Source organism: Setaria viridis, chromosome 3 (assembly GCF_005286985.2).
Source record: "Setaria viridis chromosome 3, Setaria_viridis_v4.0, whole genome shotgun sequence".
In the NCBI taxonomy this organism is placed as follows: Eukaryota; Viridiplantae; Streptophyta; class Magnoliopsida; order Poales; family Poaceae; genus Setaria; species Setaria viridis.
In genome coordinates, this window is record NC_048265.2 from 24,048,182 (window position 1) to 24,333,153 (window position 284,972).

At 43.9% G+C, this 284,972-nt stretch overlaps 20 protein-coding genes, 1 long non-coding RNA gene and 2 pseudogenes across 38 annotated transcripts in view; 12 read left to right on the plus strand and 11 right to left on the minus strand.

The window, feature by feature from the left end:
* The first annotated feature begins 2,186 nt into the window (after window positions 1–2,186).
* LOC117847827 (probable xylan O-acetyltransferase 9) lies at window positions 2,187–4,287 on the plus strand. The gene is made up of 4 exons (XM_034729113.2): window positions 2,187–2,566; window positions 2,690–3,329; window positions 3,419–3,583; window positions 3,692–4,287. Exons 1-4 carry the CDS (start codon window positions 2,311–2,313, stop codon window positions 4,035–4,037), a joined length of 1,407 nt encoding a protein of 468 aa, XP_034585004.1. The 5' UTR covers window positions 2,187–2,310; the 3' UTR covers window positions 4,038–4,287.
* A 21,004-nt stretch (window positions 4,288–25,291) lies between these two features.
* Window positions 25,292–31,335, minus strand: LOC117847796 (uncharacterized). Its single transcript, XM_034729080.2, has 7 exons — window positions 30,946–31,335; window positions 30,495–30,640; window positions 28,483–29,149; window positions 28,082–28,211; window positions 26,299–26,528; window positions 26,092–26,147; window positions 25,292–25,966 (listed from the first exon to the last, which is right to left on the minus strand). The coding sequence occupies exons 1-7, from the start codon at window positions 31,022–31,024 to the stop codon at window positions 25,463–25,465; spliced, it is 1,812 nt and encodes a 603-aa protein (XP_034584971.2). The 5' UTR covers window positions 31,025–31,335; the 3' UTR covers window positions 25,292–25,462.
* Window positions 31,336–44,959: 13,624 nt separating this feature from the next.
* Window positions 44,960–60,374, plus strand: LOC117848289 (cation-chloride cotransporter 1). 2 transcript variants are annotated; one of them, XM_034729632.2, is made up of 14 exons: window positions 44,960–45,122; window positions 45,299–45,489; window positions 46,628–46,777; window positions 46,944–47,022; window positions 49,696–49,787; window positions 50,126–50,240; window positions 50,489–50,589; window positions 51,955–52,016; window positions 52,851–53,099; window positions 53,179–53,293; window positions 57,047–57,241; window positions 57,902–58,302; window positions 58,569–58,730; window positions 58,802–60,374. In XM_034729632.2, the coding sequence occupies exons 2-14, from the start codon at window positions 45,311–45,313 to the stop codon at window positions 59,899–59,901; spliced, it is 3,000 nt and encodes a 999-aa protein (XP_034585523.1). In that variant the 5' UTR covers window positions 44,960–45,122; window positions 45,299–45,310; the 3' UTR covers window positions 59,902–60,374. The 2 variants fall into 2 exon arrangements, with proteins under 2 accessions (XP_034585523.1, XP_034585524.1); XM_034729633.2 differs by lacking the exons at window positions 44,960–45,122; window positions 45,299–45,489 and having other exon boundaries at window positions 46,716–46,777; window positions 49,696–49,792.
* A 9,119-nt stretch (window positions 60,375–69,493) lies between these two features.
* On the plus strand, window positions 69,494–75,783 carry LOC117848207 (uncharacterized). 2 transcript variants are annotated; one of them, XM_034729538.2, is made up of 11 exons: window positions 69,494–69,648; window positions 69,766–70,831; window positions 71,091–71,122; window positions 71,651–71,717; window positions 71,889–71,946; window positions 72,113–72,205; window positions 73,639–73,753; window positions 73,873–73,920; window positions 74,318–74,363; window positions 74,472–74,542; window positions 75,419–75,783. In XM_034729538.2, the coding sequence occupies exons 2-11, from the start codon at window positions 69,773–69,775 to the stop codon at window positions 75,456–75,458; spliced, it is 1,629 nt and encodes a 542-aa protein (XP_034585429.1). In that variant the 5' UTR covers window positions 69,494–69,648; window positions 69,766–69,772; the 3' UTR covers window positions 75,459–75,783. The 2 variants fall into 2 exon arrangements, with proteins under 2 accessions (XP_034585429.1, XP_034585430.1); XM_034729539.2 differs by lacking the exon at window positions 72,113–72,205.
* Window positions 75,784–75,931: 148 nt separating this feature from the next.
* LOC117848209 (malate dehydrogenase, chloroplastic) lies at window positions 75,932–78,575 on the plus strand. The gene is made up of 2 exons (XM_034729540.2): window positions 75,932–76,363; window positions 77,119–78,575. Exon 2 carries the CDS (start codon window positions 77,125–77,127, stop codon window positions 78,316–78,318), a length of 1,194 nt encoding a protein of 397 aa, XP_034585431.1. The 5' UTR covers window positions 75,932–76,363; window positions 77,119–77,124; the 3' UTR covers window positions 78,319–78,575.
* A 476-nt stretch (window positions 78,576–79,051) lies between these two features.
* Window positions 79,052–80,655, plus strand: LOC140222380 (large ribosomal subunit protein eL29z-like). The gene is made up of 3 exons (XM_072292822.1): window positions 79,052–79,202; window positions 79,340–79,473; window positions 80,378–80,655. Exons 2-3 carry the CDS (start codon window positions 79,372–79,374, stop codon window positions 80,456–80,458), a joined length of 183 nt encoding a protein of 60 aa, XP_072148923.1. The 5' UTR covers window positions 79,052–79,202; window positions 79,340–79,371; the 3' UTR covers window positions 80,459–80,655.
* Window positions 80,656–81,400: 745 nt separating this feature from the next.
* On the minus strand, window positions 81,401–84,418 carry LOC117850290 (putative receptor protein kinase ZmPK1). Its single transcript, XM_034732118.2, has one exon. It carries the CDS (start codon window positions 84,125–84,127, stop codon window positions 81,650–81,652), a length of 2,478 nt encoding a protein of 825 aa, XP_034588009.1. The 5' UTR covers window positions 84,128–84,418; the 3' UTR covers window positions 81,401–81,649.
* Window positions 84,419–107,074: 22,656 nt separating this feature from the next.
* On the plus strand, window positions 107,075–113,285 carry LOC117849507 (uncharacterized). Of its 13 annotated transcripts, none has more exons than XR_004639023.2 (7): window positions 107,075–109,208; window positions 110,003–110,106; window positions 110,200–110,240; window positions 111,687–111,978; window positions 112,102–112,187; window positions 112,390–112,459; window positions 112,587–113,285. XR_004639023.2 is itself a non-coding variant. In XM_034731076.2 (2 exons), the coding sequence occupies exon 1, from the start codon at window positions 107,274–107,276 to the stop codon at window positions 109,167–109,169; it is 1,896 nt and encodes a 631-aa protein (XP_034586967.1). In that variant the 5' UTR covers window positions 107,075–107,273; the 3' UTR covers window positions 109,170–109,208; window positions 110,003–110,297. The 13 variants fall into 13 exon arrangements, 1 of the variants encoding a protein (XP_034586967.1); XR_004639022.2 differs by having other exon boundaries at window positions 110,203–110,240; XR_004639027.2 differs by lacking the exon at window positions 110,200–110,240 and having other exon boundaries at window positions 112,587–112,796; window positions 112,901–113,285.
* Window positions 113,286–121,697: 8,412 nt separating this feature from the next.
* On the plus strand, window positions 121,698–124,500 carry LOC117847627 (uncharacterized). Its single transcript, XM_034728867.2, has 7 exons — window positions 121,698–121,913; window positions 122,054–122,125; window positions 122,549–122,616; window positions 123,681–123,792; window positions 123,901–123,984; window positions 124,075–124,182; window positions 124,279–124,500. The coding sequence occupies exons 1-7, from the start codon at window positions 121,761–121,763 to the stop codon at window positions 124,354–124,356; spliced, it is 675 nt and encodes a 224-aa protein (XP_034584758.1). The 5' UTR covers window positions 121,698–121,760; the 3' UTR covers window positions 124,357–124,500.
* A 7,503-nt stretch (window positions 124,501–132,003) lies between these two features.
* Window positions 132,004–134,166, minus strand: LOC117850560 (pentatricopeptide repeat-containing protein At3g62470, mitochondrial). The gene has a single exon (XM_034732417.2). The coding sequence runs from the start codon at window positions 134,149–134,151 to the stop codon at window positions 132,199–132,201; it is 1,953 nt and encodes a 650-aa protein (XP_034588308.1). The 5' UTR covers window positions 134,152–134,166; the 3' UTR covers window positions 132,004–132,198.
* A 1,110-nt stretch (window positions 134,167–135,276) lies between these two features.
* LOC117848032 (uncharacterized) lies at window positions 135,277–141,276 on the minus strand. Its single transcript, XM_034729335.2, has 10 exons — window positions 140,888–141,276; window positions 140,257–140,374; window positions 139,759–139,855; window positions 139,245–139,351; window positions 138,899–139,021; window positions 138,560–138,713; window positions 138,217–138,277; window positions 137,721–138,085; window positions 135,919–137,530; window positions 135,277–135,805 (listed from the first exon to the last, which is right to left on the minus strand). Exons 1-10 carry the CDS (start codon window positions 141,016–141,018, stop codon window positions 135,559–135,561), a joined length of 3,015 nt encoding a protein of 1,004 aa, XP_034585226.1. The 5' UTR covers window positions 141,019–141,276; the 3' UTR covers window positions 135,277–135,558.
* A 14,712-nt stretch (window positions 141,277–155,988) lies between these two features.
* LOC117850075 (xylan O-acetyltransferase 5) lies at window positions 155,989–160,788 on the plus strand. The gene is made up of 6 exons (XM_034731861.2): window positions 155,989–156,416; window positions 156,537–156,973; window positions 158,991–159,162; window positions 159,418–159,617; window positions 159,770–159,931; window positions 160,083–160,788. The coding sequence occupies exons 1-6, from the start codon at window positions 156,192–156,194 to the stop codon at window positions 160,468–160,470; spliced, it is 1,584 nt and encodes a 527-aa protein (XP_034587752.1). The 5' UTR covers window positions 155,989–156,191; the 3' UTR covers window positions 160,471–160,788.
* A 1,470-nt stretch (window positions 160,789–162,258) lies between these two features.
* On the minus strand, window positions 162,259–163,775 carry LOC117849159 (wall-associated receptor kinase 5-like; annotated as a pseudogene).
* Window positions 163,776–168,693: 4,918 nt separating this feature from the next.
* LOC117847922 (anaphase-promoting complex subunit 1) lies at window positions 168,694–189,721 on the minus strand. 4 transcript variants are annotated; one of them, XM_034729226.2, is made up of 37 exons: window positions 189,333–189,719; window positions 188,407–188,470; window positions 187,914–187,998; window positions 187,546–187,817; window positions 187,226–187,331; window positions 186,991–187,148; window positions 186,116–186,303; window positions 185,978–186,047; window positions 184,847–185,017; window positions 183,852–184,339; window positions 182,382–182,841; window positions 181,974–182,306; window positions 181,179–181,262; window positions 180,765–180,857; window positions 180,585–180,644; window positions 180,109–180,207; window positions 179,829–179,969; window positions 178,823–178,903; window positions 177,477–177,548; window positions 175,806–175,877; window positions 175,248–175,341; window positions 175,081–175,163; window positions 174,476–174,529; window positions 174,315–174,392; window positions 174,081–174,202; window positions 173,839–173,999; window positions 173,465–173,541; window positions 173,281–173,394; window positions 172,999–173,100; window positions 172,158–172,298; window positions 171,887–172,060; window positions 170,467–170,530; window positions 170,255–170,394; window positions 170,003–170,151; window positions 169,787–169,865; window positions 169,602–169,700; window positions 168,694–169,302 (listed from the first exon to the last, which is right to left on the minus strand). In XM_034729226.2, exons 1-37 carry the CDS (start codon window positions 189,563–189,565, stop codon window positions 168,925–168,927), a joined length of 5,439 nt encoding a protein of 1,812 aa, XP_034585117.1. In that variant the 5' UTR covers window positions 189,566–189,719; the 3' UTR covers window positions 168,694–168,924. The 4 variants fall into 4 exon arrangements, 3 of the variants coding, with proteins under 3 accessions (XP_034585117.1, XP_034585118.1, XP_034585119.1); XM_034729227.2 differs by lacking the exon at window positions 189,333–189,719 and having other exon boundaries at window positions 187,914–188,031; XM_034729228.2 differs by lacking the exons at window positions 187,546–187,817; window positions 187,914–187,998; window positions 188,407–188,470; window positions 189,333–189,719 and having other exon boundaries at window positions 186,996–187,148.
* A 2,158-nt stretch (window positions 189,722–191,879) lies between these two features.
* LOC117849462 (probable AMP deaminase) lies at window positions 191,880–202,207 on the minus strand. Its single transcript, XM_034731024.2, has 20 exons — window positions 201,675–202,207; window positions 200,292–200,473; window positions 198,298–198,487; window positions 197,582–197,760; window positions 197,447–197,498; window positions 197,235–197,362; window positions 196,953–197,132; window positions 196,786–196,853; window positions 196,570–196,712; window positions 195,598–195,659; window positions 195,383–195,496; window positions 194,645–194,785; window positions 194,206–194,358; window positions 194,078–194,131; window positions 193,897–194,007; window positions 193,130–193,303; window positions 192,852–192,932; window positions 192,491–192,589; window positions 192,254–192,382; window positions 191,880–192,168 (listed from the first exon to the last, which is right to left on the minus strand). The coding sequence occupies exons 1-19, from the start codon at window positions 202,099–202,101 to the stop codon at window positions 192,311–192,313; spliced, it is 2,610 nt and encodes an 869-aa protein (XP_034586915.1). The 5' UTR covers window positions 202,102–202,207; the 3' UTR covers window positions 191,880–192,168; window positions 192,254–192,310.
* Window positions 202,208–214,110: 11,903 nt separating this feature from the next.
* On the plus strand, window positions 214,111–214,784 carry LOC117848772 (uncharacterized). The gene is made up of 2 exons (XR_004638925.2): window positions 214,111–214,302; window positions 214,430–214,784. It is a non-coding gene; the product is annotated as an uncharacterized lncRNA (long non-coding RNA).
* Window positions 214,785–215,326: 542 nt separating this feature from the next.
* LOC117848770 (nuclear pore complex protein NUP50B) lies at window positions 215,327–219,427 on the minus strand. The gene is made up of 2 exons (XM_034730305.2): window positions 219,178–219,427; window positions 215,327–216,972 (listed from the first exon to the last, which is right to left on the minus strand). Exon 2 carries the CDS (start codon window positions 216,951–216,953, stop codon window positions 215,565–215,567), a length of 1,389 nt encoding a protein of 462 aa, XP_034586196.1. The 5' UTR covers window positions 216,954–216,972; window positions 219,178–219,427; the 3' UTR covers window positions 215,327–215,564.
* Window positions 219,428–222,832: 3,405 nt separating this feature from the next.
* Window positions 222,833–224,090, minus strand: LOC117850391 (late embryogenesis abundant protein B19.4). Its single transcript, XM_034732217.2, has 2 exons — window positions 223,922–224,090; window positions 222,833–223,781 (listed from the first exon to the last, which is right to left on the minus strand). The coding sequence occupies exons 1-2, from the start codon at window positions 224,037–224,039 to the stop codon at window positions 223,438–223,440; spliced, it is 462 nt and encodes a 153-aa protein (XP_034588108.1). The 5' UTR covers window positions 224,040–224,090; the 3' UTR covers window positions 222,833–223,437.
* A 16,679-nt stretch (window positions 224,091–240,769) lies between these two features.
* Window positions 240,770–241,667, minus strand: LOC140222381 (late embryogenesis abundant protein EMB564). Its single transcript, XM_072292823.1, has 2 exons — window positions 241,476–241,667; window positions 240,770–241,372 (listed from the first exon to the last, which is right to left on the minus strand). Exons 1-2 carry the CDS (start codon window positions 241,591–241,593, stop codon window positions 241,209–241,211), a joined length of 282 nt encoding a protein of 93 aa, XP_072148924.1. The 5' UTR covers window positions 241,594–241,667; the 3' UTR covers window positions 240,770–241,208.
* Window positions 241,668–245,194: 3,527 nt separating this feature from the next.
* On the minus strand, window positions 245,195–246,995 carry LOC140222201 (uncharacterized; annotated as a pseudogene).
* A 723-nt stretch (window positions 246,996–247,718) lies between these two features.
* Window positions 247,719–250,902, plus strand: LOC117848498 (ERBB-3 BINDING PROTEIN 1). Its single transcript, XM_034729928.2, has 10 exons — window positions 247,719–247,900; window positions 248,024–248,120; window positions 248,691–248,775; window positions 248,861–249,010; window positions 249,095–249,248; window positions 249,455–249,670; window positions 249,747–249,883; window positions 249,969–250,060; window positions 250,283–250,465; window positions 250,656–250,902. The coding sequence occupies exons 2-10, from the start codon at window positions 248,024–248,026 to the stop codon at window positions 250,718–250,720; spliced, it is 1,179 nt and encodes a 392-aa protein (XP_034585819.1). The 5' UTR covers window positions 247,719–247,900; the 3' UTR covers window positions 250,721–250,902.
* Window positions 250,903–252,680: 1,778 nt separating this feature from the next.
* LOC117848500 (ran-binding protein 1 homolog b) lies at window positions 252,681–255,902 on the plus strand. The gene is made up of 4 exons (XM_034729929.2): window positions 252,681–252,975; window positions 253,077–253,228; window positions 253,330–253,455; window positions 255,315–255,902. The coding sequence occupies exons 1-4, from the start codon at window positions 252,797–252,799 to the stop codon at window positions 255,521–255,523; spliced, it is 666 nt and encodes a 221-aa protein (XP_034585820.1). The 5' UTR covers window positions 252,681–252,796; the 3' UTR covers window positions 255,524–255,902.
* Window positions 255,903–279,555: 23,653 nt separating this feature from the next.
* The window catches only part of LOC117847852 (uncharacterized), a 17,386-nt gene continuing 11,969 nt past the window's right edge, over window positions 279,556–284,972 (plus strand). Inside the window, exons 1-3 of the mRNA XM_072292396.1 lie at window positions 279,556–279,853; window positions 280,085–280,516; window positions 280,595–284,972. The exon at window positions 280,595–284,972 is cut by the window's right edge and continues 372 nt beyond it. Of these exons, the coding sequence (XP_072148497.1) occupies window positions 284,925–284,972 (48 nt within the window). The 5' untranslated portion in view covers window positions 279,556–279,853; window positions 280,085–280,516; window positions 280,595–284,924. The remainder of the gene's footprint in view (window positions 279,854–280,084; window positions 280,517–280,594) is intronic.

Below are 284,972 nucleotides of genomic sequence, written 5' to 3' on the forward strand. Positions count from 1 at the left end.
CATCTTTCAAATGTGTATTGTGGAGTGTTGATTGAGAATCCGGACTTGGCCTACCTCATATACCCCTAGCTTTTCACCTGCGAAAGAGATCGTTGCTGTTGTCCGCTCCAGTTCTGAACATCCCATCTGAAATTTTGGTGAGGTCGGATCATCCACGGAACCAAAGGTGTATCATGGGTCGTTTGGATACCAGGAGCTAAACTTTAGCCCTGTCACATCGGATGTTCGGATACTAATTAGGAGGACTAAATATAAGCTAATTACAAAACTAATTGCAGAACCCTAGGCTAAATCGCGAGACGAATCTATTAAGCCTAATTAATCCATCATTAGCGAATGGTTACTGTAGCACCATATTGTCAAATCATGGACTAATTAGGCTTAATAGATTCGTCTCGCAATTTATCCTAGAGGTTGTGTAATTAGTTTTGTAATTAGTCGAGGTTTAATACTTCTAATTAGTGTCCAAACATTCGATGTGACGGGGACTAAAATTCGATGTTGGTGTTATAGTACTGGTCATACTTTAATAGCATAGACGATACCTAGATGAATGAAATCTAGCGGTTAATGATGTTTCCAATTTGAGTTACATAACAAAATAAATCACCTTTTCTTTGTTCTTTTCTGTTTGAGCACCACATGATGCCACTTTGAACATCGGGATTGCGTATTTTGCATCAACCCTGCGGGAAAATAACAGCATTGCTGCATTGGCACCTACTTTCTGAACTTATAATTGCTGAACTATTTCACATATAGGATCTACAAGCCCAAGTAGTAATGAAAGATCAGAAGCCAAGAATACCTTTTTCTGTTTTGTTAGAAAGTGGAGTAGCAATTACATTGCTCATCAACTTCTAGTAATTTCTACAGACAGTATAGAACCTTTGATGTAGCTGCACAATTGCACTGGTACGTAGGATCTACAAGATATAGTGATAGAAATCACAGGGCAATATACAAAAAGATGATTATACGACAACTTTCCTCATAGCTCATTAGCACATTGTGCTGACAGAAAAGAAAGAAAGGAAATAAAATGATCTGGTCATTCAGACTTTTAACATTGTCAGATTTCCTGAATGAAAAACTCCATCTTGATGGAGAATTTGGATAATTAGTCGACATTTTGCTGTTCCAGACCCCAGGAATGGACCTTCAGTACATAATACCCCAGCTGTGATCATATTCTGATGTTCCTTTATACGGTACAATTAGGTGTGCTCTCTCTTCCTCGAAGAATAATGCAACAAAAGAATTCACATCAGTAGGACAATCAGTCACTCAATCCCCCTAATCCCCTCCTAACAAACTTGAGTGTTCTTCAAGTGTCACAAGGGGGAAAAGAGTTATCTTGAGAAAAATGATCAGAGTTTTATAGACAAGCAATTACAGCGATGCCTTCACTTCCACCAAACACACATAACAACCATATTCTGATATGGCCTACTAGTCCATCAGATTCGTCAGTTATAACGTCCCTGTGGAATGGAATTATGCGATGGTTGCAGCTGTTTCCAGTTCCCTTGCTTGGAATCCAAGACAAAACAATGGTTATTAGTGTTTCCATCTTGTTAATCACCAACTACACTTGTTCAACAAGCATTTTGGTATGAGCTAGTAGAATGGCAGTATAAATTATTGCAGATAAAATGGTTTTTAAGATTATTTATTGATTTTCATTTACTTTTCTTTCTTTCACCTGGATGGATCAATGCTATGAATCTAATACTTCTATTATATGTGAAGTACAAAAATGCCAGAAGATTACTTCATTTCCATTGACTGATGAGAAATAAGTTTTCCGAATAGCTGTATTGCATTGATTGGCTAAATTTGAATGAATGCCCTACTTGAAAGTTGTTATTGAACTACTGATCCTGTCTTGATTCATTTCACATTATGTAGACATGCATGTATTGTAAGCTAGTACATAAGTACAGATTAAGAAGGATCACGTACTGATGAAACAGGCCAACATATTTGATTTGATGCCCACATGTGGTGGGTATGTCTATTTAAAACTGCCCAAATATTCCTAAGCTGCCAATGGTCAGAATATGACACTTCCGAACACTGACCAAATCCAACTCACATACTTCCAGGGCAAGCCGTCCAGCACGAACCGTTTGTTTCTTGGGGCCATTCTGAATTTCCTATCACTCATCAGAATTCAGATAGCGACAACACAACCTGTAAGAACACCATGCTGGCAACTAATCCTGCCCTCTATATAATCCAACCAGAATCTTTGCTACCAACATCACGCTCAAGTTTGCAAGCAAAGAGATCACCGGTCGATCAGAGATGAAGGCACCACCGCTGAGCTCCTCCTCGGGCTCCACTCTCTGCTCGTCGATCGCGAAGAAGGCGCGCTTTTCGCCGCTGTTACTGGCACTTGCACTCTTCCTACTTTGCTTCTCCTTCCTTTACGGCGAGGACCTCAAGGAGCTCCTCGGTCGGCAAACGCAAGTAGCATCGTCACACCTCATCGACGTCAACACAAACAGCAGCAGGAACGTTAACAATGGCGGCGATGGGCAACCAGCAGCGCCACCACCCGGTAAGCATCACGACTTTCAGAACAGTTTCTCCCAATGCACCGTAACGGCTTCCCGTCGGCAATGGCCGGTCAAGAGTTGACACTAACAGAGCTGGACTTGGAGGCGATACTTGACATGATCAGAGGTGGCCGATGGGAGGAAGACGAAGAGGAGGTGGCAGGGGAGGCTGGCGTTCGCGCTGAACGACGAGGACGAGGACGAGGACGAGGAGTGCGACGTGTTCTCGGGGAGCTGGGTGCGCGACGACGCCGGGCACCCGCTGTACCGGGAGGAGGACTGCCCCTACATCCACCCGCAAGTGACCTGCCAGGCGCACGGACGGCCAGACGCCGCGTACCAGCGGTGGCGGTGGCAGCCGCACGACTGCACCCTGCCGGCGTTCGACGCGGCCCGGCTGCTGGAGTCCCTGCGCGGCAAGCGGATGCTGTTCGTGGGAGACTCGCTGGGCCGCGGGCAGTTCGCGTCCATGGTGTGCCTGCTGCAGGCGGCGATCCCCGACGCCGGCGCCAGGTCGTTCTGGATGTCGCCGGACCAGCAGCACACGGTGTTCACCGCCAGGGACTACGACAACGCGACGGTGGAGTTCTACTGGGCGCCGTTCCTGCTGGAGTCCAACGCGGACAACGCCGCCGTGCACCGGATCTCCGAACGCATGGTGCGGCGCGGCTCCATCGGCTACCACGGCCGGCACTGGAAGGGCGTTGACATCGTCGTCTTCAACACCTACCTCTGGTGGTGCACCGGCCTGCGCTTCAGGATCCTGTACGTGAGCATGGCTTGCTTCCATTGAATTGCTCCGTGTACACGTCTGCAATAATAATGATCTCTGCGATTCGATCGGCGATTAACAGGGACGGGCCGTGGGAGAGCGCCAGGACGAAGGAGGCGGTGAGCTGGGTGTCGACGGAGGAGGCGTACGGCATGGCGTTCCGGGACATGCTGCAGTGGGTGAGGGACAACATGGACTTGAACACCACCAGGGTCTTCTTCACCAGCATGTCGCCTACTCACGGGAAGTAAGCAATCAGGGTTTCGGCTTCACCATCACAATCACATGGCTAGCTGCAGGTTTCTTACGCCACCAGCAGGTGAGCTCACACACACATGGCGTGGCGTGCGTGCAGGAGCCAGGACTGGGGCGACGCGCCGGGGGGCAACTGCTACAACGAGACGGCGATGATCGAGGACGAGGGGTACTGGGGCTCGGACGGTCGGCGGAGCGTGATGCGGGTGATCCGGGAGATCCTCGACGGCGACGGCGCCGACGTGCCGTTGACGTTCCTCAACATCACGCAGCTGTCCATGTACCGAAAGGACGCGCACACCTCCATCTACAAGCGGCAGTGGAGCGAGCCCACGCCGGAGCAGCGGGCGGATCCCAAGACGTACGCCGACTGCGTCCACTGGTGCCTCCCGGGCCTCCCGGACACGTGGAACGAGCTCCTCTACTCCAAGCTCTTCTACCCTTAGCCGTCATGACGTCATTGTCAATAGGCTGTTGTAGTTGTAAGTAATTGACCCCCATGATTAGAGCTCAGCATGAGAAGAGGAGGAGCCCAAACACATAGCAGTCCCTAGCTTTGGTGGTAAACACTATCATCGTTTTTGTCCCTTGTAGCGGTACTGAAATGTTACCACAAAGAAGAGGCAAAAGTCGTTTTGAGGAGATCGCCCATGAGGCCATGATCAAATAAAACATGCTATGGAACCGAAGCTCAAACCTTTCTCAAACTTTGTCAATTTTCATTACATCAAGACTAGACCAAGGCACATTTACTCAAAAAAAAAAAAGACTAGACCAAGGCACATATCCAGTTGTCTACTTGGTCTCCCATGTTTAATTACTTTATGTTTTTGCTAGGCAAATAGCGTGCAGTCGAAATCTTTTTCTTGCAGTTCTGCACTTCTGCTTCCGCATTGTTTTGAGCGTCTTCTAGATCGCTCCTAGATGCATTAGTTTCATAGTGAATACGTGGATTTGGCCTTTCAAGAAGAGACGAGTGTTTGGGTAATTTCGGGAGATATAGTCCTTGTTCTTGAGGATAAGTTTTAGAGTTTCCACTCAATCCTCGTTTCCTTTTATTCTTTTAATCGTTGTTTCAGTCCTACAATGTTAGTTACCTACACCGATCTCAGAGGAAGGCCAAAATCCGTGTCATCAACTCCCGTTTGTTTTGGCTCCTCTAAATTCATAGATATTATTATACATCTAGACATACACTATATCTAAATGTGTAATAATATCTATGAACCTAAGCTAAAATGACCTACAATTTGGAAAGGAGGGAGTAGAAAATAATAATGACCATCCAAAGTAATGATATTGGATTAATACAAACTGATCTCTGGTGATGCCATCATTGACATGATAAATGCGATGTCCCATACTTTTATTTGACATTTTAGCAGCAGAATTGTTGTTTTTGTGATTAGGACCTACTCACTTCGTCTCAAATTACTAATCATTTTGATTTTCTAGATATATAACTTTTGTTGTGGATTTAGATGTATGTATATGTAGGAAAAGCTATGTATCTAGAAAAGCTAAAAACGAATAGTAGTTCGGGACAGGAGGAGTATGATCTGTTGCAACACGCTTAAAGTGATGTCCCATACTTCCATTTGTTTTTTAGCAACAAAACTGTTGTTTTTGCTATTGACCCATGACCTGTTACTACCTCTTTTTTTAATTAAGGATAATATCCGGTCTTGAACATTCACAAATGAATGTCTACGACCACAATGAAACAAATCTAGCCAACTAGCCAGACGATGCATGAGTACTTAGACTCCAAACCTCAAAATGAGGAACACAAAGACAAGAATGAAAGAGACTAAGAAAAAAAGCTAGAAAGACTAAACTTCAAACTTCTTCTATGCCCATGCTTCCACCTTGTTTTGATCCTTGTACAGCAACAAAATCCATACATCTGTTGTCTTCTTAGAAACTATTGATGTTAAGATTATCCTGCCACGCATACTGAAAGACAAACCAAGCACCACCAACGATGCAAGCTCACCATGGTTCTGCCAACCCAAGGACTCCAAAGCGACGCCTCAAGAGGGAAGCAACGTTTAGATGCTGCCCCACCTGAACTATCGAGTCGATTCTTTGGTTTTCACCTGGAAATGTCCCTGGGGTTGAGGTCCTCACAACAACGCCTTTAAGAACGAAAAGGATGCCTATAGCACCGTCGTCGCTGGCAAATGGTCAAGGACCAAGCTAGGCTCACCTGAGAACCTGCACCCCACATGGAAACCACCAAACACTGTCGGTCGTCGCCTCAGTACCACCATGAGCCATCGAGCATTGGTCCGGCTGCCAGCCCAACTCCCGATCTGCGGACCGCCTAGGGTCACGGATGCACGGAAGTGCCCGACGGGGCCGGACATCACCCTTACCATCAGCGGGCCATCATCACCGCCATGGATGGGCGCCCTAGTATGGCGCCACCCACAGGGGCCACCATGGATGAGTGAGCGAAACAACTTGCAGGGGCACTGGAAACGGTCGGGACAAAGTTGGATTTGCTGCCAAGACCACCGGCTAGCTGCCATGAAGCGCCAGGGAAGGAGGACCAGGCGGAGACGGCGCCGAATCGCCCCGAAGCTACCTTCCTCACGTCCGCGTGGTTCCGGCAGCATGCCTGGGTGGCGGCAGCGGCGAGCACCCGATTCTCACGTGTGCGTTGATCCATCCCCGCGTGTGTCATCGTCGTGAGCTGGGAAGAAGATGCTGTGGACAAGGCCACGACGGCCCCATGACGACGAGCTGCAAAAGACGTCAATGAAGAGGGGAGGGAGGAAGCCGACCAGCGGCAGCCGCGTTGCCCCCGGATGCTAAGAAATCCTTGCCGTCGGCCATTCTTGTCTTTGGCCGGGCTTCCGGTGGCGGCAGGACCGTGAACGGCAGTCGGAGGAGCTCCTGGCAGCATTGTTGGGTGCCGCCGCTGGCAACTGGTGTTGTTGGGTGCCACCGCCTGAGTCGCCGCAGGGGTGACACGGGGCAAGATCCACTTTTTGGGGAGCCCCTTGTGTCGGGACTACTCCCCAGACCCTCGGGTAGGCCTTGAACGGCCCACTAAGGGACGTACTCGGACGTGATCAGAACAAGGATGGGCGTATCCTACTTGTACTAGTATGTTTATCGAAAACTACTCGGGACGATACCGAGTAGAACTCTGTAATAGTACCCGACTAAGACTCAGACTTGTAACCCTGCCCTCCCGGGTATATAAGGCCGGGCAGGGACCCCCCTCAAAACAGATCCCTCAGGACCAGAACATGCATCAATACAAACCAACACACAGGACATAGGGTATTACGCGATCTAGCGGCCCGAACCTGTCTAAATCGTGTTCCTTGCGTCACCATTGATTCCTTGATTCTCGACGACCCTTACCGCACAAAAGACCACCTAGGGTACCCCATAGGCGGGTTGCCGGTATAAAACACCGACAGCTGGCGCGCCAGGTAGGGGAACTCGTCGAGTTTCTCAGCGTGAACTCAATGGCGAAAGTCATCATCAGGCCCGTCTTCTTCATCGAAGCCGGCGCCACCTTCGTTTTCAGATCCTGGCTCTACGTCGCCGAAGGCTCGGGATCGTTCCGGCGCCAGATCGTCGACACTCAGGAGAAGAAACCGGAAGAACTGACCAAAAAAAATCAAGATTTCAAAGTCAACAAGCTCAAGTTTGACTACACGTCGGATTCGACTTCGCCTCGGACTACTCCAACGTCTCGCTCAAGGGTTGGGCTTCGCCAACCCCAGCACTCAGGATCGGGCGAGGCGGAGCCTCCCTCAAGGTCGGGCAAGGTGGAGCTACCCTTCCACAGGGTCGGGCTTCGCCGACCCCAGGCCTCGGGGTCGGGCGAGGTGGAGTTCCACTTGGGGTCGGGCGAGGCGGAGCTACTCCCTCATAGGGTCGGGCTCAGCCGATCCCTGGACTCAGGGTCAGACTTGCCTAGGATTCGGCGGCCCCAGTCAGCATCCAAATCAGTTTTGACTTCAAAGCGGTTCCCGCACGGACTTCGCAACGTGACAAAAGTCCATCAAGATTTTCTTGCTCGAACCTGAGTTGAACTCGGGTATGATGAGGACGTTGACTCCGACTCATCCTACTCTCCAGAAATACCGTTATCCGGTCCAGCCCAAGGGTTGGTCATAACTTCGACACCACAAGGCAGATTGGTCCATTGGCCGGGATTGCGACCATGTTTTCTCAACCGCGACTACGACTCGCGCCTCGTCGCCCATATAGACAACCTGCCGTACCAAGAAGGCGTTCCACTTACATCCAACCACGAAGGAAGCTATACAAAGATTGCTACATCAAGTTCAGGAAGCTACTACCCGGACAGGGAGATACTTGTTATTACTCAGAATAACAATCCGAGTACTAGCCAGAACAAAACCCCCAGGAGACTAGCACAAATCGACAACATCTCTGAAAATGAATCTACAGCCGACAATGAAACTCCCGAACAGCATAACCAACGAAGGGCGCGCAATACCACTCGAGCTGAGCGTCGACAGTTGATGGCTACAAATATCCCTATTACGAATCTTAAACGGGCTTTCAACGCAGTTCAGGCTCAGGAGCACAATACTCCACTCGCGGCTATCGCTTCAATCAACCTTTTGACGACACTGATGCCTCAAGACAAGGATAACGCAGTCACAGCTTAACTCGTGCAGCGTGGCAACGAACTAATCGCACAACTCGCGGAGCAAGCTTACAAGCTGCTTGACAAAGAATCACCAATCCCGTCTGTTCCTCGCATTACAGACGGAAGCAGGGGGGCTGCAAATAAAAATGACGCCTCGCGAAATGATAATGTAGTCAACCAGCCCCGGCAACACAGCCAAGGTCCAAGCAAGCATAAAGCTCCTACTCAACAGAAGGATGTAGGTGAAGCCAGCTGCACCAACTCGGTTAAAAGTGTTTGCCCTACTCGGAAGAACCGCGAGAAGTCCAACATCAGCGATCTGCGAGAAATCCTCAACAGTCAGCGTGAACGGGAAGTCGATAGCTACAACCACTTTCCCGCTTTCACAAATCGGGTAATGAAAACAAAATTACCCGAAAAGTTCAAACCGACCGGCATTACCAAGTACGATGGCAAGCAAGATCCAGTTCAATGGCTCCGCTGTTACTCGCTAGCCGTCCAAGCAGCCAGAGGCAACCACGACACCAAAGTCATTCATTTTCCCATATGCATGGAACCCGCACCACTAACCTGGCTCGAGTCACTCAAACCCAAGTCCATCGACTCCTGGGCAGACTTGACAAAGGTTTTTACCAACAACTTCGCCGGCTCCATGGCTAGACCGGGAAACAAGATTGACTTACAACAAATTAAGCAGAAAGAGGGCGAGACCCTCCGCGACTACCTGAGACGATTCTTTGAAAAGAAGGCTACCATCGTAGACATCTCCGAGGCAGACGTCATTGAGTGTTTCCAAAACGGACTCTACGATCGACGAACATACCAAGACTTTGGTCGCCGACGGCCAGCCGATGTCAAAGAACTCAAACTCATGGTGCAATAGTGGGCCGATGAAGAAGACAAAGAACGTGAACGGTTCGGTTCCCACCGTAACCGCGGACGCGACAACACCCACAACAATGACACAGATAAAACTTGTCATAACGATGCTTGAAATCCCTATTCAGGTAATCATAATCGCAAAAGGAAGCCCGACAACACTGTTGCTACCATGACCAGCTCCGGGAAAAAGGGACAGCGCAGAAACGACGACGGACCAACCTTCACGGAGCTACTCAAAAAGCAGTGCCCATGGTACCCGACTAGCAAGCACTCCGCATTGGACTGTTACAGCATGCACCGCGTCATGCAAGACCTACCAGCACCACCAACTCCTGAAGAGTACGCCAAAAACAGAGACAAGGGCAAAAACAAAGCCCGCAACGAGGAAGATGAAGACAACGATTTCCAACCAGCCTCAAAAACCGTCAACGTCATTTTTGGTGGCATCCATGGCACAGCATCCAAGCGAGCCAACAAACTCGTACTCAGGGAGATCATGGCCATCGAGCCGACGGACCCCGCGCCGCTAAAATGGTCGGAAGTTCCAATTTCTTTCAGCAGAAAGGATCAATGGAAAAAATTCTCAGAACCCGGCCGTTTTCCACTAGTCTTGGATCTAGTTGTGGCAGGTTCAAAGTTAACCAAAGTACTCATCGATGGCGGGAGCGGTCTCAACGTTATCTTCGCCAAAACATTAAGGAAAATGTGCCTCGACGTCACGGACATGCTTACTCCAACGGATTCACCTTTCTACGGCATTGTGCCGGGAAACGCAGCTATACCATTGGGTCAAGTTTTCCTCCCAGTCACCTTCGGAACTAAAGAACATTACCGCACTGAGTACATCAGATTCGAGGTCGCCGACTTCGAGACTTCTTATCACGCTATACTCGGACGGCCAGCACTCGCCAAGTTTATGGTCATACCACATTATGTCTTCCTGGTACTCAAGATGCTAGGTCCCAAAGGCGAACTCACGCTACGAGGAGATCTCCAAAGATCCTACGAGTGCGACACCGAAGCCGTGGAAATTGCTGCGACTCAATCTCTTAGTCCCATGCAGCAAGTCTTCACAGCTTCAAAGAAGCTCCATCCAACTGAACTCGAGATCCAGGAAAACAAGTCGGGCTCCACAAAGGTGAAACCCGCTAGCGAGCAAGACTTCAAGTCGATCGACCTCCAGACCGGTGATCCTTCCAAGACAGCCCTGATCGGAACAGGGCTGGATCCTAAATAGGAACTCGCGCTCGTCAGTTTCCTTCGGGCTAACCACGATATCTTCGCTTGGAAGCCGGCCAACATGCCAGGTGTGCCCAAGGAACTGATCGAGCATTCCCTCAATGTTGATCCCAAAGCTACTCCAAAACGGCAACGACTACGCCGGTTCGCTCAGGACAGATGCGACGCCATCAAAAAAGAACTAGCCAAGCTACTCACGACGGGATTCATCAAGTCTTCCATCCTGACTGGCTCGCCAATCCTGTGCTTGTTCACAAGAAAAACAACGAATGGAGAATGTGTGTCGAGTACACCAACCTCAACAAACATTTCCCGAAAGACCCTTTTGGGCTACCCAGGATCGATCAAGTGGTCGACTCCACCGCTGGGTGCGCCTTGCTCTGCTTCCTCGATTGTTACTCCGGCTATCATCAGATAAGCCTCAAAGAGGAAGATCAGCACCTTGGGATCTCAGCAGCATGGCCAACTTGTTACCACCTCTATGTGACATTTCAGATAGAGATTTTGACTTGCAGCTGCAGACAATTTTATTTGCTTGTTTGAAACGCTAATTAAAACTGACCCGCGCTAGGAGCTAGTAAATCCATTATGATTCTTATGAACCATGTAGCACTTTCTATTATGCACTCGGCTGATTGTACGAAGAAGGTAGCAAGCCACAGTGACCGATATGGACCAATCACTGCTAGGGAATCCACGTTTAGTACCGGTTGGGAACACCCCTTTAGTACCGATTTCACAACCGGTACTAGTAGTTCGGCACTAAAGGGAGACCTTTAGTACCGGTTCAAATAACCGGTACTTATTATTTTTTTCTTTTCTCATTTTATTTTCTATTTCTTTATTCTATATTCGTATTTCATATTTGTTTTCTTTATGTATACTAATTCTAATACCCTAATCCTAATATATATAAAGTTGTATTTATCTTTAATATTATATTAGAGATACTATTACATATATCTATATATATATAGACACACACACAAACATATTGTGCATACACATGTATGAATAATATTACATTGCCTCAACTTTCCAAGTTTAACATTTCGTATCTACTATTCTGAACCCGAGTCCTGACGGTGATGTAGATTTGATCCATCATTATGAAACTTCCCTGTTGGATTTACTACATCGTCTAGAAGAAATCCACATAGTTGTTGTTGAACTGCCCTGATGCAGTCTATGTCGAGGACTCTTTCTTTACTATACATCATTTGTATCATTGGCAAAGGTTATTATATATATAGTAGATCAATGGGTTTGCACAATTAGAACTAATTTATTGTTAAGAATTTTGTATACGTATGGTTAACTCATGGTCGTTCATACACTTCGGACCTACAAAGGTATGGATGAACTCACATACGTAATATCCGCATAAATTGTTACCCGGCTCATGTCTCCAACACTAGATATATGGGGAAAAAGTTATGAAATATTTGTTGTGTTAAAGGAAGTGTCATGAGATGTGAAAATTCAACACATACTGGGCAATCAATCTTCAAATAAAGTTCCTCTTTGAATTCACCAATGTGATTTCGACGAAATTGAACCCATGCTTTGTTCAGAACGTCTATGATGTCATTGTATTCTTGTTTTGGTTTCCTCAAAGAGTCAAAAACATATACGAAGCTCATATCAGGCACGATAACAATGAGTATCCAGTGGAATCTGTATAGCCAAATTAACACTAGTTAGTCTTATGTTTAACTGCTAGTTCAAAAAAGAAAGAGATGGGAAACACGCTCACTTGAAGTTGTACGGTAGTAGTATGTACTTCTTGTAATGTTGCTTGTTGAGGAACTTATATATATTCTTCAATGTCCAATTTGGTTTATCTCTTAGATTTGCCTCATTTACAACATCGGGATCCATGAAGCCTATGTCATAGTATCCTTTCCTCTGACAAGTTTGAATCTCCATCCTGCATGATATAAAATTGAATAGGAGTTAAGACATCGCACAATGACTAGAGCAGGAATTTTGAAGTTAGAGGATATTAAAGACTTACAGAACCCAGTAACTGATGAGTGACTTGTCAAGTGCATCTTGATTGTACAGGTAATACAGTTCTTCCAGTGGCACATTTATGATGTCTTCCCCATGGAAATAATCTTGATCACCAATGCGAACTTTGAGCACAAAAAACCATCGGCTGAAGCCTCCATGTAACATTGGTGCAACTTGTACATCTTCATTGGGAGACGGTCCACCAACTACGGCCACACAAGCTGTTTCCCATACTCATATTTCCATTTAGCAGATCCAGGATGCTTTGGGATGTGATCCTCCCCTCGAAGTTGAGCTGCGGTGAGATTTGTATCTTTAGCGAATTGCAGGTTCTTATCAAACTCAGAAATCACCTGGAGCGGGGTAACCAATTGGTTGGATTGGGTTCCGAGTTGTGGAATACTTGACCCACTTTTCTTCCTCTTCTTAGAAGCCTTTGTTATTTGTCTGTCGTAGTCAAATAGAGGTGGTTTCTCTGGCTGTTTCCTTCGCTCTGCCTCCATGCTTCTGATGAAAGCCCCAATTTTACCCTTATTAACCAGTGGATCTTCCTTTGGATTCTCCCTTGCAAAGAAAGCTTTTACCTCAGCATCCACTATTGCGCGGAGTTCGTCATCTATCATATCATATGGATACTTGGGCGGTGGTTGCTTCTCCTTCTGCTTTTTTTGCTTCTTCGTAGCCGTAGTATGCGGAACTGAAGGCGTCTTTTGCCGTGTAGCCATGCTTATAGCAGGGGGAGGTGGACTCATGCTAGGATCCCTGTCTGGTAGTGGAGAGGGTGCCATGGCAAATGGCATAGGTGATATTGCCCTTGAGCCTTTAGGAGATGATCCTAAGGTCGGGGGATTTGGCTGCGTAATCCTTATGTAGCACTTGGGCCATAGAATCCAACCATGGATGGCTTCTCCTAGATTCTTTTCCCGTCACCTCCAGGGATCTCCAGTTTCAGGTCATCCCAACCGTTGACCACTCGGTCCACCCCAACTTTAGCTTAACCACGAGCTGGAATCTCCACACCATGAAGTGTTTGGCCTTGCGTCGGTTACTCAGCCACACCATAAGCCACCACGATGAGCTTGTTTTTCATGGGAGTAACAAGCTCACAAGGGGCTCTCCCAGTGATGTCGTCCATGGGGTGGCGTTGGTTATCCTCAAGTATGTCAGAAGGTCCTCCACCTGGGGCTTCTGTGGAAGTGACACTGCTTCGACGCTGCGAGGTGCTTACGTCGACATGTGCCCCTGATGCTGCCGCAGCTACATGTTCACTGGCTTGTTTGCTAAGAGCTAGCGCCACACGCCGGTCGATTGCTTCCTCCATTCTTGCCTCTGTCAAAGCTACTTGTTCTTGCAACTCTTGCAGCTGTCGTGTGTGTTCGGCCCTACTTCTTTGGCGACTTCTGTATGAATCAATGTGCTCACAAAAGGCAAACTTCCACAGAATTAATCCTTTGCATCGGCAACATCCAGGGTGTTCAGGATTACCAAGATCCATTGATTGTTGCCTTTATTAAGTCAACAAGCCTCATAGCCGCTTCTCTGAATTCTTTGCTGAACACAAATGATCCATCTTTGGGATTCTTTGCTTGCTCTGACCATTCAAGAGTCTATGGTACTATTCCCCTAGCAATTATGTCATCTTCCATCCTCTGCCATTTCTTGATCCCCGACTTGTAATCTCCTGTCCCAAGATGATGAAAGTACTTCTTCTTATGAGCATTGTCGGTGTTGGTTTGAGTCGTCTTAGCGCTCTTTTCCAACTGCTTGAACTGTACAAAGGAATCCCAGTGATCTCTTAACTTCGAGCGCTTCGTGAAATCAGGTGTAAGCCTCTTCTTTATGTACTCTTTGTTTAGGTTTTTCTTGTACATCTGAAAAGCAATTGCACCCTTCTTGAAGCCCTATTCTTTCACTTTGTCTTCATCTACACCTCCAAACGTGAAGTTTTCTTTTAATTGTTCCCATAACATTTGCTTCTCTCGGTAAGGTATTGTGCTTATGGGGACCGTGCTTGTGGAAGCGACGCTGTCATTGATTTCAGGGCTTTTCCAATTCTGAAAGCTTATTGGGATGTTTTCTCTGACAAGAAACCCAATTTGGTTCAGCAATTTAGTCTTAGCATTCCTAGGAGCAATTGGTTCACCATCTTCAGCAATTTCCGTGACGATGATACGGCCCTCTAACTTCTTCTTCTTGCCATGTTTCCAGATGCTCGATCCAGATGGCTGAAAAACGAAAGAACTATTAATTGCCAATAATCTTGATAAGTAGAGAATTCAAATAATGTTTACATATAATAATTGCTATACCTTGCCTTGTTGCCCATCATTGCCTCCCTCGGCAATTTGTTGCTCCTCATTGCCTTCCTTGGCAATTGGTTGCTCCTCGTTGCCATCACCACACATGTTGAGGTAGATGTCAGTTTGGCTGTGATCGATCTCTTCGTTTGGTTGATCGTTTGTGCCACCTTCAGCAATCAACTACATTATGTATTCCTCGGCCATTCGGGCTTGGTCGTTCTCTGATCGTGCCATTGTAATTAGTATAATATAAAAGGAATTATTCTAAGAAATAGTAGGATTTAATCCAAGAATGACTAGAACTTACACAATTTTGTTAGAATAAATGACTACCAAAATGAATGACTAATACTTATACATTTTCAAAAATAATGAAACACTTATACAATTGCAAATATTTATACATTTGGTAACAATAAATGACTACACTTATACAATTTGTTACAATATAAACGACTAATATAATATAAAAGGAATTATTCTAAGAAATAGTAGGATTTATTCTAAGAATGACTAGAACTTATACAATTTTGTTAGAATAAATGACTACCAACAATATTTACAGTGAATTGCTAGAAAATGCCAATAAAAAAAGACTGAAACACATATACAATAATTGACTACAAAAATATTTAGAGTGAATTGCACATTTGATGAATTTTGTTACAGTAAATGACAACATCATAAAATTATTTGCTAATTTCTACAAGTATCAAAGTAATTTTCACTTATTAAATTTTTAAGAATTAACTGGATTTTCTATAATTTCTAGCTACTCCAAGAATTTTTCTACATTTTCTCACTAATTAAATAATTTTTCCTACAATTTCTAGCTATTTTCTAATACTGTAGAAATAAAAATCAAATATGGCATAATTATATTATTTTTTTCGAGTTATATATTGACATGATTTTTTTTCTAAATTAACATAATTTCCAACACTTATACAAATTTCCTACAATTTTTATATAATTTTCTACAATTTCTAGATAATTTCCTACAATTTCTATTGCAGCAGAATTTTTTAAAAAAAAATATGACGTCGCGGCCGGCCGCGGGCTTACGTCAGCGGCAAGAAACCGATCCCGCAGCCAGCTGCACGTCGAGTCGCACGCGTCGAGGGATGGGGCTGTACGGTAGGGAACGATGGGGGTGGCGGAGGGGCCAGGCGCGGCGGCGGTTGCGGCGGGCGATGGGGTCGGGCAGCGAGCGGCAGCGACAGGGGGGTGGCGCTGGCGCCGGGTTGGGTGCGCAGAGATGGGTCGGGGATGGCACGTGGGTGGCGGCGATGAGGTTCGAGCGGCTGCAGTGTCGGTGGATGACTGGGGGGGCGACGATGCCGGGCCGGGCGCCCGGCGATGGGATAGGGATGGCACGAGGACGGCGGCGACCGGTCCGAGGCAGTGACGAGGGTCGAGTGGCAGCGACAGAGGGGGTGGCGATGGGGCAACGGGGGCGACAGTAGGGTGGCGAAGACGAGGAGGCGACGAGGCGGGATGGTGATGGCGACGGGGAGCACGTCAGCGGCGGACTTGGCGCGGAGCTCCGAGGCGGCGGTGGCGGATTGGGTGGGAATAAGTATGTGAAAATGCGCTAAGTGTTTGGGGAGAAGAAGGGCCGGCCACTAAACCCCCTCTCCCCTACCGGGCAAAAAGGGGACCCAGTACTTAAGGCCCTTTAGTACCGGATGGTGGAAACACCCCATACTAAAGGCCTCCCCTTTAGTACCGGGTGTTTCCCCCACCAGGTACTAAAGGTACCTTCACGTGCAGGAAATGAAAAGGACCCCTTTAGTATCGGGTGTTGCCCCTACCCAGTACTAAAGGGGTTGCATACTCCGGTTTTAATTCCCGCCAAAACATCCTTTTATTTTTCTTTCTTTTACAATTGCTATTGTGTTAATTTATTACCTAGTAAATCAAATAACATTAATAAAAATTGGAAAAATAATTTGGTAGCTTCATGTTTATTAGATATACACTATAAAAATATCTAATGCGGTCAAATATCAAACATGGTAAAGTTATTAATTTTAACTTAGTAATAGGTTATAATGGTCATAATACTTATGTTAACTTTAAAATTTGAAAAAAATAGATATTTTGACCATGCAAAATTTTAGAAGAATAGTGCATTTACTATTATTAACATGTTTACCATGACTTAATTATGTAGTTGTTTAATTGTACGTAAATTGATTGTTTAATATTTAATGGTGTTAAAAAAATTAAAATAATTAATATTTTAACCATGCAAAAATCAGTTCTTGTTTAATAGGGTGAGATTTTTACAAATAGTATTGTTAATAAACCTAACGGATACATGACATATCATTACAATGCGTTATTAAAAAACGTAACATAATGGTTCAAATACATTACACAACGTCATCTAATGGATCTTAATAACCCTTTACTTGACGAACGTCCCTTGGTTGCGATCGCGGCGTAAGTATGGAGCGTCCTCTTTGGCTAATAGGATGCTTGGGTCAACCTCAACTGAAAATGGAGAAAGATCATCAAACTGATCATAATCTTCTGAAATGTCAGTCTTGTCCTCAACTTCAACGATTTTTCTTTTCCCTGGAAGAACTATGTGGCGCTTTGGCTGGTCATCTGACTTATTAGCACCCTTCCTTATTGGTTTGCTTGATATGTCCTTCACGTAGAAAACTTGAGTCACCTCATAGGCTAGGACGAATGGTTCGTCTTTGTATCTAATCTTGTTGAGGTCCACTATTGTCATCACATAGTTGTCTATCGTTACACCTCCTCCAGTAAGTTCACCCATTGGCACCAAAACAGAGGGATTTTCAAAGGTCCATAGTCGAGTTCCCATATCTTCTCAATGACACCATAGTATTTGTCTTTTTTTTCCATTGTTGTCTATTGCGTCTATACGGACACCACTATTTTAGTTTGTGCTCTTTTGGTCTTAGGTTCTGGTGTAAAATTTGTACCCATTTATTTCGTATCCTTGGAATGTCGATACTGAGATAGATGGACCCCTAGCCAACCATGCTAGTTATTCTTCAATCGTGTCATCACCCATCAGTCGTCGCCGCAACCAAGAGGCGAAAGTGTCAATGTGATGACGTGTAATCCAGGCTTCAACATTTACTTGGTTTAAGGACCGTACAATAGCCCTGTGCTCCTCCATATATGGAGCGATCAGGGATGATTGTTGCAGGACCCTGAAGTGTGCTTTACGAAATGTATCCTCATCGATGTCCATCTGAGCTTTCCTCCCTAGTGTGCTTTTTCCCTTCAGTCTCCCCTCATGGTGTGATACAGGGACTCCAATCGAATTCAGGTCGTCAATAAAGTCAACACAAAACTCAATGACCTCCTCTGTTCCATATCCCTTTGCAATGCTTCCTTCCGGACGGGCACGGTTATGAACATAATTCTTTAGAACTGCCATAAACCTCTCGAAAGTGAACATATTATGTAGAAATATAGGAGCGAGAACAAAAATCTCTTCAACAAAGTGGACTAGAAGGTGGACATGATATTAAAGAAGGAAGGTGGAAAGACCATCTCAAACTTGACCAGGCATTGCACCACATCATTCTGCAGCTTTAGTAGATTTTTTGGATGGATTGCCTTCTGAGAAATCATGTTGAGGAATGCACATAGGTTCACGATTGTCATTCTCACATTCTCTAGTAGAATACCCCGCAGTGCAACAGGCAACAATTGTATCATCAGGACATGGCAGTCATGGGCCTTTAGATTTATAAATTTCTTCTCTTTAAAATTTATTATTACCTGTATATTCGAAGAGTAGCCCGATGGGACCTTGATACTATTCAAGCATTGAAACATGATTTCCTTCTCTTCTTTGCTAAGAGTGTAACGGGCATGATGCAAGTAATGTCCATCATCTCCCTTTTTCCGAACGTAGGCGATCTCATTGTTTCATGCGTTTCAGGTCCCGACGTGCTTCAATTGTATCCTTTGCCTTTCCATATATACCCAGCAAGCCAAGCATGTTCACGCAAAGATTTTCTATTAGGTGCATCACATCAATTGCATTACGGACCTGAAGGACTTCCCAATAAGGTAGCTCCCAAAATATAGACTTCTTTTTCCACATGGGTGCATGTCCGTCCTCATTGTTCGAAATAGATTGGCTACCAGAGCTCTTGCCAAAGACTACCCTCACATCCTTTATCATAGAAAATACACGTTCACCATTATGGTGAATGGGCTTAATACGTTTTTCTTTCTCCTCTTCAAAATGCTTCCCTTTCTTTCTTAACGGGTACTTAGCAGGAAGAAATCGACGATGGCCTGTATACATGACCTTTCTACAGTATTTCAAATACATGCTACAAGTATCATCTAAACAGTGCGTGCAAACTTGAAATCCCTTGTTTGATTGTCCGGATAGATTACCAAGCGACAGCCAATCATTGATGGTTACGAACAACAATGCTAGTAGATTAAAAGTCTCCTTTTTATCCTCATCCCACACACGTACACCTTCTTCCTTCCATAACAATAAAAGTTCATCAACCGACGGTATTAGGTAAACATCAATGTCGTTGCCCGGTTGTTTTGGGCCTTGGATAATTATCGGCATCATAATGAACTTCCGCTTCATGCACATCCAGAGCGGAAGGTTGAACATACCTAAGGTCACAAGCCAAGTGTTATGACCACTACTGAACTCTCTGAATGGATTGAATCCATATGTACTTAAAAACTTGCATACTTTTCAAACTTGGGAAATTCTCTATCAACTATTCTTCACTGGGACCCATCAGCGGGGTGTCTGATCATTTCATCTTGCTTATGTTTTTCTTTGTGCCAATGCATCAACTTTATTGTGCCTATTTTCTAAACAAACGCTTCAACCGTGGTATTATAGGGAAATACCACATTACCTTCGTAGGAACTTTCTTCTTGATGGCCTGCCCCTCAACGTCACCAGGGTCATCTCGCCTGATCTTATAATGCAGCGCTTGGCACACAGGACAAGCCTCCAATTTCTTGTATTCCTCACCGCGATAGAGGATACAGTCATTAGTACATACATGTATCTTTTATACCTCCAAACTCAGAGGGCAAACAACCTTTTTTGCTTCGTACATTGAGTACGGCAATTCGTTCCCCCTCGGGAAGCATGTTCTTTATGATTTCCATTAACTCATCAAAACTCTTGTCAGAAACTCTATTTTTTTGGCTTCCATTGCACATTTCCAGTGTGATACCCAACTTTTTGTGCCCCTGTTTGCAATCTGGGTACAACAATTTCTTATGATCATCTAACATACGCTCGAACTTTTTTTACTCCTTCACATTCTCTTAGTCTTCCTTTCCATCTCGAAACATCTAACCTAGATTATCGATAGGACCTTTTGCCTCGCCCATCTCTTCTTCAGCCTCGCCCATTGGAGCATCTGCAAAGGCATCTCCTTGAATCCAGTCAGGAATATTGCCATCTTCTTCTTCTTCATCATCATCATCCATCATAACTCTTCTTTCCCCGTGCTTGCCCAAACAAAATAGTTAGGCATGAATCCAAAACTGTATATGTGTGCATGAATAGTCTTTCTAGATTAGTAATCCTTCTCATTTTTGCAATTTCTGCATGGATAAAAAAAGAAACCGAGCGGCGGTTTGTTGGATTCTACCTAATCGAGAAAACCACCATTAATGTACTCCATGGAACGTTTATCGGCGTTGTATATCCATTGCCGATCCATCTACAAAATATTACCGAACCAAAGATATTATAATCATCCATACAATTATAAATGAAACATAAAAAATATGAAACAAATACCATTAAACTGAAATGTTGCTGAAAGTTTAGATAGAAATACAAAAAATTAAATTTCAGACCCAAACAACATGATACACTACGACAAACTCAAATGTTGCTGAAAGTTTAGATAGAAATACACAAATTTAAATTTCGAACCCAAACAACATGATACACTACGACAAATCATCCACTGAGTACAATCTGGGAGGACTTTAACCATCCTTGGGCGGCGAAGATGAAGGTTTCGCTGACCCAACCTCATCCTGTGGTTTATTTGTCCCTCCTGCAACGGTAGTACTAAGTGGACCTGAAACATCCGGGACTAGCGGTGGAGCATAACGACCATCAAAAGGATGTTATTGACCCACTAAAATAGCATCTTCATGACATCTCTGCAAATAATGAAGCATTGCTTTCTCCCACATGCTCATTTTCTTCAACTTATCATGAGGGCTAACTATGGTTTTCCCCTTGCCGCGAGAGGAACAACGAGCGCCCCCACCATCACCACTACCACCAACAGCAGAAGTCATCTCTATGTACCACAATTTATTTAGCTCATATTTGCAAATGACTAAACTATAAACGAATTATATATTTTCCCCACAATTTACTTAGCTTAAACATAACATACAAATGAAAATTTTCTCTATTGTAGCTTATTCTAAAAATGATTAATTACGTACCTCTATTTCATCTTATTATCTCTATGTACCACAATTTATGTCGCTCACATTTGCCATAATTTATTTGGCTCATATTTGAAAAGTACTAAACTATAAAATTATAAATAAAACATAAAAAATATGAAATAAATACCATTAACTGAAATGTTGCTGACAGTTTAGATGGAAATACAAAAATTTAAATTTCAAACCCAAACAATATGATACACTATGACAAATTCAAATGTCGACGTCACATATCACAGGAAATTAGCAACATATGCTTCTGCAATGGATCCTTGGCCTAGCCATGTTTCTCACGGAACTCTTCAATGTGCATAGCACATGGCTAGACCTTAAGGATCCATTATAGAAGCATATGTTGCTAAATTAACATGATGTAATTTTCACTTATTTTTATACATTTATAAGAATTAATATGATTTTATATAAATTCTAGCTACTTCAAGAATTTTTTTCTAAGTTAACATTATTTTCAACAATTTGTGCCTCTTGCAACGGTAGTACTAGGTGTTGACCTACACTACTAGCCAACTAGGAGGAGGGTAGTGTGCCCAGTGCGCGGCGGGACGGAACGAAGCCAACTGCGGCGAGATTTCAAACCTTGGATTGTGGCCATGTCAAGCATCGTCTCGCCACGGATGCACGAGCGTGATCGTTCGGCCCATCACGTCCAGGTGAGCTCGCTTGCATCGTGTAGCACCCTGCGCTTGGCTGTCGCCGCCACGGCGCGCTTCCATTCCTCTCTCTCCCTCCCTCTCTCTCTCTAGCCACCTCGTTCTCCTCCCCACCACCAAGTTAACATTATTTCCTACAATTTCGGTGCATATATTTAAAAAAATCACAAATATGAGCTCTAAATAACAGGTTCATATAAATGAAAATTTTATCATTTATACCTTATTCTAAAAATCACAAATTACTCTACTCTAAAGCATAAAACTTACTATACTAACCATGTATCGAGGGAGGATGAAGTTTCTAACCTTTAGAACACTTGAATGAGTGAAATCCCCAAACAATGGTCTTCAATCCGGCAGCACCTCCCCTATGATGCCATGGATAGGGTGAAGCTCAAGCTGTGGTGAATGGCTCAGGCAGGAGGAAGGAGAGGGATTTATAGGAGGACATTTAGTACCGGTTAGGGGCACCAACCGGTACTAAAGGGTCCACATTAGTACCGGTTGGTGCTCCCACCCGGTACTAAAGGAGGGTGGCACATTAGTACCGGGTTGGGACCTCAACTGGTACTAATGGGGTGGCACATTAGTATCGGTTGGGGGCACCAACCGGTACTAATATGGACCCTTTAGTATCGATTGGTGCCCCCAACCGGTACTAAAGGGCCTCACGGGCGGCCCCTCAGGGACTATCGGTTAGACCCGATACTAATGCTCACATTAGTACCAGGTTCAATTCCAACCGGTACTGAGTCTCGGGATGAATGCTCAGTTTTCCAGTAGTGAATAAAGATGACTTGTCTTCATTGACACGCCGAACACTTCTTCTGTGCCGATCATGGAGCAATTATCATGGGCGGTCAGTTGGGCTGACGATGGGTTTATTGGACCTCCATTAGGGTTAGAGTTAGAGATAGAACTAGTTATCTTACTTAGTAGGGGTCAAGTAAACCTCTCTATATAAAGAGAGGAGATGTATCGATTAAAGGCAATGAAGTAAGAATTATTAGGAGAGATCCTCGTCTACCTCCGAGCCTTGAGATTGGGCGCAGCCGTCATTGCGCGTGCCCAATCTCGAGTGCCCAGTTCAGTGTCTGTTGACCCTCGCAATCCCTTATTCCCTCCCGTTTTGCACGGCTCCCCGATCAAGACCGTGACACAATAGAGAGGATTATCCTTCCTGGCTTGCTATTCTCTTCACATACCAGGAAGGCGAGTCTTTCTTTTAATCCATGAGATCAGGCATGTCATTGTTACCTTACCTACTTGTATACTGCATCTCTCATGTTCTGAATATTCATCCTTTCTGTTATCTGCAAACACGCACTTCGATTTGGCACCTAGTTTTTATTGTTGGAATCAGAGGCATTTACGGTTCATTTTAATCCGAAATATAGAATAAAACATGACAATTAAGATAATGTAAACAGGAACATGATCCATCATTGTATTTGCAGTGAACATAAAGCATACAGTAGGTACTATGAAACATAAGATTTGAACGATAAAGTTCAATAGAAAATACCCAGAGGCGGGAACGCCGGAGGGACCGATTGCGCTGTTACCCGACATTGCTAGTCGACCCTGTTCGATGTAGCCGTTCAGGAGTTGACGCAGTGCAGAACTGAGGCAGTGCAGATGCATCACCAGGAAGTAGTTGTGGACGACCAGTGAGCAGTCGCGCAGACGCGCTCCCCAAAAACTTGATCGCCCTTCTACTCCTCGGGTGCAGAGTCTCTGGTGAAGAGTGCAGCTTCGGAGGCCTGCTCTTCCGGCGAAGTCCGTGCACACAGATCGCCGGAACGGAGATGATAGAAGTGCAGCACAGCAGTGGACAAAAGCTCTGGTGGTTAGTGTTTCGCGCACGAAAGAATGAGAGGCAACCTCACTCTTATAGGCAGCAGAAGACCTTTGGACGTCCAGGTTAATGCAGCAGTTTCTGGTAACTGCCAACCATTAGCAGTCGTCAGTTACTAGTCACTTGAATCGTCAGTTACCAGTTACTAGTCACTGAATGAGTCTTCAGTTACTAGTCATCAACCGTGACAAAAAACTGCAAAACCTGACGCCCAGCCCACACATCACATCGTCGCCGCGCCTCGCCTCGCCTCGGCGAGCAAGCGCGCGCGTGTGACATCCTGTTATCCCTCTATCAACTTCTCAACAGGTGCAGCACAGCTTCACCATATAAGTTGGTTAGGACCCTCTCAACTTTCAAATTGGTTTTAACCTTTTTGTAACTACCACCGCCTTGGAATTTATTTGATTAATTAAGCAATTGGACCTGCCCAATTATTCTAACAGTTATACTGCAGTTTTTGTTGAGAGGTCGACCGAAGCAAAGCCCTCAAAAGGAAAATAGTGTTCATCGAGACACCGGATCTCAAGCATGTATAGATGATTGTTCTTTTTCCTTTGGGTTAGGGTGGGGCACGGACTCCACTCAAGTTTTATATGCTGGATGAATAACTCTGAACCCATAGGAAAAAATAGCTAAGATTCGGAAAGCCACAATGCCTCCTATTGTCACTTGATTCAAATTAGTGAAAGTTTGATTTGATATTGTAGCTGGACATATTCACTCAATCACTATTTTCTTATATTTATTCATCATATGCAATTACTTGAAACTCACAATTCATTCATATCTCCCAGTGTCATCTATGATTCCTATTGTTTTGTTAATTCTGTTGTATCATATGGGCTTCAACAAGCAGCAAATTCATCTGTTCAGGCTTCAGCAAGCAGTAAGACTGACCGGGATGCTTTGCTGGCTTTCAAGGCAAGCGTAAGTAGTGATTGGGGTGCCATAGCATCATGGAACACGACCAATGATTTGTGCAGTTGGCAAGGGGTCAGTTGCAGCCTTAAGCATAGCCACATGGTCACAGGGCCTAACCTCTCTTCGGAGGGTCTTGCTGGGACAATCGCCCCTTCCACTGGGAACCTCACATTCTTACAGACTATGGACCTCAGTATGAACAATTTGCATGGCGAAATACCCTCAGCAGTTGGCCGTCTATCTCGGTTGAGATATCTTGACTTGCCCAACAACTCATTTCATGGTGAAGTAATGCCAACTTGAAGAACTGCACTAGGCTTGAAAGTACCAGTCTGGACTCAAACATGCTCACTGGAGAAGTCCCTGCTTGGTTAGAGGCTTGTCAAGTCTCAGGATCATACACCTTAAGAAGAACAACCTCAGTGGGGCAATCCCTCCAACACTTGCCAACCTTTCAGCACTCCGACAAACGTGGTTTACCTCGAACCACCTTGAGAGTACCATAATACCTGAGGCCCTTGGCAAGCTCAGTGGTCTCGAGGCATTAGGATTGGGTGCAAACCACCTCTCAGGCACTATCCCTTCAACACTCCTCAATCTGTCCTCAATAACCCATTTACACTGTGCAGAGCATTGCAAGCACACAAAAATTGTGAGACGTTTTCTCCGAAAGCGATCAGCCGACGAACAAATGTAGTGAAACAGGAGTAGTACTATATCGTATCATATTCAGATAACCCTGTAAAAGACGTGTGCTACAGCTCGTACCGATGTGCAAAATGACAAGTATAGAAATGAACAAAAAAAGAAGTACCAAACATCATACAACAGGATCTAACACCCTGGCAGTACGTGCAAGCCGAAATCAGAGTTTGAGGAGCAGCGCCGCAGAGGCGACGAGCACCGGCATTATCTGCAGCAGGATGCCGCGGCGCTCCGCTAGCCTGCCCGCGTCCCCGTACCCGTAGCAGTGCTCCTCGCCCTCGCCGTAGCCGGCGCCCTGCTCGTACGGCTGCTCGTCCCCCTCGCCGTAGTACCTGCCGCCGCCGGCGACAGGCTTCTCCTGCGCGTGGTTGCGGTGGTAGTACTCGCCTGCGCCGCCGCCGATGCAGTCTCTGCGCTCGCGGATCTCGAAGGTCCCTCTGTCGGGGCCGTAGCCGCAGCCCGTGCCGAGCGCCTGCCTCACCGCCAGCACCGACGCGCCGTTGGAGAACCGGAAGCTCTCGGCGGCCACCTCCTCCACGCACTGCAGCGCCAGCTTCGTCTCCTCCAGGCAGGGCCCGCCGCAATACTCGTCGACCTCGGTCCGCTGCACGTGGAACGCGCCCTCCGCGTTCAGCCTGAACTCCTCCGCGCACTGCCCGTAGATCTGCGCACGCATTGTTGTTGTTGTCATGCATGAAGACGTCACATATTTCAGGAACATACATCTGTTGCAAGAAATCAACTGTTCTATTGCCATTTAGCCTAGAACTTAGCAGTTTGATGACTTACATTGGGGTCATCGAAGCAATGGCACGCTCTCTCGAACAACTCCATGGCTTCTTTGCCTGCAAAAATGGAGAAAAAGATGTTTCAGATTTTCTGCAGATTTTTCAGGGACGATATGTTCCAGAGTTTTACTTCAACATCAAGGGAAAACATCATGTTATGAAATGAAATTCATAGCTCAAACATCATGTTATGAAAAACATCACTCACTGGAGGAGCAGCGTGCGATCAATGTGCAAATGATAAAGGCTAGCGAGGCTAATAACAAGGTAGCACTTCTTTGAGAGGCCATTGCTTTGAGAGGAGGCTGGTGATGAGCAGAGTTTGTTAGGCTCGCTATTGCCTCTAAATTAGCCTGTGTTTCGGTTATATATGGCCGTTTGAGCATGCGTGTTGATCTTGTGAAAACAATGTTTTTTACCAACCTAGTCCTACGCATACTCCAAAGATGCTCAATTATACACTCTTTGTTAAACTTTTTCTGGAAGAATCGCCTATGCTCTAACTTTGAGCAATGTAATTTCCTCAGAAGAAAAGGAAAACTTTGAGCGATGCTGCACATGTTATTAACTTGTGTGCAAAATTCTACTTTATGAAAGATTTCTTGCAAAATTTATGCTACATCTGAATGGACAGATACGATTGGCGCAAGCCAAAGGTCTAGTGGTGATGAGCCCGAAGCTCTGAAATTCGGTACTGACGTTTTCAGAGTTGTTTCAGACACTCTTCAGATGTGAGACGTTACTTATTCAAGTTCCCACTTTATTTAGATGAACGGTATTGGTCTCCTGACTCTCTAAGCTTTTCTCGCAGATTTTGTGCACGACGCGGGAGGAAAACGAGTAGTGTAGCCCAAGGAGGAGTCATAATGCACTCTTGCCAAGTCAAAACTGACATCTCTTGGTTGCTAGTGCAAGATGGAATTTTCGTACCCAAATCGTTGTCAGTTTTAACGGGCTAACGGTGATATGATCACCGAGCGCTCTGCTATAAGCTTCCTTGCACGAAAACATTCCTTGACAATCACTGCCAATCAGGGGTATTCAATATTTATATATATTGCAGTTGCATAGTTTATAGTTTGTACTTTCTACTTTATAGAGGTGCCTATAGTCAGTAATTGTGTCATTTTTATGTTTGTAATTGTGTCATTTCTACTCCCTCCGTTCCAAATTGCAGGTCGTTTTGGCTTTCCAAATCGAAGGTCATTTTGGCTAGAATTTCTAAGTTCATAGCTATTATTATGCATCTAGACAAGGTCGTTTTGGCTTTTCTAAGTTCATAGATATTATTATGCATCTAGACCTATACTGTATCCAGATACATAATAATACGTATGAATCTAGTAGGACACAGGGAGTATTCACCAATTATTCCCTTAGTTCCCAAATGTTTGTCACCGTTCGATCATTATTTGTCTTGTTAAAGAATTTAGTGTTAATATGCAAAAAAAAAATATAGTCCATGCTTAGAGTACATTTAATGATAAAATAAACCTAAAAATATTTATTTAATTTTTTAAATGAGATGATCGGTAAAACGTCGCATCTGAAAGTCCACAGTGAAAATATATTTAGGAGCTGATAAAGTAGTATTTTTCTTGCATAGAACCCCTTCCTCCAACTCATTTGCAGAACCAGCGACTACCTAGCTACATTATCTAAATAAAACCTTTTTGTGTCGACATAACCTGTATTTGCCAATTATATTTTTTCCGTGAATTATGAAGTAGTACCCCTTGTGCCAACTCTTTTGAGAGATGAGATATTGTTACATTCGTTATATCTAAATAAAGTCTTTTTTGTCATTTCGTGTATTTGAAAGTTGAAGAAACATTACACATTGTCAATCCAAACGGGAAAGTCACATGCTGGCTTTAAATATAAAATCTCCACGGGCGGTAGAATCGAAATTTCTACTACGCTGCCTAGAGGTAAAGAAACGAATTACATCTTCTTGCAACGTTCTCATCACTAATCAATTCCATCAAAGCTAGAATAGCCGCAGTAGCCAGATACATGTCCAAGTCACTAGCGCCGAAGGAAACCCGATGGTGAGGCTGGCCGTGGGCCCGCCCGCGCTGCTGGTTGGCTCACCTAGATTGCTTACCGCCACGTGTGAGCCTGCAGGTGGAAATAGCAAATTAATTAATATTACAGTGACCTCAATTCAATAAGCAAAAATCAGCCCAGACTTTGTTCGTCCCATTTCAATCCGCCATATTCTGTTTATGACACGTTATTGCCTTAGTTCATTCAGAAACTAAACACTATTTGTGTGAGAATTAAGTACTATGATGTTTTCTTGTGCTCTGATTTCTGACAAGTCTGTCTACTCAGCATGTATAATCTATCTGTAAACAAGGAGGATTTGCTCAGGAAAAATGGCGTTCACCTCCGTTACGATTCGTAGTACCACCAGGAGCGACAGCACTGCTGGCCGTACTGCCGGCACCGCCAGCACCTCCGCCGCCACTGACACCACCAGCACCTCCGCCACCAGCTCCACCAGCACCGCCAGCGCCTCCACCACTGGCTCCACCAGCACCTCCGGCACCTCCACCACCAACTCCACCACCACCGGCTCCATCCGCACCGCCGGCACCCCCGCCGCCGCCCTGCTGGCCGTTGCCGACATTGCCGCAGGACATCTGGAAGACGGCCTGGACGCCCTGCATGAGGCCGGGGCTGTAGCCCTGGATGTTGCCCAGGATGCCGTTCACACAGTTCATCATCAGCATCATCTGCCCGAAGCACGGCCCCTGGCACATGCTCGCTGTGTTGCCATTGCCGCCGTTGCCGTTGCTGTTGCCACCACTGCCATTGCCACTGCCACCGTTGCCGTTACTGTTTCCACCACTGCCATTGCTGTTGCCATTGCCGCCGCCGCCGCCGCCACTGCCACCGCTGCCGTTGCCGCCGCCGCCGCCGCCATTGCCACTGACACCGCTGCCGTTGCCGCCGCTGCCATTACCACTGCCACCGTTGCCGTTGCTGTTACTGTTTCCGCCGCCGTTGCCATTGACGTTGATGCCCATGGCTTGGAGGCACCCGTTCATCACCTGTCAGGCAACTTATTTCCTTCTTCAGTAGAGTGTCCATTTGCATTTTTCTTTTGAGGTTGTCCATTTATCTAGAACCAAATATAAGCAGGAAAAAAAAAGGAAAGAAAAGCTATCTGGAAAGGAATGAAAGTATAGCATGTCACTCTGCATGCTAGAATCATTACCACAACTATCTTAGTTTGATCACTAAATAAAATTGTTACGTGTGTTGAATTAGGGACTTTTGCTCATTTATTAGCAGTAACGATATAAGGCTTCATGCTTCAGGGGGAACTGGGAAATGGGCAGACATTGATGAACTTAGGAAGGGGATTGTAAAAACGAATTAAAAGACATCGCCTAAGCTGGGAAATTAGCAATAGTATATCACGCCAAGATTGTATTATTCATAAGCATGATTGATGCAGATGTGTCACTGGGATGGGATGTTTTAGGGTCCGTTTGGCACAGCTCTGACTCTTGAAAAAATAGCTCTAACTGTAGTTCCTCTGGTGAAGCGATTTTTTCTAGCTCTGGCTTATCTTGTTTGGAAAACGTATAGCAAAACGGCTTCTCCTGGTATATAGATGTAAAATATCCACAATACCCTTATATTTTTTTTCTTTCTTTTTTCTATCTTTTCTTCCTATTTCTCCTCTCTTATTTCTCTTTCCTTTCTCTTCATTTCTTATTTCTCTTTCTTCTCCAACCTTATCTTCTTCGTGGTCCTCCTCCTGCCCCTCACCTGCGTCCCCACCTCCGGTCCTCTTGCCCCCTCCAACGCACCTCCACCTTTGGCCCAGCATCCCCTCCTCCCACCGGCCGACGCCGCTGGTGCTGCGCCCCACGGAGTCACGCCGTTCTGCCGGTGCATCAGGCGCATCGTGCCACCGCTGGTGCTGCTGGCGCCGTCTCGCCGAAGCTCCACCCGCCGTCGGTCCGCCCCAAGCCGGCGCTCGTGAACGTAGGCTCGGTCTCGCCGCCGACCAGCACCGCACCCCGACGCTGGTCCGGTGCTCCGCCTCGCCGCCAGGGAAGCCCCGCATCCCATGTCGGTCGGTCCCGAGGACAGCGATGGAATTGGACACGTTTGGATGGGGAGGAGCCGCGATAAGTCACTATTTTTGGCTTCTCGCTTGGGGAGGAACGCACTCACCACATTTTGGGGGCTTCTGCCCGCGAGCCATTTTGAGGTGCACCATTTGGCACGGCTTCATCAAAATCCGCTTGAGAAGCCGCTTGATGAGCCGTGCCAAGGGGGCTTAGTCACCAAGAACCTTGTTTATGTGTACACTCATAGAGAGCCCAGTTGGTGTGATGAGTTTAGCTTAGAATGCAGGTGAGACTGTGAGACAATCATTACCGGTCTATTGTCAAAGCAGAGAGCAGCCTGTGCCAAAATCTGGATGGCATCCTGTGATCCGGGCACCACAGCACCACCTGCTGCTCCCCCGGCCCCAGCACCACCGGCGCCGGCACCAGCACCAGCACCACCTCCTCCTCCTTGTCCTGCATTGTTTAGAGAAACAACCAAAGTGTTCAACAAGTTATGCATGTCAAGTCTCAAGTGTGAGTGTGACCACGAAGCAAATAGATAGCCTATTTTGGAAAGCCTTAACATCTCTGAAATGCCTCACAATTTTGGCTCTGTTAGGAAAAAACTTAAACTTTCCACGGTTGAAATTTAAATTGGAAGTTAAATTTTAACCCAGGCAAACAAAGTCAAAGTAAGTAATTCGAGTCTTGGAGAGAGACAACACAAGTGCTCAACAAAGCTATGCAAAAATGTACTAAACTGAAGCTAGCTGGCTTACCTCTGCAACAAGAGATAGCAATGGATGAAAGCACAACTGTGAAACACAAATGTCTCAGCCTCAGCTTGAATGCAACCATGGCAGGTAGCTGTGAGTATGAATCTCACACCTTTATGCTTACACTACAACCTAAAACCATGTGCAATCCGTATACATACACAGGTCTTGCAGATGCAACTGGCTGCATATAAGCTTGTAGTGTGTCAAGGCTTTCTTAAGCAAACAAGACAATGGAAATGGCTTGCTCCTTGGGAAACATGGGACGCATGCTATTTATGTCGTGAAATGTGATTGCAGGAACCAATAGTCGGAGGAGTTCGATCAGGACCTGGAACTGGAAAACTGAGTGGTAGCTTGAGCTGCTATAAAACTGCTGGTGTGTGATGGTTTGTGCCAGTGTTTGGTACACAAGAACCAACTACCATCCACTTGTTCCTGAGACCTGTTTCCTGGGAAGCGTGCATAAATCATACCTAAACAGGCATAGGTTCTGGTTCCTGCCTAGTTCTCTTGACTATATTGGACGCCGTACAGTAGCCTGATGCTGAAGTGTTCAGGGCTTCCATCGCAGGTGCAGAATTTTCTACCACGACAAGATTGATAGGTTGTCCAAATTCTGTATGTAACTTAAGTAGGTTGTGCCGGTATGTACAATGGCACACGAGATGCGTAATGCTAGTACGGTTGTTAAACCACTTATAATCAACAATAATGTGATTTTAACTATACAACAGACAGAAAAATTGTCCTGCGGCAGCGTGGTAGGAGTAGGTTAGTGGTGAAATATGTGTTGAAGTCCGCAAAGTTACAATTGATCTTGGTTAAGCGGGCTCTGTGTGTACTGCGTTTAAAAAAATAATTATATGCGTGACATAAAAATAATCATATAGTATATCTGTCATCACCAAAGAAAATCGAGGGTGTTTTAGTACTGCTAGCTGAACAGAGAAGTTTTGAGAAGAAAATGCCACACAATAGAAAAATGAGAAGTTACATAGAGAGAGAGAGAGATTTATTCGTGACCAGCACTTCTTGGCAACAATTGTGTCGACTTCAATGGGCTTCGTGTTTGTAAACTTGAACCAAAAAAATATATCCGATCCATCTCCTACCGTATTTGAAAAAGGAACTAGAGCTAGTGTTCTTTTATTATTACCATTGAACCAAAACTAATAATCGGCATGCTGCAATGGCCATCGATTAGTTGGAGCCTCGTGGCGCCACGTAAGCATCCAGGATACGGTGGCGTACGTGTACGTCCGTGCCTCGGTGGCCGATGCCCGATGGTTGTTGCTTCGCAAGCTACCGCGCGCGGCGCTGACATCGCCACGGCGTCGGCCGTCGGGGGTCCGTCCAGGTCCAGCACGACTCAACTCCCCCGGACGGCCGACGGCGTCGCGCTCCTTGCGCGGAACCGGAGGGGGGCGTTGAGCTCACCCTTGACCGCGCGGCGCGCAAGCATTCCTCTGATCGATTTTTATTTCCACGAGCACACGCATGAACATTGCAATGATCAGGGTCAGGGGTGAGATCATCGCCGGATCTAGCTAGCTGCCGCCACGCCACCTGCATCTGTACGACACCCACGACGCGTGAGTGGCGTTTTCCAACCCGGCTAGCTACCAACCGGATCCCACCTACAACCACGACCGTGCCGCGAGCTGGGGGGAGTCAGAGTCAGGCCTGCCCCCTGCACGCACGCAGCCAGCAGGCAGGTGCTCGTGCATGCTCTAGAACAACGTGCCTGCGGCATTGTTTTCGCTCAGCTCCTACATCGTCATCAAGCAGTAATCCATACGTAGCACCAGCAGGTTGGCACGACCTTGACTTTTTTTTTCTTCCCCTTCGAAACCATTTCTTCTCTTCTCTTCTCCTCTCCCCTACCCCAAGAAAGAATATAACGCGAATATTATATTTCGCACGCGATTGGTTCGAGAAACTTCGTGCCGTGTCTGCATGTTTACCTGTGTCCACGGCAGGGCATGCGAGGTTACGTTCTGAACGTATATGTACTTGTACGCTCATCTACGTAACAATCACTCGACCGTCCATCCGAGTATCCGACCGTCCCTATATATGTGTGTGAGTGTGTCCGTCGACGACGAGCCCAGCATCCATGGCTTGTCGGCTTGTTGCGCTTACTAACAGCGATGGAAACACAACACGGGAGGAGTAGCTGGGTGAGACAAGAGCCTGCTCCGAGGCCCACCCAATTGGGGCCTGGAGACTGGAGCATGCGCGCGCGAGCCCAGAGACCGGCGGAGCGAGACCGGGTGGAGAAGACGAAGAGAGAAACCGTCGGTCGCGCTCGCGCGGGCGTCCACCGACGCCATCGTGCGTCCGCAGCGGGATGCGCGGGAGTGCGGGACTGCAGGTTCACTTCATCGACACCGCCTCGCCCACCTGTGCCCCCTGTTCGCCGGCCAAATGGAACGCACGTTCAGTCGTTCGCCTGGCTCTTTGCTCCTGTTTGATCGGTCCACATAAGAATAAAGGTCCAACATATTCATCAGTATATCTTCAGCAAATACTTTTCCCTTTTTGCAACTTTTGTGCAAAAGTGCGACTGACTACGCGAATCTGATTAGTTTATTTTATCTGCTTGCCACCTTCGACTCCAACTCCAACTGTCCTTTACACGCGCAAGCAAACTCTACTTTGAGTGCAAAATTAAGTACCTTGCTGACAGTGTGCTTCCACTAAGTAATTCCCCCTGTGTATCTTCGCTGAAGATAACCGTAGACGTAGGAAGTCACACTTCTTTTTTTTCTATGCAAAACACAGTACATAAACAAACACCTACATACATACACCCACGCATACTCACCCATATTAATATACGCACGCAACCCTACCTCTATATCCTATGAACATCTTCAAAAGATCGAACCAGTGGATATTGAGATTAATGGAATCACCACATGCACCTGTCTACTCACATGTGTGTCGTCTACCACTAAAATAATAATATATAGTGCAATTAATTCTTGTAATAAATAAAGAAAAATACGAGCATCCACGTTGAGTTGAAAAATCAAATCTGGTTCGGTAGATTGCACCACAAGAAACATTTCGAGCTGAGTTGAGCTATATGGTTAGTCCGTGCACTCATCTTATCCCTGTAAACACGTGCTGTTGTACATGCATATATGGGTTCACCAGAAGGTTTGGACAATTCTAAATATAGGGCTAGACACCGAGACGCATCTGACATGAAAACCATGGCGCAGGGCGGCGTAGTCTACATGGAAAAATAGGAACTAGTCGAGGATTAGGAAAGTACTCGTTGTAATAAGAGTAGAACTCCTCTAGTCTTATCCGACTAGTATTCTTGTAACCAACCGACCTGTAACCCTGCCCCCGGCAATATAAGGTGAGGTAGGGACCCCACCAAGGCAATTCAATCCAACCAACACATAGGACATAGGATATTATGCAATCTAGCAGCCCGAACCTGTATGTCTGCGTTTACCTTCGAGTTCCTAATCTCGATGAGATCCACCAACCAAAACACGACCTCGGGTACCCCCTCGGTAGGTTGTCGGATCTAAACACCAACACGTACCACACAAATGATAGTAGATCTTAGATCAATAGAATTATCATAAGCGTCTCGTCATCAGATACATGTCGTTCACCACTGAAAGAGACTTCCGAGTCTACTTGCTTCATAAAAAATTCATTCAAATGAGCTACCCTGAATTTCCTCATTAGTACTTTGCTTGCATGTATAGAGATGATGTTAATTAAGGTAGGTAATTCCTTGTACCTTTGTCATGCTTGGAAGCTAATTGGACATAACATCACCCTATTTTTTTTGATCTACGGATCTAAAGCTATCCTACCTACCGACATCATGTGGGAATCCCCAACAGTCGAGCAGTACGAGGAAGGTGCAGCAGAAGAAATAAGGCGTCTAGACTTAGACAGCCTCGAAGAAGCTTGCTGTGCAGCACTCATCTAGTTAAGGTACCTTGAAGGAATCCGCTGCTATCATGATCGCAACGTCAAAGAACGTTCGTTCAATATAGGCGATATGGTCCTGAAGCGTATCCAAGACACCAAGGGGCTTCACAAGCTAAACTCACCATGGGAGGGACCGTTTGTCGTCTCCAAGGTCACTGGACCTGGGTCGTATAGGCTCCAACATCTCTCCGGTGAAGATGTCGACAACTCGTGGAACATCGAGCATCTATGTCGTTTTTTCCCATAAATCAGATTTACATATTCATGTAAATCGGCCATCGGTCCTAGTTGTAGAATTACAATTCAATGAAGTAGTCATATTTTTTATCATAATTTGACTACTTATTTCTATCTTATTGCGGCTTGTACAAGCAAGTTCACAGAGCTATTCAGCTCTCTAGGCAAAATTGCCCAAGTGCGGCTTGTAGTAACAAGTTTGCAAAATCCCAATGAGTTATTCAACTCATTGGATAGAATCGTCCAATCGTGACTTGCAGAAGCAAGTCTGCAGTTCACAAAAAGGTTATACAACCTTACTGGGACAAATTTGTCCAATTGCGGCTTGCAGAAGCAAGTTCGCAGTAATCCTAATAAGCTATTCAGCTCCCTGGGCAAAAGCGCCCAAATCGCAGCTTGTAATAACAAGTCCGCAAAACTCCTCAGAGCTATTCAGCTCCCAGGGCAAAAGTCACCCACGGATTGTAATAACAAGTCTGTAAAATTTTAATGAGTTATTCAACTCACTGGATAAAATTGTCTAATCGTGGCTTGCAAAGCAAGTCTGCAATAAACTTCATGAGTTAGTTAACTCATTGGACAAATCTATCCCTTAGCAACTTGCAAAAAAAAAGCCATCAGTACCTCAGGAGTTAATTAACTACTTGAGTAACTATTCACCAGATAAATCTATCTAGTCGCGGCTTGTAATAACAAGTTCGCAATTCCAGGTTTTCTAGAGCACAACATCAATACAACCCAGAGAGATTGTAAAGATAGGCTCTAGTCGATGAAACCCTGAAGAGACTACTCGCCCAATGATCTACTTACCAAATAGCCTGAGTACTCGCAACCCACAAAAGGTGAATGCTATTTTAAAAGTATTCTACAATGTGCATCTGATGAGGCTCACAAAAGAAGCCTTGTGCGCAGACACTCACATTAATCGTATGCGCAAGAATCAGATTAATTGTGAGAGGTACTAAAAAAATAAGTCGCAAAGCAAAAAATAATTGCGCAAAGACTACATTATATATTATACATCAAGCATCCATAATCGTTTTCTTTAGAATACTAATGTTTGCTTGAAACAAATCTACTCAAGGTTCAATTATTTGGCCACTTCTTCAGCAATTGGGGCATCTCCCGCATATATTGTTGAAGAGCTTCATCAGTACAGTCATCCGCCACGCCCTCAGCATTGGGTGTCAAATCAGCTTTCGGGTAGAACGACTTCACGAAGCTCAACACCTGTTGGGAGATTGACTTGGCCATCTTCTGAAAGCTTCTCCGACACATCCATGAGTATATCTTCCACTGAACGGGACTCCATGCCCTCAACTCGTGGCTCAATCATGTGTGTACTCGTATCAAGGCATGGATACTAATTGCAAGCTATGTGTCAATGGAAGAAGCCCGATTAAGCATACCTCTGCGTAAGCACTGATACGGCGGTGCATCTCCATCATTCCAGCAACCACATCCACGTGCAGAAAAGGGTAGTCGATCAGCTGGATATCTTCAAGATGAATTTCTCCAGCCGATAGAGGATCCACGCCAGCTTCGGAATCAGTTCTGTTGAGTGGAACCACAACAAGGTTTGTCGAGAGACTTGGCTCGGAATATGTGTCGATAGCCATGACTTCCAAAACTGTCGCCGCTTCAATTTCCACCTGGGGCTACAAGAGTAGCCATGGTGCCAGAGGTAGTCGTCGTCACTTCTTCGGGTGCTTGTCGCTCGGGGGCTGGTACCACAACGTTAGTTAAAGATGATATGACATCTTGCATCAACGCTGCTACAAAAGACACCACACCTGGACTACTTATCGTCGTGGGCTGATTCTCCTGCTGTGGACTTTCTTGGGCTGGGGCAACATCCTAGACTGAGAGGCTACCGCCATGGTCACATGCCTTAAGCTAGGCCCTCCAAGGTCCATATTAGAGGATTTCTTGCATAAGATAAAGTTTTAGAGACACAACAAGTCGATCATGAGCTATAATTAGTACTCAAAGGAGCAGCAAGACATACCTTGTAGATCTCCTCAACTTCAAAGAGGGTTCTCCTGTAAGGCGTATCGGTTTGATGGTAGGAGACGGTCTCTTTGGCGCGGCTTGAATGGTCGCAGCACGATCATTGCCAACCTTAGCCACTGCCTCTAATGTTCGAGTTGTTCTTGCACCGGTAGCGTTCACCACCAATTCAAAAGGCTCTGGATCATCTTCAATGTTGATCACCTCCTTGATGACTGGCAACCTATCTTGCATGGCTAGAGCATCCACCTTTTCAGCATCTGTCGTCGCCTCGAGTACCTGCAAACCACCAATATCATCTTGAGCAGACACGGTGGTGATATTGGAATCACCTACTAGGATTACACGATCCTTAGGATCTTGTCCTTCCTCATAAGTAATTACCATGGGAGGCATATGAAAATGCATCTAGGCCCCTAAGTAGGTTTTGGTGAATTGGATGACAAAACGATTAAAGGACTAACTTGTTTGTTTAAGTTTGTGAGCAGGAGTTTATTCTTATACTCATATTGCAATATTGACTTATCAAGTGAATGAGTATCACACGGCACATAATGAAGGTAGCAAGCAAGTATGTGATCCCTTAAAGACAAATTAAAGAACAACAACAAGCAAGAGTTGAATGATGCTTGGGGATGAGTTTTTATAGTTTGATCTATAACTTACCAAGCAAATTGTTAGCTTGTGTTACCAAAAAAAAAAGAGGTCATCAAGAAAAGTTCGAAATATTCATAGAAGGAAATTTCAAGACTTTATAAGGACATGCTAAAAGACACGAGCTTATGATCTACATATTAGTCTTATTAAGTGGAAGATTGCAATTCATGGAAGTTTCTTTATCAACCTAGATCGAGCATTTGAAGAAGACTTCAAATGGGATTTAACTATTGGTGTCAAAGCAAAGCTAAACTCAATGTGGCAAGAATGGGTGAAGAAATCAAACGAGGTACTAGAGACGAGGGACTAAGCAAGCTTTGGATAAGCGATGGCTTGTGCCATGGGCATATTGCTAGAGTGAAGTAGCTAGTATCCGAGGGGTTTCGAGGTATCATTTCTAGGCCTTACCGAGGGAAGCAATGCAATGCATCTAGTCTATCATAGTTGGTAAAATGGAGTGACTAAAGACTTCAAGTATACTTTATTATGGACGAAAGGAAGCCTTAAGTCACTAGCTCAAGTTGGATGTGCTCAAGTTGAAGATTATGTTGGAAGCCCTCAAGTATCCAAAAATCAAAGTATGGCAAGAATGAAGACTTACAAACTCAAGAGGATGATATGGTTTTTATATTTCATCTTGAGTATAAGTATGTCGTACTATCAAGAGGGATGCAACATTAGCTTATTGACAACACCAAAAGTGCTCTTAGTTGACCCATGTGAGTTTCACCCTGAGAGATACCCTTGAGTGATTTAAAAGATTACAAAACACATAACAAGGGTTGGCTTAACCTTTAGGTCAACAAGAGTGAGTGTTAGGAACTTTGTGGCTGGCTCAGGGTCTGACCGGTCTAAGTATCAACGGCTAGTTTTTGAGTTAGACCGGTCTGATCGATCTAGCAGACCGGTCTGACCGGTCTGCCCAGTGTTCCAATGGCTAGTTTTTGCTCTTTGGGGTATTTATACCCCACGACCTCCACTCTTGGAGGTTGCTGCTCCTGAGGCAAAAACAGTAATCCTAGACCATTCTAAGATAGGCCAAAGCCAAGAAAAGCTGTCCCCAACCCCTCTTTGTGAGGTTGTGTGAATTAAGTGAAATCTTGTGAGTTGGGTGGAAGAGAGAAGTGAATTGAGAGCAATTGTGAGCTGAGAAGAGCCATCCATAGGTTGAGCACTTGTGGTTCGTGTTGAGAAAGCCTTGAAGCATTTGTTACTCTTGGAGGTTTGCCTCCTAGACTGCTAGGTGTCGCCGGCTAGCTACCAACATATGGTGAGCAGTGACAAGTTTGTGAGGGCTGCAATCTTGCCTCCGCAAGGGAAAAGATCAACTAGTGGAGACGAGGAAAGTGGTTGAAAGAGACCCGGCTTGTTGGGAGGGAGTTGAAAAAGACTGGTATCTCAATAGGCTCCTTAACGGAGATGTAGGATTCATTGGTTGAATCTGAACTTTGGATAAACAAATCCTCGTGTCCTCTTTACGGTTTGCATTACTTGTTGTATTCTAGCATTTACTTGTGCTTCCGCTCCGATCTACTTGGGTGTGTCATTACTGTGTGAAGGGACAAGTTTATTCTGCCAAATATCATCTACAAGTGACACTCTTCAAGATTGTTGGTGCTAAAAGTTGAATAGGGGATCAAGCATCAATTTGGTGTGCCTCACTACCTCTGACCGGTCTGACCGGTCTTGGAAACCGGTCTGACCGGTCTGTCCAGGCAGCAAGGCTCAAGGTGTTTGAATTTGGATTAAAGTTTGTCAATTCTCCTATTCACCCCCTCCAGGCGACATCAAGATCCTTTCAACATATCTTCTGCGGTGACAGACTTCTTCACGGCCTGTTTCGCAGTGATGGTCTGTTTCTTCTTCGGTGGTGAAGGGATTGCGGCTTCAAGCTCATCAACAGCCAAGCGTTTCCTTGCTCCAGAGGAAGACCCAGCCTTAGTAGATGGCTGAGCCTTGACTTCATATGCGGCATCAGAACTAGTGCCGCTGGAAGACTTGACTACCTCCTCTTCCCGGTCATCGCCTATCATGACTTCCTGCGTAAACACATGAGGAGCAGCTTCACAAGATTCTTCGGATCCAGGAGGAGGAGGAGCAGAGAAGTACAAAGCAATATCTTCCTACAAAGAAAGACAAGTTAGCAAACCCAATAATTTTAAAATAAGTACTTGGGGGCTACGGCCACGGGTAAGCTTTGGCGGGTTGGTGGTGCTGAATTCCCTCATAATAGTGGGGATCTCGCCCACGTTCTTGAACATTCGCTTGAGCCTTACCATGACTTCGTCCGTGTTGATTTCATCAGAAGAGAATATGGATGGATCAGTAAGGCCTATGTACTCGTAGCCCAAGTGACAGCTGAAAGGATCATGTGATGCCTAGAGGGGGGGTGAATAGGCTCAATCTGAACACCTGAAAATTCTTCACAACAGAATTAAATACGTCGGAACTTCTGACACTGTGCCAGAACTTCCAATACAGGGGCGTAACTTCCGACAGAGTAAAAGGTTCTCTACGAAATTCAAATTTAAACAAGTTTCAGCAGAGTCTATTTGAATCAAAAGTTCAGTAATGATGTATAGAGACTACTACAGCTGATCTTTATGAGAGAAACTTCACAAGAATATAGATCGGTACAAATCAAGCTCTAGGTCAACAAGAACTTGAAGAACACAACAAGCACACGAGACAAAAGATTTGTTTACTGAAATTCACTCCCACAAAGGAAGCTACGTCTCCGTTGAGGAGCTCACAAAGAGCCGGGTTCTCACTAACCCTTTACCCCTCTCAATCAACCACAAAGAAGGATTGAGTCTCTTACTATGAATCCTCCAAGAGGATGGACAATACAAACTTTCCAGGCACACCACAACAAGAGGGTGCTCAAACAGGTGACGTTGAACTGTCTAAAAGCAACCTTCAAGAGTAACAAACATGAATCGAAGACCGAAGATGCTTCAAGTGCTCTTGAGATGAACTTGGTTGACCTCACACTCAAAGCTAGAGTCACACACCTCAAATCCTTCTCTCACCCAGGCCCTAACTCAAAACTCTCAAAGATTTAGCTCAAGGAGGGAGTGGGGAGGAGTATTGAATGCTCTTGGAGGTGTTTGTTTCAGGTTGGGTCAGCAACAAATGAAGAGGGGGCTGAGGGGGTATAAATACTCGAGCCCAAAAACTAGCCGTTGCTGTGCTGTTAATTGACTATCGGAACTTCTGACCCTAATTAATTAAATTCGCTGAGCAACCTCTGTTGGAAGTTACTAGGAACTTCCAGCACTTGTCGGAACTTTCGACACCAGGTCGGAACTTTCGACAAATGCAAAATCTGAGAGAAACTGCATGTACATGTGTGTGATTAAGGTGTCTCTCATAGGTGGTTAGTATTTCAAATGAACACTTTGACGTCTTCAAGTCAACAAGCCGCGTCCCCCTTTATAGTATGGTGTTCCTATACCCAAATTCAAAATTAGAAAATGATAAACGATCTTCTCTTAAGCCCCAACACCGTTCTTCAACAAATTCAGGATACTTTCTGGCATTTTTTTTTTGCTTTGAGCCTATCAATTTCTCAATAAAATCATTAGTTCCTTAATTATGCATGTCATCAACACCAAAACTCACTTAGAGAGCCAAGATGCACTTTCAACAGTGTTGCTGCAGCAGCTGAATCTGTCGCTTCATTAAGTTGAATGCGATGCCAATACCAGCAAGACCTTGTTCCTTCAGATCTGCTATCCGCTTCACCAGCTCGAGTACTTGCAGCTCATTACACTCGGGTACTTGCAACTCATCAAACCACCGATTGTTCCAAGAGGGATGGTGATATGAGAGTTTGGGTAGTTTTGGATCATGGTTGTCAATGTAGCACCACTTTTTTTTCCACCCAGCATCGGAATCTATCAGCTCATAATCCAAATATTGACTGCTCACTGCCTCCCGCATCTGAATGCTAGCGCCTCCAACCAGGTGTGTGTGATCTTTCGATGGTTCCAGCTTGACAAGGAAGAATTTCCGAAACAACTAAAAATGAGGCCTGATGCCCAAGAAAGCTTCGCAAAAATGAACGAAGATTGCAATGTGTAAGATCCCATTGGGGTTCAAATGCACCAACTCCAATTTGTAGAAATCCAGCAAGCCTTAGAAGAAATCAGAAGATGATAATGCAATGCCTCGCTCGATGAAGTGGGCAAAGGTTATCGTCTCATCTAGGTAAGTCTCCAGTGGGCAGGCGTCGCCATAAGCAGATCGCCAGTTGATAAAATCTTGATCTCGAAGTAAATTGATGGCTACGAGCGTCTTGATATCCTCCTCCTTAAGATTGGATCGCTTCCAGGCACAGACAGGATTTGGCGGCACGATCTGATCAGTTTTCCCATACTTGGGTGCCGGCAACTGAAGATCTTTTCCCTTGTCAGATCCTTTCTTATTTTCCCCCCCTCGGCAGGCTTGACAGCAGCAGCCTTCCTCCCCATCCTTGATGTCATGAGGTTCTTCTGTTGTATACGCTCGGGGGCTGAGTGGTAGGGGATGGTGGTGCTAGCGCTCGGAGATCGGGCAGCGGCGGCGCTAGGGCTCAAGTGTGGAAGTTGGAAAGACAGATGGCAAGGGTAAAATGGAAGGGATAACTTCCTCCGTTATTTATCATACCAGAACAGTAACAACTGCGCAATTGAAGGGATTTCAAATCACAAGATTCCCACAAATCAGGAAACCTGATTGGCAGTTACCTTTATTTTCGAAGAAGATACAATTTCCTTCAACAGATGGTCAAGTTGACCAAAGGTTGACCCTTATACCCACCAAACTAGTTGGCTAAAAGCTCGGGGGCTGTGTGCCATGTGTCCATCGATAAAAGTTCTTTCTCTGGGTTTTAAGGGGAAAGTGATGCAAATTACAGATTGACCCTCAGCCTGATTCTTCGATTCCACCTAAGGCTCAGGAGCTACTCTATATGGAGTGCAACTTTTGTCGCACTTCCATATAAAATTTAAGGTTGAAAGATAGAAAACATGAGGCTTGAGCACATTCTAGCCGCATGACAGTTTTTGGGTACCTTTGAAGATTCAACCAAATGAAGTACTCGAAGAGCACCAAAACTAGTTGGTGAAGTTTGCAAAAGTACTCGAATCTGCTGCATTTGACTAAAAAGTACTCGGGGGCTTGTCATACATGCATATATGGGCCTACCAGAAGGTTTGGACAGTCCTAAATATAGAGCTGGACACCGAGATGCATCTGACATGGAGACTATGGCGTAGGGCGGCGTAGTCTACATGGAAAGACAGGAACTAATTGAGGATTAGGAAAGTATTCGTTGTATAAGAGTAGAACTCCTCTAGTCGTATCCGACTAGTATTCTTATAACCAACCGACCTGTAACTCTACCCGGCAACATAAGGTGAGGCAGGGACCCCATCTAAGGCAATTCAATCCAACCAACACAGCACGTAGGGTATTACGCAATCTAGCGGTCCGAACCTATCTAAATTGTGTGTCTGCATTTACCTTCGAGTTCCTGATCTCGACGAGCCCCACTAACCAAAACACTACCTCGGGCACCACCTTCGGTAGGTTGTCAGGTCTAAACACCAACACGTACCCACAAATGACAACAGATCTTAGATCAATAGAATTATCATAAGCGTCTCGTCATCAGATACATGTCGTTCACCACTAATAAAGACTTCCGAGTCTACTTGCTTCATAAAAAATCCATTCAAATAAGCTACCCTGAATTTGCTCATTAGTACTTTGCTTGCATGTATAGAGATGATGTTAATTAATGCAGGTAATTCCTTGTACCTTTATCATGCTTGGAAGCTAATTGAACATAACATCACACCATCGAAACCAGTTTGCTTATGTTTCGATCAAACTATCAACCCACGACTGATTTATGTTACTGCAATTTGAGTGATTAACACAACCTGTACGTGGAGGAAGAAAAAAAATATAAGTTTCATTAGGAAGTATATTAAAGCAATTTAAATAGTTAAGGAGAGTTAAACGAGTTGATATTTTTGAATGAGTTAAATGTTAAATTTTCATAGTGAGGAATAATAAAATGAACTTTTCTCACATTTCATCACCAACTAAATTTGTTACATAGTTTTGTTGTTTTATTTGAAAACCGATATTATTGTTTAATGCATTTAAAGAGTCTCGTGTGAACTGTACATGCATGTCAAATATTCTTGTATTACGTATGTACTTGTGTTACGAAGCGTATAGTACTTGAACCATGTCACTGGATATGCTTTCCTTTCTCTTTTTTTTTCCATTTTTAAGATGCTTATATTTGTATTTCCAATCATAATCATCATAGCACTCGTAACATTAATTTCAACAAGCCTTCACCATTAGTATGTCCCCACAAGTGGAGCTACCATGCGAGAATCATGAGTACGACTTTTCCACTTGACTAGAAATATAATTATTTCAGTTGGAATGTGTTTGATCACAAATGAGCTCAGGTGAAGCCGCCTAACTTTTTTGAAAGCTGCGAGCATTGTTTCAATGTTATGTGCATTATGTTTGATATCGTTGCAAGCAATATGAACACATTGTTAAAACCTGTTGTGATTATTTCAACAATGATTAAGTTTTATACCCCCCAAAATTGGACCCTATCAATCTATCATAACGAAATCATCCAAGGCCCGCGACAGTCACCTAATATTCAAATTAGGTGTTTTTCAGATCTTTTTGCTCTCCACAAACAAAGATGAAAGTGTTAAGCTATAATATAGTCACTTAACTTTTAAAAAGCTACGAGCATTCTTTTAATGTTTTGCACATTATGTTTGGTAGCATTGCAAGCATTCTAAACACGTTATTATAATCACAACAGTCATGACATTCGCATTAGATGTTTCTTCACAAGTTATATTCTACATAAAAAATTGAAAATGGTGGTGAGCTATAATATAGTCATTCTAATTTGGACATAGTCGTTGTAGTATTTTCACTGGAGATTTTTCCAACATTAAAATCAGCTAAATTTTATTTCTTACTGCTGTGCTAGTAGACTGTAATGCACATTTTGCGGCAACATTTCTAGAAGGTCAAAACACGCAAACCTCGAGGAGAAGCAAACGGTTAGGCTAAAACTGGCAATTCTCCATTCGCAAGGGACCAGGGAGCAAAAAGCAGAGAACGAAGTAAACCCAGTTTCATATCTTTACTCCCTCTGACCGTTGCCGACCTTGTCCCCGTTTCCTCCTCGCCGCCGTCGCCACAGCCGCCCGCCGGCGACTATTCCTCCACCACTGCCACCGACGTTACCTCCCACCTCCTCCTCCCAGGTAAGCGAATCATCCGGTGACCTCTCCTCGCCCCCACGCCCGCGACCTCGCCGCTCCTCCCCCCGCTAGCACGTACCACCGCGGATCTGGATCCGAGGCCAGCTGTGGGGGTTGGTCGGCGTGCGTGCCTCTGAAACCCTGGATCTCACCGCGATCAGTTTCGGTGTGTTCCGCAGCGTCCCAGAGGGATGGAGAACGGTGGGATCGAGGAGGCGGACGACGCGCTGCCGGTGCCCGCGCCGCCGAACGGGCGGCGGTACCGGCCTGTCGGGTCGAGCGACCGCGCCGTGGTCCAGATGACCTCAATGGAGCCGGGGTCCTCCTCCTCCGCCGCCATCGATGCCGTTGTGACGCCCCAGCCTCCGAGGTGAAGCATACTTCTCATTCACATTTGTGGGTATCGCGAGCATTTGGTTGTGTCACGTGCTAGAAGATCGAATGTGGATTCGAACTGAGTAGAGAGCGTACTTCTGCGTGGAACACTAGCATAGTTGCTGCAAATTAGTGTGTGCATTGTCTTGGACGTGCGCTTTTTTAGCAAAATGGGCTGTTCAACGAGCAATTGGAGAGTACCAGTTGACTGTTGAGCCTACTCAATGGAGTAGGAGTATCAGAAGTTAGGATTTATAGGTTCACTGCCCTGGGGTGTTAGGGAACACTGAAACTACTATTTTGGGCATTGGGTTGCTTCTTTCTATTTTAGAGCTGTGGGCATTAAGAGCTAGGCTGTGAGATCCATGCCTGTCATATCTGTTTTGCGGGGCACCTGCAACTGCAATGCTACCATTGTTGAAATCTGCAGTGATATATGGATGCCTCTTTCTTTTGGAGGAACTTTGATGTTTGAGTGATGCTGAAATTGTTTTTAGGTTCGAAGTTGAAACCATTTCTGGTTGCTGTAAAAATAATGAGGTCTTGCCATAATGCTGGTTACTTCTGATTGGTACAATGCCTTGTGTTAGTGGTAGTCTTCTAACTTTTTCTTCTGTCCTATCATATTTTTCAAGTTTTAGTCATAGATCATGCCTTTATGTCAAACCACGGTAAGCTTGTTGCTGTAGATTTGAGTTTTGTGGTTAGAGTGTTGGGCACCAGCTCTTAAGACTTGAACAAGAATAGTACTGCTTTTTTCCTTATGTCGATTTTAGTTCTTGTGCGTGGTAAGGCTTGCCATTGCCGCATGGCATATACCCTCAACCTTACATACTCTGGATAACTTTGAAGAAATGGTTATCGCTAGACATGTTCTTTCTTTTTTTCTTATTTGTTTATACACACACACACACACACACACACACACACACACACACACACACATGCTGGCATTAAACCTGCTGGTGTCCCACTTTTGCTGTTTGGATGTCCCAGGGACATAATCTAGATATAATCTCAACAGAAAATGACCTTGAAATGTGTCTTTTGAGAATCATAAATACAAGAGAATTTAGTAGAATGCAACTTGTCCAGGTGCTGTGTGTATGAACTCACTGTTTTATGTGTGACAGGAACCTTAAACCTGATGCTAATCTAACTATTGATCCAAGCATGCGAGAAGGTTCTCCTGATGATCATGCTACATCCGGTGGATCTCAAGGGGATTCAAAGCTAGAGCTATTTGGTTTTGATTCTCTTGTAAATATATTGGGTCTCAAGAGGTACGAGCAATCATTTCTGTAGTCTTTATTGTTTAACTCAACTAAATCTTGATGTCTGTTTCTTTCGTTACAAGCTGAAAGTTTTGGTCAGTGTTGAGCACCTGCGCCCTGAAAATTGTTTGAGCTCTTTATTCTTCTTCATCAGTAACTGATTGAATCTGAACAGTATGACAGGGGAACAGATTCAGGCCCCTTCAAGTCCTAGGGATGGTGAAGATGTAGCAATTACCATTGGACGCCCCAAGGTTATATTCCATTCCAACATTTCCTGCCATCTGCTTGAAAGTTTGTTGCTCTTCTTTTGGACAATGATGAAAATTAAGAATTTACAACAATGATAATCATAAAGTCTGTGGGGGTGTATATTTCTACATCTAATGTGAAGTTCAGGATGAGAAGTTGTTTGCCGCATGTTAAATTCAATGTATTCACTTAAGCACAAAGAGCTGGTTTATTGGAACATTTGAGTAGGGATGGGAATGGGCCGGCCCGGACCTGGCCTTGGACCTGGCCCCCATGGCCTCAAGGCCAACTTCTGAGGCCACGGGCCGACCCAAACCAACGTTTTGCCTATGGCCTTGATGGCCCAATGGGCATCACGGGTCGGCCCAATCAAACCTATGCATATACAAGCAATTTCAGGCATCATTATGCAATAGCTTATCTCCACACAAGCACACATCCAGACTAAGATGTCAAGATGCATTTGAATCAAAGTGCAGAGTCTCAATCTGCATAGTCACCGACAAATTTGCTAAAAGAAAATTTAGTTACAGGTCATTAGCAAACGTTATTACAGCAACAAATCTCCACAGTTACAGGTCATTGCAGCAACAACAAAGAACTGTTCTTTTTCTCTCCCAGGCTCAGAAAATGATCCCATGTCAATATCAACCATCTGAAGACCTTCTGTGACTGCCTCTTCTTCTGCTTCATCCTCAACATCCTCTTCTTCTTTGTCATCATCAAGTTCATAGTCAACATCTTCGTCTTCATCATCATCGAACATTTCCATATCATGAGGAAGTCCTGATGAGAGAAAATGGCATAAGAAGTTAACATTCCAGTCATAAGACACATTCCTGATGAGAAGAGGGTATAAGGCATTAACAGTTCAGCTTGAAATAAATTTTAAAAAAATGCTCACCACTATAAGCTTTGCATATGTTTACTATTGAAGGAGACCGCCCTGGTGGTGGTGGAACCCTTGTCCTTGCTTCACTAGGTACCACAAATGAGGTACCCGTTTGGTACACTTCACGAGCCCCTTCTTCCTCTTCCATTTTTCTGAATATTGAAAAAAAGCTAATGAAATCCAAGGTTTATAATCAGATTTGTTATAAAAAAAGGTTTACAGTAGTAACACCAAGAACTTTAGTGAATTATATTTGTAAATGCTAAGCAACACTGCAGAAAACATATAAATGCCAGTAATTAGGAACTACTTTGAACAGATACAATCTAGAGGGCAAATCTCTACAAAAAATAAAAACAAGAGGTTCACAGGATAAGCCAAGTTGTATGAGTTCGAGCATACTGTACTCCTATATATAAATTAATGAGATCTTTCTCCACAGCTACGTGTTACAAACAGCCAGAGAAAAATGGAGTGGACATAAATTTCATAAGTTAAATTTGTATGCTTGTATGTATATGGGACAACCTAGAGCCTGTGTGTAGTGTTGGTGTTTGTTCTGCTGTATGGCTATATAAGCCTTTTATCCCCTTTCTTAATGCAATGATACGCAGCTCTCCTGCATATTCCAGGAAAAAATGTATATGGGACAGCCAGAGAATAATTGGACAACCTGAACTTCTGAAACTCAACTGAACTGTATATAATTGGATGACTATTCAAGCAGAAACAACACATGCAGAAGTAAATAGTTTCTACTTGTCAGAATGTGCTAATTTAAAGACTCATCAACAAATAAAAAGTTGTACACACTGTTGCTCACAGGGTCTATTACGAGTTCAATTACTATGCATGCTCCCTTCACAGTGGTTGGATTCTGAAATTAAACCAAGACAGTAGTATTGCTAGCGACTAAGGCATCCTGAAATTTAAAGCACAGACAGGCACCAAGAACAATCGGCAGGTGGGGAGGTGGGATCCATGTGAGAGTACTACTAAGAGCAAGAAGTACTCACAGAGCAAGGGAATAATCCAAGAATAATCTACTGAGAACAAGAACCGCTCAAAGAGAAAGGGAAAAAAAATCCACACCCAAGATCCCAAGTTTCCAACAATGACAAGAAGTGAGCTCAGCAGTGACATGGCAGCTATGCTAGCTCTACTGCGGTTCGAAATAGACACCTACCGGCAGTAGAACATTGATGAAATCATAAACCCGAGGACATGGCTACATGGGGAGAGGGGAAAGAAAGGAGAGACAAGAAGCTTACCAGAGCGAAGAGCCGTCGGAGGGGAGATTCGCTGGAGGGGAGGACGAGGCGCCGAGTCGCCGCTGCCGGAGGGGAGTGCGGTGCGCCTGCCGCCGCCTGCTCACTCGCCTCCGTGCCGAACTGCCGACGCTTGCGGATGGGATCGCGTGGGGGACGACGGGTTGACCCTATGTACCCAACGGGTCAGCAGGCCTTGGCACTCTATGGCCCCTTTGTGATTTGAGGCCACCCCGAATGGCCCATTGGCCTCATTATTATGGGTCGGGCCAGGTACCTATTGGGTCGACCCAGCCCATTCCCATCCCTACATTTGAGTTTGTTTGGAATATCAATTGGTTCATGCATGTCTGATCATCAATGTTTGTTGCCAATTATTAACTTGTTATGTTTGGTTTTAGTGAACAGATTCTATTTTAACCTTGGCTATTTATTTGCTTATTTCGTTGTGACTTATGAAATTGTACTAGTGATAACCTATATCACTGAACAGAATACTCGTATTGTTTGGACAGGAAACTGGACCTAAGTTTGGCACCATGATGGGTGTCTTTGTTCCATGCTTGCAGAATATATTGGGAATCATTTATTATATCCGTTTTACCTGGTAAGGTATTGTGTACACCTATTTTTGTTGTTGCCCGTAAATATATTGCTTCTACTTGGTCTCTGCGAAAGTCAGTTTGCTCTGCTAGTCATACAGGTGTTGCTGACATTCTGTTATAGTAGGACTAAATAAAAATAATATTGAAGTAAAACTGTAAATAGGTACTAGTACTTGGAATTTGACTTATTACAGTATTAATCCCTTTTCTATCCTTTCCTGTTATTCAGATCAGTTATAACATTGTGATTGTTGTCTCTCTTCTCTGCCTTATGTACTACTCAAATATTAACCAATACTTCTCAGATAAACTTGACCAATGCTTCCCCTCCTTTCTGTAGGATTGTAGGTATGGCAGGTGTATGGCAGTCGCTTGTTTTGGTTTCATTTTGTGGCGCCTGCACATTTTTAACTGGAATATCATTAAGTGCCATTGCAACGAATGGAGCAATGAAGGTATGTTGAGTATTTGCACACTATTTGACAATTCTTAAAATTGGGTTGTTCTGCCTTTTTTAGTTTTTTACCGTCTTCTTTGCTTCTCAATACCATTTGTGGGATATGGAGAAAATTCTCTCTAGGGGATCAAATTTAATTGTGTTTCAATGATGGGAAAAAATACTTAACATCTCATTTCAATGTTGTAAGGTGCAACCAAAATGAACTAACACCGAAAACTGTTTTGCATTTCGAATGACCCATAGGGTGGTGGACCATATTATCTTATAGGCCGTGCACTTGGTCCTGAAGTTGGAGTTAGTATTGGACTATGCTTCTTCCTCGGGAATGCAGTTGCCGGATCCATGTAAGTATACACCATTACAGCCACTAATCGAGGTTGTCGTTTTTTCACTTTTCTTCATTTTTCTGCTATTAATGATGTTAATGCTTCCTTTCTGCACTTGCTGTATAGAAGAAGGTATCATGTGCCTCTTCTAGTTGGCATGTGGTAGATAGAATATATATTGTAGTAAAAGAATATAGAGTAGTGAACTCTTGGTGAGCCTGATTTTGTTTGTTGCACCTCATTTTGTTTCAACATAGCTGGAACCCAGCCTATGTTGTTATGACAGAGTCAGTCCTATAAAGGAGGGTAGTTATAGACTGGTGAACCAATGTAGAAAAAGAAAACAGCTACTCTTATGTACTCCCTCCGTCGCAAAATGAATGCAATTCTAGTTTTGTCATAAGTCAAACTATCTCAAGTTTGACCAAGTTTATAAGGAAGGACATCAATTTTTATGATACAAAAATATATTTCATAGCAAATCTAGTGATACTTATTTGGTATCATAAGTCCTTGTACAATTTTATATAAACTTGGTCAAACTTAAGATTGTTTGACTTAGGACAAAACTATAATTGCATTCTTTCCGGGACGGAGGGAGTAGATGCAACCCAACCTGACATGGGAGGTGGCAGCAATTAAACTCTAAAGATTGGAATACACCCAAGGAACCTGTCACATTCAGAGATCCAGATAACCCTGAACCCTAGCAGCCTGACCTCGCCGATGGCGGCAGCCGGACCACAAGGGCAGGGATAGAAGGGGCTAACCCTAATAGACTGATATTCTCAATGCTTGCCTTCCATTGGTACAACACCTCTCCTTATATAGAGAGGATTACTTAATGCCTAAGTAAGAGATCTAATCTTATCCTTAACTCTAATGGGCCTGGCCCAATAGCCCCAATCAGCCCAGCCGAACTGCCCATGACAGAACCATCTTTCAAAAAGAGTGTGGAAATCAGTAATCCACATGCCCGAACCACCTAGGCTATCAGTTCCCTTCTACTATTATTACAGCTACTTCTACATTCTTTTACATTTTTTTATCCTCCCTTTTAGCTTTTGTTGGGTTTCATCTCTAGCTTGTTTAGGACTAACAGGCTATGTTGTTGTTGTACCTTCTACTGGTCAATGATTGGAGTAGCTCCAACTATATTTGCACACAAGTCTGCAATCAGACTAGTATGTCCAATTGAAGAAAGTGTCTGGATGAAAAATAGATGGAGAAATAATGAGAAGAGTACACGTGTTATGTTTTCTAATGCACAATGGAACTTCAAATAATATAGATTTCAAATAATTTGCTACCTGTTGTTGTGGGGTGCATTCATGCATGAGTGTCGCTCATCTCTGCATTGGAAACTTATTTGGTCATTTTCAGGTATGTACTTGGGGCTGTAGAAACCTTTCTGGATGCTGTTCCTTCTGCTGGACTTTTTCAAAGTAAGTTACAATTTATTTGAATCAGTATGCTTAGTTTGTGAATAGAATTGATCTACTTTCGTATATTTTCAATGTGACTCATGTGCTTTAGGCCTTAGTTAAGGCATATAAAGCATCTATGTTAGCACATTTGCAGTTTACAAAATGCTAGTCATGTAAACGTTACCACATTCTCCCTCGTTGTAAATTATAACGCAAGCATGCAATTTCAATGACCCTTTATCTTTAGCCTCTTGTGCATTCTCTCTCCTCATCATTTTAAGTAAATATCCATTCATACCATTCTCTCTTCTTTCTAAGACATTAGCACATGGACATTATGTTAATTTCCTGGTGCCATATTATTGATGTTATAGGCTCCTTAATTGTTGTCTGTAGAAATGACGTGCCTTGCGAGAACAAAATAAAGTGCGGTACTTGGAAAGACCAAAAACATAACCCTCTCTCTCTCCCCATCCACACGCCCTCTCTTCCCAACACCTATCCAATCACTCTTCCATATGGACGCTTCCCCTTGTGCGAATGCTTAGTTAGGTGCCTTGTTTTACTACATCTAAGACACTCTTGTCTTGTAAGTTGTAACTAAGATGCATACAGGACTGAGCTCACCATTTTTCTCTGTTAATTGCGTGCATGCAAGAAAATATGTTAGTTGTTGTCATGCCTGTTATGGCAGTCACAGAAGAGCCTATCTTGCAGTACAGTGTAAACAATGTTAGCTAGTTAGTTTGATGGTGAGAAATATGAGAGGAGATGAAAAAGATATAATTGATTTACTTAACTTTCTTCTTCAGATTTTTGTTTGGACTAACTTGTACCTGTTTCAAAATGCAGAAAGTGTAACAGTTGTTAACAACACACTAGTAAATGGTACAGAAACTGCTGGCACATCTACTATATCTACACCCAGCTTGCATGATCTTCAAGTGTATGGTGTGATTGTCACCATACTGCTATGCTTTATTGTCTTTGGTGGTGTCAAAATCATCAACAAGGTTGCACCTGCTTTCTTAATACCAGTCCTGTTTTCGTTGTTGTGCATCTATCTTGGTGTATTCATTGCACCAAGGCATAATGCTCCAAGTAAGTACCCTAGTTCTTACTTGTATGTAATATTTTCATCACTGTGTGATTGAATTTTACTGTTGACTTTCTCATGTAGAGGGAATCACTGGGTTGAGTATAACCACATTTAAAGATAATTGGGGATCAGATTATCAACGTACAAACAATGCTGGTGTTCCTGATCCAAGTGGATCAATATATTGGGATTTCAAGTAAGTTTTTATTGTCTCAAAATTTGAAAAAATTACAAGTAACTTCAGCATGCTCCCCTAGAGTTTGAATAACTTCACTAAACCCTATGAACTTTGAGCAATCTTGGCATTAGCGCTTTGGCTTCAATGCTGCTGTACATTTGGATAGAGTAAATCATTTAGAACTGTTGGAGTATAAGTGAATTGCTCATCTTTCCTCATTAGCTTAAGGTTTTGGGTTAAACTGGTTGGTGCATGCAACTCAATATGGTATCAGAGCCAGATGTCTCGAGTTTGAATCCTGGTGGGCGAGATTAAATAAAATAATTGCAGCCCACTCTAATTTCCACTTATGCATCCTGAGGCAGCCTGCACGTGAGGGGGGGTGTTGGAGTATAAGTGAATTGCCCACCTTTCCTCATTAGTTTAAGCTTTTAGGTTGAACTGGTTGGTGCATGCAACTCAATAAGAGTTATGAGAGGGCTCCACCCCTTGCCTCACTGCCTAACTGATTCCTCCACAACTCATCATCCTATGACCTCTTTGCCTCGGCACCATTGCCCGTTGCATGCCTGCCTCAGATTCTGGTTATGAGAGGGCTCAGGTCTTAATGTGCATTCTTGAGCACACTGTTGCTGCCATGGTGCTGAGTGTCAGCATGGGTTGAGTTGGAATAGATATTCTGTTCCTAACTACTAATAAGGAAGATACTCAACTCGATTGCAAAAAAGATTCCCTATCAGGTGACTTTCTGCAAGAAGTATAAAATAACTGGGTCATGCGTTTTGTAGGTACAAAAAGTGCAGGCTTTGAGACGGTTCATGGAGGTTTTGGGTATGGTATAGGAATCAGGAGGGAGAGGAAGTCTTGGACTTTGCAGTAGCTTTTGACTTGATGATAGCGAACACTTTCTTTAGGAAGAGACGGTCCCATTTAGTGACTTTTAGTAGTGGCCAACACTATAGCTAGATTGACTTTATCCTCACAAGAAGAGAGGATAAATGGGCATGCTTGGATTGCAAGGTGATACCAGGGGAATGTGTTGTTTCTCAACATAAGCTTGTGGTGGCGGACTTTCGTTTTCAGATGCGCGCACGTAGGGATAAACAAGCCAAGATTTCAAGAACAAAGTGGTGGAAACTGAAAGGGAAGACGTCAGAGGCCTTCAAGGAAAGGGTAATCAAAGAGGGCCCTTGGAAGGAAGGAGAGGACGCAAACAACATGTGGGAGAAGATGGCAAATTGCATTCGGAAGGTGGCCTCGGAGGTGCTTGGAGTGACCAAGGGGGGTAGAGGCGTAGATAAAGATACTTGGTGGTGGAATGAGGAAGTCCAAAGGACTATTAAGTAGAAGGAAGAATGCTATAGGCGCTTGTTCCATGACAGAAGTGTGGACAACATAGAGAAGTACAAGGAGGCAAAGAAGATCGCAAAGCGAGCTGTAAGTGTGGCAAAGGGTATGGCATATGAGGATCTTTACCAACGATTAGGTACGAATGAAGGAGAGAAGGACATCTATAGGACGGCTAAGGTTCATGAGAGAAAGACGAGAGACTTCAACCAAGTTGCATTAAGGATGAAATAGAGAACATCTTGGTAAAGGAGGATGATATCAAACATATATGGCAAGAGCATTTTGACAAATTGTTCAAGGTGAGAATGAGAACACAACCTTGCAGTTGGATGACTCTTTTGATGACACCAATAGGCACTTTGTGTGGAAGATCTAAGAATCTGAGGTCAGAGAGGCGTTGAAAAGGATGAAAAGTGGTAAGGTGATGGGCCCGGATGGTATCCCAATTAAGGTGTGGAGATGCCTCGGGGATATAGCCATAGTATGGCTAACCAAGTTGTTTAACCATATTTTTCGGTCGAATAAGATGCCGAAAGAGTGGAGAAGTATACTGGTACCAATATACAAGAATAAGGGAGATATTCAAAGTTGTACTAATTACCGAGGAATTAAGTTGATAAGCCATACTATGAAGCTATGGGAGAGAGTTATTGAGCATCGTTTGAGAAGGATAACACGGGTCTCTATGAACCAATTTGGTTTCATGCCTGGAAGGTCAACCATGGAAGCTATTTTCTTAATAAGATAAGTTATGGAGCGGTATAGGGAGGAGAAGAAGGACCTACACATGGTTTTCATTGACTTGGAGAAGGTGTATGACAAAATACCAAGGAATGTTATGTGGTGGGCTTTGGACAAACTTAAAGTCCCAACGAAGTACGTTGGACTTATTTAGGACATGTACAACATTGTTGTAACTAGAGTCTGAACAAGTGATGGCGATATAGATGACTTTCCGATTAGAATAGGACTGCATCAAGGGTCTGCTTTGAGCTCTTATCTATTTGCCTTGGTGATGGATGAGGTAACAAGGGACATTCAAGGGGATATCCCTTGGTGTATGCTCTTCGCGGATGATGTAGTGCTAGTTGATGAAAGTCAAGCATGAGTAAACAGGAGTAAATAGGAAATTGGAGTTGTGGTGAGAGACCCTAGAGTCTGACTCAGCAGAACTAAAACTGAATATATGAGATGTGACTTTGGCACTACTACACATGAGGAGGGAGATGTCAGTTTGGAAAGTCAAGTAGTGCCTAGGAAGGATACATTTCGATATTTAGGATCAATGCTACAACGAGATGGGGATATTGATGAGGATGCTAGTCATAGAATCAAAGCGGTGTGGATGAAGTGGCGCCAAGCATCAGGAATTTTAAATGACAAGAGGGTACCATTGAAGCTAAAAGGCAAGTTTTATAGGACGACGATTAGACTTGCAATGTTGTATGGTGCAAAGTGTTGGCCTACAAAAAGATGACATGTCCAGCAGATAAGTGTAGCGGAAATGCGTATGTTGCGTTGGATTTGTGGTCATACGAGAAGGGATCGAGTTCGGAATGAGGATATCCGTGATAAAGAAAAGCTTATCCAACACTGGCTGAGATGGTTTGGACATGTCCAACGAAGGCCTCCGGAGGCATCGGTGCGTAGTGGAACCCTAAGGCGTGACAGTAATGTGAAGAGAGGCAAAGGAAGACCAAAATTGACATGGGAAGAGGAAATAAAAGGAGATTTGAAGGGATGGAATATACCTAAAGATTTAGCCCTGGATAGGAGTGCTTGGAAAACAGCTATTCATATGCCGAACCCTGATTTGTGGCTCTTGTTGGATTTCAACTCTAGCCTACCCCAACTTGCTTGGGATTGAAAGGCTATGTTGTTGTTGTTGTTGTTGTTTAGAAAAGTCTATTTCAATGTGGGTATGTAAACTTGTTAAGAGTCTCCAAAGCTCGTGAAGTTCTGAATTATCTGAGTAGGATCCTAAACTAGCCAAGTAGGTCAAACTGATGCAATCATTTGCATTGGAGCCATGGACAATGAATTCCTTAGGAGGAATCACATGGTAAATACATGCTAACATGGTTTGTCCTGTTCCTGATGGCACATTTGTAGGAACCATAATCCATCAAAATTGATTATGGTCAGAGCTGCAAATTTTAATAGGTTAGGCAGGACTGCAGGATTGCTTGTTACCATAAAGAAAGCTCACCATGGTTCATATCCATTTGTTTAATGAATCTGACCTGCCCTATATTCACAGTCTGTTGCAACTAGGTGATTATCTGTGACAAGGTTTGGAGATATCCAAGCTTTTAGGTGCCTAAGTGAACCTTTGGTGCATTTTGGGCATGCACTGTACTTTACACATTTCCTTGTGCATGAGAAAATTCATCTTGCTAACATTTTTTTTGGGTGTTTCAGTGCTTTGGTAGGTCTCTTTTTCCCAGCAGTCACTGGAATTATGGCTGGCTCAAACCGATCTGCCTCACTGAAAGATACACAACGTTCGATACCAATCGGCACATTATCTGCAACTCTTACAACAACTGCTATGTACCTGTTCTCTGTGCTTCTATTTGGAGCCTTGGCCACAAGGGAGGAGCTTCTAACTGATAGGTAGCTGCTTTTTAGTACTGCATACTAGTTCTCAAATTGCTGATAATGTGTTTTTAAGGGTTTGATAAATTGGGCTTTGTAGTTCATGATGCCATCAGAGCATAAATACATGTCCTAGTTTTTTCACCAAGTTTGAGACAATGGGATTTTGTGGCCGAAAGGGATAATTCTTGTCATGTTTTGTAATTTTCCTAATAATAGAGAAAATGATACAAGGTCTTACTTGCAGCCATCACTTGCTTCTGGCTGTATGTGTATTGTACACAATTTTTTTTGTTAGTGAATTGTTCAAGTATGGTTGCTGTTACATAAATCCTGTTTAGGATGCTTTACCGTTACCGTTGTTTGTCTGGAGTGAATATAAATAAATGCCAGCCAATGGTCTTGTTGCTAATCTACTTTATAAGACTGATGGCAATATTGTGGCAAATAGTCATAATGGCTACTACAGTTTTATTGTCAACTATCTTGTTTTGTAAGTCTTGAATTATACTTTTTCCTTATTAACTATTTTCTTAGAACTACTACTACATTCTATCAGCATTGCTGTGGTCCCCTATTGTTTATTTTTTTAAATGTAGTCCCATAAGGCACTCCAGCTGTTGCACAGTTTCTTATTGCTTGCACAATCAGCTTACAAATTACCCTTAATGCTTGCAGGCTTCTTACTGCTACAGTGGCTTGGCCTGCTCCTGCAGTGATTTACATTGGTATTATTCTGTCGACTTTAGGTGCAGCACTTCAGAGTCTGACAGGGGCTCCAAGATTACTTGCAGCAATAGCGAATGACGACATTCTCCCAGTTCTTAATTACTTTAAAGTTTCCGAGGGATCTGAGCCTCATGCAGCCACTTTATTTACGGCATTCATCTGTATTTGCTGTGTGGTTATTGGAAACTTGGATTTGATTACACCCACTATCACAATGTTTTTTCTTCTGTGCTATGCTGGTGTGAACCTGTCATGCTTTCTGCTTGACCTCCTTGATGCTCCTAGTTGGCGCCCTCGATGGAAATTTCACCATTGGAGCCTTTCACTTGTTGGTGCATTACTTTGTGTTGGTACGGTTCTTAATTCTTTTACCATTTTTTTTGGTTTTATCATGATATTCAGCACATACTGTTGTAGTACTCGAGTTATAACATTAGTTTGATTCAATACTTCATTCAGTTATAGCATTAGTTTGAAACTTTGAATGCAAAACCTTCTCTTCATCTGTACACGAGTATTGCTTATTATGTTTTACACTAGCACACATCTAACTAAAACACACCAAGAAACGCTTTTGTAATTATGATCGCTTACATGGATCTTTCTCAATTTTCAGTGATCATGTTTCTGATCTCTTGGTCTTTCACTGTTGTCTCCCTTGCCCTTGCAAGCCTCATCTATTACTATGTGAGCTTAAAAGGGAAGGCTGGAGACTGGGGAGATGGGTTCAAGAGTGCATACTTTCAGTTGGCACTCCGGAGTCTCAGATCACTTGGAGGTACGCCTGATTTCTGTTTTGTCAATACTTAATCATACCTCACATTTTGTAACTTTTGGTCCTTTTCGCAGCAAACCAAGTCCATCCTAAGAATTGGTACCCCATTCCTTTGGTATTCTGCCGTCCATGGGGTAAACTTCCGGAAAATGTTCCTTGTCATCCGAAACTTGCAGACTTTGCTAATTGTATGAAGAAGAAGGGCCGTGGTATGTCAATTTTTGTCTCAATAATTGATGGTGATTATCATGAACTGGCTGAGGATGCGAAGACTGCATGCCGTCAACTGGATGCTTACATTGACTACAAACGCTGTGAGGGTGTTGCGGAGATCATTGTGGCCCCCACTATGTCTGATGGCTTCCGTAGCATTGTGCAGACCATGGGCCTAGGAAACTTGAAGCCGAACATTGTTGTGATGCGGTACCCTGAGATCTGGCGACGTGAGAATCTGACACAGATACCGTCAACATTTGTCAGCATAATAAATGATTGCATTATTGCTAACAAGGCAGTAGTCATTGTGAAGGGGCTCGATGAGTGGCCTAATGAGTACCAGCGACAGTACGGGACAATTGACCTGTACTGGATTGTGAGAGATGGAGGATTGATGCTTCTTCTGTCTCAGCTCCTGCTCACAAAGGAGAGCTTTGAGAGCTGTAAGATCCAAGTCTTCTGCATATCTGAAGAGGACACTGATGCAGAGGAGCTGAAGGCTGATGTCAAAAAGTTCTTGTATGATCTTAGGATGCAAGCTGAGGTCATAGTTGTGACTATGAAATCATGGGAATCACACATGGAGAGCAGCAGCACCGTCGCTCAGCAGGATGACTCCCATGAGGCTTACACAAGTGCACAGCAAAGGATCAGGATGTACCTTGACGAGATGAAGGAAACTGCACAAAGAGAAAGGCATCCGCTAATGGAGAATGGGAGGCAAGTCGTTGTGAATGAACAGAAGGTTGACAAGTTCCTATACACAATGTTGAAGTTGAACTCCACGATACTTAGGTACTCCAGAATGGCAGCTGTGGTGCTTGTGAGCCTGCCCCCACCACCTCTAAATCATCCTTCGTATTTCTACATGGAGTACATGGATTTGCTTGTAGAGAATGTCCCACGCATGTTAATAGTTAGGGGATACACAAGAGATGTTGTCACATTTTTCACATAATTAGATATACACTTGGAGATTCTAGCGCCATTTTGTTGTTGTACTGTCATAGCAGACTGGATAGTGGATACACAAGATTCAAGTGCAGATTCTACCACTGAAATCACAAGCCCTCACCTTGAGGGCTACCATGAGATGATATGTCAGCTGTTCAGAGCTGTTGTTCACTTGCGGGTTTGTGAACTACTGAACTGCAGTGTCTTCATTCTTTTCTGGATTTGAAAGATCCACATAGCAAGCTTTGGTTCTTACAAATTTTGTAGCTATATTCATACATAAACACTTTCCATCTAGTAACATAGTACTCATATGTTGGTTCGACGATAGAAATGCAACCCTTACGTAACACTGAAACATTTGTATGTGTATTTTCTTTGTGGCACTTGTATACGCTTGTGGACTGATGTACCAGTTGTTGAAATGTGCAAACCTGTGAAAGAGGTAGCACTGATCATATAGCTGTTGCAAATGAATTTTGCATGTTCTCTGTCTCGACTGTTTAGAGTTGATGGTACTAAACTTCTGCCTATGCATTGCTCAATTAGCTGTATTACTTATTTTACTGGGTTAATTTTTTATGTACATTGGACCATCTTTATTTCTACTATTTTTACTGGGGTAATTTTTGATATATTGAACCATTTTTTCTAATCGGTTTTATTGAATGCTGATGATGTGCATGTAATTTTCGGGCAATGAAATCATCTGTCATGATGCGCTTACACTTTCCAGTTGCAGTTTGTATTAGGCCGCGTTTTCCTAGCTTGTATTAGTTTCGAAGGTAACCAACCATTGATCCTGCCCCAGTGCCTACCTGTTGAATTTTCTTGGATTCATGTGTATCACAACGATCAGTATAGGATTAGATAAAACCCAAGTCTGGTGCTCTCTGTGTCACTAAGAAACTTGTAACCAAATGTGACAGAAGAACATGATCTTTCATCACCAAACGTCAATGGATAAAAATGTGAGAAATAGCCCAATGTTGATCTAAAGCATGTTTTTTTTACTCCTTCTATCTCTACCTAATATTAATATTAAAGGGAGGAAGCCATCCTTCGTGTTTTCTGCCCGTTTAATTTTTCAATTCGTTCGACCTTCTCCAAATTTTTTTTGTTCGATCCATACATGGGCATGGACCGCTGGTACTTGCCGATACTGAGCCGAACTCTCACCTCCAACGCAGCTGTGGCCCTGTTTGTATCCGCTTATTTCCCGCTTATTGGTGGAAATAAGCGATAAACCCACCCAAACGCCTTGCTTATTTCCCGCTTGTCACGTAAGCCGCTTAGTTGAAAATCTGGAATAGAACTAGCACCCAGCTTATCTCGTACGCGGGTCAGGAGATGCTCCTGGGGCAAGCGGACCATTTTTCCCCAGGTACCCTCGACCACCGACGCCTCCAGGTGTCCGCCCCCGCGCCTCCCGCAACCGCCGCCGCTCCAGATCCCGCCGCCGTCGCTCGGGTCACCCGGCCCGCCTCCCTACCTTTGCCGGGCTTGGCCCCCACCGCGCCTCCCGCAACCGTCGTCGCTCCTGCAGATCCCGCCACCGCCGCTCCTGCAGATTTCGACGCCGCCGCTCGGGTCCGTCGGCCCGCCTCCCTACCTTCGTCGGCCGCCCTTGCCAAGCCCCCGCCGCCGGCCGCCCCTGCCGCTTGCGCTCCGCCCCTGCCGCCAGGGCGCCGCCCCCGCCGCGGGACGCCCCTGCCCCCTGGGATCCGCCCCCGCCGCCGGACGCCCCTGCCGCCTGGCTCGGTGAAGTATTGCGGCCGCCCCTGCCGCCTGGCTCGGTGAACAAGTTTTGAGGGTAAGAAAGTGTTGAGCGTAAGAAAAGCTATCAACTAGTATTGAATACCTACAGCAATAGGAAGATTACAGAACTTGATAGTGTTGGATTGTTTCAATGCCAAGCTATCAACTTTACCAAAGGGCATAGCTAAACTTAAAAGGATGAGTTACTTGTATGCTTGTACACTTCCTAGCAGTGCTGAAATTGCACCAGCTAAAGGACCCAAGCGTGCCTAATGCCATAAGACACCTAACAGGGAATATTTCTCTCCAGTGTGTTAAAGCTAGCTTAGAGACCTTGAGCAACGTCGGAGCTTTGACAAATTAAGGACATTTTCGGTCTCTAAAGTGTTGCATATATTTGATTAATTGCTCTAGGTTGTATTCCATGGCTGCGGATTATTGTTATTTCTGCTAACATGTCAAATTTGTCTGTAGATCAATTTCGTATGTTCAATTATTTACTTCCCCTATAAAGATAGAGTACTTGCAATTTGCCAAACCTGTCCATTAATTCAATTAACTACATTTCTTTTTTACGACTTATGCGTAACCTTTCTACTTGGTGGTTTAAATGAAGTCATTAATTCTTTGAACTTTTTGCATTGGAGTCTCTTTGGAGCTGTATGATGATAGAGTAGCTCATAACAATTTTATGCATGCGTGCAGTTGCTGCGGAGGATCTGGACAGTTGTAGCTGCTACGACTGCAAGGCTGCCAACAAATAGCAAGGTAAAATTTGTGTCACTTCTTGATGGATTGCTAAAATGACAGATTGTGGGTTGTATGATCAGTAAACAAGCTTGTATATTTGTATTTAATTCTACAATACTGTAATCAAATTTTAGATGGAAAAGTCGTCAAAGATTGTGGCAAAATGGGATTCATTTGCCGCGAAAGCTTTCAATGACATTTGTGTGGAAGAAATACTTGCTTTCAATCGGCCACAACAATGTTTGAATGCGGTGGGATATGCAAACCTTCTTAGAAAGTTTTATGAGCGTACCAAGAGGCCATACGGTGAGAGTCAAATGAAGAATAGGTGGGATATATTGAAAAAAATGTATACTCAATGGAAGACTTTGAACCTGAGATCAACCGGATTGGGAAGAGATCCTGTTACTGGTTGTATTGTGGCTGACGATGAATGGTGGGAAGAACAAAATAAGGTGAGCCCGCTAACAACCATACTAGAGATATAGTTCACATACACGTTGTTTTTTTTTTGAATTGGAGTATAATAGCATGCTGTTTTGGTGATATTTTACAGGCTATGCCAGGTTGTATCCGGTTCAGAACAGCTCTGCTTGAATATGAGGATCAGATGCGAATCATGTTTGAATCGGTCATTGTTACAAATGAAACTTCATATGTTCCAAGTGGTGATGGAAACGTTGATGGTGATGAACATGATGTTGTTGATGTTGAGGGCAACAATAATAGGGAGGCACATAAGGCCCCATCCAGTTCTGAGCGGAGGGCTTCAAAAAGGCCAGCTCCTAGTTCCCCTAAAGGAAAGAAGAAGAAGACTTTTAGAGACCAGTGCATGAAGCGGTTGGTCGATGCATATGAGTTGAAAGCTCAAAGTAGTAAACATTCAGCTACTTCACAAGTTGTTGATCACGTTAGAGATGAGATTGGAAGTATGTTGGAGCAAGTCATTAAGGATGGGGCTGAGGAGGGGAGTGATGAACACTTCTGTGCTACACAACTTCTTCAAAAAAAGGAAAACCGTGATGTGTTCATTACATTGAAGACACCAAATGGGAGGTTGAATTGGCTGAGGAGGGCTTGGGAGATAAGGAAGAAGTACTAGGGTGTTGCATTAGTGTGCCATTTCTCTTTCATTTCTCTTATGTTGTGTGAGACATAATTTCAATTTTCTAAGTATGCTGTGTGAGACTATGAACCTTCTATTAGTTGTGTTGTAACAATAAAAATTCATCTGATGACTTGGTTAGTGCTTTTTAACAGGCTTGCATTTATTTTGATGAGTACCTCTAGTGCAACTAGTGAATGTGAAGGCAACAGTGATTCTGTTCATACCATGGATATTGATGAATCTGATGACACTGATGATGATTACATAGTGGCAATGCTTGGTCTGGACTACATGGTATCATCTGGTATGAATAAGAAGAAGATTACTACTACGATAGCAAGGATGACTGGAATACAGTGGGTTGAGTTACAACTACAAGATCCAGTGGAGTGCTTTAACATGTTCAGAATGAGGAGGTCAGGTTTCTTAAGCCTTCATGACACTTTGGTGCAAGATTATGGATTGAGATCAAGTAGACAATTTTGTAGCAAGGAAGCACTAGGAATGTTTCTATGGGCTTGTGGTGCACCTCAATCTTTTAGGCAATGCAAGAATAATTTCCATCGCTCATTAGAAACTGTGAGTAGAAAATTTGAAGAGGTTCTTGAATCTATCATGAGATTAGCTGTTGACATTGTGAGGCCTAAGGATCCACAATTTTCTACTATTCATCCTAAACTACAAGAAGCAAGGTTTTGGCCTCATTTCAAAGATTGCATAGGAGCAATAGATGGTACCCATATACCCGTAACTGTGCCATTAGCTGATCAACCGAAATACATTGGTCGGCATAGGTATCCTTCACAAAATGTCATGGCGGTATGTGACTTTGATATGTGGTTCACATTTGCTGTCACTGGTTGGCCTGGTTTTGTCCATGATACTCGTGTATTATTGGACACGCTTCTCACATACATACAAGGATCAATTTCCACATCCTCCCGATGGTAAGGACGAGTTATGTTGCAATTTATTTTTCAGGGAATATTTGCTCATTGTGATATAACATATAAATATAACATGCAGGCAAGTACTATCTTGTTGACTCTGGATATCCTAATAGAAAATGTTTTCTTGCACCCTACAAGGACAGATGTATCATGTTTCTGAATGGCAGCATGGTCAGCATCCGGTAGGATTGAAAGAAGTGTTTAATCATGCACATTCATCCCTTAGAAATGTGATTGAGCAATCATTTGGAGTTCTAAAGATGAAGTGGCGCATTCTCTTGAATTTGCCTAGTTATCCGGTTAACAAGCAGTCGAAAATTATAGTTGCTTGTATGGCCCTTCACAATTTCATCAGAGATAGTACCGTACATGACGTGCATTTTGAAGAGGATTTTGAGGAAGATGATGGTAATCCAACCAAACCTAGCACAGATGGTGGTGGTGGTGCTTTAGGAGATGACATTGATATGGGTGCATTGTTTGATGCTATTGCTGTCGCTATGGTTTCGTGATTCGTTGTTGTACCCATGATGGATGTTTCCATACTAGACCAATCTATCATATGAATTTCATATTATTGTAATGTAATTTCTATTTAACAAACTCCAAAGGCATTAGAATTATTGTCTTCTCCTCAGATTCACAATAAAAATGAGCTATTATCAACCTTAGGGGCATTCAGGTCAATTTACCAACCTGGACAGACAATCAACACAAAATAATCAGGATTGCCAAACACCCTGCTTATTCAGACAGCAGATTCTCCAGGCAGCAGACTTATCAGATAAGCTTACTTGCCAGATAAGCGAGTTCCAGAAAAGCGTATACAGACAGGGCTGGAGTCGAGCTCTTCGCGTGCATGCTAAGGAGGCAAGGAGCGTCACTCTACATTTATAAAACCGAGTACATGACCTTACGTCATCCTAACGTAATCAAATCACCGTATCACCGAAGTAGATGTTGACTACTCAACATCAATCTACACCGTCGCCATCTCTGTCTTGTCGGATTGCTCGTCGTGTGACGAAGGACCAGCTGCAGGGGCCATCCCTTGACTCACTTGCGCTCGTCAAAAGCGCAACGCAAAGGTCCACACGGAGGGCGGCCTACTCATCTTCGAGAGCACCATCGTCGTCTCATCCGTCTTCTACTGTTCAGCGTGCCGAACCGATCGCCAGGTGCCCAGCCCCGTTCCCGCCCTCCCGCGCACCGTCGCCCAGCTGTGTGATTTCCGGCCCTGCTGGCATCCTCCCACGCACCAGCACGACAGCGGTGAGAAGCGCTCACAGCCGCACTCCACCGTCCGCGTGTTGTCAAAAGGGCAGGTGAGCGCCGGCCATCTTCGGCCTCGGGCCTTGCTACTCCGTCGCCGCACGTCATCCTTGGTCGTGGCCTGCCTAGCATGTCCGATTCTGATGTTTGTTCTAAGCTCCTTTTTATGCCACGATGTGTTGATCTGATGTTCTGGTGTGATTTGCTTGCTCGGTGTCGGAGGTGTTAGCTTGGTGCTGCTCCGTGGTCAGTGCTACTACTGCATGCACTTTAGTTGTTCAATGAAATACCTGTTCAGGCTGATTGCTACATTTGCAATTGGGCTGGGATGCGCTAGGGCCTTCTTTGAGCCAAATAATTAAATTACGCTTAGTTAGGTGATGTGGTCTTCTTTGAACAAACAAGTTGTGTGATTTACTTTGTTGTACGAACCATGCCGGTTCAAGCTGATTGCTAGTTTTCTTGTTTGAATTTTAACAGTTAAAATAACAACCCTTCAGAGATATATAGACTGTAACAATGTAACCATTGAAAATATAGAGACGAATTTTATGGGGCTAATTAAGTGAGAATGTTGGACATAGTCTAAGAGGGGCAAAGATGGAGAACCAGATACGCGTAGAACTCTAGCGTCAAGTATTTTGACACCTTATTCTTTGACTCGTGGGCATCGAATAAACGAATAAACGATGCGGAGTGAGTACAAATCATGTTGGATCATCCTTTGCCTAAGGATGTTTTGCTTGTAAAAAAAATCAATAGAAAATACCCTTTCGCTTGGGCCCTCTTGAGAAGTTAGGAAAATCATCGGCGTGTAGTATTAGCAGCCTCAATTTTCAAAGAAAAAGACAAGGGCTAAGAAACTCGGTGGGCTTATAGTTTTCTAGAACTTTCCTACTCACTAGTTTTCTAGAACTTTCCTACTCACTTGGATAGATTTCTAGATAATGTTTGCATAACATTTTGTTTCTGACAATATTGGTCAACCACGAGCATTTTTTTTTTGCAGATTGTTTCTAATCCGAGGACCACGCTCCAAATATAGATCTAAGCATAACCACCAGCACAAACAGTGGCAACATTAGAAATGGAAGAGGGTCGATGACATCGAGCGACCAGCCACTACTCACTGACCCTAAAGAACGTAAGAGGCAACGAGAAAGAAATAGGTATGCGCGAATATCTCACGAGCGAAAGGATGAATTACTAAAAAAATGCCATGAAGCTCGTCAGCAAATGAAGGTTATGGCCAACCTTATTGATGTCGAACTCTATGGCCAGATGGGATTAGAGCAGTTTGTGCAAGAAAAACTACAATCCATGTCCGAGCAAATTGTTGCAAGACATGCAAATGCTAGGGCACGTTATGCAAATTTAAAACCCAAGCAGAGGCAGGCGATACGTGATCGTCAGAGGTTTCTCTATGCAAAAATAACATCTGAGAAAAAACATGCAAAGAGAAAACTGTGAAAAAGCACAGTGTGAGATGCGACGCAACACTCCGAATAAGAATTCCATCGCCATGAAGAATCCTTTGTATAACTCATCGGATTCAGATTGAAATGTATTTATAGATAATATGTTCATTTTCAACAATATGAAGCATGATATGAGATTGGGGACACGTCATTTTTCATTGTTTTGTTTTATCTATATTTACACAAGATATGAACTTATGATTCTACGGTACATGAGGATCCTATATTTCTCAAAGAAAAATAATATTACCTAGGATCGTGATCGTGCCAAAATTGGCTTCCGTTTTTTCTTTGATCATATTCAGCTAATATTAATAAACATAGTTTGTGCACAAATTTGAAAACTGTTTTTTATAATAATTAGCATGGATTATAAATCAAGTCATCCTCATGTGTGTTTGGTCATGTTTGTTAAGCAAGGGGTAGATTTTTTTCTACCCGTTGCAACGTACGGGCGTATTTGTTATATTTTGTGACTACTAGTTCTGACTACTAGAACTAATCACAAACACACGAGTCCAGTGCAACAGAACCAATCATGTAAGCGACGAAGACGAAGATGCCACAACAGTTGTAAACCACATTACGTAACCCATATCTTAGGCGAGTTACTCACACTTGTAGTGAGGCGCAGTCATATAGAGCTCTCGAACCTGACAAACGTCTGTACTCGTTGTGGAGTACATAGATTTGCTCGTATAGAATGTCCCACACGTGTTAAGGGTTAATTAGGGGATGTAAACGGGGATGTCACATTCTTTACCTGATTAGATAGATGTACGCGATTCTAGCGCCTATACCATACTTGGTCTAGATTTATTCATGCAAATCTAGTTGATAATTGCTAAGTGTTAAACCTGAGATAAAATATTAAAAGTAAAGATGCACTTATAATAAGCTCTTTTTTTTTATAAACAATCTCAATAGTCAAAAATCTTGCATACTAGAGTTTGGTATGTATATACCCATAGTCACCAGGGTTGTTATTTCAGTTGGCATTGCTCCCCTATGAAAATATATCGATGGGTTTGATGTGTTGTTCTTTACTCGTATTTGGATTCAAGATTATTTTCCATTGTGTGTGTTGAACTCTCTATCACTCATAAGACAGTGTAGATTAACCATTAAGATGATGGATAGCGCACTCAAACTGATTTTATTTGGGAGGTTCTGCCATGCAAGGTCTGCGGGGACGTTAGGAATGGTTGTGGCGGTGCTCTAGCGCTCCTGCTAGGTTGTGGACCGGCGGAGACATGCGGGCAAGTGGCAAGAAGCGGCGGTGGCCACATGTACGAGCGGTGAGTGGGGCCAACTCCTTTACAAGGGTTGTAATGTATTTTTTCTTGATATTCCAACCTACTCATTTTAGAAACTAGTAAAGTGCATGTGCGACACTTACGTGTTTTCAAAATCCAGTAAAAAATATTAATTTATTAAAAATCGAATAAATAATAATTGTATATTTATAGTAGATATATACACGTGTTATTTGTTTGAAGTTTGAACCATAACATGGCTCTACACAAATGTCATCAAATCACATGAGCAGCTGCCCGTTTTCGTTACTACGAGAGTAACAATCTTGCAGTAAAACTTTTTTCACATTAGTAGATGAAAAAATATTGCGTCAATTCATCCGAAACCACATACTACATTAAGCATGGGGAGAGACAATTTGGATATTAATATTGCTACGTAAGGTAACGATTTCAAAGAAAATGCAGTCCAGAATTTTTTTTAAGAAAATCTCACAAATAAGGATATACCTCACTGGACCACATACATTGCTTAGAGAAAGAAACTACAGCACCAAAACAATGCTCATTAGAAACCATATTCTAAATTCTCATATCGACTACAATGGTAACTCTGACATCTTGAAAGGCCTTTCTATACCACATACATTATCCGGTGCCGTTATCTTATTGGGGATGTCATGGAGTCATGGTGGTTGATCAAGAAGAACACCAATTCAACTCCATCGACAGCTTGCAACTTCTGATCTTTGTAACTTTTAATCAGCTTGCAACTCCTGATCTCTGTGACTTTTAATCAGCTAGCAACTTCTGAATTCTGAAAAATTTATAATTACTGGACGGAGTTTTGGGTACAACTTAGAACGGCGAACCGAAAAAGCCAGACCGAAGCCGTTGGTTTATCTTTTTTCCGTGAACCGATCGTTTTCTAATTTCTTCTTCACAGGAAAGAGATGGGCCTTGAGCTTGGCCCAAACGAAGCCCATCATCTATCGGATTTGGCAGAGAGGCTTTCAGGTGTTTCCCCCACCCCCATCGAACCATCTCGATTGAAGCAGAGAGAAATCGGCGGTAGAGGTCGGGACGGAGCAGCCGCAGGCCCGCAGCAGCCCCGCCGCCGCCGCCGCTGCCGAGGGCGGAGGTAGCATCTAGCCCATTCCGCCGCCGCCGCCGTCTCTGGTAAGTTCCCCCCTCCCCCTCCGTCATTTCTCACAAGTGCCGGGCCGAAACCCTCGCGCTATTCCTCGGTGCTTATCTCGCATTCTGAATCGACGGTGTGAAAATGTGTTGCTCCAGGTCTGGAATGGCTTCGGCGGTGGAGAGGCGGAGGGAGGAGCACACCAGGAGATCGCGTTCCCCGGCCGGAGACAGGGAGCGGAGGGGCACGCCGCCACGCAGGCGGAGCCCCTCTGAGCGGAGGAAGAGTTCGCCGGCTAGGGCACGGTCCCCTCATGCGAAGCCAGGCGCGTCGCACAGGGACAGGGAGAGGTCGCCTCCGAAAGAGAAGGCGAAGGAGCGTGCAAGGTCGCCGCGGTCTCCTGCGAAGGCCAGCCTGTCGCACAAGGAGAAGGATAGGTCGCCTCCGAGGGAGAGGGCGAAGGACCAGCGGGTCAGGTCGCCGAAACACGCGCGGGAGCAGTCACGATCATCGTCGCCTGCCAGGAGGCGCGGCTCTAGGTCGCCATCGCCGCGCACCAAGAGGCTGAGGAGAGGCCAGGGTGAGCGGGAGGCCACCCAGGTAACTGACAGTGATCGCCGGAAGTCCAGTCATAGGGAGGAGCGGGACACAGGGAGGCACAGGGAGCCTGATGAGGGGAGGGATACTTCGAGGGACAGGAAGGTGGAGCGGGAGGCAGCGCAGGTAACCAATGGTGACCGCCGCAAGTCCTCTCATAGGGAAGAGAGGGAATCTGGAGGCAAGCACAGGGAGCATGATGAAGGGAGGGATGCATCTAGGGATAGGAAGGCAGAGCGGGAAGATGCCAAAGGTACTGCAAAAGATAAGAAGTCTGATCGAGATGATGGAAAGGATCATTCAAGAGATAGAAGGGCTGGAAGGGATGATAGGTCTGGTGCTTCAAAGGAGACATTATCGAGCCGGGATGATGATAGGCAGGATTCAAGAGGTGGAAGGCTTGATCGCGATGACTGGAAAGCTGCTTCTTCAAGGGAGCAAAGGGTGGACCGTAGTGACAAAAGGGATTCAACCAGAGAGAAACTGTCAGATTGGGAGGAGAGCAATGGAGGATCAGGAAGGTCATCTAGGCGTGGTCGATCAGCATCTCCAGATGAGCACAGGCATCGGGGCAGGCATGAATCCCATCCATCACCAAGGGTGCCCAGAAGTGGAACACGTACTGAGGTGTCTGGTGATATCTGGCCCTTCACTTTAAATCTCTGTTTCTCCATATCTACTTGGCTATGCATGATTGTTTTCCGATACAACTGGCAGATTTATTGTCTCCACCCAAATAAGTACAAAGTCAGAAAATTGATTTCAATGCCATCAATTTTGAACTATTATAATTGTAGATTGTGCAATCAGTAGTCCTCACACTCTCACTGCTAATCATAATGGGGCTGGTAAATTGCAATCTGACAGTCATTATGTTTCATTTCAGGATATCAACTCTAGAGGAGGTGAAGCATCCAGGTCAGTGCTCAGTAGTCAACACTAACCTCTTTCGTGTTCCCTTAGCACCATAACTCTTATGACATTTGAAATCCTTAATAGAAGCATTGTTTGCTGCAAATTTTAAGTTTATGTTGTAGATGAACAATATATATATATATATATATATATATTTTTGCAAAAACAGCTATGGATCTACAATTTTTCATGCTCAAAATTGAGGAGACATTTCTTTTTTCTAGCCAGTTATCTTCCCACTCAAAAAGAAAACAGGGAACACTAAACACAATCATAATGGAGGCAATCAACACTCTGTGGTTTCTCTAGCTCTTTATTTAGCAATGACAGATCATTGTCTTTTGTTCACCCTCTCATTGCTAAAGTGAGATTGATGAATTTAGCCCTTTTTTTAATCTTGCTATTAGATAATGTTGTCCTGTCGATTTTCAATCCTGCTGTTGGTAGCATGTTATTATTACTATATGCAAGGTTCTCACTTTTATATATGCTTCGCATTTGGTAATGGTGAACTCTTCCTGTTTTGCTCAGGAGTGGAGATCCTGATGCTTTGGCAAGAATGAACTCTACCGCAGAAGCTCTTGAAGCAAAAGAAAAGGTGGTGCATGATCCATGACGAATATTGTAGATGATTATGATAGCAATTTATCTATCTGAAGAATATCGCAACATTTCCATTTATGTGATGTTTGTTGTTTCCTTAAATATAAAATACTTGCCATTTTCTGTACGGTGATTTGAAACCTTCCCCACGCCCCTTGTTTTGCAGCAAAAGCCATCCTTTGAGTTGTCTGGAAAGCTTGCTGAGGAGACCAACAGAGTTGCAGGTGCTTAGCTATTGTATCTTATCATAATTTATTTAATTATTTATATGAACATAGGTATACGATTGTTGTAATGGTGAAACCATTAAGATGCAGCTAATTGTGTGTGCTTGTGGTGCTGTGAGCATACTGCATTACCCTTGGTGATGACACTTTGTTCCTACTTCAGGTGTAAATCTATTATATACAGAGCCCCAAGAGGCTCGCATGTCAGAGATTAGATGGAGGCTCTATGTGTTTAAGGGTGGAGAACCACTGAATGGTAGTTGTTCTTGACTTGTTTACTCCATGTATGAGTAATATTTTTGCATTATGTCATGGTTTATGTTAGTTCGATAGTTTTTTCTAAAATAGGTAGAAAGAGCATACTCACATTTAGGCATTTAATATCCTATGGTGTCATATAGCTATTTTCCTCGGATGAACCCAGCAGCTGCACTAGCAAAAAAATATCTTTGTTCACCATGGATTGCCACAAAATCCCAGGACCATGTTCACTTACATGTTATGTCTACTGTATCACCTAAGCATGGCAATTATCCACTTATGGACTTTTATAATAATTATTTAATTTCTTTCCCAAATTTAAGCAAAGGAAAAGTTGGTTTTGGTTACAATTGGTGTAACCATGGCAAAAGAGGTGTGTAACAGAGAACGAACTTTTCTGTACTAGCAATTTCAGAAAGTTCTTGACCTTTTCAGTCCATTCCCTATTTGACACTAGAAAATTTACTCGTTCCTTTCTTGGCCCTCAAAAAATTTCCGGTCCCTATTTGACACCGAGTTCAACTTTCATTCCTTATATGACACTCTGTTGGATTTTCCATTCAAGAACCGTTAAATGCGGAGGGAGAAGGGTGGTGGGGTCCACATGGGCAAAATCGTCTTTTCGCCAGGCATTTAACAGTTCTCGGATGGAAAATCCAATAGAGTGTCATATAAGGAATGAAAGTTGAACGCGGTGTCAAATAGGGAACGGAAATTTTTTAAGGGTCAAGAAAGGAATGAGTAATTTTTCTAGTGTCAAATAGGGAATTATCTCTTTAAATAGGGCACAGGCAAACCTGTGGACTTGTCGAGTTATGACATTATGATAACATAAGGTTGCTTGAACTTCAGTATTGTCCTCTTCCTGGGATATTAGAAGGGCTCCTTGTAGTAGCATGCGCTGTATCTGTCAAATACAACTTGTTGTCTTCGTGAATGAATAAAGATTTGCAGTGAATCGGTTCACAACAGATATCTCATTACATTTGGTTTTTAAATTGGAGTGAATGAGCTCAATTTTGTTTTACTTACCTTTGAACAATATCATTGCTAATGTAGTAGCAATGGGTCAAATGACCAACATACCTGCATGTTGTCAGAAAACTGGATTTGAGCTCTGGTATGCACCCAACCAGCTCCGAAGGCCATCTGTATCTGCTCCTGCATGACTTAGAGCCATTTTCTTCCCCCTTTTGTGTTGTATGTAGGGTTCTAGGCTTTTTTACCTGGAGCTTAAAGTAATGTAGAACACAAAAACCATATGAAATCAGTTGGCTTTTCCCAATTTTCTGAGAACCCTGCAAAATCATACTTGTCTACAATTGATGTGTGGAATACTGAAGAAGTGACATGCTTTTCATTGTGATCCTATGCTTCTGTTTTGCACATTCTGCACTTGAATGTTTCTTATGGTATCTGATTTAACAGAACCACTGTATGTTCATCGGTTGACCTGCTACCTTTTTGGAAGAGAAAGGAAAGTTGCAGACATCCCCACAGATCATCCCTCCTGCAGCAAGCAGCATGCAGTTCTTCAATATAGGTATGCCTACACTTATATCTCTTTTTCTCAAAAGACGTAGGAGAGCAATGTGTCATTTCATTGACAATAAAAAACCCCTTATTGAGAACTCAATATAGGAGTCATTGTTTTCTTTTCAGACTTGTGGAGAAGGAGCAACCAGATGGCATGATGGCAAAGAAAGTGAGGTAATTACATATGCTCATTAGTTTTTACACATGGTTATCATTGGGGATGAAAATGATCGGAAACGATATCACAATACAGAAAACGGAAGCGGCCAGGTTGGGATTTTCCCATATTTATGAAATATAAATAAGTACAAACAGGGTAAAACGACTATATAATTAGTTGATTAAGGAAACTTTTTTGTTTAGATAAAAACGGGAATGGTCAGAATTCAGAAATGGTATCATAATATGGAAATGATATCTGTCGGTTCGGGATTTATCCCAACTGTTTTCACCCCTAGGTATCATATTGTTTGCAATGTTTTATTACTCAATCACTGCTCTTAGATACGTATAATGCCTTCTCTGATCGCAATGTATTCGCAATGCTTTATCATGCCGACTTGTTTGACAGGCCTTATCTGATGGATCTTGATAGTACAAATGGGACTTTCATTAATGTAAGTGTTCTAGTAATATGCGTGTTAATCTTGTCAGATCTACCGGTCATGTTTTGACTCTTCTGTTATGTGAATTTTATTGTTACTGAGTGTGCTTTATTTATGCAGGAAAATCGCATTGAACCTCGTCGCTATTATGAACTATTTGAAAAAGACACAATCAAGTTTGGCAATAGTAGGTATGATCATAACCATGGAAGAAGTACTATATTTGTTTTCTGGTTAATATGTCCATAGTTGTCTTTGCTTTCTTCATTTGTTCTCATTGTATCAGTTCAAAAAGGTGGTGTATGTCTATATTCTTCAGTATCATGGGTAGTAACTACGGTTTCCTATGTGAATTGCTCAGTTTAAAACCTTTTTAAGTTTAGGTGTGAAATATATCCATTCTTCTTTTGTTAGGTGTTGCCACCACCTATATTAATTTGTAATTCTGACATTTCTCAGGAAAGTACTTCCTTCGTTAGAAATGTAATTTGTTTCACCTTTGGTTCACAAATTAAGTAGTAAGAGGAAATGGCTATGGCCCCTCATTTCCTCCATACTTAAGTTGGTTGTTTCTTTTTTAAGTATGTTGGGATGGGGAGGAGCTTGAGAGAAAGTTGGAGGCTCATTTCTTTATGAGAACTGCATCAATATAGTTAGGGCACAATAGAGTGATAAGGTAAGTGTAATATGAAGTAGGTGGAACAACCTATTTTGAGTGTTCTTAAGGCTAAACCAACCTATATATGTTGTTGGAGTATATAAAATGTCCGTATTTTGTTTATTTTTCTGCAGTATGACAGCTGCTATGCTCATGGTGCTCTCTCTAGATGGGCTTCAGTTTGCAAATCCAATTTTACAATTTGTTCTAAGGAACATTAGTTGTACTTTGGGAAAACATTCTTTTATTGGTCTGTGCACAAGTAGTTTAACCTTTGAATATCTTGAAAAAAAAAAGTTACTCGTTGCTGCCTGATGTTTTATCCGTTTCAGATGCAGTGGTTCTATTTCCACACATTTCTAAGAACTATCATGTTAATATATCTGTCGATGTCTTTTTCCCCCTGCAGCCGGGAATACGTTTTACTCCATGAAAATTCAACAGGATGAGGATTGAAATGGCCAAATACTTTTACTAGAGGAGGAAATTCAGCAGAAGCATGCGTTGATACTTGTTTTATTTAGGAAAAAAAATTGGACCGGAGATTGGTCAGCTGCTATTGCTTTTGTTCTGTGTTTTCTTCACAGGCGGGCTATCTTCATGAAGAGAGCAACCTGTAGCAGATAGCCTTGGTTTTGTATTGAAGCATGCTTTGTACTGCTGGCATTCATATCACTTGACATCAGAGGCAGCTGTTTAAGGATCTGTACTATAGTGATGTTGATCATGGATTTAGTACACAGTAATCTTAATCGTGCCTCAGATTTGCTTGCCCTCCCCTATCCGGGCTGCTGCTTGTTCCGTGATACTCTGTGCCTGTTGCTCGAGTGTATGGGTAAGATTGATCTTAGATGAACTGCTACTTTCACAAATTGTTTTCTGTGATTCCGAAAATTAACACTTTGTTTTGGATCCCTGCTATGCATCCATCGAACTCAACACACGTCCAACTACACCGTTTCGTGCCCCCATGCATCTTAGTAATCCATTGTCATCGACATGACTGCTCGTCTGGTTTGTTCTATTCGGCTGCGGCCCAAAACGCTGCAGCCAGCAGCCCAGCCGACGGCTGAAGGCCCAGGCTCCACCAGCACCAGGTCCTCCGTGGTTTGGACGCCGCCACGCCGTCCGCCTCCTCCCTCCGCTAAGGTCGCCGGCGCTAGAGGGCTCCAAATCGAGTTAGGGGCACCTCCCTAACCCGTTCCCCACCGGCGAGTGGCGCTCCGAGTAGGCGGCATCGACCCTGCACAGCTGCATCTCCGCCTCTGCCCTTCGCCCCGAGGTCCTCGTCTCCCACCCCGCGCCTCCGCCCACGGCCCACTCGTGACTGTGCAGACCGAGCCGGCCCGCCAACGTTAGTATCTCTCAAATCTCAATCCTCTCCATCCTTTCATGCTGTTAGATTTAATGCATCTGATCTGTGTGTGTGGATAGAAATGGCACTAGATGGTTTTCAAAAGAATTGGCATAGCTGCTATGGCGATTGCCGCAATACTTGTACTAGTTTTACAGAATATCTCGATTCATTGCTGTTGGCTAGCTGCAGTTGCTGTTGCGGCTGCAGTAGCGCTGCTGCAGCCAGCACTACCGAACGTTGCTGTTGCTTCTTATAATCTTATGGACGGCTGGACAATAGACATGCTGTGTTTTCTACTCCCTCCCTCCCAAATTAGCTTTTCTAGATACATAGATAATATCTATGCATCAAGACATGAGATATATCTAAGTGCATAACAAAGTCTATGAATCTAATAAAGTCAAAACGATCTATAATTTGGGACGGAGGGAGTGATATATCACTGTTTTGCATATTTTGTTATTTTTATTTCGAGGGTAAACATGAATAAATAATTTATTTATATATACTGTACGTATCGGTGTATCCTGGTTTTTGGGGATTTGCCGTATCGGCATACAAGTATCGTGTATCGGTGAAACATAGCTAGTGATGGTTGGGAGATTGAATTTCACTGTGCCATCTGATAGCCAAATGACACCGTTCAATTATTCGTTGTGACCACTTTTTTGCTGTGGAGAAAACTTAACATCTGGTTCTAAAACTTACTGCTCTCTCGTATATATAAATCTAACAGAACTTTGTTTCTGCAGTCAGACATGGCATCAACTGTTACCAGCTCAGCTAGCACTCAGGCTGGGCTGATCCAAAAGCCAAGGAACCATGGTGTCACAAGGTACTCTGGTTTAAAGACATCATCTTCATCTGTTAGCTTTGGATTGGAGTCGTCGTTCCTGGGAAGGAATGCATCCCTCCGTGCATCTGTCGCTTCAAGGATTGTGCCGAAAGCGACATCTGGATCTCAGATATCTCCCCAGGCATCTTACAAAGTGGCCGTACTTGGTGCTGCTGGTGGGATTGGACAACCCCTAGGCCTTTTGATCAAGATGTCTCCTCTTGTGTCAGAGCTGCATCTGTACGATATTGCAAATGTCAAGGGTGTTGCTGCGGATCTCAGCCATTGCAACACACCTGCTCAGGTTCTGGACTTCACTGGCCCCTCCGAATTGGCAAATTGCTTGAAAGGCGTGGATGTTGTTGTCATCCCTGCCGGAGTTCCAAGGAAGCCAGGCATGACTCGTGATGACCTCTTTAACATCAACGCGAGCATAGTCAAGTCACTTGTTGAGGCTGTTGCAGACAATTGCCCAAACGCGTTCATCCATATCATCAGCAACCCAGTGAACTCCACAGTGCCGATTGCTGCTGAGGTTCTGAAGCAGAAGGGTGTCTACAACCCCAAGAAACTTTTTGGAGTTACCACCCTGGATGTTGTCAGGGCCAACACATTTGTGGCACAGAAGAAGAACCTCAAGCTCATTGATGTCGACATCCCAGTTGTCGGCGGTCATGCTGGGATCACTATATTGCCGTTATTGTCCAAGATGAGGCCATCTGTTACCTTCACAAAAGAGGAAATTGAGGAGCTGACAAAGAGGATACAGAATGCCGGGACAGAGGTGGTGGAGGCCAAGGCTGGTGCAGGGTCTGCTACCCTGTCCATGGCCTATGCTGCTGCCAGATTTGTTGAGTCGTCTCTCCGTGCACTGGCTGGCGATCCAGATGTCTATGAGTGCACATTTATCCAGTCTGAGGTTACTGATCTGCCATTCTTTGCATCAAGAGTCAAGTTGGGGAAGAATGGTGTTGAATCTGTTGTTTCCGCTGACCTCGAGGGAGTGACTGAGTACGAGGCTAAGGCGCTTGAGGCGCTGAAGGCTGAGCTGAAGGGAAGCATTGAGAAGGGCATTGCTTTTGCGAACAAACAGCAAGAAGCAGCTGCGTCTGTTTGAAGCGGGTGAAATGAAAATCCACAAGAAGAGAAATAGAGAATAAAGGAACAGTGATCTAGAATCCACAATGGCGTTTAGTTTTGCAGCCTAGAATTTTTTGTGTCCAGTAGGAAGATGCTCCTGATGAGTGATGAGCTACAATTGTGGCTGTTGTTAGCTTCTAATGGTTATGTACGTGGGGGCTGGATGCCCCCCAAGTTATCTTTTTCTGAACCAGGCCCTGTTTAACGCAATACATAAATTTTGCTCCTTTTCTATTGTGGTTGTGCCTGTAGCTTGTTGGAGTTTACAGACTATCAGAGCGCTAATAAAGCATTTTTACGAAAGCGATGTGTACCGAAGACCTATTATTGGTTGTGTTCGTACTGCCGTGTTGCCTGCTGTTTAGCAACACAACTCTGTTTCCTTGCCTACTTATGCTAATATTTTTTTATTTTTCTCTATGTAATTGTCCAATTGGCCGACAGTAACTTGTCGAATTTGTTATGTTATATCTCTATGGTGACAGGGACGGCTGGAAGCTGGCATATGTCTTGGTAGATTCGGAGCTCGCAACCAGGCACTAATTATAATTTACTCATGCTGTTGCTGTCCTCTTTTCTAATTGGGACTTGAGGGTGAGCGTCTAGCTTGTTTAGTTGTTTTTCTGCTTGGAAATCAGGCGTCTTCTCCCATCAGTTCTGCTGTTGAGCCATTTCGGTGGGCTAGTAATGGGACTGCGCAGAGCGCCACTTTGGTGGGCTACAAATGGGCTGAATTCCAGCCCACGTTTGAAACTGGGCGTCCGAAAATGCCCTCTCCTCTATATAAACGCAGCCCTCGAAGCATCGTCACTTCCGAAACCCTAGCTTTCCTGACGCCGCCGCCGACCCACCCCGACGCCGGTAAGAACCCTTGGTCTTCCACCTCGTCTTCCTCATGCGCGCGCTCCAAATCATCCTGCCTCGCTCCCTTCCGCTGATTGATTTGCCCTTTCTCCTGAATCGGTTGTTCATCTCTGGATTTCTTGGCGAAACCGCAGGTGATTAGGAGCAGGAGCAAGAGGGATCCGGGATGGCCAAGTCGAAGAACCACACGGCGCACAACCAGTCGTACAAGGCGCACAAGAACGGCATCAAGAAGCCCAAGCGCAACCGCCAGACCTCCACCAAGGGGGTACGTGCTTCGCTTTCCATGCTCGCCTATGCGCCATGCTAGATCTGAATTCTAAATCGGCGCGCCTTCATAAATCCTTTGGCTTTGATATCAACGTGATGTTATTCGTTATGTGGTGACTTGTGGTACGCAATAGATTTAGTAGCATGGCTTGATACAATCAACACCAGATGATGCTAGTTAATCGTAATTTTCTACTAGTGTGCGATCTTTATTGCCCCGAAATCACCTAGCTTGCTGCGCAGTTTCTTAGTTTAGTTGTTTTAAAATTCATTATTTGGTTGTAAGTATTTAATGTTCAGCTGTAGAAGTCATGATTTGGGTTACACTGAATTTGGTATTCTGTCTATTCCTATGGTATTGCTGGTTTACTGCTAATTTGACCTGTGGAATATATGCCTACAGGATTAGGTATTTTTGTTGTATGTTGCTCCAGTTGCAGACTTGTTTCATTACATTGGTACCATTGCAGATTTCCCTTGTAATTTTGTAGCTGCATTACCTGATGTTTTTTTTTTCAGAATTCGTTGCTGCTGAAATGCTGTTTGATTTGAGTCTTGTATGTTAAATCAAATGTTATGCAAAAGTTTTTAAGGTCGTGATAAGATGTCGGGTGGTGACTTGGTATGCCTTGTCACTTAGGAGCTATAAGGTATAACTAGCCCATGTGTGGCCTAGTTTCGTCTTGATGGGTGTGGGTTATGTACGCCCTTGCATCCAAAAATATGTTTGTATAGTGCTAGTTAGTGTGATGTACAGATTATTTCTAGTCATACTCTGATGTCAATGTCGTGCTCATTTGAATTTACATTATACCTTGGGCGTGTTTGTTTTTCTTATGCTCCATCGAATATTGTTTTATTCTGTGTTTGTCTATTAACTGTCTCTTTTGTTGTGGTTTTAGATGGACCCAAAGTTCCTGAGGAACCTGAGGTACTCAAGGAAGAACAACAAGAAGAGCGGCGAGGCTGAGGCTGAGGAGTAAGCTGGTGGAACTTCAGCTGATGAATCTCTCTTGTATCCCTAGGGTCTGCTAGAGTCATGAACTTCATTCTCTGTTCTGTATTATCAAAGAAGTTCGCTCAGTTGGTACCAAAGTTTTGTTTGTCATGCTGCCTGGCTGGACTTGGAACCCTTATTTGCAGCTTATGAGAATTGGGAACCCCATTGCCTTTTTTGTGATGCCTGTTATCAACAGTTCGCCGTTTTCTTCGATGTCTTATCATCTTGTGATATGAGGATGCGACGTTTGAGCACCCTCTCTAAGCAGAAAGGAATGAGGGCACATAAATAATAGATCTTTCTATTGGAAAAAAAAGGCTGCTCAGCGTGCGTTCCGGTCTCAACACTAGTTTGGATCCCTACGCGCATCCAAAAATTGCGATGAACCTAAACGGGGCCGAAATCTGATCTCGCCGGCTGGTTAGGCACAACTCTCGCCGGCCGGCCGCTCAGTAGTCATACCTCGGCGATTGCACGCGCAATGTGTGTGTATGGTAGACACCCGTCGTGTGTCTGCTAAGCATTCTTTGACACTCATTTTTTTTTTCTCTGCAGATGAGCACGTAGGCCCAAGGAGCAGACCCAAGCTTTGTTTCAGGTTTCCCTCTTCTCACTGTTCTCCCCTAGCCTGTTCGGTCGTACATGTTTTGCATCTGTCAATTAACATACATTGGCTCGCTGTCAATTTCTTGTGTTTTGCAAGCAGCGCAAGGGGTTCTCTGCTGTTTCTGGTTTTCAGGAAAAATCCAACAACCGAGCAGTTGGAGAAGCGAAGGCCGCGAGAGACACTTGCGGACTGAAGTGTCTAAGCAGGTACCTGGTGCTACTGGCGCAGTTTCTTATCATTCAGGTTTGTGCATCTTGTTTCATTATTTCAATCTTGTTACTTTCATGTTCAAAAAAATATAGTACTGGGCTACTGGTCTATCTAGCATCCCCAAATGTGCTTTCTGTTTTTGTCAGTATTACAACACTATGAATATACACAAAAGCCACTAGAAATACATTAGCACTGTTCCATCACTACACAACTTGGAACGATGCACTGTAATAGGAAGTTAAGACTGCAAAAATTAGTATGGTGCTTACAATAGGATACCAGTATACCATAGAGATTCCATGGTGCCCTCTAATCAAGAAAAAAAACGTCTATACTTCCTTCACCATAGCTGTTTCAGTGATTTGCAGTTGCAGCTAAATCAACTGAAAGGCTCTCCACTACCGATTCCATCGTTGGCCTTTTCTTCCTCTCTTCCTCCAAGCACGAGACAGACAACTTGATCAAAGCTTTTGCTTGCGAGTAGTCGAATTCACCACCCAGTCTGAAATCCACAAACTCTGCTATCCAAAAGGGTTCCTCCCTGTCCAATCTGTAGGAAAGCATCTTGATGAACTTCTTCAGCATCACATGCACCTTCTCATCTTCACCTTTGACCAAATCAAAAACCCGTGTTCCTGACACCAGTTCGAGAAGCACAACTCCATAGCTGTACACGTCGACCTTGGCAGTTATCGGTAAACCAGATATCCACTCTGGAGCAATGTAACCTATGGTTCCTCGTGCTCGTGTTACATTTTGATTATCCCCAGATCTGTTGACCAACTTTGCCAACCCAAAGTCAGTGATCTTAGGCTCCAGATCCTGGTCCAATAAAATGTTCTCAGGCTTCAGGTTGCAGTGAATGATCCACTCTAGGCACTCGTGGTGAAGATAGGCCAGTCCCTTTGCAACACCTAAGGCAATGTTGAATCTCTGATTCCATTCTAAAGAGATTTTACTTTTGAACAATATGTGTGCCAACGATCCTTTCTCAGCGTACTCGAGGACTAACATCCTGTGGGATCTTTCTGAACAAAACCCATATATTCTTACTAGGTTCATATGGTTGATCCTCGCAATAACATGCAACTCATCATTGAATTCTTCTCTGCTGTGCCTTATATTTCCCAGCTTTTTTACAACCACCAGTCGGTCATCGTCTAATATGCCTTTATAGGCAACCCCTGTACCTCCCCATCCAAGCTCATGTGCAAATTTTTCAGTTGCCTTAGCCAGCTCTCTGTAGCTATACATTCGGAAATGATTGGTCATCATCTTGTAGCCTTCCTCAGCTGCCCATACTTGTGATGACTTCAATTCCCTCCTCAAGACAAAGAACCATGCAAATGTGAAAAAGAAAACTTCAATAATGAAGAATGCACCAATAAACCCATAGAAGTAGAACCATTTTGGCTCCTCCTGACTAGGCTTATGTAAGTAACTGGGATTTTGTTCCGTGAATATTGTGCTTATAGGACCACATACAGGCTTACGTGGTGCAGAATCAAGCACATTGGACTGCGGAATCTGAAGTTTTGATGTGTCCAAACTTGATGGGAGTTTGATGTACATTGTGCGCACAGTGGGCGTTGGGAAAGACCTTCCATTGAAGAGAAGAGATTTTGGATAGCACGTACCATTTCCTTCCTGATACTGAAACCCCTTGCAGGTGCAGTCATCTCTGCAAACGTTCTGACAGATTTCTCTTGACACTTTTTCAATACGTTGCTGATCAGATCCCCAGTAATCAGTGTTTCGAAGTTCCAAAAAAGTCAAATTTTGTTCCCCTTGGCATGATATATCAAAAATAGGCATGCAACCTTGTGTCCAGTTACCTGGGTTCCTCATCTTATAGCCAGGCGGGCAAGAACATGTCGGTGCGGGCGAGTAGTGGCAGATTCCATAGGGGCCGCACAACCCATGAGTCATGCATGGTTGGAATTCAGCAATCCATGAAACTGTCCATTTTTTGTCTGAATTATTCAAGCTGTAGAGCCTAACATTCCCATCATAATCCAATTTAAGCCTCCTCTTAATCCCAGCGCCCGTATCAGAGGCATAACGCACACGACTACTCTTAGCAAAGTCGCTCGAAAAGATCTCCCCGGAGTCATCAAGGCTTGCTATTCTAGTACTGTTGTACAAGTTTCTGTTGTTCTCGTAGTACATGAAATCAGGATCTGGCCAGTACACGCTGGTCATGTTGGCATTATCGTATATGAGCGACAGCATCGACTGGTCGCTGAAACGGAAGGTGTAGTGGCCGGGAACATGCAACTGATCAGTGGTGGAGACTAACTTGGACGCGTCGGTGATGCGCTGCGTGGGGAGGAACGTGTCGGTCGGCGAGTCGAAGCTCTGCCAGACGACGTCGCCGCTGGAGTTCTTGAGGACGAGGTTGCCAGTGTCCAGCAGCTGGGCGTACTCGGCGGACTTGGCGTCGGCCTGCCACACCACCGTGCCGTCGTAGTCGGTGAGCACCATGGCGCCGTCCTTGCGCAGGGTGGCGGCGGCGCCCCAGGCGTGCACGGGGGTGCCGCGGTTGGCGCTCCAGACCACGGCCGCCTCGTCGTCGGTGTACCATACCGAGAAGGTGAAGGCGTCTTTGTAGACGCGGTGGAAGCCGCAGGAGAATGTGCCGTCCGGTGACCGGAGGGTATGAGTGTCGTGGTCCTCGACGGCGATCGAGGATTTCCGGCGCAGGGTGTCGCGAGCTGCGGCGCCGATCAGGGGTGGAGAGGAAAGCATCAAGGTGGAGAGGAGGAGAGCGAGGAGCTGAGCGGACATGGCCGGCTGCATGGGTGGTATGAGCTTCGGAGCTGGGATGAGCATGGCTGGACTAGTAGTACTTCATTGCAGGTGCAGGTGCTTCATTTTGAATTGTATATGGTTGTTGTTGTTCCTGGTCAAAAACAAACACAGGGCCGCTGGAGCCACGGCGTGTTGGAATATTTCTTTGTAGCTTGTGACTTTAATTTGTAAAACTTATCCAGCAAGCGGAGGAGATGAACTCGTATCTAGTTGGACTTTTGCATGCCGACGAGAGATGAAAAATTGATGGTATGGCAAAACAACCGATTGTATCGGCAGGCAAAATCGCTCTCTCATCTCCATGGATGATCACGATGCTTCACACGATGACTTTTTCATCTGATGATTCCGACCGATCGAGTTGTTGGAGTCCTCAAGGAAGCTCGAGGATCAGGTCAGAGGGAAGTCACTGTCGCACAGGGACAAGGACTTGTGTGTTCTGACGACAATACTCTTTACCAGGGAAGCATATAGACAGACAGACAGAGAGACAGACGTATGCATGGCTCCCGTAGAGAAAGAGAATGACTGAATGAGATAAGATACAAATACAATACGACGTACGACAATGACATTAGCTTGAGCCTTGAGACTCGACTACTCGAGAGTAACGGACGTTTCAGACGTGCCATCGGAATAACCAATCATGGTCTGGATGGTTTTACTAGCATTCCACGGAGTACTTAGCAGCGGCAGTACGCTCCTCCCTCTCTGCTCTGTGGCTCGCCGGTTCCCACCGTACGTACGTATAGTACGCGACCTCCCCTGCCTTGTCAGGTTGTCTTTGATGGAGCGTGGCTGCTGAAAGCGACCCGATGGTGCTGGCTTGCTTTGTTCGACTTCTCCAAACTGGCAAACTGACAACCGAGAACCGCATGGAAGAGTCACCATAGTACATTAGTACTTCTCTCTAACTTGATCTTAAATCAAACTTATTCAACTTTAATCAAATTTACATCTACAGCACAAAATAAACGCGCTACATTAAGACGTGTTTCGTGGTTGATTTAACTAAACTATTTTGATTTGTAGGTGTTGGTGTATTTTTCAATAAACTTTTTCAAAGATAAGGAAGTCTGACTTACTAAAGTTTAAAAGCCTTACATTTTGAAATAAATATAGTGGTATGTTATTAAGCGTGATGCGGGTTATTAAAGTATGTTATTACTGGCTATGTATGCTAATATAACGATGACATTTTGTCAAGGATTGCTGCGCTTGGAATTTTATACCTGTTGCGAGAAATGCGACTTGAATAGATATCCCAGCTGCTTTCATATGTGCTTCAAACTATTGTCGATAAGCATGTACTCCCTCCGTCCTAAAAAGAATGCAACTCTCGCTTCTCAAGAAGTTAAGTAGTTTCAAGTTTGATCAAATTTATAAAAAAATACTAATATTCAAGTCTCTTACATGATTAATCTATTGATATTTATTTTACACCATAAATATTAGTACTATTTTGTATAAATTTGATCAAATTTAAAATTGGTTGCCCTTCTTAGGAAACTAGAGTTGCATTCTTCGAACTGCGAAGCGCAAGATCCGGCCAGAGGAAGTAGCTGTCCAATATTAAGATCCGTATGTCTAGTCTTTCCAAGGTCACAAGTGGAATGCATGCGTGTATTTATACGGATGAATGTGCATTAAATATACGAGTATGTGCGTTTGTCTTTTAAAAAAAGTTATATTAGGGAATAATTGGAAAGGCACTCATATGTCTCTCGGTTATTAGTACTAAAACTATCATGTGAGCCCAGGTCGCTCTCTTACAGCCTGATCTCGATGCTTCACGATGACTTTTATCCTCAAGGAAGCACGAGGATCAGGTCGGGCAGTCGCTGTCGTTTACCGGGAGAAGGGCTTTGTGTTGAACATACTGTTTCGGGGAGAATTGTACTAGTCTTCGAGTCATATGTCATGCTGGGCCATGGCTACGTGGATGAACGAGATAAGACAACAATTGCGTTAAGCTTAGAAAGGAATGAACGTATCCTAACTCTGTCTTCGTTTCCATAGTATTTAATACGATATCAAGTAAGCAAATTGCCAAGATAGTAATAAAGTTAATAAGGAGCATGGGAGAAAAGAGAAAAACATATTTCTCATGCAGGAAATGGTTTGGAGGCTTGGAGCCCGATCTCTAGGGATGGCAACGGGGACATAGTGTGATCTCTTTCCCCACCCCCATCCTCTTCATGATCTCTTTGAGAGTGAAAACTACCCATAAACCCTATGATGAGTTGGGAATTCATGGTCTAGCATAAACACGTCTTACGTGGATGGAGGTACCCATAAACCTTATGGTTTTAACATGAGATAGCGAGCAATGCAAAAAGGTTTTTCAGCTAATTTGCATCGCTCCCTCTATTTCAAAATACACGTCATTTAGGATTATTCTTGCTAGCTAAATTTTAAAACTAGCTTTGAGAGTAACGTAGTACGTTTTGAGACATGCGCGTTATGGTTGAAGTCTGGATGGTTTTACAATTCCTTTCCCTCTCTGCTCTGTCTTCTTCTTTTTTTTTTGACACGTTGCCAACTTGCCATGGCTTCCTGAACGACTCCTCCTCCCGCTGCCCACCGCAGTACACACGAGCCGCACGCGACCTCGCCTGCCTCGTCAGGCTGAGACGACTTGTGGTCGATCGGGGGCAAAAGTTTGGAAGAAAGCTGTTCGGACATGTGAAACGACACCAAGTTTTATTAGACTTCTCCAAGTGATAACCGACGTCATGTAAAAATGATCGGAGAGCCGTCATGTGTACTTAACATGTAGTTATTGTTTGCTTTGGAGAAAAAGTAATTAATACTACACATAGAGAGAAATGTTACATGAAGAGAGGAGACGTTTGTATCTTGGGTCCTTATTCTTAATCGAGCGTCTCAGCAAGGCTTGGCTGGTGGAAGTGGTATTTAAGCGTTAGTAGTCTAAAATTTTTAGAAGTATGTTATTATTGCCTGTGTATATAACCGGCCTGGCAAGGAAATTTTGTCAAGAATTGTTGCACTTGAAATTTTTATATCTGAGGTGACAGATGGCGTACCCTGGATTGATATGCGAAGACATGCCGTTTTCGGGTGCGCTTCAAACTATTTGTCAAAAACTGTCTCTCGGAACAGGTCAGGGCGCGGCAGTCGCTGTTGCTACAGGGATAAGTACCCTGGTCTGATGACATACTGTTTCGCGGAGAATTATACTAGTCTTGTAATCTTATATGTCATGCTGGGCCATGCCTTCGTGGATCAACGAGATGAGACAACAATTGCGTCAAGCTTGAAAGCAGCGTACGTATCATTAGTTTGCACTCCAGGAGGCGTAATCACACGCAAATCTAGTGGGCCGTGGGCAAGGAAATTCAACTGACAGAAATCGCTGCAATTGACTTTCATATTTGATTGCTATTCATCGCTGCAACTTATCTGACAGAGTTACTATTGTTCAAGGAAACCTACGCACATAATGTGCTGCAGAAATTGAAATGGCCTGGATGAATATAATAATAAGGTGACAGATACGCTTGAATTATTATTAACTGATCCAGGAAGTTTTTTAATTAAGAAAATCTTAAACATTCACATGTAAATATCTATGACCATATAGAAATAAATCCGGCCACATAGTCAGAAGATACATGAGTACTTAGACTCTTCAGGATCTTGCGCTTTAAAATTTTTCTAAAAAACTTTGTAGCGGTATTAGATGCGTCGAAACTTCCGACACTGTGCCGGAACTTCCGACACTATGCCGGAACTTCCGATACAGGGGCGGAACTTCCGATGGCAGCAAATGAGCTAAACGAAATTCAAAATAAAACTTGAAACTGCCAATTCTATTTGAATCAAAAGATTAGAAGTGATGAATAGAGACTACTGCAGGTGAAATATATAAGAGTAACTTTACAAATATATAGATCGGTACAAAACAAGCTTCTAGGTCAATAAGAACTAGAGGAACACAACAAGCACATGAGACAAAGGATTTGTTTACCGAAGTTCACTTCCATAAAGGAAGCTACGTCTCCGTTGAGGAGCTCACAAAGAGTCAGGTCCTCACTAACCCTTTACTTCTCTCAATCAACCACAAAGAAGGATTGAGTCACTTACTATGAATCCTCACAAAGAGGATGGGTGATACAAACTTTCCGGACGCACCACACAAAGAGGGCGCTCAAACGGGCGGCGCTAAACCATCTAGAAGCAAGCTTCAATAGTAACAAACGCGAATCAAAGGCTGAAGATGCTTCAAGTGCTCTTGAAATGAACTTGTTGAACCTCACACTCAAAGCCCCAAGTCTCACACCTCCAATCCTTCTCTCACCTAAGCCCTAGCTCAAAACTCTCAAAGATTTAGCTCAAGGAGGGAGTGAAGAGGAGTATTGAATGCTCAAGAGGGTGTTTGTCTCGGGTTAGGTCAGCAACAAATGAAGGGGGGCTGAGGGGGTATAGATACCCGAGCCCCAAAAACTAGCCGTTGCAGTGTTGTTAAGTGCTTGTCGGAACTTCCGACACTACATCGGAACTTCTGACACAGTTCAAATAAAACGGCTGGGAACCCCTTGCCGGAAGTTACTGGAAACTTCTGGTGCCTTTTATCGAAACTTCTGACACAGGATCGGAACTTCCGGCTCTGTTGAAAACTTCCGACAAGTGTCGGATCTTCCGACCCCATGTCGGAACTTCTGACACTCACAGAAACTGTGAGAAATTAAATGTGCAAGTGTGTGAGTGGTGTCTCTCATGGGTGGTTAGCATCTCAAACAAACACTTTGACATCTTCAAGCTATCCATCTGCGTCCCCCTTTATAGTATACTCAATTTCAAAAATAGAAAGTATAAAAAGGTCTTCTTTTATGCTCCAACACCGTTCTTCAATCAAATTGAGGTTCTTTTCTTACACCTTTGCACTTATTAGGATTTAAACCTATCAATTACTCGATAAAATCATTAGTCCCTTAACTTATGCATATCATCAACACCAAAATCCACTTAGGGGGCCAAATGCACTTTCAATCTCCCCCTCTTTTTGTGATTGATGACAACACAATTAAGGCTCACATAAGACATATATAATCATTTTGAATCCAATCATATAGGTGAGCTCTCCCTTAACATGTGCATCTTTCAAGATAGAGACAAAATGGCCTCAAATGCCATTTCCACATGTTAAGCATGCTCCTCCTATATCCTTGCATTCGTGGGGTGCAAAGGTGTGATATGAATATCATCGTGATGCATATGACAAGATTTAACACTTCAACAAAGTGAAAAATAAATAATACACCAAGCCATGATCATCACACAAGAATAAAGTTCGAGAACCACACTAACATAGCAAATCATGAATAAGTCTTACAAACTTAAAAGTTCACTTGGCACACCATGCATCACACCACATAAAAGTTCTTACATGTCCACAAGCCCACAAACTAAAAAACTCATAAAAAAAGATAGCAACCACCACCACATGGTCCATGGTAAACTCACTCCCCCTTTGGCATCAAGCTCCAAAAAGGGGAGGCCCTTCCATGGCCATTAGTCATCATCATCCTCCTGATCCTCATCCTCATCATTACCCTCATATTCTGGAGTATGAGCAGCGGGGATATCTTCCTCTTCCTCCTCGGACTCCTCGCGCCCACCCAAATCTTCATCATATTTTCCTTGGGGAGCCTCAAAGAACATGAAGGGTTTTCCAATTTTCTCCCAAGGGTTATAAAGTATCGGTGGAGGAGGAAAATCCATAAGAGCACGGACAGGAGAGTGTGGGATGTCATTCTTAGCCATGAACTCCTTTTGCCTCTTTTTTATCTTTAAGAGCTGCTCATCCACATACTTCTTGTGGGCATACATTTCTTCCGCATTGTGGCGGCCTACATTGAAGCAAGCAAAGAGACTTTGTGATAGGAAGTTGAAGATCTCTTTCTTCTTAGGAGCACGGGAAGGTGGAGGACCTCTAGAGCTAGAGGGCCTATGAGAGGGTGAGGCTCCAATAAATGGTTCTTGAGAAGATGAAGGCCCATGAGAAGGTCTTTGTGGAGGTAGAGGACGAATACCATGAGAGCCAATCTTGCAAAGCCGCTCAATGTGACCCTTCTTTGGCTTGTAGACAGGATGACCCTTGTCCGTCAAGATCTCCAAACCTATCACTGCGCTTAGTCAATCTTTACCATACACTCTAGCAACCCAAACAAGTGCATTGAAACAACCTGTGCACCACCATTCCTCCAAGCTGATTTGGTACCGCCATCCCAGGGACTCCAAACTGATGCCTGAAGAGGAAAGCAACGTCAAGAAGCCGCAACACCTTCAATGAGGAGAATGATGCATCATGGCACCGTCGTCGCCGGCACTAGTCAAGATTGATCATGGCTTTCACCTGAGAACCTAGACACCCTGACCACCAACAAACGCCGCTGGCTACTGCCATAGCCGGTATACCTCGAGTTCCCATGCACCCTTGGCGGCCGTCATCGCCTTCATGAAGCCGAGAAACGTCCGCCAGGAGCCGCCATGGACCACGGTCGACGAATCCACCCGCGGGGCACCGGAATCGGACGAGCGGAATCGCATCCGCCGCCCAAGAAACCGGTCGCCGACCATCGCTGCCCTGGAGCGTCAGGGAAGGAGATCCGGACAAAGCTGGGAGGTCGCCAGCGCCGGATCTGTCACCCCAACACCAATCGGCCACCGCTCCCGCCACGGAGCCAAGAAACTCCCGCCTGGAGCCGCCACAGACTACAGCCGGGTGGATCCATCCGCAGGGCGATGAAATCAGCTAAGAAGAGCCGATCTAGCAAGATATTTGTCCACCGATGGGTAGCTCTCTCCATGTACGAAAAGCTAGATGATGATGCTTCAAGGCAACTTTTAACATCATTTGACGACCTACTAGATGGAACACTGAAGTGTGAGATGAGGCCAAGGCCAGAGCTGCGTTTAAAAGGTGCATAGATTTGTCTGTCCTCATGTTGCAGTCCGGAACTCCAGATGGGTTTAGGGGGTGTTTGGAAGCACTCCACTCAAAAAAACAGCTCCACTCTACCAACTCCATAAAATTTCCTGCCAAACACGTCGAGCTCCACAAACTCCAGCTCCAAAAAAATGTGAAGCCAGGGGTCAGATCCATGTATTTCCTGGAGTAACTATGAGGTGCTCAAAAATACCAATTTTGTACCTCTTCATGGAGTTGGGGGCTATTTATCACCAATCCCACTGGTTGCACAATTTCCCGAACCCCCTCCGACCTCCTCTTCTTCCTTGCGCCACACGAAGAAAAAGGTCGTGGAGGCCGAACACCTACAGGGAGGGCGCCGCCGTCGGCCATGAACGGCGCCGGAGGACCTCCGCTGGGCCGCCACCCCCGAAAATCAACTCCAATTGCCGCACTGCCCCTATCTCCTGCGGTGGCACCAGTCCGCACCGCTCCTGCCCTCCTGAGGCGGCACCGCCCCTGCCCTCTGCCGTGCCACCCCTGCCCCCTGCCCTCCTGCGGTGGCACCACCCCCACCCCCTGCCGTGCCGCCCCCGCCCCCTGCCGCCCCCTGCTACGTGATTCTGAACCCTTGAGTTGTCTTGTTGCGTGCGATTGCTACTTGTGTTGTTGCTGTGTTAGCACTGGCAGGTTGGGACGGGTGCTGGATTGGTGGTGGCTCTGTAGCACTATCAATCTGAGCTTTGAGTTGGATTGCTGCTGCGGAAATCTGAGCTGCCGACGGAGAAGAATTATGCTAATGGCCACACTAGTCGTGGAGAAGATTGGAGAGAAGGCCGTGGAGGAGATCATCGATAGTTCGGACCGTGCGCACCGCTGCTGCTCGCCGGTCGTGTGGCCAGGCTGCCACCGCGCAAGACCACGCGGCAGCGTGTCTGCCCGCCTCCACCACACGCAGGTCCACACCGCCACCAATTCGTTCATAGTGAGGAAGAGGAGAGAAGAGAGAAGAGACTTACGTGTGGGTCGATTCATAATGGGTAAAATAGACTATTACAACGAGTCCTCAAGTTTCTGGAGGTGGAGCACTGGAATCAGCCAAACACGTGCAGCAACTCCATATTTTTCTAAAGTTGGTAAAGTGGAGCTGAAAAAGATGGAGTTGATGGAGTGGAGTTGTTTTTCCAAGTGAGGGCTGCCAAACACCCCCTAGTCACCAAGCCATCTGACATGCATGTGGAGTCACTGCACGGTTAATTATGAAAACTGGCCCAAGTATGATACTGACTGCAGGATGCATGGACGGTATGTGCGGCCAATCTGCAAGACAGACATTGCGCAATTAGAATGAAACGAGCATCACGCAAAAGAGCAAACAAAGTGTGTGACGCATCATGTGATACGCACCTATAGACAGCTTAGAATACTTGCAAAGATGAGATCATGTCGGCAGCGATGCAGCAAAAGAACCAGCTAATTTAGAGTGTAAAATACATGTGATTTAGATTCTTGCCAGCCATCTTTTACATGTATCATTAATAAACAATTAAATATGTGACATATGAAAGAGATGCTACTACATTCGTTAAAAAATGTTACTAAATTCACGATGAAAAAATGACATTAAATATTTTAATTATCTCTGAATTAAAAGGTAATATTTTTTTTGTAGAAATTGTTGCTCAAAGTTTCTAACTCGTAGGCCTTCTCGATGCCCTAAATGACATGTATCCTACATTGAATGGAAATAGGACTTAGAAGCTAAGATGATATCTCATCAATAATGAGGTGTTTGCAGTGATTTCCGTAATCTTAACATACGGTTATAGAGATAGGACATACGACAGCAAACTGTATAGGAATTAGCCGGGCTAAGCCTTAGCTATTATATTTTTTTCCGAAACACGCAGAACGCTCGTAAACGCACGCACACTCAGTCATATGAAAATACGCACGCAACTCTACCTTTATGAGCACCTCTGAAAGATTGAGCCGACAAATCCTCGAGATTGATGAAGTCACCACTAGCAACTTGCCATTGAAAGAATAACGACGATTAAATTCTGGAATAAATCCAGAAAAATATGAACACCAGTGCCGAGTCAAGGATTCGAACTTTGATGGGCAAGTTACACCGCAAGAAACTTTACCAGCTTCGCTACGCTCAGTTCGCAACCTTAGCTATTATACATCAGCATACGCCATTGTACTGTGTTCCTCACTCCTCTTTTTTGAGGAAAGTTTCTCACTGTTTTAGGCTATTCTAGCGATGTTCTCATTGCATTTGTTCATCCACTGCTTGCATGGGGATTTTTTTTATATATTTTTTACGAATTTGCAGAAATAAATAGTCGAACCAAAAATTTGTAGAAATAGACCTATGCCGCCAGATGAAACGGCGGTAGGCCTGTATAGCCATTTGAAACGGCGGTAAGGAGTCTTACCACCAGGTGAAACGGCGGTAAGTCCCTTTACCCCCCATCCGGCGGGCCGCCCACGGGTTGCAACGGTGCAGATTTCAAGGCGGTGTCGCCGTTTCGTCTGGCGAAACTGGCGCCCCACCAATTCAAATGGTGGAAGCCACCCCTTTCCGCCGAATGAGCCAGCGGGGCCGTGCTTATATAAGCCCCACGCATAGGTGTCGGGGCGCTCGCCCCTTTCATTTGCTGTGCGCCCGCCCGAGAGCTAGACAAAGAAGAGGAAGGGAGGGGAGGAGAGGGAAAGGAGAAGAAAGGAAGGGAGGGAGAAAGAAAGGGAGGGAGGGAGGGAGGGAGGGAGGTGAGATTGAACGCCCGTTCCTCATGTCGTTACATGTATTTTTTGTAATGGTCTAGTTTAGTTAGTTTAGTGAATAGATCTAGAAGTAGATAAATGTAGTAGTTTAGATAAATGTAGTAGTTAGTTTAGTTAGTCTATTGGATTTAAGATATAGGAAAATGAAGGTTAGATAGTTTAGTGAATTCAGCTTAGGGATTTAGTTGACAGTTAAATTAGGTTGTTGATTCAGGTATATTAAATTTAGATGAATTTTATTTGCAATGCATGATTATATTATTAGATTTAGTTAGACTTTTGTGCTTGTCGCGTATATTGACTAGGTAATTAGCTATGATAGTATCACGTATACTTTGTAAATGACTATAATAGTATCGTGTATATTGATCGGGTAAAATAAAATGAATTAGTTTGTAAGGTTGGTTTACTCTTTAATAGTATTAGTGTCGATGATAGAATTAAATGATTCCACCGTTGAAATGAAGGCGTTGTTCTAGTTAACTGATTTAAGTTATTGAGAGTAATTTGGACTGCTCGTTTCATGTACGTTGGCAGGCATGTTGGATAGTTTATATTTTCAAGTGTTCTATGGTCCGAGGGAGGTTAGATATGGTCCAAAAGGGTTAGATTTGAGTGGATTTCAGTATTTCTGCAAATATTTACCAAGAGCAAGAGAGAAGACTTGGGAGGGCATATACAGGTGGCTTTGTAAGGATTTCGGTATTAATAGAGATCAAGTGGATGTGTCTGTGAGGGCTGTAGTGAAGAGACGGCCCAACATAAACTTTTGGGAGCTGCTCCCATTTGAAGGAACCCCAAGCTACCAGGCTTATGTAAAGGCTTGCACGAGGCGCGGTTTACCGCTCATATGGTATGTTCAACTATTCACAAAGGCTGGGTCTAGCAACCAGATGGAAGAAGAAGTGGGAGGTGTTGAAGTTGAAGCTGAGGAAGATGTGGAGAGTACTGATAGGGCAAATGAAGAAGTTGGTGATGATGAGGCAGAAGGGGGAGATGCAGAGGATGATGTTGCAGCTCGTGAGCCAAATGGGGAGGTTGATGAGGGGGAAGAAATTGCTGAGTTAGTTGAGTAGGTGGAGAGGGAAGGAGAGGAGGCTAATGGTGCCATGGATCATGACTCGTTAGATGAGGAAGATGCTTACCCTGTCCCGCGGAACTGGTCAACTTATGACCATTCCGCCCTACAGGTCAATGTAGGGAAAAATGTCCTTTGGGAGTATAGGGAGAATGAGGTTTGCATGTGTGCTTTGTACCCTAGTAGGGATGAGGTGAAGGCAGCTGTGAAGTGATGGTCCACTTTATCTTTGCAGCATCAGTTTAGGGTGGAGAAGAGCAACCCAACAGTGTATGATGTCCGTTATGTGAGAAATGATTGCACGCATACAAGGGGAAGTGGAAGGATTACTGGAAGGTGACTAGAGTGGTTGAGCACCAATGCTTGCTGGATGAATTGGAAGGAACACACCGCAACCTCATTGCTGATTTTATTGCTCAATATATGTATCCTCAGATAGTGGAGAATCCCAACTTCGAGTCCAAGTCGATTGTTTGTGCCATTGATGAGAAGTTCAACTACAAGATTAGCTACAACAAAGCTTACCGAGCGAAACAGAAGGCGCTGGAGATAAAGTGGTGTACGTTCGAAGCATCGTATGACAACCTCCCTGTCCTGTTGCACACCATATGCCAGAGGAACCCAAAAAGCTTCTACGACGTGAAAGCCTATCCATGTGTTCAGTTTCCAAGAAAATAGGTCCTGCAGCGGTCATTCCTCTCCTTCGGTCCTTGCGTTGTGGCTTTCCAGCGATGTTGACCAGCCATTTGCATTGATGGCACATTTCTGAATAGAAGGTATAAAGGAACAATATTTCCAGCTATTGGGTCCGACGGCAACAATCAGGTGTTGGCGCTTGCGATCGCATTTGTGGAGAAGGAGTCTGGATATAGCTGGTATTGGTTCCTGGAGAGGGTGAAGAACATGATTGTGAAGGACACGAAGGAGGTTTGTCTCATTCATGATCAGCACAAAGGCATTCTACAAGCAATCGAAGACCTACAAAATGGAAGTGTGGAGCATTGCAGGGTGGCGATATGGCCGGACTTAATGAGTAGGTGGTGCATGAGGCATATGGGTGCAAACTTCAATAGGTAATTCAAGAACAAGAGCCTTATGACATTGTTCAAATGTCTATGTAGCTAGAATCAGGAGAGGAAATTCAACCTGCTGTGGAAGAAACTTGACAACATTACAAAGAAACAATGCGAAGACCTAGCCAAGAGGCCGGTCAACAGCGAGGCGGACCACCCTATGTCTCTGGAGGACGTCGGGCTCAATGGTCCGAATGTTAGGCAAAGACGGGGAAGGTCCATCATGAGATTCTCATAGTGTGTTGAGAATGAGCCGAAGGAAAAGTGGGCATTACTCTTTGATGAGGGAGGTGCTCGGTGGGGTATAATGACTACAAATCTAGTTGAGGTTTACAACTGTGTCCTGCGCGGTGTTCGGGGACTGCCTGTAACAACTCTGCCTTAATTAGCTGTACTTAAACCTAAACCAGCTTGTTAGTCGCTAAGCAAAAGAGGTAAAATGTCCTTTTGACCCTAAAAAACTCTTTTTGGAGTTAAATTTTAAAACTTGAGTATTTATATACAAACTTAAATCTTTTGCCCAGATAAGAGTGGTAAAACTTTTAATTTCAGATAACTTTTGTTAAAAGACCCTTTGGCTAATTCGGAGTGGGCCACCCCAAAGTCGATAGTGTGCGCTGCCCGACCTTGCCTCGACGCCAGCGCGCCCAGGCATGTTCGCCCGCGCGTTGCCCGCTGCGTGGCCGCCGTCCACCAGCAGCTCGCCGGCGCCCTATCCTCGATGAGGAAGCGATAGGACGGGAGTCTCAACGCCCAACCCACGCCCACGACAAGATGGGGCGAGTGTCGTGCTGGCCAATCGCCGGCCAAGCACATCCTTCACCCCTGCCGCGCATGCACGCCCGCCAACCGGAGCTTTGCGCGCTCACTAGAAAAGCCGCCATGCCGCCATCGTCCCACGCCTTCGCCCGCTCTCCCAACTAGCGCCCGCGTCTTCCTTTCCCTTGCACGTCACGCCACTGCCACACACCGGCCGAGCCGCCGCACCCAATCCGGCGCTTGACGCGACCAGACACACGCTTGACCTCGCCAATCCTCCCACCTGGCAAAACCGCGCTTGCCTGACACTATCTCCCTTGCCCAATGCCCGGAGGATCCTGTCCCTGGAGCTCCGCTTCTCCGGCCAATGGAGGCGTCGACCAATCACCGCCGCGACAGAGCACTTCCTTCTTCCTCGATCTTATCCTCTCGCCCGCTTGAGCTTGCTTCCTTCCTCCAAACACTTTCGTGTAGCTATAAAAGGGGTACCGAAGCCTTTTACCGGAGTCCTCTTTGCCATCACCGCCTTTGCCGCTCTACCTGCTCTGTTCTTCTCAACCGCACTCGCCGCCGCCTGAGCTCTCTGTGGAGCTCCCCCTTCCGCCCAACACCGCGCTTGGCCGACACCACCCATCGCTTCACCATCCTCTCGCACAGCTCTAGAGCTTGCTTGTTGTCCACGAGAAGCACCACCGCCCTTGCTCCAAGTACCATGAAGCCGGTCAGACCTACAAGAACTGCCCTGCAACAACATGAAGGTGCGTGTAGCCAAGCTGGTCCATCAAGCGGTGACAGAAATGCTGCGGCGCGTGGTCGGGGTTGACGTGCACGTAGCAACAATGATGGGCTTTTGTGATTCATGTGCTGTATGTTTGTGAACTCGTTGTGTTTTAAGTTTGTGAAGTTGTTGTGTCTTAAGTTTGTCAAGTAGTTGTGATCTATGTTTGTGTACTTGTAATTTATGCGAACCTTCAGATATGTAATGTACTATGTAACCTAAATTGTAGTACTATTGTAACACCTGGTGTTTTAAGTCATCAAAGGTAACTAAGAAAAGCCAAAAGCCAAATTATGGAGAAAGGGAGAAGAAATTGGCTAAAAATCAAATTTGAGTCAAATTTGACCGAAATTTGAATTTTGAATTCAAAATTCAGAAAAATTTGGCAAAAATATGGAATGAAAGGATAAGAGTGTTTAGAACTTGGAAGTCAAGATTGGGGACAAAATCTGGTCCTAAATATCTCAAGAAAACCAAAGAAAGAAATTAAAACAGAAGTGTATTGTTCATTACCCGACAATAGGAATTTCAGAAAAACAGCAGAAGTGTCCATTTTGGAAATTAATTTCTGCCAAATTCTCCAAATAAGTGGACCAAGGCAACTGTACAGTGATGAAGTATGAACTTTGGACAAGCATATTGGGGTGTTGTTGATCAAGAACAGTAATGGGACTCATTTCAAATTAAGGCTCAAATTCAGCACTTCACCACGGTCAACTTAGTTGCTGAACTCAGTTTTTGTCTAAGTCTGAAAACAGTGATAAATAGCCATCTTTGGAGCTGAATTCAGAAAAATGGATTGCACAAGGTATGGGTGTAGAGCATGATTGGTCAGTAGTTGGATTAAAAAGAAGAGATTTAGGCCACTGAAAGTATTTTCAAAGATGGGTAAATGACTCTGATTCAGTGACTGTCGAACTGATAGGGCATTCAAAAGGGTTCAGTTAAAGTGAGAAAAGAATTCAAATTTCACCAAGTTGGGATGTTTATCTCGGGCAAGAAGCAAAATAAAACTTGTAAAGCTCAAGTTTATCTCCAACTTTGCTTAAGGGACTCGAGCTCGACCCTTGGATGCAAAATCGACCGTGGCTGAGCTCTGAATGTTCGGGCTTCAAAAACCAAAGAGGGGGGGGGGCGACAGAGCCAAGCACGACGTGTCGCCGCCGGTGCTTCTGCCCGCTGTCTAGCTCGACATCTAGGCCACCTCCGCGCCACGCAAGTCCCTAGCTAGGCCACGGTGTCGACCATGCTCACGGTAAAAACTTCATATATCTACCGCTCCACCCGCCGCTTTCACCATCGGTTCTTTTTACCGCCGCTGTCCTCTCTGTCAAGCTGCCGCCGCCAAGCAAAATACTCCCACCACACCGCAGCTCTCGTCGATCCCCTCCGTCCACACCTCCACTCACACCCCACCAGCAACCCTAGCAACTTGTTGCCCAGCGCCTCTGTCGGTGTGCCCTACATCGCCGTCATTTTCGTCCGCCACCGCCGCACCTCCTGCTCACGGTGAGCACCTCCTTGCCATCGTTTTCTTCCCGTGTGGACAATCGTAGGTGAGTCCTTGGGGTACTAGGAAGCCGTAGAGGTAGTCGTCGGGGTAGGCTGCGCCGTCGTTGTGCTTAGTCGCGACCGACCGTTAGCGCCGCCGCCCGCCGCCGTGGAGGGAATGGCTCCGGCCACCTCCCGGGGAGCTACCGCCGCGCACGGGTGCGCTAGGGCATGGGGATGCTTCCCCGGCCTAGCCCCATCGCCGGTAGGGTGCCGGCCGGCGAGCCGCACCGCCCCCTGTCGCGCTCGAGTTTTGGCGGGAGGAGGAAGAAGGCTCTGGTGTTCGCGGGCTCGCGCGTCAGGGAGGATAGGAGGAGGAGAAGGGCGGCCGGGCGATGGCGTGTAAGTGGGCTGGGGGTCCAGTTGGCCCAAAAGCCAGTGCGGCCGATCGGAAAAAGAAAAAGGTCGGGGGCCCGTGAAGTCCAGCAGGCCGGTAGGCCGGTGAGGCAGGCCGGTATCGCGGAAGGAAAGGGAGGAAGAGTAGTGGGCCGTTGGGCTGGTGCCGGGTTAAGGTTTGGAAAGGAGAAAAGAAAACAGCCCAATAAGCCCAATAGGGGAGAAAGAGGCCGGCGGGTAGTGTGAATAGGAGAAGGGGGTGGATCCGAGCCTTGGGCCCAACACGCAAGAGAGGGGGTAGGAAGAGGGCGCGTGAGAAAAGTAGGCCGGAGGTTTTTCGGGAAAAATTTAGTTTTCCTTTTGTAGAATAATAGATTAAATCCGGTTATCACCATTTAAATCACAGAAATTTCTAGGGGTATCCAAAATTAGTGAAACCAATTTTGTTAGGATTGTTTTATTTTCCTTTATGCATTAAAATTTTTATACCCTAGGAAAAATAGTAAAAATTTAGGTATTTGTTTAATGCCTTTTCTTTAAGGTATTTAAATAAATGATTAATCTTTATTAAATGCATAAAATATGGAATAACATTTTCATAATCACAAATTATTGTTAACTCATAGGAAATTAGGTTTCAAGACTAGAAAATAATTATAACATTTTATAAAAATAAAAGAAAGATCCTTAGGTAAGGTTAGTGAAGGAAATAAAAATGGTGGGTTAATCTTTCGGGTTTTTGTGTGTTGGCTTGCAACTTTATCATGATAAGTTGTATAGTCCCTTGTTGGATTGCAAGTTTATCATGAAGGAAAGTTGTATAGTCTTGTATTCAAAAGTTGCATCACTAACCCCTGCATATGCTTTATCATAGACACCGAAGCACCGGAAGGGGATTTCTCGGAATTTTCAGAAGGATCTCCGGAGTTCGAAGAGGTTATTGAGTTGGTCCCCTATGAGGCCAATCCTTCAGACAGTGCTAACTTTTTTATAGAACAAGGCAAGCCCCGGTGCATTATACCTATTTATTTTGGAGTCATTATTTCATGTGTCCAATTTTCAGTTATTTGCTATATGAATGCACTAAGTCTAGGAGTTGATTGAAACCCATTCTTGTGCATTATCATACCTTGTTTTAAGGACATCTTTGCCACTTGTTCAAACAGTTAGTGAGTAACCCAAGTCTAGAAATGCTTAGTTGCCTAAGTAATTGGTTCACCGAACCTTAAGGTGAAATGTTGAGTCATACATGCTAAGTATGGAAAGGTAGCTTGAAGGTTAAAAGGCGGACATAAGCTAAGGGTGTAGTTCTGTCTGCTAGATTAAATTGGTTAAGGCCCGATCGTTGTCTTAACCTTTGATCAAGTGAATGACATCTGATCACTTACTGGGTATGGGACCAGTAAAGCCCAGTAGATTAGTAAACCCTCTGATCAGGAATACTTCGTACCCGTGCTTGACGTGCTGGAGATTGGCAGGGGCGTAGCCTGAAACTCACATGGTGATCAGGCCAGACGTGGGGTCCCATGTGGGGGTGCGTCCCTGGGTCCGGGTAGTCTTATTCCCAATCATTGGATTTGCTAATCGAAAGGTTGTTACGTACGACCTGGACAGTCGTATATAACTGGTGGTCAGGGTACTCTCCTGCAGGATGTAATTTGATCCGGATCGCCGCAATTCTCGGTTATGAATGCACTTGATCACTGTTGAGCATCGTAGTATGAACTCATGAATGCTATATCGTTCCACTAATGTTTTGGTGTATGACTTAATATCTTGTTGTTTGCAAATAATCTTTTTAGCATCATTTAGAATGGTTAGGTAATAACTTAATCGAAATAAAAGATAAAGCTAAGGTCTCACTTTTAGTAAGCTCTTTGGGCAAAAGTGTGTCAGCCAATACACCAAAAAAAAAAGCTATCATATAGTTCCAGGAAAAGCTATTATATTGGTTAGTCGGGTAAGCCTTGTTGAGTACCCCGTACTCAGGGTTATCCCTTGTGGCTGTTTTCAGAGGCACCGCAAGAATCCACCGAGGAGGAAGCCCCGAAAAGCTAGGGTATTGTTACGAGTCTCGCAATACCCTTAGAAGAAATCTTGAATGCTCATCTCCCACCTGAACCGTTTATGTTTAAATCCTAGAACCTCTGTCTAACCTGCACTGTTAAGTTTATTTCAAACTATGTCTTATAATAACTCGTACCTCGCGTATGTATGTAAAAATGTAATATTTGTTGATGCTTTCCCATCGCGGAAGCAATCCTGGTGTATGGCTATGAGATGTAACGTGGATCATTCGAGGAGTCCTAGGGACACTCGACGGACGACCGGACTTACACTGTTTTAAGTGCGTTTCGGATAATTGTTGTATCGGCAAAACCAGTTTAAGTTGGACGGTTCCGCCACAACTATGACATTGTAAAATTTGCATATCGTGTACTATTTCATTAATGATTCCTTTGCAATATCTCTTTTGTAGTATGTTTTATTTCATTTACGTTTTGAAGTCGTTATTATTTTGGGCGAGTACTTATATTTTTCGTGTTGCAGGTATGGCGCAGCCGGTTCCAAAGGGGTACTAGACCCCTGAGTTGCTCGACCCTACCTTGGACGGCCTGTTCACAGGTCGTTCATGTCAGCCGTACGGGGTTCGAGGCTAGGCACGTTTCGGGCACGTACCCTGCTTTCAACGATGCCTTTCGACGCCCGTTGGTTTCCGAAGTATGTCGTACTTAGTTAAATTTATATTGTAAGTTGTAACATTACGTTGTTTCAACTAATAAATATTATGCATGGCATAGGTGTTGGGATACGAGGTAGGCTACACTAGCGCAATTCAAAAATTCTACCGCGTATAACCAGGAAGAACTACAGTATAAGGATCACGGGATTACCACTCGACGCACTACTGGTGCGGAAGATGTAGATATGCGTCGATGCAGTGAAGACGATCACGTAGTCGTACGTAGTCGATCACGTCCAGCAGCTCCTCAGCAGCTCGTCCACATGCAGCAAGATCGCCTCCGGTACCGCGGCTCGTCGTCGGCTCGTCGTGGCTCGTCGGCGACTCGTCGGCGGCTCGTCCAAGTGCTGCAGGCGCAACACCTCCAAGGTATCCACACGTGCAGGGAGGAAGCATCGCAAGCCGGACTGCTAGATCCGCGAGTTGCAACAGGCGAGGGCGTGGGAGGCGCGGCAGGTGTGTTTCGCTAAAAAGGTGTAAACCCTAGGGTGCCCCCACCCCTCTATTTATAGAGGTTCCTAACGGGCCTCTGGGTCCGAGGCCCATTAGTACTTCTAAACCTAATCCAACTCGGATCAGATCCGAATTGGGCTTCCAGCCCCTTAAGTGTGTGACCCTATGGGTTCGGATACGTATAGACATGGCCCGAGTACTCCTACTCGGCCCAATAGTCGGTAGCGGCCTCTAGCAAGACGTGCCAATTCCTATACGCACACGAAGATCATATCAGACAAACCATCACAACATAATATACATGCTATTCCCTTTGCCTCATGATATTTGGTCTAGCTTCAAGCCGACCGCTCTTTCTCGATCCCGTGATTCGGAATCCCTTTGTAGGTTAACTCTTAACCGTACGTAGCATGGCCATGCATTTTCGGATCCGATCACTCGAGGGGCCCAGAGATATCACTCTCAATCAGAGAGGGGCAAATCCCATCTTGATTGACCATGTCTCATAGCATGCTTCTTGACAAACCCGAAAACTACCTTTATAACTACCCTGTTACGGCGTAGCGTTTGATAGTCCCTAAGTAGGTCGATCCACATCTAGAATACATGCGACAATCTCAGGTCTAAGGACAAAGCGTATATGTTGTTTAAAGATAGAACTACTTCTCGTGTTGGGTCAGTCCTAGCACATGTCTCCACATGTGTCCACATTATTAGTTTCAACATCTCCATGTCCATGACTTGTGAAACATAGTCATCAACTAATACATGTGCTAGTCTAATATTCATGTGTGTCCTCACATGAACTCCGACTAGGGACAACTTTAGAATAACCATACAAGTAAAGAGTTTCACATACAATTCACATAATTGCAGATCAATTCAAGTAGCCTTCAATGGATATTCAATGAACACAACATACAAATCATGGATACAAATGGAATATCATCATCTCTATGATTGCCTCTAGGGCATACCTCCAACAATAGGTTACGCGCTGCGGGCCTCCTCCCTCTAGCGAGGTTGGTTGAGGGAGACATGATCGACGACACTGCACGGCCCGGGGGAAGTCTACACGATTCCACTTCGACATGTCACTGCTAGCAGCTCTTCTGGACCGTGGCAGCCGGAGACGCACACCTTCCACCTCCCAGTGGGTGAGATGGCCCCCACACTTGAGGACGTCTCGCTGCTACTTGGCCTTCCTTGTGCTGGGAGTGCCATTGCCACGGTGGACATGCCACCTAGCTGGTGTGAAGAGCTGTTGGGCCACTTTGTCGATGTTCAGCGCAACGATTGAGCCCAACCGTACCAGACCTTCAGCTCAACACACGGGCCCACGAACGTGTGGCTCTTGTAGTTCAGAGTGAGTACTTAGTTACCTGACTGTCCATATCGTTTTGTCTAAATTTTGTGAATCTCAACTAATTGTTTTTGTTATGCAGGCCGAGTACATGAGAGATGCCACCGCTGATGCCACAGTTGCAGCACTTGGAGGCGTACCTGCTGTGGCTCTTTGAGTGGATCATGTTGTGCACGTCCCAGGGAAACTCGGTGCCTAAGCACCTACTTCCTTACGCGAGGGTCATTTCGGAGGTCCCGCTCGACGACGTTCCGCAGTACAGCTGGGGTTTAGCTGTATTGGCGGCGACCTATAGGGGTCTTTGCACAGGCTGCTACAAGGTAGTCTCGATGGAGCCAATGTTCCTTGGCTGCCCGTTGCTGCTTCAGTTGTGGTTGTACGAGCGCTTCCCGATAGGGCGGCCACGGATTGACATGTCCCCCTACCAGGAGCTGCCTTTCGACCACGACGACATTGATAGACCCACGATGGGGTCGTTGTGGTGCTTGAGGAAGGTACGGTGCTTCACCTACAATTATTCAATTCATATGATGCATACTTTCATGTTTCATTTTGTGAGCCTTGTCGTGAATTTATTTGTTGTAGGGATCGTGGGTTAGGGTGCAGATGAAGAAGTCATGCCTGGACTTCATCGGTCAGTTCGATGCTCTTGTCGACACCGACGTGAGGTGGAGACCCTACACCATGGACGAGGTGCATGCTCATGCCCCGCATGGCCTCTCTTCGTTGTGCCATCGGGACATAGACTACTGAAGGACGAGGACTATGCGGTGCACCGTGTCATGAGGCAGTTCGGCCTGTACCAGCAGTCCCCACTTCCTGTTACGTCAGCAATCTCGGCCGCCGTTCATAGGTACATCCCACCCTTTTCATTCTCCTTGTAATAAAGATTTTTCGTTTATCTAACCCGCTGCACGATGGTTATGTTAGGGCTACCCGTCAGGGTGGTGGTGGACCTGTGGCCCAGTGGGGTCCGAGGATGGTTCAGTGGGTCGAGATGTGGACGACCTCTTTAGACGAGGTGGTGCAGGAGGACCGTGCGTATGATGACGACGCATTCGCAGCGTACCTTCGTTGGTTCTTACCGAGGACCAGGACGCGGGTCACATACGTTCCAAGGTAGCCACCGACGGAGACCGTGCCAGTGACGCAGACATACCCACGCTTGAGGGTCGTCAACTTCAACGTCGCGGTAAGCTTCTGCATCATCTCTGTTACTCAACTTGCATCATGTGGTGTGGCTAACTTGAACCCTGTCCTCTTGCCAAAAGTACGACGTTATTGTAGAGGTCGCCGTTGAGCTGAGGTACGGCGTCGAGCACTTCCAGCAACGGACTATGGAGCAACACGAGACGCTGTACAGAAGGGCCTTGGGCGCCTGCAATAGGTTCCTGAGGGCCGTCAGCTGCTGTGGCGGTCGCGCGGACGTCGTGCTTCCACCACGGGCTGCCTACCCCCGTTCATCCTCTCCAGCTCCTACTCACCAGGCAGGTACGTCCTCTCAGCCACCCATTCGTCCGCCATACCCCGGCCCCTGTACTGTACCACAGGCACATGCACCAGCGGCTGGGCTGTCCTGGAGCCCACCGGCACCACCACCGTTTTTGTATGCCCCCACCGGCCCGTTCACTATTCCGCAGTACGTGATCCCGAGAGGTACGTGATTGTTATTTTGTCATACACCATTGACAAAATTGGCGCCCCATTCACCTTACTAACTTATAATTTCTTAACACAATCCCGCAGATGTACGGAGCTTACAGTGGAGTGGGGCCCTCTTCTGCTACACTAGGCACAGAGCTACGCCACTACGGTGCGTGATGAATACATGTTTTCTATTCCGTTTTAAATACGCAATGAAACTAACAATATCATTTCCTTGGTTGGATAACAGGGTTCGCAGACTGAGGAGGGGCTTTAGAGGACTTCGTGGAGGAGGAGGGACAGAGGTCCAGCGTCCATGCATGGTGGACGAAATGTTGAGACCCGAGCCTGATGTGATTGGTCCTTTGCAGTTGGGTGACGCCTCAGAGGCTCCTACACAGGACGGGACTCAGTACTTCGTGACACCACCTACGGCCGTAGCAGGATGTCCACCTCGTGACGTTGCCCCACAGGAGCCCTTGACGTACGACCAGTACCAGACCAGAGCTGCGTAGCGGGCAGCGAGGCGTGGTCGTGGTCGCGGTGAGCCTCGTTTCAAGCAAGGACGCATTTAGTGCGTACGACCTCCTTTATCTTTTGTACGTTGGTGCAGGCTATTATGTGTACGATTCTGTAGCATAAGATGTGTGCTCATCCACAAACTACTTTATATAGGCCGGTGCAGGCTATGATGTTATGCAGTGTGTTCTGTGTACGTTTTGATAGCTAGGCCGGTGCAGGCTATGAGGTCCATGCATGTCTGTTTCCATCCGTTGTAATCTCGCGGGAAACAACTATGTATCTAATGGCCGGGAGTTAAATCGTTTTCAATTATTTCGTTCAATCACTCTACCTCTCTCAAATTAATGGAACTACATATTTTACTTTCAAAAATGTCATACATAAATAACGGATAAATATTTAAAATAGAGTTATAGCCTCAAATTACGAGGTTACATATTGCAATGGAACTACATATTTTACTTTCATAAATATCATAAAAAATAATTAAAACAGAGTTATAACTTGTTGAAACGGCTATAGGAAGTTATAGCCGGTTCACCAGCTATAAAACCCCAATTCGGCTGAACCGAATGTTGGCCATTTACCGCTACTTGAAACGGTGGTAGTCCGCCTACCGCTGAATGAAATGGCGGTAAGTGGCCTACCGCCGTCTCAACTGGCGAACCAAGCCACGACGGCGCAACCGGCATCCTTCCGCCGTTTGAACTGGCGAAAACAGTCCTACCGCCATTTGGTCCGGCGGTATAGGTCTATTTTTGCAAATTTTTAGTTCGACGATTTATTCCTGCAAATTCATAAAAATATATATATATATATAAACAAAAAGTTCGCTTGCATGGCTTATACTATGTTACGTTCCTGATGGGCTGGACCTCAAAGCTGGCCCAAGCCAAGGCACACTCTAAGGGCAGCTGGGCCAAACTCTCATGGGCTACTGCCAGCTGAAACCACAATTTTGCTCTCTGCTGCTGCTGAAAGCTCGATTGAACCCCCGCCGCCGCCGCTGCCGTGCGGCAGCCAGCCGGCGGCGTCTGAGCTCAGCGCCGTTGCTTCAGTCTACTGCTTGCTGATCGCTCCGCGAGTCGTCTGCGCTTGCAATGCCAGCGACGGCGCCTCCTTCCCCGCCCACCCGCTTGCATGCTCCACGCCGCGCGCAGGCGGCCGCCGCCGCCGCTCCCTGCCGCGCTCGCCGCCGCCTTCTTCGCCTCCAAGCCCCACCCTCCGCTGCCGCCGCCAGCGCCGCAGATCGTCGACGCCGCCGTCTCCCGCTGCCCCTCAGACGCCCTCGCTCTCTCCTTCTTCCTCTGGTGCGCCCGCCGCCCAGGCTACTTCCACCCGCCTTCCTCATTCGACCGCCTCCTCCCCGCCGCCGCCCGTCTCGCCTCCCGGCTCGGCACCGCCCCTGCCCTGCTCCGCGAGCTCCAGGGCCTCGGCTGCCCCATCAAGCCCCAGACGTTCCTCCTCCTGCTCAGGCTCTACTGGCGCGGGGGTCTCTACCTGCTCGTGCTCGACCTGTTCGAGCAAATGCCGCTCTGGGGGTTCCAACCCAACGCCTTCGCGCGCAACGTCATCCTCGACGTCCAGCTAAGGACAGGCCATTTCGCCGAGTCAGAGCGCTGTTTCCAGGACAACCTTTTGCCCAATTACCTCTCCTTTGCCATCATGCTCACTCATCTCTGCAGAGCCGGGAACTGGTCAAGGGCGCGGCATTATTTCACAGAGATGCTTCAGAAGGGGTTTCTCCCAGGCTCTGCTTCTCTCACGGCGGTTTTTGCTTGCTGCAGTAAGGTTGGGACCATGTCTGAGCTTCGGCGGCTACTGTCTTTCGCGCATGTTTCTGGTTGCCAGCTCACCTCAGCCATGTGGACATGCATGATTGCTCGTCTGTGTCGCGAGGGGAGACTAGACGATGCTTATAGGATTCTGGCAAAGATGGTGGGTTCTGGTTCTCCTCCCACGGTGATCACTTACACACCCCTGCTCAAAGGTTTCTTGCGAGCTGGGATGCACGACCTGGCCAGCGAGCTTCTGGGATCCATGGTGTCTGCTGGCTGCAGCCCAGACATTGTTATGTACAACGTTCTGATGGACTGCATGGTCAAGGCAAGGAGATATGATGACGCCCTGGACATTTACATGCAAATTCATGGGAGACAGATACAGCCAGATGCTTACACTTTATCTAGTTTAGTTCGGGTCTTACAATTGTCATCTTATGAAAGGCTTCTTCCCAGGATTCCTAGCTTGATTCGGCACTCAGATACTTCTTATGATCTTGTGGTCTGCAATTCAGTGCTGAGTGCTTTATGCAAGTCAGGTTTTCCAACAGATGCCATCCAGTTCTACTTTGATATGATTGAAAAGAACATCAGGCCAGACAGCTACACTTACGTCAGTTTATTGCATAGCCTTTGCCAATTGGAAATGGTAAACCATGCAATCAATTTCTACCGCAGTACTGCTATGAGAGATCCTGAATCAAATTCATATGTCCATGCAACCATCCTCTGTATCCTTGTTAGACAGGGCCGGAACCTTATGGCCTTAAGAATTTTGAGGGAGGCTGTACGTGAAAATTGTGCTCTTGATGCTGTGTGCTACACTACTGTTTTACATGGTCTTTTCCAAGCTCGTCTGGTGGAAGAGGCCTGCAGGCTATTTGACCAGATGAAACAATTAGGAATGGCATCCAACACTTGTACATACAACGTAATGCTTCGTGGACTTTGTAGGACCAGGGATATTTGTGCTGTCAAACAGTTGCTAACAGAAATGGAACTTGCTGATGTTGAGATGGACAGCATATCATTCAACACCGTAGTTGTGTTCTTAATTAAATCAAGGCTTATTGACTCAGCTGCTGCAATGATCAGAGAAATGCTGAATCTAGGCATGAAACCTAGTGCCAAAACTTCCTCATTACTTTCTCAGTCTGTTGGCTATAAATTTGTTCTGGAGGATAATACCACAACCACAGTTGAAAGTGATGGTTCTGATTCATCCAGTGATCTCCTTGTATGCTCAGCTTCATAGGCAAAAATATTTCAGCTGAACAAGCATACTGTTACATAGGTGCGTATAATTGCATGCAGATACGCAGTACTTAAGGATGATGAGTACCCAATGACTTTGCTTGTGACATTCAACAGTAACTATTACAGTTCTAGCATAGCTGTTCACTTAGATATGAACTTTTCAAATATCCTGTTATTATGTTTGGTTTGGTCCTTTTGTTTCTTAATCTCAGTGTTAACTATTTTAGCTAATGTTTAGGCATAGAATGTGCTTACCTTGTAATGGCAAATGTAGAGTGAAATCTTTGGTATGGCAGTGTGAATTTGGATGTACCCGATAATGGAAAGAGCTACACTTGTTATCACACTACAAGTAGCATTAGCAACCTGTAGCATCATCACAAAACCGATTCATTCTATGGTCATAAATCTAAATGTTCCTGCACATTGCCAAATGCCAACCCAAACGTTAAGGAATCCATACCATTAAATAGCCAATTTTGCTATGTGGTCTCAATCTGTTGTACTTACCAATTAAAAATCGAAGAAAACATACAATAAACCGCTGTTTTTGCTATCTATTCTTGCTGTACTGTAATAAGTACTCAATTGTCCTCAGTCATTGTGATCATTTTTCAATTAACAGTGACATAGATAAGATGCCTTCTTATATAGTCATGCTCACAATACTTTATAATCTTATTTACTTGGAAGCTAGCCACTGATTAGTTCCTGGGGAAGGGAATTCCTCCGGCTGCTTAGATCAAGTGGCTGCTCATCTGATCTTTGTGGTCGATCCTCACATGCTACTGCTGCAGCTAATTCTTGTTTCCATTTTTTTTGTTTTTGCAGTACTATCTGCCAGAATCCATCTATCATTTGCGGTGTTCTTTTCGGAGGAAAATCTACTAGGGTGAAGTGCTTGTGGCAATCAATCAACTTTCTGGTATACATATGTATGTCTACTTTTAGTAACTCTAGAAGTGCAGCTTAATTGAGTCTCGTTAAATTTTCTGAACTTCTTTTACTGGTTGGTTGGTTTGTTTTAGCAGATATGCTCTGTAAGTAGAGATGAGCATGTGTTCCCAAGGTGAGCATATCTGAATTATCATTGGATGGTAATAGATTGGAAGGACTGTTCTTGATATCCTTTGGTTTTACTCTGGTATATGTTAGTGAGTTAGTTGCCCTTTATACTGCTGAGGAATAGAGCCATCTGCACAGTTCTATTTGGTGCAGAAAATGAGTGCTCTGGTATTATGAATATTGGATCTCTTTGCGAACTTGCAGTTTAGGGGGATTACACTTCAGAGATTTTGCAACATGACCTATGCACTTAATTTGAGAGAAGCTGCAGCACCTTTATCTTGAAATCGATTTTGCTTATGTTTTCTTAAGAAATAAGATATTTTTTCGAGAACTGCTCTGGTAGACTTCTTTTAGAAAATTACATGCATCTTAGAGCATCTCCAACAGCTTATCTAAAATGGTTTGCTATACCTAAAAACTACCCGAATAGCTAAAAACAGTTAAAAACTGCTCCAACAGCATACCTGTATGGTTTGCTATACCTAAAATTTTTAGGCTATGACCTAAATTTCTCTCTCCTTGACCCAAATATACCAATCCAACTCCTGGATTGCTATATTGTGCTTCCACCTGGCCAAGTCAGCCAACTGCGGCCGCGTGAGGTTTCACCACTGCGCCGCTGTTGCCACGCAGCTCGCTCCACCGCATCTAGCCACCGGACTTCACCGTCGCCTTGCCACCGCCCGGCCTCACCATCTCCGCTCCCAATTGTCCCTAACCGGACCTTGCCCGATCCTCCCCGCACCAGCCCAGGAGCTTGAGCCCCGTTCGATGCGGGTGACCGGCTGACCGCGCCGCCTCCGCCTCGCCGGACCCTTCGCCGCACAACCTCCCATCTTGACTGGAGCTCGAGAGAAGGAGAGGATGGCCGGAGTGGCTGACCCGCCTCCATGGTCGACTGGATCTCGAGAGGAGGCAAAGCTCGCCGTGAGGGTTTTGAAGGCCGTCCGTCGCTGATTCATCATCCACCCCTTCGATTCCCAGTGGAGAAAGAGCGGAAGACGCCGATTCGAGCGGAGAGCCGGAGGAGCGGCACGACTTCGGCCGGAGCAACGGCTTGGGGAGAGCAGGAGGAGGAGGCGACGGGGGAGAGGAGAGGTGAAGGAAGAAGATAAGTCATTTTTACAGTTTGGCCCTTTAAAAAAGATTCTCATCACAAACTAGTCCCCAAAGGAAATATAGGTATCCAAGTTTAGGTATGCTGTTGGAGATGAGCTCAAAGATTTCCTAAAATCTTCTCTCTCCTATACCTAAAACTCATTTTAGGTGTCTAAATATACATATGCTGTTGGAGATGCTCTTAAAGCAATCCCGTGATTAATTAACTATTTTCTTAATTATTTTCTACCTGGGCTGGCCTGGTCCTACCTGCGCACAACCCCTTCCCAGCCCGTGCTCAGCCGATCTCAACCTTCCTCAGAATACCCTTTCTTCGGTCTTTGTTCAGGCAAGGAGCATGGCAGCGCTCGACGACAGGGCTTTCCAGTTTCCACGGCAGCGGCCCTACACACGCGAGCATCTCTTCCTTACGGATGTCTGCCGCTGGCTCATGGCTGTCTAGGAGCTCAGCCAGGACAGCCACCATGACAACTGCGTCATGGAAGCCAGCACAGGTGCTGGCGACAAGGCAGTACCCTCTGAAATCATGGGAGTTGTTGCATCCCAGGCATTGGCGAGGAGGCGGATGCCATGGAGAGTCCACGACGCGGCACTCCACAGCAGCGGGGCATCGACATCAGGTATGCCTCTCGTACCTGATTTGCATTTCCTGTTCCCTTATGTTTCATTTGGAAGCTGCTCAGTTTCTCAGATGACAACCAAGTTCCTCAGTTGCAGAGATGATTCAGTTCTGTTCTCTGTAGACACTGCCAATGCAGGTCCAGGTCCAAATTCTTAGCCAGTTTACACTGATGGTGCTTTCAATCTATTCCATGCTGGACATGTTGAGGTAAATGTGAATTCCTTTCCACATGCCCACCCAACGGAAAATATGAAAAGAAAGAGTGTCAGCTAAGTCAGTTTAGGGACACAAATGCCTGTGATGGCTTTACTTCTATTTTTCTTTTTGTGTCTTTGCGAGGAGCAAACTAAAATTAACCCTCCAAAACAGTGATTCGTATATTCTTGTATTTATAGTTTCTTCCACGTAGATATTACGGCTTGCTCGAGAACTTGGAGATTTTTTGCTTGTGGGAATTCACAATGATCAGGCCATACAAGGTAGTATGATGATTACAGTAGTCCTTGATTATAGTCAGAGTGCATTTATTTTCAAGCTCTACATCTCTAATCACCCATAAACATAACTTTAACCTATTTTTCTTTTGGTGTTTACTATATTTGGCAGTTCAACGCGAGGACGACATCACCCAATCATGAATCTCCATGACCGAAGTTTGAGTGTTTTGGCTTGCCATTATGTTGATGAGGTGATCATTGGTTCTCCATGGGAAAGGTGTGGTGAGTTATCTGTTCTGTTTTGAACCATGGAATTAACTTCAAGCGGGCAACCAAGGCTTCTTCAGAGAACAAATGAATGGCACACACCTTACCCTGTGTATGAGAAATCATACCATTTCAATCTGTTTTTACTGATGGAGAGCTTGTCCTCGTCGTGTCATTGGCATGAATTCTGATCACCTGTTTGATCCATGGATGCAGCCATGTCCTTGCCGCGCAATCCACATTCCTGCGGGACTCAGACAGTGTTGGTGAGCCTGAATAGATGGGCAGCGATGCGCTGAACTATGCGGGTTTTGCTCCATCACATTCGTCTCTGGCTTCGGGAACAGCCTGAACAGCCTCTCGGTAGTCTCTGGTTGACGCTAGCATGAACTACTCTGTGTTCGTTTCTGTAGCTTGCCAATAATACTAGTGAACAAAGGCCTGGTGCATCTTGTGTGTACTTGTTTGTTTGAATGTTGTGCTGTATTTTTAGCTGAATGGTGTGCTGGTGCTTCCTGTAAGGTTTCAAAAATTGGTCTGTATTTTTAGCTGAATGTTGTGCTGCTATAGGCTGCAGTCTTGAAGTCATTCTTATCATGCAGGTGAAGCTTGTTATTCTGGGACCACCGACAACATCGCCCGCCAGGATCACTGGTGAAACTGCTTGTGTTACTGTTACCCATCTATGTACTTGTACCCTTCAAATTCAGACTTTTAGTAGTTGATGTTATCTTCATGCAACCTACATAGCCTGATGTTGATTCCAGTCGTCGTGGACTCTCCATGGCGTCTGCAGTGTCCACCTCGCCGGCGCCGGCGGATGCACGGCGCCCACGCTTTCAGAAGGTACTGCCTCATCGGCAGCGCCCACGTGTCGTGCACAGCCGTCGCCCTCGACCTTGATGGCCAGGAGCCGGCGGCGGCTGCCGGCCATGTCGCTTTTGCCTCACGCAGAGATGAAAAGAGACAGAAGAAAGGGGATTGACTCATCCATGACGTGGAAGTTTTTAACTGACACGTAATCAAATGAAATGAAATTCTAGCTCTCAAGTGCGGAAGAGTTTTATAGGCATAAAAACTCATTTCCTACCTTACGAAGGACGAGATCGAGCTGGGCATGGGCGTCGCGACCAAAGCACAGCGGTAAAAGAAGACGTGCTACAGGCCGACTGCCGCTGCTCCCGATTTGTTCACTCGCCGAGCACGGAATGGAATCATACGCTGTCAGTGCGCCTTCTGTCAAGCAAGCAGCAAGGGAGACAGCAAAGGAAGCTGGGCCTCGCCGTTCCTCTCAGCCCATCGTTCCAAACGTGCGTGTCTCTGGCTCAGAGTGGAGTTGGCCCATGTAAGGTGTTGCGTGCGTGAGTTGCTCTACTCAGGATAACAGGCGGCGAAGAACAGCGCATCGTTGTAACGACTCAGAACTATGTTCTATATGAACCTTCCTTGTTCTTCCTGATCTTCTTCTCCAACGCCGCTCAATCCCTTCCCTCTAATTCGATTGCTAACATCCTGGTATCAGAGATGCGATCCTAGATTCCCTCCCTCCCTACCACCACTTCACTCGATTTCAGAAGCGCGCGGGTGCTATGGATCCCAACACCAAAATTCTCCTCGATGAGATCCAAAAATGCTTCTCCAATGAGCTCCACAAGCGATTCACGAAGAGCGACCTCAAGTGGGAGCAGCACTTCCAGAAGGCGGAACGCCTCCACGGCGACCGCATCGTGAAGCTGGAGTCGATGGCCAAGGCGTTCGAAGACTAGCGTCCTCAGGTCGATGCCGCCGTGGACGACGTCAAGCTCGAGCTTGGCAAGCTGACGCACCACTAGGACCAATCCGTGCGCGACCTCGCGTCCATGGATCCGAGCCTTATTCCCAATCCCAAGTCGGCGTTCGAGCGCCCACCTGCTACGGATCCAAGCGCCGACGGCCCTCATGGGCACCGCGTCGAATCGATTCACCGGGATGAGGGGTTTGGGTCGATGTACACCCATACTCCAATCCCCGGTCAAGGGTGCGTGTCCTTTGCCCAATCCTACTTTCCCTAGATCAGCTTCTCGCTCTTATGGGGTCATCAGGATAATTCTCTAGTTTACATCTAGGCAAATTACCTAAGCTTCAGTTTCCTGTTTTTGAAGGCGAAAATCCTAAGCTTTGGTTGTCTAGATGTGAGGATTACTTTGAGATGTATAGAGTCGATCCAACTATTTGGGTTAAGGTGTCTATTATGTAGTTTGATGTGTCTAGTCCTGCTGCTCGTTGGGCTCTATCTGTGGACAGACAGTTAAAGAGGTCCTCGTGGTCTGAATTTGGCTCTATGTTGATTGACAGATTTGGGCGGGACCAGCAAGAACTTCTAATCCGGTAATTGTTTCACATCAAGCAATTCAGAACTGTGTTTGATTATGTTGCCAAGTTCACTGAATTGATAGATCAACTCATAGCTTACGGCTATACTACTGATCCACTATACTATACCACACGTTTCATTGATGGCATGCGTGATGACATTTGTTCAATTGTTCTGGTTCAGCGTCCCTCTACACTCGATATTGCTTGCACTCTTGCGTTGTTGCAGGAAGAAGTGGCGGATCCCTCCAGATGCAGGGATTGGCGTCGTCTGGATGCATGCTTTCCACCAAGACCTCCTCCTCGGGGACCATTGCCCCTTCCCGCTCCACCGTGTATTGATAAAAAGCTGTGGCACCGTCAACTGTTACTGCAGATGTCTCTCCCTCAAAGGACTTCAATAAGTCTCAGGTGGACAAATTTGCCTCTCTTCGTGCTTACAGACGAGCTTGTGGGCTGTGTGACAAATGCACTAAGAAATGGCATCATGGCCACAAGTGCTCTCCTACTGTCCAACTAAATGCCACTCAGGAAGTTTTTGACCTGTTTTCTGAAGAGGATGTTGTCTAAGGTCCTAACACTCACAGCTGTGCTGGTTCTGATCCTCACCTACATGAGCACCTTTTCAGGGCTCAGTCCAAAGATGCATTAGATGGTACCAAAGGCCCTCGGACAATGAGGCTGCTGGGATCAATTCAGAATCACCAGATGACAATCTGAGTTGACTCTGGTAGTTCTCACACCTTCATTAGTCAGCAGCTTGCTTAGAAATTGGATGGAGTGGAACCTCTATCTGGCTCTATTCGGGTTCAGGTCGCTAATGGGGTTGTTCTACAGTGTGTTTCACACATTCCAACCGGTAGATGGTTTGTGCAAGAGTATAGCTTTATCTCTGATATCAAAATCATCCCTCTGGACCACTATGATCTCATATTGGGAATGGATTGGCTCGAGATGTTTAGTCCAATGAAGGTTCACTGGAAACTTAAATGGATGTCCATTCCATACCAAGGTTCTGCAGTTGTGTTGCATGGCATTTCCTCCTATGATCCTGATACTCTCATGGTTCAGGTCTGCCCTTTAGCTTCCTCTCAGCAAGAGACTCCCAAGATTTAAGACCTCCTCCCTCCACAACTTGCTGCATTACTCTCTGAATTTGAAGTAGTCTTTGCTCCTGTGGAAGGCTTGCCCCCTCCCAGGTCCTTTGATCACTCTATACCATTAGTTCCTGGAGCTAAACCTGTCTTTATCAGGCCTTACAGATACCCACCAGCTCTCAAAGATAAAATAAAGAAACAGATCCAAGAGTTGCTTGACAAAGGGATCATTAGACCCAGCAATAGCCCCTTTTCTTCTCCACTGCTCCTAGTCAATAAAAAGGATGGCTCTTGGAGACCTTGTGTTGATTACAGATATCTCAATGCACTTACCATTCGTGGCCAATTCCCTATACCTGTCTTTGATGAACTGGTTGATGAACTTGCTGGAGCCAGTTGGTTTTCTTCTCTGGATCTTAATTCTGGATTTCATCAAATCAGAATGAAAGCTGGGGAAGAATTCAAGACAGCCTTTCAAACTCATTTTGGCCATTTTGAATTCATGGTGATGTCTTTTGGTTTATGTGGGGCTCCTGCCACATTTCAAGGTGCTATGAACTCTACCCTCAAGTCTTTACTCAGAAAATATGTCCTAGTATTCTTTGATGACATCCTAGTTTACAGCAAAACCTTTGAGGATCACCTTATGCATCTTAGAGTTGTCCTTCAACTACTGGCTGATGACAAGTGGCAAGTCAAACTGTCAAAGTATTTTTTTGCTAAGAGGCAAATTTCTTATCTGGGTCGCATTGTTAGTTCAGAGGGTATTTCTACCGACAACAGCAAGATCACTTCAATTACAAATTGGCCAACACCAACTAATGCCAAAGAATTGAGAAGTTTCTTAGGCCTTGCAGGCTATTACAGGAAGTTCGTCAGACATTTTGCAACCATTGCTAAGCCCTTAACTTCATTGCTCAAGAAACACACCATTTTTGTGTGGACTTCACTACATCAAGATGCCTTCGATGCTCTCAAGAATGCACTTAGCACAGCTCCTGTCCTGGTAGCACCAGACTTTTCTAAACCATTTTGCTTGGAAACTGATGCTTGTGCTTATGAAATTGGAGCAGTTCTTGTTTAGAATGGGCACCCATTAGCATATATCAGCAAACCACTTGGGCCCAAAACAGCTGGCTTATCTACATATGAGAAAGAATACCTGGCAATCTTGATGGCAGTAGAATAGTGGAGGTCTTACCTGCAGCATGGAGAATTTGTGATCTACACTGACCAAAGAAGCTTGATACACTTGTCTGATCAAAGATTGGGTACTCCATGGCAGCAAAAAAATTTTACCAAACTACTGGGTTTGCTGTACAAAATAGTGTATAAGCAAGGTGCTTCCAATAGGGTGGCTGATGCCTTGTCTAGAAGGCCACATTCTATCCCTCAACTGTGTGCTGTTTCCATTTGTGAACCATCATGGACTTCTTCTGTTATACAAGGCTACTCCAATGACAGTTACACACAAGACATTCTTACTAAACTTGCTATCTCCAAGGATTTTGTGACTAACTTCACTTTGCAAGATGGAGTTCTCAAGTTCAAGGGAAGGTTGTGGATTGGCAATAACCCTCCCCTTCAATTGCAAATCTTGTCTGCTCTCCATTGTGCTCCTGTTGGTGGTCATTCTAGGTTCCCAGTATACAGGCGTATCAAACAGTTGTTTGCTTGGAAGAATATGAAAGCAGCTGTCAAAGAGTATGTGTCACACTGCCACATTTGTCAGCAAACCAAGCCTGATAGATCCAAGTATGCTGGCCTCCTGCAACCTCTCCCAGTCCCTTCTTCAGCATGGCAAGCCATTACTATGGATTTTGTAGAAGGACTTCCTCCATCTCCAAACAAAAACTGCATATTGGTGGTGATGGACAAATTCACTAAATATGGTCACTTCATTCCTCTTGCACACCCCTTCACTGCTGCTATTATGGCAAGGACTTTCTTTGACAACATATACAAGCTCCATGGCCTGCCAGACTCTATTGTTTCAAACCGTGATAAGATCTTTACAAGCAACTTCTGGCAAGAGCTCTTCAAACTTGTCAATGTTTCTCTCAACATGAGCGCTAGTTATCATCCGCAGATAGATGGTCAAACAGAAAGGGTGAATCAATGACTGGAAACCTTCCTCAGGTGTTATGCTCATGCCTGTCCATCAAAGTGGTTAGACTGGCTGAGCCACGCGGGGTTCTGGTACAACACTTCTTCCCATTCAGCTCTCGATTGTTCACCATTTGAGGCACTATATGGTTACACTCCAAAAACTTTGGGTATCCTTCCTTCATCACACCAGCAAGCTCTTGACCTCATCTCCTGGATGGAAGACAAGAAGCTCATGTATGCTCTCTTGCAACAACATTTGCATCGGGCTCAACAACGCATGAAACATCAAGTTGACAAAAATAGGCAAGAGCGTACATTCCAAGTGGGTGATTCTGTATTTCTAAAGCTACAGCCATATGTGCAATCATCTTTGGCGCCCAGAGCAAACCAGAAATTGTCATTCAAATTCTTTGGGCCGTTCAAGATTTTGAGCAAGATTGGACCTGTTGCTTACAAACTGGATCTCCCAGCATCTGCTTCAATCCACCCGGTCTTTCATGTCTCTCAACTGAAGAAAGCCCTTCCATCAACTCATCAGGTATCGCCTTCCATCCCAACTATTTTAGATTCAAGGCAATTTCCTGAACAGATCCTGGCTAAGAAGATGCTGTCCCAGGGTTTTTCTTCAGTGCAACAAGTACTGATCAAATGGTCCGGCTAGCCTGAGTCTTTGGCAACTTGGGAAGACATGGAGGCGCAACATCAACGTTTTCTAGCAGCTCCTGCTTGGGGACAAGTAGGTTCATTACAGGGGAGGGGGGAGTGTCAGTGCACCTTCTGTCAAGCAAGCAGCAAGGGAGACGGCAAAGGAAGCTGGGCCTCACCGTTCCTCTTGGCCCACCATTCCGAACGTGCGTGTCTCTGGCCCAGAGTGGAGCCGGCCCATGTAAGGTGTTGCGTGCGTGAGTTGCTCTGCTCAGGATAACAGGTGAGCGTGGCGAAGAATGGCGCGTCGTTGTAACAACCCAGAACTTTGTTCTATCTGAACCTTCATCGTTCTTCCTGATCTTCTTCTCTAGCGCCGCTCAATCCCTTTCCTCTAATTCGGTTGCTAACATACGCATAAAGGTCCAACCCACATCATGCAAGATAGAGGAACTAGATAACAAGCGGATGTAAGATACGACCAAAACAATATTAATTTATATTTTTCTGTATATACTACCTAAACAAATTAAATATCTTCATGATAAAATTAAATATCTTCATGATAGGATTAAGTTATATTTTTTCTACCTCAATTAAAATCAACATGCATGAGAAACGAACGGGGTCTACACGAAGCAATTGAAACCATAACGAATGCTTCGGCTACGCAGGAAAGGTTACTACCTCGACACTTTATTAAAAATAACGTGAATCCTAAACAGAGAGGGCTCTCAATTTAAGCTTATCACGAGAACCGTCCCGATTTGGTAATCAAAGAAAGTGAGAAAGACAGAAAAGGGAAAAGAATGAGAAAAGTAACAAATCAAGAGAAGGAAGTAACACTTCCTCCATCGAGCGCCTCGTCTTCTCCAGCGATCTCCTCCATCTTCGGCAGTTGGTGGGTGAAGTGGCCGGTGGCGGTGGAGGATGGCGGAGTTAGGGTTAGGGTTCGGGTTTGGGGTGGGGAAGAACTCCATGCCCGCTGAACCTAGAGGGACCGGGGGCGTCTTGCCGGACCGATGGCGGTGGTGGTGGTTGGGCCAAGTCGGTGGTGGGGACGCCATGTCCGTAGTGGTTAGCGGCGGCGGCGGGTGTGTGGGTGGTGGGTTCGGCGGCTAGGAGGGGCAGCGGGGGCGGTAGGGGAGTTGGGAATTTGGTGAGGCGTGGGAGAAGGGGAGGGGCGGTGGAGGAGCATGGCGGACCTCGCCGACGTCGGAGGTGGCACCGGCGAGGCGGAGGCTGGCCGCGGGCGGATCGGCGCAGGTGATGTGTGCGAGGAAAGAGTCGTGCGGGTCGCGAAGTCGCGAGGATGATGAAGGGATAAGGTACTGCAGCACGGGGTGGATTTCGTGCACGTTAGCGCGTGGGTCAGGCTACCAGGGGCTCTCGGCGTAATGCTAACGCGAGAGGGTCCTGTGTGTAGTTGCCTCTTTATAAGAACATAAAATGGCTTAGCCCAAGTGGTGGGAATTGTCCAATGAGAGATGAGGATTGCGGGTTCTAACCCCTTCCAACCAGTTTTTGATGGTTTTCTGGCGCGTCAGTTTTCAGGCTTGTTGTCGCCGTCGCCTGTTTCGCCCGATCCGTGTGGAAGTGGATGGCGATGGCGTGCAGCCTGTCTGTGTCGGGTAAGTCCTTGTTCTTCGTTTCTTTTTCATTTTGCTTTCTTTTTCTTTATTTTATTTTTCTTTTTTCTATACCTTTAGTTATTCTATTTTCTCTTTTTTCTTGTAATCATCTTGTTTGTCAGGTGGAACTATTTTGCTCACATGTACCTAGAGTAGAATACCCCAATAAAACTTAAGGTTGATTATAATGTGAACATGTGTGGGAGATCCTTTGAACGGGACGGATTGTTGAGCCACATGGTTGCGTGTAGGTGATAAAAATTATTTTCTTAGCTGGTACATTACGTGCTCGTGCCTTGGCATGGGTCGACAAGGGGTTTTAAGTATATCACTTTTAGTTTTAAATTTCTATCTATATTTTTGTATTTGCAACTTTGAATTTTCTTCATGTATTTATAAAAGTTAAGTTGTTTGCTGTGTGTTTTTCCTTTTTCACAAAGTTTCTCTAAACATTATTTCTAACCAATCAACCGTGGCACTTTTCACCCACATATAACATTTCTCCTCTTATAAAAACGAATAGTTGTCATGCTTTGTTTCTCCCCTTCTCGGCAAATAAATAAAAAAGAGCAAAAGACTCCAGCTAATGGTTATAGCACCTAAGTAGCATTGGCTAAGTTCAAATTAAACGGTCTAGAATAAAAAATTACATAAAAAATAGGTGAGGCTTCCCGACTGAATTCAATCAAATAAATAATAAATAAGAGAAATATAGCTTTTATTCACATATTCAAAAAAAGTTTTATTTGTTCTACACTTTCAAGCAATAACTTAAGAAGTCATCTGAATTGAAACAACCATGAGAATGAATCCCTCCTAACAAAGGTAAAAGAAAGAAAAATGTCTGGGCCACGAAGAGATCGCATAGATATATGTACAATTGGTCATAAAAACAGTATGCTGATGTATAGTTCAAAAAGACCTAAATCTGAGTTTCATCTTTATAGTAGTACTAATTTATGTCTCTTGTCCGGCAATGATACAGTATCCAACTATCATCCACTAGCCTTCAAAAGCCAAAGATTACGTGCCTAACAATCGTCCACGTGCCTAGCAATCGTCGATTAGCAGCTGGTTTAATAATTTACTAAAGGAACATTTCCCTCTTAACCGTGGTTGGTAGGCAGTGGGTAGTGTGGGCTCCACGTCACAGTATTTCGATTATCCTCCTCCCCATGAGGGTGACTGCCTCTCCATGGCTATTTGAAGCCCCTTCTTCCTCGGTGCATTGCAATTGCAAGCATGGGAAGGGAGAACGGAATGGAACACGAACAGGAGCTGCCTTCATCGTCTTCCTCCTTGGGCTACCTGATGCAGTGCAGGATCTGCCATGAGGAGGAGGACGAGGTGTGCACGACCATGGAGTCTCCATGTGGGTGCTCTGGTTCTCTCAAGGTAATAGGAACTTGCATAATTTTGATACACATAATGCTTATTGGTCTGTGTTTCTTTAGGTAACTCCTTGCTTGAAACTATTAGTGATGGTGTTTTGATGTTGATACGCTATGTGCAATTGTTGGCGTCTATGCACGCAGTATGCTCACAGGGGATGTGTGCAGAGATGGTGTGATGAGAAGGGGAGCACCCTCTGTGAGATTTGCCTTCAGGTTGGTGTATCCGCATACTGTTCTTCAATTTTCTTGTGAAAAATTTTCCTTCTTACTGTACTACCAGCGAAATGTCGCGCTGTACTTCTTGAGGGTTGCTAAAAAGTTGTAGTGGGTGAAGGTGATAAACTAAGCTCACTTTACTTCATTACATGGACTGTAATCAAGGGTTGACATGTACATGGTTCGTGAAACCTAAGCAAAAGACATTTCTTTTGGGGTGAACAAAGGTGGTCTACCTTTCAGCCGTAAGCAAGTGCAATGTAGTGCAAAATATTAGTTACCTTGTGTCCAACTTCTTCAGCAATGACATGTGAATCATAGCACACTTTACATTGCAGCCAAAAGAAAACATTCTGAATCATTCTTTTGATTTATGCATCTTTTAAAAAGGACGGAAAATGATTTTTTTTCTGTTGCCAGAATTTCGAGCCAGGCTACACCATGCCTCCAAAGAAAACTCCGGTGGTCGAAACGGCAGTCACCATCAGGTAAATCACTCTATATACAACACACACACACACACACATTCTGTGTGCATTGTCAATCTGGGCACAGGCTGATGGATAACAACAATATATGCCCTAGCTGATCACAGTTAAGCTTAGCTCGCCAGTATCATGCAACTGCCATCTCATCCAGCAGCAGCAACAGAGATGCCTGCCCTTCAACGGAAACATACAGATTATTAGGTAGCACATTGTTTTCAGACGACCATCATTCAAACCGCGACGAAAGCGATTAGCTAGGGTGCTAACAACCGAGGGTTGATGAGATCTGATCCATGTCACCATTAAACATTTTAAATGGCCAGCCAGGTAGACCCAAGTGGCCAAGACCCCACAGGCCAAGCATATCTTTCCCAACTCCCATCCAGGTACAACAGCATCTGGAGCACCCAGCATGTAAGATCCAGCAGCAACACACATCTAAAATATGCTCAGCAGACCTAGGAAGAATTGCAGTTTGGAAACTAAGTAACGACTAATGCTTTCGCCAAGCTCAAGGAAATCCTTATAAACTTACGAGTACTACAAAGTAAGTGTACAAAATAGTAGTCGTTATTCCCTTAGTAATATGACAGGTACTGATGAACACATCGTCCATTGCCACAATGAACAGAAAAGACAGCTGCACTCAACGATATGACCTGTGAGCTGTGCTCATGCATTGGTGAGGAAGAGTGGTCCTGTCAAAAGCGTGTGTCCTAAACCAAATCACACAATGTCAATGTACATCCACCTCGCACCTCCAGCTAAGCCACTTGTGTCTTCAATCACAATACACAGCATTAATCCGTTGCATCTTCCCGCAAGGGAGAAAGTTGTATGTATCACACTGATTTACCATTTGTTCACAAGGGCTTCATTTACAGGAAAACCAGTTAGTAACTAGCTATAACAAGAACTTATTGATGTTTTTCACCCATAAGTCTCAGATAAAATTTTAAATTGAAAAACTTAACTAGATATAATTTAAAAAAATGAAATTTGCTTGTACAAACTTCCTACTTGCAATCCTTTCGTTAATTGATCATGCAATGTTTCTCTTGCAGTGAACATGAGGACATGCAATATGTGGAATCTTCGGAGAGCTTGATTGACGATGCAGATTACGGCGCGTGCTCAGATCAAGTTGCCACATGGTGCCGGACACTGACAATTATGGTATAAAAGTGTCTGCATGCAGTCTCGTAGCGAACTAAAATGTCTTTCTTCAAAACAAGTCCTGATGCATGGTGTCCCCTGGATTCTAACTTACGCAATCCTGTGCAGTTCACCATTATGCTGTTGGTGTGGCATCTGGTTGCAGTGGTGATGGTTGAAGCAGCAGATCACTGCGCGTTCAGTCTCCTGACAGTGAGTTCATTGACATGGTCCCAGCTGAAAAATGAGGATCAGTACCTGATTTGATGGAACTAATAGCTGAGGGATATATTTTCTTTGCAGATGTACTTGCTCCGTGCTGCTGGTATCTTGCTTCCATTCTACATTGTCATGCGGCTGATTCGCATGGTCCAGAGGGGGCAGCAGCAATATTGGTTGCAGATGCTGGAGGTTAGTCCTGGCTTCCATTCACTGATTCCTTGGGGACACAGATTAGTTGACTCGAAATATGCTGAGTTCTCTCTTTTTTTCAATCTGTTTCTGCAGGACCAAAGAAGAAATGCATCAACTATGAATCATATGCATGGCCAAGAGCAGCAGCAGCTAGTAATGAGTATTCATTAAGCCAATAAATTTAACAAATCAAATATAGAAGGTTGCACAGATGTACATTATGTATTGCCAGGGAACAATTTTCAAAAAGAACATCATCTGTAAACTTTCAGTCTTGAAGTTGGACAGTGAAAGCAGCCACATTTTGTTCATGCATAGTACTTTTTCCCTAATGTACATTGTGTATTGCTGGGGAATATGTTCAAATAGAACATTATTGTACACCTTTTGTGTGTGTGTGCGTGTGATCTAGCAACTGCGTAATTTAGTAGGGAAAATTTTCGGTTATCAAAATCCTAAGTAGCCTCCAGAAAGGAGGAAAAAGCAAGCTGAGCACAGTACTACCCTACTACATCATTTATCATTTTGTAACCCTTTTCCCACTAGCAACTGGAGAAACTAAGCCAGATAATAATAAAAATGGCAGTTTTACACAACAGTTCAGAGAAAAAAAAATGACCTGACAGTCAATGAGACAAGAAGAGGTAAATTACTGTAATCTTGCTAATACTCCGGATGCAAAAGTTTCTCTTTGTGGTAGAACAATCATGCATCCAGTTTGTCAGATTATTTTTTGACATAAAGTAGTCCAAACACCCATGAAAATAAACCAACAGCACAGCCTGTACGAGGACCGCAGAAGTACCCTAGACACTAAAGAAGTCAATGTCTAGCAGATGCAGTTCTGAAGCAAAGATTAGAAACAAAGCGTCCAGTTGTATCTTGCGCAAATTTAAGGCCCAAGAGTCATGTCACTCTCACTATTTTCAGGTCACTCATACTCACCAAGTGATCCAGACAGGTTAATCCGGGAGTGGAGCAACAGAAAACAAGATCTGCATCTGCCAGGATTGGAATAATTTGAGCACACCAAACATGCAAGTCACAAAATGGTGAAGCAGTACCCAGAGTCACGGGATCTAACAAACTCAATAGTAGATATTTGTTAACCTCATACCAACCGAGTGCCAAGCTGGAAGCACCCACCACATGCTACATCGTACACCAAAAGTTTTGCATGTGATGTGATACATTTATTAAGGTTTGTTGTCTTGTACTCTTGTGTAAATCCAGTTACCGAAACAAGAGTATAAGAAGACAGCTTCGTAACAAGAACTTGACAAAAAAAAAAAGTACAATCCGATGGAACTTCAAATTTGGAGGGATGAGAAATTACCAACATGTAAGTCATCTCCACAATCTGCAATATAGCCTATAGAGGCCAAAAGAGAACAGCATAATGCAGATCTAATTCCAAAAGGCCCAACAAACTAGACGTCTACGAACCACAGCAGCAGTGCTCCATCAAAATCACAAGGTAATTAAGTAGAATGCAACTGTGCAGCATTTTGTTAACATAAAACGTGTCCATAAAACAGAGCACGTCATGAACTTTCCAGCCTGTGAATAGCTGCAAAACCTCCATTTAGGCCACGAGAAAGAAGATCAATCAATATCGTAGTCAAACTAATTAATCATAACTAATTAATCAAAGGTGTTCTTTTTTGTAAGGACATGAAAAAAAGGAACAAAGAAATAACTCAGATAACTAATTAATTGAAAAATGAACAAGCTTAATCGATAAGAAAGGAGCTATATCATACCACCATGTGAATAACAAGCTTTTCATAACATGATCTGATAAATGCCTCAATCTCATAATAATGAGTGATAAAGAAGAATTTATAAGGGCAATACACTTTAGGTATCTTAAAAGAATGTTAAAGGGCATTAGCTGTAATTAAGCAGATGGTAGGCCTTGTATCTTGCATAATTTTTGTCACGTGACAATTATATTAAAGTTGAGCTGAGATGATAAGACAAGATCTGTAATTCAAATTCTTCATAAAGAATAACTATCTATCTATGATATGCTAAATTCCTACGTCTCAAATAATGAGTGATAAAGAAGCAATTAGAAGTTAGAACTAGTAGTTGTAAGAGCAGTAAAGTGTCTTGAAGAATGATAAAAGGCGTCAGCTATTAAAGAAATTTTTGACCACCAGGTAAAAATTATATTAAAGCTTGACTTGAAAGGAATAAAGGATGACACGAGGTTTGTAATTCATATTGCTTGATACCTAAGAATGCTTCTGCGTGGCTACTATGTTTGGTTCTGTCAGCCTTCACTAATCTAATCTAATATTCCAACCAGACCACACGTAGCACATCTTAAACATTCCCAACAGTTAAGGTCAGTGCATGGACTACTATATTTTGGTAAAACATAATCTGGCAGTTCCCATCACAAAAGATAAAAAGTCAGGTGCTTCGCTTTGCATAAAACAAGAACAGCTATTAACAGTTTTTCTGGAAGGAATAACACACAAGAGTAGGTTATGACTCATGGGCTGTACTAAATGAAAGTGATCCTATTGATAAGCATCAATATAGCAGAAACTATCATGTTAGAATAGATCTCAATAAGTCTTAGCTATTGAACGGGCCTCATGACAATAAGAAGGTTGCACAGATTCACATCTGCTAACATAGCATAGATAGATGAAAGGAACTTGAGATGGACATGCAACATGAGTTTAAGTACTACTTTGCCACAATTTAAATTGCCTAAAGAGGCCATTTTGAAAGCCACAGTGCAACCATATATGGTGCTACTGCTACAAACACACAGAGCTAAGAAGAACTTACTTATCCACTTCTCTGTAGAATTTCTAGAATGTCTATCTCAAACAGCAGGGGAAATCAGTCAAAGTTCAGTAATGGAAATTTTACTTTACGATTGTGTCTGAAAATACAGATATTCAGCATAAGCCTAGTGACTATTGAGTGCTTCATTTTATGATGAGGACAACACCTGGTCGGATACAACCACATTGGCAACTTTTGATTCAAAGGTGAAACAATTCTTTGTCATAATTGTATTTGATACATTTGATGAATTGATGTTGCACCATGACGTGTGTTCATTGTCATTTTCAGAAATACATAGGTAGATAAAAAAGAGTGTTAAACACACATGGAAGGTATGGAGGACCAAAGAAGTTGATTGGGGGCCAACTACAAGTATTCCCAACGTCCTCCACCAGGCCACCATGTCACTTTTGGCCTAAGCAAAGAAACAGATCAAATCCAACACGTTTCGGGGCTAGATTCGGACTGCAACACTGCATCAACTTGTGACGGCTGCCACAACTTCATTTGGACTCCGTTTTGGATGTTCAAGTACTTCATGCAATCCTTATGAAGTCTATTTTCATATGGATCCGGACTTATATCCATATCTTTTCTGAGGCGGCCGCAATGATCAAATTACTACCGAGAGATTTTTATCTATCCAAGGTGTTGCGTCGCCTTCTTTTGGTCCAATGGGCCGTGTATCAAGTTGGGTCCATTAGGGATGCATCCTAGGGTTGTGGTATGACCCCACCACGTTCTGGTCATCCTCTACCCTCTCGTATACCATCATAGCCGTCATAAATAGATTGGGTTTGTTTTGTTGAAAGTTTAGCCATTGCTACTTCCTTGTAGACATGTGTGTCGACTAGACCATCCATGCTACTCAATTCAGAACCCCAACTTTATAATTTCAGATTGATTTTATCTCCATATTTGCAATTAAGTTGCTTGTTCTACTTGTTCTTGCTTGTTCCTCGATTGCTTGCAGGAATTACCCTAGTGGTTTGGTTGATCGTGCTCCACAAGATCGCGATGACCATTGGAGGTGGTGTATCGGTTGCTAAGGCGCAGCATACTTGGATAGTTGTAGTCAGGCTGTGAACGTCATCTCCATCCCCAAATCGAGTTATCCCCCTTCTCTCATTGAAAGATTGGGATTCAACTCCACGGGTTCACATTAGTTGGTAATTAGAGCAAGGTTGATCGGTGAGAGATTTCCAATCCTCTGTTGTTTCTAATCTCCTACAGTCCAAAAAAGCTAAAAAAAATTAGTAGATTATTTTCCTTAATCCTAAAGATTCATTGAGCCTTTTACTAGTGTTGCTTAGTTAGGGCTTGTTGAGTCTTCGGTTGCATCGGTTGTGTCGAGTTGCTGGTCTTAGTGTCTAGTCTTTTAGAGTTTCGAGTTCTTGTTACGTTTTGGTCACTTCCACCATTGCCGCTGCTAGTTATTGAATTCATATCTGTCAAGATTCCAATTTAATTTAGTTTGTTGTGATTTCCAAATTAGTTTTGTTGCTGCATTTGTGAAAAAAAGGAAGAAAAGAAAAAAAAGAAAAAAATACGAAAGGAAAACAAAAAAAACAAAAAAATAGGGGTTGTTCCATTGGTTCCTCTCTTATTTTCGCTGGTGTTTTGTGACTTCCTTTGTGTCCAGGCTCACGCCTCTAGCACGGTCTAGATTAGGACACTGCTGTTGAACGATTACTCAGCTTGCTTTTGTGACTAACGTGGTGCTAGTATTTTCCCATGTTTTAGACCACTTATAGCTCCACATATTCGACTACAACTTGACAGATTTTTGTTGCTGCGGTACCGATGCACTTCGCTCCACAGTTGCAGACTTGTTGGTTGCCGTCACCTCCTGTTTGGCTTGGTAAGAACTTGTAAAGGCTTGTTTTAAACAAATTGAGTTTGAGAGAATTACCACTGACACATCCTAGTAGTTGATAGGAGGATACATATTATTTTTATGTTTCTTATTTTCTACTAATCATGGCAGGTGATATGGAAATTTTTGAGCTATCGAAACTAGACCTCATATTTAGGATGTGATTCAACACTTGCCATTATATGATGGTAAGTTTGATCCTAAAACTTACACAATGAATTTGATGAGCAAGACCTATCCGAGAAACAAAAGATTTATATTGCCTATAATGTTTTGACTGAATATGCTTTGCCAGAAACATATTTGTAGGCACAACAAAGTTTCAGAATCTTGGGAAGACTTCAAATTTCTTTTTAGAGATACATTCATTCCTGCATATTATGCTGATTATTTGTTTGCAAAATTAGACAACTTGAAGCAAGGTAGTAGGACTATGAAATAATATCATCATGTCTTTAAGATTTGTGCCATGTTTGGTGGTTTAGACGAGTGCAAGAAAGATATAATGAGTAGGTTCATGAGGGAGCTTGCTGATTTCTAAAACTTATAACCACCTCACTATCTTATTTTTGCTCGCTCGTAAAGCTGAAAATCAGATTTTATTATCTAGGAATACTTGCAAAAACAATGTGACCCATGGTAATCCTTTTTCCTCCACTACACATCCTAATCAAGAGCACAAAATAGTGGAATTTGATGCTGATTTGCCTATGTTGCAACGTGATTTGCTTGCTATACCTTGTGACAACGAAGAGTTGAGTGATACGTCTTCTCATATTTCATCACCACAACTACAGATAGAGCACTCTCTTGTTCTTCTTGTTGTCTATTACATTTTGCAGAAGGATGCAAACAATTCCATTGAGTGCATTGAGCAATTTGAGCAACTACACCTGCTGCTAAACTGCAAAAAGAATGATTGTGCAGCACCTACCACGTCGGAGGAGAGTGAGCAAAACAGCACATTCGATGCTGAAAACACTCCTTGTGAGTATGCTTATAATACTCTGCAATTGCTTACTACTGATGGTAGCCTTGCACGGGTTTTAGTGCAACTTCCTGCTGAGTATGCCTTGCCACGAACAGAACAGTTTTCTTATAATGATAAGGAGTTGTTTGAAAATATTTCTTGTATACCACAAACACAACTCAAGCATGAACATGTTAAATCTGTTTTGAATGATGTACATGTCGTTTCTACACATGTTCATTGCCTTGCTAGCAAGAAGAAAGAGCTGAAACTCCTGTCCTATTTTAACACATTAGGTTATATTGAATTTGAAATTCTTTGTAATCTAAATTTTCTAAAAGAGAAACTTAAATTCAATTCTAGTTTGCCAAGTTTTAATCACTGTTCGCTTCGTGCAATTGGCAAATATGATAGTAAAGGAGAATATTTGGTGCGTAAAGTTTATATTTGCTCTAATCTGAAATATCCTTTTGGACTACAATACCATAATCAAATAGGAGGCTGCACTAACACTAATAATTTCTTACAAAGTTTTCCTAGTTTTTACCTTATGCAATAGGGTAAGCCCGAAGAAGGAGAGCATTGCTGGTTGTGGCCATGCAACATAGCTGTCGGTATGTGTTCCAACATCAAAGCAAGCACCTTTGAATGCTATTGGAGCAGGTTGAGGATGACTTGCAACCAAGATGGGAAGAATGATGAGGACATCACCTGCTCAGATATAACCACATTGGTTACTTTTCATTCAAAGGTGAAACAGTTCTTTGTCATGATTGTATTTGATACATTTGATGAATTGATGCTGCACCATGACGTGTGTTCATTGTCATTTTCAGAAATACATACGTTGATCAAAAAGAGTGTTAAACACACATGGAAGGCATGAAGGACCAAAAAAGTTGATTGGGCTAAGTATAAGTATTCCCAACGTCCTCCACCAGGCCACCACATCATTTTTAGCCTAAGGAAAGAAACATATCAAATCCAACATGTTTCGGGACTGGATTCGGACTGTAGCACTGTGCCAACTTGTAACGGCCGCCACGACTTCATCTGGACTCTATTTTGGACGTTCAAGTACTTCATGGAATCCTTATGAAGTTTATTTTCATATGGATTCGGACTCATGTCCATATCTGTTCTGAGGTCGTCGCAATGATCAAATTACTACCGAGAAGTTTTTCTGTCCAAGGTGCTGCGTCGCCTTATTTTGACGCAATGGGCCGTGTTGGGTCCATTAGGGATGCATCCTAGGGTTGTAGGACGACCCCCACCATGTCCTGGTCGTCCACTACCCTCTCATATACCGCCCTAGCCGCCTAAACAGATTGGGTTCATTGCTACTTCCTTGTAGACGTGTGTGTTGACTAGATCATCTGTGCTACTCGATTCAGAACCCCAACTTTGTGATTTCAGATTGATTTTTATCTCCATATTTGCAATTGAGTTGCTTGTTCTACTTGCTCTTACTTGTTCCTCAATTGCTTGCAGGAATTACTCTAATGGTTTGGTTGATCGTGCTCCACAAGATCGCGATGACCATTGGAGGTGGTGTATCGGTTGCTAAGGCACAACATCCTTGGATGGTTGTAGTCAGGTCGTGAACGTCATCTCCATCCCCAAATCAAGTTATCCCCCTTCTCTCATTGAAAGATCGGAATTCAACCCCACGGGTTCACATCATTTTAGCATTAAAGAAAATATATGTATAGCATGCTTGCTTAAATCAGGGGGCCATGGCTTGTTTGGTAGAGCTCCATCTGATTCTGATTTTTTTATAGAAGTGAATCAGATTTTTTTTATAGAAATGATTCTGTAGCTGAAAGAGATTCTCTTTGATTCTCTAGCTTAAACTCTTAAAATCATGATGAAGAATCACTCCACGGAACCAGGAGAAGCTACTTTTTTCAGCTCCTAGCCTCTTAATTCATTTTAAAGAATCGCGAATCAGCAGAGAATTACTTCTCTCTAAAAAATTATTTGGCAGAGCTCAAGTTCAGCTCCCAGCCTCTTAATTCATTTCATTTTAGAGAATCACAGAATCAGCAGAGAATCACTTCTCTCTGAAAAATTGTTTAGCAGAGCTCAAGGACAGAGCCTTAATTTCTACCCAGCTCCTATCTATGAGTCTACAAATCAGCAATATATAGACACAAGCATCTAAAACTGGCTGAAGAGTAATCTTTGATGAAGATTTACTGTGCATTACAGTTGAACCTGACGAAAAACAGAACTACAACATAAACTGACTCAATATTTTTGTTCCAACAAATATCAATGCACGTACTCTTCAATGGCACATTACTATACATGGCACCGAAAAAAAAAGGTAGCGGCTCTTCTAAATAATCAAACCTTAGAACATTCTGTTACCAGTCTGATTAGGGGCAGTTCTCTTGACCCGGCTCTTCATTCTCTCTGCCCACTGATGGAACACATTAGACACATCAACTTTCCCTGCAAATTCTACTTTCTGAGCCAACTCGTACAATATGTCTGGTTTCCCAGCCTTGGCGAAATCTGCAGCAAACTTATTATAGTCTATCTGCGGAGCCTTCATCCCTTTGTTGATCATCTCCTCGATATATTTACAGGCCTCCTCTGGTCTGCCATGCCGGATATGCCCATTAATGAACACCGTGTAAGAGTTCACATCAGGACATATACCCTTCCGGTGCATCTCCTCCCACACCGCACAACCCATTGCGAAGTTCCTACCACCAAGGAAATATGACTTCATCATCATGTTGTAAGTATGGATCGTGGGCTCAAGTCCCTTCTTGATCATCTTCTTGTATATCCTTGCAGCATCGTCTGGCATATGCCTATTTGTTAGCAACTTAATCAGTGCATTGTAAGTCTGGGCATCAGGCGGGCACCCCTTCTGTGTCATCTCCTCCAACACAGCAGTCACTCTGTCCATACGCTTTGCATTCCCATATCCAACAAGCAAGCATGTGTAGGTAGCAACATCTGGTTGACATCTGGCCTCCTGCATCTCCTCAAAGCACCGCATCGCCATGTCCATCTTCCCCCGTTTGCAATGGTCGCGGATCAACATTGTATAAGTCCGTGCATTTGGTGGAGGCCCCTTCGCCTTCATCAGCTCAAACATCTTCACGGCCTCAGGTCGCCTCTGCCCACGCAGCAGCCCCTCAATCATCGTATTGTGCACGACGACATCTGGCTTCATCCCTTTCTCCAGCATCTCATTCCAAACCCGCCCAGCCTCAACTAGATTCTTCGCATTGCACCATGCCAGCATGAGAGCAGTATAAGAGCACAGATCCGGAGTGTACCTGTCATGCATTTTGTCAAACACCTGCCTTGCCTCCCTGCCCAATCCCTCCTGGGCCAAAGCAACGAGCAAGCAATTGAATGACTCCACCCCATCATCAAAACCGTTCTTCCTCATCAACTCGAACACCCCGACTGCATTCTTGATCTCGCCAGCCGCAGCGAAGGACTTAATGGCGATCTTGAAGGCGTCCATGGACAAGGCCCCTGCCTTCCCCATTTCCTGGACCAGCGCAACCATCGACTCAAACTGCCTCGCCTTGCCCAGAATGTGGACCATCTTGCAGTAGGTGGTGGTGGTGTGAACAAAGCAGCCGGACGCGGCCGCCCATCGGAAGAAGCGGTGGGACGGCCTGTGCGCGTGCTTGAAGCGATCGAGCACCGCGAGCACAAGTGCCTCAGAGAGCGGCGGCGCGAGCGCGGACAGAGCCGCCTCCAGGTTCGCGTCGGCGCCGGCGGCGATGACGTCTGCGATGGCCGCGCACACGCGGCCCACGTGCTCCGGGTGGCCCGACGCTGCCGCCGCCTCCTGCTCCGACGAACCGCCCTCGTCGTCGTCGTCGTCGGAGGCAACCGAGGTGGAGAGGCACCTTACGGCGGGGAAGCCAGAGAGCGCATCGGCAGCCCAGCATGCCGGAGGCGCAAGGAGAGGGGAGCCCGGGAGGGAGCGAGATCTCGCCGACAGCTGCGGGATCGCGCAGCTAGGAAGCGGGACCGCGCCAGTGCCGCGGTAGCGGCTGCCACCGGAGGAGCCGGAGGTCAGATGTGGTGGGGGCACCGGTGGGGGGAGATGAGGTGCGCGAGAGGGGTGTGGCAGTAGAGGCGGAAGTGGACAGTGAGGGCGATGGAGACGATGATGAGGACGAGGAGGAAGAGTGCCAGGCACGGGCACAGCATCACCGTCGCCGCGGAGGGCTCCCGCGGCGGCGAGTAGAGCGGCGGCGACTTGCTGGTCTCCATGGAGGGCGGCGGCGGCGGCGGCGGCGGCGGTTGGTATGGGCTTAACGGCCATGGGGAATGACCGTCGGCTGCGCCGGTGGGGAATTTTGCCATAGTCTGCTTGGTGGGTAGAACCTTAATTGGGCTTCAACGATTTGGCCCATTCACCACATAATGGGTTTGACAAAAGTCCAGTCGCTGGTGTGGGCTTAATGGCCATAATAAACGAAGGTAGAATGGCAGCTGCGCCGATGGCTTTTGACGATGTTGCAAATCGTCGTCATGCTTAAGGGAAAATAACTTGTGTTACAGTAGCAAATGACAGGTTCGGATGCAATGAACATCTATGCATGGCAAGCAAAGCTTCCTCTGAAGATTAAAGTATTTCTATGACAAGTATGCATTGGCAAAATTCAATCTGCAAAGCAACTTGCAAAACAAAATTGGCCGGGAGAGGTAACATGCAAACTATATATGTGGACAATTGGAGAGTACAGATCATATCATCTTTAAGTGTGCAATTGCACAGTTTATATGGTGCATTTGTAGAGATGTGTGCTGAGTGGCGATGGATTCCTGTAAGTGCAGATGATTTACAAGAGAGGGTGATGGAGGGATCAGAGCCAACAACCAAAATAAGAATTAATTTTTTTAATTTTTCTTTTTGGATGTATAGCTTGGAGCCTCTGGCTCATTAGAAATGATTTCGTTTTCAATAACATAGTGGTAGCTTCACCTGATGTAGGTTTTTATCATGCTATTTCATAAAATGGAAGATCTTGAGCAAGGAGGAGCAACCCTGGATGGAAGTGGAGATACAGCGGCTGAAACATCGACTATCATCATTGCAAATCATTGCAATCTGAAGAATGATTATTCACCTGAAGGAGGGATGCCAAGAGGAAATTAAGTTGCTTTGCTTCTTGTTTTCTAGAGGGAGGCTTAGAGTGGTTAATATTAGAGAAGCTGAACATTTCTTCTGTCACAGCTTAAAGCTGAATCTGTACCTGACTCTTGTAAAGCTGGTAACCCCAGCTAAACCTTTTGCTTTCATATAAAGGACCATAATGGTCTTTTATCTAAAAATGACAGGTTCGGAGAGTGCTGCTTTGCATTTATGCTTCTGAAACCTTTACCAATATGGAGCGTCTGATAAGAAGGATTTTGCTATAGAAGATCACAGTTGCCATAGTTAACATGCTACAAAGATCATATTAGCAAGTTTGGATACTACTAATAGATAGTCACACTTTCACATCTTATGGTCAACATTCTTCATTTTGTCCATATATATGATTATCCCTAGAGAACTCATATCTATAAGAACCAAGAAAAGCTAACACTGGTTCAAAAAAGTCTTCCCTGTGAGCTTTAGTGATAATTTCCTCTTCAAGATTAGTTCTGCACATATCAGCAAAAAGGAGCCAGTGATGTGCACACTGGACTCCATCATATAAAAAGAAAAGCACTAGTGGACTCGTCATTTCATGGCTAACGATGATGTGGCCGACGCCTCAGCTATCAGCGAGAGTGGTTGGCGAGCTTGGAGGCAGGCAACAATGTCGAAAGGGTGCAACTCAGCTCCATCAAATATCAGATTGACTCCTGGTAAGGCCACATCCTTTGTGTTCGCATCATCATGATCCAATCTCGCAGCAGGTGTTGATGGTTGCTCTTCAGAGACGGGTCTGGTGGCAGCCTCGTATACTGGAGTGAGTGCATATGACCTGTCAAGATCCAAAAGCATGAGAGCTGGTCAACAACAAAATTAGGATTACACGAATCTTAGTGAGAAAATACAACAATGCTTCACAGTGTTTTTCAGTCCGTAAGATGTTACCTGAGGATGCTACCATCAAAGCTTAGAACTTCAGTGAAGCATCTCTGTCGTCTTGCGGGTTTTGTTCTATCTTTTTCAGATGGGGAGCCGGAATGAGTCGGTGATGACGGGTCATGGAATGGACTCCATCTTCCACTAACAATATTCACTAGTTTGCGTGGAGAATTGTTCTTTGATCCTCCCCGTTGATTGAATAACCTTGCTGTTGGACCAGTAGCTTGATACTCGGTGCAAAGTTCTTTTAAACTCTTTCTCACATTCTGCATTGTCTCATAGTGTTCAGTGATATCATCTTTTTGAAGCATTTGTGACTCAGCAACCCTTTCGCAGATTTTTTCACATAACTTTGGACTGAACAAAGGGATGCCAAATTCTATGCTCAATGGTATCCATTCGTAACTTTCATTCACGAGAGTTTCACTTACCCTGTGTAGCCTTACTAAACGAAGGTAACCAACAGTGCTCAACTCAACTTTGTTGGACAGGTCTTCCAATAATAAAATCAAACTTGAGACTTGTTCTTTTGGCAAGTCAGTGCCTACTATTGTAGATGGAATTGACCCATCAGCATTTTTTAGCGGCAATGGCACATCGATGGTAATAATGTTTCCTGTTTCATCAAGATCATCTATGCTCAGTGGCTGCACTATCACAGCAGAATATTTTGTCATTGAGTTCAAGTAATGCAATAAAAGACTTCCTTTCACCAAGTTCCCTTCAAACTGTCCTCCTAGTCCACCCACCATAGATTGATCCCAAGACCATATGAGTGCCTTCTCGCAGCTGGCTAATGGTTCAGGTAACAACCTCAAACGTTGCCCCTTCATTAAAACGACAGATATTGGACCAGAACTCCCTGACGTATACAATGCTAATTTCATCCAAGGTGTCATTGAAGAGTACGAAGGTGGACCAAAATGTACCAGACCAGATGGGCAGGGTAGAACTGACGAAGATGGAAGAGGAACCATAGACACTATCATGTCGTAGTCCCTGGCAAGTAGACGTTCCAGTGTCGATGGGGCCAGGGAAGCTAAGCTTTCACATCGAAGAATATTGACTTGGTAGCTTCTTTTACTCTTTGAGGATGGGCTGTTGCCTGTTGAACCAACCAACTTTGAGGTATGGATGTTGTCAAAATCGTTCTTGAGTATGCTTTCCTTGCTTTCAGATACAATAGTTGAAGGTGATGATGCATTCCTATCTGCAGCATCAGAATCACCCATCTGTTGATCCTGTTGCAATAATTCATCATGTTGGCAACCATTAGAAGATTCTGAAATTTGAATTGAGCTTTCATTTTTATCAACCACATTATCAACAATATCATTTTCTTTGTTTTCCATGGTAGAACGGGTATCTAAATCATCCTGCATGCAGCACTCCTGATTATTTACTTCACTAGTCTTATCACTTGTTTCATTTGGTGAATTTCCACCAGACAGCAAACACTCGAGGAAGCATCGAAGGCTAAATGCATGATTTGCAAATTCTTGTAGCACACCTTCAAATCGTTTCCCCTCTAAACTAGCTAGATCGTTGCATAACTCAGCAATGCAGGAAGCACCAAGCTTTCCTGCCTCATATAGTGTTACAGCATGTGACTTTAAACCTGCAATAGTTTGGTGTGGAAGTATCAGTCCATTATACCACTTTAAAGAAAAGTTACATCAAAGTTGTGCAAACATCATTTAAAGAGTTACATTGTCAATTAGAATATTTGGGTATAGCTAATTAAATCAGTGCTATTGAATGTTATTCTGCAAAGAAAAGTGATCTAAGCAATTGCATGGTAATCTAACCTGGAGAGAGTGAACCCATCATCAAGTACGAAGTTACGTTAGCATCCACAATGAAGCCAACAAAAGCCGTCCCAGAGTTTTTCTTGTGTCCATCAGAATCGCTGCTAAGCAACTCGTGACCAGACTTTTCTGAGGCGATACTTGTGCGTGAACCTTCATCATCTTCACTAAGGATATTACTGGACAATACAGAAGTGCTTGAATCTCTAAGAACCGAGTCGGTATCCAAAAGTTTTACAGCCCAACCCAATCGACAAGCAAATGATGCAGCTGCTTGGAGCTGATAAAGGTCAGCCTGTAAAGTTGTAGCCAATTCAGCAACTGTGGCATTTTCACTTGATACAACGAATACAGCATATAGTAGCCTGCAGTATAAAAGATCGTTGACTGATTTTAACAGCTGCAGAAAAAACTAGCAATTAACAATAGCTGAATAGGGAGTGCAGCTCGTTATTGCTAATTAGTTATCAGAAGACAACTGAAGGAAATTACTCACTCTTCAATTGGATCTTCGTAGGACTGATCCTTGTTTGAAACAAAACCTTCAAGCCTTGAAACTGAAGTAATGGCAGAAACTCAAAAATGAAGCATCACCAAATAGAATGTTTACTAGAATACATGAGGAATTGAGGTGTTTATATCAAAAATATTCATTTTCGAGACAACAGGAAGGAACAAAGCTTCTTCCAGACACTGTCTTCATCAGCAAAAGAAAATTGGCATGAGGCAACTGTGTGGATGAATATGGGCTCATGTGGCAATGATTTTAAAAATGGGTCCAAACCAACAATGAAATCCTGTAGAATTAAACAATGACATAACTTTCTCAGGCAGCATACCTCTAAAACGATCATCAGGATAAACAGGGACATCGAAGTATACCATCCCTCTCCTATAAAGACCTCGTATAACCTCAGGATCAAATAGAACATATGAATTGACTTCCTCCTTACATATTTTGTCTATTGCAGATGTCTCATCTTCTGAAAGCCTCTGTAGTGAATTAGCACATTAGCTCCCAATAATACAAGGTATTAATGTATTATTTTCTCCCATTGAGAACAAACAAGTTAAGTAAAATCAATGCATCTATAACATGAAAAAATGATAGCATTGTATTTTTCTGTGAAATGACAACGTGACCATAAAAAAGAAAGATCACCCAAGATAGATCTAACCTTAAATTCTTCCAATGTAAAGTTGACAAATCGAACTCCCCACCATGCTTCTATCGCCAAATCTGCAGGCTCTGCAGGTAGCAACTCTTTCGCAATAGATTTGTTCAGCTTCCACATTATCTTCTGAAATATCAAAAATTGAACAAGTTAATTTTGTAATAGGAGTACGTTTAAGAAATATAACACAAGAAAACACGAATGGTATTTTCAATTTTCATTATGTGTGTGTACTTCAATTCAAGAAACAATAACCTTACTGTCCATTCCTACATCACAGAAAGACTACAGATGCATTACAATGGAAACAAAAATGTTAATGTAATGCCTGGGTACAATTGGTAAATACCTTTGATCTGCACTTATTCATGATATCGATAAATTCATTTCTTCCTACACCAGTAATCCTCAAAGCATCTGCAGCACTGAAGTTTGGAATACTATCATATGGTTGCTCTGCCAGTATTATAAATAAGTTAGAACTAAATAACCTAATTTTTGCACAAAAAGCAAGTCAATTTCTTCAATGATAATATCTACATTAGTACTAAGGATCACAAATAATAGGTAGAGATTACACATGACACAAATGTTTTAGAAAATGAATGGCGCATAGTATCAGAAGCCAAATCAGATCTTCTCTGATCTCCACAATTGGCAGAAATATAAAACCTATTAGCAAGATGCATAAAGTATGTATATACTTGAAGAAATGGCATTTTCATGTTATATCATTCATGTGTAACTTTTCAATCACGGAAAATGGTGAAACAACTCACGAAGGTTTATGATGGCAGATATACTAATCAAGTGAATTACTGAAGTGTGATGACCTAAAATGCTCTCGATTAACAAGTGGTTACCATTTTTCATAGCTTCAAAAAGGATATCACAGTAATATCTGAAGGGGGATATCCTCATTACTCGGCACATAAAGTCTGCAAGATGGTATGGATATAACTGCAAATATTGTTACAAAGGCAGTCATGAAATGTACTACAGAAGTATCCAAGAATAAGAATATTATAACTTCCTGATAAGACGTAAGGGGAAAAAAGAGCATTGAAAATACTGTGACCGATGGAAACATGTATCTGAAGAAAATTTCAACAAAAGAAATTGTGTTCCATTAGCAACCTTTAGGTATAGTATTTCACATTTGGAGGTGTAAAGGTAAGTATTAGAGTAAAATCATTTGTGTTGTCCTTTTGAAACCCTATGCTATTCAGTAAAGTTTGTCAGCTACTTTGAAATTAGTTTCTACAAGATGTCACAAAACAGTATAGAGCCTTTTTTTTTCTTTTTCGTGTGAGGCATCATAAAATTATTGAGCAAGTATAAGAAAAATCTGGACAACATACTGCAAGATTTTTGCGGAGATAGCGCACCATATCCTCATAATACTCCCCTTCTTTGCATACTTTTCGGGCAAAACAGGAGCCCCATGGCAACCGCTTACGTATGCAATAATCAACAATCCTGGGGTCAACATTTGGATAAAGCAGAACATCAGTCATGTGACAAAGAGGACACTGCAATTAAAAGATTGCTCACTCTGCAAAAGGGTTACTAGCTCTAAGTATCTGACTAGGTTCTCAACCATGATAGCATCCATGAGACTGGAGTCTCGATATTAGTTCTGTTTTTTCGTGTCTGTTGTGTTCTGTTCTTTTTAGGTAAAATCAATAAGTTGTTAAAGACGCATATATTATACTTCTAATTTTCTTTCTATTTTAATAAACATACAAACGGCAAACAGCAATGATGAAGTATGTTCTGTTTGCATCAGGCAACACAACTCTTTCCACCAACAAGACCCGTCACTATGAACATAAACGTAAAATTATAAATAAGCCTAAGATTATCGGCACCATTTTTTCGGAAAAACCCCATATTTGATCACAAAATTAAATGCGCAAGTCTTCCAGGCTCATTCTTGTACAAGCAGAATCACACGCAGGTCCCGGGTTTTGATCTCACGTGGGCACGTACCTGCGGTGCCATTCCTCCTTGGAGACGAGTACGGCCTGGATGCGCTTGGGGAGGGCCTCCCACGGCGACTCCTCCCTGATGGCCTTCACCATCATCTGCTCCTCCACCGTCGCCGCCATCTGCCGCTGCATCTCCTCGTCTCCTCTCCCTCCAACCTGATTTTCGTTCCCCTTCGATCAAGCAATGCGAGCGGCCGTCTCGGATCCCGCTCAATTCCGACAGAGAGAGAGAGAGAGAGAGAGAGAGAGAGAGAGAGACGGGAAAACCATTCGCCATGCGTTGCTACTGGCTGTAGCCATGTCGCAAAAGGCGGCCTCTTCGCATGGCGTGCATGCATGCACTGGTCCAAGCACTTCCATCTCTCCGAACAAATTTTCGGCAACTAGAAAATAATTGCAGCACAACTTTAAAGATAGAAAAGGTCACATTTAAAGTCGTGTTTCCTAAACTGGGTGTGCAAACTTCGATTGCACCATCAAGACAAGATCTTCAAAACAAAACCGTACTTGAATATGTTTGGAAATTTCATATAAAGCTAGAACAGTTGCATTCAAATATAGTAAATATGGTCTTATTTTTAAGATCTTATCATATAAAATTAGTGGTGCAATCAGATTTAAATTTGAATATTTGGTTATAAAACTATGGAAATTTGCATACGGACTTTCTTTCTGTGATGTTTATCAGCCACATGCATAACCTACCATCTCCAGATCTTCTTCCATGACGGATGTGCTCCCCTACCATATTATACTGTATATATGAAAAATAACACCCGAAAGTTCCAAAAGAAAAATAAAAAATGGTTGGAGGAACTCGAGGGGTCGTGGGCTCGTGGCAACACCAATCTCCCATGGCTTCGAGGTTAATCACGGTAGCACATTTTCTGCAAAAGAATGGGTCGTGAAAGCTAGGTCAACTTGTTGTCTGGCCCAATTTCGTTTCTTTTTAGACGGGGCTAAAGCATGGTCCATGCACAGCGATCGGCCGGCCTTGTGGGCTTGAGCGCTCAGATCGACGGGCCTTGATTATTGGAGGCCTGCACTCAAAAGTGCAAAAAAAAAATACCATGCTCTAGAACCATATTTTTTTTAGTTTGGTAATTGGATTTGTGAAAATGTTGGCACCAAATCGGATTCGTGATACTTTGGCCGTATTTTGAATTAAAATAGTCGTACTTCGGTCGTTGGAACCCGCCCCGGGTGGACTGGACTGGAGCCGCCGAGAAAGTGACACGACAACGCAGTGTCGCACTCGCGCGGGAGCAGCAGGGCTAGAACGTTAGGCCGCGGCCACTTGCATTGCATGGTGGCTCTCCCCCACCGAACGTCCACGGCAGCCGGTCAGTCGGTCGCCCAGGAAAAAGTCGCTGGACAAAAGAAAGAAAGAGAAAAAGGAGGGCGAGCTTTTGTCGTGGACCCGGCGGCACCTGACGCACGCACGTACCGGCGGCCACGGGTTGACCCCATCGCCATCGGGAAGCAGCGCCAGCCAGCCAGCCAGCCAGCCAGCCGTATGACGCCGACCCGCAATGACCCTCACCCTGAGCAGGCCGGATCAGCTGTGGTGCTGTGGTGCGTGGCGGGCAGCGGAGAGGCCGGCGTCGAGAACTGCCGAACCGCGACGCCGACGCAGGCAGATTGGCAGAAGGCGGCGGGCTCCCAAAGTCCCAAGTCCCAACCAGTCCCACGCACTCCCAGCATCCAGGGAATCTGGCCGCTCCATGCGCCCAGGCTCGCGCCGGGACTGGCGCGGCAGGCAGCTTTTGCAGCCGAGGTCGCGGAGGTTCTCAAGGGCGTGGCGCCCGGGCAGTACGTCCTGGCGTGGCGCGCTCCGTGACTGAGGTGCGTGGACGGATGCGCGAGGGCGCTCCGAGGATATCGGGCCTGTGTTTTCCTGCGACCTCGGTCGTCGGGTGACAAGAAAACGATAACGGGCCGCGCAAAAAGCCGAAACGATAGGCAAGCACGTCATGTTCAGACTTCAATCGATCCTAAAAAGCTTGGACTCCACGTCCTAAGATACTACGGGGTGCATGTTTGTGTGAATAACAAACAATCCTCTCGTGTTAACAATATAACCCAAACAAAACCATCGCTTTGGTTCCGGCAATCTGCTTTTGTATTAGTTTACATCCTTCTTTGTTGAAGCCTCTTCCCCCATCAAACATTTGTTAGTTCAAGCTTCTATTGTACACAATACTCATATCTTTGTTTTTTTCTTATGCTTTAGCAAGGTTCGTAGAAAGCAGCCTTTATTCCAATTTTTCTTACCTTTATCGAGTGCCAGGTCTTAATGCACGCAACTAACTCATGATTAACAAATATGCAAAATGGTACGTACTGTACTCGAGTGCATGCTACAACAAAGTCCAACAGCAACTACTCCTTCCGTTCCAAATTATAAGTCGTTTTGGGTTTTTTAGATGCATAGATATTATTATGCATCTAGACATAGGGTATATCTAAATGCATAATAAAGTCTATGAATCTAATAAAGCTAAAATAACCTATAATTTAGGATGGAGGGGTACCTCTAATATTGAGACATAAATATATAAAGCCTAGCGGGCTCCCACCAAACCGACCTAATTCTCCAACACGGAGGAAAAAAGCCATGCATGTCAAACAGGAGCATGATGGGATGGTTGCTCCTTGGTCACGTGGGGGTTTTTCCGTCATTATTCAACTAGAATTAAACGCTTTACAGCAACATACCACGCGCATGTTGTCGGTTCCTGCAAATGCTAAATTGCCACAGTTGTTTTTTTTTTTGGCCTCTAGAATCAAACATGTATAGCTCACTGTTGTTTCTACGGCTGTCAAACCAGCAGGAAGAGGCAAACAGAATCAGTAGCGTCGAAAGGCATCTGTGGATCAATCATCAGGCCTGACAGTCACTGTACATCATCACTAAGGTTAAGGTCCTGTTCCTATTCTAAAGCATCATGAGAGTAGAGGCAAGTCAAACGGCAAGTATGGCCACAAATTCAGTTTGTTAGATTTGGACATGGGAAGAATAAACCAATGCAAGCAAGCTTGTTTGTTAGACTAGTGGTAGGTGCTCGGTCAGTCAAAGTGCATAACGCGGAGGACTCATGCAAAAGCGAGAGCTAACTAACAGTCTAAGCTAGCTAACACGTTTCCGCTGAGATGATAGTATGACTCGGAGCCAATGATTAGCGAGCTAGCTTGGCATTAATAATCAATTAATTTAGGCAGTTTGTTGTTTTTCTCCGGAAAAGGATCGAGTGTCTTTGAAGAAAGATCGATCGGCCTCCTTGTTTATTCCAGTTCCAGGACAATCTTATATATACGCTCCAATAATGCAATGCAAGAAGCCGTGCAGTGCTACCTCATAAAGTTGTTTCTTTTTTTAAAAAAAATAAAATAAAAACAGGAACAAATTTGCAGCTAATTCCCCCATTTGTTTCGTGAACAATATACTAACCTGGCTGCTGGGTTATAGACTTATAGCTAGCGAACAGCTGAATTATACACACGAACTCACCTGCTCTCTAATATACAAATAAGAAAAGGCCAGTAGACCTCTCACATTTCTACTACTAGCTTAGTATCCAATACACGTACTGATGTACAGCCAAGCATGATTATTCGTCTTGAGTGGATGATCTACCACGACAGCAACGCATGCAGCCTCAGTTCATGAGGAGCCGCGCCTTTTTTTAGTCCTCCACAAAAACAAAAGGAACAAGAAGTCCTTGAAAAAAAATCTAAAAACAAAAGGAAGAATTCAAGTGGTCTGTCTGGCGACCTCTTTTATCGTACTCCGGAAAACCAAAAATATGGTTGGGCGCTTGGGCCTGTGTCCCCGGCGGCCGGCCCCAACGGAAGGTTCGGTCGCTGATCCTTTTCCTCCCTCGCTTTAGTTCGTTGCGTCCAAGCAGAAGCAGGGATTCGTCAAACCGGCACCTAATTCGACCTTCGTCGACGCGATTTGGCCATGTGCCTCAACGTACAGTATATACTATATATACTATATGTTTATGCAACGCAATGATGCTCGCGGTTGGTAGCAGACTGAGACTAGCAGGAAAGGATGCACCTGCTGCTAGGCTGCCATCGCGGCCTGCTCCATCCATTGCCCCCATGCACCTTCCATCCCGTTCCCGCATGCCTCGGCTCGGCGCCTTCACGCCATCAGCCATCAGCCATTTGCCGGCGTACGTGATGCAGCCACTGGTGGCTGCTGCTGCGCCACAGCCACGGTACTGGGGCAACAGATCGAGGACGCGTCCCGAACGGGGGCCCTGACCCTGCGTGCGCGTGTGCGCGTGGCCTAGGAGGGAGGAGAGGCATCGCAGAACACAGTGAGGGAATTGAATGGGGTTAGGGTGGAGATCGATTGGGGAGCATTCTGCCGTGGATCGGCGGACAGCGAGTATACGGACCTACCACTAGCGCTCTGCACACTGCTCAGCGCCAAAGCGCTGGACCCGGTTTGCTTCGTGTGCTGCAGCGCGCTCGATGATTGGGAGCGATTGTCTCGTCAATTCGGTGAATCCGTCACTTTTAACCTTTTTTTTTCCGGTTGCCGTTGCCGAGAAGCTGCAAAGTTGGGTTTTTAGTCCATAGGACGCCACCAGAATATTCTGGTTTTGCACGGCAAACATCGCAAACTTCTATTTAGTCTCAAACACATCGTGAAAGCACGGTTTGGTCCTAATACACTGTACCAAATAAATTAACTTTTTCAGCGGAGAAGAGGAGTAAAAAGACCTTTCTGCCTTCAGGCCCCCTTGTCGTATTCTCCCTCTCACCTTTCATCCCCTCTTCTCTCCCACTGGTGTTGTGCCATGCTAGCCATTGTTGGCTATGCCCCGTCACTGGTCGCCACAAACCGCGTTGCTGCCATGAGCCAATCAACATAAAGGAGCGACGGACACTGCGGCACAAGTTCTCCAACTGTCGCCGCCGGGGACTGGGAGGCACCCGAGCTGGCGTCGTCTCGAGGTTCGCGGTGTGCATCCGCCCGCTCGTGCAGTGTCACTTGGCCTGAGCATACACCTGCATCACTCGGTGAGGCCCGCCAGCATATGAGGTCTCCAGCGAGATTAGCTTGTTGTCGCTCTAGAGCGGCTGATAGAGAAAAGAGGATGAAAGAGAGGGGAGGGTCAGATGGAGACTTCTTATCCCTCCTATCAGTCAAGAATAATTAATTTATTATGTGCGGTGTGTTTTGGATCAAAATGTGATTTCACGTTGTGCTAGAGACCAAATCAATATTCGCAATGTGCACCGCATAATCCGCACATTGGTGATGTCCTGCAAACAAAAACCCTACAAAGTTCCACCAGAGGGAGAGGAAGATGCTTCACCTTGGTCCGCAAAATTTTAAGCTTTCGCTCGGTCATTGCATTATCCCCAAAATTTTTAAACTTTCGGTCCAAAAATTGATATCCTCGCGAGGCGATTGGTTGGTCCAGGGACAACAATCCTCTACGGTATTGCTGTCGACCAAATGAGGAGGGGGCCATCATCATCATTGAACTAAAACCCCTCGGCACCTACATTATTGGCAACAGCTTCGGTCGAGATGTTTCAACGGATTTGGATTGAGTAGTCATCTCGAATTTCTATTTTGATTGGATCAACCATCGGACCCTTATAATTAAAATAAGACTGAGTACAAATAAACCTATTTCAAATTTTAAATTTTAGTTCTATCCTCGAGTCTAAAGATGGGCGTGGTTCAATAGGCGTGGTTCACCCATGGAGCGAACCGTATTCGATCCATCGATCTATTAGTTATAAATAAGGGCACTATTTAATCTAGTCCCTTCATTCCAAATTGTAGATCGTTTTAGCTTTTTTGGTGTATAGTTTTTACTATGCATTTAGAAATAGTGTACGTCTAGATGCATAATAATATTTATAAACTAAAAAATTAAAATAACCTACAATTTGAAACAGATGGAGTACGTACCCACCGCTCGACCCACGAGAACCGATGGATTCGTGGGTCGATCCATATCCTTGCGGCTGCTTGTTGGTAACTTCCGCAGACAAAGCATAGGCCTGCTGGCTGCTGCTGCGTAAGAGACTGCAACATACACATTTGTGTCTATAACTCAATGTTTTCAGCATCATACATGCAATGCATGCTCACCAGTATAAGAGAACAGAAACAAATAACTATTACACATGCTGCTTTTACAACAGTAACAACATGCTAATGTCCTAGAAGTGGTTGATCAACATGCTAATCAACACTTTCGTGCACTTTCAAACACTAAGTTACGGAGTCCTGAAACAGACCATGAGCGTGGTTCTTAGGCTGCTTTCACCTATGTGGAATGGATGACCTTCAGAAATCAGAAGCTGATTTCCTAGACCACAAGGAAGTTGATTAATTTGTAAAATTAAAATCATGAACAAGCTAGAAAATGCAAGATACACTCATAGTAATACATTTACCTGTTATTGAGCAAGAATTATAGGACCAAATGAAATATCAAATCTGTTAAAAATACTGAAATGCAAGTCTGGGCCTTCAGAAGAACAAGCAACTTCGCACACACGACTCCAGCACATCCACTGATCCACACAACACCACATGCAAGCATCTCGCTGTTTGGGGTTTCAATCAAAATTGGCCGTCGTTGTTAGCCTCTTCCTTCACCGAAATCAATCATGGGTGTATATACAAGAACGGAACTAAGAGAGGGTGCGTAGTACATTTCACTAGAGACTACAAGCTAGTAAGCTACAGCTTTGGCTGAATCAGGAATCCTACTTTCAGTACGAGATGCTGTGGGATTGGGACCCGTTTTCCTCTGCTTCTTGGAGAACGACCGGCCGGTGGCAGGCCTCGCGTCTGTTAGCTCCTTCACAACGGCAGCGTACCCATAAACCTGCAGCGTCCGGTCCTACCATTACTCGTGTCTGGTCAGCAGCAAACCCCGGTGTAAGATTTGAAGTCGCTGGACCCGGTTTGCCTACCATCAGAGGACTTGAGAACAGAGGGAAACGGTACAGTTTTGCCCACTGAACCGGTCATTCCTCCCTTTGGCTTTTCCATGCAACCGTCCACACTTTATCAGGAGAGTGTCCCCACACGGGCCGGAGGACGAGGACCAGGGCCGCCTGTGCAGTGCACCACCAGCGGTTAATGGTGTGGTGGTGAGACTCCATGCCGAGCACGAGCAGGGCCAATGCCTTCAGGAATCAGGAACCGTCCAGGCCATGTAACCCAGCGAGAGAAGGGACGTCGAAGGCGACTGGCCGCCAGATTTTTCTGTCGGCTGGGTCAATTCCAAAAACGAAATCATTTGGTAGTTTGCACCACGGCATCCGTAGCCCACGTGTGCGTCCAAGAACACACCTCGTTTCATGGGACTGGCTTGCAAATAGTCCAGCTACCACAGCAAGGGATGCACGCAGGAGGCGTCGATGAACAATTAATGGAACAAGAGCCACTTTGCATTTTACTGCTTGGCATGCCGAACAAAATATCACACATTTTTACATTAGGTGTTTATAGTCAGAGTTTGTTATTGATTAGAAAATGAATAGCCGGATCATAAGAAAAAAAATCCTACACAACCCATCCTAATCTATTCCACATAAATTACTTTATCCCCCAACCTATAAAATCATGTTTTAACCCCTTTATCTTTATAAAACTGTTTAATTAACGCTTTTTCTGGTTTGCACAATAGATGGCATGACATAGAGCCCTACTAGTAAGTGGGTAGTCTTAAGTGCTCTCCTTGGTTTCTCTCTTCACTCGAGCAACTTGTGCCACCGGCCAACAAATCCATCATCGCCCGTTGATAGTTCGCACCAAGCACTAGTAAAATCAATGGACCATAGCCTCCTATTGTCTCACGTACTCGCACCTTTTTTATTCCTGAGATCTCATAATTTATCATTAGCTGCTGTTGCTCTTAAGTCGTGTGCGTCTGTCCACTAATGGCGAATGGTCGTTGTCGGTGTTTCGTACGCCGACTAGTGATTGTACGCCGCGCTCTCCTTGTCCTGTCCTCTCGGCCGGTCATGGGCTTCGAACACCCTGTACGGTGGCTCTTGTACGGCGTGGGCTGCTAACGCATGGCTTGGCCTGCTCCGCGGCGTGTTCCATACTGTCCGCCAACCCCGTGGCAGTGAATGGGACGGGAGCCGTTGCTGACGTCCGTACCGGTGATGAGTGGGCGGGCTGTGGTCAGTGGCCTGGACGGGACGTGCCGCTCATCACGGCTTTCCTCAACCTCTTTAGTGCGCTCATGGCCGGTCCACGTCGTAACATCTGTCGTTGGGTCCCGCCTCACCTGCAGGCTTGTACCTGGCCCGGCGTGGGGGCGGGCTCTTGATCTTGACAAGTCACCCCAGCGACGAGGGTGATGATGACGTCAGGGCACGTGGGCACGTACGACCGCGCGTGGCCTCGCTTTGCAGGTCGTCCTAGGCGGTCCGAAGGGTGTAGCCTCACCCTTGGACCCCCCGGCTAAAGGTCGGATCCCCTCGCTCGGTCACATCCCCAGCGTGGGATGGTCAGGGAGACCACGCCCTGCATTTAATGCTTCCAGTAGGGCGCATGTCTTCTTCAGTCAAGGAGTGGGTGGGGCACTGTGGGCCCCTTGCGGGCCCCACCCCCGATCTGGCTGGTGGGTTATAGTCCTCAGCCCCTGATCAGGAGAGGTCGGGAGGTGGGCTGTAGCGTCTCCTGGGCCGCCTCTAGCATGCCTTTCGTGTTATGTGTGGGTGTATGTGTGGAATGCGAGAGAAAGAGAGAGAAAGGAGGCCCAGGGACTGGGCGACAAAGTTGAGAAATGGAGGGGGTTCTGAAAGGATCTTGTGATGCCTAGAGGGGGGGGGGGGTAAATAGGCTCACTTTAAATTTTCCTGAAAAACTTCGCTGTGGTATTAGATATGTCGGAACTTCCAATGCTGTGCCGGAACTTCTGATGGATCGGAACTTCTGGTACAGGATCGAAACTTCTGACAGGATAGAGTGAGTTGAACGAAATTCAAAATGCAACCTGAATCTTCCAATACTATTTGAATCAAAAGATACTAAATGAAGTGTATAGACTACTCCAGGTGATATATATGCAAGGAACCACTCAGATATATAGATCGGCTAAAAACAAGCCTCTAGGTCAAACTAGAATCAAAGAACACAATAAGCACATGAGACAAGGATTTGTTACTGGAGTTCACTCTCACTAAGAGTGCTACGTCTCCATTGAGTAGCTCACAAAGAACTAGGTCCTCACTAACCCTTTACCTCCCGGAATCAACCACAAAGAAAGATTGAGTCACTTACTATGAATCCACAAAGGAGGGTGATACAAATGTTCCCGGGCGCACCACACGAAGAGGACGCTCAAACGAGTGACGCCTAGCCGTCTAGAAGCAAAATTCAAGAGTAACAAATGTGAATTGAAGCTGAGGATGCTTGAAGTGCTCTTGAGATGAACTTCTTGAACTCTTCACTCAAACCTCAAGGCTCTCACCCTTAATCTTGCTCTCACTCAAACCCTAGCTCAAGAACTCAAGGATTTGGCTCAAATGGGTGAGGGAAGGTGTATTCAATGCTCTAGGGGGCTTTTGTCTCGAGTTAGTTCAACAGCCTTGAATGGGGGCTGAGGGGGTATTTCTACCCGAGCCCCCAAAACTAGCTGTTACAGTCCTGTTATGTGCTTATCAGAACTTCCGACACAGTGTCAGAACTTCCGATTGAGTTAGAACTGGTGTATCGGACACACATTTAGCGGAAGTTCCGATGGTGTATCGGAACTTCCGACACTCTCAAGTCAGACGTGCAGAGGATGCCGGTACTATCTGGAAAATTCCGATACAGATCAGAACTTCTGATACAGTATCGGAACTTCCGATACACTCAGAAAATCTGAGAAAAAGGTTGTGCGAGTGGGTGTTTTGTGTCTCTCAATGGGTGGTTAGGATCTCAAGTGAGCACTTTAGCGTCTTCAAGCTATCCATCCGCATCCCCCTTAATAGTACGATGTTCCTAAACTCAGTTTCAAAATTAGAAAACATAAATGAAAATCCTTTTGAGCTCAACACCATTCTATTTTTGTATTTGGGGGCTTCTTGAGAATCTTTAAGTACACCTTTGCACTCTTTTGCAATTAAACCCTATCAATCACTTGACAATCATATTAGTCCCCTAATCATGCACGTCATCAATACCAAAACTCACATAGGGGGCCAAATGCACTTACAGGTCCCCGACCTCAGAGGTTGGGGGTTGTGGCGTGATCGGGTCTTCCTTGCACCAAGGGGCTTCCTTGTCCTATCCTCTCGGCCGGTCATGGGCTTCCCATGCCCTGTACCGATGGCTCCTATGTGGCGTGGGCCGCTTACAAATGGCCTGGCATGCTCCGCGACGTGTTTCGTTCTGTCCGCCAATCTCGTGGCAGTGAACGGCACGTACGATCGCGCGTGGCCTCGCTCTGAAGGTCATTCTAGGCGGTCCGAAGGGTGTAGCCTCACCCTTGGACCCGCCGGCTAAAGGTCGGCTCCCCTCGCCAAGTCACATCCCCGACGTGGTGCAGTATGGGAGACAACGCCCCGCATTTAATGCCTCAAGTATGGCACATGTCTTCTTAAGTCACAGAGTGGGTGGGGCACTGTGGGCCCCTTGAGGGCCCCACCCCCGATCTAGATGGACTAGTAGGTTATGGTCCTCAGCCCTCGATCAGGGGAGGTCGGGAGGTGGGCCATGACGTCTCCATGTCGCCTCTATGAAAGTGTATGTAGGCCCCTAAGTGGGTTTTGGTGAATTGAATGACAAAATGATTAAAGGACTAACTTGTTTGCTTAAGATTGTGAGCAGGGTTTTATTCTCATATTTATGATGTGATATTATCTCATAAGTTGAATATGTATTATATGGCTCACAATAAAGAAAAGCAAGCAAGTATGTTATCCCGTGATGAAATAGTATGATCAATGACAAGCAAGGGTGAAGTAAAACTTGGGGATATGCTTTATGGTTGTTCTATAAGTCTCCAAATCATGTGATAGCTTGAGTGGCAAGTAGAGGGATCATTAAGAAAATAATAGTGATATTCACAAATAGATATTGCAAGACTTTATGTGCATATGATCAAAGGACATGAGCTTATGTGTTACATATTGGACTTGTTATTGGAAGCTTGCACTTCATGAGATATTCTTTATCAATCAAGAATGAGCATTTGAAGAGGATTCCAAACGAGATTTCATTATTGATGTCAAAGCAAAGCTAAACTTAAAGTGGCAAGAATAGGCGAAGAAATCAATCGAGATACTAGAGCGAGGGACTAAACAAGCAATGGACAAGCAACGACTTGGACTATATGCGCTTTGCTAAGGTGAAGTGGCTAGTATCCATGGGGTTTTGAAGTATCATATCTAAACCTTACCGAGGGAAGAATGCAATGCATCTAATTTAGTGTGATTGGTAAAATGGAGTGACTTAATAATTCAAGTATATCTTATCATGAACAAGGAAAAATCTTAAGTCACTAGCTCAAGATGGATGTGCTCAAGATGATAGCTACGTTGAGAGCCCTCAAATGACTATTGATAAAATATAGCATGTATGAAGACTTACAAGTTCAAGTGGATAATATAGTGTTTAAATTTATTCTTGAGTATAGGTATGCCGTACTATCAAGAGGGATGCAACATTAGCTAATTGACAACACCAAAAGTACTCTTAGTTGACCTATGTGAGATTGGGCTTGAGAAAACCCTTAAGTGAGCTAAGTATCCTAGCTCAACTAACAATGGTTGTTTCAACCAGTAGGTAAACCGAAAGTGATAGTTTGAGAGTTTTGGGGCTAACTCAGCCAAACCGGTCTAACTGGTTCAACAGACTAGTTTGACGGGTCTGGGGTTGAGTGAGCAAACAGCTAACTTAGCCAAACCGGCCTGACCGGTTTGGCAGACCGGTCTGACCAGTCTAGCAACCGATCTGACCAGTTTGATCAGCTCCAACGGCTAGTTTCTGGTTTGTGGGGGTTATATATACCCCTTGGCCCCCTCCTTGGTGGGCTGCTGGTCACACACGACTTGAACACCATCTAGTGACCGAACAGCTCTCCCCAACCTCTCTTTGTGAGACTTGAGTGATTCTTGAGAAATCTTTGAGTTGGGTTGAGAGAGTGATCTTGTGTGAGCATTAGTGAGCTGAAAAGAGCAATCCATAGCTTGAGCACTTGTGGTTCACATCAAGAAAGCCTTTGAAGCATTTGTTACTCTTGGAGGTGTGCCTCCTAAACAGCTAGGTGTCGCTGGCTAGCTCCCAAGGTGTGGTGAGCAGCGGCAAGTTTGTGAGGGCTGTGATCTTGCCTCTGCAAGGAAAAATATCATCTAGTGGAGATGAGAAAAGTGGTTGAAAGAGACCTGACTTGTTGGAAGGGAGTTGAAATAGACTCGTATTCTAATAGGCTATTCAACGGAGACGTATGATTCATTGCGGTGAATCTGAACTTCGGATAAACAAATCCTCATGTCTTCATTTTGATTTGCTTCACTTGTGATTTCTAGCAATTTACTTATGCTTGTGCTTCGATCTACTTGGGTGTGCTTATCTTGTGTGCAGGGACTATTTTTTCTTATTGGAAATCATCTACAGAAGCCACTCTCCAAGTTTGGTAGGTGCTAGAAGTCAAGGAAGGACTGGAGCAGCACTTGTGTGCCACCCTCCCTGGATCGGTCTGACTGGTCTGGTGAACCGGTTTGACCGGTTTGTCCTGGGTAGTGCTACTGAGTAGGTTGAAGTTTTATAAATTGATCATCTCGCCTATTCACCCCCCTCTAGGCGACATCTCGGTCCTTTCACTCTAGCATGCCTCTTCGCTATTGGGCCCTTGGCCTTTTTGCGTCTTGGCTGCCTTGAATCCCTTCCCCGAGGGTACACTTGGTACAGGAACCTGTTAGTCCTCTTCACGATAGCTATATCCCTCACCTCCGAGCAACAAAACCTATCGATCTCATAGATCGTCTCTCCCAACCCAGAACGGGAGAACCTCTCCCTAACATACCTGGAGTCACCATCGAAGCCGAGGAAGGAGTGGCCCTATAGCAGGTTAGGGTAGTCCAACTTGTGCCACAAGCCGTGCCTAGGAAGTATTCCCTCCATCCATAAATACATGACGTTTAGGACACTGGATTGTCCTAAATGACATATATTTATGGACGGAGGGAGTAGCTGCCGCCTGCCCTACACTGTTACGTAGCTCAATGCTGGTGCCAAGGAATTTTGGGACAAGGCTCTAGCATCGGTGGTGTGCCACCTCGAGATAGGGGAGTTGCACATCAGGAGCAGAGCTACTACGTTGTTGGTACCAGGTGCGACCGCATCTGAAAGAATCCATAATCACTTATCACATCTGAATTTTCACCATGTTTACTTGAATATTCTATGTATACTGAAGTGGCGCACCCCCTTGTATTTGTGTCTAGCTCTTCCCAGCGCATGGGGTGAGGACATGGCATGATGGGAGGGGGAGTAAGGAGGGGTGTTGACTAAAGCGTGTGCTTGTCCATCTCCACCCTAACAAGTGACAAGTAGGCCTATGTCGGCATGGTATGACATGGTGGGGAAAACGCTATGCAAAACCATACAAGACCATTATTTGAACATGTTTGTAAAAATGAAGGTGCTTGATTTTTTAGTTAGGAGATTAGTAGTTCACTTGCAATAGATTGGGGCAGCGTATAGTTTTTCCCTCGGATGGTATAAGTAGTCTATCAATTTTAGTGTAGTCGGACCAAATGATGGTTCAAAAAATTCATCACTACGCTTGTCCAGCAATTTGACAAATACACCGGCGTATAATATTTGGCGTCACGTGATAAGTTCTTCTGTATCTTTTTAGTGCCTGATAATATTATTACGATATTACAGTGCCTTGCTCCGCTAGTATACAACAAAATTACCTAATTTTTTTAGATCTAAATGTAAGAGACCATTTTAAATAGAGGAAAGCATATCTCTCCTGGGCTAAGCTCGAGGGAGGGCATCTTAGACTCCGGTGACCGCCACCATAGGGAGCTCACGGTAGATCCGCCTGTATGTGGTCCGTGGCGGCTACAGGCAAGCGTGGCTCGGCTCTATGGCGGCGGCGGCGGACAGAGGGCGGCAGACGATGAGCGACGGCTTTGGCAGCAGCCAGCAAAGTGGACTTTTTCCAGGTGAAATTGAAGAACCAAAGCAGGTTCGGGTGGCGGCGGCGTCTTGACGTCGCTTTCCTCTTGAGGTGCCGTTTTGGAGTCCTTGGATGACGGTACCCGTTCAGCTTGGAGGGATGACAGTTTCAGTGTAATGCCAGTGTGCATGGTAGAGATTGACTAAGTGCGTTTCTACGCGACAGGAAACAGTTGGCCGTGGAACAGGATCATCCTAACTTCTAAAGTTTCTAAGAAAATGATAGATGGGAGGGATTAGTTGCTGCACAAGGCCCATGGCTAGGTGGAAGTAAGAGCATAGAAGAAGTTTGAAGTTTAGTCTTTTTAGCTTTCTTTCTTACTGGCTTGCTTTCTTATTTTCTTTGACCCTCGTGTTGAGACGTGAAGTCTAAATACTCATGTACCTCCGGACTAGGTGGTCAGATTTGTTTATTTGTGGTCGTAGACATTTACTGGTGAACGTTCCACGTCGGATAATTTTCTTAATTAAAAAAGACAACTACAATATAGAAACACGAGATACTTATCTATAGTTCTATACCCACGGGGTTTTTATAAGTTACATCCTTTCCGTGACACACCAAACAATCTCAAAGCCAGCCGTCTCGGTCGCATAGAGCAGTGCGCCACTTTTGACCGTTACCCAGACCATCTGCCTGCATGGCAGCAAGCGAAGGATCGCGTAATTACCGTGCGCTTTGGGCCATAATTAATCCACCCCCTAACCTTCTTTATCCGGACCAGCTTCATCGAGCTCAGCTCGCAAAGCACCAGCAGCCAGCCAAAAGCGCCCAACCCCCTCCACGCATTCCGCCGTGCGAGCTAGACTACCCACGACACGCCACCCTCCCCCCTCCCTCACACCCGGGAGGGCCCCCACCCACCCCGCTTGTCCTCCGCTCCCCTCTTGAAGAGCGTGCCCCGCCTCATAAATAAACGTCGAGGAAACCGAGCAAAGCGAAGGAAAGCTGCCGCTGTGCCTCCCTGCTGCTACCGCCCCCCGCCGCGGAGGAGGCGAATCAAACCACCGGGCCGGGGGAAATAAAGGAGGCCGCGGTCGCGGAATCCCCCTGTTCCCCAGCGGCGAGGCCCCCCTCACCCCGTGCTCGCCCGATTCGATTCGGTTCGGTTCGGCGGCGATGCGGATCCCGCGGCGGAAGGGCGGGGCGGGGCCGCTCGCGGTCGGGGTGCCCAGCAGGCGGGCGCAGGTGGCCGCGGTCTTCGCGCTCGCCGCGCTGCTGGGGGTATCCGTGCTCTACGACAGCGCGCACATCGCCGCCTCGCTGCGGAGGCACGGCGGCGGCCCGAGGGCGTACGCCAAGCTCTCCTCCGACGACGCCGCCGCCGTCTCCAGCGCCGCGAGGGTGAGCGCCCACTGCTCCTGGTCCTGCTATCTTCTCCCGGTCGGTCGGTAGGTTGGTTGCTGGCGGCTCTAAGCTAGACCTACTCACCTACCTGGTGCTGGTTTCTGTTTCCGCGTGCAGGAGGAGGCGGCGGCGGCGGCCGTGGAGGCGGCAAGCGCGCGCGCGCCGCCCGCGAAGGGAGCGGAGTCGGCGCCGGTGGAGGGCACGGATCGGCCCGAACCGCCCCCGCACCAGCAGCAGGCGGAGAAGGCGGAGGTTGAGGCGGTGGCTAAGCCCGGAGCGACGGCGGGGAGCTCGCTGCAGGACGCGCCGCTGATCGAGGAGGTGGTGCAATCAGGCGGAGCGGCCCAGGGCGGCGGCTCCGCGCAGGAGGAGCGGCAGGAAGGGACGTGCGACCTGTACAAGGGCCACTGGGTGTACGACGAGACCCGCGCGCCGATTTACAAGGAGTCCGGCTGCAGCTTCCTCACGGAGCAGGTCACCTGCATGCGCAACGGCCGCCGCGACGACGACTACCAGAAGTGGCGCTGGCAGCCCGACGGCTGCGACCTCCCCAGGTACGTGGTGGCGGCCGCCTCCCCCTTGCTTCCTTGCTTGCTTGCCACTGCATTTCCTTCCCTTTCTCTTTTCCCCTTTCCACAGCTACGGTATACGTGTATCTCTACACGTATACGTGTACTCACATACGGCCCGGCGCGCGTAGTTGGTTTTGGTTGGGTGGGTGCGTGCGCGCTTTCGCTCGCAGACTGGAAAGCGGGGGTGGCTGCGTGCTCCGCATGGGCGGCTGCGTGCGGCCAGATCACTTCGCGCTTTCTTTTTTGTTCGAGAGCCGCGTCAGTTGAGCGGATCCGTGTCTGCATCTGGGGGGCTGCAGGGGTCTTTTGGTCTTATTTTTCTTGTTGCGGTCTGTGTGGACGTGGTGATGCGCACAACTTGTTTGGCGGATGCGCAATTGCGCAAGGAGTACAGGTGTATTGGCTACCTCATCTTGTTCGATTCCATGTTTGGTACCATTGCTAACTACAAAATACTACCCCATTGCCCAACGTGTCATGGTTGTAGCGAGTTAGTGACAACAACTAGTTAGTGCAGATGAAAAAACAACAAAGTAGTTCCAGCATTGCCAGCATTTCACAGGTAGCCTTGTCAAGATGTAACCCTTTCATCTTACTGTTGCAATGGCTGTCCATGATCATGCTTAGTTTTTGCGTAGTTCTGTCCTTGTTGTTAGTAGCCTTAGAAGTTTCATCAATGCAAGTAGCTGTGCAGGGTTGCCCTGCATCAAGACTGCAGAGTACATTAGGTGAAGTTGATCTGTTGAAGCTTGTACTCATTAGCTGTGTTTCTTGGCAACTAAGATTTGTATATCAGGGTACTTTTAATTTGTTAGGTGCTATAATTGATGAGAAAAAGAGACCGCACTCATATCAGCTATGGTCTTTCTTTGAATAGATTAAGCAATTTATTGGTTGATAGTGAAGTTCCGTTTGTTAGAGAAAGTTGTTGAGTGGGGAAGTAACAGGTTTGGAATCTCAAAAAAACAAGTGGGAGTTGTTGCATGACATGGCATCAACTTCTAGTTCTAACTAACTTCTAACAATTATTTGCATTTCTAATTTTTTGTCGCTAAATTGGTGAATGACTTCATACTAAATCAGTAATCAAAACACGAGCTAAACTAATAATTGAGCAATACTTTTATATACTCCAGAACCTTTCAGAGGTTAGGGTTGGGCTCACATTTATCGCATCGAGTACAAGTAGTTACACTCACATCACAGTTTATTAAATGTTAGTTTATTTGTTTTCACATGCATGCAGCTACAAACTGTTGAGCTTACTCACAGTATTATCTACTTCATATATTTTGGTAATGCATTTCTTAAATATGTAGTGCATGCTCTTTGATCCAATATGTCCCCTGTTACATGTTACGAGAACTTTGAAACAGAGGAAATTTATCAGAAAGTTAGACTCCACATTTAGATGCACCGATTAGTAGCCACTGGTGAATCTGGACACAACTGGTGCCATAACTACTTCCTGGAATTCACAGTTTACCATCCTACTGAAACCAGAGAAACCTTTTGTGCATCCGGTTGAATGATTGTAGAGTTTTTACTTTCATGTCTGTTGTACTGTTCTATGACAAGTGAGTTTTGTTGCATGTGCAGTGTTGTCTATTCTATGACAAGTGAGTTTTGTTGCATGTTCAATGTCCCCACCATGGGATCATGGCAGTATATTTCAAGTTGGAGAGAAGTTACTATACATCACTCATGTAAATGAATTGCGGTGTTTTTTGATGTGGGCCTTCCTGGCTTGAAGTTACTGTACATCACTCATGCATTTAATTATCGTCATTAATTGATCTAGTGGATGTTAAACTTTATAAAAGACGCTGATGAAAAACCATGGATAGATTTGTGGCTCAACCAGAGTGTTGTGAAAACTCACTTGACAAATCTTGTCAAATGCATGTTTCCCTAAGAAAAATCTTCAAAGTAGATTCATGTGTATCTTGTGCATAGCTTGTCATGAAACTGATGGGTGTTTTTGACAATTTTGTTACAGATTTGATGCTAAGTTGCTTCTGGAGAAGCTAAGGAACAAAAGATTGATGTTTGTGGGGGATTCTCTGAATCGGAACCAGTGGGAGTCCATGGTGTGCCTGGTCCAGGCAGAGGCTCCATGGGACAAAAAGTCACTTGTTAAGAATGGTTCTCTGAATGTGTTCCATCTTCAGGTAAGTACATACTTAACATATGCACATCAACTAGTGGAATCATCATTGTAGATCTAGCTGGAATCAGCCTTATAAAATGGTGTTTGTCGTAATAAATCACACTACCAGCCTCAATAATTAAGTAAAAGGATAACAATGTTCAATTTTTTATGCCGAGTTTTTTTCTCTATCATCACCTACGAATCTTATGTTTTTTTGATAAAATATGAACCTTATGGTTAATCCGGTACTAATAATTTACTTGGGATGTTTCAGGAATACAATGCAACAGTTGAGTTCTACTGGGCTCCTTTCCTAGTTGAGTCAAACTCAGATGATCCAGACATTCATAGCATCAGTGACCGCATGATCAAGCCAACATCAATCGCGAAGCATGCAGCAAACTGGGAAGGGGTGGACTACTTGATCTTCAACACTTACATTTGGTGGATGAACACACCACAGATGAAAACAGTGTAAGTATTTGCAGACATCAATCCAGCAATCCTCGTGAAGAATGAAAACAGTTTGTGTGACCAACAGACCAACCTTAGGAGTGATGGAAAATCTTTATGTTATGGATATGCTTGCCATTTTCCAATGCTTACGCATGCTACTTTTACTACAGGCATGGTGGATCTTTTTCAAGGAAGCATGTTAAGTATGATGAAGTAGAACGTGTCATTGCATACCGAAAGGTCCTCAAGACATGGTCTAGATGGGTAGAAACGCACATAGATCCTAAGAGAACAACAGTCTTATTCATGAGCGTGTCACCTGTACATATGCAGTAAGTATCCGCATCTTGATTCAAAATTCTCCCAGCATGCTGTTTGTTTCAAACTGTATGTTTCTGTAATGCTCTATTGTTGTTGCACAAATGTACTACTCTGAGGATGCTGGGTCTGAGCACTGATGACACATTCATTGTCTTGGTGCAGGAGTGAAGGTTGGGGCAGCCCTAATGCCGTAAAATGCTTCTCTGAGACACAGCCAGCAATCAATTACACGAAAAAACTGGAGGTGGGCACGGACTGGGATCTCTTTGCGACCGCACAGCGCGTGACTAGGTCGATGAAGAAAGTGCCGGTGCACTTCATCAACATAACTGCGCTGTCGGAGATCCGCAAGGACGCGCACACCTCTGTACACACGCTGCGTCAGGGGAAGCTGCTTACGGCGGAGCAGAAGGCGAACCCGAGGAAGTTCGCGGACTGCATCCACTGGTGCCTCCCTGGCGTGCCAGACACATGGAACGAGTTTGTGTATGGGCACATCATGTCGAGCCCACCGCAGCTCCAGATGCCCGAGGATCAACCTCACAGATGACAGAGAAATGTTGCACCGGAAATCTGGTAGCTCATTTTAGTGAGGAAAAGATTTGTGATCGAGGCCATAAGTTATATTTTTTCTAGGTTTAGAAGTCTATGCTGTTGGTTCGCCTAAGCATTTGTTGGGAGGTAAGATCACAGTATAGCGAGCACGTAGCTGTGAACACAGCCACGAGCCCACGATCACCTGAGGAGCGTTCTCGCGTTGTCTGAATGTGGTTGTTTGATGAGGAGAATGCTTCTGTGCTTCTCGTGTCTCACGTGGCACGTGTACATAATTTTACCAGATTTTCATGAAATTGTTTATATTCGTGTAGTGAAATTTTTATAGAACTTAGGGAAATCTGCTTTTGAGAATTTTGATCATTTGGTGTCATAACTGGCGATAACAGACATTATAATGGGATAAGACGATAAGCCTATGAAGGCCCCATTTGGTTTTTAGCTGTCACATCGTATATTTTGATACTAATTAGAAGTTTTAATATAAACTAATTACAAAATCAATTACACATGGAGGTTAATTCGCGAGACGAATCTATTAAGTCTAATTAATATATCATTAGCACATGTTTACCTGTAACATTAGAACTTCAATAGATTCGTCTCGTGAATTAGTCTCCATCTGTATAATTAATTTTATAATTAGCTTATATTTAGTCCTCCTAATTAACTTCCAAATATTCGATGTGACATGAACCTCAACCCGGACTAAAGATGCAAACGTCAGACTAAAAGCAAGTGAAGTGATGGTGTTGCGTGCCAGCAAAACCACATGCATCACAGAGAATTTTAGCAAACGCATTCTCGATAATCTGAATGCTTGCCAACCGCATCACAACATCGCTTCACTAAAATAACAACAGTTAGCTAGATAACGGCGGTTCAAAACGAATATCAACAGCAGCAGGAGCAGCACGGATGGTTCGTCACTGACAAACAATCAATTCAGGTACAGTGACCGCAAACAATCTGCAGGAAGAGTCTTCTGCAGAGCTCTCTTCTCAACCTTCCGTCACCATCATCACCAAACAAAAATAGAGATGACGGGCGCTCCAGATCTAAAGGTGACCCTCTTTTGTCAGGTTTGTGATGATGGATCAAATTTACCCATTCGCGACACCAGGACCACGTGGTGGACCCCTCTCAGGTTACAAACTGGGCTGGCCCAACTACGCATTGACCCATTCGCCCGCCACCAAACGTGGATTGGGCTTCCCAGACCCGCGCACCTTGGGCCGCCTCTCTCTCTCTGGTCCAGGAACTGCTCCCTGCCTGCTTTCATCTCCCCGTTGCCCGCGCTTCAGAGTTTCTTTTTCCAAGACGCCCGCGCTTCGGAGTTGCAGGCTTGTAGCTTCCCCTCTTCCGCCTGCTGATGGTTGCTGACAGCGAGCTCCAGCGTTTGACAAGATGGTCGGAGAGGACTCCGCCGGCTCATCGCTTCCAGGCAAGTGATCTGGTTGTTGCTTGTCAGTGAGCTTGCAACGTCTGCCATCTGCCCGGCGACAGGGGGAAGTTGTTGATCCACCCCCGCCACCATCCCAGCGTGAGCAGCCGACCCCACCGCGATGGCTCAGCAGAAGAAGTGGATCCCCCTTCATCTCCTGCAATATGGGAGCACTTGATCCCTGACGCGTAGCTGGATCCATTTCCTGGCCCGACAAACACTTGGGTTTTTTTTTTTTCTGACCATTTTCTATTCCTTGACCATGAAGATCCTAGGCGATGGCCAGGCCAGGATACTGGTATTCCAAACAAATCTCCTTACCTAGTTCCTCCATAACAACTATTCATCCCGGCATGTATTCTCTATGCTCGTCTCTCCAACCGTTGCATCATTCACCTGAATCCAGTTCTCCGATTCATCATCCGTCGAAACATCCTCCTTTGAGGCATGAATACCTTCAAGCGCCATTTCGACTTGTCTCGTTGTGGTCCGGTCCTCACCATCGAACTTCACGCATATTGCTGCCAGTAGAGCGACATCAACAACTTCTCCATCCCCTTCCTTGGTCACTTGTGGATCCAATATGTCAAATAGCTTTCCTTCTGAGATTAGAGTAACGAAATGTTTTGCAAGACTGTAACCATGTGCATACCCATAGGAAACAGGCTTCTTCCTGGTAAGCAATTCTATCAGGAGCACGCCAAAATTGTAGACATCACTTTTCTCGATCAAATGCCCTGTGCTATGGTACATAGGGTCCAAATACCCAATGTTCCTCGCACAACTGTATCCACCCCAGATTGATCAACAGGGATATACCTTGAAGCTCCAAAGTCCGACAATTTCACAGTTAGATTATCATCGAGCAGTATATTATGAGACTTGATGTCCCTATGTATTATTGGCATCGAAACAAAGGAGTGAAGATATGTGAGAGCTCTAGCAGTTTCGACTGGAGGCTTGATAAAATTCCCTTGTAAACTGTGCCATGCCCTCCACCACCAAGCTCACGAGCTTTGTCAAAGTTGTTAGTGGCTCTAGCTAGCTCCTCCAAAGTAATCATCATTCTCTCAGCTATATCTGCCCTTTGCCATATCAGTTGTTGGAGCAACTGCCCACGATTTTGCTTGAAGAACCTTTGTCTTAGTCTTTTCTTCCTTGCTGCCTTGACTCTGTGCACTAGAAATGCACTGCCTAAGACTAGAATGAGAAGTCCTGTTCCAATTCCGATTCCTAGTGCAATGATAAGGCCTGAGAATATATGTACCTAAAGTATCAATTTTGGATTACAGAAAGGCACAATAATTTATCATACCGAAAGAACAAACATTTTAGAAATAATTGGATATTTTCTAGTTAATTCTGTTTGGGTAGGTTCTAATAGTGGATATTTTGCCAGATATTATCACTGAAACAACACAAATTTACAATAATTCTATGGAATAAATAGAAGCGTTGCGTGAATATATGATTACCAGAAAACGCAAGCAACTTCTTCTAGGAAAACATTATAAAATAGTTCATTTAGATTTCAAACCAACTCCAAATTAATCCTATATAGAAATTATTCATTAGTATTATTGTATTGTGCCCGCTGTTGCCGCGCCACCTTCTCTGTCTAGTTGCACCGGTATGAAGACCAAAATCAAAAGTTTAAGCAAATACATGGGTGTAATAGTTTAGAAGAAATTAGAACCTTTTCAGTTTTTTTATATCCAAATACACCTCAAAACTAAAATCTATACGCAGAATAAGAATCTTATATGCAAAAGTACATACTGTGCATATTTTAAAATGAGAAGTTGCGGCATCGACTATATTACCTGCATGTGACGCATGCAAATTTGTGCAGCCATTTTGACGGTATGGATCACCGCTTGTTCCTTCAGGACATTGGCATGGAAAACTGCCGGGCATATTTTTACAATTGCCATAGCATTTATCTGGAAATGCACACTCGTTGATGTCTGGCAGGATTAATTGAAAAGGTGAATCATATATATGTTCTGACATTATTGAAACCCACATCAAAAGTATTGTGGATATGGAGTATGTGTTATGATATTACTCTAGCATATGGTAGAATATTGAGTACGGAAAAAGTATGGATATATATGTGCACAAAAATTTAGGCCATTTTTTAATCTTATTTGGCGTTTGGAAAACACAGCTTCCGAAGAGTTCAATATTAACGTGGTAGAATATTGAGTACTATAACAATATAATTGCTTTAAAAGCATGTTAAGCAAACTAACATGGAGCTAAATAAGCAAGCTTTTCTGCGAACTAGTTAGACTGAAATGATGTGGAGGTGGGGCGAGAAAAAGTGAGGTACGACGACGCATCAGATCAGTGTGGTTATTATGGTGCAAGACACCGTTGACCACATTTTTAATTGAAGATGACCTCTCGAAACTCCCGCGTTACTTTAAAACCCCTGGCACACCGTAATACTCCTTCTATTTCAAATTACAAGTCATTTCAATTTTTTTCAATTTTTTTAGAGTCAAACCATTTTATGTTTGACCAAAATTAAAGGGTTCAATAAAAACTGGTGTACATGGATTGAAAAATTTGTTTTGGGAGGGAGTGTGGGCATCAAAGTTAATGATGACATTAGGCACTACTTCCAAAAAAAAAGTCTCAGGCAAGGTGATCCTATGTTACCCATCTTATTCAATTTGTGGTAGACATGCTCTCTATATTAATTAAGAGGGCAAAGTAAGATGGTCAAATTAGAGGAGTCATTCCTGACCTTGCGAACGAAGGGTTGTCTATTCTGCAGTATACGAATGATACAATTTTGTTCATGGATCATGATTTGGAGCAAGCTAAAAAATATGAAATTACTGTTTTGTCTTTGAAAAAATATAAGGCCTTAAAATAAACTTCCGTAATAGTGAAATCTTTTGTTATGGAGAGGCCAAACAATGTGGGACCTTCAAAATAAGAGATGGTCGACAAACTAGATATTGGGAAGATACTTAGGTAGACCCCAAACAACTTAAAGAGCAATACCCTAGCCTATATAATATTACCCATTATCCCCACACTACGGTGATAAATGTTATTAACCAAACGCAGTGCTTGGAATGACCTGCCGGCAAAAGTAGATAATTACCAGCTATCTAATGAGAGGGACATTTTCAACTGAGGTCTACATAAACACGGCTATTTTTTAGTACAGTCTATGTACCAGTATTTGTTGAACCAAAATATCCTCTTACAAATAAATTTATTTGGAAGCTGAAGATATCTCTAAAAATAAAAATCTTCCTTTGATTCGTGTAATATTAACAAACGATAATTTAACTAATTTAACTAAGAGGTAGTCAAAAATATTGTTTCTATGATTGTAATTAATGAGACAATTAAACATCTATTTTTTATTGTCAGCATGCTAAAGCTATTTGGAGAATTGTTCATATTGCTACTGGGTTAACTCCACCTAGATTAATTATTCACATGCTTAGGAATTGGTTAACCAAGATAGGTAAGAAGAAAAGAAGATTGATTTTTGTGGGGGTTGCTGCACTTATGAGGGCTATTTGGTACTCGCAATGATATAGTTTTTTTTAAAAAAACGGTTCACTTCTTTTATGCAGGCAGTATTCAGGGCAGCTTATTAGTTGTGATATTGGTCCTTATTGCAGCGTGAAGACATAAGGAAAATTATCTATATGACAAGCAAAGCATTGGAGGTCATCACTTTAATACCTTTGCTAAGAATGGATGGACACTACTACACAAACCATCATCACCGCCGCCTATATCACTGCTGGATTTTGTCAAACCGGCAGTGATAACTCATCACCACTGGTTTTTTACATGATCCGGCGGTAGAACCATAAACCGGTGGTGATATATCACCGTCGGGTCAAATAACGAGCCGGTGGTGATAGCTATCACCGCCGGACAGTATTACAAACCGCCGGTGAAGGGGTGTCTCGGATCCGAAATTTTCATGCAACTCAGTTTTGAGAAATTTGGCGTCCGCAGCCCTTCCCTCCCACGCCCGCCTACCCGCCCGCCAACATAACCTCCCCCCCTCCGCATGTCTGCGGCCATCCATCCCGCAATCTCCTCGACTCCTCCTTCCTGTCCTCCCTCAATCTCCTCTCTCCCTCCGTCATCTGCTTCCCTCCCTCGCTCTCCCTCTGCCGGCCCCCTACCTCCCTCTCTTCCTCTCCCTCCCTTCCCTTCCTCAGCTGCCCCTCTCCTTCCCCCTTCGCTCGCATTTCACTCGTGGCAGTGAGGAGCGGCGGCGGGGCAAGAAGCGGCGGCGGTGCACAGGGATCTGCGGCGGCGGCGGATCTGTGGCGACGTGCGGAGCGCGGATCTGTGGTGGCGCCGGGGCGAGCGGATCTATGACGGCGCGTGGGGGTGAAGAGCAGCGGCGGTGGCAGCGGCCGGATCCGGCCCGCGTGGCACTCCAGGCTCCAGCGGCGGCTGGATCCAGTGCTGCCGGCGTGTTTTTTTAATTTTTAAAATCACTTTCACCGTCGACTTTTATTTGCCGGACGCCGGTCCCTCAAACCGGTGGTGACGAGGGGTTTGGGGCCAGCGGTGATAGACTTTGCTTATCTTTACTTTTGTTAGACCAGTTTTAAAGCTGAACTTGTTGTAAAAGATTGGCTGTGTGCGGGTTCAGAGATCGGAAACAATTCCATTCTGTAAAAAGTTGGTGGCGCTACCAACCATGAAATATTTTTTAATCTTTTATTACAATTCTATACGCGATCTACGGCAAACAAGTCATCTCAAATCTTACCTATTATTCAGTAATCATGGCTTCTTTAGTTTGGTCCAATTTAATCTCGTTAACGGATAGGCCTAGTACCTGATTTGTTGTGATTACCGTCATTGACAGGTGGGTCCAGAATCCACCGCGAGCGAACCGTCGGCACGGGTCGTCCTCAACCTGCACCACGCGGCTTCGCTTACCAGTGCAACTCGACCGTCAACCGAGCGCCCGAGCCGGACTCCGTTCCGATGCCATCGCCTAATCTGCCTGCAACGGACGCCCTCTTGCCTCCAGATGGTGCAGACCGAGCTCCGGTGGTGCAGACCGCAGCTGCTGATGACCAAGCCGTCTCCCGCGAGCCGCAGGTCCACGAAGAGGTCGCACCCCGTGACGACGAGCTCGTTTTCCGCCGCCCACAGGACGTAGGGGGCGTCACCGCCGAGGCCCCACGCCTGGCCGCCCCACGTGCTGGCGGCGAGGGCAGGCGATCTCACGTCTCTGTCTATGGCCGGCCCGTGGACGCGGACGGTGGCGTTGTCCAGGAAGATCTCCGTGACCTGGAGGGTGCCGTCGCCGCCGAGGGACAGGCGCGCCGGCGTGCGGATGGTGTCGCAGGTGAGGTTGAACCCCGGGAGGTAGCACCCGGGCTGATGCCGAAGGGGTACGGCACGCTCACGTCCTCGCAGGCGGTCGCGCAGCCGGGCAGCCCAATCTGGCCCGCCGCGGCGGCCAAGAGCAGCTGCGCCGCCGACACCAACGCCGCTGACACTACAAGCACGATCTTCGACATTGTAACGCTCACAGTGAACGCGCGCATGGCTTCAATTCCTCAGGCAGTTGACTGACTGGTCAGGAGGTGCTGATGAACTACGCAGCTGTATCCCAACTCGACGGGCAAACCCAAGCAAAAGGAAGAGCCGGAGATGGTTCATTGATATCTCCGACGATCCTTCCTGACACTATTGTAAAACCCAAACTAGTGACGAGGACCACAAGACTTGGAACGCACTGCTCCATTTGCTACACCTGGGATCTTAAAACTATGAAGAAACTTAACACTAGCATAACTGGGATCCAATCGGGCTTTTCCCCTCTTGTTCCTCCACCTCCCAAAACATAGGTAAGAATCCTAAATTTAATTTGCATTTTCTGAATCTAAAGCAGAGCCACATAAAAAAAATGGACTTCTTTAGTCTTAAACTTCAAATTTCGAGTTCAAACTTCAAAAATGGGCAAAGGTTGGAACCGGCCAGGAGCGTCACCGGTGGAGGATTGGGGCGCCTCCAGCAGCAACAATGCGATGTTCCTTTGGGGGGTCGGGGGCCAGCTTTTTATGCCGTGGATTGAGGAAGCTTCGGCAATCGGGGAGAATATCTTCCCGTGATGCGAAATCGGCCGCGTCTCCAGTAGATTGCGCATCCCGGATCCGGCGAACGAATCAGTGCGGCGGGCGCGAGTTTTGGCGGTGGCGGCAGCATCGGGGATGAACCAGTGCGGCGGCGGCTGGAGAAGAGTCAGGCGGCCAGGCGGCGCGGGCGGGATGGACGACGATGATTTTGGGCATCCCGGATCCGGCGAACGAACCAGGGCGGCGGGCGCGATTTTTGGCGGTGGCGGCGTCAGCGGGTATGAACCAGAGCAGTGGCAGCTGGAGAAGGGTCAGGCGGCCGGGCGGGATGGATACCGATGATTTTGGGCGGCGCGGGCGGGATGGGTGACGGTGATTTTTGTGCGGCTGTGGATATCATCGGATGGATCTCAGGATGGGTGCTTGCCTGCTTGAGCCAAGTCGATGGAAGGACGCCAGATTGAGCCAAGCCGATAAAATGATAGCGCCAGTAATTGCTTCGGGTGAACCATTTGATCCGGCCACAGGATAACTATTCTATGGCTAGTCATAGATAAACACACACACACATATACATATACATATATATATATATATATATATATATATATATATATATATATTTAGACTGGAAATATGAAAATTATAAATGTAAGCTTTCCTCGAGAAGTACTGCCGAGAATAAACAATGGACATAGTAGACTAAATTAATTTAATTCGAGTACGGATTAACACAAACTGTACAAAGATGCCCTTGATAAACCATTAAATTAAGAGCTGGAATCCGTTAATCAGTTCCCCCATTCTCACCAAGTGCGCTAACAATGCTCACTACCATTCAAACTGCTCTACGACTGGTATCAACAACCAACATGCACAAAGGCCCACCGTTGATTGCACTTACAACGCGACTTTAGGCCTTCAAGGCAGCATAAAACTTCTCGATCTCCATCAGTCCCACAAGGTGCGTGGTTGGCAGCAGGAGGCGAAGCAGAGGGAGCATGGATACACCAGCGGGGACTCTGGGCCTAACCTTATTAACTGCAGAAGCCACAACATGGGGAGGTGGGATGCTGTACCACTGGAGATACCAAGAGAGGATCACCACATCGTTTTGGGCATCAGGCCATCTGCCTGTGGTCAAATAACGGCCAAGGTTGTCCTTGAGGTTAGGCAATTCCGCAAAGATGTCTCCCATGCGCTTCATAAGCGACTCCAAGAACATGGACTGAATAATTCCTCCATTTGTGATTCTACCATCAACTAATGCTTCATTGTAGGCCAAAGCCACCTGCACATCAGAAAGAATAATCATAGGAACATCACCAAAAGGTAGGTGTTTCCTGACTATGAAACTTTGTCAACATGCAGGTAGGATGAAACTTCTTTAAAAGGGCCAAAGGGGGAACAAAACAAAATGCTCCCCCCCCCCCCCCCCCCCCCCCCCCCCCAACTCCCAAAAAAAATGAACTAATTGGTTTCTGACGTTGGTCCAGGTATCTTTGCCGGAAACAATTTTTAGACAGATTGAAACAAACCCGAACTGGCAATAAAGACCGACATGTCATGCATAGAGTGCTCCGTACAAACCTTCAAGTTGGGAAGGAAAAGGGAATCATAGAAAGGAAAATGTCCCATCTTCAAATGCTCCCACATTGATTCAATTATTGTGTAAAAACTGATGTAGACCTGGAAGAGAAAAACTGTCATTAAAAACAAGGTAGCCTATAAGAATTGAGCAGCAAAATATGATGTCCAAGTTTACAATAAGAAACCTGTAACAGTGATGGTCTATCTTTGCTCATACATTCATACAGCACTTGAGAGCAGAATTCTCGAAAATTGCCATTGCATCTGCAGTTAGAAGATGAATATTTGAACAGAATACAATAACAAGCCAGCCAAATGATGTGGCATACGTTTAGTGCTTATTATCCAAGAAAAACTCATCCTTGCGGATGTAAGGAAAGAGGACAAAAAAAATCACTTGCCTGTTCTTCCATGACTCGGAACACAATTTTGCAAAAGCAATCAAGCTTGGATTGGCTGAAAAAGTGCTTACGATTTGATCAACTCTGAAGGAGCTATGATCAGTGCTGTTTGGTTGATTACTGCAGCTAGCAGATGGCGTATCACAAACCTGAAGTTTGATGTAAGCAAACAATAAAATTACAAGTCAGTATCACCTGTCCTCAATTGAGACACTAAGGAACACATCTGTGCAAGTGTAACAAAACATTAACCTCATGCATTGCCCGTGAAATCAAAGACTGGCAGCCAATTGGATCATCAGAGTAGGAGCATGATCCAACTTTTCGCTTTATGTAGAGTACTCCCCCATTGAATGGATCTGTCTTGTCTCCAGATCTCCACCATGGCTTGTCTATTTGAGAGTCATGATAAGAATCCAATGCAATTTTTTACTGAAGAAATGTGATGTATTCAGGACAAGTACCTTCAGGTGTAAGTTTTATCACCTGAGGCCAATATCTAGGCCCACAAACTCGAATACTCTTAAGCTGCAACAGAATTAGCCCTTTTAGATTGTGTCATTTATTGGCTCAAACTCGCATCTCAGTTTAAACCTGTGCACTTTCTATATACTTAACCAAACTCTAAAAAATTTGAGCGGAAAGGGGGAAGGTTGCATGTGAACCGGCAAAACTCATTATCAAAGTTGATTGTACCAGACATCACAAAAAAGATAGGCAAGTGAAAAACTGCTGAACACTAGGAACCCCTACTAAAACAAACTTCTATGAAATTTTGCAAGATCGTAAATGTTCTTCCCCTACGTTTAGAAAATTGTGGTCTAGTGCGCAAAGTACATTGGTTTCCTACATTATCTGTTCTCGATGCCATTCATCCTTAGCTTATACCTTTACTGGACGTAATGATAGAAAAACAGCTCACAAGAGTGAGTTTAATCATAGGTGGCAATGGAATTATTTTTGGGGCTTGATTTGGCATTTGAGGAGACAGTAAAGATCTAGTCATCATCCTAGGGAATTTAGCCACAAAGGCATGAAGAATGAATGCAACCGTACAGTGATTTTCAGTTTGACATTATGGGCAAGATGAAGGGCATATAAGGCTTAAAATTAAATACAGTGGCAGTGCTTATTTGGTGTCAATGTGACAGGCAAGCAGTACAGAGTAGTTCAACAACCTCCAATAAACTACTCTTTGGCAAATTTTATTGACAAGAAACCCCTCATAAAAAAATCCCAACTTTTCTTGGTTCCTCAACATCTCATTTCTAGTCATTGCCATCGAAAAAGACAGTAGCAGACCCTGCACATGCTGCCCACTTCATCTCTGTTGTGGCTGCCTAATCCAGCCCGGGAGGTAGACAATTTGTCTGCAAGTGGTGTAATACAAGGCAGGATGGCAGCCTAAGGGTGTGGTACAGGCCAGGAGTAACACCTAAGGCGCAACTTACCCTACAAAAGTTTGATTGAGTGGTTGAGCAGAGTATGGTGCAGGAAAGGCAATGACGAAGGTGTGTGCAGAGTCAAAGGAAAGGAGTGGTGCAGGCTGAGCACTGCCAATGCTTAGTGCACTGGGGTAATATGATATATATTGTTTTCTGTAGCAAAAGCACCAGCATTTTAGCTATTACTGAAAAAAGTTTCGCCTTGACAACAGTGGAACAGCAGAATTAAAAAACAAACAAACAAACAACTACACAGGAAGTTATTCTGAATATTCACATGCCATTACTTCAGACAAAATAAATTGGCAAATATGTCAGTAACTTGAGTGCACTTGTTACAGCATCGTGTTAAACAATAAACATATGTTGTACATGTTTCAAAATGTTTATTACGGATATTGTTTCACCATTACACGTAAAGCGAATGAACCATACATACCACTGAGCGTTCTGGCAGAAGACAAGGTGTCACCTCGCAATAGTTGGTCTCATCATAATACTCTGTTTCAGCAATAGTCACTTCCAATGGGCAATACACAGGAAGTTCTGTGTCAACATCCACCGTCTGAACCCAACGAGGCTCTGTAGCTATTACGTATAGGTGTCTGAATGCCTACTTACAGTGACACAAAGAACTTCAATTTGTTTGCAACAAAAGAAGCTATAACATACAGTGAAGGTCAGAGCTCAGGGAAATAGAAGAGAATGACCTGGAGATGACAGCGATTGTCATTTGGTCCAGTGGGCAAACGTGGGTAAAGTGAGACCAATAATGCAGCAATTCCACTATTTTGAGTTGAAAAAGTGTGTGTCCCGCCTCCAAGGAACAAGAATCCTATCGCCAAGCTCACCTACATTGTTGATAAACGGGATCAGCCTATTTCATCACATTATAGCTACTAACGCATCAACATGAACAAAAAAAAATTCTCAGAAGTCAGCAGATTTTCTAATTCAGTTTCATAAAGTGATACTTAATCATAAAGTGTAGTAAAAGATATATAGAAGGAGAAGAAAGCATGTTTCTGGATTAAAATGATAATAACAGGAAGCACCAATTCAGCGTAATTTTCATATGGCAGTAGCACCCATAAGGCCATAAGATTTTGTATCAACTAGGAACACGCCCACAGTTCCATACCAAAAGCCAAGGCCAGAACATAGGATCCAATAGCCAGGGCCACTGGGCAGTTGAAGAAAATCAAGTGAAAACCAGTCGATCCCAAGGATTTCAACCATTTGTTTACTTTCAAGCTTTCATTATGTATTTACGTATATAAATATTTAAATGCGCTCAATGCAACATAACATAAAACATCAGGTCAAAAAGGTAAAGGAGATGACTGCCTAAAAGAGATGATATTTAGAGGGTGACTTGGTCAAAAAGGTCCCATGGTCTTTAGCCAGGAACCATAACCTTGATGACCAAAGGTTGCCACATTTCAAAGTTCTCATAGTGTGCAATAAAAGAATATATCAGTTATTAGTCATCTGGTATTTGATTTTAAAGAAAAACATATTTGTTCATCAGAGCTAATTAACGATACTCACAGCCATCTGCAATCCATAATTCATTTGTCCTTCTGCAGAAATTCTTCCTCTAAGATAACGCAATAAGCGGAAAGTTTGTAAGTTTCCTGATCCTGCCATTACCTTAACAAAAGAAAATGACGAGAAATCAAAACACATAGGTGCAGAAAACTGTTTATTAGGATAACAGCAATGTATATGACATGTAAATCCGTAAAACTTCATGAAATGTGTACAGATAGCAGCTGTGTCGAGTGTACTATGCACCAATTCTATGTAATCATGAGACACATTCTCACTAACCAGGGATAGAGATAGAACAATAAGATGCAAGCAGAGCTCAAGGGTTCCACGGTCAACATATTGTAGTAATCCCTTTGGCAGTATATTTGCTGTTCGAACAGGTATGTGCTTAATCTGCATAACAATGAGCAATTGTATTACCAAAATACTAAAACAGTTACAATTCAACAGGCCATGTACATACCTCATTTAGAAAATGGGCAGCGTAGGCGTAGAGTAGTTCTTGGGCATCACCATTTCTGCTGCCAGCATACTTGAGTCCTGCAAACATTGATTATGCTGGTAAAGGGTAGCAAACAGTATTAAGAGAATTTGTTCAGCCAGTACAGAACCAGCGGGACTGGACCAAGAGAACTATTAAACAATATCTACTGTTAGTTGTTTAATATCGATGTAAAGCCCAAATTAAAAAATATTACAAGAAATTATGAAAACTAAATTAGCTTGTCTTTTTAGAAGCTTAAAAACCATTACAATATGATAATAGTATGAAGCACAAACAGTTTGCAATTCGTGTCAGAGCTGCCACAAGTCCGCAACAAACGATGCTCTACTCACCAAGTGCAATGCATGCTCCAGTAACTATATTAACATAAGCTTGAAAAAGAGCCTCGGCATCAAATTCATCACTGTCGATAGCCCCTTCACTCATGTTGGAAACACCAGACTTTACAGTTTCAGGTATTTGAGAATCAATCCATTCTTTGGTAGGTTGTATTCTGCAAAATGACACAATTCTTTATTTTTATGCTACTGTCAACAAGCCACACAAGGACTTCATGTTGAAATCACAAGATTACCTGCTCCACAATATTAAATTCCTGGCTATAATGCGAAGCATAACAAAATCAGGTCTCACATACTGCAAATCGAAGTAAGTATTGGGGATACTGAGTCTAGCCGCAATCTCTTCAGACTCAGCCTGTAATATGAACCATAATAATACAGAAATTCAGACGGTATTGCTTAATGCTTAAACAATAAATTTAATTTTTAAAGGTATAAAGAGATGTCAAATAACCAAGGAAACACACCTTCAGAAATATCAAAGCTAGAGCAATTATTGCTCCAGGTGCAGTAACATCAACATTTATTTGTGCTCCATCCATCATCTGTACAAAACACAAGATAATACACATCAAAATGTATGGCTACTTATGGAACTTTGGAAATCACTGTATAAAGTGAAAATGACCTGCCCAGTGTTGCCACTTTGATCATCAGCAGTTGTTGCATTTAGGTGCTTTTCCTGAGAATATTATTAACTTGTAAAATAGAGCTACAAATAAAGAATCATGACATTGATAAACCTAAATAAAGAATCATGACGCTGATTACTCTTCAAATAGCATTTTATCTATTAACTTAGGGAAAAACACAAAGAAACATTAGTTCAGATATAGCATAAGGAGATATGAGATTATTAACCTCATGGAAAATATTTCATCCTATGTATCAAAACGTTTCAGATCATATACTCAGTGAGTCAAATAGTTAATCTATTAACACGTGCAATTCCAAAAGCTGGGAAACAAGGGCATATATTAACATTATAGTAGGACCATCAAACACTGAATAAAATACTTATCATGAAATCAAGAACCAAATATCCTAAGGGGGTTTAAAGGATTCGCCACTCCCCAAAGTTGAATCTTAAAGAAATAAATTGCATAAGCCATGAGAATAGTATATCCTGAAATTCAACTAGGAGAGTAATGTATCCTAAAGAATTTCGTATCTTAAGAGATGAACAGAAAAATTATATTTCTGAAGCATATAGGGCTATGAAAAAAATCTTACATGGTAGACTTCTTTACTGCCAATATATTCGAAAAGTCGATCTAGGAAAGTATCCATGAATCCAAATGCATCGCTGCCATGACCTATGAGAAACTCTTCTGTTACTTCTGTGCAAGCATGCCACTTCAAGAATGCAACAGGAATATTTGTCATAGAATGTAACTCACCCAGGGCAACAAATCCTAATGCAGAACCTGCAGCAACAGCATACCCTTCCCTTTCTAGCACATTATCACCACCACTTCTTCGACCAATCTCACCCTAAAGATACAACAAAAAGCATTTAGTTCCAACACTCAACTGCCAAGTAAGCCCAGGTAGCCTAGAGATGAAACTTAACAAGAGCCACACAAATAAAAAAAAAGATAATAATACCATAAAATATTAATGCAGTACAAATAGTAATAGCGTCAACAGAAGATCGACTTTTATATGTGAAACTGCTGCAATAATGAATTATTTTAAAAAATAAAGAATCCATTTAAAGATGCACAAGGTTTATTTCTCAAATTTTCTATTTTGCCAGAACTTTAGTATACCAAAATGCTAGTATCGAGGATTAAGCAGAATACCATGTGTACACATGGTAATATCCAAAAAATTGAAGCAATGTTTTCTTTACTCATTGATTGAAAAATAAAAAACAAGTAAAGAAAAGCGCAACTTGATACAGAATCAAAAGCGAAGAAAGAAAGGGAGCCTTATTGACTTATTGTCATGATTACCAGAAGTATCTTCATGGTGAGTGCATGTGCTGAGCCTTCATATAGAAGTCCAATTCCCATTACTGCTGCTGACTGGACACAGAGAAAATTGAAGGAAGAATTGGTGTCTAATATTTGTCAGCTTATAGCAATAAATCAGCTTAAATAGGACATTGCTCAAGATGATACAACAGAGCAGCTGATACTGGAGTAACTTCTTTTTATCAGGGTTTATAAATCACTATGTAAAGACGAACTAGAGAACCAACGTGTGTCTAAAAGAGCAATATAAAGCAGTAAGCCACGTTACAAGCTTTATTAATTCATTCAATCCTGACACTCATGATGTACGTACCATGGTACTATAATCCAATAAATAAACAAACATCCATAAATTAAATACTAAGCATTATTTGGTTACATGAGATTGCTCATGTAACCTATCACAGGACCAGTTGTACTCAAGATTAAACAGCTCGAAAGAGGACACCCTTATTTCTTCAAATCCACAACTCTCCAGCTAAGAATTTTCTGTCAAAAGTTCAGAAATGCTATTCACCAAAAATGAACACAGAAAAATACAAGCAGAATTCCCACTGCCTGTTTTCTTTCTTCCCTCCTTTTTTAAAGAAGACCATATAGTATGTGAAAATATAAGTTGGTATTACCAGAAAACTGGTCTTTCTTAGTGGAGACAAATTTTAAGTCTATTCACAAAAGCATTCAATTATTATACTTCAATCCTCCATAAATGGAAAACTACAGCAAGGTGATTACCTATTGGCACAAATCCTCTCCTTACTAATATGTAAACCATGTGTCTGTGTAGTTCAGTCGTACCACTTTCCATCCCCATAGGTGGTCTGTAGTATCTACAATTTATTATTTGTTCTTACTGCATTCCTAGTTCATTTACTACATGCAAGACAAGGTACAAACCTACACCTGAACATTCGTCTGAGTGACAGAAACAAAGATAAAAGATAAATCATGCATTACGTCAACTCAGGATTCTAAGCAACCAACAAAACTAGTAAAAAATTGCAAGGTTTAGCATCTTATGCAACAGTGACCCCTAAACGTTAGTAGAAGGGTCCTTACTTCATACCTGGGTGTTGGTTTCTACTACCCACACCCTAATTTTGGGCCCTTGGATCTTCATCAAACATTTCATCCAAGGGTTCTTTCTTCTACTACCAGCCATCTCCTTCCTCCAGCTATGGCCATGGTGCCTGAGCAAGAGCCCAATGCTCTCTCCCGTCTCCAGCGACTCCCACCACAGGAGCTGCTGTCGCTCCCCACTGCCACACTAACCCCGTTGGAGTTTCCCCCATCAAAACCCTCCTGCCACCTGTCCTCCACAACAAGCGGTGCCCCCACTGCCCCATCCACCAACCGCCTCCACCACTGGGCCAGCCTTTCTCCCCTGGCCTTCCACTAAACCTCCAAGGCTTGATCTTCTCGGAGATGGAAGAAAAAGAGGCCAATCTCACCGGAGTTGGAGAGGTGGGTGAAGATTTTAGTGAAGAAAAAGTTCAGGCATGGGTAGTTCAAGCCAACACCTAGGTGTCATATTGCAAACCCGCAGTATAAATCCCATAAACACAAGACCTAAATTAAGTATCACAAGTTTAAAATTATTAGGCTAGAAGGAAAAACATGTAATAAAGCAGTAGCCTACTGCAGTGTTACCTGTAGAAGAGTTGGTAATTCCAACTCTGGCGTAGAAGATGGATGTCGAGAAGGAACATGAAAGTAGAGCATCTGTAAAGTTATCATAAAGGCAGTCATTTCAAGTTGCCAGAGCATAATATCAGGAAATAATAAAATTCCAAGTGACCATGCAGCAGCAACAGCGTGACAGAACAAAAATCAAAAGAGTACATTTCTTGGTTTTAAATCATCGCAAAAATACACCTTTTGGAACCTCTATGAAACTACACAAACTTTGGCCATATTATCACAAAGCTGCATGTTAGCAAACATTATTAGTTTGGATATCAACTGAAAGGGTTTCCGAGTACTGTAGTTTCACAATATGTTAAAAAACAACTGAATTACTAAGGTATTTCATTTCATGATATTGGGACACATTAGTTGGGAGAAAAGGTGGAAAGGTAGACCCACAATGGTGACAATGATTATAGATGGTAGCGCGGTAGTGCATTAATTAGGGGTGCAAGGTTGAAATGTCTCATTAGCTACACCCAGTTCATGCCAGGGGTCTTATGTTCAGAAACAAGTTCACAGGAGAATGAACCATTGTATTACAGAAAGGAGGGAGCAACTGAAATAACTTATAAATCAGACAAGAAAGTCATAAAAAAGGAGTCATACAAATATGGGCTATTTGCCCTGCAAATCTAGTCTGAAACTGAGTCTAAACTATTCGACTCATGTCCTTTTTGGGTGATTTGAAACCATAAGCTGTAGCAGCATGTGTAAGACAGTACGTTCTTGGTTCTCTCGCAGACGAGTTTAAGACAAGATCAACTAGATCTGTTCGATCCAATGTAATTAAGGAGGAAATATTATAGCAGACTGAGGTCATATGCACAACACTGGATGCAATTAGTCATAATATTATTACTTTATGGAAAAAAACATAACAGCAAACAAAAGCTACATGGACCAAACAAGATAGCGAGATTAGAAAAACAGCAATTCAGTACTGGAAAACAATGCACAAATATTTTTTTAACAAAATTGAAGATTGGCAATATTTCATAAGACAGACAGTGATTACCACATTGACAGCTGTTCATTACATTTTCCACAGTTCCCAAACATTAGTAGAGTAACACAAATTCAATCTGTTCAAACAGGATTGGAGCTACAAGCACCGAATCAGGAGGTAGGGGCTACAACAACATTTACAGAGAAAATGGATCAAATTTCCTAAAGAAATCAGATCGGATATAGGGAATATGACTTTGAATACAGTTAGCTATACTGGTCCATAAGTTCACTTCTAACCATGATAATTAAACCCACGTAATAACTGCATACGTACACATCCAACATACTGAAGTTAATACCTTAGATATTGCAGGATCCATTGTTCCCCTATGAGATGCTGCCAAACCAAGTAATAAACCAAGTGTTGTTATATCATGCTCCTGCACTCAGACAAATAGTCAAATTATATAAAAATATATACATAAACAAAAGCTTGCACTTAATGAAAATGAGTAAATTTCACAAAACTGTGAATTATTAGTCAGAGTTAGTGCAAAACTACAGGTTTAAGAATATGTATGATGTGTCTCAAAACTACATAATTAATCCACAATGTATCACAAAACTAGAGATTTAAGACGAGTGAAGCCTGTATTTTTGTGATGCATTGCATGCTAACTTTGTAGTTTGTTCTTGCTAACAGTTTGTGGTACTATCACATGCTAGATTTTTAGTTTTCTGATAAAAAAATACAAATTCTTAATTATGGATTTTCTGAAACTATGGCATGTCAAATTTGTAGTTTGGATATAACGTATTAAATTTATAATTTTGTGATAACTTGGACAAAGAATCTGTAGTTTTACGAAATCTTCTCAAAGTAGCAACGGCACTCTCCTAACATACTGCGAACATAACGCTACACAAATGGACTACAGATTGAATGATTTTAAGGTTCTAAGGGGAAAAACACATGAGCAAAGGAATTAGTGAAGCCAATTATTTTCCTATTGAGGGACTGAACAGTTACATGTGACCATACCTACTCTGGGAAGGTCAAGAACAGCTATAGCTATGCCATCACCTCAACATTCACCCAGTCCTAGAGATGAGCATTTATCTCCTATTACTCTATTAGTTATTCTCTTGCCTTAAGTATAATTTTCCATCGATTAAGTATGGTATAGTCTATGTTAGTTCTTATTTTCTTAGGGTCCCTCCGTCCCCCTCTCTCTCCTGCCATAACAGTGACAGGGTGAGAAGGCGCTCAGTGCCTTCATCCTCCCATCAACTACTTCTACCTCCAGTATAACCCTAGAACACAAGCCCATGCCATGAATAACCAAAGAAGAACAATAAGATCACCTGTGAGAGATATCGATAAGCATCAGTCATAGTTAAAACTCTTAGATGCTCATGCAAGCCAAATGCTAGAAGTAGACCAGCATGAGTAAAATTTGGTTCAGAAGGTCTATTGTACTGTATCCAAGTTCTCAACATCTTCTCCTGCGAAAAAGCACTATAGTAAGCTCCACTTATAAGACAGGAAAACAACACATACACATAAGTGAAAACTGCCTGCCAGGGTCAGTGAACTCTGAATTATGCTACAGTTGGATAATAGACATTTTATCTTGTGTGTTACCTGAAAAGGGGCAAGCCTCAGGCCAGCAGCTACACCATTATGAAACTCAGCCCAAGATTTGAATTCTGAGACACTTCTATTACTTAGATCAAGGTTAACCTGTATAAAATACAGTGAGGAAAATATAGAAGTGAGAACTAGAGAGCTACCATAAGGTATTGTTCCCAAAAGTTTAGAAATTCTACTTAGTTACTATCGTAACATAGCAAGGTTTGCTATCCTACTTTCCACACACATCTAGTCATTTTTCAGAACAGAATTCCTAACTTTTAGTTTGCGAATACTAATCGCAAAAGATGAGGTAGCAGAACTAGTCAATCATGTAAGTACTGCTGAATCAATAAAACAAAAACTTGAATTTATTTATAGCATGGTCCCACAGTACTATTCTCAAGTGAACTGCACAATGATATCCTGGACATTGCAAAAGAGACATGAAGAAAATGCCATTGAAGCTACAGAAGAAAAAGGATTACTGTAGCATTCTGTTGTGCAGGCAATCGACCAGCCAACACAAGCTTTGGGAACACCAGAACCTGCAGCGGAAGGAAATACTTTTGAGATAGGAAGAAATGAAGGTGCCTGCAGTACAAAACATTGACAAAAACCAACATCAGCCATCCAGCCTATCATGACATTTTGGTATGAACTCATACCTCTGTCAACAAAGTGTAAGTTGTAGCTAAAGTAAAAGCCCCACGCCCAAAAGGTAAAGCAGTAGTCCTTTGAGCAAAATTCCATAATTGTTGCTGAAAATACAAGGGAGAGTCAGCAACAAGGGAAATTTTTAATCCGTGAAATCCAGAAAATGTAATGAAAAAGATACCCTGATTCAAATGGTTGTTCCTCAGTAACTCATAGCAGTGATATATTTAATAGAATGAAACAACCAAACAGAGGAGATGTTAAAAAATAAGTGCACAGGAAAGTACCAAGAAGATCAAAGAAATTGCTGGTGGCACAAGAAGAAGGAATTAGCCAATTAGGTACTTTGAAGTTCAGCTATGGTTTGTTTGTGTTTAGGTAATAGCTTAATATCTGCGAGCAAAGAAGCAAGAAAAATTAGTAACCTGTTGTAGGTCTTGATCCGACACACTAGGATTAGTAGGTGTTTGTATGGCCACAGGTCTTGCTGAGCATAAAAGGCGTCTAACCTAATCAAAAGAATAAACAGAATTATAAGTGGACATGTAAGGAATGAAATAAGATTAGAGCAGACTAATGTGACTTACACAAGCCACGTAGTGTTCCTGTTGCAAAGCATAAAACTATACAAATAAAGCAAAAGACTCACATTATCTCATTTACATAAAAGTGCACTCTGTACCTATTATAGTGGTGGCAACTATCATAAGGTTATTTTGCATCGGCACCTACATCCATTATGATAGTCTGTTTGAGTATTGAATTGTCAGAACAAGTTTACAAACTGTAGTTTTTTAATCCCGCAAAACTCATTAACTTAGTGTTACACAAGCAAAGCATAGAGTCTTTAAACTGCTATAGTTGAGTAAAAACTTGGCCTTCACGAGGATCATAAGTTTATAGTTGCAATCTAACCAAGAGAATAGATAATCTAATGTCAGAATAGATAAGCCAATAGATAGGAAATAGGTCCACTGGGTTGTATATTAGGCCCAACAGGTACCTCGTACATAACATATAGCCAACAGTTGGCCCGCAAAATTAACTAACTATGCCTTATAATCATTACTTGGTGAACGATCAAAACATGTAGCAGTTACATATCTTTCAACATCTGATGTTGGGATTATAATTGGAAGAATCAAAATATTAAGCAAATAGCAGTGCAATTGCAATCCAGTAATTCAGGAAGACAGGTTGACTCAATAGACATGGCAAACCTCATTCAAGCGCAAATCATGACCAAATCGTAGTTGTGTAGTTGAAGTGAAGATATGTTCCATGCCATCCTCAATAGATTTAGATACAGAATCTGAATCTTCAGAATTCAAAACTTCTGATGTAGGGATGTCAGATGCAGTCGTTGGTATGGTTACAGGTTGCAGATGTAGCATATAAGGGACTGACATTGATGTCAAATTATCATTGTTCCACAACCCATTGTCATTCCTAACTGACCCCATCTTTGCCATAGCTAGATCTTCCCTGCCAACAAGAACATAAGCTGTTGCAGGCCAGTCATCAGGAGGAGAGTCACGACATTTGTCCAGTGCCTGTAATATGAAACAATGTCTCAAGAAAAAACTCAATTGCAGCATATCAAAATGTAGAATAGAGAGTTGGCTCACATGGCGAAGCACAAGAGATACACCAACTGGTAACAAGTCCAACTGCTGACGACCAAACTTTTCAGCAACCATAGCCAGAACAGTAAGTTCCTCAGTGTTTCTTGCTGAACCACTGGCAACCTCACAATACACACCAGAAGAGAGACTTTTCCCTTTCCTTTCTGCTCCTAACAACAAACTATAAAATGACACCACCTTCCTACCCCAGCTCACAGCAGAAACTTTCTGTTTGCGCATCAAAGTCGGAATGTCTTCCAGCTTCGCCGAGTCACAACCATGATGTAGACAGTATTCAAACCAGCGAAACAGAGAAGGTGGAGTTCTTAAAGAAGTTGATGAAGGTAGGGAAGGTAATTCAATCAAGTTGAGCGGAAAGTCACGGCAATAATAATCAACAAAAGTATGTTCACCCAGAGATGAAGCAACCACACATAACAATGAAGCAAGACATCCTAGATCCCTGAAAAATAAACTAAATGGTCAAGATTGATTTGAAACATGGCCATAAATATGATAGTAATACTGGTATAAGTACAAAAGGTCTCAAGCTATTCAAGACAACGATGAATCATGCACAGTAAACTGAAATAAAACAACAAATAAACAGACTGAGACATACTATATAAGATTCAATGCCTATAAACATAAAGAACCAGTGAAATCACGCTTGCAGGTGCCATAGATGCCTTCCAGCAGACAGAAACATTGATTCATACTACTTAACAGGCTACAAAGGAATTATTATGCCAATAGCTGGCTTCTAACAATATCAGCCTCATGAGGAGAAACAAGCTGCCCATGAGACATGAAGAAATCGAAAAATTTAAGGTTTTCATTACAATTTGATTCTTTTATCTGTTGATGAATGCTACAGCAGCATGCAATGAGGATAGCATTAGTTGATCTACCGTTATTCTTTTCCTAGGACACTGATCTACCGTTATTTTTTTTCTCAGGACAGTTGGTCTACCATTGTTGCCATGCACATAGCAAGTGTCAAGGTAGCTGCAGTGATGCGTGAGTCCTTTTGGCCAAGTAGCCCAGTTTTCTCAGGAAGTATGGACATGTTGTGATTACTTTAGGTAGGCAGTACTGTTTTGTTAAGTTAGGAGATGAATGCCACATTGCCACTTTTTAAATTTAGAATATTAGCCAGATAGCTAGTAGCAACTACAAAGAAGAAACCAGTCAGCAGTCTGTTACTGATATATGTAAAGCTACATTCGTATGAGATAACAAAAGTCTAGAGATCCTTCCTGAGTCAACATATGAAGATCTTCCAAGATAATTGCATTAAACTGTGAGTTTCAAGAATGCCATACATGATGAAAGGACACGAACAGAAGTTTAACCAAATGTTTTACTTCTCAGTGGATATCTATAATATGACACAAACTACCATGCAAACATTTGAGAAAAGCAATATCAATAAAATACTTCTTTAAACAAAAAGAAAGAAACAGAACTTACTCTTTCCTCAAAATGTTAAGCTTCAGGTTCTCGTATAGGGCATGCAATGTCTCCAATGTTTCTCTCATAAAACGAATATAAAATGACATATCTGAACTATGCTCATCCTGGAGAAAGGGATTAAAGCCAGTTTTGTGTGTACCATATGACACCGGCAAAAATGAATTGGAAGACATTGGAGCCCTTTTGCAGTATTGAGCATGGTATTTGCTGTTGATCAGGAAGTCCCAAGCTTTACTTGGCGATATGGGTGATTTAGTTGGCAATGTTTGCCCATATTTTGTACAAACTCTTTTTATTTCATAACAAAAATATTCCCATTCTGAATCCGCGTGAGAGCTTGAATATAGGTAGCTAGCGTCACTATCACCCCAAAAAAGAGAAACAAAATGACTGTAAAAGCAACTCTGCAAGCCCTCTGCCATTGCAGTTATGCAGTCACTAACCAGAGAAGAGGAAGGATTTTTGCGCAATGAACATCTGAGCATCTGGAAAAAGGCAAAATGTACCATAAGATCAACTGAAGGCTAAATATCAAAGCAGTCTAAAATTGGAAATTACAGTGAGGAAAGAAGCACAGTCGAAAAGAACACTAATTAATTTAAGTTCCTATGTAGAGTTGAGCAAATAACTTTCTTAAATAATATTTCCAAAAAAGATCACATACAAAATTCATGATTATTAGTCATAGAATAATAGATTAGTCAATCAATATACAAAACTATAAAATCTAAGCAATAGCATTTGTATTTAAGTCTCCACATTGTACAGTGTAAAACCACAAACTGTTGCACCAAGTCCAACAGATTCTTCTAGTATTAATTAGTTCGAAACACAACAAACATCACCGATGCAGAACAAAGAATCAAAACACAGCTCCAAGATAGTACACCCTTTGTAAACGAAATTGTCAAAATAATGAACAAAGGCAGTTCTAAACCATTTGTGGAGTAAACCAGAAGGATATTTAAGGACAAGGTACATGAACATCATACCAGACCATTACTGCATGTAACATTTATGCGCTCTTCAACAGCATCAGCTATGCTTGTGATCTTCAAATCAGAGTAAGTATCTGAAATCTCAGAATGTAGGTCGTAATTTGAAAAGAAACCCTTTCCCAATTCAGTAGGGAGAGCATATCTGCAGAGGCACTGCTTCCCAGACTGCATTGTACATATTAAAAGAAACCAACTATTAATAAATTACATCATGCAAAGAGATGGTGGCTAACTGTCAGTGAACTTTATAAGAAAACAATCAAAAGGCACATTATTTAATAACCAAACAATAAGGTCTGAAGTCTGTTTTTTTTACAGTATTCAATATTGTTAGTATATTTGGTAGTATAGAAAATATCTTGGGGAGGCTTCTTGCCCCTCAAGTCTTATACCCCTATATATTCGCCGTCAAGGCTCACTGCAATACAATCCACGCATTATACACAATCTTACAAAAATGCATTGTCTATAGAGCTCTTTATTATATGAACAGAGGCTCAAGGCAAGGCAGATGGCGGCGCAATCACCCCCTCAACTCAGCTGGACTTGTGCCAGCCAAGACAGGGGCTCTGATCAACAGATGCATTGGCTGGGGCAAACTTTAGGTTTGTTTCTTGAAAAAAGAAAGCAATGTGCCTGCACCCCTTCATATAGGCCAGCCCTGGCAACATTCTTAACTAATTAAGATAGAACCTTATCTCCATGCCTATGCCGCCTGGGTCTATGGTCTCCTCTACAAGAGTAGATAAAGCCCACAAACAGCACTCACAAGACTCTTGTTAACTCTTCAAAATTCACTTCAGATCAGGAAGGTAAGCTCTAAAAGTGAATTATAGGACACTTAACTGAACACTGATGTTTCAACCTTAACTGAACACTGTTTGAACTCACAGTGCAATATAAATTAACTAGACCGATTCCAGGTCAACTAAAGTTATGAACAACCAGTGCTTTTTTCACATGATAAACAACCAAAGTGATGAGCTTTGAATGCTAATCAAGACCGACCACCTGCTGGGTCTTCAGGGCCTTACAAAATCAGCATGAACCTGACTTCAGGTTCATATCCACATATTAAAATAAATACAAACGACATAGTTTGAATTTTGAACAACAGGAACCTACATAGAGAAGTAGATCATTGTCTGAACTCAGACTAAGGATGTCTGTAAAGGGAAGAACTCCAACCCGTACTCTGCAGAAAACATAGTAGCATTAGCAGTAGTAGACTGAGGATCCAAAACCATGTGATTAGGCAATCACCTTGGACGAGTCACGACAACTGGTGCAGCAGCAAATGCAGTAATGTCCCAGCTCATGTGAGGCTTAATATCACCAAAAGCTTCTTCAGTAGTATCATCAACTTGAATCCTTACAGCAAGCAATATTTTTTGTTCATGCAGTAAAAAACAAATTATTGGCAATCCATCAATATCAGTTGCCAAGAAGACCTGATATGAATAATTGGAGTCAAGTTCAAGTAATAGTTGGAGTTAAATATTTTGCTACCATGACCAGTATAAAGAACATGAGAAGATGAAACAGGGAGAAAAGAAAAACTTTATTATTATCCAATGTTTCTATCACACCTTGAATTCAGTATGGAACCTGGATATGGTGAAACTTTAAGCAAACGATACTCCTATATTTTTTCTCTTGAATACGCAGGACGGCAGGAGAGCCGCACATCATTGCATTACGAAGAAATGTACATAGAGTAAAACACACATCCCCATACCCCACAAATTAAAACTAGTTATGTTCCTGTACAGGTCCTTGGTATTCCTATGTTTATGACAAAAGGCAAAATCATGTACAAGTCCCTGACCAATTACATCATAAGATCATATCCTAAATTCTTGTATATCGAAGCACTTGCAAGACAACCCACCCATTGTTTAAAATTGGTGGTTTAAGTCTTTACAACACAAATAATTAACAAGATGAAAAAATTGCAACTTAGCATGCCTGCTAGTACTTAATGAATAAAAAAGCTGGATGGATGCTGCTGACTAGTAAGACCAAATTATTAGAGAAAGGTCAAAAGGCACACCAAAACGAAGATAAATAAAGCATATCTAAAGATAGAAAACATGGCATAAATGGAGTTCCTTAATACACTATTAGAATGGATCAACCTTACTGGCAGCAGATTGGGAGCATTTCCCTTGCCATATCTTACGGAATGCACATTTATGTGAAGAAATAACACATGAAACAGGTAGCATTGTATTTCCATTCATTGCTTCCTGATAACTTGCACCATCAATTTGCCAAACAGAGTGCTGACACTTCCCTGCATACCACGAGTTAGTTTCTTAAACCCTACCTAAAAAAGGAAAATGTACAGGTAGAGAAATGTGAAACAAAAACCTTTATGATATGATGCCATTAGAGGTATTGTATCACTTGTCCAGATAGTCTTTTCATCAAAATCTTTCATCATAGTTAGTTTGTGATTTTCTTCAAAATATGTTGCCTGTAAATAGTTAATTCATTATGAGATCAAAACAGCACCAAGCAGGCAATCCTTGCTAGTTAAAACCACATGGCAAAACCAGTAACAGAAATTATATAATAGCCATGTTGCTGCAGAGAAGTTAGTCCATTGACCATTGACAAAGTGTACATGTTGGAAAAAGACAAGCCATCACTACCAGGCAAAAACAAAAATGATAATGTACAATATATACCTGAGGCTCTTCAAGTGGATGTTTCAAAATGAGGTGTGATGAGATAATGGCTCCATTAGCTTTGCTATCTGTCTCCATGGTGTTCGCTTGGCACGAAACATTGTAATTCAATCCATATTCTTTGTTAGGACGATTTAAATCCCTTGCATTTAGCAGCGAACTCGAGGATGAGACCATATGACCTCCATCAGTCGATTTCTGGAGTAGAAGGCCAAAGGGGAGTGACCATATTGATGAAACAGCATATGGTAGTGGAATACTAACAACTTCACCTGCAACATGGCATGCATACATCACGAGCCTCGGAAAATTAGTGAAATTTCAACACTATTCGGGTGGCTTGTAATAGACCAATGGGATAAACTAACCAGTTACATTGTATAGAGATAAAGTATCAACTTGCAGGACACATAGAAGGGCATCACTGATTGCATTCATCCGACACCAGCAAGCCTACAATTTAGGTTTGCATCACCAAATGAGAACCTATCGTTAAGTAAATCAGAAATATGATGAGTAAAATGAAGAAAATGCATGGTAAGGGTAACAAAAAGGAGGTTAAATTTGTTCTCTGTTTGAACTAGTTTATTTTCTGGCACACGATATCTACAGCAATTACTGTATATTAAAAAAAAGGTTGGAAAACAGGTATTAGTTTGAAGGTATTCTACTTCTGTATTCAGTTCAAAACAGTGAAACCTGATTGGACATGCAGAAGAACAATTAAATATATCGGTATACAACAAACACGAAAGACACAGGTAAAATAAGCAAAAAGTTCAAGCAAAACTGATAGAAATAAGTAAAAAAAATCTGGGAATTCATTTCATTTTAAACAATATGGCATAAAAGCAACCATACCATAATGACTGTATTTGGGGATACATATCTTTTGTGAACTCGAGAACCATTGCTCCATATTATCCTAGAAGGACAAGAAAACAGAAATAGATTATATTAACGGTAAATAATCCATAAAGTTTGTTAGAATCAACTAATAAACTAAAAGATAAAGAGAACATAGCACAAAATTTAGCACACATAACTAGTATTGAACTTTTTTATTGTGGGCCTTCATTCAATCCATTGGAAAAATGTAAGCAGAATCCCTTTGGCATGAGAGAATGAACTGATAACCCCCTCCCCACCCCACCCCACCCCACCCCAAAAAGAAACAACACGCCCACAAAACACTAAGCAAGATGGTTGTCTCTAACTCTAAAAGGACCATGCCACGCTTCCTGACACAACAGTAACAGGCATACATTTAATCAATTGTGATATAATGCCATACAGTTCCAGAGTACAAATTGGAGAGTCATTACATGTCAGTGCAACCTCTCTGTGAACTCATTAAACACTTCTTGGCATTTGGCTTCCAGCTGAAGATACTAACTACGAATTGTTAGATAAACATGGTTCGGTATTATTCTGACGCAGCTGGGTAAGAACAGCAGGATTTAATAACTAATTCCATAGACCATGGTTCCATCAACAAGAGACAAAATTGAGCAACAGTGAAATACAAAGCTGATAAATCAACCATCATAACAGAACAAGCACGCGCTTGGTCACCGTAACTCACCATAACCACGCTTACAAGTTACAAGGCATGTAGGTAAAAGACTAAGATGCAAGACTAGCTAGTGACTGAAATTGAACAGGAGAATTGGAAAGCCAGTTGCTTAATAATTCTGCCATTGCAATAAGAAATTTGACCCTTGCTGCTTCGAGATTCCTATTTACACCACAATGTACAGTTGAGAGAGGAGGGGGGCAACGCTCACTGATTGCCGCGAATGAAGAGCTCGTGGTCGCCGTCTGCGCCAGAGGCGGAGGCCTCATCGCCAGGGTCTGGCCCGGGAGAGGCGGCGAGGGAGGGGTCGAAGAGGAAGTAGTCGTAGTCCTGCGGCGGTCGCGCCCCGGGGGCGCCCTCGCCGTCGGCCTCCTCCACCGCGAGCCCGTGCGGGCGGAACTCCCGCAGCACGGTGAGCCGCCGCGACCCGATCGCCGACGCCATGATCCCGCAGCCGGCGGCCGCGGCGGCGGTGAGGAGGGGAACGAGACGTGGAGCAAGCGGGCCGCTGTGGGGAGTGTGACGCGAAGTGAGCTCGCGTCCCGACTCCCGCCTCCTCCTTGGGCGCTTCGAAACGGTTTGCCGCGGCGGGGAAGAAACCCTAGCTGACGGGGAGGAGGGAATTTTGCACGCCGCGGGCTTAGGTTGGGCTCGGCTCTTTGTTTAATGGGCTTTTGTAGTTGAAGCCTTGATTGAACGAACACGGACGACGACTTGGGCTGTCCTCTCTCGGCTGTTCCCACCAAATAAAGCTCGCTCTTTCCCATTTGCCACGTGCATTTTTGAGGTTGCAGCAGCTCGATTGGCGTTGCAGGAGTTCGATTCGCGGCGTCGGAGTTTAAGGTCTGCTAAACTTTATTTAGGAAGGTCATATCGAATATTCGGACGTTAATTAGGAGGATTAAATATGAGCTAATTATAAAACTGACTGCAGAAACACTATACTAATTCACGAGACGAATCTATTAAGCCTAATTAATCCATCATTAGCAAATATTTACTGTAGCACCGCATTATCAAATCATGGACTAATTAGGCTTAATATATTCGTCTCGCAAATTAGACTCCATCTGTGCAATTAGTTTTGTAATTAAACTATATTTAATACTCCTAATTAGTATCAAACATCCGACGTGATAGTTAATAAAGTTTAGGAGTGTGTTCCCCGACACCTCCTGATTCATGGTTGTGGACACCGTCGCCTGGAGCTGGAGCCTCACCGGAGCTCTACCAAACTGTTATTTTGGGGAGCTGGAGTACTGGAAGCCGGAGTGGTGGGGACTTGGAGCAAGTAGCGATTGAGAGCACTACCGAACGCTCCCTGAATCCAGCTAAATTTTTACTCAAAATTGACTTTCATCTCAAAGCAAGAGATTTCATCAAATATTTTTGAATCAAACAGGAAAGTTACCGGTTTTTATTCCAGTTTTGCTACTATATCTAAACAATCAACATAGTATGAAAACTTAGATAAGTTTCTTTAGGGGTGGAGCTTGACCAAATAAGCATGGGGCGGTCTATGAATAGTAATGAATAGTAGTGAATATAATATTAATTCAGTGGAGATTTCGTTGGACCAGGGAGGCCATGGCATCTCAACGAAGTTACACCATTGAGTTTCTTAGACTTGGCATGTGCAATTTTGCTAAAAGGTATGATGTGAAACTTTTGGTGGGTTTTTAAATCCTTTCAAGGTTTTTCACTTTGTTTTCACCCATCTTAAAAAGATGGAAGTCCTAGCATTTGCATTGATTGCGATCACATGATTCATAATATCGTTTTGTTGTCTTTATATGGAGAGGTCCAAAAACCGGATGCTTAGTTGTCCTTCGACGTCCACTCAAAAAAAAAAGGCTATCCTTCAATGGCAATTATTATTCATTTATCCTTCGGTCTCTCCAGGTGACCGGATCTAATCTACCTGTTAAGAAAAAAGATTTGATCCTAGATGAAAAGAAGTGTTCCTAAAAACATTTTAAAAGGTTCTTGAGAAAAAAATTTCAAATAACATAGAAAAGTATTCATAATAACACTGTGCTGAAAATATTTTCTGAAAAGTTTTCTTAAAAATACAGTAAGAAGATTTCTTAAAAAGTTTTAGAAATGAAAAGTTGTAAGGTAGAAAATTTGCTAAAATCAATAAGTTGGGAGCGTGGGAACTTTTTGTCGTTTGTTGTGAGGTATCTCATGGCGCATCAGGACCTTTTTGTCTTATGATGTTGAAGCGGGTGCACATGTATCTTGACAAACTTTAGGATTTGAACTAGCCTTTTGATTTGAATTGTCCTTTATCAAGGACTGACATGACCAGAAAAGGAAGCATCTGTGCAGAGTTTGATGAAAAACAAAAAAAAAAGTTGTCCAAAAACGGCCTTGGTAGCAAGGCAATTTGAGTGGACAGTGGACGATCATTGTGAAAGGGAGGGGAACTAGAGGACGGGTAGTATGCACGGCAAAGAAAAGATGGAATTAGTATGCTAATATGCTTTCGGTATATCTTTTTCACCATTGGTTTGTGATAGTGGATCGTAGATCAGCAATTTTCAGGAAAAGAATAGAGGAGCGGCATGTGCTCATGCGACCCGAAACTTTACTATGGCTAGTTTTGCTCAGGAATCAACTATCACGTTCAACAACCTAAGGCTGGATGGGTCCAATGCTAGAACTATCATTTCCAGAGCTTGAGCTTCTCCCAGCAACATAATAAGTACCCATAAAATCATTCACTGCCTCTAAGAATGCGATTAGGAGCGTGGCCTTGAAGAATGCGATCTAGTTCGATTTCCAATTTCATCAGGGCAAGCGGCAGCACTTTATTCGCATGGTAAAGTCTAACCGGAGTTCATCAACTGTCGATTACATTCTTTACAAGTTGCACCTCACAATGCACCCTCTATAACGCAACCCAGCACACACCTGTGTGCCGCTTCACTTCGCCTCATTATTATTTTAGGTATTCTATCCTTCGGTGTGCTTGGGGCATTTATGGGAGTTTTGCCGGCTGAGGCACTCCAGATCACATAGCTCCTCATGCCTACTTCCAGCGGCTGCACGGTCGAAAGAAAGCACATGTTAGAGTTGGTTTTCGACTTGGCTCAAGATATACACAAGAGGAAGGGGAATAGAGTATACCCAAACATGAAGTATGCTTCCCACAGCAAATATGGGATATACACAAGGGCAGACATCTTACTGGTCCAGGTCTTCAGATATTAAGATGTTGTTGTTCAGGTAAACCAGTTTCATTTCATTTCTCCAGATCTGAAAAACACAACATTATATGAGTCAGATTTCACCTAACTTCTACAAAAAGACTAGTAAAATAATGACATCCGCTTCACATTATCGATATGAGAACAATGTTCATACCATGTCTCTAAATTGGACCCTGATGTGCGGTACATTTGTTCTGTGAATATCATTTCCAGCAGGGCCTCTCTTGAAGTAGTTCTTCCCAATCCAGTGTGCCTGCAAGAGATCAAATAATTATGTGCTGCGTGCTGTGCACACAAATATACAACTCAGAAGGTAAAAACCTTCTCTAACATCATTTCTAACATATATAGTTCAAATGCCTAAGAGAGGGCTTCAACACCCTCCCTAAAGGGAAAAGCGCCACTTTAATGCATGCCTAGGGCCACATTTCACACCATCACTCCATAACTAACATGAAGGCTGGTTTGGAACAAGCACTGAAAAATGTCCAGAGAAGTAGCAAAAGATTTCTCACCTTGAGAGCATGTGAAAATCCAGATTGATAGACAGAATTCCTCGCAATTTCACATAAATCACAAGAACTGAGCTTCCACAGCTGAAAAAACATCAAAATGGGCATGAGTTCCTCATGCTTTTGTGCATAGGTGCAGCAGTTACCTAGCATATTCTGTGTCTATGTGCGTTTGCGAAGATGCATGCTGAAATCACTTGTATACACATGTGCACAACTCTTATGCTGCATATGTGCATGGACAATTGCAGAACAGAAAAGGAGAGGGAAATAGGGAGTACCGAAGCAGCAATGCTGTATTCTTCCACCAATGGTTCTTTTGTCAGGTGAATTTGCAACGGATCATCCGTAGACAGTGAGACATTCAGACCTCGCTGGAAGAACATTGGGAAAGGGTTGCGATGATAATCAAGAAACAAGGAGTTGTTGCTCAATGGGGACATTGCCAGACCAATCTGATAAAATTGAAAGTAAAAAGTTAGAAAGAAGAACATTCAAAAATCAGGAACTGAAAAGTAGGACAGTCAATGTCACACAAGGTGCAGCCAAACATGGAGACAATATTCAAGGAAACTTCAAAGAACTAAGAAGAAATACAATTATGCAGCCTGATAATATCAAATGACAGATTCAACATGTGGAGCCAGTTCTAATGTCATTAAGAAAGAGATTCTCTGAGTATGAATATGTGGCAAGTCCATTTATCATGCCATCTACTGTCATTGTCTCCAGCCACTAACAAGTGTTTTAAACATTAAAATTATCCCCAAAACACATCTTGACCATTAAATCTGACTATAGTATATGTGTAAAACCCACCAAGTACGGAATGTTTTTTACAATTTATGGAAGTATTACCCAACAGATAAATTTTCACAAGTTGAATATTCATTAGATATCTGTAGCCAAAGATTAGAAAGTTCACCCATCCTAAAATGCCAGTTATTTTTAACTGGATGAAACATGTTAGTACTGAAGTGAATGCCAGCAAATGCATATACAGAGCCCCTGGAATCATGCTGGGTTATGGAATTTGGTAGCATATTACCTGACCAAGGTAGTACAAGTACTGAAGCACAGGAGACTTCCTTAAATTGATTCCATGTGATATGTTGTGACAAAGAAGAAATGTCGCAGCTAAGTGATCAATATCTCCAGCCTGTATGAGCATACCCATTAGACCAAACACGATACCAGACTTTCAGAGAGGAACCTGGAATAGATTTTACCTCCCCAGCATGTGGACGGAATTTGATAGTGGTCATCCCCTTTGACTCACGCAGCTGAAATTTGAACAAAAGTGTTACTTCTCTGAGAAATATGGAGAGAATTAGAGTAAGAAGGGCGATATAATCACCTTGTTTAGTGTGTATAAGTTAGCATAGCAGTAGTACGCATAATATGAAAATGCAGGGTTGAACACATTGGTCCATTGTTCGGGTGTGGGCATGTGCTTAGTTGGCCGCCTTTCTGGTTTACTTTCATCGTCAACCAGATCCAACCCTACAACCTGCAAGGTGCATAAAGATTCAATCTAAACTCTAAAGTTCTCGAAATAAATTCATGCGCGCGCGCACACGTGTGTGCCTGTGTGTGTGCTTGTGCGTGTGTCCCGCACATAATGCATGGAGTGTGTGTGCGTGCGCACGTGCGTCACACACAAGCACAAACACAAGCACGCGTGTCACACACACAGGCGTGGCGTGGCGTGCGTGCATGCGTGTCACACACAGAGGCATGCACAAACACATACAGTACATATCTAGATTATAATTATACACCAATGATTTCTCTACCTGCTTTAAGAAGACATGGAGCTGTGGGTGTGAAGCTGGATCGATAGTAACCTCAAACAGAGGAAGGAAAATGTTGTCAAGAAGATTTTGGAATGAAGTAACAATACCCATTTCCTTGTAAACATTATATAAGCGTGGAATCTGCAAAACAGTGCAAAGTACAGTTTCAATAAGCGTGTACCCATTTTGGTTTTACTGTCATGTTGTTCAGTAAAAGTACAGTCTTCAGAACATCAAAAATTAAAATAACTATCTTCATGGGATACTGCATCATAAATGCACAAGATACATCAGGACAGAAACATGTACCAACTTTGCATCTATAATCATTTATGTTATTCTGAAGATATAGTTTCAATAGGAAAAGAAGGTACTATTGACTGTTCCATGGATAAGAACAAAATCTTGGGCTAAGTCCTCATTTTGGCATTCTGCAGACTAGACTGTTGTTGAAAGTAGTTTTGTTCGGTATTCATACTGATTATTGATTAAAGAAACAATGACTATAAACTAAATCACATAAGTTTTGTGGAACAAACCAGCAGTAGCTCCACAGATATAGCTAAAGAAAATTCAGATATAATTACAGGTTTATACTACATGGACAAGGTGAATAAAGCAGCCGGAGTCACAGAACTATCCAATATACTAGCATATATGCAAGTAGTTCACTGAGTACCAGGACACTATAAACACTGTCACAAGTAACTAGTAGCAAGAGATGAAAGTAAAGGATACCTGAACCAACCAGACAACATTTTCGCTGTACAATTCATTGTTCACTATCCAACTTGCAAGTTGGTCCCACTCACTTTGCTTCCTTCCATAGATTGAAATCCTGTATTCAGCCATCTGGCAAAGCACATTACAGCATAATAAAAAGTTAAAGATCTCAAATAAGAAGTACCTCTGAATTAAAAACAAAAAAACAAGTTATCAACTTGGCAGTTTACCTGATATTTGCTAGCAGAAAGGTCTGAGAAAACTTGCTTTGTCAACTCAGCAAGGAAACGGCCTAGTTCAAATCAAAATCAATATGAGTATTTCGAAAAGGCACCAAGATAGCTTTCTTGAAAATGTTAAATATTGGTCGGAAGTGAATATAATGATTAATCATGATTCATGATCTGATCATTACCCTACAAACCAAAGTAATTAGTATCGGGCATAGTATGCAGTAACCCCATCTTTCAAATGATAATCTATAGGCATGTTCACCAAACAAGACTTGGGCATGTTGTAAGACAAAGCAATCAAAACCAAGCAACAAGATTTATCAGTTTAGCTATGTCTAAGTCCATTTTCCGGAGAGAATCTAAAGATATAGGTAGCTGCTTACATGTTAATAAGCTCATGAGCTCATAAGGTGTGGTTAGAAGATTTCTCTTGGAATTGTATTAGAAGCTAGCATATAAGGACAACAAATCAGCATCTGCCAACCAGTAATTGTTTAACAGGAAGAATATGAAGCATTGAACCATATGATCACAAATGAACATTGAATAACTAAGAAAAACTTTCACCAAATAAGTTTGAACCTAAAAGCCTGGAGCATAAGGTATTTCCCCAATGTTTTGAGCACTGTACTACACAACCACCATTGCAAAGCATGTACTATGGCCAGTCATAAACAGCTGCCATATCTCAAGTTGCCAAAACTGTTATGATACAAACATCACATATTTCTGCACACAAATATTTAGGTTTTCTTTGGTACCTATTCACTGTATATGATTTTCCCAAAATGTTTCCTGTTGAGCCTCCTGCCACAATTAATTAAAATACTATTTTTGTGTGTGGTTTTCTGACATTTTAATTTGGCCATCTTGATTTTCCAAGAGAACGCCCAGTGAAGTTCAAGCGGACCCAACTTTCTACGGACATAAATTCATAAGACTACTAAAGGACATTGGAACAACTAATACCTTGAATGAGATTGTCTTGTTTGAGGAAAATCTCTCTGAGCCTACTTTGGCCACATGGATTGTATTTTAGGTTGAATTTGTCAAAACGATGAAATGTACTTTTGTCTGCATGGACGTCTAGCAAATCAACATTCAAATCATACCTGAGAAGAAAAAGAATTATTAGCCAATGGCAGTGTCAGCATCATTTGTACATAGGACAAATCCAAAACATACCCTGTTAAATCCAAGCTCTCAAAAACCTCTTTTAAAGTCATATAAGTACCATCTCTGAAAATGACCACCTACAAGAGATAATATGCATAATTATGATTGTAAGCAACGACAATATCATGTTTCATACTGGCTAGGAATGTTGTTCAACAATTAATGAATGAATATACCTCATCAGGTTCTTTTCTTAGTTTGGACTTTATGAACCTCAGCAGATGCTTTTGGTTCATGCATGCCGAGTGGTGAACATGAGTGTCAACCTTCCTGACATTGTAAAAATCACGATGCGGTGCAGTCTTCTGGGCGAGAAATTCCCTATCCGCATTTAACATCAGATGAAATTTGAATTTCTGAAAGGAAAAAGAAATGCATCACACCCAAAGAACTGCAGGAGAGCATTCAAAAAAAATCATCATGTATGAAGGAGGTAAATGACTTTACAACATGATTACATGCTCAAGAAGATTCAACCGATTATGGCAGACAGTTCTTGTGTTCCCCGCAGCCGTCACTCGGAGAATATAATGCAAGTCAGTGAAGAAGGCTGTGGCATCAGCCACAGGATAAATACTCTCTGTATCTGATGCAGAAAAGGGAAGGGGAAATATATGAGTCACAAAACCATCTGGTTGATCAAGTGGAGCGCGCTAGTAAGAGAACTTACAATCCTTGTCCTCATAAACATGGACAACACCATCAACCATTTGGAAGACATGCTGAAAGCACAATTAATAGTTGGAATCACAATAGAACAAAAAAGGAAGATACTGAAACACTGCAACAAGCAGAACTAATGTACCTCTGACTTTGGTTCAGGCACATAAGTGAATGGGTTGGGGTTAGGTTTTGGAGTACAGGGGTCATTTATGACTTCCTTCTCCCATGGAGCAACCTCTTCTCTAAAAAGATAAGAGTCTCTTAACTCGAGGCACTTTTGAAGGATTTTGAAAACCTCAATCTCATCAGCAGTTGGAATCTCTGCCATAATTAGCAAATACCATTTAATAAACTTCCATACATGCTGTACAGGAAATTCAACTAGGTGCTGATTTTTTTCGGCTGAAGACAACAATGCAACCACCAGTTTTAAAAATAATTACTTGCGAATAAAGAAGTTTCTCATGTATCTGAGTTATATTCTGCAAATTGCACATCAAAAAAATCACAAACTAATCAACAAGAGAAATAAGAATATGGGCAGGCACACAACCCAACAATAGAAGTATTAAATTTTACCATGGTTTTCAATTATGATTCTTGACATACACTAAATACTAACAACAAATTGATAAATCGTACACATATTCACATACTGCAGCATCTAATTACTCTATCAAAAGAGTGTGTTTGAAAAATAAAGATAGTACTGATCAAACCAGGAGGCCTAATCAAAGCATATTAAACAATAAAAATATTAGCATTTTTTTCTCGCTGTGTCAATGCTTGAAAAGAGAGGCTACTGTTTCACCCTTTAAATCAGCATTGAGGATTATTATGTATATTCAAATGACATACCCTTTGGTGCAGTTAACAGCTTGATAAACGATTCTTGCTGAGGTTCTTTTCGAAGAATATCTGCAGCAACTGGGTCAGGTTGAACTGCATGAAGATCATTGGATATACTATGTGATCGTATCAAGTTTGCTGCTGCTAATGGTTTGGTAGCCCCATTTTCCACACTTGCATTTCCTTTGTGTTCTCCTTCCTGCTCAAAATGTATTCACAAATTAAGAGAAAACTGAGGTTTTAAGTGCCAATTGCCCTACCGATAGAACTGAAGAATACATCATTTGAATAGAATTGATGATTCATAACAGCAACCAAACTAGTGTAATATCAAACACCAAGGCATTATCTAAGGCATCTTTACAGCAAATAAAGATTTTCTAAACGAATACTTGTACCAAGCTTCACACCATTAGAAGTTGCATAGAAGGGCAGCTGAAGCAGTAGAAGAGTTAGGGGGTGTTTGGTTCCAGGGACTAAAGTTTAGTCCCTGTCACATCGAATGTTTAGATACTAATTAGGAGTATTAAATATAGGTTAATTACAAAACCAATTGCATAAATGAAGGCTAATTCGCGAGACGAATCTATTAAGCTTAATTAATCCATGATTAGACTAATTAGGCTTAATAGTTTCATCTCACGAATTAGCCTTCATTTATGCAATTGGTTTTGTAATTAACCTATATTTAATACTCCAAATTAGTATCTAAACATTCGATGTGAAACACCCCCTTAGGGTTAGTATGAGAGTGCATTACTTTTCTACATCAAGCTATTCTTATTTGTTAAATTCCTAATGACCTCAGTATACTAAAATGTAATGCAGATCATTTGCTGTGGACCTTTTGCATCACATGCAATAGTCACACTAGAGCAAGCCTCATTTGATGTAGACCTAGCGAAAACCATCCCAACCCCTCCATGTAAACCGCATCAAGCAACCTACATCATCCTTTGATCTTAGGAACCATCTTGGGAGCAGATTAGAGCATGCTGCCATGTTGGAGATATCTATAGTTTCAGCCCTAGCATCTAGCAAACACCTACATCGCATCGAGTAAAGGAGTTTATTGCCATTATGTTTCAGTGCAAAGACAAATTGTTTCACCATGTTGGAGGGGTGCATGCGATTCATCGGAATCAATGATGGTTCACTTGTAGCTCGAGATAACTTCTGTACAGACTTGTGATATTTAGATAAACATAAACAAAATAAAGTATTCACCCTTTCTCTCCATATATCTATTCCCAGAACCATTTAAGTACATATAATTCGGAACAAGTAATCATAATTGTAATGCATCCCAGAAATAAGCTACTGGTTGAATCCAAGAAATGATGTTAAGATTTTTACACCCAGTGTATAAACAATTGGCCACTAAATAAATACAGTTTGTATGCAAGGTAAATTTGCATGAGCAAAAAGATTAAGGGTGCGTTTGGCAGAGCTCCCATAGCTGATTCTCTACTGATTCCAGCAGGAGCTCTGCCAAATAGTTTTTCTGAGAGAAGTGATTCTCCGTTGATTCTGTGAAGTGATTCTCTGAAATGAACTAAAAGGCTAGGAGCTGAAAAAAAGTAGCTTCTCCTGATTCTATGAAGTGATTCTCCATCCTGATTTTAAGAGTTTATGCTAGAGAACCAAAGAGAATCACTTTCAGCCACAGAATCACTTCTCTCAGAGAATCAGCTCCCATAGAGAATCAGAATCAAATGGAGCTCTACCAAACAGACCCTAAATCCTAGAAACAATACAAGATCAAACCAAGGAACACTCATGCTAAATTGTCCCTGAAAGATTTTAGTCATTGATCAACTTATACCATGCGCATAATCCCTACCATTTCAAAACAATGGTGCACCATCCTGTGTTCCCTAGCACGCAAATTCATGCCAAGGTCTACTTTGACATAAAAGTATATAGCTAAGGCTCGGAGTAGAAGACTAACAAGTAACTAAATAACAGGAAAATACCATGGCAAGTTGATGATGGTAACTTACAAGGTTCCCATTTGTGTTAATGTAGCCATTGTCAAGTTTACCCCCATTTTGTGTAGCATCGTCCTCATCTGATCCATCTGCACTCCCAAATGCACTTGCACTGGCAGCAGGGGACTTGGGTGAGTTAGGTCTAATTACTGCAACTCGTCTGTTTGAACCTGAGCGGGCAAGTTGTTTATTGCCTGCAATAACCATCCATTGTTATACAGGGCTATTGAAGAGGAAAGAAAAGTGACTTTACTGCCTTCCATAGAGAAAAAAAATAATGAAAATGTATCACAGAAGTTATAGCTTATATGCACATCTCATGCTGATTAAATAGATGCAATGTATGATAAAATTTGCACTCCAAATTTAGATTACTGAGCTCATAAAACTATGTTTGCAAGTAGTTATTGCTTTGAGCTCCAATAATGATTCTAGTACAACCAGCAGAGAATCAGCACAAGTGGTGTGACCAATTAACATATTAGCAGAAACATCAATAAAGAATGGAACAGTTGCCCAAATTCAAGGCTTGCAGGAATAATCATTTTTTTACTTAAGCTACCTCTTTCTTCATTCCACATTTCCACTGTCATAGTTTAGAAAAATCATCTCAATAGCATTGCAAAGATTTGCAGATTTAGAAACAGCAAACGATGGTGGTTAGCCCTGGGGCCCTTTTCAATAAAAAAAAGGAAGTTATTTCTCAACTTAAAAAATAATTGCAGCATTATCAAGTGATTAACCCATATAATTTATGGCCTTCTACATATGCGATACTACAAGCTTGTTCAAGCACAAGCAAGGGAAATGCATGCATCCCCGAAAAATAAATCCAGGAGTTAAAGAGGAGTGTTAGCATCAGCGTCTTAAGTTGAATGGCTGTTCACGTCCATACAAGAAACATTTTAATGCATCTCCTCTTGTATTCTATGGCATCACAGCATCCGATCACTTCATGATCATTATTATTCATTTCTCCTTTCATTTTCTTTAAGAAATTGCAGACTTGAAGGGTTAGCTGCACACAACTTTCATGGCACCTAAAGCTTAAATTGAGCATGCATATGCATTTACAAGTTCCACCCATGCCTTGTAATGTATAAGTGTTTGTTTTAAGCAAAAAGTGTATTGGTTGCCGTCGCCACAAGAGTTTTTTAATTTCTAAAGACCATCGCCACAAGAGTTGGGAATTTGATGAGGGCGACAGCGTTTTATTTCATTTTCCTCTTATTGTCATACCCAGCGCGCCCGATCGGCGAAGCCATTTCACGGCCTAGCTCTCCTATCTCCAAGCCAGCTCCCGAAATCCTATCCACTCCACTCCAGTACTCCGCAGTCCGCACCCAGCCCAGCCGCACACACCCACACGTGTCCATAAATGCGGAACAAACATACCGTCGGGGCCCACGTGCAGCCTGGGCAAGCCCTCGGGGATCTGGAGGAAGTCGGCGGGGTCGAGCGCGCCACCGTTCGCGTGTGGGCCCACCAGCCCCTCCTCCTCCTCCTCCTCCACGAGGTACCCGCCGGCGGCGAGCCCCCCACCGCCGCCGCGGCCGCCGACATCGTAGAACGCGGAGAGGTCGGGAAGCGAGGCCGAGCCGCCAGCGGCGCGGCGCGGCGGAGGGGGCTTGCCGCCGCTGGCACCGGCGGGGGCGCGGGGCCGGCGGCGGCGGGTGGAGGCGGAGCGGGCGAGGTCGCCGCCGACCTGCGCGACTGCGCGGCAGTGCAGGTAGTAGGCCGCGGCGGCGGTGGAGGAGGCGCCGACGAGCACCGCGAGAGCGAGCTGCAGCTTGTAGGACGAGGCGGAGCCCGATGAGTCCATGGGTGCCGCCGGGCTCTGCCAGCCGGTTGGGGTGCGGGCTTGGGGGGGTTTAAGAGGGGGATGATTAGTGATTAGGAGAGGGATGGGAGGGGGATTAGCATTAGCAGCTGTAGCATGAGAGGGTGGATGGGATGGGCAGTGGTGGGCCGTATTTATAGGGGCCCGTGCGGATGGTGACGGGGACGCTGACGTGGGGCCCCGCAGGGTGGGTTCCGTCACAATCGAGTCCAGTCCGTCCAGAGGTGATTTCGTGCAGGGGTAGCTTCGTTTAAGCTTCGTACTAGCGTGGCCACTGCTGTTTTTTAGCGCTTTTGAGTGGTTAGGCTAGGGTTTTGCCAACTTTTGCGGTAGTCCTTTTGGAACTCACATAAAGGAATAATAAAGGGTGCGAGGTTTGTGAGTAGGGAGGATATTTGGTGGTAGGGGAGGGCGAGGATAACAAAGGCATGCATCGTGGCCATCCGATCGGTTCATTGCTTCAATCATTTAGCACAGCTTTGGCGTCCACAATTGGGGAAACAAAAGAGCATGAGAGTTGAATGAGAAGCTTTTAAGAAAAGGTTGAAGTGTGGAGTGTGGTGTTATCACAACAATATAACAATATAGATGATGTCATTGGATATCCTCGGGTAGAGATGTTGTGCGGGACTTATCTCACTTCGACAGATAAGGTGACCTTACTTTAGATAGGATATATAAGACAAAAAATAGTGCCAAACTTATAAGAAAAATTAATTATAGTAGATGGATATCCTAAGGTGACTAGATATGGACAATGGATGACTCATAGATATTGTACCTACTTAAAGCTGTACCTAGGATAGACGGATAAGGATTTAAATAAGGACAAATTGATGACTCATGTTTATTTGGCAAAGCGTATTAACTTGATTTACTATAATAATGTGTATTTTAAGTTGATTTGGCTAACTTAAATGCGTTATGTACAATATATCAAGCCTCCTAGCCCTCTAATCCATTTGAAGAAATAGAAACAAGCACAATTTAATGTTTATATAAACAAAGAGAAGAATCATGTAACTTTTTTTGGGGTGATCCAAGAAATTCTCGTGTATGGAGGAGAATATCACCATTAATGCGGAAACAAAATTAATTGGCAAAGGTAGTGTTTTAATTATTTACAAAAGACAGACTAGCATGTATTAGCTAGCGTCCTTTCAATATCATTCGACAATGCAAGGACCAAGGAGCAGCTTAAATGGTCCAAAACCCAAAATTATTATTCTCTTACTTCTTTCATGTGCATCCTTTATTGTCTTGATTTGCTCTTTTTCCCCACTTCATTCATCTCTCTTGAACACATGCTACATCCCTTTCCTACAAGAAGGTAACATATGAGCATCCAATGAATGATACAACAATGAGAGGCACAATAAAGTTATTTGAGCAACAACAAAAAAGTATCCCTACTATGAGCAAATATTGATCCTACCTATGGCAAATGATAATGAGGTATCGACTCAGGTATGCTAATGGATCTCATCTTCATAGAGTTTGTATTGCCCTTTAATTAAATTTTATTGAAATTCACTGAATTACTCACTCCTTGGCAACTCATGTAAGTGTGTAAGATGTGCAGTTTGATAATGAATGTTTGCAACATTCCTTATCTCATGGAACTCTAGTTCCTTTTCATGGCAAAAGCTTGATAGTTCGTTGTCACACTCGTTACTAAACTTTGGCACTGCCAAACTTTTGTAAGGTTTTGGTAGGGAGAATCTTGTCGCCAAATAGAATAGTGCCAAATATATTCCATTGAATTCTCTCTCAAATTGCTAAGGTTTAGATTGTAACCTTTTTTCTCCTAGGACATCAGATTTCTAATTTAATTATTTCACATTGTACCCTCAAAAATTTGTTTCACGTTGCGTGCTTCTAGACATCGACCAGAGTACATACATTTAAATTGTTCTTCTTTTTGTGAAATTGACTTCCACAAATAAAGTTCTCATGAAATAAACATAGATGAAAGTGATTGTGCTTTTTCTTTCTTGAATTTTGAGATGTTCCTTTCTTTTGCCACAAGATTTTGAATGGACTCTTCTTCCTTCTAAACCATTTTCAACTTGATATCTTTATGCCATTATTAGTGTAGAGTATACTAACCATACGCAAAAGGTTTTTTGAGGGTTATGTCGTGATGGTGTCATTCCTCCATTCACAATAAGCACTTAAATGCATGAACCGGGAAAGTGATGGCAAGAGTGGGTTATAGAGTAGAAGAGAAGTGAGGAGATGTGCTAGGTCCAACATGCACCTATTTGTGTGTTAGAGGTTTTCTTTTTATTACAAGCTAGGTTGGAAGGGACCCATGTAAATTATGCTACACATTTTTGTGGTTGACTTAGGATAAGAGTAGCATATAAATAACATGGATTCTTTGACGGTATTGTTTAGACCGTGAAACCCGATGGTGTGGATTTGTTAAGTACACATCAAAATGATTTATGTCTATATATTTTAATTTAAGAAAGAAAATATACCATGTACTACAAACAAGTCACAATAAGAACTTTTTAGTTAACATTATAGTACCAAATGCATACATGTATTGTTGAACTACTTCAAAACTCAAAAGAGTGAACTACATTTGAGTTTGGGAAATGCATTAACATGTAGGTTAAAATAATTAATGTGCACAAAGTCTGCAAACATCAATGCTCACAATGATGTACACTCCTTCCGCCTTAGAAGAAAATACAACTTCTGGGAAAAATATCTAATTTCTAGTATGAACAAAGTTCAACCTTTAACTCGGGGTTTTGATATTCAACTTAGGGAAACTTCAATTATCATTGATGAAACACCCAATTCACATGAGCAAACTCAACTTTCACCCTAATAAAATTTTCCTTTCAACCTTAGTTTTAGATTGTAAATTGGATTTAATTTCCAAACTTCATTAAGGTTTAAATGATTCAAACAAGGAGAAAATAACATTTGTACGTGGATTTGATTTTTTCAACCAAACTAGCTAGATCAAGACTCCTCACCTCCTTTATATGAAATAATGGGATTCATTATTGCCACATGAAAATCTTGAGGGGGGTAGAGCAAGTCTATAGCTTTGCATCTTGATGCCCAAAGACCAAACTATTCTTCAATAGGGAAATGGAAGAGATAGAACAATGATTTTTAATGTACTCCAAATACTTGTATAGTTGCTCATTATTGTATTTTTAACCCTTTAGAAGGAATTATGTGGAATGTTTGGGCCACTTACCACAATTATGGCATGGACAATTGGAAAATAGAAGTCTATGGAGAATTGAATAAGCTTGCAAGAAAAGAAAGAGTGGAGTGAGGCATTATAATAACAACTTAGATGATGTCATTGTAATACCCTCGAGTAAGAGATGCAATTAGGGCTAATCTCATTTTGTTAGATAAAGTGATCTTATCTCATTGGAGATATTAGACAAAAATAGTATCAACCTTATAAGAAAAGTAATGTTAAAGTAGATAGACACTATAAAGTGGTGTCTAGGATATAGACAAACAATCTGACTTATACATGTTGTAGGTACTAAAATCCATACCTGGGGAGGATCAAGATTTTATGGTAGTTGAGATTTACTAGCTAACACATTAAATTATTTTAGAAGATGTATTCTTGTGTTTCATATAGTATATATTTACATGAAGTGTGTGGCTTAAATCTATTCTAATTTTTAGCATATTGAGCCTATTGTTGTATTTGAATGGAAAAAATAAAGAAATATTAGAATGAAGAGGTAGATCAATAAGAAGATCAAGTGAACCTCATGTACACTAATGGATCTCATCTTCATTGAGTTGCTATTGCCCTTAAGTGAAGTCTCTTAATTTGTTGAAGTCTCTTAATTTGTTGAGTTGCTAATTTATTTAGTTTGATATTAAACTTTTAGCAAAATTCTATACTCCCATGGAGTTCAAGTTTATGTCATGGACAAAGTTTGAAAAAATCGTGAGTTTTCAAACTCATGATTAAACTTTATCACATCCAAAACTTGTAGTTTTGTGGGGCAATCATACCACCAAATAGAACAACCTCAAGTATTTTACTATAATGGTGAACTAAGAGTAGCTTAGTTCGTCAGGTTTCTTACTTGGGGTAGAACCTACCTACCTGAGTTCAAGTCACCAATTTAGCACATGTACTCGACTAACTATTCTTTTAGTGATAAAGGTATCATGCCCATCAACATTGAGTTACCTGTGATGATTTTGTCAGTCTCAAAATTTGAAAGTTCGATCTATAAAGGTGTTCATAGGGGTAGGGTCTGCATGCGTATGCTCATAGAGCTAAGTACACGTTCATGTATGTGGAGCATTTGCATCTATACTTTGTTTCACAAAAAGTATTCTACTAAAGTTGCTCTCAATCTATCCTAGAGGTTTAAGTTAGTAAACATTTCCCCAAATACATAAAATTCCTAATCTACTTTATATTGAAAGTTTCTAGTTACTTTTATACTTCAACTTAAAAAAAACTTCCATAATTTTCTCATGAAACCAGCGTGATTTCTTGAAAATAAACATGATTTTATTTATTTTTTCACATGTTTGTTTTTCTACCACAAGGTTTTGGATTATTTATGCATCCTTTTTATCATGATATTTTTGTATTGTTGTGGGTTCAAACCCAGCAAATGATATACAAAAGGTTGGTTAAGGTTTGTCGTGACACTATTGTTCCTCATTTTGCAAAAAGTAATGAAGTGTATGAACCAAAAAGAGAGGAGATAACAAGACTGTATTATAGAACGGAAAGGAAGAGGGGAGAAGGGAGCTCGTGCTAGGTCTATCATGCACCTCATCATGTGTTAATGGTGTTCTTCTTTATCATGAATTATGATAGGCATCCATCCACATAAATTATTTGTTACATTTTTTGTGGTCGCCTTGGAACCAAAAAATAAGAGGAGATAAGTGCCATACTGCCGGCGTAAAATAACATGCCCTTCGTAAAGCGTGATTATAGTACCTATTTGCTAAGCTCAATAATAAATTACTCTATGACTTATATTTCTCATGTGACAAAAAATCATATTGAGATTGAGTTAATTCGCATCGTACCATATCAAATACATATTAAGCATTATTTTGGTGAATGATTTTGAAAGGGTGAACTATATTTGAGTTCAAGAAATGTGTTACTAAGTAGGTTAGGATAATATATATGCATAGAGGCTACAATGCTCCAAACATCATGGTTCACGGTGATGTATATATGCGTTTTCTACCTTAGAAAAAAAATATAAATTTCTAAATAAATAATAATTCTTATTTTTAAAACTCAACTTTTAGTTTATTTCTTTTAAGTTTCGATTCACAAGGAGACTTAAACTGCTAATGATGACAACATGATTCACATAACCAAACTCAACTTGAAACCTGAGAAACTAAATTTTATACCAAATGTTGGACTTGTTACATGGATTTAAAATTTTCATTAAGCTATAAAAGATTCAAACCAAGGGGGAACTAAAATTATTCCAAAATGGGATTTATGTTTTCACCAAACTATGACCTTCTTTATGGAGATCATTACTGTTGTTGTATCGAAAACCCATAAGCTTTGGCATGCAAAGATAGTTGAGGGGTAGAGAGCGGCACTATAGCTTTGCATATTAAGGTTCAAAGAGAAATTTCTTCTTCACAATCCTAGGGAAAAGAAGAGAGTGGTACCATGACTTTTCATTAGCCCCCAGAGGCCTAGAGTCTCTTAGTTATTCTTTATTTCTTTTATCTCTTTTCATCTCTTTTCATGTTTGTAGAAAATATGTTGTGGAGAACTCACCCATATGATTTCTCATAAGACAAAGTACTTTTCACCCTACGAGATGTAAAAAGTTTGATAGCTAGGGTGATATACAAGATTGCATAACAAGTCGATGGCAAGAAGTACTAGTTCTAACCATATGTTCAAACATTTCTGCTAGTTGTTTCAATTCAACCGCAAGAACAATTATGCCAAGAAAATGGTGAGTGGCCAAAGAGAATGAAAGTATCTGATGGATTAGACAACATGGAAGTTTCTGAGACAACAAATGAATTCACCGACACAATATAGTTGAGAAACTCAATACTTCAATTGTTTTCATCGGTTTATGTGCGAATACATAAGCTATTTTTTGTTATAAATATGACATCCCTTTCCCTACTCAGATTCCTCTTAGCTGGTTAGTAAGTTACTCCTTTGAAAACTCAAGAGAGGAAGAAGAAGCACTTTAGAGATTTTTCAAGTTCCTTTATCATAAATTAAGCAGATCATTAGCATTGGTGAGTAAGTAGTATGTTTTTTTGGCGAGTTTTCTCGGAGGAGCCTTATGAAAACTCAAGAAGAAAATGTACCGATTTGGAGTCCACCATTCTGGAGAGACGAACTACCACCTAAGACAAAATGATTCTTACGGGAATCAAGAGGGAGAAAATCTTTTGAAGGACTAGTGGGAAGCTACAGAGTAAAGGACTGCTACTTGAAATGCTTCAAAGAGGATTAGTGGGCAGCATAAACTCTTTGATACCTCAACAAAAATCTATCTTCATGACATCTCTTTAATTTTTCATTTCCGTCTATTCCAATTTTTGCAATTTGCATTACTATAATTGTTGTGCTAGATTAGCTAGAAATAGGATGCAAAATTTTATACGATAGACACACACACTAGAAAAGATCGATAAATTGTCTCTACTTTTCTAATTTGTTGAACTGTTGAGAACCCAATTCGTACCCCCTCTTGGCTATCTTGATCCTTCGTGTTGCTTATAACACAATAAGAAAAGCATTTTCACAACAACCATATATAATGTGATTTCTACCTTTTCAAGTAATTCATTTGTAATAGATAGTTTGGACATAAAACCACCTCTAGAAGGCTCTTACATCTATTTTTCTAATTGGGGTTGAGTGTATGAACTAAAGAATATGTCAACTTTGATTACTCATATTTATTGTTACCTATAGGATGCTAGGATCAACTTGAACGTATAATTTAAACAAACTAATTTTCTCTCACTCCATATTACAAATTATATTTTCCCTATTTTATTTGTTTATCTTATCTATACCTATCAGCATGTCTTTATACAGATGCATACAAGTTATAGTTAGATTCAATAAAAGTGAATAAAAATTATATTTCTGCTAGCAACTAGCATAAGAATGCAGATATTTAGGATCACATTGACCATATTTTAAAGCCATCTTAGTTCATGCTGTAGGTTGCTCGATGATTGAACAACCATGGCTCACAAAAGAAACATATATTGCGTAAATCAATCTGCTTGCTTTAGTGTGTTTCTAATACAAGGTGTCGTCCTATGATCTTGCTTTTGAAGAGACATAACCACAACAGCATGAATATCACTATCAATTTACATTTATAGTTAGATGAAGATACTAGCCAACCTCATCTTTGACTTTGAGATATGCTTTTCAAGCCCAAAATAGAATGGATTGTGGGTATGTTTATTAGGTGATTATCATGCTTTGCGCTGAAGTTAGGTATTTTATTGTCGGTAACACGCACCACCACTTAGCTACAAAGTGCTTCCATGATAAGTGAGCATAGCTCAATCATATTTGTTCCTTTATATAAATGCATGCTTGGTGAGTGAAAAAGGAAATTGCTTAACTCCCTTGTCGTAGATTCAACATCATAAATCATCATCTTTAGAAAGAAAAAAGACCCATTGGGCCAGCCATATTTAGGTGTTATCAGCTTCATGATAATAGCACTTGCCTAAGTCATTTTAAAGTTAGGTTCATATGCTGAAGAACCAAGAAGCAGAACAAGTACTGATATTGAAATAAAGCACAGAAACTGAATATTGTACCACTTAGAATGTAAGGATTTGACAATGCTTAATCAAGCTATGTCATGACAAGTCACAGAAACATGTTTCCAACAGAATATTAAGCACTAGTCTCTTTTTCTATACTTCTAAGGAAAAAGTGATCAGGAACGAGAGAAAGGCACTAATACCTTTTTCACATACACACTTTTCATGTATAACTTGTATTGAATCAGATACTGATGCGAATAACATACCACTCTTATATATGATATCTCCTAGTTGTTACATTCTTTATACTCTAAATAATTCGTGCAAGTCAGTGAGCAACTAGCAATAGTTCTCTTTATGAATTAAAATTCTTACCACTGTGTTGGTCAAGTCTTGTTCAAAAAGGAATTGATAGAAACATGAAAGCATTGTGGGTTAGTAAATCTGCCGATGTTCCAACTTTTCATGATAAACAAACTTAGCACTTGCTTTACTAACCTTTTACAATTAGTGTGTCCTTATGTTTACAATTACTAATTTTCAGTCTACTCCTACCTTGCATTGGCACTACCCCCACCACAGTCTAGCTCCTAGGAGCTCAACAGACTATCAGTGCTCACCTTCTTAATAATTGCCCTAGTTAAGAGCATCTCGCTATATACTTTATCTAGAAAGAAAAAGGCGAAACACTTGAAATAAAGAATATATACTACCAGGACAAGGAGGCGTAGGCTTTTATACTGTTATGCATGAGCATATCTACTGTATCCCTTTTGTATACCTTTTCAAGTAATGCTTGATGAATAAGTTTGATAAAAGTATGATATTCTCAAATAAAAGGGATCGGATTGCATATTAATATGAAAGTATATTTACAAGGAGTCTAACGCCAATAATTAATCTTAACTTTTCAATTCGACATGATTTTTCATCCATTGATAGTCAAAGATACAGTGTACTTTGAGTAACAGGAACCCTAAAACAACTTTATTTTTTATGGGGAGTATCAAATAAGAAACAGATTTACATTTTTTTTAGAAAAGAAAACAGATTACTTGCCAATGCGTGCAGCAACAACGGTGGTAGAGAGGGATTATAACCCCGGCCGAACCCCAAAAGCATCACTGCTCTTTTTGTACGAGGTTGCACGAACCCTTCAATTTAATTAACTTTAAAAAGCTATTTTTTATAATGATTATTAAAAAAGTTAGTTGATCGGCCCCATTATGGGTCTGTTTGGTTCCTTTGCTTATTTTTAAGCACGTGTCACATCGAATGTTTAGATACTAATTAGGGATATTAAACGTAGACTATTTACAAAACCCATTACATAAGTGGAGGCTAAACGGCGAGACGAATCTATTAAGCCTAATTAATTCATCATTAGCAAATGTTTACTGTAGCAACACATTGTCAAATCATGGACTAATTAGGCTTAATAGATTCGTCTCGCCGTTTAACCTCCACTTATGTAATCGGTTTTGTAAATAGTCTACGTTTAATACTTCTAATTAGTATCTAAACATTCGATGTGACGGGTGCTTAAAAATAAGTCAGGAAACCAAACCAGGCCTATGTCGATGGCGCTTTTATGCAATGCATGAAATGAACATGTCGCCATCAACATCTTGCAAATTCCTTTCCCGTACTAATTTCATCTTGAAAGAATGAAAGTGTCTTTTTCCCTCTTCGGTTGCTTTTCCTCTTCCAATCAGGCGGGGCCTTTTCCCTGTTTGACCCGCCTGGAAATGCAATGCAGTAGTATGTTGCATGCCAGCGCCACCACTTACCTGATTACTGCTGCGGCAGATCAATCAGCTCATCCGAAAGGGACCCCATATGATGCCACACTTGGATCCGGTTAGGTCCCTCCACTAGCCCCAGAAACAGCACCACAAACAACACTGAGCATGGCGCCAAGTCCGATCCAATCACCTCCTTTTCAATTTCGTCGATCTCAAAAGATTATGTCCTGCTTAAAAGAGATCACCTCTCCTCTCATGATCGGTGACCACTGACGACCAGTGCCCTGCACAAAAGATGTCGGCCTCCTATAGGCCCCTACCCTACCCTAGCTGGCGAGCGCGCGATCAAGCTACTGTATTGCTGCCCAAATGACATGCACGTTTGATGCCGGAGATGTCTCTGGGATTAGGCTGCTTCCTGCCGGAATTCCAGCGTTCCAGGGAAGCCCAGCTCAAGAATCACACATCGAGTTGGGTGGTCGCCGGCATCCATCCGACACAAACATTTGGCAATTGGCATGGCATCCAATGCTCGCGCGCTGTCCCCTCTTGCATCGCAAATATCCTGTTGGTCGCAAGTATAGTGTGGACGTGGAGAGCCTGTCTCTCTGCAGGCGTCCGGGCCTGCCACTTATCGCTGGTGGAAACGGAGGTGTTCCGCTTGCTTGTTTCTTGGGATCAGAAAGTGACGGCGGAGTCGTACCAAGAATGACAGTGAAGTTTTAGGCCACGTGCTCAAAGGGATAAAAATTGAAAGAGGAAATCCAATTATATGTAAGTGGAATAAATAAAGAGCAGCGAATAAGTCGTGAGAATTGTGTGGTTTCTGTACCTTTTGCGGCAGTATCCGACAAGGAATGTTGGCATGCCGGTAGTAGTCATTTTATACCTAGTATAATAAATTCTATGTCCAATTGATTTTGTAGTGAATATACTACTTCCTTCATCTCACTAGTCATGAGGAAAACGTTTCACAATATTTCCATTAGGGATATCAGAATTTTAAAGTGGAGCTGTTACGATGTTTTTATTCCCTGCACATACGGCACGCCACATATATGGCACTCATTTCTTCGACACCGCACTTTTGCTAGGAAAATATTGCATGTATTGCTCATCTTTTCGTGCGGCTACCACATTCCATTGCTCCCAATCAAGCAACGATCATGATTCTCTATGAAAATCATAGATGTGGTGTGGCAAATGGTGGTTGGGATCCAAACATCCCTATCTAAAAATGTGCTGTAGTCATCAATGGATCTAGTGTCACCTTGGATTTGAATGAAAAATCAGTTCCCTCTCAAGTTTCAATCATCAGCGAGAGGATTAAACAAGGAAGACCACTGATCATTCGGAAAGGTGCCCCGTGCACGCGATGCAACAAGTGCACCTAAAATATGGGAGGGCCTAGTAAGCCGACAGCGACAACAAAGCCACGGACGAGATGAGCTCGCAGGCGTACGTACGTTCCACGGGAGCCAGGCCCCATATGGCCATATCCTTTTTCCAACCACCGCGTGGTTTTCACCATGCACCCTTACGGCCGGTGCCGGGGCCCGATCGGGCACAGTACGACGCAGGGAGCGAGCTGAGACCTCAAATTCTTTCAATTATTGCGCCGCTGTTGCCTGCCCGTGGGTGCATCCTGCCTGTGCACTCCTCGCCGCGACCGCGCCCCCTGGCTGTGGGGTCTAACGTTAACGTCGCGATCACGATCGCGATCGCCGTCGCTTTCGGGTGGGTGGACGAGAGGACAGGTGCGTTGCGCGCGCGTGCGTAGGCGAATCCTCGTAGCCAGAAACGAACAAACAAAGACAGCAGGCGCCCCCTTGTCAGCATTTGCTCCTAAAACAGCGTTAGCTAGCTCTTCCATTATCTTTGCTAGGGGTACGATTGCTACTGACCATGGAGAAGAAGAATCGGCGGCGAACTTGTTTCAGTCTGAGCAGTGGCAGGTAAAGGAGCAGAGACGGTGGATGTAAAATGTTAGACCAACAGTGGCCCTGGATACGGTTAATCGTTTATATGCTTCAGCATCATTGAACTTGAACCGCAACACTGCTGCTGTTACGGATGAATGCGTGCATAACTGAGCATGGCATTTCAGACAATCATTTTGGCTGACATTTAGTGTTAGTTTATTGTCAGAACCGTCGTATAAATGCGAAAGGAAGTAAGTATTTCTGTTCAAGGAAATATCTACAGAAATGGGCCACTCCTAAGAAATATGCGGATCAGACAGAATAGGCCACCATCTAGCGGTCAGCCCATCTCATCGAACAAAGGCCGAAAGTGTACGAATAGTTGTCCACGAAAAGGAAAAAGTCCTATTCACCTCCCGGACAGTGGGCCGAGTTTACGTTTCCACCTTAGACTCGAAAACCGTCTGTTCCAACTCCCTAACGTGATTCCATCCTGGTTTGGCCCGAGCTGGCGCCTTGTCATCGCCACGTCACCTTTCCGACGTGTCACGAGCCCACCTGTCTGTGTCGTCGGACAGCCGGACGGAGGAGAGACGGCGAGGCCTTTATCCCCCATCCATCCATCCATCCCCATTCAGCCGGACGGCGAGGCTGAGCGGGGGCGGCGTCGCCGCCGAGCTCCACACATGTTTGCGCATCGAGGCCGCACCCGCAGGTCGGGAGAGGTCGCGTACTCGCGTCAGGTCGGGTCAAAGCCGCACCCTCCTGCCATGGCGCTTGCTTGCTTCGTTTTGATGGAGTATTTTTGCTTTGCTTGGACGGATTGCTCCACAATCAAGTTCCGATTCTCTTGCTTGCTTGCTTGCGCAGGTGGAGCAGAAGCTGGAGTGCTGGCGTGAGGACCCAGGAGGCGACGCCGACGAGCAATTACCGCGTGTGATTGAGAACAAACGACTGCTGGTTCTTGGACTGAGAGCAAAATCAACCAATTACGAGACATACGGGGCTAGGGCTAATCCATCCAAATTAATCCATGCACGGATGTAACAGGAGCGAGCTTCGAGGGAGAAATTGGTAGCCTGGGTGCTTGCTTGTGTGATGCTGCAGCTGCTGCCCTTCCGCATCAGAGAAAGATTAGGCCACTGCTTGGTGAATTTAGTGCTAGCGTGACTGCGTGAGGAAGAAGAAGTAAGGAACAGGTGATCTCTCCGGCGTCCGCCGCTCACACGCTGCTCATATTGCGTCATGCTCGCCCGCTCCTCGCTTGCTCTTGTTTTGATTTGTAAATGTAGAGGTCGTCGGTGGATAGGCCAAGGAGGAGGAAGTCGAGGCGCTCCTGGAGCACCTTGAGCGGCACAGGTGGCCACGGCGCGGATGGCCGGCGTCGGCGGCGGCAGGGGAGTACGGGAAGAGGATAAAAAATAAGAAAATTTTTACGCATGTCAAAACCACCGCCACGTCATTGCCACGTAGGATAAAACCAGGCTGGATTCAGGTTTTGGTGGTAAAGCCTCCGGTTTGGCGAGTTGGAGGAGTCGGAACGGATGGTTTTAGAGTCATAGGAGGAAACGCGGACTCAGTCCTTATTCCAGGGAGGTAAATAGGACTTTTTCGGTTGCGGTGCAAAACGGCCCACCAACGATGGAAGGCAGAAACTACATCGAGACGATAACCTAACCCTCCAGGCATGATAACTGGAAAACACGGCACGTCGGCACGCATAGATTAACAGACAGCGAGCATAAAGGAGCACAATACAAAAGCATATAGACCAAAAGAGTCTCATCTCCAGGTTACTAAGATTATGACTTTAATGTAGTTCACAGGCTACCCACTGTTCCAAAAAAACAGCATCAGGAAACCGTATGCAGTCACAAGTCACAACTCAGGACATCATGGCGTGATACAGACATCTCATTTAAAAACTCCGCAAATAACAGATAGTATCTCTCGGCTCCTTTTCCTGGAGACGTACTAAGTATGCATAAGCGTGACCCAACAGGCTTCAGACCTCGGCTGCCTTGGGGGAGTTCTCGGGTGTCTTCAGCGGCACATCAGGTGCCTTCAGCGCCTTGTGAGTCTCCACCGCGCCCTTGAACTCCTCCCTGGTGGCAGTGTCCTTGAACTTCAGAGCAAAAGTCACGAGGCTGCTCTGAGACTCGCCGATGCTGTTCATGCAAGCGAATGTCACGCCCTTCTTGTCCATGTCCTTGAGCGACATGTCATCATAGAGGCTCGCGTTCAGGACCAGCCGGTAATTGCCCTTGGTCCTCATGACGAGCCGGGCTCTCTCACCACCAGAAACAGGGACGTTCAGCTTCACCTCACCTTTTCCTCTTTCTTTCCAGCCCCCATCTAAGTACTCATACAAAGCAGAGTCAGCAGTAAATACAGCCTTCTCGTTTTCTTCACCAGTTTCAACAGGGCCCTCTGCCATAGCAAATTTCTTGGGTGCCTCTCCTGAAGTAGCGAGTGCTGTGGAGGAATTCCCGTTGTTGGTAGCACCAAGATTAAAAGAAGGGAATGAAGAACCATCAGTCTTCAGCCCAAATAGGGGACTGGGACTTGATCCATCTTTAGAGGCCGAGCCAAATGAGAATGATGTGCTTGAAAATCCAGTTCCAGCCAGACCTGTGAAGGCATTTTGACCACTTGACAGATTCTTAAAGGAGAAAAGTGGTGTTGCTGATGAGGACTGCCCATTGTTATCAGCATCTTTCTGCTCATCAGGCAACCCATCCTTGGTCTCTGAATTACCTCCATCTTTCTTCTCAGTACCATCCTTACTGTTTTTATCTTCATCTCCAACCTCATCTGCCCCTTCCTTTTCTTCAGCATCTCCCTCTTTTGTTTTGTCCTCAACTTCAGATGGCATGCTGTCACCTTCCTTGGGTTCTCCAACTACTACTTTGTCTGCACCAGATCCGTCCTTTGCGTCTTCTGCCTTGTCAATGGTTTCAACAGGTTGAGGTGGCACTTCAGTTGTGGCACCGGAGCCAGTTTTCACAGTTGATTCATCCTTCTGAATCTCAGTTACCTCACCAGAGCCAGCATCCTTGTCCGGCACAGACATAGTATCTTTGCCACTACCATTGCTGCCCTCATCAGCTTTGACATCTGAAGGTTGAGGTTCTGTGACAGGGGCACTTGCTTGAACACTAGAATCAGTGGGGGTAAATCTGATTGCAGAGAAAGGATTAGAAGAAGGAGCTGATGACGGCTGCTGGCGCCGAACCTTTACAATTCTTCGGGTTGCCATCACTTCCTCAGTAGCTTTCTTAAATGTACCCATCTCTTGCTCTGGTCCGTCATCATCAGGCTCAGGATTATCCTTGTTGATTTGGGTACCTGCAACCCTCTTCCTAGAGCTTGGAGCCTGTTCATCATCTGCCATCTTTCAAGGTTGGTAGCACCTGAAAATTTAAACAAGAGAACAAACTGAGAAAACAGTGAAAAAAAAAGTTCCATGAGCCACCACGAAATCATATAAGAAGGAGAGTACCACAATTCAGAAAAGAACATGTAAAATTAAGTCCATAAATAAAGCCTAATTGCCTATACAACAGCCACAAAAAAAAACAGAATGTAGGCACTAAATGTTACTCCCTCTGTTCCAAAATGTGGTGTTTTAGTTTTGTCCTAAGTAAAATTTCTCTAACTTTGACCAAGATCATAGAATGCACCAACATCTAGTTTCATTAAATCCATCATGAAACATGTCTGGAAAGAGCATCCGTTTGGTATTGTAGATGTATTAATATCTATAAACTCGGTCGAAGTTGCAAAAAATTGACATGGGACAAAATTAACACACCTTGGAATGGAGGTAGTAATATGCAAGGTCCTTTTACAACCCGTGTATAACTTATATACAAAAGAAAACTTAAAAAGAACAGAATAATTGCATGATCATGGTGCGAGGTGTTTGTGAACTCTAATATCATGGTTTTATGCTTGCACCTCTAAGCTAAGAAAAGCACTCATAATAAACAAAAAACACACACACATATAATGCTACCAAACTATGTAAGGATGCAAGCAGAACCGTCTGCAGACAGCCTGCAGGCCGCCAGTCCGCCACACAGAACTTTTCTGTGGGCTTTGCAGTGTCCCAGAAGGTCAAAACATGTTTGCCACACACATCTGCTGGGCTTGACAAGGGAAGCAAAGCCTAGCAGGAGCCCAGAAGAAACAGCTTTCAACCGAATGGAGGACACATAGCAAGGAATTTCAATTTAGCACATTTAGACCAGAGACATCTAATACAGTGAAAAAGAAGAAGAAAAGCTCCTGCTGACAGCCTTGATAAGTCAGTAAATTCATTTTTGTTTTATTGGAGCTAGAATAAAAAACTCAAATTAAAATTACCACAAGAATTGCATCACTATGTTAACTACAAATAGTTGAATTTCTTCCATCTAGAGGGTAATTGAATTTAATTGTGTAATACATACTACAACATGGCAAAAGTGATATAAATAGAACAGAAAAGAGTTGCATTCACTTGCCCAGCGGCAACAAAGGGCCACGGGATCAGATCAAACTGAAAAGATCAAGCTTTTGGACATCTTTGAAAGATAAAAAACTTCAACTGCTAGTATGAATGCACATTCAGATTTTTCATAAGGAGTGAACATGTAAAGTGTAACTTTCCAACAGAACTGGAATCAAAGAAATACAGACTCGTGTGATTATGCAATTCCAAATTACAAGTGATCTCTCAGTTTGTCCAACACATGAATTCAAGTTAGTAATTGAGCAATGATGATAGTACAAACTAAGATGAACAAACCAATCCAGAGAAGCAACTACATTTTGCAACCAGATACAACTCATACCATGGAGAGGAAAACAAAGAAAGCTACTTTGACTGCCATATTAAGAATCCTGCACTCCACTTTTAAATAACACTAGATCATATACAATTGCTTCTACTCTAAGCAAAACTTGGATTGTTCTACAATATAGTACTGACTGATCAATCTTGATTAGGTCAAACTGAAACTAAACCATTTTGTTACCGAGAAGTAGTAGAAGTCTCAGCATTAATGTGAGCAGGATACTTGTAAAGAAAAGTGGGAGCAAAACAGAGAAAATGGGAGCAGATCAGCAGGATTACGTGATCTCACCTACACAATACACTAAATCAAGTGCCATGTATTAAGCATAAAGACCTCACAGCTCACACATTTTATAGCAAGTTGCACATATAGCGAAGACCCAAGAACTAAATAAGCTACTGCTAAACAATTTACAGTTATAGTTTTTCAGAGACCATCATCCAAGACCAAAGGCCAGCCAAATAGGCGAACACACTGAAAGCTAGCAAGAAAATCACAAACACACCCAACCCAAGCTTCAAGTACCTGACGGGTTACTAGACAAGGACCTCGTACTAACGCTGATACTAATACGAGATCCTATCAGCACCCACCAAGTGACGTAGACCGCAGATTAGGGGAGCTGCTGCTCAAGAGCGCAGCAAAAAGAATCACCACCACAACAACAAAAATCAAGAAAAAAATATAACTCAGATCAATAAATCTAGCACTTGGAGCCACAGATCAGCTCATCAACTTACTAACTATGCGGAGAAGCGAATGAATCTGAAGACTGACCTCGCCGTTGAACTCGACAGCCTACTTAGGGTTTGGCAGCGGAGGCGGCGGCAGGGCAGCAGGCGGCGGTGCAGGTGATGGAAGGACAGGCGGCGGCTGCAACTGCGAGTGCTGCGGCAGTAACGAAGAGAGGGGGCGGCAGCGGTAACGAAGGGAGGGGCCGGAGGCGGCGGTGGTGGCGGCGCTCCTCAGACGCGCGCACGCGAGCAGCGAGGCAAGGAGGAGGACGGGCGAACGGGAGCGTATAGCATTTGCGGGCTTGTGCGGGATTTAGCGGGCCCTGCCGACCGATTTGGCTTCTTAGCAGGCCAGCCCGCGGTAGACGGGCTGAGACGCTGGATAGGCCTTTTCCTGCGGGAATCCTATCCTTCTTTCGCATGATGGATAAACCCTCCACATTTCGCTTTAAGAGTTGTGCAAACAATAGAAATTAACGCTGCAGATCTTCCTTCTCTCTCCTCACCCGATCTCCAGCCCTAGCTACTGTTCATGTCGCCACCGACGCCGTCGGGGCCAGGGGAAGGAAGTTGAGTGGCAGGGTGGGAAGGTCACCGCCGGATGCAGGTTGTGGTTGAGGTCGGTGGTGGTGGGTGGCGAGTGGGTGGAAGTTAGGGTTTCAAGTTTTTGAGGCGAGGCTCCGATGGTCGCTGGGTTTAGAGAAAGACTGACGGTGGGGTAGGTTCGGTGCTGGTAGCGGTTTGACCATCGGCGGAGGCACAGAAGCGCCATCGATTGGCCAGGGTTGGACACCCATTGGATAGTGGCTGATGACGGGGGTGGTGAGGGATGGTGGATTAGAAAGGGCGGGGTGGAAAGGGCAGCGGCGGTGGGTGGAAAAGGCGTGGCGGCATGGCAACCACCGGTTGGGGCGGGGGTGGAGGCTACTAGGAAGAAGGAAGACGAGGAGGAGTGCCAGGAAGAAGATGATAAGGTGGAGAAGATGACGAGGTGGAGATGGACCTTGGTGGGTTGGAAGTTAGATTGGAGCCCCCTCCTCTGAGGCCTATTTCATCCTCCACTTGTTATCAAATGTAAGACTTTTTTTTGGCAAATATTCAAGGTGGAATTTCCATCTTTCAGTATTTTAGATTAGTGCCATAATAAATAAATGATTAAGATAAGGTTAGGAAACGATCCAACCAAATGAGTGGATGTTAATTTTTATAAGAAACTTTGGCCAAGTGGAGGTAGAAGAATGGGATAAGGTATAAGAGACTGAGCACGATGACAGTGTGATTTGAAAATTAGAAAACCGCGTACAAGAAAGTTTAGAAAAGCAATTTTGGTGTAGAGATGGAGGATAAGAATTAGGGAAGAAAATTGCTCTTGACATTAATATCTACTGACTTCTTGTTCATGTTTCTTTGTATCACTATCTTTACCTTTACCTAGCTTTGCATAACAGTTAGGACTCACTTGACAGTGTATCCATACACGTCTCTAACAACAAATGGCTGCTGCTAGTGATACCGCAATGTTGCTGTCACGAGCGGATCTATATGGGGGGTAGGCTAGGGGGCTCTACCGGAGTGCAGTCTTATAACTTTTTATCATACATGAAGAAGAGGTAGAAGAAGAGAGGGAATAAGAAGTGAAAGAGGAAGGAGATGAGGGAGGAGTTGGGGTGGATGAGCCCCCTCTACTAGTTGTTGTAGTAGTTTCTATAAATACACTAAATGAAAGATTATTACGCACTTGTTAGCGGCCTAACCGGCTTAGTTCTGGTTATTTTGAACGAGCGATTTTTGCTATGAAATCCATATGTAGGTAGGCGTTTGGAGGTGGAGCATCACGGATTGTCGTGTGTTCAATGGATTCGTTTGGGAGGTTAGAGCTGGTATAGTAGATCACTAGAAACACTGGCGCAGCGTTGCCACGCCCAACTTGATAGGCTAGTTTGAAGTTATATAATACCAATTCTACCAAGACATCTGAAATGCATGTTTGTAGATAAGTGTGAAGTTATATAATACCAATTCTACTAAAACATCCGAAATGCATGTTTGTAGATGGTTAGTATATATACATGTTAGCTTGTGTGCTAAGTTTACGAAGATGTGCTGAGAAAATTTGAAAGGAAATGGAAGAGTGGAAGACATATAAAAAGGTTGATTAATCTGAATTTCTATTTTGTCACGCTCATCTGCATGCCCAATACTTCTGGACAGCGGGCGCCGTGTGGTCAGGAGTAGTTGGGCGGAACGATTACGTTCCACGTTCCAGGAACATGGTAACTAAGGTCTAAGGTTCGCTCTCTTCTTCATTACCGAAATAGCACCTGCTGGATCTATCAGGAATGGAAAACGAGGAAAGCCTGATGGAGCTGATTAAATTGGACCCCGAAGTCATTGTGATACATTCAGATTCAGAAAAAGAGAACAAACCTAAAAATATTAGTAGCTGCTACGAGGGCAACAACCTTTACTGTATCTGTATTCTGAAGTCTGTAGCGAGTATGAATTGTTTTCTTTCTTTTTATGCCATGAATGTTTTGGGGGAAAAAAATTATCCGTACACTAGCTTGAGGCGCAATCTCTAGGCTCCCTCAAGCAGGCGGACATATATTTTGATGAGCCTAATGTTCACCATGAAAGATAAAAGGTTTTGTCAGACTACATCATTGATCAGTACTTATCCGCATGGTATGATGCATGTTCAGTTACATTACCTCGCCAAATTGATAATTATTACAGCACCACGGACCAATCTTGAGCGTAAGTGAGTACGAGACCGGGGATCCTTTTTGTTGTGTTGCTTGCTCTTCTTGATTCAGAGGATGAGATTCAGAGGATGATGAGATGGAGGCTTAGCCTTTTGTTTCCCGTTTGAGTCTGAGGCAGACCGAGGAGATCAACGGAATAGCTAGACTTGCTTGCCTATTCAGAGAGTGCTCTTGCAGTCTTGCTCGTGGCCTTTGTGGGACTCGCCGCTCTCCAGAGTCCAGAGGAGCAGCACCCTGCAGATTACCTGTAGCATGACGTATCAGCCGGAGCGCTTCATCGGCGTTCGACGCGCCGGACCTCTTCTTCGGCGTCGTTGTCGTGTGGATCTGCAGCTCTGCGAGCTGCTGACGGACGACGGCTACGTTTAGTGTGGGAAAGGAGACTGGTATGGTGGAGGGAGCGGCGGCATGTAGCAAATTCAGCCCAAGCGCTCCGAAGCCTGCAGCGTTCTCAGGAAGAGTCTGGACTCTGAACCAGTGGGCGGATGGCCTGATTGAAAAGCACGGTAGTGAACGGACGTGATTCGCTGGTGACGTGGCTCAATAGGAATTTGAGAATGGTCCGAGACCCTGACCGGATTTCGTATTTCGTACAGCAGAGATGCGAACCGAGAGACTCGGGAAATGGATTTTGAGTTCTTAGACAGGACGAGGGTTGCAGATTGAAACCGATCACAGGGCGCAAATTGGAACCGGATTAGAATTGCCCCTCATCGACACTATCTGACTTATCGTGTGTACATTCTCTCAAGCCAAATCGAGGTAATACTATGAACGGTATAATAACTTGCTACGGGCAATTCTTTATACACCCTGGACAATGTTTAGGAAAAACTGCTCGTTGAGCAGCAGCAAATAAACGAAATGCGAGGTGGAGGTTAGTTACCTGTGATGTTGCTCTGCTCTACTGTAGACTGATTCATCTTCGTCGAAGAGGTTCAAGCAGGAACATTCTTCCATGCATTAACCATTATCCAAATAAAAGTGCTCCTGCTCTATATGTTCCGTTCGTTTTCCCTTGTGCCAGGACAAACATCAGCGCACGCCGTATTAAGGACACAGTTTAACTTGTTTCGACGCACGCAGTGAAAAATTTAGGTTCTTCGATAGAAGACGTGCAGACTGTTCACAGTATCAAGCGCGCAGCTTGTTCATCAGTGTGAAGCTAATCCGGCTCGTGCGCGAAAGAAGATCCAAAGTAAAACAGGAGGTCCAAACAAGAAACAACACAGGCTGCTGTTCGACTAAAGGGGACAAAGCCTGAAGAAGCCTGCCTCGAGGAGGACAAGACACTGACCACTACTACACCTAGCTGAAGCAAAGCCCGCATGACAATACGCACACATGCGCATGACCGCCTACATGCGTGCCGCGACGACTCTGCATTATTCAGAACACACGCGTGCCAATCTCAAGCTCCCTACGACTACGAGAGCAGCACGTCTTCGACTAGCTAGCTAGGCTTAACACTACCACACTACCCTGCCTGCAGCTACATGCTACGGCGCCGCACGTACACGGCGGAGCAGGCGCGGCATCTAGGACTTGGTCCTGAACTTGGACTCGTCGATCTCGATGCCCTCGCGGGCGGCGCGCTCCCCGCCGGACTCCTCCTTGGTGCTGAGCCCGCCCTTGCGCCCCATCTCGCTGTACCCCTCGTGGCCGAGCTGCTCGCTGCGCGTCTGCCCACCCTTGCTGCCCATCTCGCTGTAGCCCTCGTGCCCCAGCTGCTCGCTCCGGGTCTGCCCGCCCTTGCTCCCCATCTCCTTGTAGCCCTCATGGCCCAGCTGCTCCTTGCGGGTCTGCCCGCCCTTGCTCCCCATCTCGCTGTACCCCTCGTGCCCCAGCTGCTCGCTCCGGGTCTGCCCGCCGTGACTGCGCCCTGCACCGACATACAAGAATCATAAATAGCAAGGATCACTTTCATTCATCAGCTCTTTCATTCGTCAGACAGAAGCAAGAGAGATGGTGATTTGTTCGGAAATGGCGGCTCCGGTATATGGACGGCGGTTGCGTACGTACCCTCGGCGAGGTGCTCCTGCGCCTCGAGGCTCTTGCCGCCGGTGCCGCCGGGGACGACGGTCTCGCCCTCGCGGGCCATGCGGTCCAGCTCCTGCCTGCTCTCCTGCCCGGACGCCATGGCCGTCGTCAGCTCGGTGTAGGTCGTTGCTTTGCTGTTAGCTAGAGATTGTGTGCTTGTTGCTGTGACATGGAGGATCAGGGTGCCGCCGCCGCCGTTTTATAGCCGCCGAAGCGAGGGGCGGCGCGTCGCGAGGCAAAGAGACGCCAGCAGCCGGGGCACGTGGGCGCCGACGCGGACGCAGCGCAGGGTCGCTCGGCGCCCGCGCGGCGCGACGCGTGTGCGGGGACGCCCCTGGCGCGCGACACGTACGGGCGTGTGAGAGGCGGGAGCGCATGTCCCCGAGCGGGAGAAGTTATCCGGCCCGGAGCCCGGAGACTGGGAGGCGGAGCGAGCGGCGGGCGCCGCCTGTGCGGGGGCCACTGGAAGCTGGTAGCGCACTGTAGCAGGTGGCGAGCTGGTGCTCCGGCCATGCTGCATTGTCGACGCGTGGATTTGCTCGGTCTCCGATAGGGTGGACAGGCGTTGTTCGGCGTGACAGTGTACAGGGATGGACCGGCCGTGTACTCGCCCACTACGTCTTGGCGGTTTTCTGTCCCTGGCGAGGCGTGGCCGCACGACGTACATCGTCGTCGACGTGGAATGTACGTGCTTGTATGGCGCGCGTTCCGTTCATACATACGTATATATAAAACCGGCAACAAAATAACTAATTCTGAAGACCCAAATCTGCATCCGGTCCGATCAAACCCGAGCCCATATCACCCGCTCGCTCATCCCCAAACGGCTCCGCAGCTAGCCTTGCGCTTGCGCGGCTCGACTAGACGGCTCTCAGACCGAGCAACAGGGAAGCCACCGATTAATTATGCAGAAAATGATTCTCAAATTTCTCATGTTTCCCATCACGCAGAAAATATTTCCGCCATGATTCATTCGCGGAGCAGGAAGCGGGATGCGCAATCCTCCAAAAGTGCCGCCGCTCTGGCATCGCTGGAAGAGATCCCCCGATTGCCGCGGCTTAATCAATCGCTACTCGATGTCACGGCACAAAAACCTGCTTCCACCCCCCACCTGATTCTCCACAAGAACATCACATCATTGCTGCTGGAGGCGTCTAAATCCTCCACTGGCGATGATGCTGGATTGTTCCAATCGCATCCCCGTCGTTTAATTAGCCCCCCTCGATGGCCTATGTCATTGGTGCTAGGGTTGCCGTGTGCATGCTTGCTAAAAGTTATTGGTGTTTGGATGACCTGCCCATCTTAATTCAAGCCAGCGGAGACACTCTAAGGTAAGCATCATGCAATTCTCCCTCCCTCATTCTATTAGTACTGATGCTCCTCGGTTCTAATTGGATAATTGCGTAAATATACATCCGTGCGTTAATATACAAATGTTTTTGATATACGTTTGTTTGATTCCATCTATTGATCAGATGTACAGGTTTACTATTTCAATTACCCTGCAACATATATTTTAGGTATAATATATTTTTGAATGATTCATCAATCTAACGGTAAATTAATCGATCTTGTAGTAAATTATACCAGGCTGCATAGTACTTAATTCTCTTGCATTTTTTTTACTGGTGCCTCAATCTTATAGTAAATTTACCCTGCGCAGTGGTATATTTACTATAAAAATTTACTACTTTTTAAATTTTGTGGATTTACCACTTCAATGACTGAAAAAAATCATGTGGTAAGTTAACCATATAGTTTACTATTTTAAAAAACTTACACTAATTTATCAGGTTATAGTCTGAACATACACTTTACTATTTTAAAAAACTTACACTAATTTATCAGGTTTTGTCAATGGTTGTGTCGGTATTTTATACCGGCAACCTACCAAGGGGTACCCGAGGTAGTAAATTAGTTGGTGGGAAATCGCTGGACCTAGAACTCGAAGGTAAAAAGCGACGACACAAGACACGAATTTATATAGGTTCGGCCCGCCTGAGTAGCGTAATACCCTACGTCCTGTTTGGGGTATTGTATATTGCGCCCTGCGCTTAGGTATTGAGGTATGAGGATGTGGTCCTCTGTTGTCTTTGCTGATTTAGGTACCCCTGCCCTCCTTTATATACTCCAGGGGCGGGATAACTGGTCGGTTACAAGGAGGAGTCCTAGTAGGATTACGTGGTATGAGTCCTAGTAGGATTACAGAGGAATCCTAGTAGGAGTCCGTCTTCTTCCTTCCTTGCAGGTACTGGGGATCTATCTCCGACAAGCCCCCGAGCGCTTCATAGTCGAATGCAGCAACCTTTGAGTACTTTTCAAATCCTCGCCGAGTAGTTTTAGTGCTCCTCGAGTATTTTGTTTGGCTGAATCTTCAAAATTTCTCAAAGCTGCCATGAGGCTATGGTATGCTCAAAGCCTTTGATTGTCTTGATTCGGTAATCTTCATATATGGAGGGCGGCAAAAGTCGCACTCCATGTGGAGTAGCCCCTGAACCTTAGGTTGAATCATAAAATCAAGCTGAGGGTCAATAAAATCTTGAATTTTCTTCTTTCAACTTGAAAAAAATCAACTTGAAAAAAATCAACTGTTGGGTGTAGCTTATTAGCGCCGGAGCCTCGAAATGATCGAAATAATCAATTCAAGGATCATCATCCGAGTAATTTTGCGGCGTCCAGCCCCCAAGCTTATGCACCAGGTGAGCCATGTAAGCCAAGTAGTTATTGGTGCTTAGCCCCCGAGCTTCAAAGCTAGCTGAGCCATTGGAGATATTCTGAGTAGTAACTGGTGCTTAACCCCCGAGTTTGGGAACTAGCTGTGCCTTTGGAGGTATGCTTAGTGTCTTGGAGCATCATTGCCGAAGCTTGACCTGAAACAAAAGATACATACATTATGTAGCATATTTGTAGAATATTGAAATCTACTATCAACATAAAATATTTTGTGTCATGCTCTTGTTTCGACCATATTTCTCCTGAGTAGTTAGCGTGTTGCATTTAGGCTCTCGGTCTCTGTTTAGCCGTAGCCACTGCGTGGCGAGATCTTTGTCTCTTGTACGCGTACGGGCACTGCCGTTTGCATAGCTAAGATCTTTGTCTCGGGTATGTGTGCTAGCATTTAGGCATGACAGATGATCCGAGACTTTCATGAATTAAGGTGTGTTCTACTCGAGGAGAGTAGTGACCTTAAGAGAAGACATAAATGAGTAGTCGGTATTGCAACAAAAGAGCTTGCGCGATTGCGCGTAAGAGTTTGCTACCCTTCGGCTAGTAGAGCGCGTGTGGTGCACGTGAGATTTGTGCCTCCTTAGGGTGTAGCCGTTGTAAGCCTCAAGTATTTAGCACATCAAATTTGTGGCTATTGCCTCCAAAATTCAATGTACCAAACCCGTGGCGGTGCCTCCACAAGTCAGTGTACTAAACCCATAGCCTTAGCCTCCATAATTTGGTATACCAAGCCTGTGGCTGTTGGTCAACATGCCCTAGGAATAATTGGAAAAGTGTAACTCTGGAGGTAATTACCGTTGAGAGACATACACAAATAAGTAGTCGGCACATTGGTCAATCATGTTGAAACAAGCCAGAGAAAAAATAATTATTAAAAAAGTGACTTTGCTTCATTCGTAGGCGATTTATGCCGAAACCATGGCTATCGTCGATGAAGCCGACTAGTCGGAGTCGATTCCGACTAGTTGTCGGTCACGTGGAATCCGCCCTCGACTAGTTTTCTTGTCGAGGTAGTTGTGAGCGGGTCGTCATTCGTCGTGGCGAGGTCAATGTCGCTGGCTGTTGGTTGTTGCTGTGTAATTGAAGATCTTCTCTGGTAAGTCTTTGGGGTGCACGTAGCTTAGTTGCACAAAATTTCTTTTCCTCGGATCCTGTTTAGTTCCCCCGTAATCCAAACTTTGGCATTGCATAGAAGATTTCCCCGTCACATCAAACTTGCGGTACATGTATGGAGTACTAAATGTTGATGAAATTAAAAACTAATTGCACAGTTTGGTTGTACTTTGCAAGATGAACGTTTTAAGCCTAATTAGTCAACGATTGGACAATTATTATCAAATACAAACGAAATGCTACATTGTGCTACAGTGCCGTACAGTGATTTTGGCGGCGCCAACTTCGCGGAACTAAACAAGGCCTCAGATGCAAGCAGCGAAGCTCTGCCTTATGCGTCGATCCGTGCGCAAACAGTTTGCTTGGTGGCACAATGAACAGCGTTCCTGTACTCTTTTTTATCCAGTACTGCAGTCATTGTAGATGAACAAGTATGCCTTGACTTTGACTTGGATTCCGAGTACTACAAGAGGATGTGAGGTGCGGCGCAATAATGATTTGCAGATTGATTAGGGGGTGTTTAGTTCCCTTTGCTTATTTTTAGCACGTGTCACATCGAATGTTTAGATACTAATTAGGAGTATTAAACGTAGACTATTTACAAAACCCATTACATAAGTGGAGGCTAAACGGCGAGACGAATCTATTAAGCCTAATTAATTCATCATTAGCAAATATTTACTGTAGCAACACATTGTCAAATCATGGACTAATTAGGCTTAATAGATTCGTCTCGCCGTTTAGTCTCCACTTATGTAATGGGTTTTGTAAATAGTCTACGTTTAATACTTCTAATTAGTATCTAAACATTCGATGTGACGGGTGCTAAAAATAAGGAGGAGAAACCAAATCAGGCCTTAGTCCCGAAACAATTAGAACTCGATAGTCTTTCTTTTGACTCTACTCTGGATGTGATGCACGACAGAAACGCAACAACCTGGACTTTGAGACGGAAAAGGATTTAGGGCCTGTTTGGATGACATGTCCTAAACTTTAGGACATGTCACATCGGATGTTTTGATACTAATTAGAAGTATTAAATATAATCTAATTATAAAACTAATTGCACAGATGGAGTATAATTCGCGAGACGAATCTATTAAGCCTAATTAGTCCATGATTTGACAATGTGGTGCTACAATAACCATTTGTTAATGATGGATTAATTAGGCTTAATCAATTTATCCCGCGAATTAGAAAGGGGTTATGCAATTAGTTTTATAATTAGCTCATGTTTAATCCTCCTAATTAGGATCCGAACATCCAATGTGACCCTGCTAATTTTTAGCACCTCGTATCCAAACACCCCCTCCGTATGTTGGTTTCGCCGTGAAAACTGAGTCAGCTTAGACTGGATCCTACGCAGAATCGCTCCGCACCTGACACGAACTTTTTTTTTCATAGACGATGATGGCGGCAAATTTGCTGGCGACGATGGCGGCGAATTTGTTGGCAATGAATGTTGATTTTGTCTGCTTTGATCTTCAACTCGATGAATTGATCCGCCGATTCATCTGCACAGAGTGCCAACACATCGCACTGAGTAGATTGATTTTGAGAATAGGTCCTTCAAACTCGCCCGATGATGTCAACGATCACCCCCACCTAGCACGTCAGATGTCAGTATTTTATACCGGCAACATACCAAAGGAGTACCCGAGGTAGTAGATTGGTTGGTGGGGAATCGCTGGACCTAGAACTTGAAGGTAAAAGCAAGGACACAAGACATGAATTTATATAGGTTCGGGCTGCCTGAGTAGCGTAATACCTTACGTCCTGTTTGGGATGTTGTATATATTGCGTCCTGCACTTGGGTGTTGAGGTATGAGGATGTGATCCTCTGTTATCTCTGCTAATCTAGGTACCCCTATCCTCCTTTATATACTCCAGAGGGCGGGATAACTAGTTGGTTACAAGGATGAGTCCTATTATGATTACATGGTATGAGTTCTAGTAGGATTATAGAGAAATTCTAGTAGAATTCCATCTTCTTCTTTTCTTGCGGATACTGGGGATCTATCCCCGATAGATTGTTTGTGTTGCTGTAGTTTTGAATGGTAAACTATGTTGCAAATTAACTGTACAATTTACCACCTTTTGAATTACGTGGATTTACTGCTTCAACGGATTACTGTATTTTTTCACTGCATAGGTCATGTGGTAAGTTAACCATATATTTTACTGTTTCTTAGATAACTTACATTTATTTACCAGGATATAGTATGGAAGTTCCATCAAAGGGTGTTTGTGTTTTGATAGATAAATTATCTTGTGCAAATATACATGTTTCGTTGTTTCCTGCAATTATACTGGTGTCCACAATACAAAATATAATACTCTACCTTTTTTTAAACAGGAGATGAAGAAAATTCAGGGTAGATTAAAATCATTGGGGTTCCACACCACACAAGGTGAATGGGCTTTTGATGTTAAAGCGATCACCGGGGCAGTCGTTGCACAACCAGTTGCAGGAGCTGATGCACAACCACAACCATTAGCACCCCCTCAACGTCCTGATGGCTGTGATGCAAATCTTGCGAAGAACAATAGCAAACCACCAACCAGAAGTGGGCAGCAATTGCACACCGAATCAAGCCGTGCTAGGGATCTCCCTTAGAGTGATGATAATGAAGATGGTGATGCCTTCATGGAACCCCCACCGAGGCAACCAGTTGCGAAGAAACAGTGCATCAATGCAACTGTCAAGGTACAATAGTAAATTAACCTTTTCTTTTTAGGTGTGTGTGCATGCTAATCACATCAAATTCATGCAGTTTATTACATTTTGAATTTTGTGGTAAATTAACTAAAAATTACTTGTGACCCTACTCAACGGTAAACCATGGAATTTTACTACATTTGGAGATGTGGTTCATTTATCTACATAAATATTATGAGAACCGGTTCTTCCTTAACTCACCCTTACTACACTTTACCTCCTCTATATACATGTATTTGATCCTTTTTCATATCTTCATTCAGCAGCCTGCCAACATTCCCGTCAAGTATGCTCATGCACCTACTGTTCGATGTGGGCCATCAACATTTAACTCGTTTGTCGACCACCTAACACTCCAGCAGCATAGGCAAATCAAAGCAATGAGTTTTGGTGGACTCCTTTGTGTTTTAGCAGAAAGGTTAGAGAGCAGAGAGCTATTGAAGTTCTTGTTTGACAGGCTAAACCCCAAAACTATGGTAATCAATGTTACCAAAGACAAGGGTATCCATGTCACACCTTTCGTGGTAAAGCAGGTGCTTGACTTACCTGAAGGTGGTGAAGATATAGATTTGCATACACACATTCAAGCATCCAAGGCGTTGTTTGCTTTCAAGAAGACTTTGCTGGGTTTAGAAGAATCTCATGACCTCCACGCTAGCTATCTCCAGAACACCTTCAAGGTTGATCTAGAGCTGGGGTCTGGCATGATTACTGATCACATGGCAATAAGATTTTTCTTTATCATTGCTTACAACAAACTGCTATTCCCAAGCATTGATAACAACATCAGGTGCAAGGATGTTTACCTAACTAGGGACTTAACTGCTATTCCCAAGCACTGATAACAACATCAGATGCAAGGATGTTTACCTGACTAGGGACTTGTCTTGCTTACCAGCTTTGAACTAGTGTAAGGCAGCTGTGGATGACCTCCGAGAAGCTGCACTCACATGGCAGGCTGACAAAGCAAAGAAATCGTTCTCAGGATGTGCAATATTACTGATTGTAAGTACACCATCTTGTTATCCATATGCATGCAGTGATTGGAGTAAAATAATTACTAACTTATATTGCTGTACTCCCTTTATCTATGCTTTTAATTTTTTGGTTGTAGATACTGTATTTGGACAACCTAGAATGCGAACATCAGATTGAGCACACGAACACTCCTCAAGCGAAATACTTTGATCAAAATGTGATAAAAAAAGATAATCAGTGTTGATAGGACCAAAGATCAACAAGGGAAGGCTACATTTGGGCTGTTACCGGTTCGGTCGATTCACACATGTCCTCTTTTATTATGTAAATTATTCTCCAGTATTTTTGACCTATATTAATACTCCTCTTATTTCATTTGGTGTGTGGAGCTTAGGAACAACATCGATACTTGCAACCATACAACTCAGAACCCATCTTCAAATACCCCACCAAGCATTGAACCATTTGCCACAACACGTTTCCCCAGTATGCGAGTAGAACTGCGTGGTTAGTTGATCAGATTAGTGGCAGCCCTAGGAAGACGCAGGCAATGCTAGCCTTGGCAAGTTTTGATGCCAAAGCTAATAAAGCACCAACCTATGTGAGCATTGAGCAACAGATGCTATTGGATGCACATCAGGCAGCCATTCGTACTCTGCCGGCAATTTTGAATGACCAGATGCATGGAAACAATAGTGAAGATCATGATAATCAACCCCACGCTTGTGATGCAGGTAGTGGAAATAATACTGCCCACTACCATCATATTGATTTACTATTTTTGTATTTTCTATATTCTATCTTAATGTATGCAGCTCAAGCCGATGACGTCGACATGTATGATGTCCACAATGCACAAAATGTAGGATCTAAACACGTATTTGGTGCGCCAATTATTCGACCTAAATCAATGTAAAATGATATGACTATGGGTATATCCTGTGTCAATTGTTTGTTGTCAGATCAAATAAATAGAACATGCATCTAAGAAATTGTGCCATCCCTTATTTCTTCCTTGTGTTTTAGGTGGCACAAACAAGGAGCTTAACCAGGGTGTTTCTGAGGGGTTGCAGCAGAACACGACCCAAGAACAGGATTTACCACCCTCCGAGGCACTACACGATAGTTTTGCTTATCACAATGTAATTCACTAAACCTGACTACATGTTTACTTCTGGTTCTCACAAAAAAGTTTCACTCATTTGATGTCCCAATGGCTATTTAACATAACTCATCCTCCTCCCCTTAGGAGAATGTTGCCCTTGACAAGGAAATGGAAGGCGACCTTTCACCCATTTGTACTCAGGTTACCAATGCATTGTTCAGTTGCAGCATTACTATTTTAGCGTCAATTGTGGCATCTATTACACACATAGTTGATTCTTCATATCCAGATTTACACAGATGTAATGATTGATCACATCGTGCCTCCTGTTCTGGCTAAAGGAGACCCTCTTCCAACCTTGCCAAATGGCAGTATGCATTCTTCTTAATCCTTTTGATCATCATTTCACCTACTACTTATTTTATATCAGTTGCAGGCACCCACAATATTGTTGGCGAAGCACCCCCACACCTGGATTCCCTACTTGACCTCGTAGATGCATCTACTACCAGTACTATCCACCCACAAGCTGCAACTGCTAACATGACTATACCAGCAGCCAATGTTGATTCACATACTAACAAACAAGTAACAGATGAGGTGGCATAACTTAGATGAGGTGGCATAACTTAAACGTATGTTTCACGCATTGAATAGCCATTTATTGTAAATTATTACCAAGCTACTCACTACACCATTTTTGCTCGCTGCAATCGGGCGCAGTTTGCGAAAATCTGACCTGTGTCAATTTCGACAATTGTGCTGTCAGCAGGCCAGGGAACCCACCAGTGTAGCAGATGGCATTGCAGGATCCTTGGATGCTACCGGAGATACGTCATCCTTGGAATTGGATTGTGCAGGAACGTGAGGCAACATGGCGCAGGAGATGGAGTCGCCAGGCATGAAAGCAATCAATCGTTGATTGATGTCCCTAATGCCATAACGGGTGCCACGATTCCTCCAATGATCTAGCACTAATGTAGTAACAACAATCAATGTCATAATGATTGTCCACTACTGTTAGGCCATTTATTCAAATATCGTAGTAAATGCAAGCATGGAGAAACACCTGTGGGATGCGGGGCCTACCAGTAGTGAACACCTATGGCGGGCGCAAGCTGCCCGCAACCATGGAAGTGCCGTCACCCACTGGTTTGCCATCCATAGGGTCACCTGCCACACCACTGACGCCATGGGGCCATGAGCCTGCAGAGGAGAGGATGGGTGGGAGGAAGAGGAAGCAGAGGTGGAGGACAAGCAATTGCATCTTTGGCATGCCGTGGCTGCATCCATGATGCGGGAAGAAGGGAGTCTGTGGGGGCGGAATTGAGCAACGTGGTGGCGGTGGGCGGAGAAGGCAGCGGTGGGTGGAGAAGGCACGAAGAAGATAAGGAAGCAGGAATAGATAAGGTGGAGAAAAGAAAAGGAGAGAAAAAAAGAATGAGAACGGGCACACGCTGGTGTCTTTTGAGCCTAAAGCCCATAATTCCCATGTAAAGCCCATAAATGGTTCCTTGGTATAGTTGGGCTATGGAGTAAAACCAGGCTAGATGTTGTAGCAGCCTCATCTACAGCTGACCACGCTCTAGCTGTCCCTGAGGCTGGTGAAGTTACGACATCCATGGAAACTTGATCGAAACCACCGGAGGCGGACAACAGAGTAGGAGCATGGGGCAACATTGTGTGAGAGAAACCCAATCCTAATGCCGTAACGATGAGAATTGCTTCGGCCATGCAAGCAATCAAGCGTCGCTTATGCCGTAACGATGACTGCGCGCTCAGCCGGTCCTCCTCGGATTACGTCGTCCGATTAATGACGCCGATCCTAATGCCGTACGCTCGACTCGTTACTCCCGGCTCGCTCGTAACCCAAGCGGATGACGCCAATCCTAATGCCATACATGCTCGACTTGTTACTCCTGGCTCGCTCGTAACCCAAGCGGGCACCACGCTCGGCTCGCGGGATAGACACGCTCGCGCCGGGTGGAAGAAACAGAAACTCGCTCACCCCCTGGATGTAGGGCGGATGAGCTCGATTGGATGGTTGGATGGCTTGGCTACAGAACAACCTATTTTGTGGCCGGTCATAGAGTATACTCACCTATAGAATATATATTTATATAGAGACACACACACACACACACTATTTTGCTATGATATACCTGGATGCATCCTATACGTAGAATGCACCTAGGCCGGTGGGCGCACCAAGTTGGAGTAACCAGTGCACCCAACCAAACATGCGGTGCGTGCTTCCTAAGTTAATTTGTACCTTCCACCCACCACGTAAAGCCACTTAGCATACAAATCCCACCAGACTGCATACATGAATGCATGAAATCTTTTGTTGGTTCGAAGCTTTGAAATAAATTTTCTCCTAAACCGTAAGCCTGATTGACAAACCATTTGTTGCATCCATCTAAAAAATATTCTTAACAAACACTAGTAGAGAACTAACTTTCGATCCTCCCCCTTTTGTCCCAGTTTAAAGTAGTCCTGAGATAAAAGGTTCAGAAACCGGGACTAAAACTTAGCCACTGGCGGGGGGCTCACCAACCGGGACTAAAGAACTCCTTTAATCCCAGTTGTAAAGGCCAGTGCCCTGATGAGCCTTTTCTACCGGTTAGAAACACCAACCGGGATTAAAGGACGTCCCTTTAGTCCCGGTTGGTGTTTTCAATCGGGACTAATGCTTTTAGTCCCGGTTAGAAACACCAACCAGGACTAAAAGAGGGTCCTTTAATCCCAGTTGGTGTTGCCAACCGAGAGAAAAAGCCCGTCGATCACCTCGTTTCGCGCCGCCCCACCACTCCACCTCCTCGATCTCTGTCTCAGAAAATGCACAGGTACTCTCCTTCCTCCTCCTTCCTTATCCTCTCCTCCCTTCCACCCTCCTTCTTCTTCCTTATCCTTTCTTCTTTTCCCACGCGCAGGCAGGCGGCAGGCGCGCGGAACCGAGGTGCGAGCGGGGGAGGCAGGTCGGGGTGGCGGCGGGCCGGTGCCAACGCACTGTGGAAGCGGCGGCGACAGGCCAAGGGCGGCACGCAGGGGAGGCGGCGGCGATGGGCCGAGGGTGGCACGCGGGGGAGGCGGCGGCAGGTACTCTCCTTCCTCCCTTCTTCTTCCTTATCCTCTCCTCCCTCCTTCTTCTTCCTTATCCTTTCTTCTTTTCCCACGTAGGCGGGCGGTGGGTGCGCGGAACCGAGGTTCGAGCGGGAGAGGCGGGTCAAGGCGGTGGCAGTGGGCGTGGCTAGCGAGTGGCCGGCCGATGGCGCGCGGAAGCTAGAGGCGGAGGCCGCACGGGTGCACGGCGCGGAGGCGGGCGTCGCCGGCAGCAGGGCGGGGCGGGGCTGAGGCAGCGGGCGGAGCAGATGGGCGGCGCGGGTGAAGCAGAGGGGCGGCGTGGATCGAGTCAAGGTGGGGCGGCGCGGGAGCCGGAGGCGGAGGCCGCACGGGTGCACGGTGCAGAGGCAGGCGGCGGCGGCGGCGGGACGGGGCAGGGCTGAGGCAGTGGGCGGGGCAGAGGGACGGCGCAGGTGAAGCAGAGGGGTGGTGCGGGAGCCGAGGCGGGTGGATGCATGCCGATGCTGTTTTTTATTTTTTTTGGAAAACTCTTTTATCCCGGTTGGGAATACCAACCGGGATAAATGTTGCTTTAGTCCCGGTCAAGGGACCCAGGATAAAAGACACCCCCTTTTGTCTCGATTGATTAATCCCGGATGGTTTTTTGGGAGATTTACGCCCTACCAACCGGGACTAGTACTCAGTTCTCTACCAGTGAAAACTAATCGATGCCACCAACTATTAATACCCAGGGCATTCAATAGTGAGAGAAGGAGGAAGCGAGAGAGAGGCCATTCAACACATTCCACCACCGGCACAAGAGAAGAAATAGGGTTTAGATCTAATCAGGAGCTTCGTCGTCGAAGGGGACCTCCAAAGGAGGGAGGAAACCCCTAAGCCGATCGGCCTCGGGTGCCCATGCCGGTCAACCTGAGGTCCTCGTGGCTCCCTCATCTTCATCTTTGGTCAGGGTGTTCTCCAGGTGCTCCATACCCCCTTTGTGCGTCAACATGTGTAAGATCATGGGATAAAATATTTGTTCATCCGTAGGGTTGATATGGTCCTTGATACGTAAGTGCTACATGTTCTTTATGCCCACTAAGGCATCATGGTATGTCGTTGCAATGCTTTGTTTACATATGTGTACTCTTGTTCTGTACAACATATGTTCTTAGTTGAGTTTCTGGTAATCGTGGTGATTAGCTTAACTCTATGGATGCTTCGATATAGTGTGTGTGAGCAAGGCGGTTGAGTATCCCTATGTAGTGACGGTATGCGGGAGGGAAAAGGCCGAGCGAGCACGTAACCGCTATGATAGCTAGTGAGGGCAGCACCCATCTATATAGTAGATGCATATTCTTATGAACCTAGATCCTAGGGAGGAAACGCTTATATCAATCTCTATCTCCTATCTTGTGTTAATATTTGCTATATTGTCTCAATTTCTATTGTTAGTTTAGTTTGTCTCTCTACACAGTACATACACTTAGTTTTGTTAGCAAGATTGGTATAAAGTGAAAGCTACCAATCCATTTCTTCCACGGATTAATAAACCTTGGGGAATACTCTAAGGAAAAAGTTACAACTGATTCGTACGTTTGCGGTTTAAGAATTGGCACGCTAACTACCGTCAACAAGTTGTGCTGCAGCTTGCTCCAACGAGTCCATGGGCGTGTTTGTTTCAGCTTCTCTGTAAATCGATTTTCCAGAAACCTTGATGGCACAAGAATCAGCTGCTTCAAGAATCGCTGGTAGGAGAAGCAAAGCGTTTGGTGTTGTCGATTTTTTTCACAAAGCTCCCGATCGGCCGGCAGCGGGGCCTCCGGCGGGGCGCGGAGGCCGGGGTGCGGAGGGGCCGGTGACGCGGCCTTTGGTGGGGCGCGGAGCCAACGGCGGGGCTGAAGGTCGGGGAGCGGAGGGGCTGGCGGCACAGCCTCGCCGTAGGTCAGGGAGCGGAGGGGCCGGAGGCTGGGGCGCGGCCTCGGGCTGGAATCCGCGGGATTTTCCCGCAAGCGCCCCCGGCGCCCGATTCTTCCGATTCTCCGGTTCACGTTGTAACTCTTGCTCGGGAGAAAATCGGATTGCTGGAGAATCCACCGAGAATCGTGGCGGTTGGGAGGCTTGTTCGATTTTTTCCGCCAGAATCGGTCCCAGAATCCGAAACAAACACGCCCCATATTCGCTGCTGGGCCCTCGTACGCCAAGTAGTGAGAATCGGGGTCGGTGCCACCACGCACAGTCCTCGAGCTCGTCGGTGTCCTTGTTGATATCGCAGTCGCTCAACGATCATGAGCTCCAGGGAACTGCTCAATCCTTCCGAGTCGATTGGTGGCGGGTTGTTGCCATGGACGCGCAGCGATGCGAGGTGAGGAGCCGCGAGGACGAGCACGTCGACGAAGAAGTCAGAGATGGCACAGTTGTCGATGGCCAGCGAGGTGGAAGCGATCCGGACGAACGAGTAGTCGCACTCCTTGTGCCGCAGGTCTTCCAGGACCAGGAGCTCATCGGCGATGGCGTTTGCGAATTCGCTCTCCAGGGTCACCCGAGAGAGCTTCAGCGCCCTGAGGCGACACGTGAAGGCGCCCCCGCCGCGACAGTAGTGCGCGAACGAGAACCTCGGGCGTTCCAGGAAGTAAGGGCTGCTGGGGTCGCCACTCTTGCTGGTGTTGAGGACGGAGCCACGGCCCTGGATGCTCACCACTGAGCCGTCGCACACCCTTTCCCAAGCAGGCGCGGATCCAGCTGTGCGCTCATCCATGACGCGCGTCGAGGCCGTGCTGAAGACCGGGAATCGAATGAATGTCGGGACGGCGCGGGGCGGCGCCATGGTGCGCGTCGAGGCAGTGCTGAAGACCAGGAATCGGATGAACGTCAGGACGCTGCGGGGTGGCGCCATGGCGCGCGTCGAGGCAGTGCTGAAGACCGGGAATCGGATGAATGTCGGGACTGCTGCACTTGGTGGTCCAGGAGATGATCCGGTCGCAGAAGCCGCCGGCGCAAACGGCGGAGGCGCCGGACATCGTGACCGGGCTCGCCGCCGAGCTGGGCAGGTTTTGTACGTTAGCGCTACCTTCTCAATGCTGGGTTTCTACACGTTCGGCAAGGCACCCAGTTCCTAGCAAAGACTCTTAACAAATCAGTGCCTTGAGCACTACCAAGCACTTGTACACACTCACGCTTGAGCACTACCAACTAAAAGCTGCAGCTGCACCCCCTACTGGCCAAAAGGCAGCCCTGTGCAGCTGGCCTGGTTAAGGTTCTAATAATTGCTATAGGTCTATAATCATCTTTTTCACGATGTTGTTCCCGCTAATGAAATTTTACACGTGTCAGACGACGTGGTGGGCAGCTAGTCCTATGCACTGATATGTATCGTGTCCCCTTAACGTCCTTTAGCTCTCCCCACTTATATCTTTTACAAGGACGTTAAGGGGGACAAGATACATAAATGAATAAATGCAATGAATTGATCGTAAAAGTTGTATTTGCGCAATTAGACGATCAACATGATTCAAGAAATGAGGAACACTTACGGTGCTGTCATGTCTAAATTTTTGATAAACCAGACCGCATTGCCTCTAAAGAAATCTTTATGAAACTTTCTCAAAATTGAGATATTTGTTTGGTTTATATTAAAGGAATCGATTTAACAAAAGATAACATCCTAATGTGAAATTGGACGGGTGATGACAAATGTTATTTTTTAACAATAACGAAACTACACCCAACACAACAACACTGATTTTTTTATTGTCATGTGTTTGGAGAGTGATTTAAGTTGCGTTTGATTTACGACCACCACCAATTATTGCAGATGATTTTGTTATGGTTTGGCTTCAACAAGCATGCGGAAAATATGATCTCAAGTTTGTGTGTATTTACAATTCTTTCATCTCTTTGGTTGTGCGGATATAATGTGATCTTTAACAAAAAAAATAAAAATTATACTCTTATTTCATTATGTGAAAGTGCGGAATAGGTAGTGGCAGAAAGACAATGGACGTATGAAACTCGTCACCTGGGAACAAAATAGAATGTGCATCATTAACATCCGTTACCAATAAAGTCTCTAGGTTGTGAACCGGTTGAGGCCGATCAAGATCCATCACTAATAAAGATCCATCACTACTAGATAAATACAACTTGAAAGAAAACATTCCAATTTTCATGCGGCAACCGAGGTGAGCATGGGATATCGAAGGGACCAAGAAAATTATAAAATTCTAAGCTAGTCATTAAAATTGGGCATATAAAGAATTGCAACAATTTATCCCACACACGGTGTCTATATAGGACTAAATGTAGAAGTTTGTTCATCAAAGAAAGTGAACCGTAAAAGATGCACCTAGTTTTGTTCTATGCCGATAAAAATAATCTTTAGTTTTATTAGTTTTATATTACAGTAGTATGTTGGTCATCGTAGTAATATAAACTTTATTGAAGTTGATTTAATTTAAATTAAGCTAGAATTTAAACGATAGAAAACAGAGAAAGTACCTCAACTAACTATGATTCCTTTTAATTTGTTCATTTTTTTCTTTGTTCCTTGAACATGATACGTGCAACTCCTTCCATGCTTTGATATGTTCTCATGTGTGTTAGCGTGATAGAACGTTTGAGGCAGAGGCAGAAACACACACATAAGGAACATGCGTAAACGAATTTATATCTTGTTTACTTTCTAGATTTATGACCTCAAGGAAACACATTCGTCGTTCTGCATGCAATCGCGCCACATTGTCCATGCTCCATTTTTTTTTCCTGTCCAAACATTGGATAGTACACTCTCGATCTCCACGGCAAGGAGAATAAAATTTTTGAAGTGTTAACATACGAACTAGCCTGCAAGTCGAATTCTTTTTACCAAAAATACTGCAGGTCGAATTATTTTCACTATGCATATGAAAAATGCTGCAGTTCAAAGTTGCATATTGCTTGGTCAATATTGAAAAAATTTTAGAAGCCACGACAAAAAAGTGCCGCAACATATCGTGCTTTCCCCCTCGAAGATTTCGTATAATCTGTTTTGGCATGTGCTTGCGTAGAAGCAAAGCTCAAAGCCGAGAAAGGGACACGATGAGCACAAAACAGCATAATAAGAAAAAAAAAGAAATTTCTTGACACATAAACCAACCAACACCAAACCAGCACTACTGAGAAACCATGGATACAACGCACAACACTGGGTGGGTGCTCTTTTGGACTCGAGGCAGATCGGCTGGCAGCTGCTGCTGAACCATGACACGTCTTACCAGAGACGCATGGCAATTGGCAACAAAACAGGCATGCCAAAACAGGCCATACTAAAGGACAAAGCCTGGATTAAGCAACAAGCTAAGCCCTGCCACAGTGCCACTTCGACGACACGCCGATTAGCACCTTCCTCGACCCTGCTGGACGCATACGGCATACACGATCATACACACACTCTGCATACATGATCGCCTTACATGCGTGCTGTCATGCACGCGCTACATTATTCAGTACACACCTGATCGACCTGCCTAATAATCTACGACAAACTGACTGCAAGCCCAGCTACATAGCTCGCGTCCGGCGAGCGTCTAGGACTTGGTGGTGAACTTGGACTCGTCGATGTCGACGCCCTCCGCGGCGGCGCGCTCACCGCCGGACGCGTCGTTGGAGCTCAGCCCGCCCTTCTTCCCCATCTCGCTGTACCCCTCCTGCCCCAGCTGCTCCCTCCGCGTCTGGCCCCCGCGGCTGCGCCCTGCGTACATTTTATACGAGGCAAGCAACATTTCAGAACTTTGGCGACGCCAGCGCGCCGGCCAAGAGGTGATCGACGCAACGACGGGCAGTTGGCTACGTACCTTCGGCTAGGTGCTCCTGGGCCTCGAGGCTCTTGCCGCCGGTGCCGCCGGGGACGACGGTCTCGCCCTCGCGGGCCTTGCGGTCCCGCTCCTGCCTGCTCTCCTGCCCGGACGCCATCGCCGCCAAACTACCGAAACAAAGCTTTTTTTTTCTGTTGCAGTTGAGTGGTTCACTAACTAGGACTGGGAGTAGTGTTGCTTGCTTGCTGATGACGAAGGGGAGGCGCCGGCGCCGCCATTTTATAACCGCGGTGCGGGGCGGTGCGCTGCGAGGTCAGGCCGCTGCCGCTCCAGGCGCCGGCGCGTGTGCGCCGACGCGGACGCGACGCAGGGCTGCGACGGCCGCGCCGCGCGACGCGTGTGCCGGCAAGGGCGCAAGGCCTCACCCGAGTGACACGCACCTACGAAGAGCAACCGTGTAGGCGCCTGGGTAGGCCGTTTGCATGCCCCCGTGGGGAGACGAGCTCGCGTGGTTATCCGACGCACGCAGCAATCGAGGCGCAACTGGCTTGCCCGCGTCCTGCAACTGACCTGCATTGCCGACGCGTGTGCGTTCACCACTGGAGAGGGATGAGATTAGAGAGGTTTTGGCGCGGCCCAACTGGTCTCCGGAGACACGGGACTGATGAGCGCCGAGCGGCCGAGGATCGTCGACTTCGAGTCATGCATGGTTGATGGTACTTTGTCTACGTTCGTACATGCCGCGAGAACGTGTATTCCTTTTGGCGTTTTGAAAAGTTGTCATACTACTCGATCGTTTTTAGTGGCTTTAAGTGTCTTCACATAGCAGTGGCAGTCTGTAGTTAATTAATACTCCAATAGAAGAGAGCTCCAATGACTTCACACTTGATGCCTTGCTAATTCATGGAGTGAGACCGAGAGCGGGCCATCTTATCCAAACAAGTTGAGCACTTGCTCGACCACATCTTACACTTCGATCCTATCACGAGGCAAGGGTATTTCAACCCGTTCCAAAAATCATATATGGTAAGTGAGACATTTTATATGGTCACAACTACTGCGTCTATCCCAAACATTTGTCCATATAGGTGTGGTTTTGAAGCAAATATCTTTATCTATGATAATCAATAACTAAAAGACTATAGACGTTGATAACATAAAGTTTACTATCATGCACATCATTTGGCTATGTTTGCAATAATAAACTTTTTTAAGGAAGAACATTATATTTCAGATGAGTCAAGATACATCCACTAATTATATGAATAAACTTGACAAATCAAGAAAGTACAATGAATGAACCAGACCTTTCCACTTTGTTCTCATCTTTTGTGATCTCTATCATCCTTGGTGTTTTATCAAGTAGAATCCTAATATCAGAACCATTGTGCAACCCCAAACTTTGAAAACATCCACGCTTAGTTTTTATGTCTGCTATTTGGATCATCAAGATCCAAAAAGCCTCTTAACCCTCTTTCACATGCATCTAACTCAATGATATGGCAGCTGCCTTGCTAGCTATAGCACAAGAATATGAACTCTAGCACTGCATCCCTTCCCAGAGAAACATATTTAAAAGATCTGTTAACACCATCCGTAGCAGGCGTTGAAAACATCTGCGCTTAGTTTTTATGTTTGCTATTTGGATCATCAAGATCCAAAAAGCCTCTTAACCCTCTTTCACATGCATCTAACTCAATGATATGGCAGCTACTTTGCTAGCTATAGCACAAGAATATGAACTCTAGCACTGCATCCCTTCCCAGAGAAACATATTTAAAAGATCTGTTAACACCATCCGTAGCAGGCGGTCGCAAGCCAATGGTACGGAATCAACCCCCCACCACCACCACACCCCCCCCCAACCCTACAAAAGAAAAAAAAACAGCGATGGGAAACAACATTCTCCATGTAGAGGAAAGAGAATATATTGAAAATCACCAAATGTTGTCCTGAATTCTATGGAACCATGATGACATAAGATGCCTTTGCACTAGAAACTCTTTGAGCAATTCTAACTTTTCTAGAGTTTTTTTAATCTGATTCTTTCTAAAGTCAATTGGCATGTTCGCTTCAGCTTATAAGCCGGCTGAAAAGCTGAAACGGCTGATTTGTTGTGAGAGGAAAACACTGTTTGGTGGCTGATAAGACAGCTGAATAAACTGAAGCGAACATGCCGAATGTAATCCCCAAGTTTTGCAGCCATCTGACTATAATTGTGTTTTGTTTCCACCAGTAACATCTTGGTCCTTTCAATTACGACTAGCTGGAGCAGATTGAACTTCTATGCTTTCTACACCACCAAGTCCAAAACTGAGTGGATTTCTATCAATAGAAGCCATGTGTTGACGCCAGATTTCGTCACTAGTAGAATCGACATCAAGAAGAGGGGGAATCGGAGGAGCACAGTTGGGAATCGGCCAAATAGTGCTACAATGTGAGATCGGCCGGAGGATTCTGTCTTGCTTCGGGTCGAGTATACCAGAGTCCCAATCGGTACTCTTTTGCCGATAAGAGATCGGCCAATTAGGAGGATGGGCTAGTTGGGCCTGTATGGGCTTAGAAAGGAATAGAAGGATGGGGTGGAAATCAGCCCACGAAGCGTGGAGTAACCAACCTAGCACGAATCGTGCTTGTAGATATTCGTTTTCTGTTTGAATTAGGGATAGAATTCTAGTCGGTTAAGAAGATATCTGTACGGGGCTATAAATAGCTGCCTTTGTAAATCTGTAATCATCAACCAATCAATACAACAAGCTACTTTTTCTTCGTACTTATTTTCGAGCAGGCGACTTCGCCATTACTTTTCTCTTCTCACGAGTTCATGCGGGTTGGCAGGACTGCATCATCTTGATCTCCGGCCGATTCTGTAAGTTCCGTATATCGAGTAATATCTAAGCTTTAACTCCGGGCGTATCGCTGTTGTTTCGTTTAGATTTATTCACTAGTTATCGATATTTGCTAGATCCATAGGTTTTACCTGTTTTTCTAGTCTTTATCACCAGTTATCCAGCTAGGAATCGGTAGTTTCGGCTCTTTCTATATTCTGCTATTAAATTCATCTATTGCTGATTAGATCTGTTCCTAGTGTTGTTACCATAGCTTTGTACCGATTACTTTAGCAATTTCCTGTCTACAAGGCTACAGAGATCAGGCTGTCTTATAGCCGATTTCATTACTACAGTAAATCGGCCGATTCGCTGATAAACTCTCTTGAGATCGGAAACTTAGCCGATCGTGATTTCTGGACCTGACACGTATTCTTCCTTGCCAATCAACAGGTCAGATTGGCTGGCACGCCGCGTGAACTGCACCAGGGCATTTACCCGAACAGGAGCTAAGCAGATTCTCCCAGGTCGTGTGTCGATCGCTGGGATTCGGTCGACCGATTTCTAGCGCCAACACCATGCTATGATTGCTTTGCTCTGAGATACTTGTCTGGGGAGTGGGTTCAGTTGGTAGCTCACTACTTTGGGGAGCGGGTTCAGGTCGCAACTCAGTTCTTTATGGTGGTGGCTGAATTGATGTAAAATTTAAATCCCCTGTGGCCACACTTCCTATTAAACAAAAAAATCAAGGTAACAATATCAACATCTTAGCATCTACAATAGCGAGAGTTCAAACTAGGAACATGATTAACAATGAAATGACTCTCTAGAACACCATCCACACCACAACACTAAAACAAGAACAGAGACAATGAATATCAAGATGAAAGCATTACCTTCATACAATAATTCCAAGCTGTTATATAAAGGTCATAGCTTCTTGCGGAACTTGGCAACTTTGCGGTTATCCTATTGAAGTACAACAAAAAAATATGATTAGATGGTATGCATAAAGGTTAGCTGTTATATAAAGGGCTGTTATATAAAGTTGATTCTCCATTTAAGAGACCTAACCTTAATCAACTTTTCCCATCCTTTTGGTTCTGCAATGATCATACCCAAAGTGTCGTTCCAGCCAACACCACTTTTCCTTGCTTCTTTTATTATCTTATAGTTTCTTTTTAGCCCTTTCTCGTTTTCTTGCACTTGTTGCTTTGTGAAATATGTCGTTGGAAATATTTAATTGAATTTGTTTGTGATATTCCTCCAACCTTCAGCAGTCCACCCATTTTGTCCCTTAAACATTGGGACGTTGGCGAGCTCTTCAGAATATCTACAAGTCCCTTCTCATACGTGTAGCTCCACGTAGCTCTTTTCGTTGACATGGCTGCAAGAAATAAACAAGATTAGATAAAGGTTGTCATGAAAATAATACATAAATAAGCAATGAAGCAAAAAAAATAATACAGGCTGGCATGAAAATATTTATGCTTCACCTAATTATTACGGGCAGCCCACATGTGAAGAGAAATTTGGTCTTGTAGGGTGCTTCCTTCGTTTGATTGCAGTTCATTTGGGTAATTGTTATCCCCCTCTAGCAACTCAACATAATCAGATGGGTTGATATTATTTGGTTGGTGATCCAGCCACCCTTCATCCCCATTTAGCCCTCTAATGAGATTATGAAATACTGCAGCTGCCGCTGGAATTTTAATTTGATTCTCTATTGGATGAAATGTCCCAACTTTCAGGATTGGAAACCGCTTATTTAGCACGCCAAAGGCCCTTTCAATATGATTGCGTAGCTGCGCATGCCGATGGTTGAACAATTTTTTGTAATTTGCATACTGATTTCCATGTCTCCTAAACTCACTAAGGTGATATCTAACTCCTCGGTATGGAGCAATGAATGAGGAAGTATTTGCGTATCCACCATCTATAAGGTAGAACTTCCCCACAGGCACATGAAAACCCTTCGCACGTGCAGACCGTAGGATCCCTGCATCGGATGCAGATCCTTCCCAACCACATGAGATGAAAGTGAAATTTAAATCAAAGTCACATGCACACATGACACTCTATAACAAGGTTCCCTTCCTATTTCTGTAGGGAGCAGCTCTTTCTTGTGCAATGGTGATAGGAACATGAGTGCCATCAATGGCCCCAATGTAGTTCTGGAAGAAAGGCATAAAGCGAGGGTCTGATGCAATCTTCACATGTGTCTGGTTCACATTTGGGAGCTTCAAGAATCTATGGGTCAGTACTGGAATTGTATCGAAGAACTCTGATATTTTCCTATGAATTGTCTCACCACTATGTTGGAATTTCTTTTTTAGCCTATCGGCGCTTGCATTATGAGAGAGCATGAACATAAACATTCCTAGCTGCTCCTCAACTCTAATACCACGGGTGTCACACAATAAGTTCTCCACTCTAAGATAATTTGCTATAACTCTATACAACTTATTCATGAAACCTTATCCACATTGATTCTCCTTCAGCGTTGCCTCCTTCGTTCCCTACATCCATGTGCTTGTGTCTTTCTCGTTTCTCAACAGCCGGCAGCCGCAGCTTAGGCCCCCACGCGAGGTCGAGACTTCAATCTTCCACACACACTGCTCCAAATCTCCCACAGTCCCGCTCAGGCGAGGTCGAGGCTGAGTCGCCCCTAATCTACCGCCCACGCTAGGCTGAGGCACGACCGAGGAGGAGGCGTCGTCGCCATACTAGAACGTGCTTGGCCGACTAGCTGAGGCGTCGCTGCCGTGCTAGATGGCGCGTAGCCACTGAGCCACATAGCTGCTGCGCAGGAGGATGTGAGGTCGAGGTTGTGATGCTCAATCCCTACGGGACCATGGAATTTAACAGGGACGTTTCCCTGATAGGTGTTCTTCAAGGCTAGAGCGGGGACTCAAGTTCGGGGGATCGGGGCGGGAACATGGGGCGCTCCCACCACCGCTGCCCGCCCCTTTGCCATCCTGAGTTCGAACCTCGTTCTACACTTGGCCTCCGAGAAGGCCGCGCAAGGGTGCGCTATTTAAAAAAACAAAAAAAAACCCAAAACCTCACTGAGACACTGACTTATTTTTAGAAACACTGAGACACTGACGGTCCAACGCTACAGCACCCTCGAGGAGGAAGGGGCCCAAGTGTTCAGTGGCACGCGCTTCCCGTACTCGGCTGCTCCTCCGTTCCGTCACGTTTAAGTGGAGACCGGACGGGATACGGTCCCCCACACGGCCACACGCGGCTGCTCTGCGTCAGTCGGGCAGTCGGGCCGCACCGTTCCGTGGCCCACCTGTAAGCCTTATCCAGCCCCACCCAACAGGCGGCGCGGCCCAGAAACCAGCCACGACGACCGCACCTGTCCCACCCGTCAGCGACGTGCCAACCGTGCTCGACCGACACCCAGCCCCATTCGCCAGCGTCACGCGAGCCTCCCCTCGAAGCCCTAGCCAGACGCCGCCGCCTCACCCCACCCGGCTGCCTTGCCTCCCTTTCTAATCCCCCCTCTCCCGAAGCCCAAACCCTAAACCTAAACCTCTCACCCCGCCGCCGCCGCCGCCACCACCACCACTTTCGCCGCCGCCGCGACTCCCTTCCAGACGCCGGCGTCCCCCGCTTCGGATCGAAGCAGTGAGTATTTTCCGTCCCACTCCACGTTCCCCGTGCTCGATTCGGCCCGTTTCGCTTGGTTTCTGTCACTTTCTAGACATTTCTGATCGCTTTGGGTGTTGTTCGTTCTGGTGTGCGCTGCAGATGTCGTCGGACGATGAGGTCCGGGAGGAGAAGGAGCTCGACCTCTCATCCAACGACGTCGTCACCAAGTATAAGGCCGCTGCCGAAATCCTCAACAGTAAGTAACCTCACCTTCTCGCCAACCTTATCATTTTTGTGATTGACCTGCTCTCTGTTGCTGCCGCTTGCCTGGGGTAGAAGGGCGGTGTTTGGATTTTTTTAAGGACTGGTTGCCGCTGGTATTTTTGAATTGCTATGGGTAGCTGGATTTAGCTGTTTGGTGAGTAATAAGTTAGTGATGGCAGTTTTTGAAAAATGGAAATTGATATGTTGAAGTTGTTCATATTGACCGTGATGGGAGTTTTTGAGAAATATAAATTGGTAGAGTTAAGTATCTGGTATCAGTTGTGGGACCTTATCCATTGTGGGTTGCAGAATACAGGACTATCTGTTTGCTCCATTTTCTTTGGAATTGTTTTTTGTGTTCTGTTTTGCATGCTTGTTAAGTTCAAGAGCATGATTTTGATGATGTTCTCTGATAGAGTAAACTCTTACGGTTATGGTATTTAGCTCTTAAGGTTACTTTGGATTAAGTATTTGTTTGGGAGATATGTGCTTGCTTTAGCATGATAGTTCATACAAACATCAGAAAGGTAATTCTCAAAGTGTCTTCCCACTTTTGGAACAGACGCTCTGAAGCTGGTTGTATCTGAATGCAAGCCAAAAGCCAAGATTGTTGACCTTTGTGAGAAGGGCGACTCTTTCATAAGAGAGTAATGAATCTTTCTGCACCTTAGTTCTCTTATGCTACTTGGTTGCTAATTTGCATCCTAACTTGGGCTTCTTTGTTGGCAATAGGCAAACTGGGAATGTCTACAAGAATGCAAAGAGGAAGATTGAAAGGGGCATTGCTTTCCCAACCTGTGTATCCGTTAATAACACAGTATGCCACTTCTCACCGCTTGCCACTGATGAGGCAGTTCTGGAAGAAAATGATATGGTTAAAATGTAATTATCTTGCTCCAACTATTTCTGTAATGTTTCCAGGGAATTGTATTACGATCCTCAAACAATTTTGTTTTCTTTTCACAGAGATATGGGCTGTCATATTGATGGTTTTATTGCTGTGGTGGCTCATACTCATGTAATTACAAATGGGCCTGTCACGGGAAGAGCAGCGGATGTTCTTGCTGCTGCCAACACCGCAGCAGAAGTTGCAATGAGGCTTGTGAGACCTGGGAAGAAGGTGCAGTCTTTCAGAAGTTATATTTTCTCTTATCATTGTTGTCTGGTCCCTAGGCATATTCTTTATGCTTTCTCTGTTTACGGTTTAATATTTGTCCTAGTATCTGAAAAATGTTAAATTGGTGACCTAACTAAGTATGTACTTTTTGTTTTGTATGTGTCTGGTTGTTGTTTTTGTTACTAACTCTGTGCTCATATCTTCTTTAGAACAAGGATGTTACTGAAGCAATTCAGAAAGTTGCTGCTGCTTATGATTGCAAAATTGTTGAAGGTGTTCTCAGCCATCAGCTGAAACAATTTGTCATTGATGGTAACAAAGTCGTGCTCAGCGTCTCCAATGCTGACACTAAGGTGGATGATGCTGAATTTGAAGAAAATGAAGTATATGCAATTGATATTGTTACCAGCACTGGGGAGGGAAAGGTAAGAATTTCTGTTACTTGCTTATGATGCTTCTATTTAACTGCTTGCTCACATTTCTGTTGGATGTTCATGACAGCCCAAGTTATTGGATGAGAAGCAGACCACCATCTACAAAAGGGCTGTAGACAAGAATTATCACTTGAAGATGAAAGCATCAAGGTTTATTTTCAGTGAGATCAGCCAGAAGTTCCCTATCATGCCTTTCACCGCTAGGTTAGTAACTGCAAACTGACTTTTGAGTTCTGATGCCATTTTTATGGTCGCATCAACTGAAATATGAGTTTATAAATTGTCACAGGGCACTGGAAGAGAAACGTGCGCGCCTAGGCTTGGTGGAATGCATGAACCATGAGCTATTGCAGCCATACCCAGTACTTCATGAGAAGCCAGGTAGAGAAATACAGTCTCCTTTACACTTGAACCACTGAATGCCTGAATTAGCTTTTCAACATGTCTTGACTTCTCAACCTGGGTTCTTTACACCTATTAAGGTTTGTGGGTTCATGATGTAGATAGTTTTTAGTGCTCATCTTTAATTCTTAAGATTCTGTAGTCAGTGTAACCTAGTTGTTTATTGTAACAGTAGTAATATTAAGTGGTTGCATCATGTAGGCGATCTTGTTGCACACATAAAATTCACTGTGCTGCTGATGCCAAATGGATCGGATAAGGTTACATCACACCAGCTACAGGAGTTACAGCCGACAAAATCCATTGAAGACAATGCTGAGATAAAGGCATGGCTTGCTTTAGGGACGAAATCAAAGAAGAAGGGTGGTGGAAAGAAGAAGAAAGGTTGGTCCAGTGAACACGAAGCTCATTATTTCGTACTACCCCTTAAGCTTTGCCGAGTCTGATCTATGATAAGCAGTGGCACACTACTTCGATTTGAATGTTTTATCTGTTCAACAACTCTAGTGCCTTCTGTCTGTACATGTTTTTATTTTCCTTGGACTTAGGCACATTTCTTTGTTCATGAATATAGGCAAGAAAGGAGATGCAGCAGAGCCTATGGAGGAGGCAACAAATGGTGCTCCAAGCCAAGAATAATTCTGATTTTTGGAATTGCTACCTCTAGTTTTGTTCATGTTTCTTTGCTGCGTCTGATGGTGTTATATTACATTCAGTTGTGGAAAAATTGAGTACTGTTTCAAGTGTCTAAGAAATGACGCATCCTGCTGCACATTATCGCATCTAATGACATAATTATCTATGAGGCATGTCCAGTGCTAGTTCTCTGTTTTGCACAATCTCACTTCCTTGGGATAATTTAGAGGTACTCCCAGCCTGAAAAATTTTAGTGTTTGAAGGAGCGACGCTTTCAGATGGACGCTCTTTGAATGTGAGGAAAATAGTTGTTCAGATACATGACTTCGTTTATAGGCATGTGTTCATGGCCAGCATCATGCATGTGAATCTATTCATGGCGTCTCAATTGTGTTGAATTTATCAGTCCAACGTGGATACATGATCGTCTCTGTGCTGCTGCACAGGGTAACCTGGAATCACACCTACTCCCCCATTCATAATGGCACGGAGGTGTTTGGTTAGTGGCCGACCTGAACCGAATGCTTGCAGCAGAGGAGAGCCATTTTAGGAGGTAGTACTACGGCTCGGACGTCAGATAGGACACTGCCCGTCTGACGGTGCTATAATCGCGTTTAGTTACTGTGCTTGCAACAAATTTTCGCTATGATGAAACAGGCCAAAAATATATGCAATGTCCAGTAATAACGACTTAGGCACCAGTTTGTTTTTCAAAAGGGTACTGCAAATATTGTTTTTGGTTGTTGCATACGGGCAATCAAAATGTTGCCGATGATTCCTTTCTGCAGCATAAAAAAGGTTATACTCTCAATATCCCAAATGACCGGTAAAAAAACTGCCCTGTATACTAAAATCAGTAGAAAATGCAAACAAGGCCTACCAGCGAGAAAAACAAAAGGTAATAGCCAGATTTAGTAAAGCTTGGAAGATTAAAGTGGGAGAGAAAGAGGACATTCCTGGTTCGCTAGGTCATTTCTGCAAGGTTTCATTTAGAAAGTGGTCGGATGTTGCTTACCAAGGGACTGATAATGGGTATACTTGGGTTAAAGTTACATAGGCCAGAAAAAAGGACCTTAAGAAGCTTTAACAATCACCGAAATTGTCATGCTTCGGCCTGACGAAGAAAAGCAAAGCACGAGGCTCGTTGTATACGACCTCCACTCCGTTTTATTTGATGTTTGTTAAAATTAAACTAACCAAGTCAAATATTTTGAGTTAATGGGAATACATGGTGCTGATAGGTTAGCAATACTACAATTCCTATTAATTTGAACTACCAAAGCTAACGGTTAAATCATTTTCTTGCTTTGTCCTAAGTATACTCTAACAATTTATTCATTGAATTAAAGAGACATTATATATATTACATTGTATGTAGCTGTCAATATATTGATAAAGGAAAGCTTACACCCCTGTTTTTTAAAAACAACACCCTAGAGAGAATGAAATTGCAACAAGAGTATAAGACCTGTAAGGTCATCTTCCAAAGCGACATGATCACTCCCTTAAATTAGTTACACAAGAGAAATGACGTATTGTTAGATTTTTTTACGTTATTCGAAGGTGCTATGCAATTTTTTTTGAGCGGGCAAAATATTCATACTACTACAAATTACTCCCTCTGTTCCAAATTGCAGGTCGTTTTGATTTTTATAAGTTTATAGATATTATTATGCACCTAGATCTGGTATCTAGATGCATAATAATATCTATGAATGTAGAAAAGTCAAAACAACCAACGGAACGGAGAGAGTATATTTGTGGCTAAAATTAATTTGCGTCCGCATTTTCTCGCTTATTACTTGACGTAAACAAACCAAACACCGGCTATTACCGCCAACGAAGCCATCTGCAAGAAACCGACGCTGTTTTCCAATCCGCGTGCTCGGCACGCAGCACACCCCCATCTCTCTGGTAGTGGGTCCCACCCTCGCCTCCCCTTGGCGCACAAAAACCCTAGCACGCGGGCGCAGCCAGCCCTCCCCCCAAAGCTTCTGGAGACATCTGCCCGTCCCCCTCCCGCCGTCGCGTCCTCTTCGAATCGAATCGAGAAGCGCATCGACCGCGATCATCCACCCCATGGCCGACAAGGAGCCCGTCGCCGAGCGCCCCGGGGCCGCTGAGGAGGAGGAGGACGCCTCCGCCGCCGCCGCCGCGGGGGAGGAGGAGGACACGGGCGCCCAGGTGGCCCCCATCGTGCGGCTCGAGGAGGTTGCCGTCACGACCGGCGAGGAGGACGAGGATGTTCTCCTCGACATGTGAGATGCCCCACTTTCCCGTCCTTTGGTCCCTGGTGCGCGCGATTGCTCGCCCCGGATCGATTAGGTGCTGATTTGGGCGGGCGGGTTGGGTTTTGCAGGAAGGCGAAGCTCTACAGGTTCGACAAGGACGGCAACCAGTGGAAGGAGAGGGGCACTGGCACCGTCAAACTCCTGAAGCACAAGGAGACAAGCAAGGTCCGCCTTGTCATGCGCCAGGCCAAAACGCTAAAGATCTGCGCCAATCATCTCGGTATCCCCCTTCTCTCTTTGAAATTCGCCGTCGGAATATGTTTCTAGCTGTTCTTTGATCCCAAATAGTTGTGATTCTGATGCCGCGTGCTGTGTTTGCAGTGGTCTCGTCCACGAAGATGCAGGAGCATGCCGGCAGCGACAAGTCCTGCGTTTGGCATGCTGTGGATTTCGCTGACGGTGAGCTTAAGGAGGAGATGTTTGCTATCCGGTTTGGCTCCGTAGAGAGTGAGTTCTTCTACCTCCTTGTTCACCCGGTTGTTTCATGCCCCAGCTCTATGTTTGACACTATAGATGGCTGAGCTTTCAGGTCTTCTAAAACTAAATCTAATTGTTTGGACTGTGAGGTTATTAAGATCTTAAGCTGATAATAGGATGCTTGCAAGTAGGTCCTTCCCTTACCTGTTATTGCAAAGTGACCAATTGGTTTACAAAGTAAAAGGTCTTTTTGGGTTGATTAAATGATTTTGACAATTCAAGGCTGTTCTATCAGTTAATGCTGAAGAATCAATTTTATGTATTGAATCGCCATCTTATATGACTTTATTTTTGATCAGTTGTATGGTGACAAATGAGTTTTGCTTTATTTCTTGGCCTCTATGCATAAATAAGATGATTTGTTCATGTGTTGTATCATATTGTAAATAATACTAAAACCTCAAACAAGGCCAAATTACTTATATTTGCTACAAGGCAAGGTGATTGAATAGGCACTGGATATTGATTTTGAGAATATTGGAATCCAATAATTCCATGGCTTGTTACCGCTGTATGTGCCACTATCCTGTCTTTATGAAAAACTATTGTTAGGGATGTGTCTGTGGGTGGGTTGAAAGGGGCCTGATCATGTATTATCACCGGAGGTGTGCCAGGTTTCGTAATCAATTGATTACAACCTCTTGGGGTTTATTGTTTGCATAATTTACCCACTGTAACACCATATTTGCATAGTATCTTTTTACCAGTCCTTTGTCTGCATGCCAAGTTTATGTGATCTAGTTTTACATTGCAACATCTAAGTTTTAACAAGCCCTTGGTTTTGGGCTTCTAGTGTATTCCCCTCCTACAGTGGACACGCCATATGGCCTTTTCTTTTTTGTCCTGTATAATGTAATCATCGATTTGTGAATTCCTGAGTGGTCCAGATGAAAAATACCCAAACTGGACATTGCATCTACATTGTAAAATGGATCAGCCATACTGTTGCGTGTATGAGCATACCAGCCTAGCTTCTATGTAGTGCTCACTTTATATGTAGGATTCCAGAAGTACATATTGATATACAACCATGAATGCCTGGTAATAGTGTGGTTGGTAGGCGCTTACCATTTGCAGTTCTTAAGCACAGCTCATTAACTCATTCTGTATTGCTGTTATGGTAATACATTATATTCTCTCATTGTTGTTGCTGTATATTTGAATATATGGGTTTTTTTAACAAATTGTTTGATGTCCTCGTTTTGATGTGTCTTGAGCTTAAATGAGTTCCGTAAAGCAGTCACGGGCATTAACTTTGGTTTATCAGCATACTCCGTATACGTAAGCATGTTCTCATGCGTGTTCTGTGTTGGCCCCTGTTTGGTGGTAATTCTGTTAGTTCAAATGAGCCAAATATTTGCTATTAACGTCCTACTAACTCAGTTTTTATTAGTTACAATGGAATATAAGCTAGTGATATTGTTTTTAGGCCATTCTTAGTGCTAAAACCTTTACTATGGTATACTTCTGTCTTCTGCTGTGTGTTTCTCCCCTGGTTAAAGCTGTTCTCTTCACAATTTAGTTGTACTGTTAATTGGTGTTGCTGACATCTTGGTAAATAGGTGTAACATCTGTACTGCAATGCATCAGGGCAGCATATTATCTGAACTGCGATCTCATGTTTAGACCATGTATTGTTTTACCCTCATGGATAAGTCTATTTAGAATGCTGTGCAATTGCACTGGCAGTCTGTTATGGTGTCTGTTAGTGAAATGTTCCTTCCCCCCTTCTGTTCATTGCTAAATTTCTAGTCATTGGCTCTTCTAAAATCTTGCTGAATTTCATTAAATTGTGCTGACATAATTTTTCCTTTGATCTCATTATATAGACTGCAAGAAGTTTAAGGACTTGATTGATGAGATTGCTGAGTCGCTTACAAAGAATGAAGGCAAGGAAAATGAAGACAGTTCATCCACTGCGGGATTGCTGGAGAAGCTCAGTGTGAGTGAGAGCAAATCTGAGGAAAGTGTGAAGGCAGAATCAACAGAATCTGGCAAGGAGGCAGAAAGCAAAGCTGGGGCAACCCCATCTGAGTAGATGGCTTAAACAGTTTGTTGGTCCTTCCCGCAAGTGCAAGTTTGGTACTCGTTGCGCATGATGTGCTTCTAGTCTTTGGGGGGAGTCAGAGCAGAGTCGTCGAGTCGTGTCTTGGTAGCTCCGTTTGCTTTACAGAGATCGCTGTTCTGAGTGAGGCTACGTTTGGATTTGGTCTGGGCTTGATTTTGCTGAAAACAAGTCCGTTGGTATCAGTCGGGAACGTTGGTACGTGAGTTTGCGAGTATTTCACTGCATGGATCGTTATGGATTGCGTTAAATTCATATAAGATGCATCCTATATTTTTATTTGTGCTATATACAATACATCATTTCTGCGACGCTAGTCGCGGGGAGATAATTTAGACCAGGTGTTTGTACATGTGATTTTGTCTAATATACACGTTTTCCTGCTCCCGGAATGCATCTTCGACGGCACAGGGGACGACGCCTTGGCCAACTGTTCACTGTTCCAGAAGGCAGTAGCTTCCCATTTTTCTCCCCGGGACAGGACGCTCGCTCGCAACAGCGTACACACCAGAGTCCCGAGGGTATTCCGCTGGAAGATTCAGGAACATCAATTAGAAACAATAGCTCGTGCGTTCGGTTTCCTTGCTTCTCTCATTCTTATTACTGGAGGTTGATTTTGGGCGAAATAGCTGCTTGGTGCAGTGGGGGCTGGGGAGGAGGCCGATTTGGGCAAGCAGCAGCTCATGTTGCTCGAATCAGCAGCAAAGACCCGATTCAAGTCAGCAATAGCTTGATTTGGCAGGGGAGGACGCTCATTTGAGATTTGAGAATCTGGATGGTAGAAGTTACGATCTCGTCATCTCGTCGGCGGAGATGTCAATCTGGGCGGTAATGGGGCTGATTTGAGTGGCTAGAACATCTAGGTCCGCGGCGGGGAGGTTGATCTCGCCGGCAGGTAGGCCTAATTGAATTCTTTTGACTATTTTTTTTTATGTTGCAATAGCTTGGTGTTCCTGAAGAGAAGATGGAGACATCTCGATGCCGAATTTTCCTAAAATGTTGTGATTATTATTTTGCATGTTGCAGCATCATATCTTGGATTTTGCAGGTCCATACTGCAACAAGCCGGCACCGGTTTATCTTTTCTACCTCCTGGTTTATGGTGTTGCACATGTGTTCCAGAACTGCTGCGACTATGACCTTTGAATGTTGGGGTCTCATATCATGGGCATTGTCGTTACATAGGGCTATAAATCCAAACTTTATGGATTGAGTTTGTTGAGGTCTTTACCATAATTCGAAAGTGTCATAATTATGAATTTGAATAATATTTCAAGTTTGTTTGGCACCTTCCTTCATTGATGCTATGTGAAACATGATGCAATGTTGCGGTGAGATTTTTTCCCCTACTTGCATGGAAAATGTACTGTGGATGTTGTGTAAAACATTGCATGTGACCTTGCCACGTCACTACAATCAACTCGTCACTGTTACCGTCTCCCACCATGTATAATTCCTCACTAAGAGCATCTCCAACCTAAAAATTAGTTTCGGGAACAAACTCAAAAACACTTGCTCCACCGGGTGGCCAAACTGTCGCCCAATATTCTCGCGCGTCCAATACTGGAGGCCATCGTTTGCGCCCCTCCCTCCCGCTCCCAATCCCTGAAATCGAGCTGACCCCGCCGATTTTTCTTCCTCCCGTGGGATGTCGTCTCCCTACACGCCATTTTCCCTCCTCCTCAGCTGTCTCCTCCTGCGGGGCGGCAACGGGGCAAGGTCTGCAGGTGACGCCGGCAACAGCTCGAACAGAGAGGAGGGATGCGAGCTAGCGCGGAGGAGCGATGCGAGCTTGGATTGGAAAGATAGAGCTGCTAGCTGCCGATTGGGGGTGCTTTGATTGAGAGAAGGGAGCAGGACTTGACTAGTTAAGCTCGGCTGAGAAAAGACGAAGCTGTTGCCAGATTTTAGAAAGAAAGAAGAGACAAGGGAGACAAGCGGCGGCGACGTCTTGCTGGGAAGGAGATGAGAGGTGAGGAAGAATTTGGGAATTATACAGTGGCTTTATCTAATAAATGGATTTTTTTTTGGCACTTTTGAAGATGCTCTCGCCCTCACCACCTCGCCCATCTTACTTCACCGCACTGAACAGCAAGTGGTGCACGCCAAACGTTGGTTATTCACTGTAGGCCAACTGCCACCCATGGGCATGACCATCCCTCTACCGCCCCGCTATCTTTGATGATCTTAGCCATGCCCCTAACCTATGCCTTATCTTAGTATGTGTTTGATTCTGAAATCGAAGTGGGTTGGGATGGGTTCGACCCACTTTGACCCATATTTGGTTGGAGAAGAGGTGGGTTGGGTTCGTCCCAGATAGGGAATATTCCCTCAATATCCGGGTTCATCCGGTTCTCCTAAAATGAAGGGATCATCCCGATCCAGTTGGACGGCGTCGTCGGTCCGTTTCTCGCGCTCACCCGACGCCGCCTCCGCCCGCCCGCCGCCGCCGCCGCCTGCCCGACCCCGCCGCCGCCATCCGCCGCCTGCCCTCCACCGGCCTACCCTTCGCCCGCCCGGCGCCCTCCCGCCGCTGCCTGCCCCATGGCCGGCGGCGCAGCTCCTCCGCCTCCGCGGCGCCCCAGGGCCGCGGCCCCTTAGGCCGGTGCGGGGAGGGAGCTGAGGCTGGCACCGGGGGTAGGTTCAGGCTGGCGGTGGGGGAGCTCGGGCTAGTGCCGCGGGGGGAGCTCAGGCCGGCGCGGGAAGGGGGCTCAGGCCGACGTGGTGGGAAGCTGGGGAGGGAGGGCCGCCGGTGCGTGGGGAGCAGGACTGCCGGCATGGCGGGGAGTTGGGCAGGCAGGGGTGGCGCGCCGGCGGCCGGGGACCGGCCGGGGAGGAGCCGTGGAGGAGGATGGCTTGCGGGGAGGAGAGGAGAAAGATGATGGAAGGCAGGGGAAAAAAAGAAGAAGAGGCTGACAGGTGGGCCCCGCAGCTGACAGGTGGGACCCACAACTAACGGTGTTAAAAGGACATCCATCCCAACCCTCTTAATCTCTTCATCCAAACAAAAGACTGGGTCGGCTCCAACCCAACCCACATCGTCCCAAAACCAAACGCTACCTTAGTAACCAACTTTTTCTCTAATTTCAATTATCATAGAGGGAATATTAGGAAGAGTAAGTGGCCTCGGTGAAACTGGTCGGCTGAGCCAGTCTGACCGGTGTGGTGCAAAGGCGTTGCAAGTAGTTCCTTCGCACGCTACACGTGACGTGCTAAAGTAGTTGATGTGAAAACAGTCACGCCAAGTACTTGAGCACGTCATGTGCAGCGTGCGGAGGAGCTCCTTGTAGTGCCTCTTCACCGCATTAGTCGGGCTGGCTCAGTAGGTCGGTTTCGCCAAGGGAGACTGACAAAGGACCAATGAACACTTGCCCGGGAGGGTTCCATTGGGACAACGCATGCAGTGTTCACTACAAGAAATATTCCGACTAGTGATGAACCAAAAAGTATTGTAAATGTATTTTGGTATTATAAATTGTGGTTTATGACGTGGGAGTGACGAAACCCTTCATCATTAGTCGAGCGTCATAAACCGCGACTAGTGATGTTCCTTATTTCATTGCGTTACGAAGATAATGACGAATGAAAATTCATCCCACATCTCGTCATAAACTGGCACGCCAAGTCGGACTATGGTTGTGACGAACTGTTTCGTAATAGATTTAATTAGACCCAATTCTTGTTGGACCGAGCCCAATAATTGCTGTCGTCAAGATTGATTTAGGCCCAACTTGTTGTGCCGAGCCCAATAATTGTTGTTGTCATAGATTGATTTAGGCCCAAATCTTCTTGGACCGAGCCCAATAATTATTGTCGTCATAACTTCCTTTAGGCCCAATTCTTGTTGGATCAAGCGCAACATATGCTGACGTCATACCTTTGTTTAGGCCCAATTCTTACTGTATTTAGCCAAACAATTATTGACATCATGACTTTGTTTAGGCTCACGAAATAATGAGCCGAGGGGGTGAGCCCACGAAATTTTAGACCCAATTATTTTTGGGTGTAGCCCAGGTAGCGCTTAATTAAAATATAATCTAATTTAATATTACATACATATCAATTCGGTAATTGACAATATAATTAATCTTTACATACCACACATACAAATAAATATTTCTTATCACACTTCACACATTATTATTCATGATCAAAGAACAAGCACAAACATATTGTCCATAAAAGATCACAAACCACGACACATGATGTCTGTCTGAACAAGAACAAAGATGGCTTGAAACACATTGAGCACAAACCACAATACTCACAAACCAGTACAAGCAGCTGGGAGGACATGAGCAGATACCTAAGAAACACATTGACCTTAACGAAGGAGGTACTCAATTTCTCTTACTCCTTTCTTCAAACTCTCAATCTCCTTAGACTGCATTTTCATTGCTGCATCTGAAGCTTGTACCTTCATCTTCAAGTCGCTCAACATTTTCTCCCGTTCAACAACTTGTTGTCTTAGTTTTGCAGCTTCTTGTAGTGCTCCCAAAGAAACTTCAGATCTTGAGCTTGTAGCTGAGGCTGGCTGCACGGCCACAAAATCAAGGGACTTGACTTCAAATCATGAGGATCAGAATTTGGTACTGCAATCTCAAGGATTATTTTCAATATTTCAGCCTATAAATGAAAGGAGCATAACTCAAACTTCAATCTTAAACAAAGAAACTGAATAAAGTAAAGAATACAGGAGCAGGATAATAACTTGTTTAGTTACATACCAGACATGTGATTGAATTTCAGCAATATAGGAACGTGATACTAGGGTCTGCACAATAAGTATTTGGTCAGCTGTCTTAGATATAAGGAACATAATGTACCATGATCATAGAAATGTAGATGCCAGCCTTGTAGATAGATCTAGAGCGGCCAGGTAATAGAAGGATCTCAAATCTAACACAATACACGGAGAAATTTAGTTTTCGCTAAAGAAATACTCCAGCAGCATGGTGACCGTGGCCACATCTAGGCGTAACTAGGCTCCGCTCCAGATAGAAATAAACTTGAGCGGAGTAATATCCAGTGAAGCAGATGTAGATCCAGAAAATTAGAGGGACTACAGAGAAAATAAATGAGATTCTCACTTGTGGAGCTCGAAGATGCAGTGACACATGGTTGGAAGCCGATGCTTGCATGACATCCTCGCTCAACTACTTAGCGAGCATTGGCGCAGCCGCTGCAAGGACGCTGAGATGTTTCTCCAAGAGTGCCACCGACCATGCCGCACCTTGATGCCTGCCACCTGTGGAGCTTGCTGCCACCAATGAGGTACCCCGCGACCGCTGAGGTTAGCCACCACCGCAGATCTAGTTGGACTTTAGAGCCAACAGAGAGGAGAGTGCTGATTTTGGAAATACAAGGCGAGAGTTTGGAGGGGCACTGTAGTAGCCATGTTTTTATTATTTGGTGGGAGGCAAGGGAATACAAAATTTGAATATCCTTCTTTCAAGTTCCTGGGCGTGAAATAAAAATTTGGTAAGCTGCACTTGTTGCGGGGTCACTGACAAGATTGTGCGCTCTTATCAGACCCATTTGTCAGCGAAGCTGGGTGCGTTTCATCTTGCATACAACATAGGCGGGAGATGAATATCTAGAAGAGGTCCATGCTTTAGTGAACGTGGGTGTGTTTTAAGTCACTGACCACAAAGGAGAACATCTTCTTTCTCCAACTATAATGCCTTCACATTTGTTTTTTTTAACTCATGTGGATGTTAGGATTTTCCTTCTTTTTATCTTGACCAAAGCGCACTCGTGTAGATGATGAATATTTTGCATGCCTACCTGTGAACGAAAGCCTGCATATTCTACCCTATACTTATGGCAGGATTGCTGATTAGTGTAGGCTTGCATATTCTGAGCACCCCACGTATTTTCATGGCTACTATAATCCCGTGAGGCATGAGGTGGATGAAGGTGCATTGCGTTGTTGATCGGTCATGGTGCTTCAATAAATAGTAGTGCTCCCAAGGCCTTTGCTCATCGGCTCTTCATCTTACACACATTGTTTAGTGGTTGTGCTAGGTGACCTACTTGGTTCTACGCCCTGTGAGAGGTGAGCTCATAGCTTTCGCATCTTGTTTATAGGTTATCATCATTGCTTATAATTTTTTAGTTTTGTTGGTAAGTGTCTGTAGGACGATGGTTGGTCAAGCGAATGGAGCAGGCAACTTCGATGCTGTGCCACCTCCGCAGCAACCAGGCTTCGTTGATCCATATGATCTGTACAACATGGAAGAAGCAGACGAGGATGAAATAGAGGAGTTGAAGAAATCTTAGTTCGCTTGGCTGCAGGACCATGGTTACACTCATGTGCTTTGCAATGGTCGCTTTGTGTGCCCTTACTGCTTTCTTGCCCATTGAAGGTGGTGTATTCGTGACATCCTGTAGCATGCTTCTGGCATTGGTCACTCGGGTTGTGTTACCATGGACTCGAGGGCTAGGCATCGTGCATTGGAGGACTATCTCGGCGGCGAACCTCGTTTTGCTGCATTCTGTGCTACCGTAGGTATGCTGGAATAAGCTTATGCCATATCCATCTCCATAGCTGTGTCCGTTGTGTCCTCGTTGCCATATCCATGTCCGATGCATTGTATCTGCGTGTTGTGACACTTTTGTGTAATAGAGATGGCTTTATTTGTATCGTCTGGATTAGTGGGTTTAGCATGTCGGTGCCTGGTGCACTTTTAGTATTTAAAATTTGTATGGTTTCGTTGTTGTGTGTGTGTGCACCTGTGCCACTATATGAGTGTGGATCTGTGGAGATGTATCATGTATGTGTACTTAAGAATGCGATCTAATAAGAATGGTCATGGTTTGTTCATTACTATTTTAGAATAGAGGAATTTATGTTGTGTATCTTCTTATATAAGTTGATAGTCCTCTTTATTTTGCTCCCTATTTAAGGCACAAAAGAAATCCCCTGTTGTTCGCTGCCTCTGCTCTCTTCCCTGCATATTTCCAATCTCCTTCACCGCTCGACGAGCTACTCGTCCTCATGTCCAAATCCACCATCATGGCTTAGAGCCAGACAAACTTCTTAGAGCGCACGGACACACTCTTCTCCATGGCAAAAGACCTCTCCCAAGAGTTCGACGCCCACATTGCCGTCATCGCATTCTCCCCCACCGACGAGCCCAAAGTCTACAGAGCACCCACCACTGACTCCGTCCTCCGCACCTACCTCCCCGAGATCCATAGCTCATCATCTCTAGCTTGTTCTGAAACAGCGGGGGAGGCCACTGCCAGGGTTGATGGAATGAAGTGGGAGGTGGAGGAGAACCGCTTTCCTAGCTGAGGTAGAAAGGGCGCGTCAGGCTGTCGCATGGTTGAAGATCTTGGTGGCTTAGACGAGCATGGGAAAACACAACTGGTGGGAGGTGGACGTGGAAGCTCTCGGGGCGGACAAGCTGCCGGTGTTCGTTAGGGCGTTGGAGGTGCTAAGGACCGACGTCCAACACCACCTCGACGCAATCATCCTAGAAGGAGAAGATGCAACCTTAATCCTTTTCTGTTAGTGCTCTCACTACAAGATAAATCATGAATATGTTATCTGAACTTTTATGCTACCTTAATCCTTTTGTAATCCATGCAAGAAAGATTTGTATGTTCTTTTTATGCATTATATTAGCATCAATCGGATGTATGATCCATTCTCGGAAAATTGAATATGTTAGAATTACATTTGCAATCATTTATTGGAACAAAGATGCTTGGTCTGAATTTTAGCAAGGTGACCAAGGATTTCCTTGCTTTTGAGAGATAGCCAAATAGGATCACATTATTTGTTAATAATCGTCCCATATTGATTTTCACTCTCTCAAAAAAAATATCCACTATTCCAACTACATTCTCATTAAATGATCCATTTTGGTTTCTAGGGGCATGCGAGTAGGAGAACGACCCATTGGGAATTAAATGAGGGAATAACATAAATTGGTTTCAAGTAACCATGCCTACACGAGAACCAAGGAAGACCGGCTACGTGGACATGGAGGATGTGACTTTACACAGCGTTGGAACATGGACGGTTGCCACGTTAATCCTTGGGTACAAATTAGAATTCATTACAATTTTTAAAAAAGATATGTACATATGTATGATCCGTTGGAGGAAAAGTGAATATGACGGATCAAAATGTTTGATCCTTTGTTGGAAAGATGGCTTGAATTTTGGCAAGGTGAGCAAGGATTTTCTTGGTTTTGAGAGAGAGCCAAATAGGATTACATTATTTGTTAATGCTCATCTCATACTGATTTTCAACCTTCAAAAAAACCGATGCACTATTCCAACTACAATCACATTAAATGAAACATAAAATTCGATCCACCTTGGCCTCTCGAGCTATGTGAGTAGGAGAACAACATAGCAAAGATAAACGATCTAATTAATCTCCCTAAGAAAAGCTTTGAACTCTTAGAAACGGCAAAATAAAATCATGCAACTCGATTGGCAAAGTGACAATACATCATCGGCACAATGATTAGAAATAGCGATTCTTGGCGAGGTACAAATGTATGATCCGTTGTTGGAAAAGTAAATAGGATGGACTAAAATTTTCGTGACATATTGATTTTCAACCACTCAAAAAATCGATAAGGGAAGATAGTCATTTATTTCTAAATACACAGTACAAGATAGCCGTTGTTTCTAGTCCATTGTGGTGCAGTGGGATAAGAATAAATAATCACATGACAAGACATGGCATGGAAGGCTATGACGCAACATCATGACCAGAGAAACCAAAGCACCAAGGAAGATGAACATATTCTTGCTGATGTCCCATCACAGAGCAAACGGAGTAGGAAAAAAAGGGGATTGATTTTTGGACTAGAAAATAGGGGATCGATCTTTCCATTGATCTTACAAATAAAAGATAACAGCATAATAAAGATGGCTAGGGTTCCAATAAAATCTAAAGTTACTAATTAACAATATAGCAAAGATAACAGCATTGATCTTCCACAGACGCGGCTCGCTCGCTCCATCCACCCCTCGTTTCGGGCCACAACATGGTGGCGGCTCCACTTCTTCTCGTTCTGGGCCACGACATGGTGGCGGCTCCACTTCTTCTTGTTCTCACCCCTTAGGGGCACAGAAGTTGCCATCCCCGGGACGTGGTCCTTGACCTCATTTAGGATCCTCCATCGATGCGTCGTGCTAGGGCAGATGGGGCACGTGAAGGTGTTGTCAATGCGGTGGAAGACGCACAGAGCATCGCCCCGGGGGAAGGGCGTGCGGTAGCCGCGGCAACGATCGTCAGACTATACCATCTCAATCTGGGAGTCGGAGTCAGTCAAATGCATCAGCTGGAAGGGTCACCGTCAAGGTCAACTTCCGAGGTGGCGACGAGGGTGCGGGGGTGGAGGAAGCCTCCCCCACCGCTGGAAGAAGCTGGGAACGCGCCAGGAAGCCCCCAGTGGCTCTGCGGCGACCATCCGCAAGCAACAACGGGTTAAGTTCGGCGGTGTCAGAGCGTGATCCGACAACAAGTGCAATGGCCACCCGAGGTCATCAGCGTCGGAGCGGGATCCCAACGCGGAAGCGCCGCCATAGTGGGATGACCCCACCGTGTGGACTTAGTGCCGTAGCGCTGCCATGAAGTTGCCAGTAGTGGCGCGCTGGTACCACAGTGACAACCTGCCACGAGAGCGCGATGATGAGGACGAGGCGCTGGAGGATCGTTCAATGCATGAGGGGGAGCCGGTGGGGGAGAGGCGGCGCGACGGGGAGCCGGAGGAGGCGGGGGCAAAGAGGAAGACGGATCGCTTCATGGTGTCAGCTGGTCTGCTAGGGTGAGGCACGCGCATCGGGGATGAGATGGTAGTGGAACTGGCGATGACACCAATGGTAGGGGAAATGGCGATTAAATAAGGAGTTCCTCGCCTTCCATGGGAGGTTGCACTGGCTTCCCTGGGAAGCTAGGCAACCGGCGCCTCTCGAGGATGGCAACCAGCTCCTTGAAGAATGTGCGGGAACAAGAACCGGTACGGCAACCGCCAGAGGCCGTGGCATCGAACATTTGATCTGAATGCAATTGGTTCTGATTCTTGGTGAATCTAGAAGGAAATTCCATTGTTGGAAAAGTAAATAGGCCGGACTAAAATTTTCGATCCATGGTTTCATTTTTATTTGTTGATGTGGCACTCTTGGAAGCAAGAAAGTAAAATCATGCAATGAGATTGGCAAGATTAACAGTACATCATCATCACAATGTTCAGAAACATAAGGCAACATAACCAAAGTGACACTTTCTCTTCTTGGCGAGGTGTATAGTTAGATGATCCGTTATCAGAAAAGTAAATAGGACGGAGTAAAATTTTCGATCCTTTGTCGAAAAGGGTGAGGGATAGGAAATAGAACGAACAGAGCAGGAAAATAGGGGATTGATCTTCCATCCAAAAGGAAACGGACCAAAATGTTCGATCCTTTGTGGGAAAAATGGTATGAATTTGGCAAGTTGAGAAAGGATTTCCTTTGGTTTTAGAGAGAGCCAAATAAGATTACATTATTTGTTAATATTCATCCCATATTGATTTTCAACCTCTAAAAAAACAGATGCACTATTCCAAATACAATCAAATTAAATGAAACATTAAACAGAGTAGGAAAATAGGGGATTGATCTTCCATCGAAAGGAAACAGTCCATTGATCTTACAAACAAAAGATAATAATATAGCAAAGATGGCTAGGGTTCCAATGAAATCTAAAGTTACTAATTATTAGCATAGCAAAGATAAACATAAGGCAACATAACCAAAGTGATACTTGCTATTCTTGGTGAGGTGTGTATAAGATTATGGGCCTATCCAGTACGGTTCATCAATGATCATGGGCGGTGCTAGCCCATCGAGTAGGAATGGGTCCAGCAGGACCCCCTCGCTCACTGGGACTATCGATGCGGCAGGCACTCTTAACATCAGTGGCCAAGCAGCCGGCCACGGGATCCACGCGCAGCTGGCCCGGCCTCTAGGGCACTCCACCCACTGCACGCCAGCTTTAGGTGGTGACGGCACCTGGTGGGAGACGGGGGTCACGGTATTCTGGCGGTGGTGTTGGGGCTTCCCCGACTGCTCCTCAATTGACCACCTACGACCCCCGCATGTGCTGCAGAGCGTGAGGGGCCCCATCGGGCTGGTCCTCCACTGCGACACCTTCATCGCGCCACAATTACCACATCTCCTCGCCGTCACGGTGGCCAGCGGGGACGGTGGGAGGGGGAGCGTCAAGGATGGCTATTGTGTCGCTTTGGCTCGAACACGAGGGACATGAGGAATGGCGCCGTCCATTGGGGGAGATGTTGGTGGAGGCAACGAATAGGCACCGGGAGTCGCGTGATAGCAAAGAAGGAATAGTGAGGTTCAGAAGGTGATTAAATAAGGAGTTCCTCACCTTCCATGGGAAGTTGTGTTAGCTTCCCTGGGGGCAACCGACGCCTCTCAATTTGAATGCAATTGGTTATGATTCTTGGTGAAGCTAGACAAAATTTTGTTGTCAGAAAAGTGAATAGACTGGACTAAAATGTTATGAGTGTGGAGTTAGTCGAAAACATTTGAGTAGCGCAGTGGTGGATAGCAGTTGTCGCACAAAAAGGATTGCCTTGACAAGTCTTGGCAAGCAAGGTTAGTGGTTAAGCTTGGGCAAGACAACCAAGCAAACCTAGAGTTTCATCCATGGTTTCATTTTTATTTGTTGATGTCGCACTCTTGGAACAACAAAACAAAATCATGCAATGAGATTGGAAAAAGTGAGTACATCATCAACACAATGTTCAAAAACATAAGGCAACATAACCAAAGTGACACTTGCAGAATACATCATCGGGAAAATGTTCAGAAATATAAGGCAATCCTAGGTGCTGTTGATGCTCGTTATTGACATACTTTTAGTGCCATTTAAGTGTTGTTTTCACACATATTCTTAAACTAACCCACCTCTTGGCACCTACAATAACCCCATTTTCGCATGGGCATTGTATTTTGGAGGACATTCTATTTTTGCAAGAAATTAGACCTAAAAGTATATTTTTGGATAAAGCCCCGAATGAGCAACGAACCTATCAAAGACGAAGGCCAGCAGGCTCAGAAAGAGCCCCGGCTGATCGACCTAGTAAAGCGCAAGCCGATCGGCCAAGGGTATTCTGACCTCCTTTGACACTCATTTTTGCCAAGCACTCCTACAAGATTACTTAAAGGCTAAATTTTCTAGGATATGATAAGATGAGCTCAGGATCAAAAGAGGATCAAGTGAAGATTTGGAAAGACATCAAGGATCACCCTCATCCTGAAGCTATCGACGTGCCAGGGCCACATGCATGTGAAAATAAACTTCCAGAACATCAGAGGAAACTTGGCAATGAAGTTGGGTGTGAGGGGATAAAAGGAAGGGCCAGCCTGATCGGCCTGGGGCTTTCCTTCCTCCCCTCGCCTTTCAATTTCTGTCATGGGTCCTCCGGACTATAAATATGCCCAAAATCCTATTGGCAAGGAGATCCATCCACCAGATCTCAACAGAACTACGGACGCACACCAGAGGGAGCTGAGGGCCACTGCAAGTCTTCGAGGTTGTCTAGGAGATGGCTTAGGCTAGATCCTAGACGCCATAGTCATCCCTGAGAGGCGAAACCAATGTGGAGTTCTGGAGCCAAGCCTTATGATCATCAAGGCTTATGTACACACGATGGTGGTATCAATCTAATATTGTGCTTACTTTTATCTACTATGATGCATGCTTATTCTCATATGTCTAGCGAGCATATGTTCTTAGTTGGAATATATGTAATCATGGTGATTAGTTTATATCTTGCGGATACATCTTAGTAGTTCATAGGAAGTTGGTGTAATTAACTTCGCGTGGTGACATCATGTGGGAGGGAAAAGACCGAATGATTGTGTAATGTTGAGTAGGATCGATGGCGAGTATTATGGGAGTCGTTTGAGTTAAAGCTTTGGGAAACCGGAGGTGTTAACACGCACCTCGCAATGGTGACCACAAGAAAGTAGGCCGCTTGCGAGATGCCTTTCTGAGAGATGGCTCTTTATCAAGGTGCTACATAGATTGGTTACCACTTTGGCTGGAACTACAATAAGAAGACAATAGGCTCATGCTACCTTTGGTTGTGTTACCCCATATATATGGATGTGATCTATTTACCATGTCTACAATACTTATCTCACGATTGGGTTTACCTTTATATGCAATTCATGCTTCATGATAGGATTAGATCCGTTTAGTTAGATAAAGAACCCTAGTCTGTTCACTGTCAATCCACAGATTGATAAACCTTGGATGGAATACTCTGAGGGAAAAGCAATGATGATCTGTGCGCTTGTGGTTCACAAATTGGTGCGCTAACTGCCGTCAACAAGATTTTCGGGCGTTGTTGCCGGGGATCGGCAAATAGAACCCTGGGACGATCTATCTAATTTTTTGGACTAGCCCTAATTTTTCTATTGTATATATCCTATTTTTCTTGTTTGTGTCCTTGAAAGCAGGTAAATACTGGATGCCAGATGATCGAACATGGACTTCATCAAGTCTTAATTCACTCCGATAAGATGATAGCAACATCAAGCCCAACTCTTTAGCAGTAGGTGCTAACTTTGTTAGTGGCCCAGCATCTACTATTGAGTCCACACCAATGAAGACAATACAAATGCTTATAAGCAAGGTATGCCGCGGTGTCAATTAATTTTTAAGACTAATGGTTCTTGGAGATTTGTTTGCTCAAGTAACTCGTGTTGGAAGCAACCATGTCAAGCAAAGAGGAAAAAATTTGGGGACCTCTCTACACAAAAGGTGACGATTTGGAGTTGATCAAGACTAGAGGCAACAAGATTAGAAGCACCATGACACTACCAATCTTCTCCAGTGGGATGCTCAAGAGCTTCTAATTGAGTGATACAATCAAGGAAGAAAACTGCTTAGATCATCAACACAAAGCGCAGGCCAAAGCAAGAATTATGGAGAAGGCACATCATTTCTGCCATGCTACTTGCTGGTGTAGCAATGATGATGACTTTGAAGCCAAAGGATGTGCAACATAATGCCCCAAAGACCACAAGATCAAGATCATCGACATCTCCGGATCAATTCGCAAGAAGCTACTATTGTCATCAAGATTTTGTGCGACCTCGGAGGAAAACAATAGAATATTTTTGGATATTCAGAAGCCCCATGAAGTCTATGTTACAACAACTAATAATCAAGGCAATCAGAAATTCGTACAAGCGGTTATGGCTAAATCATTGAAGGTCGCGCGTCCTGAAAGAGTTCTGGACAGCCCGCAGTGCTAAAATAAAATGGGCATATCTCTCTCATTTGAACTCTGTTTTAGATGAATGACCACTCATTGGAAAGTTAATTTCATAAAATTTTCAATAGAGCTATATTTTGGTATATGTTTTATTCTGGACGTAGGGGAAAATCCATGAAGAATGGGCAGTAGCATGGTGATGAGAACAAGACGGAGGAGATGAGGATGACAACAATAAAGAGGAGCTTGGGCAATGCTTTCATCAAGCGTACATGATCAAATTCAGAAGCTTAGAACAAAATAATAACTTTTAAAGCATTGGCACATGAAGACACAAGTAGGCTACATCCAATACAAGAACATGTTAGAAGCAAACCACGAAGGATTACAAATGATGACATCGAGCTGCATGGAAATGAGCATGATCGTGGTGAGGAGTCTAGCTATATGACTTATAACTAAAGCGCTTTGCGGGAGGCAACCCATGTTTTTTTATTAAGATGACAGCCTATATTGTGCTCTTCAATCGAAAACATCAAGTAACATTGTACCATTGCTTTAACAATTTCCACAACAACATGTTGTATGCTTTAAATAATACTGAGGAAGCACTTTGTTACTTGATCTTGGAAAACTTATAGACCCTTTTTGTGTGCTTTTAGTGTTTAAAGTTTTTTCTTTGTGTCTTTTTAGAGAGAAATATGAAGTATGGCACCACCCTTTGATTCTAAACTTGTGGCTAGTTAATCTAGGCTAACTTTTGTTTTGTTTTAGACCACCTCTATTTCTTGTCATGTCATTTTGTTTTCCACCTTGCATTGCATTACATGATTTATTTTGTTTCATAACCTTTTGTTAAAATATTTTCCACCTAAGCCTTCCTATCAACCTCACTGAAAACCAGAGCCAACAAAGGGAAGGGTTAACTTGTGTTGATCGGTTTGTTGCACCATTCAGATCAGCCAAGTCTATTTCTATCCTCTGTTCTAACTAAAAATTTTGACAAGCTTACCTAATACTTTTAGCCATCCTAAAACCTTAGGTTTTGTTTTTTTTATAAAAAAATAACCCTTGCTTTTCTTTTTGTTTTGAAATGACATTAGGTAGAATTTCTATACTTGATTTATGTCTTCAAAATTCTTGTTTTAAGCTAAAAATATAGGATACCTATAAACCTACCCTTAGCCTTGTTAGTTTGATTGTTGAATATTTTCAATGCATGATTTTCTTGTTGACATTGCTTCTCTTCTTATGAAATGGCTACCCTTGCTTTGTCGTTCTAAGCAATTCTTTTTGACTCAACTAATTGTGGAACAACATCGATTGTCTTTTCAACCTTGCTAGCCTTTGTTTTGCTAACCCTTTGCATCTGCATTTGCATTTGTTCCATCATTCATGTGTTAGCTTCATCTTCTCCTAAAAACTTTTATGATGAATACTTTCATATCTATGTAAATGTTTCAATTGGGCATTTTCCTTTGCAATCTTGTGTAAACGTGGTGTTTAAACTTGACTGCAGGCCATCATCATTCTGTTTTATAAACCTTGCTAGCTTTTCATATCATCTCCATATTGAATTGGTTGGTTTTTAAGTTTTGCAATGCGCTCTATTTTTCTTGTGCTATAAAGAGTTATTAATGTTGGGATAAGCGTGGTGTTTGACCTTGATTAACAATTTTTCTATGGTTATGAAGAATTTCAGCAACCTAGTTGTAAGCATGGTGCTGAGAACTTAGTTCAAACATTATCTTTGTTTATGATCCTACCTATCATTTGCATTCACACTTGCACTCACGTACACTCATTAGGTTTTTGTTTTTATTTTACTAGATTAGCTATGCCACAAGTTAAAGTCTTAGGGATGTTGTTGGTTTGTTGGCAATTATTTCTACTCCCGATAGTCACCTCGGGGGTAGTTTGTGCACTTGAATTGTTTTGTAGGCATGGTGAAGCGCTTTCATGAAAAGAGAAGAAGTTGAAGGACAATAAAGGCGACAAAAGTGAAGAAGCATAAAGACAAGCTTCGGACACTGAGAACAATAATCTCAACAATCACAAAAAGCTTGATCTTCTTCTTCCATGCCTAACACAATGCTAGGCATGGGGAAGGACTTGGCAAATGAAGAATACAAGGATCACAATCATCAGAAGATGTTTATTTTTCTTCTTTCATGCTAAGCACATGCTTAAGCATGGGGGAGGCTGCACTGAACTTCATCACAAGCATCAAAAGGACAGTAAATTCTTCCTCAACCTTTTCTTTGTCTATCTCTTTCTAAAATGCCTGCGTATATAAGCCTTCAAACATAGACTCAATGCAACTTTTGTATACTTCTCGATAATAACATGGCTACTAGGAGTACAACCTAGTTTTTATTTTCTTTAAATCATGATCACCATCACCTTGTGCCCACCATGATGTTAATGATTTTTGTATAATCTTGCTTATGGAAAAATGATGAAGGTTGCCGCTTTATTTTACCTACACAATGTTGTATATGACTTGACTAATTACTCTCTATTTAATGAACTTAAATTGATTAAATACCAGCTCTTTTAATTGTGGAGGTTAAATGACTAAATTCTAGACCCACAAACTCTATATTGCTCTTAAATCTGATGACCTGATAACTTGATTTATTTTTATTAAAAATTTATTCATATGCTATCTACATTTGTGAATCTCTTGCAAAGTTCTACCTACCAGAGCCTATATATATATGCATGATCTTTTATGATGAAATCTTTAGATTGCAAACTTATATTTTGATGAGTTGGATTAAGATTGATTTTTATAGTATGAGACTTAAAAGCTGGCCATCTCCTTTGTGTAAAGTTTTTCTTGCTAGCCTTTCTGTCCATGCATGGTGAATTTTACACTAAAAATTTTACACACCTCGTTGGGCATCCAACCTAAACCCAAATATATCATTTTTGTGACTACCTCCTTGACCACAACCTATTATTGAGTATAAAAAAATATTTTGACAAAGATTTAGAAGATTAATCAGTGCCTTTTAAAGAAAATCAAGACCTGGAGGCATCCACCAGTATGGAGAATAAAAAGCGAATAAAACAGAGGCCAGAAGGGGCTAGGCCGATCGGCCTGGACACCCTCAGGACGATCGGCCTGAGGTTTTTCCCCCTCTGTTCCCTCTGAAATTTGACGTGGAAGTCCCTCCAGAGGAATAAAATAATTTTTTCTGCAGAAGATCGAAGATTTTGGTACCTACATCAACAGTTTATCTTTCTTTCTTTTCATACTCGGGGACGGGCATCATCTAAGCATGGGGGAGGAGTCATCGCATTATCTGTAACTACTGCTGAGGAAAGTACTATATTGCACGAAGTTCTAAGGAGCAAAATGAAAAAAAATGTGGAAAAGGAAAGAAAGAAGAGAAAAATGAATGAAAAAGAGAAAAAAAATAAAGGAGAAAAAGAATAAAATGCTCCTCGGTTCTTTGAACCTCATTAAAAGTTCCAAGTGCTCTAAAGGTTAAGGATTGATCCATACTCACTTTCCAACCATGTGGAATCCGATAACGAGGACTTCATTTGTGCCATGGGATCATTCATTTGCCACTTCCACTTGTCCACTTATCTAAATGTGTGTGTTTCATCCCTCTCCCGCTCCAACATTTATCTTCCATGGCCTTTTTGACATGTCTCAGTAATCCCAATAGATCTCTCTCTTGGTTAGACAATATTTCAAATATAATGTTTTTTTAGGATTGTTTTTACCTACCAAGCTCCACATAAGCCTTCCACCTTCATATATGAGTAGAATAGGTTGAAAATAATCTACTATAGGCTTGAGTGACTTGATGAGATGAGTGTTTCCATGAGCTTTTGCAAGAGAATCTCACTTGTATTGGATTTGCAACTTTTTGAAAAACTCTTCATGACAAAATAAGGTACAGGTCTGAAGATCACTTAAGATCAAGAGCATTGTATTTATTTTATTGTGGCAGATTCTTTATTGCTAGTCTATCTTCCATGATGAAAAATAGCCGGTCACAACTTGAACTTTAAATGCTAAATACTTGAGAGAGCATAGTGTCTTGTTATGTATAACTGAGTGAAGGATGATGTTGAAAGGCAATGCTAATTTCCTGATTAAGCAAGTATCCTGTACTTGCTCGAGGACGAGTGAGGTTTAAGCATGGGGGAATTGTTGATGCTCGTTATTGACACAATTAAGCATGGGGGAATTGTATCCTGGACAGTCCATTGATCTTACAAACAAAAGATAACAGCATGGCAAAGATGGCTAGGGTTCCAACAAAATCTAAAGTTACTAATTAACAACATAGCAAAGGTAAAATAAGGTAACATAATCAAAGTAACACTTACTATTTTTGGCAAGGTGTATGTAGGATTACGGGGCAATCCAGTACGGTTCATCGACGATCATGGGCGGCGCCAGCCTGTTGAGCAGGAACGGGTATAGCAGGACCCTTCGCTCACTGGGATAGTCGATGTGGCAGGCACTCTTAACATCAGTGGCTGAGCAGCTGGCCACGGGACCCATGCGCAGCTGGCCTAGCCTCTAGGGCACTCCCAACCTCTAAGGCACTCCACCCACTGCATGCAAGCTTCATGTGGCGACGGCGCCTGGTAGGATATGGGGGTCGCGGTATTCTGGCGGTGGTGTCAGGGCTTCCCCCACAACTCCCTGATTGACCAGCTACGACCCCCGCATGTGCTGCAGAGCATGCGGGGCCCCATCAGGCTGGTCCTTCACTACGACGTCTTTGTCATGTCGCAGTCTCCGTATCTCTCCGCTGTCACGGTGGCCGGCAGGGATGGTGGGAGGGGGAGCATCAAGGATGGCCATTGTGTCACTTCGGCTCAGACGCGAGGGATGCGAGGACCAGCGCCGTCCGTTGGCACCTGAAATAACCCTATTTTCGCATATGCATTGTATTTTGGAGGATATTCTATTTTTGCTAAAAAATGGACCTAAAAGTATATTTTTGGATAAAGCCCCGAATGAGCAACGAACTTGTCAAAGGCGAAGGCTAGCAGGCTCAGAAAGAGCCCAGGATGATCAGCCTGGTGAAGCCCAAGCTAATCGGCCAGGGGTCTTCTGGCCTCCTCCGATGCTCATTTTTGGCAAGCACTCCTCCATGATTACTTAAGGGCTAAGTTTTCAAGGATATGGCAAGATGAGCTCGGGATCAAAGAAGGATCAAAAGAGGATCAAGCGGAGATTTGGAAGGACATCAAGGATCAATCTCATCCCGAAGCTATAAATGTGCCAGGCCCACATGCATGCGAAAATAAGCTTCCAGAACATCAGAGGAGACTTGGCGACAAAGTTGGACGTGAGGGTATAAAAGGAAGGGCCAAGCCAATTGGCCTGGGGCTTTCTTTGCGCCCTTCGCCTTCCAATTTCTACCATGGGTCCTCCAGACTATAAATATGCCCAAAATTCTACTGGCACGGAGATCCATCCACTAGAGGGAGCTGAAGGCCGCTACAAGTCTTCGAGGTTGTCTAGGAGATGGCTTAGGCTAGACCCTAGCCACCATGGTTGTCCCTGCGTGGCGAAACCATGGTGGAGTTCTGGAGCCGAGCCTTGTGATCATGAAGGCTTATGTATACACGATGGTGATATCAATCTAATCTTGTGCTTACTTTGATCTACTATGATGCATGCTTATTCTCATATGTCTATCTAGCATATGTTCTTAGTAGGAATAGATGTAATTATGGTGATTAGTCTATATCTTGCGGATACATCTTAGTAGTGCGTAGGATGGCAGAGTGATTACCTTCACGTGGTGACAGCATGTGGGAGGGAAAAGACCGAACGATTGCGTAATGTTGAGTAAGATCAATAGCAAGTATTGTGGGAGTCATTTGAGGTAAAACTTTGGAAAACCGGAGGCGTTAACACACACCTAGCAGTGGTGACCATAAGAAAGTAGGCCGCTTGCGAGATGCCTTTCTGAAACCACAGAACCAAAATCTCTGTGAAGAAGGTAGCTATTACCTTTTGGTAGCAAGCAAACCGGCAGTCAGGGTTTAGAAAGGTCCAAGAACACTTCACCATATCTCTCAATCCGTGATCGCACTTATTTTTAGGATGCCAATGGGTAGTGTTGCAGGAAGATGTCTCCGAGCAGTAGCTACCAATGGAAGAAGATGATAGAATATTCGGATGCTTAATAAAAGTCATTGTAACTTGAAATCAATGTTTAGTTTTGCACTTCATATTCTATATCCTATCAACTTCTAACACTAATCAGAATGCAAACATAAGGGTGGGATGAAATCGAAATCTACTGCCTTCAACCAAAATCCCCAATTCCAGAAATCCCCTTCCCTCTGACGAAAGGGGAAAGTAGCGGCAAAAAACAGAGAACTGACCTGACCGTAGCTCCTACTCCTTCCTTCGCTGCTAGGATGCGCCATTCCCGCCGTCCGTTGTAGATCTACGCATTGATGCCTCTAGGCTCAAGTCTTTGCCACAGCTAACAGGAGTGTGCTGGTGAGTCCCTTGCAATTTACACCGTTGCAGATATACCCGTTCCTCTAGCCTACAACTAAGAAGTGGACTACACTTATTAGAATTGTAATATAAAGAAACTGCCTTGTTCAAAATCAGAAATTGCATTATGTCTTAGTGGTAGTGCTGACTCTTCAAAAACAATAGGTTGTCGCAGGTTCGATCCTTGCTGTGGACACTATTACCTTTTCATTTGTCTTCCTTTATTTATCTCATACTGAGTTGTGGGACCCTGTCAGATTTTATTATCTCAGTCGCCAGTTGTATTATCAGACAACGCATTTGTATATATACTACCAGTATCTATATTATTAGTGTTCCTCAATTATGCAGTGAATTTTGAATGGTAAATATACTGGAATTAAATTGAAAGTAGATTAAACCAAAGCGGCATAATCAGATTGCATATTATAGCTATTATATTCATCACTACAAAGTTCATAATCATCATTCTTACTTATCCTAATTTGACAAATAGTACATCACAGCAACAATGATTTCTTGACCTTCTTCACCACATTGGTGGCCTATTCCAGGTGTCCCTTCACCTTCTGCAGCTCAGCGGCAGTCGCTTCAAGCTTCATGTTAGCCTTTGCACATTCTTCTTTTCACGACCTTACTTCCTCTTCAGCTTTTGCCTTCTTCTTCATCACCTTCATCATAATATCTTTAGTTTGAGCATCCTATTTAGGATTAACCCACATAAACGCCATGCATTTCAGCCCTTCACGCTACATACACTGATTACGTTCATAGAATTCTCCATTTACAACACTAACATCAAGAGTACAAGCAAGGTTTATTACAATTGAAACAAATTATCGTTTACCTCATTGCAGGATGCATACTGACGCCCAAGGTTGTCAAATGTCCAATTATACCTCACAAGGAGACCGTACCCGTGCTCGCAGTTATTTATAGGATCCACAACGATAAGATCATCATCAAGAGGCCTCGATCTGCCTCTACCAATGATTTCAAACACCTCTAGAAGCAAGTAAAATACAAGAACCTATCAATCCATAATATGATCCAAATTTAAAACCAACTCCATCATGAATCTAGTATGTTCAACCTAGATCCCCAAATCCAGAAATTCCCTTCCCTTGGACGATAGGGGAAAGTAGCGGCTCAAACGAGGGGACTGACCTCATCATGGCTCGTCATCCTCTCGTAGCCGGGAGGTGGCGCAATCACCCTCCCATCGCTGCTAGGATATGCCATTCCCATCGCGGGCCGTTGTAGATCTGCGCAGTGAAAGTCTTTGCGAAGCTAGTGAAGCGTCGTGCCGGCCATTCGATCGGGAAAGAGTCACCTAAAACTTACGTGTGGGACCCGATCACGGTAAAGACTTCCCATTCGATCAGTAACAGGTTTGACACAGGAGGAGCACATCTTCCTTTTATTTTACCACCCTATTTATCAGCTTAAACTTACATGTGGGATCCTGGTTGGTTTATGACATTTTCGCGGAGCTTATATCATCACGGAACCACCATGTAAACTAGTGACGATTTGTTTTTGGCTACAGTGGCAACTTTTATGATATTCTGTAACTTTGTCACTAAATTTGCTTGGATGTGAAACTTTGTGACATTTTCAGCCGAAAACGTCATAGATCTATGACGAGAACAAATGTGTCATAAAATTTTCATCATAGATCAACACATTTCTTGTAGTGGTTGATTTAGGGTCGGCAGGCCACTTAGAGCGTCTTCAATTGCCACATCGACGAAGGAAATAGCAAGTATGAGATTAGAAAAGTTACGGCAAATAAAGGAAAAAATAAAAAAAAGATGAAAGATGTGCTATTGATTGATTGAATACCAGTCAATCGGCCGTGGCCCTTTATATTTATAAGGAGGGGGGTATTATCCTATTAGCAGTCGAAACCCTTATTACAACTCTCGTGGCAAAATGCAACTCTTATTCAGATTATAAAGACTAAAACTAGTCGGACTGGTTTAGGAAGCTGGTGTGATCGGTTTTCCGTGGGTGCATTTTTTGTTAAGACCATAACTCCCTTATCCAAACTCCAAATAAAACATTCTTCACATGCATTTTGATCGTCTCGATGAGAGTTACGCCTTGGTGAAGTCTAATTTAGGGCCTATTTGGGAGGGGGAGATTTTAGCCCTCTCCTCCCAAACACTAGGGCTAAAAGGGCTAAAATGGAGGGGCTAAATTTTAGCCCCTCATAATCCATTAGCCCCTCCAAGGGGTGCTAAAATAGGCTAAAGGAGGCTAAAAGTGGTCCCCCCATACCAATTTCCACCCCCTTGCCCCAATCCCTTCTCTCTCCTCCCCGCACGCTCCGCCCGGCCCCTCCACCGTTGCCGCCGCCTCCGCCTCGTCTCGCCGGCCCCGCCACCGCCACCTTCCCTCCACCGGCCTCCCCTCCGCCTCCGCCGGGCTCCCCTCCGCTGGTCTCCCCTCCGCCGGGTCTCGCCGCCACCATTGGGCTTCCCTCCACCGGGCCCCGCTGCCTCTGTCGAGCTCTCCTCCGCCGGCCTCCTCTCCGCCGGGTCCTGCCGCCTCCGCCTCGGCCGGGCTCCCCTCCGCGCCGGCTGACCCCGCAGCGCACGGGCCACCGGCCGACCCCGCTGCTGGTGGTGGGGCGGCGCGCCTGTCGGCGGTGGTCCTGGCGGAGGTGATCTAGCCGCAGCTGATGGCCTCGTCGCCGTGTCCCCCGCCTCACCGCCGCCGCCGTTGACCCCCTCCCCATGGGCCTCTGGAGCTGGATCCATCGCCCAAGAAGCCAGCCGCGACGCCATCGCGCAAGGATGGGCCGAGGGAGGAGGAGGGGCAAGAATGCCGCGGCCGGAGGAGGAGCGGATGGCAGGTGGCGCTCGACGCTAATTCTTCTCTGATTCCATGCGAGTTGAGAAGTAAGAAGTAGAGGAAGGGTAAAGGAGAGAGGTAAATGAGGGGTAAAAGAGTCTTTTAGCGACCAAAGTGCTAAAGTTTAGTCCCTCATCCAAACACCCTAGGTGCTAATTAGTCCCAATATTTGAGAGGGCTAAAATTTAGCCCAGAGCTAAAGTTTAGCTCCTTCCTCCCAAACAGTACCTTACATGGCAACCGAGTCACACCTGAACGTGCTAATTTTGGTCGTCAACAATTCTTCTGTTCACATAACCGCTGCGGAGCATTTAATTCTACATCATTAAAGGCTGTTCACATAACCGGCTGCGGAGCATCTAATTCTACATCATTAAAGGCTGGCACAAATTCTTTAGCAATAAGCCTGGGCATCTTTCTTTTGAGTCTACTGGTAGACAACTGTCGTCCTTGACGTTCTGGTTAGCTTAGTCGTACAAACTCATATATACTGCCCTGTGATATATTCTTGCCTAACCTCATCTCTAAGCTCTATTATTCCAAGCCACCCACTAATAATTACCCAGGCGCAGCTAGCAAACCTGAGGTGCTCAGCGCCGGCGCCGTCAATGGGCATTCTAGCCTCGTACTGCTGCTGGTGCTTCCCACGGGAGGACAAGCCGAATTATCAAGAGGACGTTAGCTCACCAGGTATCTTACATTTCCCAACAGTCTGCCGTCGCCGATATCGTGATCCCTTCCTAACATTGTTGCTTCGAATGTTCATTTTTTCTTGTCCGTATTCATATTGGTTGAAATATTTTGTTGCTAATTATTTGTTTGATTGGGAGATCCTAATTGCACATAGCGCTACTACCAAATATATTTACGTACTAAGCTACAACAATTACTGTCGGCCACGCAAAATTCACACGTGAAAAGATTGCAAATTTCCCAGTCATCACGATCCGCCGCGCGCGCCGCCGCGGTTACCCGTGAAAGTACCAAATGACGGCTTGGACGGGTCGGCCGCGGCCGCCGGTGACGGGAGCAAGAAGGAAGCCGATAAAGCGTCACAAAATCCACCGGTGTTCGTGTATAAGAACGGGGATGGCGGTGCGACGGACGCCTGCAACTCAGACAACCGCAAGGCTTCTCCCGATGGTGTCTGTGGTTCAAAGGACAACCGCAAGGCTTCTCATACTATGAAAGGGGAAGCTGCTCCGGCATTGAAGATGATGACTCGTCCGGGGGGCAATGATCAGCCTGCTGCTGCTGCGGCCAACAATCGCCAAGGTGGTTGTGGCGATGATCATGTCGGGGAGATTGAAGATAAATATTAGATTATTATATATGCATGTCATGCTGATTGAGGTGAGCAACGATGATTTTTCTATAATTGTGATCTGAACACGCTGGCTGGCTGATCGATCCATATTTGTTCTACTGCAGGCCGCCAGGCTCTACAAAATTGAATAAGAAGATATTATGACCACAGTAAACATTTCTAGTGTACATTTTTTTCTTGGTTTACTTTAGGATTTAGATATATACCTTGTTGCGTGGCATTTCAGCTGCTTATCTCTTGCCTTGACAGCAATATAGCTTTTATTCTATAGAACTTTCGCAGCATACAGTGGTTCTAAAAGTTTGGTTATTTTTTGCTGCTAAAAATGTTATGGGCTCTGGGCCCAGGATGGGAGTCAGCATATATTGCTGCCGTGCAGTAAGCACGAGTTACTAGTGAAGAAATGAATTGCTAGCAAGGCAATATACGAGAGGTAAGTATTTTTTAGTTACACAAAACGTGGTCATATCTTCCTAAGCTAGTTATCTCCTAAGCAAGATTTACACAAAACGTTAAAGATATGACCTTCTAAATATCGTGAGGGTTTATATATAAATAAAAAGTATTTTTTAGTGACTAATATACGATTTACTAAAGTTCAGTAAAAAAAGAAATGAATTACTAAAAGAAATATAATCACAGGTCGATTCATATAAATGTAAGAGGCTTTCATGAAAATATGAACAGACGTGCAAGGTGGGTTGATTTCCATAATACTTGGGGCTTTTTTGAATGATATACACGACCTGGCTAGAAGAGGATGACAGGACCGCGAATTGATTGAAGGAAAGGTAAGACTTTTTTACAAAATGACATGATAGACGGAAGGAACACCGAACACTCCTACTTTATAGGTAGAGATAAGTTAAGTGGGTTGTTAGTGTAGAGATATCATTTTTATCAATTACTCCCTCCATCCCAAATTACTATTCGTTTTGGCTTTTCTAGATTCATAGCTTATGCTATGCACTTAGATATTTGCTATGTCTAGATACGTAGCAAAAGTTATATATCTAGAAAAGTCAAAACGAATAATAATTTGGGACGGAGGGAGTAGCTTGGTTTGTTAGTTTGTTAGCGCGAAGCTAGCTCTTTATATAAGCATCCTTATGATGTAATTTGGCAAGCTAGAAAAAAACCTTAAAAGCAGTTAGAGCCTCCATAGGTTTATTCTTGCTATCCCATCTATTCTGCTAGTAATAAATCCATAGCCCATAGGTATCGAAGTAAAAAAATGTCTGTGTTGTTGCTAGTGTGTGTCTACCCCTTTATGCTCTTTGTAAGCATACATCTACTCATTTTTATGCTACCTTCAAAATCATGCATGTCTATCACTATGTTCCCTCTACCTGGCTATTTTTTATCCCACATTCTAGAAATGTGGTGGTTTCGGTTATATTTTATGGTTTTAAATGAATAGCTCTCAGTCCTTTCAATCATGAAAAGTGCTCTCTTGGAATGTCAAAGGGAGCAATTCTGAGAAGAAATGAAACTCAATCAGGGAGAAATTTGTTGAAGCAGGATGTGAATTATTTGTCTCCAAGAAACAAAAAGGGATTTTTGACACCCATTTATTAAACAATTTTTCCCAAGTTATTTGAACAAATTTGTTTTCTTACCTTTTGTTGATTTCTTTAGTGATCAGCTATTATCTGGAATGGAAATAAATTTTCTGGGAACTTGCTTTTGGAAATGATTATGCTCAGTCAATAGAGTTCACATCTCTTCACTCGAGTGATTCTTCAGTACTCACTAATATTTTTTCCCTATGCACTAATGAAGGAGAATTCACACGGGTTCAAAGAGATTTCAATGCCACATGATATTGATTGGCTTATTGTGGGAGATTTCAATCTGATCAGAAAAATTGAAGATAGAAACAAACCAAGAGCCACATAAACAACATCCTTCTCTTTAATGAGGATATAAGTGCCTTGGGACTAGTGGAAATCCCCCTTAAAGGTTGACAGTTGACATGGTCCAGTGAAGTAAGAATCACCTCTCCTATAAAGGCTGGATTGGTTCTTTACTTCAGTATGCTGGACAAGTTCCTATCCCATGACCTTTGCTCATTCTTTAACCATGGAAACTTTAGATCATGTACCATGCATAATTTCCATTAATACTGACATACCTAAAGCAAGAATTTTTCAGGATGGAGTACAAGCACTTTATGTCAGTTGTGCAACATGCATGGAACCTGCTAGTTCAACAGATTGACACAGCTAGAATCATCACTGCAAAATTGACAAATCTTAGGAGAATTTTAAAAGCTTGGAGATAAAATATCTCAAGTTTAGAAGATTTATTTCCAAAGTCAAGCCACTTATTGAATTTCTTGATCTCCTAGAAGAGCATAGAGATCTGACCTTACATGTACATGAATGGAATTTCAGGGAGTCATTAAATCAACATCTCATATCCTTGCTAAACCATCAAAAGGTTTACTGGAAGCAAAGGGGATCAATAAAATTTGTGAAATATGGAGATGGAAATACTAAATTCTTTCATGCTAATGCTACTATTAAATCCAGGAAGAATGCATCACCTCTCTCTTAGATTCAACTGGGAATCAATGCTTTGATCATAATAGTAAGGCAACAATCTTGTGGGAAGCCTTCAAAGATAGATCGGGAAAGTCTGAATTCATTGATATTAACCACAACCTAGCTAGCAAACCTTCTGCAAGTTCACAATGATTTATCTTTCCTAGAAGAACCTTTTTCTAAAGAGGAGATTGACAATGTCATCAAAGCCATGGCTTCTGACAAATCACCTGGCCCCGATGACTTCAATACAGATTTCATTAAAAAATGCTGGCCAATTATATGCCATGACTTTTATGCTCTCATTGATAGTTTCCATAAGGGTGACCTCTGCATTAAAAGTATAAATGGTTCCCATGTCACTCTAATCCCAAAGAAAGAAAACCCCTCCACAGTTTCAAACTACATACCTATCACCCTTCTCAACTGCTCCATTAAAATTATCACCAAACTCCTGGCAAACAAATTGCAGTCAAAGATCATGGACCTCATCCACATCAACCAGTATGGATTCATCAAATCTAGAACGATTCAGGATTGTCTAGCTTGGTCCTTTGAGTACCTACATCTCTGCCATCAATAAAAAAAGAAGTCATCCTAAAGCTTGAATTTGAAAAGGCTTTTGACAAAATGGAACATCAATTCATGATCCAGTTCATGAAACACAAAGGCTTTGGGCCAAAGTGGTTGCACTAGATGGAAAGTGTGTGCCAGTTAAGGTTTTCCACTGCAGAAGAGGTGTTAAACAAGGTGATCCTCTATCACCTCTTCTCTTTATTCTTGCAACAGAATGTGTCCAGACATTGATTAACAGGGCTAAAGAGGAACATATACTGAAATTACCAATACAGATGGGTGCTAGGTTAGATTTCCCAATTATTCAATATGATGATGACACTCTTATTATTTTGGAAAGTGATGTAACACAATTGTCCTCCCTCCGAAACCTACTGAACAACTTTGCATAATATTTAGGCCTTAAAGGCAACTACTCCAAATCAGTGATTGTACCAATCAACACACCTGGAGACAAAATAGTTTTATTAGCGTCCACCCTAAACTGTGCAATTGGCTCTCTTTCGTTTACTTTTTGGAAATCAGTTAAAGACTTCACACCCCTTGTTGAGAAATATGAAAGCAGGTTACTTGTCACATCCAATCTCCTCACTCAAGGTGGTACGCTTATCCTAGTCAACTCAGTTTTGACATCACTCCCAACTTTCATAATGAGCACTACGAAGCTTCATGCTACTGTCATAAAACATATTGACAAATATAGGCGAACCATTCATGTAGGTATCGCATGCCCGCATGAGCCAGGTGAGCGAGCTAGCGTGCGCATATAGGGCTTTCCTTTTCTCCCACCACACATCTTGGTTGAGTGGAGACAATCCCTATATTTGCATCGGTCATCTTACACCTTCACTAGTAAAATGGGACTAACCATGTGCACCAATTACTCATGCTCATAGACTTTTTTAGTTTACTTGAAATTTCTAAAATATTAAATGAGCCAAGCTCATATATCCCAACATTACCAACATTAAAAAGGTTGATATGTTTAGCTAAGCATCGTCCAAGGTCTTCTCTTTTACTCTGTTATTTGCACTTACCTTTTCATGTTTCTTTTCCTTCGGCTTGCCTTTGCCTTTAGCGAAGGAGTGGACATCATTATAGGTAAGTGCGGTAAACGCTAAAGGAAATCATTGTATGTATATAATTACTACTATCTCTCTCTATATATATAATTAGGACTTATACTTATCGTACTTTTGCAGCATAGCTTTGCCTTATTTTACTGCTGAAGATTCCAGATGCCGGAGCACACACCACGCAATTAATCGAGGCGAAGCCATTCAGGAGGTGTTAAAAGACGTGCAGAGCTTAGATGCTGCTGGGAAGGCCAGGATCGAGTCTCCCAGGCACAAGAGTAGAA

Excerpts from the sequence above, each read along its gene's own strand:
- LOC117847627 (XM_034728867.2), top strand. The coding sequence starts at position 121,761 with ATGGGAAGGGAGAACGGAATGGAACACGAACAGGAGCTGCCTTCATCG. Across the intron at positions 122,617-123,680 it reads GAAACGGCAGTCACCATCAG|TGAACATGAGGACATGCAAT; the intron begins GTAAATCACTCT and ends TTTCTCTTGCAG. Across the intron at positions 123,985-124,074 it reads GCGCGTTCAGTCTCCTGACA|ATGTACTTGCTCCGTGCTGC; the intron begins GTGAGTTCATTG and ends TTTTCTTTGCAG.
- LOC140222380 (XM_072292822.1), top strand. The coding sequence starts at position 79,372 with ATGGCCAAGTCGAAGAACCACACGGCGCACAACCAGTCGTACAAGGCG. Across the intron at positions 79,474-80,377 it reads GCCAGACCTCCACCAAGGGG|ATGGACCCAAAGTTCCTGAG; the intron begins GTACGTGCTTCG and ends TTGTGGTTTTAG.
- LOC117850290 (XM_034732118.2), bottom strand. The coding sequence starts at position 84,127 with ATGCTCATCCCAGCTCCGAAGCTCATACCACCCATGCAGCCGGCCATG.
- LOC117847796 (XM_034729080.2), bottom strand. The coding sequence starts at position 31,024 with ATGGTTGCATTCAAGCTGAGGCTGAGACATTTGTGTTTCACAGTTGTG. Across the intron at positions 30,641-30,945 it reads TGCTATCTCTTGTTGCAGAG|GACAAGGAGGAGGAGGTGGT; the intron begins GTAAGCCAGCTA and ends TAAACAATGCAG. Across the intron at positions 29,150-30,494 it reads TCTGCTTTGACAATAGACCG|GTGATGAACGGGTGCCTCCA; the intron begins GTAATGATTGTC and ends GTTGCCTGACAG.
- LOC117849462 (XM_034731024.2), bottom strand. The coding sequence starts at position 202,101 with ATGGACTCATCGGGCTCCGCCTCGTCCTACAAGCTGCAGCTCGCTCTC. Across the intron at positions 194,132-194,205 it reads ACTTATACACACTAAACAAG|CTGCGTGAGTCAAAGGGGAT; the intron begins GTGATTATATCG and ends TTCAAATTTCAG. Across the intron at positions 192,383-192,490 it reads GGGTCCAATTTAGAGACATG|ATCTGGAGAAATGAAATGAA; the intron begins GTATGAACATTG and ends TGTGTTTTTCAG.
- LOC117848498 (XM_034729928.2), top strand. The coding sequence starts at position 248,024 with ATGTCGTCGGACGATGAGGTCCGGGAGGAGAAGGAGCTCGACCTCTCA. Across the intron at positions 249,671-249,746 it reads CCAGCACTGGGGAGGGAAAG|CCCAAGTTATTGGATGAGAA; the intron begins GTAAGAATTTCT and ends TGTTCATGACAG. Across the intron at positions 250,061-250,282 it reads AGTACTTCATGAGAAGCCAG|GCGATCTTGTTGCACACATA; the intron begins GTAGAGAAATAC and ends TGCATCATGTAG.
- LOC117848289 (XM_034729632.2), top strand. The coding sequence starts at position 45,311 with ATGGAGAACGGTGGGATCGAGGAGGCGGACGACGCGCTGCCGGTGCCC. Across the intron at positions 46,778-46,943 it reads AATATATTGGGTCTCAAGAG|TATGACAGGGGAACAGATTC; the intron begins GTACGAGCAATC and ends GAATCTGAACAG. Across the intron at positions 52,017-52,850 it reads TTCTGCTGGACTTTTTCAAA|AAAGTGTAACAGTTGTTAAC; the intron begins GTAAGTTACAAT and ends TTCAAAATGCAG.
- LOC117848500 (XM_034729929.2), top strand. The coding sequence starts at position 252,797 with ATGGCCGACAAGGAGCCCGTCGCCGAGCGCCCCGGGGCCGCTGAGGAG. Across the intron at positions 252,976-253,076 it reads GAGGATGTTCTCCTCGACAT|GAAGGCGAAGCTCTACAGGT; the intron begins GTGAGATGCCCC and ends TGGGTTTTGCAG. Across the intron at positions 253,229-253,329 it reads GATCTGCGCCAATCATCTCG|TGGTCTCGTCCACGAAGATG; the intron begins GTATCCCCCTTC and ends CTGTGTTTGCAG.
- LOC117847827 (XM_034729113.2), top strand. The coding sequence starts at position 2,311 with ATGAAGGCACCACCGCTGAGCTCCTCCTCGGGCTCCACTCTCTGCTCG. Across the intron at positions 2,567-2,689 it reads ACCAGCAGCGCCACCACCCG|AGGTGGCCGATGGGAGGAAG; the intron begins GTAAGCATCACG and ends TGACATGATCAG. Across the intron at positions 3,330-3,418 it reads GGCCTGCGCTTCAGGATCCT|GGACGGGCCGTGGGAGAGCG; the intron begins GTACGTGAGCAT and ends GGCGATTAACAG.
- LOC117850391 (XM_034732217.2), bottom strand. The coding sequence starts at position 224,039 with ATGGCGTCCGGGCAGGAGAGCAGGCAGGAGCTGGACCGCATGGCCCGC. Across the intron at positions 223,782-223,921 it reads GCAGGAGCACCTCGCCGAGG|GGCGCAGTCACGGCGGGCAG; the intron begins GTACGTACGCAA and ends ATGTCGGTGCAG.
- LOC117848032 (XM_034729335.2), bottom strand. The coding sequence starts at position 141,018 with ATGCAGCGGCAGATGGCGGCGACGGTGGAGGAGCAGATGATGGTGAAG. Across the intron at positions 139,352-139,758 it reads TTTTGAAGCTATGAAAAATG|AGCAACCATATGATAGTATT; the intron begins GTAACCACTTGT and ends TAATACTGGCAG. Across the intron at positions 139,022-139,244 it reads TGAATAAGTGCAGATCAAAG|AAGATAATGTGGAAGCTGAA; the intron begins GTATTTACCAAT and ends TTGATATTTCAG.
- LOC117850560 (XM_034732417.2), bottom strand. The coding sequence starts at position 134,151 with ATGGCCGTTAAGCCCATACCAACCGCCGCCGCCGCCGCCGCCGCCGCC.
- LOC140222381 (XM_072292823.1), bottom strand. The coding sequence starts at position 241,593 with ATGGCGTCCGGGCAGGAGAGCAGGCAGGAGCGGGACCGCAAGGCCCGC. Across the intron at positions 241,373-241,475 it reads CCAGGAGCACCTAGCCGAAG|GGCGCAGCCGCGGGGGCCAG; the intron begins GTACGTAGCCAA and ends AAATGTACGCAG.
- LOC117850075 (XM_034731861.2), top strand. The coding sequence starts at position 156,192 with ATGCGGATCCCGCGGCGGAAGGGCGGGGCGGGGCCGCTCGCGGTCGGG. Across the intron at positions 159,163-159,417 it reads TGAATGTGTTCCATCTTCAG|GAATACAATGCAACAGTTGA; the intron begins GTAAGTACATAC and ends GGGATGTTTCAG. Across the intron at positions 159,932-160,082 it reads GTGTCACCTGTACATATGCA|GAGTGAAGGTTGGGGCAGCC; the intron begins GTAAGTATCCGC and ends GTCTTGGTGCAG.
- LOC117848209 (XM_034729540.2), top strand. The coding sequence starts at position 77,125 with ATGGCATCAACTGTTACCAGCTCAGCTAGCACTCAGGCTGGGCTGATC.
- LOC117847922 (XM_034729226.2), bottom strand. The coding sequence starts at position 189,565 with ATGGCGTCGGCGATCGGGTCGCGGCGGCTCACCGTGCTGCGGGAGTTC. Across the intron at positions 182,842-183,851 it reads CTTAACATTTTGAGGAAAGA|GGATCTAGGATGTCTTGCTT; the intron begins GTAAGTTCTGTT and ends TTTATTTTTCAG. Across the intron at positions 173,101-173,280 it reads TTGTTCTATCTCTATCCCTG|GTAATGGCAGGATCAGGAAA; the intron begins GTTAGTGAGAAT and ends TCTTTTGTTAAG.
- LOC117848770 (XM_034730305.2), bottom strand. The coding sequence starts at position 216,953 with ATGGCAGATGATGAACAGGCTCCAAGCTCTAGGAAGAGGGTTGCAGGT.
- LOC117848207 (XM_034729538.2), top strand. The coding sequence starts at position 69,773 with ATGGCTTCGGCGGTGGAGAGGCGGAGGGAGGAGCACACCAGGAGATCG. Across the intron at positions 70,832-71,090 it reads GAAGTGGAACACGTACTGAG|GATATCAACTCTAGAGGAGG; the intron begins GTGTCTGGTGAT and ends GTTTCATTTCAG. Across the intron at positions 73,921-74,317 it reads ATGATGGCAAAGAAAGTGAG|GCCTTATCTGATGGATCTTG; the intron begins GTAATTACATAT and ends CTTGTTTGACAG.
- LOC117849507 (XM_034731076.2), top strand. The coding sequence starts at position 107,274 with ATGCTCCACGCCGCGCGCAGGCGGCCGCCGCCGCCGCTCCCTGCCGCG.